This window comes from Coenobita brevimanus, chromosome 18 (genome assembly GCF_032717465.1).
Source record: "Coenobita brevimanus isolate Jiangsu-jjx chromosome 18, ASM3271746v2, whole genome shotgun sequence".
Taxonomy (NCBI): domain Eukaryota; kingdom Metazoa; phylum Arthropoda; class Malacostraca; order Decapoda; family Coenobitidae; genus Coenobita; species Coenobita brevimanus.
The window spans coordinates 38,517,078-38,805,435 of NC_136971.1; the positions used below are offsets into that span (position 1 = coordinate 38,517,078).

The 288,358-nt window shown below is 44.5% G+C and overlaps 1 protein-coding gene across 1 annotated transcript; it reads right to left on the reverse strand.

The window, feature by feature from the left end:
• Positions 1 to 68,935: 68,935 nt before the first annotated feature.
• Positions 68,936 to 217,808, reverse strand: LOC145391475 (uncharacterized). Its single transcript, XM_080266086.1, has 5 exons — positions 217,803 to 217,808; positions 213,618 to 213,770; positions 209,648 to 209,714; positions 207,192 to 207,518; positions 68,936 to 69,870 (listed from the first exon to the last, which is right to left on the reverse strand). Exons 1-5 carry the CDS (start codon positions 217,806 to 217,808, stop codon positions 68,936 to 68,938), a joined length of 1,488 nt encoding a protein of 495 aa, XP_080122212.1.
• Positions 217,809 to 288,358: the final 70,550 nt, after the last annotated feature.

Sequence of the window (288,358 nt, forward strand, 5' to 3'; positions counted from 1 at the left end):
TTTCACTGCCCTGCTCCCAGCTCACACCCCCCTCTCTCATATACCTCTCCACCCCATCCCTCCATCTCATCCTCGGCCTCCCCCTCCCTCTTCCCCCCTCCACCTCACTCACATACACTCTCTTCGTCATTCTTTCGCCCTCCATCCTCTCCACATGGCCAAACCACCTCAGTGTGTTCCTCATAACGCTTCCTATCACATCCACATCCACACCACAACGCTCCTTTATATCCTCATTCGTCAGCCTGTCTCTCCACGTGACTCCACAGGCTCCTCTTAAATAACTCATTTCCACTGCTCTCTTTCTTGACTTGTGTCCTTCCAACAATGTCCAAGCTTCACTTCCGTAAAAAAGGTGATTGGTCAAATTGCAGTTAAGTTACTAATCAGAAGTGTAATGATTTCCATCTTTCATTAAGGCTATATAGATGCACTGATCAACCCTTTAATACTTCGCTTGTTTTGTGGACCATAATTGTTTGCTAATATCTGATGTACTGTTTATCATGTTAAGGTTTAATGTTGCTTGAAATCCTGTATGTGTAACTGGATATTGTGGTCAATAAATACTTACTTACTTACTGTGTGTGTGTGTGTGTGTGTGTGTGTGTGTGTGTGTGTGTGTGTGTGTGTGTGTGTCGCATTTCGGGAGACACTGTGTATAGGGTAGTTCTTTTTCTGCTAAGCGTTTTATGCTGTTTCATTTCATATAGTAGTGGGAAACAGAGACAGATTGATGATAATGATGACGGTGATGATGACGTTGATGATGATGATGACACTACTCTTCCTTTTACCATATTGTAATTGGTATAAAAATGTACATAAACATTCCATGAGGGAGCATCATGAAGCATTCCATTTTAAGATTTTATATTTATTTGGCCAACCAATGGATCAGCGTTGTCACTGAAGGGTAGGCAGGAAATACCCAAATCGCCCGTTACTTGATAATAATACCATAAATACATTGATTATCGTCCGCCTTTAGCATGGCGAAGCGGTATAGTTTGTGTATGTGTGTGTGTTCTTACCTAATTGTTCTTACCTAATTGTATCTTTACAGGAATGAGTCAAGCTCGTACTGTCCCGTGTCTTAAACCATATTTATCGTACATATCCTTAAATTTGTGAATTGTTTTGGCGCACACTATTTCATTCGGTAGTGCATTCCATTGATCAATTGCTCTGTTTGGGAAACTGAATTTCCTTACGTCTTTATCACCTCTCTTCTTATGCAGTTTTTTGCAGTGTCCTCTTGCTGATGCTTCTCCATATGTTAAGTAATCATTTATGTCTATTTTCTCCTTTCCTGATATGCACTTATATAGCATTATCATGTCACCTCTTTTCCTTCTCTCCTGTAATGTTGGTAGATTCAGTTTATTTAGTCTTTCTTCGTAGCTTAGGTCCCTTAAGCTTGGTATCCATCTTGTAGCGGCCCTTTGAACTTTTTCAATCTTGTCTATATGCTTTTTGAGATGAGGACTCCCGACTACTGATGCATATTCCAGGGTTGGTCTAATGAATGATATTATTATCCTTCTTAGCATGTCTTCATTTATGTATGTGAATGCTATTCTCATATTTGCAAGCAGTGTATACATGTTCCGTACCTTCTCGCTGATGTGGTCAGCCGGAGATAGTCTGTTATTGATAATCACACCTAGGTCTTTCTCTCTTTCTGATGTGTATAGGTTTTTATTTCCTAACTTATAATCCCAATCAGGTCTTTTTCCACTTTTACCAAACTTGATTACATGACACTTGTCCACATTGAATTCCATTTGCCATGTACTACTCCATTCATGAAGTTCATTTAATTCTTCTTGTAGCTCCCTACAAGAGTCTGTGCTAGTAATTCTCCTCTGTATTTTTGCATCATCTGCAAACATATTCAGATAGCTCTCATTTCCAGTGTTACTGTTTATATCATTTATGTACACTAGAAACATGATTGGTGCCAGCACCGAACCCTGTGGTACTCCACTAGTCACTTCTTTCCATGATGAGTAGTTTCCTCTTAGTACTGTCCTCATTTCTCTTTTTATGAGAGTCTTGCATCCAACAAAACAGTTTGCCTCGAATTCCTCCTTGATGGTACAGCTTCCATAAAAGTCTTTGGTGTGGTACTGTGTCAAAAGCTTTCTTGAAATCTAAATAGATACTGTCCACCCATCCTTCCCTTTCCTGTATTGTGTTTGTTACTCTGTCATAATAGCTCAACAGATTAGTAACACATGATTTTCCTTTTCTGAAACCAAACTGTCTTTCTGTTATCATACTGTGTTCTTCTAGGTGATTTACCCAAGCTTTTCTTATAAGTTTTTCTAATACCTTGCTTACATCACTGGTCAGTGATACTGGTCGGTAGTTGAGAGGATTTTGTCTATTTCCTTTCTTGAATAAGGGGACTATATTTGCTGTGTGTGTGTGTGTGTGTGTGTGTGTGTGTGTGTGTGTGTGTGTGTGTGTGTGTGTGTGTGTGTGTGTGTGTGTGTGTGTGTTGCCAAGATATCTCGAAAAGTTAAGGACGAATTTTCACCAAACCTTCATGAAACAGCAAGAATGTTGATGTGAAGAGGCTTGTTACTTCTGGTGAGTTTTTGATCACAGACGATCAAATGCCATCCACCAGATTTGTAGGATTGGCGTTTTGCGAAACGTGGTGACTGAATTCCGTAGAGTTTTGCTAATATTCTTGAAATTTGGCTTTTGAGTAATTATCCAAGAACATATTATAGCGGTTGATTAGCATTTGGCCCCGCTAAAGTTTTGTTTCATTTAATATAAATTGGCTTGTTGCAAAACGCGGTGGCTAAATTCCGTAGAGTTTTGCAAATTTTCTTCATACTGCACAGCTTGAACCTTGGCCAACAACTATATTGGCAGGCGATTAGCATTCGGCCTCAGAATATTATTGTTTCATTACAATAGGAAAATAATACAAAATAAAGACTAAAGACCAGGGACTAACAGTGTGGAGCCTAATACACAGATCGTTAGGACTGAGTCAAGAGTATATGTGGAAAAATGTAGGTGTATGTAAGAATAAAATTTGGGTTGAGAGTACGATGACATATTCATTATAGGGGGAACATACTTATACTGATGTACTGCACATTTTAGTTTGTTGTCTGGTATTCATGGTACTGCGTTCATCGCGTAAACAAGTACGATAATTTTTTAATCATGTAAGAACCAACGTATTTTTACTTGATTATACGCATTGTCCGACTCTCTCTCTCTCTCTCTCTCGTGGTAACCCCTTCACTGTGGTGTGAAGTATTTAGTTTACTGTTGCTGCCTTCAGACGATGTTTATTACTCTCTCTCTCTCTCTCTCTCCTGATCTGAAGTAAGGAGTTATCCATCCATCCATCATCCAATCCTACGTTGCCCCATGAGGAGCGTAGGAACCCAGGACTAGGCAAGTTGGTCCTGACATTTAAGATGAGAGTGACCAGCCTCAATCATTCCTGAGTGGCATTATATCCCTTGGATATAAACCTACACCGGTTCAATCCGATTGAAGCGCCTTAATTACCCACTAAACCACCAGGCGCCATAATCTGGTTATATGGTTATTACCCAGCATAGTAAGTGATTTCCTGGTGTAGGCCTACAGGAAACCATCTGGCTTGTCACTCGATGTAGAGCCACCCGTAGACAGAAGGAAGAGGAAAGATGAAGGAAAGACAGAAGAGGGAGTGTAAAGTCACCAATAGGCAGGAGGAGGAGAAAAGAATAAAGGAAAGACAGAAGAGGAAGGAAGAGAGGAAAGGGCAGACACCCAAAGCAGCAGCACTGCATCGAGTGAGTGGATGATGAGTGCCCCCACCTACCACAAGTTTAACAAGAAAAATAAAATCTGTATGTATAAGACTGGGAGGCGCTGTGACGCGATCGGTAGCACACTCGTAAGATGCGTGTGCCCTCAGTCCAGGTTTCGAATCGAAGCCGTGGCAGACATAGTGGGTGCTGGTGGTATGTCCTTTCATAGGCTTGCATATGTTTACACCTTGTCATTTCTACCAATGACATTAAAAACACACAGATATAGTCATTGCATCTCTGACACATGCATCGATCACTCGCCTTACACAAACGCCCTCCCCAGTAGTGCTTCGTCCGCACTTGATGTAGTGTTGCCTACTTCTTCCTTCATCTTTATCGTGTGTGTGTGTGTGTGTGTGTGTGTGTGTGTGTGTGTGTGTGTGTGTGTGTGTGTGTGTGTGTGTGTGTGTGTGTGTGTGTGTGTGTGTGTGTGTGTGTGTGTGTGTGTGTGTGCCCTCCTCTCCTTATTTTACCCATCCTCTGTGTCACTTTATTACACTTTATTTCACTTCACATGGCTCTACACTGAGTGACTAGCCTAATGGTTTCCTTTAAGCCAGGAAACCATTTACAACGCTGGGTGGTAACCATATAACCAACACCCTACTATGGCGTCCTTGTTAAGTGGGTGGAGAGTGGCCAGTGCAGTATCCAGTCGAGATCCAACCCCGCGCCCCGCCTCTCTGTCTGCCGCAGGGAAGCATCGATTAACTGCACGGGAGCGGGCCTGCGGGGGCGGTAGCTTGTCTGCTTCTACACGCTGCTGCTGCCCAATCCCGCATTTGACCTCGATACTTGCGTACTTTAAGAAAAAAAAAAAAAAAAAACTGACTTTTTCAGTTTCCATCATTATGGGTAGTGATAAAACTGACATATTATCTGCTGTCTTTCATTTGTAGAAGCATGTGTTGTTGGACAAAAGCTTAGATGATGTGTGGTGTAGTGTGAGAGGGAGGTAATATGTGTGATGTGGTGTGGTGTGGTGAGAGGGAGGTACTATGTGTGATGTGGTGTGGTGAGACGGAGGTAATATGTGTGGTGTGGTGTGGTGAGACGGAGGTAATATGCACGTGTGGTGTGGTGTGAAAGGGGGTTAACATGTGTGGTGTGCTGTGGTTTGATGTGGTATGGTGTGGTGTGACAGGGAGGCAAGAAGTGTGGTGTAGTGTAAGAGGGAGGTAAGATGTGTGGTGTGGTGTAGTGTGGTGTGAGAGGCAGGTAAGATGTGTGGTGTGGTGTAGTGTGGTGTGAGAGGCAGGTAAGATGTGTGGTGTGGTGTGGTGTGAGAGGGAGGTAAGATGTGTGGTGTGGTGTGGTGTGAGAAGGAGGTAAGATGTGTGGTGTGGTGTGGTGTGAAAGGGAGGTAAGATGTGTGGTGTGGTGTGAAAGGGAGGTAAGATGTGTGGTGTGATGTGAGAAGGATGTATGATGTGTGGTATGGTGTGCTATGAAAGGAAGGTATGATGTGTGGTGTGGTGTGGTGTGGTTTGATGTGAGAGGGAGGTATGATGTGTGGTGTGGTGTGGTGTGGTGTGGTGTGAGATGGAGGTATGATGTGTGGTGTGGTGTGGTGTGAGAGGGAGGTATGATGTGTGGTGTGGTGTGGTGTGAGAGGGAGGTATGATGTGTGGTGTGGTGTGGTGTGAGAGGGAGGTATGATGTGTGGTGTGGTGTGGTGTGAGAGGGAGGTATGATGTGTGGTGTGGTGTGGTGTGAGAAGGAGGTAAGGTATGTGGTGTGGTGTGGTGAGGTGTGAGAGTGAGGTAAGATGTGTGGTGTGGTGTGGTGTGGTGTGAGAGGAAGGTAAGATGTGTGGTGTGGTGTGGTGTGGTGTGGTGTGAGAGGAAGGTAAGACGTGTGGTGTGGTGTAGTGTGAGAGGAAGGTAAGATGTGTGGTGTGGTGTGGTGTGGTGTGAGAGGAAGGTAAGACGTGTGGTGTGGTGTGGTGTGAGAGGAAGGTAAGATGTGTGGTGTGGTGTGGTGTGAAAGGAAGGTAAGATGTGTGGTGTGGTGTGGTGTGGTGTGAGAGGGGGGTAAGATGTGTGGTGTGGTGTGGTGTGGTGTGAGAGGGAGGTAAGATGTGTGGTGTGGTGTGGTGTGAGAGGGAGGTAAGATGTGTGGTGTGGTGTGGTGTGAGAGGGAGGTAAGATGTGTGGTGTGGTGTGGTGTGAGAGGAAGGTAAGATGTGTGGTGTGGTGTGGTGTGAGAGGAAGGTAAGACGTGTGGTGTGGTGTGGTGTGAGAGGAAGGTAAGATGTGTGGTGTGGTGTGGTGTGAGAGGAAGGTAAGATGTGTGGTGTGGTGTGGTGTGAGAGGAAGGTAAGATGTGTGGTGTGGTGTGGTGTGAGTGGGAGGTAAGATGTGTGGTGTGGTGTGGTGTGAGAGGAAGGTAAGATGTGTGGTGTGGTGTGGTGTGACAGGAAGGTAAGATGTGTGGTGTGGTGTGGTGTGAGAGGGGGGTAAGATGTGTGGTGTGGTGTGGTGTGAGAGGGGGGTAAGATGTGTGGTGTGGTGTGGTGTGGTGTGAGAGGAAGGTAAGATGTGTGGTGTGGTGTGGTGTGAGAGGAAGGTAAGATGTGTGGTGTGGTGTGGTGTGGTGTGAGAGGAAGGTAAGATGTGTGGTGTGGTGTGGTATGAGAGGAAGGTAAAATGTGTGGTATGGTGTGGTGTGAGTGGGAGGTAAAATGTGTGGTGTGGTGTACGAGACGTAGTTGGTTCGTTGCTACCGGTAGCCGCCAATGTACGTAGACGTAGCCAAGGAGTGTAATTATATAGAGTAAGGTTATCTGGTTGTATCGTCGATGGAGTGGCACCAGGAGAGAAAGTAATGGTGAGGCGTTGTAGATGTCAGGGTAGGCCTTCTCTGTTCCTTTATCCTCTTCATATTGTAAGTGGGATGATGAAATAGGCAGATTTGGGTCGATGGAGTTCACTGTGAGACAGTTATATGAATAAAAGTTAAGAACATGGCGTGACCCGTATAGCCTGGCTAGTAGCAGTTTGTGCTAGCTGCTGTCCTCCTACTTAACTCTCACTCTCCTACTTCCTGTCGCTCTCTGGGAATCTCTCCCACTCTCTCCTTGTCTAACTAACTTTCCTACATGTGATATCGGACTTATATCCCCCTCTAGCTTCTGGCTAAAGTGTGTGGACGTACGTGTGCGTACGTTTGTACGTGTGTGTCAGTCACGTTTCTGGCACATGATCAAGGGTGTTTGGCATTCTTGATTAGTCCAGGGTAAGGGGATGTTTAGTTGTCTCTTCCTGGAGAACTCAGACATAACTACCTGCTTTACATATTGGTACCTATAGCTATATAGTTATATACCGTAGTGACATATAGGCCTAGTATTGTGTTATATTATGTCTACAGTATGGTATGGTGTGGCGTGGTGTGCTGTGGTCTGGTGTGGTGTGCTGTGATATAGTGTGATATGGTGTGATATGATGTGGTGTGGTGTGGTGTCGTGTAAGATGGAGGTAAGGTGTGTGGTGTGGTGTGGTGTGAGAGGGAGGTAAGATGTGTGGTGTGGTGTGGTGTGGTGTGGTGTGAGAGGGAGGTAAGATGTGTGGTGTGGTGTGGTGTGGTGTGAGAGGGAGGTAAGATGTGTGGTGTGGTGTGAGAGGGAGGTAAGATGTGTGGTGTGGTGTGAGAGGGAGGTAAGATGTGTGGTGTGGTGTGAGAGGGAGGTAAGATGGGTGGTGTGGTGTGAGAGGGAGGTAAGATGTGTGATGTGGTGTAAGAATGAAGTAAGATGTGTAGTGTGGTGCGTGTGGTGTGGTCTGAGAGGGAGGTACGATGTGTGATGTGGTGTGGCGTATGTCACGGGGGAATGTGAATTTATGGATTAAGAATGCTTAGATGTTGCTTGAAAATAGAAACTAGGAATTGACTTGTGAAAATCAAGCAGTAAGTTTACTTTATTCCGGCTTACTTCGCCGATTCTCTAAAGACGAGAATTTATAAACTTTCTCAACAGTACACAGCAGAGACTAATTACTCACGAGTGTTGTTTGTAGTACTGTTAGCCTCTCGAGAAAGTGACTCTACCCCTGACAATTAATAACTAATGCTAATAATAATAATAAACAGGTTCTTGCTGTGGCTTAACTCCTGGCTGGCACAACGGATTTAAGTTTGATACAAAGGAACTGGCCAAAGTACCAATTAAGGATACTGTAAAGAGTTTGTGCAAACTAGGAGCGGCAACTAAAATAAGTTTAATGTGGAGAAATAAAATACGAGTTTAACTGCATTAAGCTCAAAGAAAAGAACTGTAAATTTATTGATTACAATGAAATAAATTTACATTATATGAATCTCAAAAATGAATTCAAAATAACAACGAGAATACACTCACTCGCTCATTCAAAAGCTAAACACATTTAAGCCTAGAAAAACGAATAGAAATACTGGTCAGTGGAGGGGAGCTAGGCGAAAAGACTGGGCACCTGTGCTGAACATCAAACGCTGCAATTAGCTAAGCCTGCTTTGCCAATTCACCGTCTAGGTGGAGATTCAGGAACTCGCTGTACAATGGAGGCACTGCTCTTCGCTGGGCACAAACGGACCTACACTCGACGCGACTCAAAGCCGAGTAACTTCAAACTATGAAAGGGGGCCAGAGATGGCCGTGTTCGAACTTCAACGGTCAATGGAAAGAAAGTGAGCGATATAGGCTCACAATAAATCACTCAGTGAAAGCACTAATGTCATGGAAAAGAATGGTCACTTGTGAAACAGTGAGAAATGTTCTGAAAACCATCCCGATCAAAGTGAATACAAGGACGTTGAACTGAGTGATGCGCAGTGGGAATTCCACTAGAATTCGTGGTTTTCCCACTAAAATACAATGTCACGAATTTATAAATACGCTTGGGCAAATTCGTGACATTACGCCCCATCAAAATCAAATTTTTCTTCAGAAAATTTTTCGATATACATACATATAAATCCTAACTCAGTCACACAAGATTCACGCTGTGGTGTGTGTACTATCCTGCAACAGGAGCAAATCACAGTCGCCCATGAGCGTAAAAACCTCATATTTACGTTAATAGAAGCAAGCTTGAGGAAAAAACTCCATGACGACAGTGAAAAATCCTGTACTCAGGTCAAACTGAGCAAAAAGTTTGCTACATTTTCATTAACAATTAATTGTTATGTAGCGTGATGTATGTAATACACGGTGTAGGTGTGACAGTTGTAGTGTAATTGTGCCTATGTGTAAAATTATATAATACAAATCAAGAGTAAATAGAGGTGACGAGGCAGAAGAGAAGAGGCGGCAGCATGTCGCAGAGATGATCAGCTGATCTCCATGACAAAATTGCTACACCCGCCAGCTGCACCTGCGTAAACAATCAAGGTGAAGCGTCAAAAGTGTCAGTGCGACAAACAATCTTTACTAAATTACAATTTCTCTGCCTAGTAGTCAGTACTTATGCTACAAAAAGTAAGCCCTAGCCGAAAATTTTAAGTGACAGCCAAGCTTTGTACATTCGAGGTCGCCATTATTTTCGTATTGGATACATTATTAACCAGGAAACATGGTCCCAGGACAGAATCTCAAAGGACCCTTATAGTTTACTGGTTAAACCCTAAACCTACATTATTATTAACCAGGAAACGTGGTCCCAGGACAGAATCTCAAAAGACCCTTATAGTTTACTGGTTAAACTATTAACCAGGGTGGTCCCAAGACAGAATCTCAAAGGACCCTACTGGTTAAACCCTACTCTACACCTACGATTAACTTTGGCAAGCTGAGAATCCCTACGCAATCTCGGGCAGGTCACATTTTAACACCCACTGCGGGTGTGAACACTCATGTGGATAATGTGCATTCTCCAGGAATCCTCAGAGAGGCCCACAGCTCGAGACACCACAAGGTAATTCAAACACAGCCTCAGATTGTCCTTAAAGGGTTCTCGAACTTCCCCCTTAACCTACGGAACATATGTATACTGTATACAGGCCCTGGACATAATGTGTCCTGTGGGGCCAAAGGGCGAGACATCAGGTCTGCACCCACATTACTACTGCCCTCTCTTTCAACTGACTCTGAGATTATGGGTGTGGATTCAAACGGCACAGGAAGGACATGTTCCTGATTGGTGGTACGTTGACACACACTGCAGGAATGCACAAAGCTATCTATTTCTTGTCCCATTCCTGGCAAGAAAAAGTCAGCACGGATACGGCCCTGGGTTTTCCTTTTGCCCATGTGACCTCCTGAGACTGAATAATTACCCCATTCTAACACTGCTTGGCGATACTTAGCGGGAACGACAAACTGCAGTCAAACCTCACCCTGGGGGTGTTCGTGACTCACGGTAGAGCCGTCCTTGTTTACGAAGGAACCTGGCTTGACCTCCCAATGAATACTTAATCACTCTACCCTTTTGTTTCTTCCACACAGCAGCAAGTGTCGGGTCAGAATTTTGTTCTTGGACAACATCTTGGCTACAAATAAGATCTTGCGGCGATGCAATGGTCACTGGGGTGACACAGTTTGGAGTATCGGCCATGGCTCGTGTTACTGCAGCCGAAGTCTGAGTAGCGTCATCTATGGTGCAACTATACTTGACACCTGGAATATTGCTTATTATTAGGTAAAAAAAAAAGTCCTGGCATGACAACTGCAAGTGTCGTATCAGTGTAAATTGGAGATGCCACCTGGATACGTGCCTCAGGGAACAATCTCACTGGTCCATCTATAAGCTGAGCTTGGATCTGTCAACCTGTGTACTCCTCAGGCCGAACTAGACTCTGCTTGACAGAGCAACCTGAGGAACCATTGTCTCTCAGGACCTTTACAGGAACGCTTCTCACAAACCTTGGCTGAACAAGGAAGGCACTGTCACCTGTGGGAGGGCCTGTGGAGGAAGCAGCCAGCCACTGATAAGGCTGCTGAATGAATGATGCGGCAAACATGGTGCCCTGAGAACTAGATACCTGAGTGGTCATACTCACCACCTGAGGAGTTGGAGCATTGACCACCTGTGGCGGAGTGTTCACTGTCGCTGGGGGACTAATGAACTCTGGGGAAGTACCTGTGCTTCTAGGGATGACACCACCGTACTGCTGTTGAGGAATGAAGGCTGCGTTTGCTTCCTGCCTCTGATACACTGGAGCTGGTGCTGAGAAGGATTGCCCCAATCTTTGACTGTGTAGCTGATACTGCTGCTGGTTAGGATATTGTCGTACTGCTTCCACTCAGGTTTCTGGGTGTTTTGCCCCTGGTCCTTCTTCTGCAGTTTGTTTGGACCTTGGCCATTATTCTGGGAACGGCCGTGATGCTGGGTTCAGTCTGAGATGGTTTCCAAGATTTGTCAGCTTTCCTGTTCCAGGTGTGTTGCTCACGAGTTTAATACCCGTACGCAGTAAAGAATGCATCAGCCTTCTCCACCATTTGGCTGGCATCCCTTACCTGGCAGATCTTAAGCTGAGCCATAAGCTCAGCAGGCCACGACTTTTCTAGCTGCGTGCACAGCATAAGGTCAATTATCCCCTCTCGCGTGGGAGGAGTTTCATCTTTCTCCGTCCACTCATCTAAGTAAGCAGTAAGCAGATCAAGAAACTGAACAGCAGCCTCTTTTTCTTGTAGACGCGCCCTCATAAACTGACTCCTGGCATCGTCAACTGTGAGACCGTACGCTTTGATGAGTGCGGCCTTCGTCATCTCATACGTGAGACTGTTGATACAAATTCTGTGGAGAATATCGAGAGCAGGGCCCTCAAACAGGCTAAGAAACTGAAGCCACTTAACTGCCTCATCCAGCTGGTACAGCTGAGCCATGTCTTCGAAACGAGCTATGAATGGCTCGATTCACTCGCCTTCCTTGTATGAAGGAAGCTTGATGTGTGGGGTCGCCAGAACATGTGTAGGGAGAACGCTCGTGGAGCTTGGGTTAGCTGCACCAGATGTGTCTGAAGCCAAGGAGTCTCGCTTGAGCCTCAGCATCTCAAGTTCATGTTTCTCACGTGCCTCGCGCTCGGCACGTTCGTGTTCTTGCTCTCTCTCGTTGTTCTCACTCGTATTCACGCTCTCTCTCTCGTTGTTCTCGCTCGTGTTCACGTTGCTTTTGCTCATGTTCACGTTCTCTCTTGCATTCCTCACACTGTTCTTGCTCATGTTCGCGTTGTTCTCGCTCATATTCGCGTTGTTCTCGCTCTTATTCACGTTGAATTCTATGCCCTTCACGAGCATCATTCTCACTTTGCTGCTCGTAACTAAATCGAGAGAGGATGTAGTCCTGTATTTGTTCGGGGTCGATAAGCACCATATTTTGGCTTCCTGTACATATATATTAGTAGTCATGATGCTAACTCAATTAAGGCTGAGTGGACTAAAGACTAAGCACTGACTGCTATTTTGCAGAGAAATGCCAATAATCAAGAGTAAAGAATATAGGCACAGGTTGGTGGTGACCAGTTTTATCTAGTTAAACTGGTAAAGAAAGAAAATTAAAAAAGAAGCAACTGACTGTGAAAACTATTACGTAAAATTAATAGAAATGAATTAATAACTACCAGTAAGATAGTGCCTATAGACTTTAATGATAAATACCTAAGTATGAGTGAGTGAGTATTATCTCGTTAATAACTTTAGAGCTAAGAGTTAATATCCTGGAATGAGGTCGCCAGATGTCACGGGGGGATGTGAATTTATGAAATAAGAATGCTTAGATGTTGCTTGAAAATAGAAACAAGGAATTGACTTGTGAAAATCAAGCAGTAAGTTTACTTTATTCCGGCTTACTTCGCCGATTCTCTAAAGACGAGAATTTATAAACTTTCTCAATACTACACAGCAGAGACTAATTACTCACGAGTGCTGTTTGTAGTACTGTTAGCCTCTCGAGAAAGTGGCTCCACCCCTGACAATCAATAACTAATGTTAATAATAATAATAAACAGATTCTTGCTGATGCTGAACTGGCTCGCACAACGGATTTAAGTTTGATACAAAGGAACTGGCCTAAGTACCAGTTAAGGATATTGCAACGAGTTTGTGCAAACTAGGAGCGGTGGCCGAATCGGTAGAGAGGCGGCCTGTAGTCCTAATGGACCCAGGATCGAATCCCGGCTGGGGCAGGGAACAGTTTAAGGATTTGAATTTCCTAAAAGCAGAGTTTCCTGATCTACCAGATGACCCGCCGACATGTCGTAAAAATACCCCCGCTAATACCAATACACACATCCTGTATGAGACAGCCCTAGCATGTATTCAATATGGATGGTGGGTGTTAGTGTCGAAGTGGTGACATGTGGAGGTGTAGGAGGACTACTGGGCCTTGGGATAGGTCACTGCCCCCAAGAAATAGGCCCTGAAGCCTTTGCCCAGAGTCGGACACGTAAAAAACAAAACAAAAAAAAACTAAAATATGCTTACTGTGGAGAAATAAAACACGAGTTTAATTACATTAAACTCAAAGAAAAGAACTGTAAATATATTGATTACACTGAAATAAATTTACTTTATATGAATCTCAAAAGCGAATTCAAAATAACAACGAGAATACACTCACTCGCTCAATCAAAAGCTAAACACATTTAAGCCTAGAAAAACGAATAGAAATACTGGTCAGTGGAGGGGAGCTGAGCGAAGAGACTGGGCACCTGTGCTGAACAACAAACGCTGCAAATCGCTAAGCCTGCTTTGCCAGTTCACCGTCTAGGTGGAGATTCAGGAACTCGCTGTACAACGGAGGCGCTGCTCTTCGCTGGGCACAAACGGACCTACACTCCCGGCGACTCAAAGCTGAGTAACTTCAAATTATGAAAGGGGGCGAGAAATGGCCGTGTTCGAACTTCAACGGCCAACGGAAAGAAAGTGAGCGATATAGGCTCACAATAAATCACTCAGTGAAAGCACTACTGTCGTGGGAAAGAATGGTCACTTGTGAAACAGTGAGAAATGTTCTGAAAACCATCCCGATCAAAGTGAATACAAGGACGTTGAACTGACTGATGCGCAGTGGGAATTCCATTAGAATTCGTGGTTTTCCCACTAAAATACAATGTCACGAATTTATAAATACGTTCGCGCGAATTCGTGACAGTGTGGTGTGGTGTGAGAAGGAGGTAAGATGTGTGGTGTGGTGTGAGCGGGAGGAACGATGTGTGGTGTGGTGTGGTGTGTTGTGGTGTGAGAGGGAGGTAAGATTTGTGGTGTGTTGTGGTGTGAGAGGGAGGTATGATGTGTGGTGTGGTGGTATGAAAGGGAGGTAGGATATGTTGTGTGATGTGGGGAAGTGTAGTGTGGTGTGGTGTGGTATGGTTTGGTGTGGTATGATGTGGTGTGGTATGATGTGGTGTGGTGTAGTATGGTTTGGTGTGGTATGGTGTGGTGTGGTGTGATGTAAGAGGGAGGTATGACGTTTGGTGTAGTGTGGTGTTAGAGAGAGGTAATATGTGTTGTGTGGTGTGAGAAGGAGGTAAGATGTGTGGTGTGGTGTGAGAAGGAGGTAAGATGTGTGGTGTGGTGTGGTGTGAGAGGGAGGTAAGATGTGTGGTGTGGTGTGGCGTGAGAGGGAGGTAAGATGTGTGGTGTGGTGTGAGAAGGAGGTAAGATGTGTGGTGTGGTGTGGTGTGAGAAGGAGGTAAGATGTGTGGTGTGGTGTGGCGTGAGAGGGAGGTAAGATGTGTGGTGTGGTGTGGTGTGAGAGGGAGGTAAGATGTGTGGTGTGGTGTGGTGTGAGGAGGAGGTAAGATGTGTGGTGTGGTGTGGTGTGAGAGGGAGGTAAGATGTGTGGTGTGGTGTGGCGTGAGAGGGAGGTAAGATGTGTGATGTGGTGTAAGAGGGAGGTAAGATGTGTGATGTGGTGTAAGAGGGAGGTAAGATGTGTGGTGTGGTGTGAGTGGGAGGTAAGATGTGTGATGTGGTGTAAGAGGGAGGTAAGATGTGTGATGTGGTGTAAGAGGGAGGTAAGATGTGTGATGTGGTGTAAGAGGGAGGTAAGATGTGTGGTGTGGTGTGAGAGGGAGGTAAGATGTGTGGTGTGGTGTGGTGTGAGTGGGAGGTAAGATGTGTGGTGTGGTGTGAGTGGGAGGTAAGATGTGTGGTGTGGTGTGAGTGGGAGGTAAGATGTGTGGTGTGGTGTGAGAGGGAGGTAAGATGTGGGGTGTGGTGTGGTGTGAGAAGGAGGTAAGATGTGTGGTGTGGTGTGAGAGGGAGGTAAGATGTGTGGTGTGCTGTGGTGTGAGAGGGAGGTAAGATGTGTGGTGTGGTGTGGTGTGAAAGGGAGGTAAGATGTGTGATGTGCTGTGGTGTGAGAGGGAGGTAAGATGTGTGGTGTGCTGTGGTGTGAGAGGGAGGTAAGATGTGTGGTGTAATGTGAGAGGGAGGTAAGATGTGTGGTGTGGTGTGAGAGGGAGGTAAGATGTGTGGTGTGGTGTGAGAGGGAGGTAAGATGTGTGGTGTGGTGTGATGTGAGACGGAAAAAGATGTGTGACACTGATCCCTGGCAGAGTAAACTCCTCAGTGTCAGTTGTTGCGGGGTCACTACACTGAGTGGAAAACTAGGACACATGACGTTACTTAAGATGCCGACTGTACGTTTATGTTTGGCAGTAGGATGGGAATGATGGCGAAAGGATAGAAGAAAAATGGAAAAAAAGGAAGAATGGATGAGATAATGGTTGAGGAAATGTAAGGATGAATAAATGGATGTTATGGGCACAAAGTGGACGCATCAGGCTGCCCGGTGAAGGTGTAATCTCATTCTCTCCTCGCAAAATGATATAGCTTGCACCGCTGGAACTGCAGAGAGAGAGAGAGAGAGAGAGAGAGAGAGAGAGAGAGAGTTACAATAAGTTATTGTCATTACTACTAGCCCAAACAAGTGTTCATCCATCACTACCAGGATTAACAAGCAGCTTAACGAGCACTGCGACTCTCAGCACCCTCAGGCAGGGAACTCAACCCAGTACTGAAGCTCTCAGGCAAACCCACCACCACTACAGGGATAACTACTACAGAACCTTCACAGCTACCCCTAACGAGCGCTGTAACAACTCTCCCATTCCTAGCGATCACCCCTAATGGCCCAAAATCATCATTACCAGCCCTAATGAGCACCTTAAACTGGACCCGTTTCGGTACTCTCAGGCGGGGAACTCAATCCATTATCAACAACCACCATTCCTACAGCCCTAATGACCTCCAAACCACCCCTGACGAGCAGCCTAATGAAGCTGACCCCTGTTCCAGCACTGCGGGTCCAGGTGGTGGGGTGGTTTGGGTCATTTAATCACCCTAGGTAATTACAGGTCAATTAATTTAGCAAGCACGTTGGAGAGGTCAATTGCCAGCCCTTAACGACCATCACTATTGACCTCGTTCACTCCATCACAGCCATTATCATCATCATCTGGACCTCCTTTCCCACCCTAGAGCAGGGTGAGGAATAGCAATGTCCAGACAGCCCAAATTTGCCCAGTCCAATGGACCACGCTTCCATTCACTCACCATTCAAGTCCCCGAATCCTGGCTCTATCTGATACGCCATAAACATTCATCACGTTCTGTAGCTTCACATAAACGTATCTGATAGAGTCAGTCCAGACGCTGCCACGTTAAAAAGGGGTGCCAAATTCCTGAACATGCACTTCTCCTGATAACATTCATCCAGCCAGCTCGATCTCTTGTCAGATCCCTAGCCTTACCGACTTCCATACCTCTCTTCCTCACACACTCATCCACCATATCTCTCCACCTTCTCCCTGGCCTACCTCGCCTCCTCCTTTCTTCAAATTCGCTCAGATATACCTATTTCACCACGTTATTGATATCCATTCTCTCCACATGACAGATATTATTCTCTCCATCACTGTTATTAATACTAAAAGTAAGGTGAGTGGTTGATGAATTAGTAGACTGACTGAATAATAGACAGATAGATAGGTGGTTGGGTGGGTAGATAGACAGGTTGATGGATGGATGGATTGAAGGATGGATAGACAGACTGATGGATGAATGGGTAAATAGATAGATGGATAGATAGGTGGGTGGGTAGATAGATAAACAGATGGGTGAGTGGGTAGATAGATAGACTGGTGGATGGATAGATAAATAGATTGGTGGATGGGTAGATAGATAGATAGATGGTTGTGTGGGTGGATAGATAGATAGATAAATGATTGGGCAGGTGGGTGTATTGATGGATGGATGGATGGGTGGATAGATATATGGTTGGGGAGATAGATAGATAGATAGGTAGGTGGATGGATGGATTGATAGGCAGATGGACAGATGGGTGGATAGAGAAAGAGATGGATAGATAGATAAATGGATAAGCTGACAGATAGATGGGTGAGTGGTTAGACTGATAGATAGATAGATGGGTGGATGGGTAGACAGATAGATGAACAGATGTTTGGATGGGTAAACAGATAAACTGATTGACTGATGGATAGATGGGTAATAGATAGGCAGATGGTTGGAAAGATAGATAGACAGATGGATAGGTGGCTACACAGATAGATAGCTGGGTGGATAGGTAGACAGATAAATGGATGGGTAGATAGCTAGAGCAGGCCTGGGATGCTGATTATGATTCTATGCACACAGAAAAGTGAGAAGTGTTAATATTGGCAGTAGGGTAGCAAGAGGTAGACCGAAAAAGACCTGGGATGAGGTCATTGAGTGTGACCTCAGGGTTATGGGACTAAATAGGGAAGTTGGCAGAGATCGAGCAGCATGGAGAGGCGCCATTATGTGACCAAGGCCGACGTATGCAAGCATGTTGGAGCCATAAAAAACGAAAACGAAAAAACGAAAACAGATACCATAGATAAAGTTAAATGTGTGTGTGTGTGTGTGTGTGTGTGTGTGTGTGTGTGTGTGTGTGTGTGTGTGTGTGTGTGTGTGTGTGTGTTCTTACCTAATTGTTCTTACCTAATTGTATCTTTACAGGAATGAGTCAAGCTCGTATTGTCCCGTTTCTTAGACCATATTTATCGTACATATCCTTAAATTTGTGAATTGTTTTGGCACACACTATTTCATTCGGTAGTGCATTCCATTGATCAATTGCTCTGTTTGGGAAACTGAATTTCCTTACGTCTTTATCACCTCTCTTCTTATGCAGTTTTTTGCAGTGTCCTCTTGCTGATGCTTCTCCATATGTTAAGTAATCATTTATGTCTATTTTCTCCTTCCCTGATATGCACTTATATAGCATTATCATGTCACCTCTTTTCCTTCTCTCCTGTAGTGTTGGTAGATTCAGTTTATTTAGTCTTTCTTCGTAGCTTAGGTCCCTTAAGCTTGGTATCCATCTTGTAGCGGCCCTTTGAACTTTTTCAATCTTGTCTATATGCTTTTTGAGATGAGGACTCCAGACTATTGATGCATATTCCAGTGTGTGTGTGTGTGTGTGTGTGTGTGTGTGTGTGTGTGTGTGTGTTCTTACCTAATTGTATCTTTACAGGGATAAGTCAAGCTCATACTGTCGCGTGTATAAACCAGTTTTATCATACATATCATTTAATTTATGAATACAGTAGTTTTGGCACACGCTGTTTCATTCGGCAGTGCATTCCACTGATCAACCGCCCTATTTGGGAAACTGAATTTTCTTACGTCTTTATTTCCTCTCTTTTTATGTAGTTTTTTGCAGTGTCCTCTTGCTGATGCTTCCCCATAGGTTATATATTTATTTATGTTTATTTTCTCTTTCCCCAAGATGCATTTATATGGCATAATCATGTATCCTCTCTTCCTTCTCTCCTGTAGTGTTGGCAGATTCAATTTTTCTAGTCTTTCTTCGTAGCTTGGATCGCTTAAGCTTGGTACCCATCTTGTAGCGGCCCTTTGTACTTTTTCAATCTTATCTACAGTATATGTTTTTTGAGATGAAGATGCCAGACTACTGATGCACACTCCAGGGTTGGTCTGATGAATGATGCTATTTTCTTTCTCAGCATGTCATTTTTTTTTTTTTATGCGTCCAACTCTGGTCATAGGCTTCACAGCCTGCTCCCAAGGTTCAGTAGTCCTCCTACATACCATGCACCTCTACATGTCACCACTTCGGCGCTAACACCCACTGTCCTTATTGAATACATGCTAGGGCTGTCTTATACAGGACTGGTGTATTGGTATTTGCGGGGGTATTTTAACAACATGTCGGCGGGTCTTCTGGTAGATCAGTAAAGTCTCATTTTTATGAAATTCAAATTTTTGAATTGTTCTCTGCCCCAGCAGGGATTTGATCCTGGGTCTTGTCGGACTGCAGGCCACTTCTCCCCCAAATGTGAATGTTATTCTCATATTAGTAAGCAGTGTAATGTTACGTACCTTCTTACTGCTGTGGTCAGCCAGATATAGTCTGTTATTGATAATCACTCCTAGGTATTTCTCCCTTTCTGATATGTGTAGGGTTGAACTTCCTAACGTATAATTCCAATCTGGTCTTTTCTCACTTTTGCCAAACTTAATTGCGTGACACTTGTCCATATTAAATTCCCTTTGCCATTTATTGCTCCATTCATGAAGTTTATTTAATTCTTGTTGTAGCTGTCTGCAAGAACCTGTTAGTAATTTTCCTCTGTATTTTGCATCATCAGCAAACATATCTAGATAGCTTCCATTTCCAGTGTTACTATCTATGTCATTTATATATACAGAAAACATAATTGGTGCCAGCACTGAGCCCTGTGGAACTCCATTAGTCACTTCCTTCTATGATGAGTAATTTCCCCCTTTTCTCTTTTCTGAGAAAATCCTGCATCCAACAGTACAGGTTGCCTTGGATACCTCCTTGATGGTACATTTTCCGTTAAAGGCTTTGGTACGGTACTCTGTCAAATGCTTTCTTGAAATCTAAATTGATACTGTCCACCCATCCTTCTCTTTTCTGTAACGTTTCTGTACCTATATCATAGTCGCTTAATAGATTAGTAACACATGATTTTTCCTTTCTAAAACCAAACTGCCTTTCTGTTATACTGTGTTCTAGATGGTTTACCCAAACTATTCTTGTCAGGTTTTCTAATATCTTACTTATAACACTAGTCAGTGATACTGGTCGGTAGTTGTGTGGATTCTGTCTATTTCCTTTCTTGAATAGGGGAACAATGTTTGCTTTCTCCCAAATATCAGGTAGTTTACCCTGACCTATGGATTCCTTGAATATTAAATACAATGGTCTGCTTAATTCTTCTGCACATTCATGTGGCACCCAATCTGAAATTTCGTCAGGATCATATGCTTTTCCTTTGTCTAATTTACTTAACTCTTCCTGTACGTCTTTTTCTGATATTTGTATATCCGGTAATACGTGTGAGCATCCATGTTCCATATCATCTCTTTCAAAATTATTTTCTTCTGTAAAAACTGATTGCAAACTTTTATTTAGTGATTCACCAATATCTTTCTCCTGTGTACAGATGATCCCCTTGTCCATAATGGACTGTATTTTATCTTTAACTTTGGTTTTGCTTCGGATGTAACTGTAAAATAGCTTAGGATGATCACTTTTATATATAATGTTTTCCTCAAACTATCTTTGAGCTTCTCTACTTATCCTTGTATAATCATTTCTTGCCAGTTTACAGTTGTTATATGTCTCTCACCATTGTGTCTTCTGTATGTATTCCACAGCAAATCTCTTCTTTCTTTTGATTTTTTTTTCATTCTGTATATAACCATTTATTTTCATTTCTGTTTCTTTGTGCTGGAGGATGTAATTTTGGCCTCCTACTTCATAAAAATAACAGATAGTGATAGTAGTAGAATGGATGTGGAAGATGTGCAGATTGGCCTGGGAGGAAGGTAGAGTCCCGGAGGATTGGATGTCAGGTATAATTATTCCCTTGTACAAAGGAAAAGGGGAAAAAGAAGTGTGTGGTAATCATAGGGGCATTTGTCTTCTTAGTATAATAGGAAAAGTGTATGGTAGGATACTTATTGACAGAGTTAGAGAAAGAACAGAGGAATTAGTTGGAGAAGAACAGGGAGGCTTTAGGAAGGGAAGAGGTTGTGTAGATCAGATATTCATTCTTAGATCTTTAGTGGAAAAGTTTCTAGAGGAGGGAAAGAAGTTGTATGCGGCTTTCATGGATTTGGAGAAAGCATATGACAGGGTGGATAGACAAGGATTGTGGAAAGTATTAAGAATATATGGGGTAGATGGAAAGTTGTTGAATGCTGTGAAGAGTATGTATGCTGGTGCTAAGGCTGCAGTACGTGTGGATGTGGATGGTGAAAGAAGTGAATTTTTCTCTTTGGAGGTTGGGTTGAAACAGGGATGTGTCATGTCTCCATGGTTGTTCAATCTGTTCATGGATGGGGTAATAAAAGAGGTACAAGGAAGGATAGTGGATGTTGGAGTGGCCCTAGTGAGAGAGGATAGTGTTTGGAAACTCCCTGCACTGTTGTTCGCAGATGATACTGTGTTGTTGAGTGAAGACGAAGGGGAGCTACAAGGCTTGGTGGATGAGTTTGGGAGGGTGTGTAAGAAACGGAATCTAAAGGTGAATGTAGGGAAGAGTAAAGTGATGGTCTTTGAAAGAAGTGAAGTCAGTGAATGTACAGCGAGGTTGGATGGTGAGGAATTGGAAAATATGAGTACGTTTAAGTACTTGGGGAGTGTGATGAGTAAGGATGGAAGTTTGGAGGGTGAAGTGCTTGAAAGGGTACAACAGTGAAGAAAGGTAGCCGGTTCCTTGAAAGCAGTGATAAGAAACAGGGAAGTGAGCATGGAAGTGAAAAAGTTACTACATTATTGTGATACCAACTCTAACATATGGAAGTGAAGCTTGGACATTGTTGGAAGGACACAAGTCAAGAGTGAGAGCAGTGGAAATGAGTTATTTAAGAGGAGCCTGTGGAGTCACATGGAGAGACAGGCTGACGAATGAGGATATAAAGGAGCGTTGTGGTGTGGATGTGGATGTGATAGGAAGTGTTATGAGGAACACACTGAGGTGGTTTGGCCATGTGGAGAGGATGGAGGGTGAAAGACTGACGAAGAGAGTGTATGTGAGTGAGGTGGAGGGGGGGGAGGGGGAGGCTGAGGATGAGATGGAGGGATGGGGTGGAGAGGTATATGAGAGAGGGGTGTGTGAGTTGGGAGCAGGGCAGTGAAATGGCGGGGGACAGGACGACGTGGAGGCGATTTGTTTGTGGCCACCCCAAACGGGATTGAGGCGTCTGGCAATTGATAGATAGATTTCATAGAGTCTGACCTCGGGGATAACGGACTGAGTAAAGCAGCTGCCAGAGATCGAGCGGCATGGACAGCCGCAATTAGATGACCAAGGCCAACGCATGCAAGGATTTGGGGTCTTTGTAAACGAAACAAAACGATCTATAGCCAAACGCCATGAGCCTGCAAGGGGTGGCCATTTGTCTTTTAGTTGTTTTATGGGAAGGGGCACTAACCCTCCAACAACCCACTTGTAAACACATAGGGAACACATATGGGTTGGTCATACAGTTACCACCCAGTGTTGTAAATGGTTTCCTGCATTACGAAAAACCATTAGGGCTCTCACTCAATGTAAAGCCACCTGAAAGGGAAAGAAAACTAAAAAGTGAGAGGAAAGATGGGAGAAATAGGAAGAAAGGGGGGCAGACACAGAAAAAGAATGAAAAAAGTGAAAGAAGAAGCAGGCAGCACTACATCAAATGAGTGGATGGTGGTTGCCACCACCTACCACCTAGAAGTATTATGATGAATGAAAAGAAAATCAGAACAAATATAACATAAAGCACAGCAAAAAGAAGAAAAGAAATTAAAAACAAAAGAAACATCTACAAGCACAGCAAGAAGGGCAAAGTAAATAATATATCTAGAATAAAAGAAATTAGCCCTGGGCTCCTACGCTCCTCATGGGGCAACATAGGATTGGATGATGGATGGATGGATAAAAGAAATTATCAAGAGCAAAAGAAATGATCAAGAACACCAAAATGAAGCTCAACCATAACACTTTGGAAAGCTAGAGGAAGAGCTGAGTGGACAGACAGGACCTTCACCAGCTGTGTAAGGAGATGAGGAAACTGAAGCAACAAAAGGTGGCAAACAGTAGAGAGAATATGCGACCGGCTAAGGGAGCAGAGGGAAGAAGTATCCTGTATAGTGGAAGATAAAGTCAAGCAGTGTGTAGCAGAGTCAAAGTTATTTGTTCTTCATGATGGGTGCTCTTAACAATGCAAATTTATTTGCCAGAGATACGTCCACCTTTTGGCAATCAGTCTGTGCGTCTCCGTCTCTCAAAACGTATCCCACTCCCGACACCAATTTGTTGCACTGCAGAGTTTGTTGATACATCGAAAACAACGAGTACACAAGTCAGGACATTAATCAAAAGCCACTGAACATTTCAGGGCTTTATTCCTTCCAGACATAGCTGAGGTACACTTGCAATACATGGTGGCTTTGCTCTCACTCTCACTACTTTCGCCATCACACCCTAACACATTCACTGTCCATTTATTGACTGACTACTCTATCTTCCATTGATTAACACTCTGACTGACTACACTGCCTTCCATTGATTAACACTCATTGTCTGACTAAGTACTCTCCACTCTGTGCTACTCACTGTTGGCTGCCACACACATACTAAACTAGGAGGTGCGATGGTCGCTTTATATAACTCCCCCTCACCCCCCACTGACTCCATCAAAAAAACAACACAGGATATTCTACAGCCTGGGAAAGAACTCACAATTTCCCAAATAATAATGTACTTAACACAGGATATTCTACAGCCTGGGAAAGAACTCACAATTTCCCAAATAATAATGTACTTAACACTAAATAACAATAATGACAAGAACAAATTCCTAAGGTATGACATGTGAAAAGATTGGTAAGAGAAAGAAGAGAGTGGATGAGGGAGTGGAAGGAATTTGAGTGTAAGGCAGAGGGAATGTAAGAAAACTTACAGGGGAAGAGATAGTAGTAGAATGGATGCGGAAGATGTGCAGATTGGCATGGGAGGAAGGTAAAGTCCCAGAGGATTGGAATTCAGGTATAATTATTCCTCTGTACAAAGGAAAAGGGGAAAATGAAGTGTGTGGTAATCACAGGGGTATTTGTTTTCTTAGTGTAATAGGAAAAGTATATGGTACGATACTTATTGACCGAATTAGGGAAATAACAGAGGAATTAGTCGGAGAAGAGCAGGGGTTTTTAGGAAGGGAAGAGGTTGTGTAGATCAGATATTCGTTCTTAGGTGTTTGATGGAAAAGTTTCTAGAGAAGGGAAAGAAGTTGTATGCAGCCTTCATGGATTTGGAGAAAGCATATGACAGGATGGATAGACAAGAATTGTAGAATGTATCAAGAATATATGGAGTAAATGGGAAGTTGCTGAATGATGTGAAGAGTATGTATTGAGGGTGCTAAGGTTGCAGTACGTTTGGGTAATGAAGTGAGTGAATTTTTCTACTTGAAGGTTGGATTGAAACAGGGATGTGTCATGTCTCCGTGGTTGTTCAATCTGTATATGGATGGGGTTATAAAAGAGATACAAGGTAGAGCAGTACAGTACATGTTGGAGTAGCCCTAATGAGAGAGGGCAGTGTGTTGAAACTCCATGTACTGTTGTTTGCAGATGTTACTGTATTGTTATATGAAGAAGAAAGGGCAGTGCAAGGCTTGGTGAATGAGTTTGGGAGAGTGTGTAAGAAATGGAATCTAAAGGTGAATGCAGGGAAGAGTAAAGTTATGGTCTTTGAGAGAAATGAAGTCACTGAATGTACAGTGAGGTTGGATGAGGAGGAAATGGAAAATGTGAGTGCATTTAAGTACTTGGGCAGTGTGATGAGTAAGGATGGAAGTTTAGAGGGTGAAGTGCTTGAAAGGGTACTACAAGGAAGAAAGGTTGCTGGTTCTTTGAAAGTAGTGATAAGAAACAGGGAAGTGAACATGGAAGTGAAAAGAGCATGACAGTATTGTGATACCAACTCTAACTTATGGAAGTGAAGCTTGGACCTTGTTGGAGGGACACAAGTCAAGAGTGAGAGCAGTGGAAATGAGATATATACTTGAGAAAAGCATGTGGAGTCACATGGAGAGACAGACTGGCAAATGAGGAAGAAGCATTGTGGTGTGGTTGTGGATGTGAACGGAAGTGCTGGGAGAAACACACTGAGGTGGCTTGGCCATGTGGAGAGGATGGAGAGCAAGAGATTGACGAGGAGAGTTGAGTTTGATGGAACAGGTGGAGGGGGAGACAGAGGGGAAGGCCAAGGATGATATGGAGGGATGGAGTGGAGAGGTATATGAGAGGGGATGTGTGAGCTGGGAGCAGGGCAATGCAATGGCAGGGGACAGGGTGACATGGAGGCAATTTGTTTGTGGGTACCCCTTATGGGATTAAGGCGTCTGGCAATAGACAGGCAGAAAGAAGACATAACCACATTTCAAGAATGTTCCTCACATCTCCAGATATAAAATATTAACCTAATCCAATGGCATAATACTTAATTTCTACAATGTTCCTCAGCTATCGTCATGGCACAGCATATAATTTCTAGAATGTTCCTCACATCTCATACAGTAAACCCTTCATAATTCAAACTACATGGGGCTCTAGGTTAAATCGACTTACCAGATTTTCCGACTAACCAGAAATAACTGCAAAAAAAACTGTATTATCCTCCACAATGGTCGCAAATTATATGTGATTACTTGTTTATTAACACTGAACTAAAGAAACACTTTTAAGCAATAAAAATAACTAATAAAAACAATTCGGTGCATGTCATATGCAAGGCTATAGTAGTACTTGCATAAATATGCGGCTGTGGTGTGGCCCACACCTGTGTACAATGGTGCCACGTTTCCCCAACTTGCGATGTGAAACGGAAGCTATTTATGTACAAGGCATCACAAATACGATAAATTCAGATGAATAAAACTTACACTTGTGTATTTAGATGGATGAATCAACAGTAATCTTATTATGCATAAAATATTTATACAGTAACACAGAAACATGGCATACATATTGTACAGTGTCGCTAAAAGAAATTGTAGTCACTTTTAATGGTTTTTAGCGTAGTTTTAGGGTGGGTAATAATATCACAGTTATGGATATAAGACAATGAGCCTGAAAAAAGAAGAAATATGCCAATATCCAAAGTAAAAGAAATAATTCATTTAATTCTTGTGAGTGGCAACACTGACACACCCAGTCTGGCCTAAGATAAAGTACGTACCTCCATAGACCCAAGCATAGCTTGTACAGGTGTTGCTAGGGAAAAATGCTCTCATTTACTGGCTTTTACCGTAATTTTAAGGGCGAGGAATAATCACATTTATAATCATAAGCTAATATGTAGGACAAAATAGTAGGCATATGCCAATACCGAAGTAAAAAAAAAAAAACATTATTCACTCGCGAGCGGCAACACTTCCACACCCAGTCGGTGGCCTTGACCTCAAGGGTGGTGTGGAAATGATGTCAAATTTACAATATATACAATATTATGTAAATGAAAATATCCAAAATGTCCCTTGCAATAAGAGAGAGAGAGAGAGAGAGAGAGAGAGAGGCAGGCAGGCAGGAGAGGGGCAAGGTTGAATGCATTGTTGGCATGACGGGGGGTGGTGGTGGTGGAGGCATTGTCAGGCTGAGAGAGAGATGGAGGAAGGGGAAAGAGAATGAATGAATGAAAATCAATCATGGTACTGCAGTAACGGGTCATCTGTCGCCGTATACAAAATATGATAAATATCACTATATATAACAAAACCAAATTAACAAATGAAAGCACAATTATAAATAACTTATAAATGAATCAAAAGTACTCAGGGTGGCTCACATCTCCTACCAGGAGAGAGAGAGAGAGAGAGAGATAACGGTATAGAAAACGTGGCAACACTGTACACAGGTGCGGGCCACACCACAGGCGCACATTTACACGAGTACTACTATAGGATATGAGGTTGCCAGGCTAGGCTTGGTTAAGTTAGGCTGGGGTACACTAGGCTAGACAGACAAAGCAGTGAGATGAAATACCAATCAGTGGTCATTTACCGAATCGGCACGTTTAATAGGAAAATACAGTAATCCCTCCAAGATCCAGGACTTGGGAAAAATGCCCCTGGACAGGTACTTATAGAACCCAACCCAACCTAACTTCGAAAACCACCTAAATAACTCTCTACTGGACATGTACAGCACCTACTGAAGAACCCTATTCTCACAAATAAGGGACAGAAATCATAAAATAAATAAAAAAGAACCAGAGAATGAGAAATCAGAAGTAAGCATGGAAAATATTTAGCAATGTACAGTGTACTTACGAAAATGTCCGTGGCTGTCATGAAGATTAACCCACCTCCTCTATGGCTCTGACAGTGGTGAAGGTGCACTTGATGCATGTACAGTAATCCAGTGTTATGCTGAGCTTAATCCTTTGCACTGTGAATTATAATTGTTTAACACTGCACATTCTGTTCTTACTTGTGCCATGCCAGTTGCAACACATCAGTGTTGCACTCTGAACTTAATCCTTTGCACTCTGAATTCTAACTTAACACTGCACAACACTGTAAATTCCCATGTGGTCTAGCGATGAGGTATTGCAGTTTATTCATTGTCCACCACAAAAGCGAGCACATGGGCAGGCATGGCGACGAGCATGTAGTCACGATGGTAGGTAGGCAGAAGTGTGGAGGATGCAGGGGCGCTCTTGCGGACGTCACCAGAACTACGCGCCAAAACACAGCTATTCATCACCGTGTGGCAAATTTAGAGTAGGGATGAACACATATCAACTTTTCTTTTTCATTTTGACGTTTTATGGCCATTTTTGAACCCAAGGCCAAAATGTCCGGGACTTGGCGTGTCCAGGTCTTGGGTGTCCGGGTCTTAAAGAGATTACTGTATTATAATTTTTATCACGATATACGTTCACACTCACCTATTTATCTGAAATCCAGCAAAAAAATTGTGCTTAATTTAACTGTTCATAAAAAAAAAAAAAAAACAAGATTCAGAGTGAAAACATGCTAAAGTTAGCAGGTATTTCCCCTTAACCCGCCCCATCCCGACGTTTTCTGGGTAGTGGTACGCCCCAGTCCCGACATTTTTGGACCTTTTCTTTTTTGGCTCAAACATCTGCTTTTGGTGAGAAACATCGAAAATTCATAGAGAAATCGCTCACCTGAGGTTTAAAATACTCGATTTAGGTACGAGTACTTCCTTACCTGACTGGGTTTTCTAACAGGCTGGCACCAAAGAAAACGAGTTCTATGGGAGGGTAACTATTTTCTCCACTCAAAAACAGTATTTATTTATTTACTTGGTACGAATTTATATGTAGTACAAGAGTATATTGGTTTTCAAACAGTAATATAGGCATTATAAGCATTGTTTCACTCACTAACTCATCATCATTCATGACCTTTTTTTTTCCACATTACCTGATCATCATTTCTGACTGTTTCTTCCTCTAATGCTATGTAAACTTTGTCCTCCACATTGTCATCGATTGGGGAATCACTCTGGCCCTGAACATCTTTATTGGCCAGGTCATTGGTAACAGGTGAATTGCCGAGACAATGGCGTGCAGGGGGGGGGGGAGAGGTTATGCGGTGTAAGGCATTGTCCCTGTTTGGCATCTTGTAGAGGAATAGAGGAAGGTGTCCCATGTATACGTGCCAAAAATCACTCGCGAAATCACTCGCGAAAATTGAAAATTGTGCAAATGAGGGACCTTGCAATGTTGCCGCGTTAATTCGAGTCGCCGGGACATGAGTGCACATCAGGTGCGGACGTTAATTCATGTTGCTGGGACGGCACGGGTTAAGATTGCCAACGCTTTGAAATACTTCCATTTTGCATAAATATTGATTTACAGTGCAAATAAATGTACTTGCATGTTAAATCAATATTTATAGAAGCTACAAGTCTGCAAGGCGAGCTGTTGAGCTAAGGGCAAAACACTTTTGCTACCTTTAGCATGTTTTTCCTCTGAATCCTTATTTTTTATCGTTATTTATTTTTTTTTTTAATTTGACCAGATTTCTGGTAATTAAGTGAATTATGAATCTATGTGATGATAAAAGTTTAAATATTTTCCAATGAAGAGTGCTGATTCGGTAAATAACCGCCAATGTGCTGGTGGACTGAGTGGTCCTGCCATCTGGTGGGAGTCTGTGAACTTCTCCCAGAAACACGTTTTGCAGGTTTCAAAGATAAATTTTTCCACACGCTTTCATGTTGTTTCCTCAAATCACACTATCTATCTATCTATCTATAGCCCGACGCCATAATCCTGCAAAGGGTGGCTGCAGACAAAATGCCTCCAAGTCACTCTGTCACCCACCATTTGACTACCCTCCCCCCAACTCACCCCCCCTCCCTCATATACCTCTCAACTCCATCCCTCCACCTCATCCTCGGTCTACCCCTCCCTCTCCCTCCCTCCACCTCACCTACATACACCCTCTTAGTCAGTCTTTCATTCTCCATTCTCTCCACATGTCCAAATCACCTCAGTGTATTTCTCCTAATCTTCTCAACCACATCCACATCTACCCGACAATGTTCCTTCACTTCTTCATTCGTCAACCTGTCCCTCCACGTCACTCCACATGCTCCTCTCAAGTAACTCATTTCCACTGCTCTCACTCTTGACTTGTTCCCCTCTTGCAAGGTCCACGCCTCGCTTCCATACGTCAGGGTAGGGATCACAATACCATCATGCAGTGACTTCTTAACTACCATACTCACCTCCATATTTCTCATCACTGCTTTCAGTGTACCAACAACCTTCCTTCCCTGCTGTACCCTTTCACGTACTTCATCCCCCAAAGTTCCATCCTTACTCATCACACTACCCAAGTACTTGAATGCACTCACATTCTCCATATCCTCACCATCCAACCTCACTGCACACTCTGTGACTTCATTCCTCTCAAACACCATAACTTTACTTTTGTTAACATTAACTTTTAGCTTCCTCCTCCTACACACTGTTCCAAATTCATTCATCAAACCTTGCAACTCCCATTCATCTTCACTCAACAATACTGTATCATCAGCAAACAGCAACACAGGAAGCTTCCAAATCTCACCCTCATTCATTAGGGCCAGCCCCACATCCACTGCCCTACCTTGCACCTCCTTTACAACCCCATCCATATATATATTAAACAGCCATGGAGACATTACACACCCCTGTTTCAGTCCCACACTGAGATCAAAGAACTCACTCAGCTCACCATCCACTTGCACCGTAGCCCTAGCTCCCTCGTACATACTCTTCACAGCACTCAACAATTTCCCCTCCACTCCATATATTCTTAATACCTTCCACATACCTTGCCTATCTATTCTGTCATAAGCTTTTTCCAAGTCCATGAAGGCAGCATACACTTTCCTTCCCTTCTCTAGATACTTCTCCACTAAACATCTTAGAACAAATATCTGATCTACACACCCTTTTCCCTTCCTAAATCCCCCTTGTTCTTCTCCAACTAGCTCCTCTGTCATATGCCTAACCCTATCAATGAGTATTCTACCATATATTTTACCAGTCACACTAAGAAGGCAAATACCCCTATGGTTCCCACATACTTCTCTCTCCCCTTTTCCTTTGTACAGAGGAACAATTATACCTGATTTCCAGTCCTCTGGAACCCTTCCCTCTTCCCAAGCCAATCTACACAACTTCCATATCCACTCCACAACAATCTCACCCCCATACCTAAGCATTTCACCACACACTCCATCAGTTCCTGGGGCCTTTCCCAGCTTAATCTTCTTCATCGCTTCCACTACTTCCGCCCTCCTGATCTCTCCCTCCCTCCTCTCATCTCTTCTTCTCCCAGCCATTCCCCAACCACTTATACTCACACTGCTCTCACTCTCTACATTCAACAAATCCTCAAAGTGCTCCTTCCATCTCCTCAATTTCTCTCTCTTCTCCACCAACAATCTATTATTCCTATCTTTCACTCCCCTATTACTTCCCCTTTCACACTGCCTTACTTTCTTTACCTCCTTCCAAAACAATTTCTTACTCTCCCTCCATTTCACACTCAGATTCCTCCCAAACTCTTCATCCACTTTCTTCTTACTCTCCTTCACCAGTCTCTTAACCTCCCTTCTCCTGTCACATATACCTCTCTCTTCTCTCTCTCATCTTCTCCCCTACCTCTACTCGCCAACCATTCACCATATGCCTTCTTCTTTTGTTCCACAGCTTGTTTCACCTCATCATTTAACCATGCTGTCCCTTGCACACCCTTGCATCTCCTCCTCACTCCACAAACCGCCTCACACGCTGCGCCTATCTCTTCCGTAAATATCTTACATACGTCTTCCACCTCTTCCATCTGCTCTAGCTCATACCTTCCCAATCTTTCTTCCACTATGCTCTTATACTCTGTCATTTTCTCACTATCTTGCAATTTCTCCACTCTTCTCACAGGAGCTGCTTCCTCCTGTCTTCCCCTTCGCCTCCTCAACCACTTTCTTTGCATCTTTACCTTGGCCATCACTAAGTGATGGTCCGAGACTCCGTTTCCCCACCCTCTCCACACTCTTGCATCCAACACTTGTCTTCTCATTCGCTCATCCACACACACGTAGTCTATCATTGCCTTTCGTTCAACAAGTTCACCATCCATCCTCCTCATTACTCTCCATGTATACCGGTGGATCATCTTATGACGAAAGTAGGTGTTGGCTATTGCCAACCCCTTACAAGCACAGATGTCCACCAAAGCACTACCATTCCCATCTGCGTCAGCTGGCACACCCCACTGACCAACCACTCCATCCACTCGTACATTCCCAACTTTGCCATTCATGTCTCCAATCAACAGCACTCTCTCGCTCCTCTCAAACTTGTCCATACATGCTTCTACTCTCGCCCAAAACTCATCTTTCACTCTTGCCACTCGATCCTCTGTTGGAGCATACACACATACAATCGCCCATGCTTGTATACCTACTTTCATCCTCACCCATACAATCTTTGCACCCACTGTTCCATACTCTCTTATATTCTCCTTCCACTTCTTGCTTATCATCAGACATACTCCCTCTCTTGCCCTCTCATTCTCACTGACTCCCGCACATATACCTACACCATATTCCCATTCTCTCACCCTTTCATCTTGCCATTTAGTTTCAGTCAATCCACATATATCCACTTTTGCATCCTCAAGCACCTGGACAATCTCTTTCACTTCATCATTCACTCCTCTCACATTCCACGTTCCCACCCTAAGAATGTCCTTTGTCCGTTCCTTAGTCGTCAACGTATGGTCCGTCCGGGTCCGAGGCACTTTATTCGCTTTTTTAGTTGGTTCTTTTTACGGGGTGGGGCACTAACCCACCACCAACCCTTTTAGTCGCCTCGTACGACAAGCAGGGATACTGGGGGAGTATTCTTGAAACCCCCCTACCCCCAGGTAGGGGTAGGTGGTGGCTCAATTGGTAGAGAGGTGGCCTGCAGTCCTAACGGACCCAGGTTCAAATCCCTGCTGGGGCAGGGAACAGTTCTAGGATTTGAATTTCATTAAATCAGGCTTTACTGATCTACCAGAAGACCCGCTGACATGTCGTAAAAATACCCCTGCTAATACCAATACACCAGTCCTGTATGAGACAGCCCTAGCATGTATTCAATATGAATAGTGGGTGTTAGCGTCGAAGTGGTGACATGTAGAGGTGTATGGTATGTACGAGGACTGTTGGGCCTTGAAAGCAGGTTGTAAAGCCTATGCCCAGAGTCGGACACATAAAAAAAAAAAAAAAAGTGGCATTAGAAAAAAAATCGTAAAACAGGAATCATCATCTCCATGGAATTAACTTCTACATACAATTTACAATTCAATAAACATCCCATACAATTGGTGTAAGACTATAATGTGGTAAATACATGGAGAAATACTTTCATGCACAAATTTTGCCATCTTTTAAAATTTGCTGCTGGAGCAATGTACAACATGTTTTCCACAGCCTACTACGTTTGACGTCCTTCTTTGATGGAAACCTGGCCCATCTTTTCACTTGTTTCATGAATGGGTGCTGGTCTGCATTGAAAGTTGAATTTGATTTGCAGTCAGCCAAAGCGCAAAGTTCGTCATTTCGCTAACTGTTCCTATTGTCAATGTCATGCTACAAAGTCATCCCATCACCAACACACCTCACCAGTCTCATGTTTGTTTACAATCATATGTGTGGCAGAGCTGAGTACTAAAGGGAAATGTCACATAGCAAATTAATCCATATCTTTCATCATTGTTTTTAACCCATTGAGAGCGATAGGCCTCATTTGGGACTTATCAGAGTCAAAAGCGATAGGCCTCAAATGAGCGCAATTTTCAAAGGCGTACCAAAACCAGGCCACGAGGAGTAGGTGGTTGAAATTTGTATGGGAAATAGGGGCAGGTGACAACTCTCGATACCACCCAGCACTGCCCCACATACAGTATAACCTCGATATAACGGACTTCAATATAGCAGAATTCGCTATTATCGGACTGGAGGAGCCAAGTGGATTAAATTCTTATGCGTCAGGAACACTGCAATAAAACCAGAAGCAGTCCTCTCTTGGAATAAGCGAATAAACAAACAAAAGGAGCAATTACCATAATATCGGTCCCTCCTCTCTCCTCCTCCATACCTTCTCTTCCTCCCCATCCCCTCTCCGGTGAGAGAGAGAGAGAGAGAGGTGAAAATGAAAATAACTGAAAATGAGTGTAAAAGTGACGGTGAAAGAGAGCACACAAGTGAATATGGAATGTTGAAGTCAACAGAGAGAGAGAGAGAGAGAGAGAAAGAGAATAAATACAGAAATGACGAGTGGCGTCCCCTTTGCATAAACAAATGAGGGAGGTAGGCATAACCTTGGTCCCTCCTCTCTCTCTCTCTTTCTATATATCCTCCCCTTCTCTCTGTCTCCGGGAGAGAGAGGTGAAAGTGAATGAAAAAATGAAGGTTCGTGAAGGCATTGTGAAGGTGAAAGTGAATGTAGTGTGAAAGTGAAGGTGGAAGGTGAAAGTGAAGGTGAAAGTGAAGGTGAATGTGAAAGTGAAGTCAAGAGTGAAAGTGAAGGTGGAAGGTGAAAATGAGGGTGAAGGTGAAAAAGTGAATGTGAAAGTGAAGGTGAAGTCAAAAGTGAAAGTGAAGGTGAAGATGAAAGGTGAAAGTGAGGGAGAAAGTGAAGATGAAAGTAAACATGAATGTGAAAGTGAAGGTGATGGTGAACGTGAAGTCAAAAGTGAATGTGAAGATGAAAGGTGATAGTGAGGGTGAAAGTGAAGGTAAAAGCGAGGGTGAAAGTGAAGGTGAAAATGAATGAAAATGAAGGTGAAAATGAATGAAAATGAAGGTGAAAATGAATGTAAAAGTGAAGATGAAGGTGAAAGTGAAGGTGAAAGAAAAGTTGAAAGTGAAAGTGAAGGTGAGAGAAAGTGAAGGTGAAGGTGTGAGTGAAGGTGGAAGTGAATGTGATAGTTAAAGAAGGGAGGGTAAAAGTGAAGGTGAGTGAATAATTGTAAAGGTAAAAGTGAAAATGAGAAAGTAAGGCTGCAAGTGAAGGTGAAAGGGAAATTCAAAATGAGTGATACTGAAAGTGAGTGTGAAGGTGAAGGTGAATGTGAAATGAGCATGGAAGAGAATATGAAAGTGAATGTGAATGTCAGAGTGAACTGAAAGTGAAGGTAAAAATGAATGGGAAGGTGAAGATCAAAGTGACGACGAAGACAAAAATATGTGAAGTAAAATAGAAGTGCCTAGTGCGGGGGGAGAGAGAGAGAGAGAGAGAGAATAAATGCATGAATGACAAGCAAGCCTTTGTGCATAACAAAAGGAGGAGGACGTCGAGGGGAGAGTCCTTATGTTGCTTTTATTGGACTTTCGCTTTTTTCGGACTGGCTTGGGCCCCAATTAGTCCGATATAGTGAGGTTTTACTGTATGTTCAGAATATGCGCGCACAGACACCATGGAGCATGCACGAAAATTTTCCTCATTTTCCTCCCATGACGCCACCAACCCCACACCAGGCACTAGGGGATCTGCACACATACATACATACACACACACACACACACACACACACACATGAGAGAAAGAGAGGTAAAGGAGAGCTGCACACACACACACACACACACACACACGAGAGAGAGAGAGAGAGAGAGAGAGAGAGGGGATCTGCACACACACACACACACACACACACACACACACACACACACACACACACACACACACCTAGATCAAACACATGGGAAAGAGGCGAATATGAGGACCTGGCAGAGAGTACAATTCAGAGTTTAAGAGCATTACTACATAGAATGGAAGAGAAATCAGAAAGAATTATACTAACTAGAGATTTTAATACAAATATAAATTGGAATACTCTAGATACAATAAGCCAAGAAAGCAGTTGGGACCAAAAGCTCATGGATCTCGTGCAGGAGTTTTTCCTAACGCAACATGTAAGGGAAAGGACCAGAAAAAGAGGACTCGATATACCCTCAATGCTAGATCTTATATTTACTAGGCTAGAAAACGATACTGACAATATATCACCCTCCATTCAGCAAAAATGACCATGCGGTACTAAATTGCAACTTCAGGATTGCATATGACATAGTTCACAGCAATGAAAGTTAAAAAAGAGCCTAAACTATAAAAAGGGAAACTATCATGACCTAAAGAAGTACTTCTTAGAAACTGATTGGGAAAAGGAGCTTAGAGGACAAAGTTTAAATGCTATATATAAAAAATTCTGTGAACTTTATGAAATAGGAGTCCAGAAGTACATCCCACAGCACAAAAAAAAAAAAAAAAAAGAAGAAATGGTTCAATACAAAATGTAAAAAATCAAAAGAAAAAAGAGATTTGTTGTGGAACAGATACAGAAGACACAATAGTGAAAGGGCATATAACAACTATAAACAGGCAAGAAACGATTATACAAGAATAAGGAGGGAAGCCCAAAAACAGTTTGAGGAGGAAATCATAAATAAAAGTAGTGACCAGCCAAAGCTATTTTACAGCTACATCAGAAGCAAAACCAAAGTAAAAGATAAAATACAATCCATTACGGACGAGGGAATCACCTATACACAAAAGAAGGATATTTGTGAAGCACTAAGTAAGACTTTCCAATCAGTTTATACAGAAGAAAAAAATTTTGAGAGGGATTATGAGGAACATGCATGCCCACACATACTACTAGATATGCAAATATCAGAAAAAGTAATACAGAAGTTAAGTAAATTAGACAAAGGAAAAGCAAATGGTCCTGATGAATTTTTCATGTTGGGTGCTACATGAATGTCCAAAGGAGTTAAGTAAACCATTATCTTTAATTTTCAAGAAATCCTTGAGACAAGGTAAACTACCTGATATTTAGAAGAAAGCAAACATTGTTCCCTTATTCAGGAAAGGGAATAGACAAAATCCACTCAACTACCGACCAGTATCACTAACCAGTGTTGTAAGCAAGGTATTAGAAAAGCTAATATGAAAAGCTTGGGTAAATCATCTAGAAGAACACAATATGATAACAGAAAGACAGTTTGGTTTCAGAAAAGGAAAATCATGTGTTACTAATCTGTTGAGCTACTACGACAGAGTAACAAACACAATACAGGAAAGAGAAGGATGGGTGGACAGTATCTATTTAGATTTCAAGAAAGCATTTGAGAGAGTGTGTAAGAAACGGAACCTAAAGGTGAATGTAGGGAAGAGTAAAGTGATGGTCTTTGAGAGAGGTGAAGTCAGTGAATGTATAGCGAGGTTGGATGGTGAGGAATTGGAAAATGTGAGTACGTTTAAGTATTTGGGTAGTGTGATGAGTAAGGATGGAGGTTTGGAGGGTGAAGTGCTTGAAAGGGTACAGCAGGGAAGAAAGGTTGCTGGTTCCTTGAAAGCAGTGATAAGAAACAGGGAAGTGAGCATGGAAGTAAAAAAGTTACTACATGACAGTATTGTGATACCAACTCTAACGTACGGAAGTGAAGCTTGGACGTTGTTGGAAGGACACAAGTCAAGAGTGAGAGCAGTGGAAATGAGTTATTTAAGAGGAGCTTGTGGAGTCACGTGGAGAGACAGGCTGACGAATGAGGATATAAAGGAGCGTTGTGGTGTTGATGTGGATGTGATAGGAAGCGTTGTGAGGAACACACTGAGGTGGTTTGGCCATGTGGAGAGGATGGAGGGTGAAAGACTGACGAAGAGAGTGTATGTGAGTGAGGTGGAGGGTGGAAGAGGGAGGGGGAGACCGAGGATGAGATGGAGGGATGGGGTGGAGAGGTATATGAGAGAGGGGGGTGTGAGTTGGGAGCAGGGTAGTGAAATGGCGGGGGACAGGGCGACTTGGAGGCGATTTGTTTGTGGCCACCCCAAACGGGATTGAGGCGTCTGGCAATAGATAGATAGATAGATTTGACACAGTACCACACCAAAGACTTTCATGGAAACTGTACCATCAAGGAGGAATTCGAGGCAAACTGTATTGTTGGATGCAAGGTTTTCTCATAAAAGAGAAATGAGAACAGTACTTAGGGGGAAATTACTCATCATGGAGAGAAGTGACTAGCGGAGTTCCACAGGGCTCAGTGCTGGCACCAATCATGTTTTTAGTGTATACAAATGATATAGACAGTAACACTGGAAATGAAAGATATCAAAATATGTTTGCAGATGATGCAAAAATACAAAGGAGAATTACTAACACAGACTCTTGTAAAGAGCTACAAGAAGAATTAGATAAACTTCATGAATGGAGTAATACATGGCAAATGGAATTCAGTGTGGACAAGTGTCATGTAATCAAGTTTGGTAAAAGTTGAAAAAGACCTGATTGGGATTATAAGTTAGGAAATAAAACTCTACATACATCAGAAAGAGAGAACGACCTAGGTGTGATTATCAGTAACAGACTATCTCTGGCTGACCACATCAGTGAGAAGGTACAGAACATGTATACACTGCTTGCAAATATGAGAATAGCATTAACATACATAAATGAAGACATGCTAAGAAAGATAATAACATCATTCATCAGACCAACCCTGGAGTATGCATCAGTAGTCTGGAGGCCTCATCTCAAAAAACACATAGACAAGGTTGAAAAAGTTCAAAGGGCTGCTACAAGATGGGTACCAAGCTTAAGGGATCTAAGCTACAAAGAAAGACAAAAAAAAACTGAATCTACCAACACTACAGGAGAGAAGGAAAAGAGGTGACATGATAATGCTATATCAATGCATATCAGGGAAGGAGAAAATAAGACATAAATGATAACTAAACCTATGGGGATGCATCAGCAAGAGGACACTGCAAAAAACTGCATAAAAAGAGAGGTGATAAAGACGTAAGGAAATTTAGTTTCCCAAATAGAGCAATTGATCAGTGGAATGCACTACCGAATGATATAGTGTGTGCCAAAACAATTCACAAATTTAAGGATATGTACGATAAATATGGTTTAAGACACGGGACAGTACGAGCTTGACTCATTCCTGTAAAGATAGAATTAGGTAAGAACACACACACACACACACACACGGAACATATATATACACTGCTTGCAAATATAAGAATAGTATTCACATACATAAATGAAGACATGCTAAGAAAGATAATAACATCATTCATCAGATCAACCCTGGAGCATGCATCAGTAGTCTGGAGTCCTCATCTCAAAAAACACATAGATAAGACTGAAAAAGTTCAAAAGGCCGCCACAAGATGGGTACCAAGCTTAAGGGGCCTAAGCTAAGAAAAAAGACTAGAAAATCTGAATCTACCTACACTACAGGACAGAAGGAAAAGGGAAGACATAATTACGCTATACAAATGCATATCAGGGCAGAAGAAAGTAGACATAAATGATTACATAACCTATGGGGATGCATCAGCAAGAGGACACTGCAAAAAACTGCATAAAAAGGGAGGCGATAAAGAAGTAAGGAAGTTTTGTTTCCCAAATAGGGCAATTGATCAGCGGAATGCACTACCGAATGAAATAGTGTGTGCCAAAACAATTCATAAATTTAAGGATGTGTACGATAAAAATGGTTTAAGACACGGGACAGTACGAGCTTAACTCATTCCTGTAAAGATACAATTAGGCAAGAACAATTAGGTAAGAACACACACACACACACACACACACACACACACACACACACACACACACACACACACACACACATGAGAGAGAGAGAGAGATAAAGGGATCTGCACACACACACACACACACACACATACACACACACAGGTCGCCGACAGAGACAGCTCTCCTGGATCCCGGGGAAATAATCGCTGAATCAGCGCCGACAAGAAGACCAGCCTATTTGTGATGATGATTTGTGATGCGTGGGTGGTGGTCTCGTCGGACAGTAGTTAAATAAAAAAAAACGGTTTCGGTCATAAAAAGAACAAGGTACAATGAAAATAGAAAGTCTCCATATGGTTGATTCATGGCGGAGAGGGACGGTGCATTATTTACAAACAGCGAGAGAGACTTTGAGGGCTTTTCTGAAAAGGATGTGGCAAATGGAAGTATTAAGTTGAACCAAACAAGAATAGCAGATGTGGAGAAAACAAGACAGGAATGTCCAGGAGATAAAAAAGGTATGGGCAGTAATTAAAGAGTTATAGGAACAGACTATAGAACAGGAAAACGAGATCAAAAGTCTGCAAAATAAACTGGAAAAAATTTGTATAAGTAGTGACGAACAAGAAAGAGAAGTTACTGAATTAAAAGTGAGCAATGAATCAGCCCCAAATGAAATAAAACAGTTTAACAGGGAGAATAAGAGGTTGGAAGAAGAAAGAGACAGGATGAAAAGCAAACTAGATGAGTATGAATCCAAATCAAGAATACAGGACGAGCACATTAAAGAAATCAAGGAACAACATAAGAGGTGGAAGAAAATTCAGGAAGAGGGAAATGTAAATTTGAAAGAGATTATAGAACAACAAAGCAAGGAAAAGGTGAAGAAAGAAGTGGTTAGGGTGCTGAGAAGTAGAGAATCTTTAGTTAGGGATGTAGCAGATAAGAAAAAAAGTGTAATAATTTCAGGAGTTAAAGAAAAAGGTATGACAATAAGATCAGAAAGAGAAGAAATGAGTAAAATTAAAGAAATAATATCAATAGTCATGGAGGAAAACAACAAAGCTCAAGAAGTGATTGAAGAGGTGTTTGGGTTAGGAAAGTACGAGGAAGGAGGGGCAAGGCCATTGAAGGTAAAGTTTAAGTCTCAGGCAACAGTAAATGAAATTATCAGTAGAACATGGAAATTATCAGACAAGGAAGGGTTCAAAGATGTTTCAATAAGGAGAGATGCAAATGAGGAAGAAAGAGCTAAAATAAAGGAGTTAGTAAAGGAAGCAAAGGTAAAAAACGAACAGAGAACAGAGGAAGAGAAGACAGTGTTTTATTGGAGAGTCATGGATCACAAATTAAGGAAGTGGTACCGGGGAGAGAAGGAGAGAAGAGGATATAAAAATACATCAAAAATAATTGGAAGGTGGCATATACTAATGTTGATGGTTTAATATCGGCAAAGCTAGAAATCAATGATTTTTTGAGGGTACATGAACCTGATGTTATGTGCTTTGTAGAGACCAAATTAAGAGAAGATATTGATGTTCATATGGGAGATGGTAAATACAAACTGTGGAGAAGAGACAGGAAAGAAAAAATGGGACGAGGAGTGATGATAGCAGTGAAGAACAACATGATTGTAGATACCGTGGAAATGGGAGAAGGCAGGGCCGAAGTGATAAATATGAAATTTGAAACTGGAGAGAATAGCAAGAGAGATATGGCAGTAGTGTATGTTCCTCCTAAGACAAGAGCATGGATTGATGATGAATACCAGGAAATGTTGTCAGACATGGCTAGTTATTTACAGAAAATGATTGAGAAAAGCAACAATATAATTTTAATGGGTGACTTCAATTGTAAAGAGGTGAACTGGGAGGAATGGGACTCAGGAGGCAGCAAAGATTCGTGGGGCACTATATTATTAAATATAACAACGAACAATGTGATGTCGCAATGGGTCAAAGAAGAGACACAGTTCCGAGGTAAGGACACACCAGCAAGACTAGACTTACTGTTTACCAAAGAACCCGATGTAATAGAATCCTTGAAATATCTGTGTCCTATGGAAAAAGAGATCATGTGGTCACTGAGTTCCAGATGATAACAGGGAACATGCAGCCAAGAGATGAGCTTTATAAGCAGGGAAGATACAACTTTGGGAAAGCAGCCTTTACAGGATTGAGAAAATTTTTCAAAAATGCAGATTGGAGAAAATTCAGAGAAACAAGAGAGATACAGAGGAAGTGGGATATTTTTCTAGGCCTCTATAATTCGGGAGTGAAAAAATTTGTGCCAAGAGTAAGGGGGAAAGAAAACAGGAAAAAGGAGTGGTTTAATAGAAAATGTATAATATCAAAAAAAAAAAGAAACACGGCGTGGAACACCTGGAGAAAGAGAGGTAACAACAAAACAAAGGAAGAATATAAAAGAACTAGAAATGAATACACAAGAATACGCAGAGAGGAAGAAAGAATTTCTGAAAAAGGTATAATAGATAAATGTAAGGATGAACCCAAACTGTTTTATAGATTTGTCAATGGCAAACTGAAACAAAAGGAAGGAATCACCAAACTGAAAGTAGAAGAAGAGGTCTATAAAGATGCAGCAATGCAAGCAGAAATAATGAACAAATGTTACCAATCAGTTTTCACTAATGAAAAGGAGTTTGTGGGAGGGGAGGGAGTGACTAGAAATGTAGTGATAAAAGATATAAAAGTGGAAGTACGGGAAGTGTATAAATTACTGGAAACTCAAGATGTAAGGAAAGCCCCAGGACCAGATGGAATCTCTAATTGGGTTCTGAAGGAATGCAGAAAACAACTAGCAGATAAGATTCACAGTTTAATTGTATGCTCTCTCAAAGAGGGGAAAGTGCCTCAAGAATGGAGGAGGGCAAATGTGGTACCAATTTATAAAGGAGGAAACAGGGAAGAACCCCTGAATTATAGTCCAGTGTCCCTAACCAGCATGGTCGCAAAATTGTGCAAAAGAATTCTGAAAGATGGATGGATAAAATATCTGGAAGAGATGAATATTTTGGCTGATAGCCAGTTTTAGAAGTGGAAGGTCACGTGTTTCCAACTTGTTGAGTTTTTACTCAAGAGCAATTGACGTGCTACAGGAGAGAGATGGTTGGGTGGATTGTGTGTATTTACATTTGGAGAAGGCCTTCGACAAGGTACCCCATAAGAGACTAATGTGGAAACTAGAGCATATGGGAGGACTGAAGGGGAACCTCCTGGAATGGATGAGAGACTTTTTAAGAAACAGACAAATGAGGACAGTAATAAAGGATAGGATGTCTGGATGGACGGAAGTAACAAGTGGAGTCCCACAGGGCTCGGTGTTGGTGCCAGTAATGTTCCTGATTATGTAAATGATATGGTAGACAGAGTGAATAGTTATGCAAGTCTGTTTGCTGATGATGCAAAGATCTTGATGAAGGTAGAGGTTGAGGAGGATTGTAAAATGCTGCAGGAGGATCTGGATAGGATACACGATTGGAGCCAGATGTGGAAAATGAAATTTAATGCAAAGAAATGTAAAATATTGGAAATGGGTAAAAGTACCAAGAGGCCATCACTGAATTATTTGATGGGTAATGAACCAATCACAAAGGCGAGAGAAGAGAAAGATTTGGGAGTGCTGGTCCAGGACAGAGTGTCACCTGAAAAACACATTAACAATGTAGTTAGTGAGATGTATAAACTCCTGACTAATATAAGAGTAGTTTTTCATTAAATGGATGAGGAGATGATGAAAAAATTGATAGTGGCCATGATTCGCCCCTGGTAAGAATACGCAGCAGTAGTGTAGTCCCCACACAAAAAGAAAGATATAAACAAGATTGAGAGAATACAAAGAACAGCAACCAAAATGGTCCCAAGTCTGGCAGATCTGGTGTACAGAGAGAGGCTGGAAAAGCTGGATTTGCTTTCCTTAGAAGAAAGGAGAAAGAGAGGCGACATGATTACAGTGTTCAGGACCATGGTGGGAGTCGACAAACTTGACAAAGAAGATCTGTTTTTGTGGGATAAGAGAGCAACAAGAGGACATGGAATGAAATTGAAGAAACCAAGCTGCTTCAAGGATATCAAGAAATATAGTTTTCCTTATAGATGTATAGACCTGTGGAATAGCCTGGACAAAGAGATCGTCCAGTCTAAGCACTTAAACAAGTTCAAAGCTAAATTTGACTTACTGAGAAACAGAGATGGGACCCCACGAGCATAGCTCATTTCCTGTATATCACAATTAGGTAAATACACACGAGAGAGAGAGAGAGAGTGAGAGAGAGAGATAAAGGGCATTTTTCTGAGAGGAGAGAGGAGAGAGAGAGAGAGAGAGAGAGAGAGAGAGAGAGAGTAAATATAGGAATTGCAGAAAATGCGTCCCTTGGGAATGAGAAGATACGGCGTGACAGCTGTCCCTCTTCTCTCTCTCATTGTCCATACCATCCCTCCTCTCTAGGAAACAGAGAGAAAAAAAAGATACAGGAATGGCAAATCAGCATCCCTTTGTCCCTTGGAATGAATGAATGATGTCCCTCTTGTCTTTCATTCTCCATTCCCTCCACCCTCTCTTGGAGAGAGAGAGAGAGAGAGAGAGAGAGAGAGAGAGAGAGAGAGAGAGAGAGTTATGAGTAAATTGTACAATAATGTATGCTTTGTTGGTAATGCGTAGGGTAATTTATCATAGTTTGAGAGAGAGAGAGAGAGAGAGGGCTGATGATACAGTGATCACGTGATGATTGCCCAAGGCCATGGCAAATATAGGCTGTTTTTCCTGGATAATGCCCTTCCTTACCTCAATCACTGCGGGTGGTGGGTGGGTTGCTCGCACCACCAGTTGTTCATCTTCTGGCCATTTTATCTCACCACCATGTGACTTTATGTGGTCATATATATATATATATATATATATATATATATATATATTGCAGGATGTGTGCGATCATTTCCAAGACGATGATGTGTGTTTCATTCAATTCTGTAAGACTCGAAATTTCGGCCTAGTCGTCGCTTCCCAACAGGTACCTACTGAACGATTGTCACTCTCCACGAGTTAAGAAAGGAAAATCCTATTACCCTTATTTGAATTACTTACCATTTTTATATGTGCATGAAGGCAAGATTTCCACATACACCCTCTTTAATACTTCCCTAGAAATCACCTGATAGAAAGTAGTACATATGTTTGAATACTGTACTATTTTTTTTGTCCAACCCATCTTCTTTTTAAGGCCATGAATATTGTAGAATCCTTAGTTTTGTTGGTGAAAACCTGATGTTCAACATAACAACACTCAGTTTTAGCTGGCTTTGGGAAGAATAACATCAAATATTAGCAGCTGTAACCCTCACACCCGCAAAACAAGTATCTGGGAGAAGTTCACAGACTCCCACCAGATGGCAGGACCACTCAGTGCACTGGCCCATTCGGTTCTTTGTCACACCCCAGATAGTTTGGGAAATACTGTACCATATGTGAATCTTTGAATACAACCCAACACTGAAGGCTATTAGCATGTTATAAAGCAACAGTTCAGTGCATTTAATTTACTTTAAATTGGTGGATGTCTGTGCAAAGAGCTTTTGCAGGTTAGGCAGTCTGTGTTGGAGACAGGGGTGGAGGGGTGCAACGGTCACTTAATTACGTAAAGTTCTACGCTTATTTACTTCACTTTACAATATTTTAAACTAAAATGTAACACTTGGAATTTAATAAACTAAAATGTACCCCCTTGGAATATAATCTGAAATTCTTCACTCACCGTCTGCATTGTAACTCCACCTTCAATCCAGTCGAGGATTTTCAGCTTTTCTGAGATAGGTAAAGTCTTCAGCTTCAGTCTGAGTTCGAGTTACCGGAAATTCCTCCTTCTGCAAGGTCAACTTATCAAGATTTTACTGTATAAACCACTCAGCTAATCCCATGGCACAGCAGTATTTCTAGAATGTTCCTCATCTCGAGATATAAACCAAGAACTTAATACCGCTGCATAACAATTTCTGGAATGTTCCTTACATCTCCACATATAAACCACTATGCTAATCCCACTGACACAACAGGGGGATAAATGGACCAGCCTCCTCTGCTGCAGTACGATGGCATCACAAGTTTACACACGCCAAAACCAGCAGGTTAGGATTATTTAGGTTAGATTAGTGAAAATTGTTAGGTTACGATAAATGCTGTAAGGATCAGTTAAGTTAAGGTTATAAAGGTTAAGTTAGGTAGGACTGGCAAAATTTGGTTAAATATGGTCAAGGTGGTTAAAATTGGTTAGGTCTGGATTAATTAGGATAGGTTACAGAAATTTAGATTAGGTAGGGTATGGGCAGGCTAGAATTAATGAGGTTATGTTACAATCACTGGGCATGGTTTGGATAAATCACCACTGATGAGATGAAAGAGAGAGAGATTGTCCAGGTGCTTGAGGGTGCGAAAGTGGATGTATGTGGAATAACTGAAACAAAATGGAGAGGAGAAAGTGTGAGAGAATGAGAGTATGGATGGGGTATATGTGCAGGAGTAGGTGAGAATGAGAGGGCAAAGGAAGGAGTATGTATAGTTGTAAGTAAAAGATGGAAGAGGAGCATAAGACAGTATGGATCAGTTGGGTCAAGGATTGTGTGGGTAAAGTTGAAAGTTGGAATACAAATGTGGGCGATTGTGTGTGTGTATGCGCCAACGCAAGATCTTGCTAGAAGAGTGAGAGAAGAGTTCTGGACAAATGTGGAAGTGTGCATGGAAAAGTTTGGAAGGAATGAGAGAGTGTTTTTGATTGGTGATATGAATGGTAAAGTTGGGAATGTGAAGGTGGATGGAATAGTTGGTGAGTGGGGTGTGCCTGCTGAGATAGATGAGAATGGGAGTGCGTTAGTGGACATTTGTGCTGGGAGGGGGTTGGTGATAAAAATACCCTCTTCAGGCATAAAATGATCCACAGGTATACATGGCGAGTGATGAGAAGGGTGGGTGGTGAACTGAATGAAAAGGCAATGACTGATTATGTGTGTGTGGATGAAAGGAAGTGAAGATGTGTAAAGGATGCAAGAGTGTATAGAGGTTGGGGGAGTGGACTTCCTGACCACTACTTGGTGGTGGCCAGAATTAGAATGCAAGTAAGATGGAGGAATAGAAGAAGGGAAAGACGAGAGGAAGGAGTAGTTGCAAGGAGAGTGGAAAGGTTACAAGAGGATGAGAAAAAGGCAGAGTATAAGACAGAAGTGGAGGAACGATTGGGTAAATATGAATTGGAGCAGATGGGAGACGTGGAAGGTGTGTGTAAGATATTTACAGAAGAAATATGTGCAGCATGTGATGTGGTGTGTGGAAGGAAGAGAAGACGGAGGGGGGTGCAAGGAACAGCGTGGTGGACTGAAGAGGTGGAACAGGCTGTGGCACAAAAGAAGAAAGCATACAATGAATGGATGAGAAATAGGGGCGTGGAAGAAGTTGAGAGGCGGAAGAGAGAGTTATATGTGGAAAGAAAGAGAGAGGTGAAAAGATTAGTAAGAGAGAGTAAGAAGAGAGTGGATGAGGAATTTGGAAGGAATTTGAGTGTAAAGTGGAGGGACTGTAAGAAAATGTTCTGGAGAGAAGTGAAAAGAATAAGACAGGGTGGAAGTGAAGTTAGCAGGGGAGTGAAAGATAAAAATGGTAGATTACTAGTGGAGAAGGGAGAAAAAGTGAACAGATGGAGAGAACACTTTAAGGAATTGTTGAACGTTAAGGATGGAAGTAATGCGAGTATAAGTGGCTGGGGAATGGCTGGGAGAAGGAGGGAGGTGAGAAGACAGGAAGAAATCAGTAGGATAGAAGTTGTGGAAGCAATGAAGAAAGTTAAATCAGGGAAAGCCCCAGGAATTGATGGAGTGTGTGGTGAAATGCTGAAGCATGGGGGAGAGATAGTAGTAGAATGGATGTGGAAGATGTGCAGATTGGCCTGGGAGGAAGGTAGAGTCCCAAAGGATTGGAAGTCAGGTATAATTATTCCCTTGTACAAAGGAAAAGGGGAAAAAGAAGTGTGTGGTAATCATAGGGGCATTTGTCTTCTTAGTATAATAGGAAAAGTGTATGGTAGGATACTTATAGACAGAGTTAGAGAAAGAACAGAGAAATTAGTTGGAGAAGAACAGGGAGGCTTTAGGAAGGGAAGAGGTTGTGTAGATCAGATATTCATTCTTAGATCTTTAGTGGAAAAGTTTCTAGAGAAGGGAAAGAAGTTGTATGCGGCTTTCATGGATTTGCAGAAAGCATATGACAGGGTGGATAGACAAGGATTGTGGAAGGTGTTAAGAATATATGGAGTAGATGGGAAGTTGTTGAATGCTGTGAAGAGTATGTACGATGGTGCGAAGGCTGCAGTGCGTGTGGATGGTGAACTAAGTGAATTTTTCTCTCTGAAAGTTGGTTTGAAACAGGGATGTGTCATGTCTCCATGGTTGTTCAATCTGTACATGGATGGGGTAATAAAAGAGGTACAAGGTAGGGTAGTGGATGTTGGAGTGGCCCTGGTGAGAGAGGATAGTGCTTGGAAACTCCCTGTACTGTTGTTTCCAGATGATACTGTGTTGTTGAGTGAAGACGAAGGGGAACTGCAAGGCTTGGTGGATGAGTTTGAGAGAGTAAGAAACGGAATCTAAAGGTGAATGTAGGGAAGAGTAAAGTGATGGTCTTTGAGAGAGGTGAAGTTAGTGAATGTACAGCAACGTTGGATGGTGAGGAATTGGAAAATGTGAGTACATTTAAGTACTTGGGTAGTGTGATGAGCAAGGATGGAGGTTTGGAGGGTGAAGTGCTTGAAAGGGTACAGCAGGGAAGAAAAGTTGCTGGTTCTTTGAAAGTAGTGATAAGAAACAGGGAAGTGAGCATGGAAGTGAAAAAGTTACTACATGACAATATTGTGATACCAACTCTAACGTACGGAAGTGAAGCTTGGACATTGTTGGAAGGACACAAGTCAAGAGTGAGAGCAGTGGAAATGAGTTATTTAAAAGGAGCCTGTGGAGTCACATGGAGAGACAGGCTGACGAATGAAGATATAAAGGGGCGTTGTGGTGTGGATGTGGATGTGATAGGAAGCGTTATGAGGAACACACTGAGGTGGTTTGGCCATGTGGAGAGGATGGAGGGTGAAAGACTGACGAAGAGAGTGTATGTGAGTGAGGTGGAGGGGGGAAGAGGAGGGGGAGGCCGAGGATGAGATGGAGGGATGGGGTGGAGAGGTATATGAGAGAGGGGGGTGTGAGTTGGGAGCAGGGCAGAGAAATGGCGGGGGACAGGGCGACTTGGAGGCGATTTGTTTGTGGCCACCCCAAATGGGATTGAGGCATCTGGCAATAGATAGATAGATAGACCACTGATAAGGGAAAATTTGTGCCAAAATGTATTCTGAGATGATGTCCATCCATCTCACGCACAAGATGGTGTCCACTGAAACTTAAAAATGCACTCAGAAAAAAAAAAAGTAAGGGAGGTTGGCAAAATAAGGTGATTTAAAGTCTCCTTGATGATTACCCCTTTGAGCTTCCACACAGGCAAACATAATATACATGGTATTTACCTCATACAGTAATCTCCCATTTATCCGGACATAATAGAGCCAAAGGCATGTCTAGGTAGTGGCAATATCTGGATAATGAAAACTGTTCCCCTACCACACCCAAACCCTACCTATACCCACCTCCAACCTATAACTAACTTACTTGTACAGTACCTATATTTAATTTGGCAGCGTTTTCTGGTCATTCAGGCATATTAAGACACACATAGGAATATCCAAAGCAATGCTAAACACCAAGAAAACCATGAAAAAAAAATGAAAACCAAAAACACTCTACCTATACACCACTGTATGCACAGTACTCCTAATTTTGGCACTGTTTTCAGGTCAATCTGCCACATTTAGAGATCAAAACACACATAGGAATATCCAAAGTAATGGGAAACACCAAGAAAACCATGAAAAAAAAAAACACTGAAAACCAAAAACCAACCGAATATATACCCAACTGTATGTACAGTACCCCTCCTAATTTTGGCAATGTTTTCAGGTCAATCTGCCATATTTTGACATCAAAACATACATAGAAATATCCAAAGTAATGCAAAACACCAAGAAAACCACATACAAAAAAAAACACTGAAAACCAAAAAACACCCGACCTATACACGACTGAATGTACGTTACTCCTCCTAATTTTGGCACAGTTTTCAGGTCAAGCTGCCATTTTTAAACAGAGAAACACACATATCATTATCCAGATTAATGCTAAACATCATGAAAACAATGCATAAACAACAAAATCCACAAAAAAACTGACGAAGGTTTGAAAATCTGTTGTCTGTGACGAGTGATTGCTCCTGGGGCTCAAAAAAAAAAAAAAAAAAATCCATGACCAACTAAGCCACTGTAAATTAGTTACCGTATACTGGTATAAATCGTATACCATCATCTTCACTGATGTTTGTACTATAAGACACGCTAATAAAAACACGGAAAACTGACAAGTTAGAATACGAAACTCAAGCAGGAATAAAATCTTCAAAAGTAAAACTTACCTTCATATAACTTCCTACCATCCTAATTCAAAGTTTTCCCAGCATCTTCCAAGAGTTAAGCATATGCCTAGATGCAGAATTTCATGAGCTTTCTCGTGGTTACTGCAGAATTTCAATACAATCAATAGCAGTCAAATAAATCACAAAGGACTTTTGAAAACATGAGTCAATGCTATCACCACGGAGGGGGGTAAGGACGGAGTGAGGGGGGGGGGAGTATGGAGGAGGAAAGGGATAGAGGGAGAGGCAAGTATGTGGGTAGGATTCTCCCTCTTCTGTTAATAGGCGGACGGGTGCTTTTGCCGTACATTTACTCATGGCGTACAGTCTGTTAGACGCCAAGTGGCCAAGCGGAAATGCAACGCATCATGATTAAGGTGACTTTTGACCTTTGATAGAGAGACAGACAGCCACTGTTGCCGAACATGTACTCGTGGCTTGTGGTCTGTGTTCAATGGTGGTGGCGGCTGGGAAAGACTTAGCCCCTGTGGCCACGCTATATTAGACATTTAGGGGGGAATGCGCATGGACGTTTTGACACCACTTGTGAGTTACAGTTGTATTACTCAGGTGCTGGAGGTTCATTGGGAGTGATAGGACCAGTTCGCAATATTGACCATTCAGTACAGGGTCAGACGGACATTTTAGCTCTGGTTGTGGGTTACAGACTACTTCCTGCTCATGGCTTGAGCCCAAGGGCCACGTTACCGAATGTTTGGACATGTTGGCTGGCCGGCCGAAGTTCTCAGACATTTTTACAGCCGGATAATAGCAAGTAAATTAGGAAAATGGATTAACAGAGCCATGGCCCAGTGTCCGGATACTGAACACATTCAGATAATTGAGGGATCACTGCATCTGCCATAAAACTGTACACAGGAGAAATATTAGTCATGCAATTGAATTAATCATCATTATCCATGGCTAGCAGGGCCATGCAGAGCTATAGAAAAACATCACAGGTAAAATCACCCTTACAACCAGCTATTGATCTTGTATCACAAACTGGAGGAGCAAAACCTGGATTCAAATCTGAACTAAATCAGGCTCTGCCCCATGATTTATCAATAAGTACAAACAGAAGAGGCCTTAATTAGAATCAAATGCACGTTTGCTAATTTTCTATTAATTACACAAATTTTTGAGCTGAATCATCACATAATATAACAAGATTATTATGGATGAAATACACAAATAATTGAAATGCATGTGGGGAGTATACACTGGATGTTCATTTGACCAGCTATTATTTACATCCTAGCCTGCTGCTCACTCTAGGACACAGACTTCCCAACTTTGGTATCCTACTTGTCAATAATATGAGAAATAAGACAACACATAAAGCTGTTTGGTTTTACTAAGTCATATCCACAGCCTCATGACTTCTGGCTCATCCAAATTAAGTTCTCTGACCATTTTATAACAAATGCTCTCCGTTCTCTTTCTGGCAAGCTACTTACACATCCAAAAATATTTTCTTGTCATACTCTACTTCTTTAATCACTAACATGGCCAGATTTGCAGCATCCTGGTTGGTGTTCATAACTTCTTTTTTTTTTTCTTTTTTCCACAGTCATGCCTGCATTAGTAAAACTTACGAGAAAAAATGGCCATCATTCGTCTGGCACTCACTGGGAAATTTTAGAACTACTCATGTGATCATCTTCTGGAATTTCATTCTCTTGCTATTGCTTCTGTGATTATTATTAATTGAATATATCTCCATGTGACCATAGCTTAACCACAGGCTGGATAGCACCATCATGTGGCTTAACCACAGGCTGGATAGCACCATCATGTGACTTAACCACAGGCTGGATAGCACCATCATGTGGCTTAACCACAGGCTGGATAGCACTATCATGTGACCTAACCACAGGCTGGATAGCACCATCATGTGGCTTAACCACAGGCTGGATAGCACCATCATGTGGCTTAACCACAGGCTGGATAGCACCATCATGTGGCTTAACCACAGGCTGGATAGCACCATCATGTGGCTTAACCACAGGCTGGATAGCACCATCATGTGACTTAACCACAGGCTGGATAGCACCATCATGTGGCTTAACCTAAGGCTGGATAGCATCATCATGTGGCTTAACCACAGGCTGGATAGCACCATCATGTGGCTTAACCACAGGCTGGATAGCACCATCATGTGGCTTAACCATAGGCTGGATAGCACCATCATGTGGCTTAACCACAGGCTGGATAGCACCATCATGTGGCTTAACCACAGGCTGGATAGCACCATCATGTGGCTTAACCACAGGCTGGATAGCACCATCATGTGACTTAACCACAGGCTGGATAGCACCATCATGTGGCTTAACCACAGGCTGGATAGCATCATCATGTGGCTTAACCACAGGCTGGATAGCACCATCATGTGGCTTAACCACAGGCTGGATAGCACCATCATGTGGCTTAACCACAGGCTGGATAGCACCATCATGTGGCTTAACCATAGGCTGGATAGCACCATCATGTGGCTTAACCACAAGCTAGATACCACTGGCTCATTTTTGCCATGCTTGGCCATTGCCACCCTGGGACAGTTTTCTAGGCTTCCCTCATCTCCTAGCCTGTGAACACCTCAGGGATGTCCTTGGGTGGGTATGGATGCATGAACATTGCCTCAGCCCTGTGATAGACTAACAGCTTTTGGCATCCCTCCCAGATCTTTACAACAGTGACCCTTACCACTTTTGTTGGGTCGGTCATAACCTTGGGCCACCAATTCCAGTCTTCAGATTGGCAACCCATCCTTTTACCAGGATTTCCTTTACCCTGTTGAGGGCAGCCATATTGGTACCATCCCAGCACACAGATGGTCGACCCATCCCACCCCATCCTGGGATTATCATCCCTGTCCTGAGGACTGACATCCTCTCCTTGGATTAGGCACAAGTAATCAGGGACAAATTAACTTTTGGGGGCTGTAGGCTACACCAAGTATTGAGGCTGCTACCCACGGAAAGGGCCCCCCTCACGAGATCTTGTATGATGTAAGATGCTGTAATTTTATCATACATCATTTTTTTTTTTTTTTTTTTTTTCCAATAGTGGGGGCCTTCACTGTGAGGTACTGGTATTCAGCTTAGTGATTAATCTACCCCTGCAAGTAACCTATTGAATGGACATAATTACCTGACACCAAGCCATTGTAAATGACTGTCCTGTCTTAACATGGGCATTGTCTTTTAAATCTCAATCAGAATCCTTATTTGTGATGCCATCCCATTGTGAATGACTGTGCCATCATAATATGGGCACAGCACATCTCGTATTATAGTAGATCACACTCTGAATACCTACATCATGCCATAATAAATGATCACATCCTGTCTCAAATACAACATGGTTATACTTTCCACAGATTCCCAGGTCTCCCTTTTTCGAAGCCACAAAAACTTTATCATATCTTGCCCTTCTGGCTAGTTCCATCATACCCTCTGATTATCTATCTATCTATATACGTAGGCTGCATCCCCCAAGGAAAGGGAGGTAGCCGAGACAGGACGACACACTCCCCATTTACTCATCCATTCAAACACATTCATTCGCATCTTAGCCCTCATATTATGATGCACTGAGCTGGGTGTAAGCTGTTCCTATTATACAGCACATCTAGTGTATGGTATTTTGGGTAAAAAAATACACTATGCCCAGTGAAAAATGTGCAATGCAAACATATAATGTACTAATGCTAGTGACACCTCTTACTCGATTTTTTAATATATTTTTCATGACATACTTGACATTAGTGACCTAAGCACACAGCCAGTGCTCTACCTTGCAGTTAAAGTGCCCCCCCCCCCCAGACAAATACAATGAGTCTTCAAAATATGAAAACCCGAAGTACGAATTATTGATGGTACGAAAGCGATGAATATAGGACAAATTCCACAATACGGAAATATCTGTCTCGATGATACGAAAATTGACACTCGATATGAAAGGAAATATAGAGACAGCCCGATTATCCAGACTATATGGCGTGAAGAGGTGCCTGAATAGTCTGAAATCACGATTAATCTGGTGGAAACAAAACACAAACACTATTAGATTGATTTATTTACCGGTAAATGTACAATGAAAGACACATCTATCTTCCCAGTTCAATCCGAAGAAAATTGACACCAGGCGAAATACAATGAAAACCCTGTTTCTACTAGTGCGTGTTTCAAATGGTTCAATTTTTCCATGCTGTATTCGTCACACTTTGGGAAGATACTTGTGTCTTTCATTGTACACTTGAAGCAGCAGAAAGACCTTACCAATTCAATTCATAATCCTCCAGCTTGTTTCTGTAATTTTCTGACAACTTTCTGTGTGGCAAATTATTTTTTCTTGCTGAAAAATTTCCTCCCTGTTATTATCATCACTTTCCCCTACAATCGTTTCCAGGACAGTGGCGGAAACTCAACGTGCTCAAAGATGGATATCGTTTCTCAAAATCCCAACTGGAGGTTAGGTTAGGTTAAATTATTAGGTACAGATAAGCTCGGTTAGGCCAGGTTTAGTTAAACACTTAGGGAAGAACAGTCCTTTCTGCCATTATGTTAACGAAATAAACAAGAGTTGTCACAACAGAACAGCTAAATACGATGGGGAAACAGATTTAACAAAAAACGTTTACTGTATTTATCAACTCAGAAATAATCTGAAAAATATAACTGACTATCAGGAAGAACTGATTTGGTAAGGTGCTTTTACCGCTTAAAGTAAAACGTATGTTTAGCCCCCTCAATGGCTGTGGGTTCAGATATTTGCGTGCTTGTGCGGTCGGCTTGGGACCATTTTTTCAAAGTTCTAAAATCAATTTCTTTTTCTTACACATGTGAAGACTCGTCTGGCACACCTGGCTTGTGATCCCTAACCTGATGACCTGATGTATGGAAGTGAGGTATGGACCTTGCAAGAGGGGAACAAGTCAAGAGTGAGAGCAGTGGAAATGAGTTACTTGAGAGGAGCATGTGAAGTGACATGGAGGGACAGGTTGACGAATGAAGAAGTGAAAGAACGTTGTGGGGTGGATGTGGATGTGGTTGAGATGATTAGGAGAAATACACTGAGGTGGTTTGGACATGTGGAGAGAATGGAGAATGAAAGACTGACTAAGACGGTGTATGTAGGTAAGGTGGAGGGAGGGAGAGGGAGGGGAAGACCGGGGATGAGATGGAGGGATGGAGTTGAGAGGTATATGAGGGAGGGGGGAGTTGAGGGGAGGGTAGTCAGATGGTGGGTGATAGAGCGACTTGGAGGCGTTTTGTCTGCGGCCAACTTTTGTGGGATTAGGGCGTCGGGCTATAGAATAGATAGAATAGATTTTTTTCCCCTAAACCCATCCTGTGATTTGCTATGATTCGTGTAAGAATTAATAATATTAGGATGCGTGTTACATTAACACGTAAACATCAGCAAAAACATCTGGGATGAAGTGAACTGTGAGCGCCTGACTGCTTGAGGTGATAGAGTGGGATCATGTAAACACACCAATGACCCCCCTTCCCTTCCCATAATTGCTCACAGTTTTCTATAGCTCACCCTAACTCGACGTGACTGACACTGGTACAGGTAGGCGTTCTTCAAGGCCAGCAGCTATGAAAGCGATAATGGAATACATTATTATTTGTATCAGTCCTCTCTCTTTCACACATACACATCAGAATGAACAAAAGAATAAGCAGTAAATGTACACTAACTCTAAGGAGCAGAAATAACTGTGCTCAGTCCATTCGAAATGGGAAGAGCGATAGCGAACGAAGATAGGTGAAACTGAATTCTAATCTACGAGAACATGTGGGACGAAAGATTAATTTTTTTTTCTGACTAGCAAACATTTTTGTTCCATATTGTCTCTTAAAATTGTAAAACCCATAATCTTTTGTGTAAACATACAGCCTAAAGACCTTAAGAATTCAGTTCATGTATCTCTAGTTTATCTTCTATAATTTTCTGACTATTTTGAGGGTCGTAAATTATGTTCTCTTGCTGAAAGAAACTTACTCAAAATCAGGGTGCATGTAACATGAGCATGTAAACATCAGTGAATACATCTGGAGTGAAGAGAACGCCTGACTGATGGGATGGTAGAGTAGGGTCGTGTAAACACATCAGTGACCTTCGTTCCCTTCCCGTAATTGTTCACAGTATTTTATAGAACGCCCTAACTCAACATCACTGACACTGAAACAGTGAAGTCTTGTTCAAGGATGGCAGCTATGAAGGGGTTAATGGAATACTGTATGAAATATTCAAAATGGGCGTGGTGCACAGCGCCGTGCTTGCTTGCCAAGAGAAAACGAACTAACCCCTCTCTGGTACACAAATTTTCGTGCACTTCTCAGTTGAGTCCATGTCCCTCCTCTCCTCACAGCTTCGCTGTAAGTGAGGATATTTTCGTAGCTCTTCATCTTTTCGTATTGCATCGCCATGCCTCCCAAGCGGCCTGCATCACCTCCAGCATCGAAGGAACCCACTGCAAAGAAGAAGCAATTCTGCCCCATGAGGAGGGGCAGGGAGTCTCGGAGATTGGGCGGGCTTTAGGCCTTGCAGTTTCCACTGTTGGGACTGTAACGAAGAAAAAGGAGATGTAGAAGAATATGGCCACCTCCTTCTCTACAACTGTATACAGGTATTGCTTACTTCTTAATAGGGGGGTAAAGTTTAGGTGGGGGGTCCGAGGGGGTCCTGGGACACGATGCATCCCCCCATTTATATGTATACTGTATTTCAATGGGAAAAATCAATCCGATATATGAAATTTCGAATTACGAAAGCTTTTTTTGGTCCCTATCCCTTTCGTATATCGAAGACTCACTGTATAAAGGAAAACTTGAGTCAAATGCAGTGTAAAAATTGTGTTCCATTAGACTTGAACCAGTAAATTGAAGACACTTAAAGAACACTCTCACTACAAGGTGGAGCACTTGCCATGTGCTTAGACACAATTATCCCATAACTAAATGTCATAAAGGAAGATAAGTTGTCGCCCATAAAGACCAACAATACATACATGTACAACATTTTTGTGTACAGATGCTGTGCAGGCTATAGTGCACCTTCTTGCCCAGTTTATTGTGTACTAAATGAATGCCCTGTACTACTGTACAACTATCAAGGTGAACAGCCCTCTCCCAATACAGTCCACCCTCGATATAACCAGACTCTTGACGTTAAAGCCGAAAGTTTGTTAAAGCAAACACCATGCTGTTCGGTAATTTCCAGGGTGTTGTGGCTTTTATCGAACAAAGATTGTTAAATACAGAGCATCGTACAGCCGTACACTCATACACAGCAACATACAGCTGGGCGTACATCGTTCTTTCTCTCAAGAAATTTTGTATTTACTAACTTGTGTGTTTATCCTTACCTTTCAGGAAGTAATTGTAATGCAAATAAAGACTGCATGTAGGCTTTGGATAAATCTATGTTCATTTGTTGTTCAGTATTTACAAGGAAAGTGTGGGTAAAAGAAACTCACACTGTGCATTACCTGTTACATTACAGTAAATACTGCACTACATATTAGAGAATGGCAAAGCAAACAGTACAGAACAGCTGCATGTACATTAAACATAAAAAAAACTGCATTCCACCACTGACACACATAGTCACTGATAACCATCACAATCCTGCACTATATTGTACACTGCTTATACACTACTGTACATTTGTTGTTTGGTATTTACTAGGAACGTGTGGGTAAAGTCACTATGCATTTACTATTACATTACAGTAAATACTATGCTACACAGAGCTGGGCACCGCAAGCGAAAATTCACTTTCGCAAACACAAACACAAACTCATCCAATTAGCTTCTGCAACCGCGAATCTGCAAACATCTTGAAATTTGCAGTTCCGCAAGTGCAAACACAAATGCAAATAATTTGCATCTCTTTCACTACCATAGCATCAGTTTCATTTTATCCTGGATACCATCAGAGGATTTCATTATGTTTCGTATGATATTTTTTGTAATCAAGGGGTTAAAAATCATCTCTAGTTACTCTTCCACTACAATTATATCTTTATTTACTCTATTCTTACTAACAATAGGTGAGGTTATAAATTTGGAAATTGTCTGTAGTACTGAATAGGATAAAACTATACTTGGAGTAAAACTGAAATATATACAGTAACCCCCGCCCCCCAAATTGGCGAGGGTTACATTCCAAATAAACTCCAACCCCTAGGGGTAGGGGGGTTTCAAGAATACTCCCCCAGTATCCCTGCTTGTCATACAAGGCGACTAAAAGGGTTGGTGGTGGGTTAGTGCCCCACCCCGTAAAAAGAACCAACTAAAAAAGCGAAATAAAGCGCCTCGGACCCGGACGGACCATAAGTTGATGACTAAGGAACGGACAAAGGACATTCTTAGGGTGGGAACATGGAATGTGAGAGGAGTGAATGATGAAGTGAAAGAGAGAGAGATTGTTCAGGTGCTTGAGGATGCAAAAGTGGATATATGTGGATTGACTGAAACTAAATGGCAAGGTGAAAGGGTGAGAGAACGGGAATATGGTGTAGGTATATGTGCGGGAGTCAGTGAGAATGAGAGGGCAAGAGAGGGAGTATGTCTGATGATAAGCAAGAAGTGGAAGGAGAATATAAGAGAGTATGGAACAGTGGGTGCAAGGATTGTATGGGTGAGGATGAAAGTAGGTATACAAGCATGGGCGATTGTATATGTGTATGCTCCAACAGAGGATCGAGTGGCAAGAGTGAAAGATGAGTTTTGGGCGAGAGTAGAAGCATGTATGGACAAGTTTGAGAGGAGCGAGAGAGTGCTGTTGATTGGAGACATGAATGGCAAAGTTGGGAATGTACGAGTGGATGGAGTGGTTGGTCAGTGGGGTGTGCCAGCTGAAGTAGATGGGAATGGTAGTGATTTGGTGGACATCTGTGCTTGTAAGGGGTTGGCAATAGCCAACACCTACTTTCGTCATAAGATGATCCACCGGTATACATGGAGAGTAATGAGGAGGATGGATGGTGAACTTGTTGAACGAAAGGCAATGATAGACTACGTGTGTGTGGATGAGCGAATGAGAAGACAAGTGTTGGATGCAAGAGTGTGGAGAGGGTGGGGGAATGGAGTCTCGGACCATCACTTAGTGATGGCCAAGGTAAAGATGCAAAGAAAGTGGTTGAGGAGGCGAAAGGGAAGACAGGAGGAAGCAGCTCCTGTGAGATGAGTGGAGAAATTGCAAGATAGTGAGAAAATGACAGAGTATAAGAGCATAGTGGAAGAAAGATTGGGAAGGTATGAGCTAGAGCAGATGGAAGAGGTGGAAGACGTATGTTAGATATTCACGGAAGAGATAGGCGCAGCGTGTGAGGCGGTTTGTGGAGTGAGGAGGAGATGCAAGGGTGTGCAAGGGACAGCATGGTGGAATGATGAGGTGAAACGAGCTGTGGAACAAAAGAAGAAGGCATATGGTGAATGGTTGGCGAGTAGAGGTAGGGGAGAAGATGAGAGAGAGAAGAGAGAGGTATATGTGAGTTGGAGAAGGGAGGTTAAGAGACTGGTGAAGGAGGATAAGAAGAAAGTGGATGAAGAGTTTGGGAGGAATCTGAGTGTGAAATGGAGGGAGAGTAAGAAATTGTTTTGGAAGGAGGTAAAGAAAGTAAGGCAGTGTGAAAGGAGAAGTAATAGGGGAGTGAAAGATAGGAATAATAGATTGTTGGTGGAGAAGAGAGAGAAATTGAGGAGATGGAAGGAGCACTTTGAGGATTTGTTGAATGTAGAGAGTGAGAGCAGTGTGAGTATGAGTGGTTGGGGAATGGCTGGGAGAAGAAGAGATGAGAGGAGGGAGGGAGAGATCAGTAGGGCGGAAGTAGTGGAAGCGATGAAGAAGATTAAGCTGGGAAAGGCCCCAGGAATTGATGGAGTGTGTGGTGAAATGCTTAGGTATGGGGGTGAGATTGTTGTGGAGTGGATATGGAAGTTGTGTAGATTGGCTTGGGAAGAGGGAAGGGTTCCAGAGGACTGGAAATCAGGTATAATTGTTCCTCTGTACAAAGGAAAAGGGGAGAGAGAAGTATGTGGGAACCATAGGGGTATTTGCCTTCTTAGTGTGACTGGTAAAATATATGGTAGAATACTCATTGATAGGGTTAGGCATATGACAGAGGAGCTAGTTGGAGAAGAACAAGGGGGATTTAGGAAGGGAAAAGGGTGTGTAGATCAGATATTTGTTCTAAGATGTTTAGTGGAGAAGTATCTAGAGAAGGGAAGGAAAGTGTATGCTGCCTTCATGGACTTGGAGAAAGCTTATGACAGAATAGATAGGCAAGGTATGTGGAAGGTATTAAGAATATATGGAGTGGAGGGGAAATTGTTGAGTGCTGTGAAGAGTATGTACGAGGGAGCTAGGGCTACGGTGCGAGTGGATGGTGAGCTGAGTGAGTTCTTTGATCTCAATGTGGGACTGAAACAGGGGTGTGTGATGTCTCCATGGCTGTTTAATATATATATATATGGATGGGGTTGTAAAGGAGGTGCAAGGTAGGGCAGTGGATGTAGGGCTGGCCCTAATGAATGAGGGTGAGATTTGGAAGCTTCCTGTGTTGCTGTTTGCTGATGATACAGTATTGTTGAGTGAAGATGAATGGGAGTTGCAAGGTTTGGTGAATGAATTTGGGATTGTGTGTAGGAGGAGGAAGCTGAAAGTTAATGTTAACAAAAGTAAAGTTATGGTGTTTGAGAGGAATGAAGTCACAGAGTGTGCAGTGAGGTTGGATGGTGAGGATATGGAGAATGTGAGTGCATTCAAGTACTTGGGTAGTGTGATGAGTAAGGATGGAACTTTGGGGGATGAAGTACGTGAAAGGGTACAGCAGGGAAGGAAGGTTGTTGGTACACTGAAAGCAGTGATGAGAAATAGGGAGGTGAGTATGGAAGTTAAGAAGTCACTGCATGATGGTATTGTGATCCCTACCCTGACGTATGGAAGCGAGGCGTGGACCTTGCAAGAGGGGAACAAGTCAAGAGTGAGAGCAGTGGAAATGAGTTACTTGAGAGGAGCATGTGGAGTGACATGGAGGGACAGGTTGACGAATGAAGAAGTGAAGGAACGTTGTGGGGTAGATGTGGATGTGGTTGAAAAGATTAGGAGAAATACACTGAGGTGGTTTGGACATGTGGAGAGGATGGAGAATGAAAGACTGAGTAAGAGGGTGTATGTAGGTGAGGTGGAGGGGGGGAGAGGGAGGGGTAGACCGAGGATGAGGTGGAAGGATGGAGTTGAGAGGTATATGAGGGAGGGGGGGGTGAGTTGGGGGGAGGGGAGTCAAATGGTGGGTGACAGAGTGACTTGGAGGCGTTTTGTCTGCGGCCACCCTTTGTGGGATTAGGGTGTCGGGCTATAGATAGATAGATAGATAGACCTTTAGTCAATAATTAACTTGTTTCTTCCTCGCTGTAGTCGCCTTTGAATTATATTCTAGCGTCACCCATAGCTATCTTCATTAATGAAGGCGAATTGTTTTGTGTTTGTTGTGACTGCGAATTGTCCCGAAACCTTCATACTCATCCCGAAATACTTTCTTACAAGATTGAAAGCACATACTCCATTATGAAGGAAAAACGTAAACACTGTACTGTAATACACAATTATCTACACATTTATTCACAAAACAGTACAAAATAAAAAGATGCATTAACTGGTGATAGCAAACACTCGCACGGTTGTTTCTTAGCTTGTCCAGTAACACAATTTTCTCTGCTAAGGTCATAACTTTTCTTGATCGTTTTGTCACTTTGGAGTTCTTACTAATTGTATTATTAGCCTTTGGTGAGGCTGGCTTACGTCCTGGGGCCATGTGGAAAGCAAGTGGGAGGCAAGAGGCTCATATCATAGTGTGGTTACAAGCACACCTACCACTTAAGGCAGTCAGGCGTGGACTGAGGAATGCGGGGCAGAGAGCAGTGTTGCCATATCCAAACAACGAAATTATGCTAGGGCAATGAAAAAATTATGCTAGATTGAGCAAATTTGTTCCAAGTAAAAAATGAATTATGCTAACTTGAAGCTAAATGATAAAATTCTATACATATTTGTGCAACATATTAATTATGTATTGTTTACTATGAAAATATTAAAATGAACCTACATACAGTAGAGGATAAATATCGGTATCTGCCCATACTGCATTTTCCCACGAAACTTACGTTTTTCTGATGGATTTTGATGTGATTCATTCGATTTTGAGCATCATTTCCGTCGGAAATAACCAGATTTTGAGATATGACCCCCCCCATCCCCCTGAAATAATGGGGGATCTTTGGGGAATCGGGGGTTATAGGGAGGGGGGGAAACACAGAAAATGGTCATTTCCGACTGAAATGAAGCTGAAAATCGAATGAATCATACCAAAATCCATCGGAAAAACCTAGGTTTCATGGGTAAAGTACAAAGCTCAAACTTATCCTAACCTAACCGAACCAAACCAAACCAAACCTAAAACCTAACCTAACCTAACCTAATCCAACCTAACCTAACCTAATCCAACCCAACCAAGCCCAAACTGAAAGTAACCAACTATTCAAACATCTTACCTTATTCGTCTCTCTCTCTCTCTCTCTCTCTCTCTCCCTCTCTGACTTGTAGCTTTTATAAAATTATTCCAAAAATATTCCATTCCATTCTAAATTATGCTAGAATGATTCTAAAACTTCTAATATGCTAAAAAATATTCCAGACTCGAAAATTTGATCAAAATTATGCTAAAAGAATAAAATTATGCTAGATATGGTAACACTGGCAGAGGGGCCACGGGAAAGGGACAGAGGGTGGCGTGAGTTTACCGCGCTACAATTGGAAGCTGCGGGAATTTCAAATTTTTTGTTTTCTGTATATTCAAGGATATTTTTGTTGAACTTATTAATGCTAAGAAAATCCGCGAGAGGGCAAAACCGTAGACAAAAAATCCGCAAAAAATGCGGGATTACTGTACTGTAATGCCATCAATCCATCCACCATCCAATCTTCTGTTGCCCCATGAGGAGTGTAGGAGCCCGGGACAAGGCAAGTTGGTCCTGGCATTTAAGATAAGAGTGACCAGCCTCACTCATCCCTGAGTGGCATTATGTGAGCAATAAACTCCAACCACTCTTGGATATAAACCTTCACCGGCTCAATCCAGCTGGCGTGCTGTAATTACCCGCTAATCCATCAGGCGCCAAAATTTGTTTATATGGTTGCCACCCAGCATAGTAAATGGTTTCCTGGTGTACAGGAAACCATTTGGCATGTCGCTCAGTGTAGCGTCACCCACAGGCAGAAGGAAGATGAAAGAATGAAGGAAAGAATGACAGAAGAGGGAGCGTAAAGCCACTCGTAGGCAGAAGGATGAGGAAAGAATGAAGGAAAGAAAGACAGTAGAGGATGGAAGAAAAGAAGGATGGAGGAGAGGAAAGGGCCAACACCTGAAAGCAGCACTACATCGAGTGAGCGGATGGTGAGCGCCCCCACCTACCACTGATACTGTACTGCATTACCCATAAATAAATGTTTCTTGTTAAATCTGTTTCCCCATTGTTTTTGGCTGTTCAGATCCGCAAACTCTTGTTTGATTCGTCAGCGTAATGGCAGAAGAGACTGTCCTAAATGTTTAACTAAACCTAACCTAATTTAGTTTAATTTTACCTAATAAATTAACCCAACCTAACCCAACCTACAGTTGGGAACTGGGAAATAAAATCCACCTCTGACTACACAGAATAAGTTTCTTTCGCTGTGCTTCAAACAAACTATCATAGGTATGTTTTCATGGCTTAACCCCTCAATGGCCGTGGGTTCAGAAAATCACTTTCACCCGTGGCTGACTCCAGAAAAATTTTTTAACGGGTTCTGAAATCAATTCATTTTTCTCACAGATGTGAAGAGAATCGTCTGGCACACCTGGCAATGTGTTCTATAGCTTCCTAAACCCATCCTGCGATTCGCCATGATTCGTGGAAGAATAAATAAAATTATGGTGCTTGTGCCATATGGGTGAAAACATCCGATTAAGTGACTGCCTGACTGCTTGGGATGGTAGCGTAGGGTCGTACATACCAGTGACCTTCATTCCCTTCCCATAATTGTTCACAGTTATTAATAGCTCGTGCTAACTTGATGTCACTGACAACAGTACTGTACAGCGTTGCTTAATACTGGGGGTTATTAAGGGGTTAATGGAATACATTATTGTTTGCATCAATGCTCTCTGTTTCACACATATGGTACACACAAATACAAACAAAAGAGTGAGCACTAAATGTACATATAATTTTCAGCAGAAAGACCTTATCAACTCAATTCATATTCCTCCAGTTTATTTTCTGTATTTTTCCAACTTTTTTTTAGGAGGAGCTCACTAATTAGAGAACTAATTAATTATAATTTTGGCAATTATGGGATCAATAGTCTATCTATCTATCTATTGCCAGACACCTTAATCCCATAAGGGGTGGCCACAAACAAATCGCCTCCATGTCACCCTGCACCCTGCCATTTCACTGTCCTGCCCACAGCTCACACTCCCCTCTCTCTTATACCTCTCCACTCCATCCCTCCACCTCATCCTTGGCCTCCCCCTCCTTCTGCCCCCTCCACCTCACTCACATACACTCTACTCGTCAGTCTCTTACTCTCCATCCTCTCTACATAGCCAAACCACATCAATGTGTTTCTCCTAACACTTCCTATCACATCCACATCCACACACAACGCTCCTTCACTTCCACATTTGTCAGTCTGTCTCTCCATGTGACTCCACATGCTCCTCTCATATAACCCATTTCCACCACTCTCACTCTTGACTTGTGTCCCTTCAACAAGGTCCAAGCTTCACCTCCATAAGTTAGAGTTGGTATCACAATACTGACATGCAGTAACTTTTTCACACTTCCAAACTTCTTACCACTGCTTTCAAGGAACCAGAAACCTTTCTTCCTTTCAAGCACTTCACCCTCTAAACTTCCAGGCTTACTCATCACTCTACCCAAGTACTTAAATGCACTCATATTATCCATTTCCTCCTCATCCAACCTCACTGTACATTCACTAACTTCACTTTTCTCGAAGACCATAACCCTAAATTCACCTTTAGATTCCGTTTCATACACACTCTCCCAAACTCATCCACCAAGCCTTGCGACTCCCATTCGTCTTCACTTAACAACACAGTATCATCTGCAAACAAGAAGTACAGGGACTTTCCAAATGCTGCCCTCTCTCATTAGGGCCGCTACAACATCCACTGCCCTACCTTGTATCTCTTTTATAACCCTATACATACACAGATTGAACTGCCATGCAGACATGATACATCCCTGTTTCAATCCAACCTTCAAACAGAAAAATTCTTTCAGTTCACTATCCGCACACATTACAGCCTTAGCATCCTCAAATACACTCTTCACAGCATTCAACAGCTTCTCGTTTACTCCATATATTCTTAATACTTTCCACAGTCCTAGTCTATCCACCCTGTCATATGCTTTCTCCAAATCCAAGAATGCCACATACAACTCCTTTCCCTTTTCTAGAGACTTTTCCACTAAAGATCTAAGAATGAATATCTGATCTACACAACCTCTTCCCCTCCTAAACCTCCCTGTTCTTCTCCAGCTAATTCCACTGTTATTTCCCTAACTCTGTCAATAGGAATCCTACCATATACTTTTCTTATTACATTAAGAAGACAAATGCCCCTATGATTACCACACACTTCTTTTTCCCCTTTTCCATTGTACAGGGGAATAATTATACCTGACTTCCAATCCTCCGGGACTCTACCTTCCTCCCAGGCCAATCTGCACATCTTCCACACCCATTCTACTACTATCTCTCCCCCATGCTTCAGCATTTCACCACACACTCCATCAATTCCTGGGGCTTTCCCCAATTTAACTTTCTTCATTTCTTCCACCCTACTGATTTCTTCCTCTCTTCTCACATCCCTCCTTCTCCTAGCCATTCCCCGGCCACTTATCCTGTACTCACATTATTTTCATTCTCTATGTTCAACAATTCCTTAAAGAGTTCTCTCCGTCTGCTCACTTCTTCTCCCTTCTCCACTAGTAATCTACCATTTTTACCTTTCACTCCCTGACTAACTTCTTTGACATCCTGTCTAACTCTATTTACCTCTTTCTAGAACATCTTACATTCCCTCCACTTTAAACTCAAATTCCTTCCAAACTCCTCATCCACTGTTTTCTTACTCTCTCTTATAAATCTTTTCACCTCTCTCTTCCTTTCTACATATAACTCTCTCTTCCATCTCTCAACTTCATCCACGCCCATGTTTCTCATCCACTCACTATATGCTTTCTTCTTTTGTGCCACAGCCTGTCTCACCTCTTCATTCCACCATGCTGTTCCCTGGACCCAATTTCATCTTCTCTTCACCCCACACACCACCTCACATGCTGCACAGATTTCTTCGGAGAATATCTTGCACACACCTTCCACGTCCCCCATCTGCTCCAATCCATATTTACCCAATTGCTCCTCCACTTCTCTCTTATATTCTGCCTTTTTTCCAGCCTCTTGTAACTTTTCGACCTGCTTTGTAAGAACTACTTCCTCCTGTCCTTCCCTTGTCCTATTTCTCCATTTCCTTTGAAACTCCATTCTCACCACCACCAAGTGGTGGTCAGAAAGTCCACTCCCACAACCTCTATATGCTCTTGCATCCATTACATACCTTCTCATCCTATCATCCACACACACATAATCAATCACTGCCTTCCGTTCATTCAGTTCACCACCCACCCTCCTCATCACTCCCCACGTATACCTGTGGAACATTTTGTGCTTGGAGAGGGTATTGGCTATCACCAACCTCCTCCCAGCACAAATGTCTACTAAAGCACTGTCATTCTCATCCAACTCTGCAGGCACACCCCACTCACCAACTACAGTACTCCATCCACCTTCATACTCCCTACTTTTCCATTCATGTCTCCGATCAAAAACACTCTCTCATTCCTTTCAAACTTTTCCATGCATGCTTCCACATTTGTCCAGAACTCTTCTCTCACTCTGCTTGCACGATCTTGCATTGGCGCATACACGCACACAATTGCCCACATTTGTAGTCCACCTTTCAGTCTTACCCACATAATCCTTGAGCCAACTGATCCATACTCTCTTATATTCTCCTTCCATCTGTTACTCACAACAATACACGCTCCTTCTTTTGCCCTCTCATTTTCACCTACTCCCACACATATACCCTGTCCATACTCCCATTCTCTCACACTCTCACCTCTCCATTTAGTTTCATTTAATCCACATACATCCACTTTTGCACCCTCAAGCACCTGGACAATCTCTCTCTCTTTCACCTCATCATTTGCACCCCTTACATTCCATGACGCAATCCATGCCATGTCTTATGTTTGGTCCTTCTTCATCACCTGTTGGTCAGTCCTGGTCCAAGGCTTCTTGTTCAATAGTATTTCAAATATTATTACCTGTATATTAGTAAATTAGACTGTTTTTACTAAAAAACAAGAGAAAATCATTCACTGTTGTAAATAAATGAATTAAATTATTACACCTCACAGCTCACATCTGACAAGTTGACACACCAGTCCACCTCTATTCCTCGGCTCTAACCTCCTCAGTCCTCACTCCTCAGTCACAGTCGGACTCCTCCTGCAACTGAGACAACTCTATCCTGAGCAAGTCCATGTTCCCCTTCATAAAAACAAATCACTTAAAGTTCTCAGCAGTCAGGCTGGTGTGTGGGCAGGTGTGTGTTTGCAGAAGTACGGAACATAAAATCTGTCACAAACTCATATCCACAAACATAATCACACTTCTGCAACTGCAAAATTTGTGGTTTGCAGAAGTGATTGCAGATGTGTCCAGCCCTGGTAATACATATTAGAAAATAACAATGCAAACAGTACACAACAGCAGCAAGTACATTAAACATGTGTTTATTGTACACATACAGCATGTGTGTGTGTGTGTGTGTGTGTGTGTGTGTGTGTGTGTGTGTGTGTGTGTGTGCGCCACTCTGGTCGGTGTTTCCTGTGTGTCCATTCTTTTACCAAACAAAATTCATTAAATGAACATAATGTTCGGCCAACTCAAAGTGGTCATTAACCCATGATGCAACATACCTCATATGGGGGTGTATCGGAAAGCTACAACATACCTCTTATGAGTGATATTTTCAACAACACACCAAAAAGGTTCTAAAAGGATCTGTGCGACACAAAATATATGAGGTAATAGGGTAACTGGTAGCTCTCATTCCCACTCCCTATCATGCACCAGCAACAATGACCCAAAAGTACGCACTTCATAATGCATTTCCCGCAATATTATCATTCCAGGATAGGCAGTCAGCGGTCAGAATTGTATAGAATAAACTTAAATCTAATGTAAGCTCAATAAGAGGTAATGGAATGGAAGCAGGATGGCAAATAATGGGCGTAAAAGTAGCACCCTAAGCTTGTACTGCAGCATGTGGAGTGAGCTGGCAACCTACCTTGCAAGCGATAAGCCTGGCGACAGCCTATCTCTTCTGCCCAATATGCATTACACTCTCTCTCTTTCTCTCTCCAGAAATGCAATGTCTGACAATAATTTCTCCAAACTAGGGTGATCAAAAAACAAACAAACAAAAAAAAGCACGGGTAGCTGCACAAAGCGATTTCCTAGTCACTGGTATACATTTCACGGAAATCTGTAAGTGACCAAAATTGCAGTTTTGCCACACCATGGGGTATGTCTGCATGACCCCTAGCCGCTGCCCACAGGTTAAAACTGAAAGTCATTAAAAGAGGGTCCAGTGTATCAAGGGTTTATTGTATCTGAAGTCAGACATCATTTTATCTCCCATGGTTAATGATGTCTTGCCTACATAGATAGTATCAGCAGCATGAGGGGTGGCCTGCCACAAGTACCAATAGTAGCAAAAAGGACACTACAGTCCAAAGGATTCATATGTATTTTTTTTTTTCTACAACCTAGTTTTTAAAAAATTTTCATTACACTGGTAATCCAGCATAAGAGATAAAATATGTCTTCTCCCTCCCTTGTTAGTGAATGGCACCATGCCTGGTTAAAGCCTGATCACTGCTACAAGCTTTGCCAAAATTATCATAACTAACTGTTTTCACACCTCAATGAATTGTCAGGTACCGAGTGAATAAGAATTTTTTCTAAACAGTTTTCCAGTCATTGCATTTCACATTTCCTCACTCCTGAACTGATACTGGGGAGGACTTATGATAAAACTGTTCACCCCATTCATCACACTTCAATTTCTTCACTCATTAATGAATATATCAATGTCATATGACATCAACTGAGGCAAGCGTTTAACACATTCAGAACACTAGAAACTCTTCCCTCCACAATGACTTAATAGGTCTTTGATAGGATTACTTCTCTGACCAAAAAGGTTACCATATTTACCACACTCGAAATTCTTCACCCCTCAATGACTTAACAGATGTCTGGTAAGATCATCATTCTTTGCAAATCGTTCACCACATTCATCACACTTAAAATTCTTCACTCCTAAATGTATCAAGAGGTGTTGAGTGAGACCACCCTTCTGTGCAAATAGTTTACCACATTCATCACACTTGAAATTCTTCACTCCTGAATGAATTAATAGGTGTCTAGTGAGATCAATCTTCTGTGCAAATCGTTTACCACATTCATCACACTTGAAATTCTTCACTCCTGAATGAACTAAAAGGTGTTGAGTGAGACCACTTTTCTGTGTAAATCGTTTACCACATTCATCACACTTGAAATTCTTAACTCCTGAATGAATTAATAAGTGATGTGCAAGATCACCTTTCTGTGCAAATCGATTACCACATTCATTACACCTGAAATTCTTCACTCCTGAATGAATTAACAGGTGTTGAGTAAGACCACCCTTCTGTGCAAATCGTTTACCACATTCTTCACATTTGAAATTCTTCACTCCTGAATGAATTAACAGGTGTCTGGTGAGATCAATCTTCTGTGCAAATCGTTTACCACATTCATCACACGTAAAATTCTTCACTCCCGAATGAACTATTTGGTGATGGGTGAGACCTTCCTTCTGAGCAAACTGTTTACCACATTCATCACAACTGAAGTTCTTCACTCCTGAATGAATTAATAGGTGCCTGGTGAGACCACTTTTCTTTGCAAATAGCTTACCACATTCATCACAACTGAAATTCTTCAATCCTGAATGAACTAATAGGTGTCTGGTGAGATCACCCTTCTTTGCAAACAGTTTACCACATTCATCGCACTTGAACTTCTTTACTCCTGAATGAATTAACAGGTGCTGAGTGAGATCAGCCTTCCATGCAAATCGTTTATCACATTCATCACACTTGAACTCCTTCACTCCTGAATGAACAACTGCATGTCGGACAAGACTTTTCTTAAAACGAAATGCTTTATCACAATCTAAACATCTGAACTGCTTATCTTCAGATGAGGACACTGTCTCCAGAACAATTTCATTGCCACTGAGGACCATTTTGTCGCTCACCTCACAATCTATATTTGCATCTGGTTCTTCCTTTACCACCTCCACTATTTTGTCACCAACCTCACCCTCCAACTTTACATCTGGTTCTTCCTTTACCACCTCCATTATTTTGTCACCAACCTCACACTCTATCTTTACATCTGGTTCTCTTTTATCATCCAATGATAAAATTCCTCCAACTCTCATAATTCCTGCCATACATAAACTACGCTTCACTGAACAATACTGCTGATACAGAGGTCATTATTACTGAAAAGTAACTGATTCTGCAATTGCAAATACTATGTAACCATATTTTTATATAAACAGTTCACTGCTGGGTTTTTAGCTGTTAATGCAATCTATAATACCATTCGGTTCCTTATATTACCAGTTTTCATCCAGTGTCTATGCAGCAGCTGTACAGCAGTAAGTGCAAGGGATATCACAACAGTTAAATGATCCTGGATCAACTCCTACCACTCATCAAATGATTTGTAGTTCTTACAATGAAAGACATTATGAACAAAGAGTATAAGCCACATATATTTGGAAGAGGAACCTCATGTATGATGTACTGTACCAAGACAACACAAGATGTGCCTATATATCTGCCAACACTTTACCATGCAGTACTCAGGCAGCTCCCTGATGACCACATTGCTTGTGTCGGCTTCACTTATCTGATTTCAGCTGTGGACCTGAAACAAAAGCTGCCATTAGACAAGAATCTCCATGGATTTGAAAACACTGCCAAATGAGCCCTCATTTTGCATGTATCTTAATTTTTAAAAAAATAAATTTGCATTTTAGGTAGTAGGCTTAGTATAGAAATCTGGAGAAACAGTGAGGACATTAATGTACAGGACTGATTAAGACAGTGGGAAAGTGAGGCTGGTATGGTGAAGTGTAAGTGGCAGGAGAACTGTTAGGCATGGTAAGTAATTTAGAAACGAGAATGGTCAAGGCTGAGACCAAGCTTGACGATGGTGATGACTTCCAGGTTATTATGGGATGGTGCAATGTTAAGGTAAGCAACAATGACAGGAGTGTATCTATCTATCTATCTATAGCCAGATGCCATAATCCCATTAGAGGTGGCTCTTTATCTCTGAGTTAGTTGCTTTACAGGAAGCAGCAATAACCATCTGCCAACCCACTTGTTGACCGGTAGGGAATGGGTGAGTTGGTTATAGAAGGTCTGTTCAGAAAGTACCCAACCTGAGGCTCTAAAAATATTAATAGCAAACTTGTTGAGCTTGGACACAAATCCCTCTCATATACGTCCCTTCTGACTTGACACGCATAGCCAAGCATTCTTTCCACTGCCTGAAACATTTTAAAAGCTGGTTTTGGTATCAGCTGCATTTGTATGCATTTGTCTTCTTAGTGTAAAAGGAAGAGTATACGATAGGATACTCATGGACAGAGTTAGGGAAATAACAGGGGAATTAGTTGGAGAAGAACATGGAGGTTTTTGGAAGGAAAGAGTTTGTGTAGATCAGATATTCCTCCTTAACTCTTTGATGGAAAAATTTCCAGAGAAGGAAAAGAAGTTGTATGCAGCCTTCATTAATTTGGAGAAAGCACATGACATGTGGACAGGCAAGGAATGTAGAAAATATTAAGAATACTGTATATAGAGCAAATGGGGAGTTGTTGAATGCTGTCAAGAGTATGTATGAGGGTGCTCAGGCTGCAGTGCATGTATTTACCTATTTGTATTTACCTATTTGTAGTATACAGGAATTGAGCAATGCTCGTGTTGTCCTGTCTCCATATCCACATTTATCAAGTCTACCTTTACACACATGAATGTTTTTCTCATGCACCACCTCTTTGTCTAGGTCGTTCCAAATATTTAAGTATTTATCTAATATACCCAATTGTGATATACACGGAATGTACTATGCTCGTGGGTTTCCGTCGCTGTTTCTCAATAAGTCGAATTTAGCTTTAAACTCCTTTAAGTTTTTAGACTGGACGATCTCTTTGTCCAGGCTATTCCATAAGTCTATACTTCTGTAAGGAAAGCTATATTTCTTGATATCCTTCAAGCAGCTTGACTTTTTCAATTTCATTCCGTGTCCTCTTGTTGCTCTCTTATCCCATACAAACAGATCCTCTTTGTCAATTTTATCTACTCCCACCATGGTCCTGAACACCGCAATCATGTCTCCCCTCTTTCTCCTTTCCTCTAATGAAGGCAAATCCAGTTTTTCCAGCCTCTCTCTGTATGACAGGTCTGTCAGACTGGGGACCATCTTGGTTGCTGTTCTTTGTATTCTCTCAATCTTGTTTATATCTTTCTTTTTGTGTGGGGACCACACTACCGCTGCATATTCTAACCTGGGGCAGATCATGGCCACTATCAATTTTTTCATCATTTCCTCATCCATATAATGAAATGCTACTCTTATGTTAGTCAAGAGTTTATAAGTCTCTCCAACTATCTTGTTAATGTGCTTTTCTGGTGACAAACTATCTTGGACCAGCACTCCCAAATCTTTCTCTTCTCTCCTTTTTGTGATTAATTCATTACCCAGAAAATAATTCAGTGATGGTCTCCTGGTACTTTTACCCATTTCCAATATTTTACATTTCTTTACATTAAATTTCATTTCCCACGTCCGGCTCCAATTGTGTATCCTATCCAAATCCTCCTGCAGTATTTTACAATCCTCCTCAACCTCTATCTTCCTCAAGATCTTTACATCATCAGCAAACAGACTTGCATAACTGTTCACTCCATCTACCATATCATTTACGTAAATCAGGAACATTACTGGCGCCAACACTGAGCCTTGAGGGACTCCACTTGTTACTTCCCTCCATCCAGACATCTTTTCCTTTGTTACTGTCCTCATTTGTGGATAGTGAAGTGAGTGAATTTATCTGTTTCAATGCTGAATTGAAACAGGGATCTATCATGTCTCCATGGTTGTTCAGTCTGTATATGAATCAGGTTATAAAAGAGATACAAGATACAGCAGTGGATGTAGGAGTGACCCTAATGAAAGAAGGCAGCATTGCTTGCACATGATACTATATCGTTATATGAAGGCGAAGGGGAACTGCCAGGCTTGATGAATGAGTTTGGGAGTGTGTGTAAGAAATGGAATCTAAAGGCAAATGTATGGAAGATTAAAGTTATGGTATTTGAGAGAAATATAGTCACTGAATGTACAGTCAGGTTGGATGATGAGGAAATGGACAATGTGAGTGTACTGCAGTACAGTAATCTCTTGATTATCTGTACGGTCCCTATCCAGTCATGCTGCGTATCTGTGCATTAGGCCTTGGCTATATTATAAATGTAACCGAATTTTTTGTCCGTAATCAGACATAAAAGCTCTGGCTTCGGCAGCTGGCTGGCTGACAAAATAAAAATAAATTTGTTCTGTGTCTCACCAACCTCTCTGTCCACACAGGGGTAATAGATCCTAACTCACAAGGTGAGAAAGAATGGCTGTAGGGATCCCTCATGTATGGTCGAAATCACCCGGCCACCTCGATCAAGAGAAACATATCAGCAGTGTTCGAGGAAAACAGACATAAACCACAAGGTAAGCGAAAATGGCTGTACGGGTTCCTACCGAATGATGAAATCCCCTGGCCACCTCAATCATTGGTAACATTCCAGAAGCACGTGAGGAAGACAGAGCATAATCCACAAGGTGAATGAGGATGGCTGTATGGATCCCTACCATGCGGTCAAAATCCCCCTGGCAGCTCAGATTATTCGGAAACTCCGGGCCACACACAGCCATCCACTTCCTTACCTAGTGGTCAATGTCCCACTGTCCTCCATATTACTTGGCCACTTCTTAGGCTTCCTTACTTAGTGGTCAAAGTTCCATCGTCCTCCGGGTTACTTGGCCACTCCTTAGGCCAATGATGTACGAAGACCCAGTGTTTCTGCCACGTTGCGAAATTTGCCTGGGTGAACGAAAAGGGTCCTTGCGCTCATAGGTTAGTGCACCACTTTTTGCTTGCATGCTTATAGCCAGGCATGGGTGGAGACATGGCAACGCCATACACTCCAAAGCACTACTGCACCTCAGTTCCCGCCTTTATCTCTCAGCGTGCGGATGTGCTTGGCTGTGGTTTAACAATGGCTGCCTCCATTGTTGCAGTTGTGATGGTGCCCTACCTTCTGCAGGCCTTAATTCTCCTCTGTGGTGCTCTTGTGTGTGTGGTGATGGCCCCACCACCACCCAAGAAATGCAAGAGGAGGGTTTTGATTCTGGAGAAGTGTGAGATTTTGGGCAAGGCTGATGCGGACTGGCCAACTTCACACATTCTGTGTGAATATGACTTGCCCCGCTCAACCTTGTCTGATATCAAGAGATCATGGGACAAGCTTACTCAGTACGGCCAGGATTATGGCAATACAACCAGGAATGGTGACCGAAGATGATAACCAAGCCCTGCTACACCATCATTGACCAGTTGACTTTGGTTTGGTTACGTCAGCAACGGGGTGGTGGCGTGCTTGTACGTGGGACCAAGTTGAAGACTGCAGCTGTGAAGTTTGCATGCATGCACAATGTGCACGACTTCAAGGCATCCGAGGGTTTACTCTTCTGGTTCAAACTTTGACATGGACTTATTGGCCATAAGGCACATGGCGAGGCTTTGGACACGGCAGTGGAGGATGTTGAGCTGTTTCTCCAGAAAGTGCAGTGCCTGATCGAGGAGGACCTTGCTCTTGGCCAGGTGTACAGTGCTGACGAAACTGGCCTGTACTTCCACTACTTTCCCACTAACATCCTGGCAGAAGAGACAGAGAAGACTGTGCCTGATCGAAAGTTGTCCAAACAACGTGTCTCAGTGTTGTGTTGTGCCAATGCTAATAGGATGCACTGTCTCAAAACTCGTTATTTTTGGGTGTGCAAAACAGCCATGATGTCTCTGTGGGTTGATAGATAGCCTACCTGTTGTGTGGCACCATTCTGTGAAGCCCTAGTTTACCGCATGGATATTCTGAGTTTGGCTCCACAGACACTTTGTCAAGGAGGTTATCCGTCATCAGACGGAGGAACTTGGAATCCTTCATGGCCAGGTGAAGGCTCTCCTGATCCTCGACAATGCCCCTGGCATCCACGGAGGATTTGGTTGGTAATGACTGGTGGATAAGTTGCATGTTTCTGGCACCTAATACAATTGCTCTCATTCAACCAATGGACTGAGGTGTTATTGAGGCAGCAAAGAGGCTGTACTTTCGGAGCTTCCTTGATGAGGTGATGGTGGTGTATGGGGACGAGGAAGGGGTCGACACATGTGGGGAGAGGACCTTGGAAAATGTGCAGTGTTATAACATCAAGTCTGTGATTTTCAACTGGGCCAAAGCTTGGAAGGAAGTTTACATCAAAACCTTGGAAAGTGGTTGGTCTCATCTCCTTCAGGAACGCAAGCCCATGCACAGCTTTGAAGGATTTCATGTGGATGATTTCCACCTTCAGCTATGAAATGCAGGTGAGGATATGGACGTCGACAACGTGAAGGATTGGCTGCACGACAACGGCAGCGATCCAGGTTATCAGACGTTGTCTGATGAGGATATCGCCACTGCACTTATCGTCAGACGAAGATCGACTCCTTCTTCAAGCCTGCCACCCCCATGAGTGCCAGCCCCTTCTCCCCACCACCACCACCCAATCGAGAAGGAGGAGGAGGAGGAGTTCTTTGACCTTTGCTGGGTGGCTGTTAGCCACTTGACCATATGAGATACCCGTACACCTGCTGCAACCTGGTGGGTTACGAAGCCTGTCTGCCATTCACTGGGTGGTAGGAGTACTGTTGTTTTTTTTTATTATAACTGTTATTGTCTATGCTTTGATTTCTTAGTGTTTAGGATTACACTGCTTATTCCAATGTGTGTTTTGATGTATAAAAATAGCCACAAGATCGCACAACACTGCCAAATTTAGGAAGGATACTGTACATATTGGTAGAATTTTACATAGTTTTTTTTCTTTCTTTATGCATTGTTTTCTTAGTGTTTAGGATTATATTGCATATTGCAATGTGTGTTTTGACATCTAAAAACAGCTGAAAGACTACAGAACACTGCCAAAATTAGAAGGGGTACTGTATATACAGAATGCATATGGGTATAGGTAGGGTATGTGTACAGTAGAGGATATTGCTTTGTATCCGGTTGCTCCAAGTATCAGGTCATACCTTTGCCTGTACTGTACTATTGTACTGTAATGACCGGACTGAAACTTAACAAATTAATCACTGTCCTGGCTGAGATTCAATCTGAGGCCCTCGCACTTTGTACACAAGCACGTTACCACTGAGCCAAAGAAAGGATCCCTGCTTTGCCTCTAAGCAATGCGGGCTTTTATACACCCCATTACATCGCTCTTTTCTCCCCTTGGTGATTAATTTGATCAGTTTTGAACACATACACGGTAGCGTAGCGCACTGGAGGCCACCATTCGGGGCCCTGTGGACCACACCAGACAGCTCACCCTCGGGATATAAGGCTTAAGACGCTGTCAACAACAACATCACAGCCCTCTGAGCCTTGCCTCACATCCAGCACCGCTGCCAGTCAATGTAATGACCAGACTTAAACTTGACAAATTAATCACTGTCCTGGCCAAGATTCTATCTGAGGCCCTCGCGCTTTGTATGCACGCACGTTACCACTGAGCCAGAGAGGATCCCCGCTTTGCCTCACAGCAACGCGGGCTTTTATACATCCCATTACTATGACAGATGATCGAGGGATTACTGTACTTATGTACTGTGATGAGTAAGGTTGGATTTTTTTTTTTTTTTTTTTTTCAAATAACAGATCAGTGAAAGGAAAAACAAATGAGTAAAAAATAATTCATACACCAGATTACAGGTGTCCTCCAATCATAAATAATCAGTTACAGTTGGACTTAAACAGCCATAGTTGAAGTTTGGTGGGAAAGAGAGTTCCAAAGAGATGCAATTCGGAGAATAAAAGAATTCTGAAAGGCTGAAGTTCTGCAATATGGCAGTGTGACAGTCCAGTCACAAGTGCTACCCATGTAGCATGGAAGACGACATGGAGAGGCAGCACAATGGATGGAACTTTGAGTATTTGCCATAAAAGTATCTGTATAATAATGCAAGGGAGGCAACATTCCTTCTTACTTGTAGAGGAGGTAGTTCATTTGTAACAGCAGGGTTAATAATAATTCTAACAGCTTTGTTCTGGCTTTTGTCTAGCTATTTTAGTGCAACCTCCCCACATCCACTCCACAATGGTGAGCAATATTCCAGCTGAGAGCACATATGACTCATAAATTATGCCCAGCTGCTCTTCAGTGAAGAAGTTACAGACTCTGTACAATAATCCAGGTTTCTTTGAAGCAGTTTTAGCAAGTGATCTCACATGAGAGGTCCACCTGAGGGTATTGTTAAGTGAAACACCGAGAACTTCATTACTTTTACAGAGAGGAATATTAGTATATTATTAGAATACTGCAGGTGTTAAATTATTAATCCATGGAGATGAAGCAAGGACCAGATGGAAAGAATATTTTGAAAGCCTGATGAATGGAAATAGAGAGAACAGAGCAGCTGTAAACATGATCAGTTTGGGAGGTGTGCAGAGAAGGAATGCAGTGCCAGGAAACATGACACTCGCACAGGTGAAGAGTGCTGTGAAGCGACTGAAAAATGGGAAAGCAGCTAGGGTTGATGAGGTGTATGCAGAGATGCGTATGTGTAGCAGAGAGAGTAGAATGAAGTGCTTGTTGGAGATATGTAAGAAGGCATGGAGGAGTGAAACTGTGCCTGCAGAGTGGAAAAAGGCAGTGATTGTATCCCTGTACAAAAATAAAGGTGAGCGAAGTGAGTGCAAGAATTATCGTGGCATAAGTTTATTGAGTGTGGTAGGGAAGGTACATGGAAGAATTATTATAAAGTAAGAGAGATGTCAGAAGTCCTAGTGAGTGATGAACAGGGTGGCTTTAGGAGTGGCAGAGGATGTGTAGATCAAATATCTGCAGTGAGACAGACAGCAGAGAAGGCTTGTGAGAAGGGCCATAAGGTGTTTATGGCATTCATGGATCTGGAAAAAGCATATAACAAAGTAGACAGAGAGGGATTGTGGAAAGTTCTGCACATAAACAGAGTAGATGGTAAGCTGCTAGGTGCTGTCAAGAGTTTTTATGATGGTAGTGAAGCATGTGTAAGGGTTAATGGGCATCTAAGTGAATGGTTCACGATAGGTGTGAGCATGCAACAAGGTCGTGTGATGTCCCCATGGTTGGTCAATATATATATATGGATCGGGCGATGAGAGAAGTAAAAACACGAGTAATGGAGAGAGGGATGGCATTGGTAATAAATGGTGATGGATGGAATATCTCAAATCTGTTGTATGCTGATGATGCAGTACTGCTTGCAAGTACCAGACCAGAACTTGGTGGGCTAGTGCAGAGTTTTGCTGATATCTGTGAGCGTCGTGCCTTGAAAGTAAACGTAGAAAAGAGTAAAGTGAAGGCTATTGAGAGAGAAGGTGACTCCCAGTGTGATGTTACAGTGAATGCGGAGAAACTGTAATTGGTGAGGGAGTTCAAATACCTGGATACAGTGATAGAAAAGAGAGGAAAAAGTGCAAAAGAAGCTGAAAGCATAGTGACACAAGGAAGAAAAGTAGCTGGTGCAATGAAGGCTTCGATAAGAAACAGAAGGTTGCAGTTGCACGAAGCTTACATGAGGGAGTGTTAGTGCCAACTTTAACATATAGATGTGAGACTATGGTGTGCCATGAAAATGAAAAGTCCAAGTAAGTGCAGTGGAGATGAGACTGCTGAGGAATGTATGTGGAGTACAGAGGGTGGATAGGATACGAAATAATGTGTTTCGTGAAAAGTGTGGAGTGAGGAAGTCAGTGGACACCAGAATCAAAGAGAGTGTACTGAGATGGTATGGTCATGTGGAGAGAATGGATAACAATGGAGTGGTGAAAAAGGTATATCTGAGTGTATCTGAAGGAGTGAGGAGGTGAGGTAGGCCATGGAGAAGGTGGAGAGATATGGTGGATGAGTGTGTGAGGAAAAGAGGTTTGGAAGTTGGTGAGGCTAGGGAACTGACAAAAGATCAAGCTGTCTGGATGAATGCTGTGAGAAGTGCATGATCAGGGATTTTGGCACCCCTTTTTAATGTGGCAGTGTCCAGATTGACTCAATCGGATATGTTTGTGTGAAGCTGCAGAGCGTGGTGAATGTTTTGGGCGTATCCGATGGAGCCAGGATTCCGGGGGCTTCAATGATGAGTGAATGGAAGCGTGACCCATTCGATTGGGCAAATTTGGGCTGTCTGGACAATGCTACTCCTCACCCTGCCCTTGGGTGGGAAAGGAGGTCCACATGATGATGATGATGATGAATATTAGTATCATCATGGGTGGTATAGTAATCACGTAATATGTCAATTAGTAAACTGTATATCTGGTTTTACTAATATTAATTAAGACAATGTTATTTTGTCATCATTCAGTGATCTTGGATGTCTTGATTTATGGAGACTGCTGCACTGAGCTGAGAGTTAGGGATACTAAACTCTGTGAATGGGTGTTTAAGTGTGAATGAACTGTGACGTGTTGAGCAATCTGCACATGAACGGATGGGATCATGCGTGACAGATAAGAGATCATTAATGTGAATTACGAACAGGGTCAGAGTCAGAACTGATCCTTGTGGCAAGCCAGCATTAACTTAGTGGAAATTCGAATATACATCATCTACTTTAACGCTTATCTTTCTGTTGCTAAGATATGAGGAAATAAGAGAAACAAACGACGTTAGGCCATAGCACGGGAGTTTGGACAGAAGGGAACGGTGCCACACTTTGTCAAAAGCTTTAGAAATATCAAGGGCAACTGCATGAATTTCTCCATGTTTGTGAACTGACTAATGGATGGTATGAGTCAAGAGACTTAGTATGTCAACAGTGGATCTTAGGTGGCAAAAACCATTGTGTCTATCACTATTTACCAGTAAGTTGTTGAATTCAAAATGTTTAACTATGTGTTTATTAATTACAATCTCAAATACATTACCAAGATTAGATGTGATTGCTATTGGTTTTTAATTAGAAGGGTCAGAGGAACTTCCTTTCTTCGGAACTGGATGGATACTGGCTTCATTCCAAGAATCTGGGAATGAATAAGTACGTATACACAGTCTGACTAATTTAGCCAGAATAGGAGCAAGTTCTGGGGAGCACTTTTTCAAAACAATTTGAGGAATTCCATATGGGCCTGGAGCTTTGTTGGCAGGTAAATTGTCTAAGATGGATTTTACATATCTAGTCTGTACTTTACAAGAAGCAATTATGGGAGGGTCAAGTTCTAATACAGGAACATTCTGGATGACTTCCTCCAAAGTAGAATTTTCATTCATTCATTCATTCATTGCCAGACGCCATGTATCCCAGACAGGGTGGCCAAGGGCTTAGAGTTAATTGTTTTACAGGGAGGGGCACTAATCCTCCACCAACCCCACTTGACGTAGGGATGCCAACAGCATCTGGTGTTCCCAGGCGGTCACCCATCCAAGTACTAACCAGACCCAACAAAGTAGAATTACTGGCAAATATACTGGCAAGGACGTTCGCTTTACCATGCGGGTCATTATAATGTTACCATCTGAAGATTTTAGTGGGATAATAGGTGATGGCTTGTTAATGTTATTATTGAAAGACTTTAGAGTAGACCAGAATATATCTATTGTCATTAGGACTGTTTAATAATTCTGAAGCTTGGTTACGAAGCAAGTTTGATTTAGAGACATTTATTTGTGCTTTTGCATTGTTTCTAGCAAGTTTAACCCGCACCGTCCCGGCGACGTGAATTAATGCGGCAACATTGCAAGGTCTCTAATTTGCACAATTTTTAATTTTTGCGAGTGATTTCGCGATTGATTTTTGGCACGTATACACGGGACACCTTCCTCTATTCCTCTACAAGATGCCAAGCAGGAACAATGCCTTACACCGCATAACCTCTCCACCCCACCCTGCACGCCATTGTCTCGGCAATTCACCTGTTACCAGTGACCTGGCCAATAAAGACATTCAGGGCCAGAGTGATTCCCCAATCGATGACAATGTGGAGGACAATGTGTACATAGCATTAGAGGAAGAAACAGTCAGAAATGATGATCAGGTAATGTGGGAAAAAAAAGGTCATGAATGGTGATGAGTTAGTGAGTGAAACAATTCTTATAATGCCTATATTACTGTTTGAAAACCAATATACTCTTGTACTACATATAAATTCGTACCAAGTAAATAAATAAATTCTGTTTATGAGTGGATAAAATAGTTACCCTCCCATAGAACTCGTTTTCTTTGGTGCCAGCCTGTTAGAAAACCCAGTCAGGTAAGGAAGTACTTGTACCTAAATCGGGAATTTTAAACCTCAGGTGAGCGATTTCTCTATGAATTTTCGATGTTTCTCACCAAAAGCGGATGTTTGAGCCAAAAAAAAAAAAAAAAGGTCCAAAAACATCAGGATGGGGCAGGTTAAATTGGCTAAGAGATTTAGACGTTTTCTGTTTTAAGTAAGAATGATAGGCTAATGACATTTAGGACACTGCTCTGGCACAATTACTGTCAAACCATTTGTGTGTCCAATCTTTTAGTGAACTGTTGACTTGGTATGAACAATTCCATACCAACTTGTAGTTAGTCATTAATGTGGGACTGGGTAGAATTGATGTCACTGGAAAGGAAAGACTGCCATGGAATATCAGCAAGATAATTTCTAACTACATCCCAGTCTGCCCTATCAAAGTGCCATCTGGTCACCCTGACAGGTTCAAAATGGGAAGGTTTGGGGAACCGACTAATGAGGCTTTGATGAGATTGTGGTCTGAGGATCCAAGTGGTGACAGTACTTCTTTCCTGTATTGATCTGGATTATTTGTCAGGAATAGATCCAAGAGATAGGCATTATGGTCAGGATTATCTGGTATTATGGTTGGTTGCTTTACCAATGTGGCTGCCCTTTCCTCTCTTCCTTCCTTCATTCCTTCCACCTGTATCTTTCTTTCCTCTTCCTTCAGTCTGTGACTCTAACCTGAGTCACAAGCCAAATGGTATCCTGTACACTACGAAACCATTTACTATTCTGGGTGGTGACCATATAACCAAACTATGGTGCCTGGTGGTTTAGTGGGTACGTATGGTGCTCCAACCAGATTGAGCATGTGTCAGTTTATATCCAAGGGATGGTTGGGATTTATTCCTCACATAATGCTACTCAGGGATGAGTGAGGCTGGTCACTTTCATCTTAAGTGTCAGGACCAACTTGCCTAGCCCCAGGCTCCTAAGCTCCTCATGGGGCAACACAGAATTGGGTGATGTATGTAGGCATGTTTTACCAAATGCGTGAGAACACTTTTACTCTGTGTGGCCATATCATGGCTTCCCCGGCAGACTCCTTGACGCCATGGTCGTGGCTGCCTTCAAATATCCCGCTCATGTGAGAATGGGAAGTTTGTTTTGGTTGAGGCTAGACGTCACACATCGAGGCTTATGATTGGCCCGTTGTTTCCCATTCTCTCTATAGCTATCCAATCATGTCCCAGCTTTTATAGTAGAGTCAAATAGAGTGCAGTAGGTCCTCCATCTTGCCTGTGAGTGGAAATTGGGTACATGCTATAGATTATCCTTTTTAGCAGATTTATAAGTAAAATAGCTAATATATGTATACGTCCACCGGTAAATGAGTATTTCAGGCATAAGTTGTGATATATGACATTACATGACAGTGCTGTTTTGGGCTATTATTGATGGAAATAAGTGAACGTGGACTTGCTCTGTCTGCCCCAAGTGAAACAAGGGATTTTGCCCAGAATACCACCCCAGTTACCATAAGAGGCCCAGGGAATAACCTATACATCTTCTAGGAATATCTATACACCTGTATGACTTCGAATACCAGTAAGTTTCATGTCTGTACACGTATTACACGAGTTGTAAACTCTTTACGTTTTTGGCTGGCAATATCGTCTTTTTTATTTTATTTTTTAGGTCTGCCCATGATCATTATTCCTTCTTTCCAATTTTATCATGGCAAACAGCAGCTTCTAAGCTTTCAAATGATATATTGTAACCCCATATTTTGTCTAGTATTCTGAGTACATAAAATATCAAGCAAAATAGACAGTTTGAAATTTCCCGCTCTTTTTTTATGCACAAAATCCTATGGTGCCGTGAAATTTAAGTCCAGAGCATAAGGGTCAAATGATTCTGCATTGCACTTTAGACCAGCATTGTCAGTCCTGGCAGAGTGCAATAACCATTCTACATTAAGACTATTAAAATCACCCAAAACAGTAATTTTAGTGCTAAGGGAAAGGTTAAGGCTAGCCAACTGTGTGGATATGGAGTCAAATACACTGGGTTCAGAAGAAGCATTGGGGGAGCGATAAATTACACAGATATACTGTATTTGGTATTTCAGTAATTCCTCCAAGATCCGACGTAATAGAGCCCAAGCAACGTCCGGGGCTTGGTCTTGTCCGTGACTTGGGAAAAATGTCCCTGGACAGGTGCAGTACAACCTAGATATAACGGACTTCAGTATGGCGGAATTTGTTCTTATTGGACTTGAGGAGCCAACTTCACTAATTTCTCATGCATCAGGAAAAGTCCCATAAAGCCAGAGGCAGTCAGCCTCTTGGAGTAAATGAATAAACGAACGGAGGAGATACCATAACATCGGTCCCTCCTCCCTCTCGCTCCTCCTTCATTCCTTCCCCTCCTCACTGTCTCTCTTCAGTGGGAGAGAGAGAGAGAGAGAGAGAGAGAGAGAGAGAGAGAGAGAGACAGACAGACAGACAGACAGACAGACAGAGAGCAGGGAAGTGAATATGAATGTGAACAGGACTGTCAAAGTCAACAGAGAGAGAGAGAGAGAGAGAGAGAGAGAGAATAAATACAGGAATGACAAGTGGCGTCCTCTTCTCATAAACAAATGAGGGAGATAGGCATAACCTTGCTCCCACCTCTCCCTCTCTCTCTCTCTCTCTCTCTCCCCTTCGATATTCCCTCCCTCTCTCTCTCTCTCTCTCTCTCTCTCCGGGAAAGAGAGGTGAAAGTGAATGTGAATGTAAAAGTGAAGGTAGTGTGAAGGTGAAAGTGAAGGCAGTGTGAAGGTGAAAGTGAAAATGAAGGTGAAAGTGAAGGCAGAAGGTGAAAACGAAGGTAAAGGTGAAAGTGAAAGTGAAGGTGAAAATGAAATTGAAAGTGAAAGTGAAAAAGAAAGTGAAGGTTAAGATGAAAATGAAGGTGAAAATTAATGTAAAAGTGAAGATGAAGGTGAAAGTGAAGGTGAAAGTAAAGGTCAAGGTGAAAATGAGGGTGAATGAAGGTGAAGGTGAAAATGAAGGTGAAAGTAAAAGTCAAGGGGAAAATGAAGGTGATGATGGTAAAAGTGAAGGTGAAAGTCATGGTGAAGGTGAAGATGAAAGTGAATATGAATGTGAAAGTGAGGGTGGTGAAAGTGAAGGTGAAAGTAAACATCAAGGTGAAAATGAAGGTGAAGGTGAAAGTGAAGGTGAAGGCAAAAGTGAGGGTCAAAGTGAAAGTGAAGGTGAGAGGTGAAAATGAAAGTAAAGGTGAAAGTGAAGGTGAAGGTGTGAGTGAAGGTGAAGGAGAATGTGAAGGTAAAAGAAGGGAGGGCAAAAGTGAAGTGAGTGAAAGGAATTGCAAAGGTAAACATGAAAGTGAGAAAATAAATTTGCAAGTGAAGGTGAAATGGAAATTCAAAATGAGTGATAACGAAAGTGAGTGTAAAGGTGAAGGTGAAAGTGAGCATGGAAGTGAATATAAAAGTGAATGTGAATGTCAGTGTGAACAGAAAGCAAAGGTAAAAATGAATGGGAAGGTGAAGATGAAGATGATGACAAAGACAAAAATATGAGAAGTAAAATGGAAGTGCCCAGTGCATCGAGAGAGAGAGAGAGAGAGAGAGAGAGAGAGAGAGAGAGAGAGAGCGAGTAAATGCATGAATGACAAGGGTGCCTCTTTGCATAACAAAAAGAGGAGGAAGTCCAGGGGGGGGAGTCCAAATGTCGCTTTTATCGAACTTTTGCTTTTTTCGGACTGGCTTGGGCACCAATTAGTCCAATATAGAGAGATTTTACTGTACTTATAGACCCCAACCCAACCTAACTTTGAAAGCCACCTAAATAATTCCGTACCGGACATGCACAGCAACTATTTAAGACCCTATGCACACAAATAAGGGACAGAAACCATGAAATAAATGAAAAAGAACCAGAGAATGAGAAATTAGGAGTATGGAAAATATTTAGCAGTGTACAAGGTATTTACGACGTGTCCGTGGCCGTCACAAAGATTAACCCCCTCCTCTATGGTTGTGACAGTGGTGGAGGTGCACTTGATCCATGTACAGTAATCCAGTGTTGCGCTGCACTTTCTCCTTTGCACTGTGGATTATAATTGTTTAACACTGCACATTCTGTACTTACTTGCATGCCAGTTGCAATATGCCAGTGTTGCACTTTGCACTAAATCCTTTGCACTCTGAATTCTAATATCTTAACAGTGCATAACACTGTAAATTCCCGTGTGGTCTAGTGGCGACGTATTGCAGTTTATTCACTGTCCACCACAAAAGTGAGCACGTGGGCAGCCATGGCGATGCGTGTGCAGTCACAACGGTAGGTAGGCGGGAAATGGGGAGGATGCAGTGGAGCTCTAGAGGACATCACGGGAATTTTGCACCAAAACACAGCTGTTCATCACTGCGTGGCAAATTTAGAACAGGGATGAACACAACGGCTTTTTTTTTTTTTTTTTTTTTTTGGGGGGGGGGGGGGGTCCATTTTTGGTTTCCCAGATGTCCAGATATCTTAGGGAATACTCTGAAACTTGGACTAATGGACCCAAGCACAAAATGTCTGGGACTTGGGCATCCAGATTTTACAGGGATTAATTATATAGTTTAGTTTATACAGTAAATAATCAAAATTAACTGAAATAAAGTTCAAAACAAGGTCAAATTCAGATTTGATATAACAACAGGTGCCAACCTTGTTACAGAAGTTTGTTAGATAGTAGCCAGTAAAACATGATGGGCACATTTCAGTGCAGGGTGAGATTTGGGGTTTTGTGGAGAACAAAACTAGAGGGGATACTGACCGGAGAAAAAAATGAGAGGTATTCAAATTGAGACTAAGACCATGGATGTAAGTGAAATTTAAGGTCAAACTTAAACTTCTCCACTGATGAGCATATATAAGTTTCCAGTAGCTGCTGTTTGCACTAGCCATAAGGAGGATACTGTGCTTGAAAGAGTACAATAGGAAAGAGGGGTTGCTGGTTCTTTGAAAACAGAGATAAGAAAGAGGGGAGTGAGAATGGAAGTAAAAAAAAAAGACGCTGCATGGCAGTACTGTTATACTAATTACAACATGTGGGAGAGAGGCTTGGACCTTGCTTGAAGGACACAAGTCAAGAGTGAGACCAATGGAAATGAATTATCTGAGTGGAGCATGTGGTGTTACGTGTGTGACAGACTGACAAATGAGAAGTGGAGGAGCATTGTGGTGTGGATGTAATAGAATGCATTAGGAGAAACACACTGAGGTGGTTTAGCCATGTCGAGAGGATGGAGAAAGAAAGACTAACAAAGAGAGGGTATGTAAGTGAGGTAAAGGGGGGGGAAGCGAGGGGGAGACCGAGGATGGGATGGAGGGAGTGTAACAGGTATAAGTATATGAGAGAGGGGATGTGAGTTGGGGGAAGGCCAATGAAATGGCGGAGGACAGGACAACATGGAGTGATTTGTTTGTGGCCATCCCTTACAGGATTAAGGTGTCTGGCAGTAGACAGAACAAACAGATAGTGTTTCCTAGATGACTGGCTGAAGTGTGAAATTGTACATGTGCACAACAGGAAGGGTGATACTCTTAGCAACAGGAATAAAACTTTTGGACCAGATAATGAAGGTAATGGAGAGAGTTCTAAAAGATATGATTAGAGAAAGAGTTAATACTGATGAGATGCAGTTTGGGTTTATGCCAGGCAATGGGATCACTGATGCCATGTTCACTGTTCAGCTGATTCAGGAAGAACATATAGGAAAAAAACGGAAGTGTGCTTTGCTTTTGTTGATTTGAAGAAGGCCTTTGACAGAGTCCCCAAGGAGGTGGTGATGTGGGCAATGAGAAAGCTTGGAATCAAGATGTGGCTGGTTAGGGTGGTTATAGCTATCTATGTGGGTGCTCGCACCCAAGTGAATGGAAACTTGAGTGATGAGCTTTCCATGAATGTTGGTGTGCAGCAGGAGTCAGTCTTGAGCCCCTTATTGTTTATTATGGAGCTTGAAGCCCTCTGATGTAAATTCAGAGATGGACTCCCATGGGAGATGTTGTATGCCGATGATTTGGTGTTGACTGCATAGAATGAAATGGAGGCAGAGGAAAGAATTGGGAAGTGGGAAGATGGTATGATGCACCAGGGCTTGAGAGTACATGCGTATTTAAAAAAAGGTGATAGTATCTTTGGTTAGTGGTGGTACTGTCAAAGAAGTGGGAGAGTGGCCACGTGTGGTTTGCCACAAAGAAGTGAGAAGTAGTTCCATCTTGTGCAGTGTTTGTGATAAATGGGTGCATACGAGATGTAGTGGTATTCAAGGTAGGCTGCAACATAATGCTGATTTTGTTTGTGTGGTGTGTCAGGGAAAGCAGGTGGAGATTGTCAGACGTGAAAGGACTGATCTTGCTGGTGAGTTTCACAAGTGTACAATAGAGTTTTGTTACTTGGGAGACATGTTATATGCTGGAGGTAGGGCTGGAGCTAACCCTAGCTGGAGTAAGGAGTGGGTGGAAGTTCAGGGAGCTGTTGCCTCTCCTGACACAAAGAGGGCTCTCCTTCCATGCTAAGGGATCTTTGTATGCAGCATGTTTTAGGAAAGTAAAGCTGTATGTTACCAAGACCTGGGCAGTACAGGAAGAGGATATTCACAGGCTCAAATGTCCAGAAATGGCAATGAATCAGTGGATGGACAATGTGTCCTTGAATGCGAGGCCTGGGGGGGGGGGGGACTGGGTTTATGATGGATGAGTTAAGAGGAAGGATGGGACTGGAGTGTATTGGTGTTGCAAGCAGGGGTACACTGAGATGGTTTGAGCAGTTAAGGCTGTAGGAGGCAAACCGAAAAAGACCTGGGATGTCATAGAGTGTGACCTAAGGGATAAGGGACTGAATAAGGAGGCTGCCGGAGATCGAGCAGCATGGGCAGCCACCATTAGATGACCAAGGCAGATGCATGCAAGCATGTTGGAGCCTTCATAAATGAAATTAAATGATCTATTGCCAGACACCAAGATCCTGCAAAGGGCGGCTATTTGTCTTTTGGTTGTTTTACAGGGAGGGGCGGTGGCTGAATCGGTAGAGAGACGGCCTGCTGTCAGATGGACCCAGATTTGAATCCCGGCTGGGGCAGGGAACAGTTTAAGGATTTGAATTTCATAAAAGCAGACTTTCCTGATCTACCATATGACCCGCCAACATGTCATAAAAGTACCCCCGCTAATACCAATACACCAGTCCTGTATGTGACAGCCCTAGCATGTATTCAATATGGACGGTGGGTGTCAGCGCTGAAGTGGTGACATGTGGAAGTGTAGGAGGACTACTGGGCCTTGGGATAGGCTACTGCCCCTGTGTCATAGGCCCTGAAGCCTTTGCCCAGAGTCAAAAAAAAAAAAAAAAAAAAAAAAAAAAAACTAACCCACTTACTGCCACGTAGGGAATGCAGGTGGGTTGGTCATACAATTACCATCCAGCACCGTAAACAGTTTCCTGACCTACAGGAATCCATTAGGACTGTCACTCAATGTAAAACCACCTGAAAAGGAAAGAAGAGTAATAAAAAGTGACAGAAAAGATGGGAGAAATAGAAAGAGAGGAGGGAAGACACTGAAAAAGAATGATAATGGTGAAGGAAGAGGTACACAGCATTACATCAAGCGAGTGGATGATGGCTGCCACCACCAACCACCAAGAAATATTATGAAATGAAAGAAAAAATTAGAACAAAAATATCAAGAAGCACAAGAAGAAGAACAAAGTAAACATCTAGAATAAAAGAAATTACTACGAACAAAAGCAATATCAAGAAGAACAAAATGAATCTCAACTAGAACACTATGCAAAACTAGAGGAACCGGTGAGTGGGCAGACAGGACCTTCACCAGCTGTGTGAGGAGATGAGGAAACTGAAGCAACAAGAGGTGGCAAACAGTAATGTAGAGAGAATAAGCGATCGGCTAAGAAAGGCGAGGGAAGAGGTATCCTGTATAGTGGAGGATAAAGTCAGGCAGTGTGTAGCAGGGTCAAAGTTCTTTGTTCTTCTTGCTGTGCTCCTAACAATGCAAGTATATCTGCCAGAGACAGGTCCAACGTTTTGGCAACCTGTCTGTGCATTTCCATCTATCAAAACGTATGCCACTCCCAACACCAATTTGTTGCACTGCAGAGTTTGTTGATATGTCGAGAACAATGAGTACACAAACCAGGATATTAACCCCTTCTTTACCAGAAATGTGTTTTGTGTACCCCCATACATCGCTTGTAAACACCTGTGAGACACCGGAACCGCAACCGTGGTATGGTGGTACATCCTCTAATGAATGGCAGCATATGGGTCTCAGGGTAAGCCGGTAAGGCTGTTTCTGAGGACCTCGTGATAACAACAGCTCTATGTTTTGACAACAAAGACTGTGATGAAGTTCTGATGAATTCTGACATCATAAGATACGTCATGACTGACTTGTGGTGGCACCAATGGCTTGCTCACTCATCTGTGATGTAACCTCTTTAGCCCAATCATTATTTATAATTTCTACTACAGTATAAATATCGTACTATATTTTCCACTAACAGAAAAATTTACACTCCTTGGCCTGCCTGACAGAGCCAGTCACTACGCACTTGACTATGAGAGAGGGTATACAGGATATTCTTCTCTCATGGCCCCTCTGGCGGATTCTGATAGTGACAAGTTTATTCCTCATGAGGATACTTACCATGATGTATCAGATTATGATGCAGCAGTGTCTGATATGTCAGTACATGACTAAGATCCTGAAAATGATACTGAGGTTGTGAGTGAGGAGGAGGAGGAAATTAGTAGTGAGCTTAGTGACGCCACACTCTTGTCAAAAAGTGGGTCAAGGTCGCCATCATCATCATGTGTGTCCACACACTTAATGCTCAGCTTACAAGGTAAATAAATAAGCAATCCATCTGTGCATGACATTTTTTTCAAGCCAGTTTGTACAGTAGTTACCTCGGTAACAGTACTTTAGCATAAGTTAACTTATATAATGATTTATTTTATAATCATTTTTCTTTATTACCAACATCATGCTGGGTTTATGTGATCATCAGTATACAAACAAATCACAAAGAGTGAATAGTTTGGATATGGCAAAAAACATACACTACCCCTCACACTATGGGAGGGGGAGCTCTCAGGTCAGTATGGGGAGGTAAACGTAGTGTTTACACCGGGGGAAGGGGTCGGTAAAGAAGGGGTTAATCAAAGGTCACTGAACATTTCAGGTTTTATTCCTTCCAGGCACAGCTGAGGTACACTTGCAAAACATGGTGGCTTTCCTCTCTCTTTCATATTATCTTTGTCATCACTCCCTAATATGCATTCAGTGTCCATTCACTGACTGACTACTCTGTCCTTCATTGATTAACACTTATTTTTTGACTGAGTACTCTGTCTTTCACTGGTTAATACTCATTGTCTGACTGAGTACTCTGTCTTTCACTGGTTAATACTTATTGTCTGACTGAGTACTCTCCACTCTGTGCCACTCTCTGTTGGTTGCCACACACATACTAAACTAGAGGTGCAATGGTCCCTTTATATACCCTCCTCCCACTGACTCCATCTCCAGAACATAACAGGATATTCTAGAGCCTGGGAAAGAACTCACACTGTCCCACATAATAATGCATTTAAATCAATACTACACAAAAACAATGACAAGAACAAATTCTTAAGGTATGACATGTCCACGTTTCTAAAATATTCCTCACATCTCCAGACATAAAACATTTTCCTAATCCTATGGCATAACGCTTAATTTCGACAATGTTCCTCACAACACATATAAACCACCACTCAGCTAATCACAAGGCACAACAAATACTTTCTAGAACATTCCTCATCTCCAGATATAAACCATTAGTTGAATACTACAGCATAACACATAATTTCTTTAATGTTCCTCACACCTGCACATATAAATCACTAAGCTAATCTCACCAACACAACAACGGGTTAAACGGACCAGCCTTCTGTGCTACATTACGATGGTGTCACAAGTTTATACATGCCAAAACCAGCAGGTTAGGATTATTTAGGTTAGATTAGTGAAAATTGCTGGGTTAGGATAAATGTTGTAAGGTTCAGTTAAGGTTAGGTTATACAGGTTAGGTTAGGTAGGACTGGCAAAATTAGGTTTGGTATGGTCAAAGTTAGGTTATTAGAGGTTAAGTCTGGATAAATTAGGTTAGGTTACAAAGATTTAGGTTAGGTAGGGTATGGGCAGGCTAGAATCAACAAGGTTATGTTTGATCACTGGTCATGGTTTGGATAAATTAGCAATGATGAGGGAAAATTTGTGCCAAAATAGTATTAGAAGATGGTGTCCATCCATCTCACACACATGATGGTGTCTACTGAAACTTAAAAATGCACTCGCGGAAAAAATGACATAACAATGTAATAGAAAGACAGGGGGGGGGGGGAGCAAAACAAAATGATTTAGTGTCTCCTTGATGATTACCCCTCTTCCACAGAGGCATAAATACAGTACAATCCCTGCTATCCGGTATCCAGACAAATGGAATACTCAGAAAAACGGGAAAATTCAAGGGCTGGTAAAAATGTCAGTAAGTTATAACTGTGGGCCAATTTGAATTGACTGCCAAACCGCCATTTTATCGTGTCACGCGAGGCTGGGTGAAGTCGGACTAAGTGAGGTGAAGGCATTTCTGGCTAATGTAAATCCCTTGTAAATCCTCTTAACCAGCCCTCCACTTCCCTTTTTCCCCTACTTGAATTCAGTCATCCTCCACAATTTCCACAAATCACCAGACTGCTTTTTACCACCAGACAGTAAACAAGCTCTCTTGCTGTTGTGTTGCTCTCATAGACGGTAATTTCAACACTCCAAAATGCCTAAAGAGCAAAACTAAACGTAAGCGTGTCGTGCTTACCTTGAAACAGAAGCTGGACATATGCAACAGATTTGAAAAAGGCGAACATTATAAAACACTGATGACTGAATATAATGTAGGAAATTTAACGATTTATGATATCAAGGCCTAGACATCCAAGCTCAATGAATTTTTCATGAAGAGCAAGACAAGTAAGTCCATTGAAAAAAGGCATACTCTTCATCATTTGAGTGGTTTTGCTTAGAAAGATCTAGGGGAGCACCTATTTCTGGTCCTCTTATATAAGAAAAAGCAAGAGAGTTTCACAGTAAAAGAATAGACAAGTCGAGTGTGATTTCAGTATTGGATGGTTAAAATGTTTCAAAGACAGGCATGGAATTTGTAGACCAGACATCTCGGGAGAGAGCAAATCAACAAACAGCAAACGCCGGTGTTTTTCTTCCTAACGGACCAACTCTAATTTGCACCACATAAATTCATCTTAGAACGAATGTGTGCTGGCAGAGATGAAAAAAAAATGTTAATAGGAATGAAGGTTTACTTTGTTGGAAGATAAAAAAATAATATGCTTGCACTTCGTATGTAAATCATGTACTGTATTTCATTTTGTGCAAAACAGCTGATTGGCGGGTGAAGGGTGGAATGGTGGTGGTCAGTCTGGGCCGGGACCGTAAACAAAACTCATGTGGGGACACAGGTGTCGTGATAATTCACCAATAAATATTCAGGATTTTATTTCTTTAGTTTTCCATTTTTATGAGTACAGTACACACAACAAATTATTCGGTAGTTATGAGAATGGACTTGTGCACTTTGCACAACTGCAAAGCATTGCATGCACATGCATTATGACCATGGTGTGTGTTTACGAGGCAATTTTTCAGGTGGAATCTCTTAGTGTGCCCCCTGATGTGAGTGGTGAGTAACTGAATTTTATTTACTGCTGTGATAATTATCGCCTTTGTATAGATTTGAATATCAGAACTACAGGAAGAATCTGTAACCGAGAAGGTAAATACCCCAAGCCGCCCGGTTAACTGGGATTGTACTGTACTATGTACGGCATTTACCTCATATCTGCCATAAAATTGTACATGGCTGAAATATTAGTAGTGCAATTTAATTCATCATCATCATCATTATTATCCATGGCAAGCAGGGCCACGCAAAGCTATGGAAAACCATCACAGGTAAAATCAGCCCGTCTCCTACACCACCCATGGCACCCTCCACCCCACCCTCACCCGCCCAATCAGCACATTTCCCAACCACCATCCCCGTCCAACCCTTACCCACCGACCATTCCCATTACACATTACGCAACACCCCCCCGCCCACGCCCGCCGCCACGAAAAATCACACCCCAACACCACCACCAGTCCAACCACCCTCACCACCCACACCCACCCTCACCACCACAATTACCAGATCAGGACACCTGTCCCGCCCACCACCTAGATACACCCCAACGCCCACATCTCCACCCCAACATGCTCCCCATTCCCCACACGTGCTAACCTCCCCCCAAACACCGCACCCATCACCCCACCCCTCCACCAGGCAAGATGGAAACTCTCCAAATCCCAATTCCCAAAGGTAAATGCTCCTCCCACCCAGCCATCCCCCATATAAACCCCAAGATCTCCACACTCGCCAGCAAACAGCTTCTACCCTTCCACCAAACACCACCACCCGAAATGAAGATCGAAAGGGTAACATGGTGCTCTCCCGACCACCCCAGCATCAGGATATGGACAACGCACCAGCTCCTCCGGCTCCTACGGCACACTACCAGGCCATCATCCCTACACCTTACCCTCAGCCCCCACCAGGAGCCAAACCTCATCACCCACCATTGGAACAGCCTCCTCAACCACCTCACACCAGCCCACCAGACCTCTACTACCACAACATACCACCTCCAGTCACGGGGCAGTGACTTCTCCACCACGGAAGGTGGTGAAATACCTGCCGCCACCAGACCGGCCACCCCACCACCCCCCACCCCACCGCCGCCTCACCACCACCCCAGGAGGACACCACAGAGGGCCGGGTCACTGGGAGGTCAACCCGGGGCAAGAAGGACATCAATGCCCCCGTCCTGAGTCCCTCTAACCCTCAACCGCCTCGACGGAAACTACGCCGGCGGAAGACACGACCCTGCGGTCGGGATAGCACTCACCAGGTAAGAGGTGGGACTGATCCAGAGTCAGTCCCAAGCAACACCGCGGTATTGCCTCAGTGCGTACCGGGGAGGGTTCGGCCACTGTACGCCCCTCAGTTGTACCCTTGTAGCGCCGCCACATTGGCCACTGTACGTGTGGGGGAAGGTTTGGCCACTGTACGCCCTTCAGCTACAGCCACCTCTGGAGAAGGCCTCGGAGTGTCAGCTATTGAGCGCACTCAGACTGGCAGAAAGAGCAGCGGAGTGTCAGCTATTGAGTGCACTCCGATTGGCAAAGACCAAGGAGTGACAGCTATTGAGCGCACTCCGACTGGCAAGGAGAAGAGGAGTGGAACCGCGATATCGGCCACTGTATGTGTCGGGGAGGGTTCGGCCACTGTACGCCCCTCATCCATTACCTCTTCCTACTATGGGAGTAACACTGCCACATCGGCCACTGTACGTGTGGGGGAAGGATCGGCCACTGTATGTCCTTCTGTTACTTTCCGTGGGGCGGGCAGAACCGCGGTATCGGCTACTGTACGTGCCGGGGAGGGTGTAGCCATTGTGCGCCCCTCATCTGCCTCTTCCTCCTTCAGGAGCAGCACCGCCACATCGGCCACTATACGTGTGGGGGAAGGATTGGCCACTGTACGTCCTTCAGCTGTAGGTCCAGGAGATCACGGAACCGCCACATCGGCCACTGTACATCCTTTGTCTGTGATATCTGAGGTCTTCCCGGAGAAGGAGGTCCCTTGCGCAGCCGGCCTTTCACCTCTCGGCTGCGTGGGACGCCCCTCTCTTCCTCCCTCCAGGTGTGGTTCCCCCAAGGTACTACCGGAGTGGTGGCACGGCTCTGGTCGGTCCCGGTCTCTAACGGACGCCAGAAAGAAGAGGTGCCACAGTCTGCCCCTGACGGCGCCCTTCACTAAAGACGACCACAGCACCCAGGCTCCCAGACCGGGCTGGCAAGCCCCAGAGTCCAGCCACTTGAGTTCTACTCCCCCACGACTTTCTGCCCGGAAGAAGAGGCGACAGCCCCGCCTCCTGCAGCTGTTCGGCCCCAGTCCAGAGGGCCGCCCTTCAGGTCGAGGCCCCGAGTCCAGAGGGCCTCCCTGCACCCCACCGACGAGGCTCCGCCACGAGGACCTCTCAGGTCGAGGCCCCCAAATGGGAGAGTCTCCCTGCACCCCCCTGACGAAGGAACCCTGGGCAGGGACACCCCTACAGGCAGTTCACTGTCTCCTGCAGGAGGGCTGCCCAGTAGAGCTCCCTCCCACGCCCGGGCGCCACTTGTGTTAAGCCCCAGGAAACAAGGGCCAGTAGTGGCTTAAGTGTATCTCCTGTGACAGAGAATAACTACGGAGACAGGAGTGAACAGTGACAGTGAAAGAGTGAGGCCAGAATAATATTAGTAACACAGTGAATTAAAATACCCAGGGAGAACAAGAAAGACCAGTGAACTCCGACATAGAACCTGAGCACAGTGAAAAGCCAAAAGACAGTGAACAGTGTCCCCGAGACTAAGTAACTTTCTCGAGTGTCGCGGCTCGTGCTATAATCCATTATAGTAATATTCACTCTCTCGACCCTTGGCCCACTTCACCCATAGTGCATCAGGTCGAGATTATTAAATACACATTTTGCCTATAGACACAATACGGGTATATTGAACTTACGATCCACCAGCGAGACATAATTACAGAACTCTACCCGCTGCCTGTGCTGTGTGTGCTATATGTTATTGTGAAGTTAACTCTGTAACCCTGTCCCTATCATATCTTGTAACTCTTTGTTTGTATTGTCACAGTGTATTGAAATAAGCTAATAGATGTGTTAAGGTGTGCTGCCTAGTTTTTATGCCCTGTTCCTTTGTGAGTGTTTTATTTCTGGTCCGGAAAGAGGACCCCGCTCAGTCGCGAGCGTTTTTGGCGTGAGAAGTCGAGCTAAAAACGCCTCGCATAACACAATGTATGGTTGAAAAATCTGTAAGATGCACTGCGGTAAGTATAATCATATGACGTACTGTATAAAACTCGGGTTACATTCAAAATTGGCTTACGTCATGTCTCAGGAACGGAACTCTGATGTAACCCAGGACCTTACTGTATATATATATCGCTTAGTTAAGAAAAATAAGCTCACATCCACAGGCTGGTCACTGGAGCAAATGGCAACTCACGTGAGTGCTACCAACCATACATATAATGCAAAGCAGAACACACCAAAACTTTAGCCTTTCAGCAGATGTATTCACCAAATTTCAGGACACAACTTTTGTCTGTACAGTACTGTATAGAGAACAGGTGCCCCAACAGAAACTTTTACTACTAGCAAGACACAGGACAGTAAAGCGTTTCCATATTGAACAGCATTTATCAGAACTTTGTTTATACTGCTCACCTTGACCCAACTAGAGAACTTTGTTATATATCATGCCAGGGATCAGTATAGCAAGGGGACATGGCTGCCAGAAGGACGAAACAAAAGGCAGTGAGAGAGTAACTTTTTTCTTCTATTCTGCTATCAACTACTGGTTGACATATATAATATCTATCCATATTCTATCAAGGGACTGAAAACAAATCCACAGTAAACTGAAATAAAACTAAACATGTATGATTCCATTAGATGTCCACCAAATATGATTTAGTGTATGGTGTATTAACTCTGGGTTCAATATAGCTGACATTTAGTACAGTGGGTTATATGAAACTACTGTAATGGATACACTGTCAGCCTCTTCCCTGAACTGTACCACCATGTTTGGTTGAATATAATGAGGGTTCACTGTAGCACTATGTTTGGTTGAATATAATGAGGGCTCACTGTAGCACTATGTTTGGTTCAATATTGTGTGGGTTCACTGTACCACTATGTTTGGTCTGTAAGATTCCCACTAATACATATGAGGCATTTCATGTAAGAAGGATCAACCAACCATAAACAAGGTTTTGGAGAAAAATGTGTTTAACCCCTCCCCTCCAGGTACCTGGTGGGAGGTCTGCAACCCCCATGCAGGTATACTTTGGCCATAAATGAATCTCTGAAAATTGCAAATCCACTCTTACAAAATACTTGGGCGTGCTACAAATCACAATCAAATACAGGACTTACCTTCTTACTGACGTGCGGTCAAGGAAGGAGGGCTGAATGCGCAAGAGTGTGAGGGGCCTGGTGGTGGGGCCAGCATGGGGGACGAGTGGCAGAAGGCTGCCAGGGTTGCCAATGAGGGAATTGTGAGCCACAATTTCCCATGTGGAGGAAAGACATAGGCCTAGCTGGCAACCTCAACCACCTGGGCTGCGCACCTATGCAAACAGAGGTGGAATATGACAAAACGTTTATTTACATGAACAGATGTGCCCTCCATACACATTAATAAACATGAACGAGGGGGGGAGGGATTAAAGATTTGAAATGTTAATATCTTTGTAATGGCTGGTCCAATTTTCTTTAACCCACCAGATGGGTAATTTAATAGATTTTCACATTATAACAGGTAAACATGCTTACAATAATGATATTTATAAGCTACAAAAGGGGGATTATGGTCGGTGGTGCTTAGTTTTGTAGGCCGTAAAGCCAAAACCCATCCCATTTTGAAGGTGATGAAATGACACATGACTACTGATATCTAAAACTTGTGGTCTGCATCCCCCAACAAACCATAACCTCAATAAAAAATGAGTGCTGTTTCAGAAGCATCATTATAGCTGTTACATCTGCGAATTAAGCAATACAACTGACACGTCTTAGGCATCTGATGTAACATTCACAGTTCAAGAAGTGTCTCCTTGGGTAGAAGGTATTTGCCCAGTGGCCCTTCTTTCTCCCCCACAGGAGCACTGTCCACTGGGCCGCAGGAGCACTGTCCACTGGGATCCACACTATGCACTCTTGACCATGCTTAAAGGGCCAATACAGTCAGGTCTTGCTATACAACTGTTCACTGTGAGATAAACTGATACAACAATAACTCAAAAGCTATACCCTTTTTCAGAATAATGTTAAAAAATTGGCTGCGATTTTGTTGGAACAATTTTTGCAATGGATAACTCTAGCATCTTGTGTGGATGCATTGAGACATGCAACAAATAGTGTTTGATAGTAAGTGGAGAGAGAACTATGCGGGTGTGAAATAACTGAAAGTCTGAACATGGAAATCATGTCTGGTGCTACCCCCAGTGGACAGCATGGTGTTACTGATGCTGTCGAGGGCAAGGCTTAACCCCTTAACCGTGGGGTGTCACTTACGTGACGCTTGGGAGCAAGGGATCATACTGCCAGGCGTCACTTTTGTGATTCTGTGTTATTTTGAATTCACCCGGGCTTTCAAGTGGTGGCTTGTATTATCTATCAGTACTACCAGTGTCCAGCTATACTCAGTTCTGCTAATGTCATCTGTACTCCCATCCACTGTTGACAATTTAGCCATTTTTCCCCTGTCCTTGACTCCCCTCCTTACCTCCCCTCCATTACCCTCTCCTCCCATCTGCCAAGCCGCGCTGCGCTATGCAAATTCTGGATGGATTTTTCCACTCATTTTATTCATTGAAATGTGCCCTATGCCCTATTCTTATACAAAATAATATATAAAAGAAAGAGAAAAGGTAACTGATACTGCTATACATCTGGAATGGGCTAATTATCACCTGGCAACACCCCACGTGCACTCGTTCGCTAATTTTCCCTGTTTATTTCCCCTTGAAATATGCCGTATGACCTGTTCTTGTAATAAAAATATATATAAGAAAGGAAAGGAGAAGCCTAAGTGATATTTACATTCACCTGGAATTACTTAATTTATTATGTATTGTCTCGATTTCCTGCCAATCATTTCATAGCATATAAATCAGCAGCTGTCACCACGATGACACTGTCAAACCTTCCCTGCCCATAGGCCACATCATTCAGTTGACTGTTGTCTGTTGAGGTGAAACCATGTCGGATTCACGCCTGTCGCTTCTCAGCCCCCTACAAAGGGCCCTGTGACCTCTACCCCTACTAAACCTCGTGTGGGAAGGGGTAAAGGGCTAAGTGACTCTGCTGTGGAATGTGAACTGGCTAATTTATCAATGATAATGATGGATAGTGACTATGATCTTTCTGGTGACTCTAAAACAGTGCAAGTGGAAATGTAAATAATGTGTAAATAGCAAGTGAAAGCAATGAATGTAAATGTAATTGAATAGTGGAAAATAGTTTTATAAGTTACTGCAAGTGACAGTGCATGACATAGTGTAAATAAAATGTAAATGTAAATACTGTAAATAAAATAGAGAATGTAAAACAGAAATGTAAATAATTAGTAATACAGTAATCCCCCCACTAACCGATGTAACAGACCCAAAGGCATGTCCGGAAAGTGGTCCCGTCCGGATAGTGGGCCCCAGTCTCCTGGACTTGTACTTAAGGACCCTAACCTACCCTGACTCAGAAAAACACCTATAAAACTCCCTCTGGACATGCATAGCACCTGTTTAAGACCCAAATCACACCATTAAGGGACATAAAAGACTTAAATAAATGCAAAAGAACCAGAGAATCAGGTTTTAGAGGTGAGTTGATACAATATTAAACATTCTGGGTACTTACAACAAGTCCCTGGCTCCTGGACTGGTACTTACAGACCCTAACTCAGAAAAACACCTATACAACTCCCTCTGGACATGCATAGCACCTATTTAAGACCCAAATCACACCAATAAGGTACATAAAAGACTGAAATAAATGCAAAAGAACCAGAGAATCAGGTTTTAGAGGTGAGCTGATACAATATTAAACATTCTGGGTACTTACAACAAGTCCCTGGCTCCTGGACTGGTAGTTATGGACCCTAACTTAGCCTAACTCAGAAAAACACCTCCCTACTGCACATGCATAGAACCTAAGACCCTATTCACACCAATAAGGGACATAAAAGAGTGAAATGAAGTTTTAGAGGTAAGTATGGAAAATAAAGTACAATATGAAACATTCTGGGTACTTACAACAAGTCCCTGGCCATCTCGATGAATAATCCGCCTCCTCTCAGACTCTGACAGTAAAAAGGAGTACCTGAAGCACCTGCAGTACACTGTACATGAAGTCTTGCACTGAACTGAGTCAACTGCACTCAGAATTCCATTCTCTTAACACTGCGCACTCTAGTCTTACTTGCGCTCCATTGAACATCAATAAAATCAGCGTTACACTCTGCACATTAGTCTTTGCACTCAGAATTCTAATTTCTGAACATTATGCACTGTTTTCTTCAGTGCACACCACTGTAAATTCCCGTGTGGTCTAGTTTTTTTTTTTTTTTTTTTTTTTTTTTTAATGCGAGGAAGAAGGAACCAAAGGCCATGAGCCCGCAGTAACAGTTCCCTCCAAGAGAAAAACAAAATACAATATAGAGCCAAATTCAAGATCAGATCATTTTGAGATGCCTGGACACACTGCGTTTGAAAGACTGGAGATCATAGGCAGCAGGAAATACTGACAGAGGGAGACAGTTCCAGAGCTGACCTGTTGCATAAATGAAAGACTGGGAGTAATGGTTAACTCTTGCATTAGAGAGTTGGACAGAAAAAGGATGAGAGTTTGCTGCCAGATGGGTGCTACGCGCCCATCGTAGAGGTGGAGGAATGCAAGCAGACAGTTCAGAGGAGCAGTGACCATTAAAGTAGCGATAGAAAAGAGATAAAGATGCAACAGTGCGGCGAAGAGACAGAGGTTGAAGGGAATCAGTAAGAGGAGGAGAGTTAATGAGACGAAAAGCCTTTGACTCCACCCTATTGAGAAGAGCTGTATGAGGGGAGCCTCCCCACACATGAGAGTTGTACTCCACACAGGGGCGGATAAAACCCCTGTATAGAGTCAACAATTGCGCAGGGGTAAAGAAAGAGCGGAGTCGGCTTAGCACACCCAATCTCTTGGAAGCAAATTTTACAAGAGATGTAATATGATCTTTCCAAGATAAGTCCCGAGTAAATGAAACCCCAAGCATGTTCAAGGATGATGCAGGATTAAGCTGAATATTATTAAACATTAGTGGGTATACCTGTGGAAGATTTTGTCGGGTTGAAAGGTGTAAGAACTGAGTCTTAGATGCATTAAAGACAACCATATTATTTTTACCCCAGTCAGAGATACGAGTCAAGTCAGACATTAGGTGTGCCATAGCCTCATCCCTTGTTTGTTGAAGTAACTGTTGAGATGGGCGTTGCGGGAACCGAATGGAAAGGTGAAGGGTGGAGTCATCAGCGTATGAGTGGATAGGGTTAGATGTAGCACCAGTCGAGCAGGGCAGTACTCCCGAGGTGGATGGAAAGCTGATGACAGGGAGTGCTGGAGCTCCCGTTTCATCAGCTCTCAGGACTAGTTCCTGACCATCCCCCTTTGCTGAACTTTTTCAGTGTCTCAGTTACTCAGAGAGTAGGCCACCATGCTCTCCAGTACAAATTTCTCTAACTATCTTCACCAAACTACATGCACAGTACACACTACACTTCCTATTCAAAATTTATCCAAAATGGCGTCGTTTTATCAAGCCTCGGAGTCCCCAGGGGGGGGGGACCATAAATGCCCCCACCATCTGCCCCTCTCCTGGTGACGACTCAAGATGCCTGGAACCACTGTCTGACTCTCTTCTTCTTCATTTCTGCAACATTCGCGGCCTTTCCTTTAACTTTCGCTCTGTTGAGCACCACCTCTCCTCCTCTAAACCTCACCTTCTTTTTCTAACAGAGACTCAGCTGTCTGAGGCAACTGACAGCAAACCCTTTTCTGTATCCTCCTACTTTCTCTATACTCATTTCAAAGCCAAAGGTGGCTGTTGTGTATATATACGCAACGACTTATCTTGCTCTCGTGTTCCTGAACTTGATTCTTCTGAATTCTCCACACTCTGGCTTCGGCTTTCCTGTCATTCTCTGACTAAATATATCTGTGCTGTCTACTTATCCCCTAATTCTACTGACTATCAAAAATTCTTCGACTATCTTACTTCTACGATGGAACACATTCTATCCATTTCTCCTTTCTCTGAAATCTCCATTCTTGGAGATTTCAATGTTCACCACCACCTTTGGCTCTCCTCTCCTTTCACGGATCCACCTGGTGAACAAGCCTACATCTTTTCTATCCTTAATGACCTACAGCAGCTTGTACAGCACCCTACCCGTATCCCTGACCGCCTTGGAGAGAGCTCCAACATACTTGACCTCTTCCTCACAACTAATCCTTCTGCTTACTCTGTTAATCTTTTCTCTCCGTTGGGCTCCTCCGATCACAACCTTATTACCTTAACCTGTCCTATCACTTCGGTACGGCCTGTGGACCCTCCAGGGAAACGTCGTCTGTGGCATTTTGGAGCCGCAGACTGGGAGGCCCTCAGGCAGTACTTCTTTGATTTTCCCTGGAATGATTATTGCTTCCATGGCCGTGAGCCATCTGAGTGTGCCTTGCGCATTACGGAGGTTATTCTCTCGGGCATGGAAGCATACATTCCTTTCTCATATCCTTTGACTAACGCAAGAAAGCCTTAGTTTAATCACACTTGTTCTAATGCTGTCCGCAACAAGGAGAGGGCCTACAAAAGGTACCGGAGCCAACCCACCCCTGAATCACATCATCTTTACGTTTCTGCCCGGAATCGTGCTAAGTCTGTTCTTCGCTCTACTAAAAATAATTTCATCCATACTAAATGCTCCCAACTCTCCAACTCGAATTCTTCCCGCTCCTTCTGGCATCTTGCCAAAAATCTTTCTAACAACTTTACCTCATCATCCTTCCCTCCTCTTTTCTACTCTGATGGTTCTATAGCTATTTCTTCTACTGATAAAGCAGATCTCTTCGCACAGACTTTCTCCTCCAATTCTACCTTAGACGATTCCGGTGCTGTTCCTCCATCACTTCCCCCCTCTGACTTCCTCATGGCTGACATTAAAATTTCTTCAGTTGATGTATTCTCTGCCATCACTGGCCTCAGTACTAACAAGGCATATGGGCCTGATGGGGTCCCTCCTGTTGTTCTCAAGAACTGTGCTTCTGTGCTTACACCCTGCCTAGGCAAACTCTTTCGTCTTTGTCTGTCAACTTGTACCTTTCCTTCTTGCTGGAAGTTTGCTCTCATTCAGCCAGTCCCAAAGAAGGGTGACCACTCCCAACCCTCCAACTATCGTCCAATTGCTTTAACGTCCTGTATTTCAAAAGTTTTCGAGTCAATTCTTAATGGAAAAATTTTAAGGCATCTTTCCTATCACAACCTTCTTTCCGATCGTCAGTATGGGTTCCGTCAGGGACGCTCCACTGGCGATCTTCTCACCTACCTTTCAGACTCCTGGTCATCCTCCTTTCGGGACTTTGGCGAAAGCTTTGCCATTGCACTTGACATCTCAAAGGCTTTCGATCGAGTCTGGCATAAATCTTTAATTTCCAAACTGCCCTCCTACGGTTTCTATCCTTCTATTTGTGCCTTCGTCGTAGCTTCCTTTCTGGTCGTTCTATAGCCGCTGTTGTAGACGGCCATCGTTCTTCTCCTAGATCTATCAACAGTGGTGTTCCTCAGGGCTCTGTCCTATCACCAACTCTCTTCCTTTTATTCATCATTGATCTTCTAAGTTCTTGCCGTTTAATCACTGTCAGAGTCTGAGAGTAGCTGATGCAGGTGGCTGGGTCGTGGTGATGGAATACCCACTGCAGACGACTCTGAAGACAAGCACAAACTCACGTCAAGTGGTGACTCCACTGTGCCTGATGTGCTGGGCTGTGGCTCGGAAGATGAGGGCCTGTCCTGAGGAGGCAATGGAGTGGAGCCAGGGTTGGGCACAGCGGGGTCACGGGTCTGAAAAAGCTGTCAATGGTTGATTGACGTAAGGAACAACGATTTTGGCGATTAATGATGCACTGCCCGAAAACATGCACTTCCTTCACAAGTCCCAAGGGCCCCATCTCCCTGTCGCAGTCCAGGTGTTCCAGGTAGTTGAGAATGAACTCTACGTGTTCCCAGAGTGTGCTAAGCTTGGGGATGGCTGGAGTAGTGGCACACTGAGAGGAGTCCACATCATCGTCACCATCCTCGTCGGAATCTTCAAGCTGGGTACTGACACCTGCAACTGAAGATGTGATCTCGATATCGACATGGTCTGATACCCAGGATTGCTCTCGTCATCATCCAACCACTCACGCACTTCGTCCACATCAACATCGTCCCCATGTGCACGTAGACGTGAATTGAAGTCATCCACATCAAAACCTAGGAAATTGTGCTCCACATCCGTTCCGAGAAGCAGACGAGACCAACCATTTTCTAGAGTCTTGACAGGGACTTCCTTCCATGCACTGGCCCAGTTGTAAATGGCAGACTTGATGTTGTTGCGGCGAAAGTTTTCCAAAGTCCGCTGGCCTCGCATGTCCCGTCCCTTCCTGCGCTCATCCTCGTCCTCGAGAACAACCATCACCTCGTCCAGGAACTTCCGTCGGTACAGCCTCTTCGTTGCCAAGATCACTCCTTGGTCCATTGGCTGGATGAGAGCAGTCGTATTAGGTGGCAGAAACGTGCACCTAATGTGCCCATTCTCAGCTACCAAGTCCTTGTCGCACAGGTGAGCAGGTGCATTGTCGAGGAGAAGGAGGGCCTTTACCTGGTCGCGCGGGATTTCCAGTTTCTCTGTCTGGTAATGGATGACCTCCTTGACGAAAAGGCGGTGAAACCAGTCTTTGAAGATGTAGGCAGTGAACCATGCCTTCAAAGAATGGTACCAAACGACAGGAAGGTCATCCATCACCCCATGAAGACACTGAGGCTGCTTTGCACGGCCAACAATAATGGGCTTAAGCCGGTGCATGCAATTAGCACTGGCACAACACAAAGCAGATATCCGTTGCTTGGAAAGCTCGCGGCCAGGTACACGCTTCTCCGTCTCCTTGGCTAGAGTATTCATTGGCAAAGAGCGACAAAATAAACCAGTTTCGTCAGCGTCATAGACTTGACCGAGAGTGAGGCCCTCCCTGTTGATCAAGCGCTTCACCTTGTGCCGAAACTCCTTTACTCCATCCTCGTTGGCGTCCAAAGCTTCGCCATGGGCCTTACGGTTGGTAAGGCCATGTCGTAACTTGAACGCGAAGAGCCAACCCTCAGATGCCTTGAAGTCTAGGGCGTCGTGAAGCTTTGCGAACTTCTCAGCAGCAGCCTTCAGCTCCGTGCCACGCACCAGCACACCAGCAGCACGTTGCTGTCAATACCAAATCAACGTGGAGCGGTCGACTTCTGCATACCGGGGAGTAAACATCATCTTCCTCTCCACGTTGTGTTTGCTTTTCGATGAGAAGTCAGCCGTGTACTGCATGAGTTTGTCGCGGGATCTCTTGATATTAAACAAAGTAGATCGGGCCAGGTTGAATTCACGATGGATGTGTGAGGTTGACCATCCCGCGTCCACCTTGTTCAATATCTCCCTCTTCTACTCCAGAGTCAAAACCACTCTCTTCCTCTTCTCAGGCAGCAGGGCCATCATCACACACACTAACAAGAGGCAGGAGAGCAGCAGCAGAGCCTGCGGCAGGTAGGGCACCACCACAACAGCGAGCACGTGAGCGGCCATGATCACGAGCGTGCACTCACAAGAGATGGGCGGTAAGTGGGGAGGATGCAGGGGCGCCCTAGCAGATGGCGGCAGAACTACGCACCATAACACAGCAGTCCGCACCATACGCACCAAGTTCAAATTACGGGCGGAAAAAAGTAGGACTTTTTTCTTTTTTTTTTTGCTTTTTTTGGCCCATTTTGGGAATATTGGATCCCGAGATCAAAATATCCGGTAAGTGGGGATGTCCGGAAACTGGGTGTCCGGATAGTACGGGGATTACTGTATAAGAATACAGGTATAACTACTTGGAGTAATGAAAGTGAAAGCTTCTCTCTAGCATGTATAAATACTTGGAGTAATGAAGGTGAAAGCTTCACTCTAGTATGTATAAATACTTGGAGAAATGAAAGTGAAAGTGAAAGCTTCGCTCTCTATGCTAGTTTACTGAATGAGAAAGTGAATGCCCGGAGTGAAAATAAACTATTAGCACTGAAAGAAACTTATGGATAAATACTGTATATATAAACAAGTGTAATAAAGTACTAGGAATATAAAGTGTGAGTGTGTTTATAAATAATAAATGACAGCTCCGCTTCAGAATACCAGCGGGGAGCGAGCACGTGTGGAAAGCTCGTATGCGCTTGTAATTTACATTGCTTTCAGTGTTTTTTTTTTTGGAATATGGATTCCAAACTACTTGAAATTCATAGAATAGTGTTTGCAGATATAATATCAGGCAGTGGTAACCATATTACGGGGTATTGGGAAATGTAAAGTGGAGACTTCGTTACCCAACTTCAGAAGTCTCCACAAGTCCTAAGATAGTCAACGAAGGCTCAACAAACATCCCAGGAGAAAGCTGAAGGTATGTGCCATAGGCTTACTTAATTATAATATTCTAAGACTAATAACTGATTTTTGGCAAATATTTTTAAAAAGTCAGTCAGAGCGCAATTATCCCCACGGGGCGCGCTAGGCACATTCCCGACATCCCTGTGGTTAAGGGGTTAAAGGGCAAGGTTTAGTCTTTCCTTTGACGTGAAATTAGACATTAATAAGTGCCATAAAGAGGATCAGAGCCCGAGTAAGACTAATGATGCCCTAAAACTGCCCCAGGCCACAGTCTCAACAGTAAAAAAGAAATACGATGCTATAATTGCGGCATGGCAGAACATGCCTTCCCTGACTGCAAAACATCTAACATGAGCCAGGGAGTCCATCATGGAGGACATGAGGCATCTCCTGGCTCTGTGGGTTAATGACCTGAATCGAGCAGAACCGCCTCTTCCTCACTCCGTCACCTGCAGTTAGGCTCTCAATCTGCAGAAGGAACTTAAGTAAGGTATAAAGGCCATGGGGGAGTTCAAGGCCAGCATGTGTCGGGCTAAGATTCAAGATCCGTGCTGACCTTAAACATGTGACCACACATGGCGAGGCTCCCAGTGCAGACAACATGGCAGCTGAGGCCATTCCTGCACAACTGAAGGCTATTATAGGAGGGAGGGTTTCTCTCCAAAGCAAGTCTTTGACTCTGATGAAATGTGCCTGTTTTGGAAGTGGATTATATCTCAGCCTAGGTTCATGGCAGCCAAGGACTGCCTCACCCTCCTCCTTTGTGTCAATCCAGAGGGGGACCTGAACCTCAAGCCGCTTCTAATGCACCAATGGGAGAACCCCCAAGCACTGGCAGGTTCATAAAGGATAGCCTTGAGGCTATTTGGAAAAGCAACCTCATGGCCTCGCTGCCCTCTGCACTCTGGCAGTCATAAGTGGCGCCTCACCTTCATGACAATCCCAGCAGGAGCAAGCCTGCCACCCATTTCCTCCTGCTCATGGACAACATCCCGAGCCACTCTCAGTGTATGGGGGACTGAGTGGATAATATCAAAGTGGTACACCTGCCCCCAAACACATTATCACTGCTCCAACCAACAGATCATGGAGTCATTGCAACTTTCAAGGCATACTACCTCTGCCACACCATGGAGCAGACAGTGAGGGCTGGTAACTCTGGGGCAAGTGACATGGTGAGACAATTTTTGAGGAAGTTTAACATCAAGCATGCCACTGACAATAATGGGAGCGTGGCAGGAGGTGCCATTGAGCACACTGAACGCCGTCTGTCACAAAGCATGGCCGGAGTGTGCGTACTCTTTCATGTAGTTCCTGGCAGTTGAGAAGATCTGTCGAGACATCACTGACCTCTTGCATGAGGCAAGATTTGAGGAGGTCAACAAGGAAGATGTACATGACATCCTGGAAAGCTACACCAAGCAGCTGTCCACAGAGGAGAGTAAGGAAAGAGTGGCGGAGGCACAGAAAGGTGGCATGGACGAGCACCTTCACATTCTCAATATTAAAACATTGACAGAGTTCCCTGTGATAATTGACAAGGTCACTGCATACATCTGGGACAAGGATGTGAACCCTCTGAGAAGTGATGAGTCAATGCATGGAACTGAACACCTGAAGATGTACTGGAAGTTTTTGGCAGCAAAGACTTGGGATGCATGGCAGACCACCATCACCTCCTCCTTCTCCCCTACCAGCAGCACTGAGGAAGAGCCAAGGCCATCAATGGGTGGTGTGCAAATGCAACGTCCTGCCTCCCTCAGGTCTGCCACATCTTCATTGCCGCCTGACACACCTCTACGGCACACCGCCACTCTCTCCCTCAACCATCCTCACCACTCTGCTCTCCATTGGCCTGACTTCATCAGTCTCCATCAACCTCAGTGCATCACTCTCCCTTGGCATCACTGCATTGCTCTCCCCATCTTCCTTGTGTCCTCCTGAGGACCTGGTGTGATCACCCAGGCCCTCCAGCTGTCTCACAGCCTCGAAGGGAACCTTGGTGATTTTTATTTATTTACTTTTTTTTTTTTAATGCAAGGAAGAAGGATGCAAGGGCCAGGAGCCTGCAAATTGTTCCCTCCAAGAAGATACAAAAACAAGATAACAGAGAACCAAATCAAGATCTGTTCATTTCAGGATGTCTGGATACACTGCATCTGAAAGACTGGAGATCACAGGCAGTAGGAAATACAGACAAAGGAAGACAGCTCCAGAGTTGACATGTTACATAAATGACTTGGAGTAGCCCAGAACAAACTTCGGGTTTGTGACAGAGGTTTTTGGAGCATTTTAGGCTTCACAGTTGAGGGCACCCTCCCTAACCCCACTTAACTCATGTTATATCAACCTCACTACAGTAATCCCTCTAATATCCGGACGCCCAATAACCGAACATCCCCACTAACCGAACCTTATCGTCCTGGGATCAAACATTCCCAAAATGGTCCGAAAATCCAAAAAAATTGGAAAAAAAATCGATTTTTTGCCGTCCGTAATTTGAACTTGCCGCGCGCGCCGCGTGAGAGCATTGTTTTGGTTCGTCATTCCTCCGACGTCCGATAGAGCGCCGCTGCATCCTCCCCACTTCCCGCCTGTCTCTCACCGCGACAAGACCTACGCTCTTCGTCATGGCTGCCCACGTGCTCGCTTTTGTGGTGGTGCCGTACTTGCTGCAAGGCCTCCTGCTGCTCTCTGCCCTACTCTTAGTGTGTGTGATGATGGCCCCGCCTCCTGAGAAAAGGAAGAGAGTGGTGTTGACTCTGGAGAAGAAACGGGAGATATTGGAGAAGGTTGATGCGGGTTGGTCTTCCTTTCGCATTCTCCGCGAGTTCAACCTGGCCCGGTCGACTTTGTTTGATATCAAGCGTTCCCGAGACAAGCTCATGCAGTACACGGCTGACTTCTCGTCGAGAAGCAAACGCAACGTGGAGAGGAAGGTTATGTTTACTCCCAAGTATGCAGAGATCGACCGCTCCACGTTGATTTGGTATCGACAGCAACGTGCAGCTGGTGTGATGGTACGTGGAACGGAGCTGAAGGCTGCTGCTGAGAAGTTTGCAAGGCTTCACGACGCCCTAGACTTCAAGGCATCCGAGGGTTGGCTCTTCGCGTTCAAGTTGCGACATGGCCTTACTAACCGTAAAGCACATGGCGAAGCATTGGACGCTAACGAGGATGGAGTGGACGAGTTTCGGCACAAGGTGAAAGGCTTGATCGACAGGGAGGGCCTCACTCTCGGTCAAGTCTATAACGCTGACGAAACTGGCCTATTCTATCGCTCGGTGCCAACGAACACTCTCGCCGATGAGACGGAGAAGCGTGTACCTGGCCGCAAGCTTTCTAAGGAACGGATATCTGCTTTGTGTTGTGCCAATGCTAACGGCATGCACCGGCTTAAGCCCGTTATTGTTGGCCGTGCAAAGCAGCCTCGGTGCCTTCGTGGGGTGATGGATGTCCTTCCTGTCGTATGGTACCATTCTTTGAAAGCATGGTTCACAGCTGTGATTTTCAAAGACTGGTTTCACCATCACTTCGTCAAGGAGGTCATACATTACCAGACGAAGACACTGGGAATTCCTCGCGACCAGGTAAAGGCTCTCCTTCTCCTCGACAATGCACCTGCCCACCCGTGCGACAAGGACTTGGTTGCTGAGAATGGCCGTATTAGGTGCATGTTTCTGCCACCTAATACGACTGCTCTCATTCAACCAATGGACCAAGGAGTGATCGTGGCAACAAAGCGCCTGTACCGTCGGAAGTTCCTGGACGAGGTGATGGTGGTTCTCGAGGACGAGGACGAGCGCAGGGAAGGACGTAACACTCGAGGCAAGCGGACTTTGGAAAACCTTCGCCGCTACAACATCAAGTCTGCGCTGTACAACTGGGCTAGTGCATGGAAGGAAGTCCCTGTGAAAACTCTTGAAAATGGTTGGTCTCGTCTGCTTCTCGGAACAGATGTGGAGTACGATTTCCTAGGGTTTGACGTGGATGACTTCCATGCACGGCTACGTACGCACGGCGACGATGTTGATGTGGACGATGTTCGTGAGTGGTTGGACGACGACGAGGGCGATCCTGGGTATCAGACGTTGTCTGATATCGAGATCGCGTCTTCGGTTGCTGGTGTCAGTCCCGAACTTGAAGATTCCGACGACGAAGGCGATGATGATGCAGACTCCGCCCAGCAGGACACTACTCCAGCCATCCCCAAGCTGAGCGCACTCCGGGAACATCTAGAGTTCGTCCTAGACTACCTGGAACACCCGGACTGCGACAGGGAGATGGGGCCCTTGGGACTCGTGGAGGAAGTGCGTGCTTTCCGGCAGCGCATCATCAATCGCCAGAATCGTCGGTCCTTGCGTCAGTCAACGATTGACAGTTTTTTCAGGCCGGTGACCCCCGCTGTGCCAAGCCCTGGTTCCACTCCGTTGCCTCCCCAAGACAGGCCCTCATGCTCCGAGCCACAGCCCAGCACATCAGCTACAGTGGAGTCACCGCTCGACGTGAGTTTGCGGCTGTCTTCAGAGTCTTCTGTAGTCGGTACGCCATCACCACTACCCACCGATGCACCCCTTGGATGCCTGCCAGTGATACTCTCGGGCTCTGACAGTGAATAAACAGCAAGAACTTCTCCACTAGACCACACGGGAATTTTGAGTGTTGTGCAGTGAAAACGGTGTGTTGTGTTAAGGTTTTCAAGTTGGGAGAAAAGACTAAGTAGAAAAGAAATTTAACGTAACTAACCTTCTTTGTTTTGGCTTTGGAAACTTAAAAAAACTTGGGAAAAGTTAATGTGCAACACTTAAATTTAATGGAACATTATTTGGACTAAAGTGAACACTGTGAAAAGAACGGACTTCTGTGTGTTAGTGACTAAGTTCAGTGCAAGACTTCAGGAAGAGTGTAGTGCAAGTGCTTCAGGAAATCGTTCTTACTGTCAGAGTCCGAGAGGAGGCGGTTATTCATCGAGGTGGCCAGGGACTTGCTGTAAGTAGCCAGAATGTTTCATGTTGTACTATTTTCCATACTATATTTACCAGAATGTTTCATATTGTATTTTTTCCCATACTATACTTACCAGAAAGTGTCATACTGTACTTCTTTCCATACTAAACTTACCTCATGCATGGGCAGTAGGAATGTGTTTTTCAGAGTTCGGTTAGGTTCGGTTAGGTTAGGTTCGGTTAGAGTCCATAAGTACCAGAATGTTTATTAATGTATGAACATACTTCTAAACCCACATTTTATGTGTCTATTGCATTTATTTCAGTCATTTATGTGCCTTATTGGTGTGATTTGGGTGTTAAATAGGTGCTATGCATGTCCGGAGGGAGTTGTATAGGTGTTTCTCTGTGTTAGGGTCCGTAAGTACAAGTCCATAAGCTGGGGCCCAATCGTTTTCGTTTTCGTTTTTAAAGGCTCCAACATGCTTGCATGTGTCGGCCTTGGTCACCTAATGGCGGCTCTCCACGCTGCACGATCCATTGCAGCCTCCCTGTTCAGTCCCTTAACCCTAAGGTCACACTTAATGACCTCGTCCCATGTCTTTCTCGGTCTACCCCTCATAACCCCACCCCCAATATTAACACTTCTCACCTTCCTCACCCAATTATCATCCCCCATCCTCTCCACATGTCCAAACCACCTCAATCTACCTCTCCTCATCACAACACCAATACACTCCAGTCCCATCCTACCTCTCAACTCTTCCATTGTAAACCCAGCCCCTCCAGGCCTTAGACGCAGGGACGCACTGCACATCCACCTAATCATTGTCATTTCTGTACGTCTGAGCCGGCGAATGTCTTCCTCCTTCACTGCCCAGGTCTCACTGCCATACAGCATTACACTCCTAACACACGCTGCATACAAAGACCCCTTAGCACGTAGGGAGAGCCCCCTCAATGTCAGGAGAGGCAAGAGCTCCCTGAACTTCTTCCAACCACTTCTCACCCTAGCCACAGAGCTAGCTCCAGCCCCACCTCCAGCACACAACATGTCTCCTAAATAACAAAACTCTTCCACACACTCAAGAGATTCACCAGCAAGTTCAATCCTTTCACGTCTGACGATCTCCACCTGCTCACCCCGGCACGCCGTACACATAAAATCAGCATTATCTCGCAGTCTACCTCTGATACCACTACATCTCTTATGCACCCATTTATCACACACACCGCACAAGATGGAATTACTTCCCACGCCCTTGTGGCAAACTGCACATGGCCACTCTCCCTCGTCTTTGACAGTACCGCCACCAACCCTAGATATCATCACTTTTGTTTTATCTGCATTTACCCTTAAACCCTTTTGCCCCATACCATCTCTCCACTTCCTAAACCTTTCCTCCGCCTCCCTTTCATTCTCTGCAATCAACACCAAATCATCAGCATACAACAACTCCCACGGGAGTCCGTTTCTAAAGTCACGTGAAAGGGCTTCAAGTACCATGATAAACAACATGGGACTCAAGACTGACCCCTGATGCACACCAACATTCACGGAAAACTCATCGCTCAAATCTCCATTCACTCTCACCTGGGTGTGAGCACCCACATACATGGCCATAACCACCCTAACCAGCCACTCCTCCAAGCCAAGCTTTCTCATTGCCCACTTCACCACCTCTCTAGGGACTCTGTCAAAGGCCTTTTCCAAATCCACAAAAACAAAATAAAGATCCCTTCTCCTACCAATATATTTTTCCTGAAGCTGTCGAACAATGAATATGGCATCAGTGGTCCCCCTACCTGGCATAAACCCAAACTGCATCTCATCAATATTCACTCTTTCTCTAATCATACCTTCTAAAACTCTCTCCATTACCTTCATTATCTGATCTAAAAGCTTTATACCTCTATAATTCCCTCTTTCCAGGACATCACCCTTCCCTTTATACACATTTACAATTACACTCTTCAGCCAATCATCTGGGACAACACACTCATAAATAATCCTATTTATCAGGTCAGTGACTAAACTCACCCCTATATCGCCTGAGGCCTTCAACATTTCGGCAGTCAACCCAGACACACCTGCTGCCTTCCCCACCCTCATCCTGCCTATTGCCTCACTCACAGTAGCAGTATCAATCAAAGGCCAAGGGCCAGACACTGGATCTGCTGGCTCCAAACCTTCCCTGTCCCAGTCAAACTCCTCATTCAACAACCGGTTATAATACTCTCTCCATGCATCTTTAATATCCTCACTGTTCACCACTACCCTTCCTTCATCATTCTTCACACACTGCTCACCTATGATATCCCGATTATCCCTCTTCACCAATATCCGGACAAAACCAATATCCGAACCTACCGATGGCTCTATTGATCCGGATATTGGAGTGATTACTGTATATGATAAATCATTATGCAATGAGTTTTCACAGGGCTGGCAAAAACCAATGGTTTAAAAAGACAAACAAACCAATGTTATTTTTAATTTTTTTTTTTTTGGTTTTCCATATATATATATATATATTTCAATTAATATGTTTAGTATTATCCATTTCTATTCCAGCAAGTCTACCCTTAGTATATCAGTTTGACATGCAATTACTCACAGATATAATATAAAGAAGGATTCAGCAAGGTTTTATTTTAATTTCCATACATTAAAAAGTGAAAGTAAAGTACCTGATTTAGAAAGCAAGCTTTTATCACCCAGCTACAGTTGTCTTACATGCTTTCTATTTTCAGTTCACTGTACTGTTTTTAATCTCTGTATTAGGAATACAACTGTACACAATTAAAAACCAAAGGTAACTGATAAAAAAATATATATATATATATATATACAAACAAAGAAGAAATGGAGTGGCATAAACACACACACACACACACACACACACACACACACACACACAAAAGGCAAGAAAATGATATTGACAGTTTAATATATCACCCTCCACTCGGCAAAAGCGATCATGCAGTACTAAATTATAACTTCAGGATAGCATATGACATAGTAAACAGCAATGATAGTTACAAAAAGAACCTAAACTATAAAAAGGGAAATTATCAAGACCTAAAGAAGTATTTCTTAGAAGTTGATTGGGAAAATGAGCTTAGAGGACAAGATTTAAATGCTGTATATAAAAATTTTTGTGAATTTTATGAAATAGGAGTCCAGAAGTACATCCCACAGCACAAAGAAGCAGATAAGAAAATACAGAAATGGTTCAATACAGAATGTAAAAAATCAAAAGAATGACGAGATTTGTTGTGGAATAGATACAGAAGACACAATAGTGAAAGGGCGTATAATAATTACAAACAGGCAAGAAACGACTATACAAGAATAAGGAGGGAAGCCCAAAAACAGTTTGAGGAGGATATAATAAATAAAAGTAGTGATCAACCAAAGCTGTTTTACAGCTATATCAGAAGCAAAACCAAAGTAAAAGATATAATACAATCCATCACGCACGAGGGAATCACTTATACACAAGAGAAAGATATTTGTGAAGCACTAAATAAGAATTTCCAATTAGTTTTTACAGAAGAAAAAAATTTTGAGAGGGACTATGTGGAACACGCATGTCCACACATACTACCAGATATACAAATAGCAGAAAAAGTAATACAGGAGGAGTTAAGTAGATTAGACAGAGGAAAAGCAAGTGGTCCTGATGAAATTTCATGTTGGGTATTACGAGAATGTGCAAAGGAGTTATGGAAACCATTATTTTTAATTTTCAAGAAATCCTTGAGTCAAGGTAAACTACCTGATATTTGGAAAAAAGCAAATATTGTCCCCTTATTCAAGAAAGGAAATAGACAAAATCCACTCAACTACTGACCAGTATCACTGACCAGTGTTGTAAGCAAGGTATTAGAAAAACTTATAAGAAAAGCTTGGGTAAATCATCTAGAAGAACACAGTATGATAACAGAAAGACAGTTTGGTTTCAGAAAAGGAAAATCATGTGTTACTAATCTGTTGAGCTACTATGACAGAGTAACAAACACAATACAGGAAAGGGAAGGATGGGTGGACAGTATCTATTTAGATTTCAAGAAAGCTTTTGACACAGTACCACACCAAAGACTTTTATGGAAACTGTACCATCAAGGAGGAATTCGAGGCAAGCTGTTTTGTTGGATGCAAGACTTTCTCATAAAAAGAGAAATGAGGACAGTACTAAAAGGAAACTACTCATCATGGAAAGAAGTGACTAGTGGAGACCACAGGGTTCAGTGCTGGCACCAATCATGTTTTTAGTGTATATAAATGATATAAACAGTAACACTGGAAATGAGAGCTATCTGAATATGTTTGCAGATGATGCAAAAATACAAAGGAGAATTACTAACACAGACCCTTGTAAAGAGCTACAAGAAGAATTAAATAAACTTCATGAATGGAGTAGTAAATGGCAAATGGAATTCAATGTGGACAAGTGTCATGTAATCAAGTTTGGTAAAAGTGGAAAAAGACCTGATTGGGATTATAAGTTAGGAAATAAAACCCTATACACATCAGAAAGAGAGAAAGACTTAGGTGTGATTATCAATAACAGACTATCTCCGGCTGACCACATCAGCGAGAAGGTACGGAACATGTATACACTGCTTGCAAATATGAGAATAGCATTCACATACATAAATGAAGACATGCTAAGAAGGATAATAACATCATTCATTAGACCAACCCTGGAATATGCATCAGTAGTCTGGAGTCCTCATCTCAAAAAGCACATAGACAAGATTGAAAAAGTTCAAAGGGCGCTACAAGATGGATACCAAGCTTAAGGGACCTAAGCTACGAAGAAAGACTAAATAAACTGAATCTGCCAACACTACAGGAGAGAAGGAAAAGAGGTGACATGATAATGCTATATAAATGCATATCACAAAAGGAGAAAATAGACATAAATGATTACTTAACATATGGAGAAGCATCAGCAAGAGGACACTGCAAAAAATTGCATAAGAAGAGAGGTGATAAAGACGTAAGGAAATTCAGTTTCCCAAACAGAGCAATTGATCAATGGAATGCACTACCGAATGAAATAGTGTGTGCCAAAACAATTCACAAATTTATGGATATGTACGATAAATATGGTTTAAGACACGGGACAGTACGAGCTTGACTCATTCCTGTAAAGATACAATTAGGTAAGAACAATTAGGTAAGAACACACACACACACACACACACACACACACACACACACACACACAAAACTGGATTTTTGCTCGTTTTTTTCATTCATTCATTCATCATCTAATTCAGTATTGCCCCATGAGGTGTGTAGGAGTCCAGGGCTAGGCAAGTTGATCCTGACATTTAACCCTATCAGGTTTCTGGGCCAGGCAGATTCTGTCTGAGCTAGAGTCAGCCACTCACCCTGACTCACATCTTTGTGGTCCGATATTTTGCTCTCATCGCTCTGTGTAAATACACTTTACATGATAGAATGTTGGTTTTGGTGTCATTTTAAAGCTAAATAGTTTTACTTTATCGTAATATGTTCAAAAAAGAAGACCAAAGAAAATAAAATGTCAAAATGATGAGTTGAAGTTAGGCGAAAAGCAAAAATTTTATACCTTGTCATAGAAAAATATTCAGCAAAAAATAATGATTAAAGATATGTAAGTTTGGTTTAAACCATGCAAAAATACAATAAATTACTTTTACAATGATATATAGATTATGGTAATTTTTGCATTTCATTGTGCAGTAAAGCGAAAGGAAAGAGATGCACAATTTTATTTTAGTCTCGGCAGCATATCTGCTTAGCGAGGTTTTTCTTTGATCGGTCAGTGTAAACACACTTTCTATGATAGGATGCTGGTTGTGGTGTTATTTTGAAGCTGAATAGTTGTACTTTATCGTAGTATGTTCATAAAAGGAAAACAAAGAAATTAAACAGTCAAAGTGATGAGTTGAAGTTAGGTAAAAACCAAAAATTTTATACCTTGCTGTAGAAAAATACTCACCAAAAATAAAGTTATAAAGAAACAAAGCCATGAGTCAGACCAGCTGTGCAGTACCGCCACGCAGAGAGCAACCATTCCATAACGTCATGCTTCAGCCTCATTGTTATGATGCGTAAACGCGATTGATAGTGAATATTTTACAAAAGTTTATTAAAATGACGATTAAAAGCATCGTCAGAATCTCTGAGGTTGGATTTGAAATGACGATCAGAATAGTCATCAGAATCTCAAAGGATTAAGATAAGAGTGACCAGTCTCACTCATCCCTGAGTGGCATCACGTGTGCAATAAACCCCAACCACCCCTTGGATAGAAACCTGCACCAGCTCAATCTGATTCGAGCGCCTTAATTACCCACTAAACCACTAGGCACCATAATCTGGTTATATGGTTACCACCCAGCACAGTAAATGGTTTGCTGGTGTACAGGTAATCATTTGGTTTGTCATTCAGTGTAGAGTCACTTGTAGACAGAAGAAGGAGGAGAAAATGAAGGAAAAAAAGACAGAAGAGGATGAATGGAAAGAAGGAAGGATGAGAGGAAAGGGCAGTCACGACTACCTGAGAGGAGCACTACAGTGAGTGAGTGGATGGTGAGTGCCCCCATGGTTTAAAGCATGATTTAAACCATTTGGTTTAATCCATTGGTTTAAAGCAGCCAACCCTGCATTTTCACTTCCTGCAACCTTACTGTATAGCGAGATCAAACTTTGTTTCTTTGATGGCAAAAACACAATACAATATTTAGTTGGCCGTTCTTCCATGGAATTCCACATATTACTATGATGCCATGGCTATGGTCACAGAATTGAAAAAGTTAGTAGAAAACAATGTCACTGTTGTTATGGGTCAAAGAATGTCCCTTAAGGAAATGTATTAAATGCAAAAGAACTGAAATTCAGGCTTTTATAATTGAAAATTATCAAATGATTTTGTTTGTATCTTGAACTTTAATTCTTCAAAAACCAGCCTGACATCCCTGATTCTGGAAATCTTTAATTTTTGCCATAGCTATAATGAATTTATAAGTAGCCAACTACTCACAGACTGCACAGTGGTACAGTATTCGTGAAGAATGAATAGTGGAACAGTACTCGTGAAGACTGCATTGTTGAACAGTATTCGTGAAGACTGTAGTTGAATAGCACTGTACTCATGATTTGCTTGATAAAGAAAAGAATGTCAGCATCTGCGAGTCAACATGTAAAATAAGTCCCAGGGTAAAGTTTTACTTTAAGTAGCAGAAGCACCTTACCAAATCACTTCTTCCTGATAGTCTTTTCTGTTTTCTGTTTATTTTAGGGGTGGTAAATGAATGTTTCATACTAAACTTCTTTCCCTATTGTTTTTAGCCATGTTCCTTCTGCTGTATCAACTGTTTCTCGAGAGTAATGGCGGACACTTATCGGTGCTCCAGTGTATGTCCCCACTGCCTTTTCGTACAGGTATACCCTGGCTAAATGATGCAATTGGTTAAATAAAAACCCATTGCTAGGCGGGGTATCCCATGTCGAGGTAGATTTAACATGAAAAGTATAGGGATGCATTTTTGAGTCTTGGGTTTCCCCCCCAACCAAGTCCTAAACCAATCCAAATGAGTCCAAAACCAAGTTTCTAGCTCATCTAAACCCCCAAACAGCTAAACTAAGCCTAAAAGCAGTTTATATATAACTCACCTAAACCCCAAAATAAAGTCTGAAAATCGTCAAAAATATGCCCGGAAAAATCAAACTTAGTAAACTACCGTATTTCGCGGCATATAAGACGCACTTTTTTGTCTCAAAGTTACCTTAAAATATCCCCATGCGTCCTGCACGTTAGACTAAGGCAGGTTAGTTAGGCTTCACTGAGAAGAAACTCTTATAAAGATGATCATCTCAATGCTTAGCAACCACAGGTATTTTCTACAGTATGCAGACTTGATTTTATTTTTAAAAATAATATACACTAGTGTGTATATGCAGCAGATTTAAGAAACACCCGAGATCAGAAACACATAAAACTTTCGCGGGTTTGTTTACAGCTCAACTGGCTAACATCGTGAAGATATTTAGCGGTTTAGCAATTTAACAGTTTAGCATCCGCACTATTCCAGCAAGCTAACGTACATGATCACTGGTGAACTGTCTGCTAACCTTCTGAAAGGCAATCATGACCACTTTGCTTGCCATCCATTCACTAACGAGCAAAGCAATCATACTGGAGAGATGCTGGCTAGTGAAACTGCCAAGTCATCAAAACACTTTCGTCACGTATGGAAATACAGTAACCCTAATTAGGTCAGCTACTTTTGTGACATTTTGTGAGTGTATATATGCAGCAGATATTAAAACACGCAAGTTCAAAAACACAAAGCATTCACGGTTTGTTTTCAGCTCAACTGGCCAATACCGTCAAGGGGTTTAGCGGTTTAGCAACTTAGCAGTTTAGTGTCTAGCGTACACCCTACTCTAGCAAGCTAACGTGCTCACTGGTGAACTGTCTGCTAACCTTCTGAAAGGCAATCATGACCACTTTGCTTGCCATCCATTCACTAACTAGGAAAGCAATCATGCTGGAGAGATGCTGGCTAGTGAAACTGCCAAGTCATCAAAACAGACTTTCGTCACGTATGGAAATTCAGTAACCCTAATTAGGTCAGTTACTTTTGTGACATTTTGTGAGTGTATATATGCAGCAGATATTAAAACATGCAAGTTCAAGAACACAAAGCATTCACGGGATTGTTTTCAGCTCAACTGGCCAATACCGTCAAGGGGTTTAGCGGTTTAGCAACTTAGCAGTTTAGCGTCTAGCGTACACCCTACTCTAGCAAGCTAACGAAGTTACAGCTTCACTTTTTCAGCCAAGTGAAGTACTTTAGCAATGTCTATGCAACTCAAGGCACACCCAATTACAGTATTTTGTTATGAAAATAGGATAAAATTCACTGCGTAGCATAACTGATGCAATATCTGAAATAGCAGTGCCTGACGGGCATTCATATCAGCGTCCGCCATTTCTGCTGTATTCTTAGCAGACGAAGCGATCAGAATGATTGACAACGTTCACTCTCTGCATCTCTGCTGCCTAAGCAAAGCTCTCATGATCGGCAATGGGGATCATTTAGGCCGTAACGTCCAAATTTGTTAGGTTAGGTTAGGTTGTAAAATCGTTTGCCATTTTGGACGTTACGGCCGAAACGACCAGAATCCTAAGGTGTAGGTGAGAGTTTGGTGTGGGTGTAGTTAAGGAAGTAGAAGTGGGAAGAGTCAGGCTAGGGAACTGATAATCCGCTTATTATAATCCCTTCAGCCCAGCAATGTATTTTATAGTGTAGTTTATTCATGCTCGCCATATGATTTTATTCAGTTCAGGAAACATGTACTGAGGAGGTTAATGTGGGCTGTATCAAATGCCCCAAGTCTGAATATCGCCTGTGCTCAGTTAAAACGATTGCCAAGTTAAAATCGTATGAAGTGTGGTATAAGCAATTCAATGGATGGTACTGAGGACCATTTACTGTATGAAAGTGACAGTGAAACAGTGATGACCGTGGTGGTGACTTCCAGTGATGCTTCAGGACTCGGGGGAAGTAGTGATGAATTCTCAGGATTTGAAGACAAGTGAAATTTTCACCATGTCAGTAATATGAAGTGAATATAGGTTTTAGGTGATCAGGACAGATGCAACCATGGAAAATTTAGGATCAGTGGTGCTGTACACCTTTAGTCTTGCACTGACGATGTTTGGATGAATAAATTGTTTGAGATGTTTCATGTCCTCAAGTGATGATATTTATATTGAACAACCAAATACATTTTGATGTTTTTGGCATATAATAAAACCACTGGGTACTCCAAAACGGACTGATGTAAATGTCTCAGAGGTGAGCGAATGTTGCATGTGGTGTGTACATGTGTGCGTGTGTGTGTGTGTACCATAGCGACTAGGAGGCAGCAGTGTTAAGACCAAAAATAGATGTTTTCACAGTACTCGAATGTTTTGAGATGGATGTCTGTTTTTAGCAAATTCTGGTAAGAGAAATATGCATTTTTAATTGTTGATGCTGCAAGGAAAACAGCTGACAGTAAGGGAGTGATACTGGGAGAAGAGGGTTGAGCCAGTTGTCTAGCGCTTGGGATGCAGCAGTGTTTCACCATTCTCGACATGTTTTGAGATGAATGTCTGTTTTTAGTAAATTGTGATCAGTGAAGAACGTATTTTTAACTGTTGATGCTGCAAGGGAAACATCGCTGACAGTGAGGAAGTGATACTGAGAGGAAGGGGTAGAGACTGCTGTCTAGCGACTGGGAGGCAGCAGTGTTACTAAGGTGTAACAATGGATGTTTTCACCATAGTATGTTTGGAAATGAATGTTTATAGTAAATTATGATCAGTGAAGCATACATTTTTAATTGTTGATGCTGCAAGGCAAACATAGCTGACAGTGAAGGAGTGATACTGAGAGAAGAGAGTAAAAACAGCTGTCTATCCTCTTCCCAAGCAGCCTTGCTATATTGAACTTTGGTTGTAAAACATTGTAATTTGTGTATTTACAAGTGCTACCTTTTTATATTATTTGTGAAGGTAATTACAGGTTAGTTAGAGTGCATGATTAATGATGGTAGTCGTCTGATATTGTGCTTGAGTCAAGGCAATGTGAGGAAATTCCGTAACGTGTGGAATATGACGGGGTTCTTTTAGGATAAATGGACTGATGTGAACATTCATTGTATTTTATGTTTTCGTCAGTGAATGAAAAAATAGAGTTTATTGACTTCATTTGTGGTTTTAAATTCATAAAATATTAAAAACAGTGTTTATATCAGTTTACTGATACATATTTATCAACAAAGTTGAGATGGCCTCGTGGTGTGAAGTCACGTTTTGTTAAGACGGGATTTTGTTTTCTCTTTTCCTGTATCATTCTTTGTACATAAAAGAAGAAACTAAAGGATGATGAGCAGTACTGAATAGATTCTGAAAGGTGAGTGTTGTATCTAAGTGATAGTGGCTCATATCAGTCACGTTTTGTCAAGAAGGGGCATTGTTTTCTTTTCCTGTACCATTCTTTGTATATAAAAAAAGAAACCAAAGGCTGATGATCAGTAATGAATAGATTCTGAAAGGTGAGTGTGTATGTGTGTGGTAATGGCTCTTATCAAGAAACCTTACTACAGTCTTGGTTGGGGCAAACTTTTTTTTCACAGAACTGCCCTGCCAGAATTAGGGTGCGTCTTTCACAATGCTGCGTCTTACATGCCGTGAAATACGGTATCTATCAATCTATTGCCAGACACCATACTCCCGTAAGGGGTGGCCGTTTGACTTTGAGTTACTTGTTTTACAGAGAGGGGCACTAACCCTCCACCAACCCACTTGTTGAGACGTAGGGAGCATGTATGGTTTGGTTATATGGTTACCACCCAGCGTTGTAAATGATTTCTTGGCTTACAGGAAACCATTTGGCTTGTCACTCAATGTAAAGCCACCTGTAAAGGAAAGAAAAGCAATATGAAGTGACAGGAAAGATGGGAGAAATAAGAAGAGAGGAGGGCAGGCACAGAAAAAGAATGATAAAGACTAAGGAAGAAGTAGGCAGCACTACATCAAGTACCCCAAAATGACAATGTTTCCCCCATCTATGATTAAAACACATTAATCTAAGTCTAAAAACAGTTTATAAATCAATCATCATCATCATCATCATCATCATCATCATCCGGACCTCCTTTCCCACCCTACGGCAGGGTGAGGAGTAGCAATGTCCAAACAGCCCAAATTGCCCAATCCAATGGGCAACACTTCCATTCATTCATCATTCAAGCCTCCGGAATCCTGGCTCTATCGGATACGCCAAAAGCATTCACCACGTTCTGTAGCTTCACATAAATGTATCAGATACAGTCAATCCGAACGCTGCCACATTAAACAGGGGTGCCAAATCCCTGATCATGCACTTCCCCTCACAACATTCATCCAGAAAGCTCGATCTCTTGTCAGTTCCCTAGCCTCACCAACTACCAAACCTCTTTTCCTCACACTCCTCATCCACCATATCTCTCCACCTTCTCCTTGGCCTACCTCGCCTCCTCCCTCCTTCAGATTCGCTCAGATAGGTATACCTTTTTCACCACTCTGTTGTTACCTATTCTCTCCACATGACCATACCATCTCAGTACACTCTCTTTGTTTCTGGTATCCACCAACTTCCTCACTCCACATCTTCATGAATCACATTATTTCGTATCCTATCTGCCCTCTGTATTCCACATACATTCCTCAGCAGTCCCATCTCCACTGCTCTTACTCTTGACTTTTCATTTTCATGCCACACCATAGTCTTACATCCATATGTTAAAGTTGGCACTAACACTCCTTCATGTAAGCCTCGTGCAACTGCAACACTCAAGCCTCTGTTTCTTATCATGGCCTTCATTGCACCAGCTACTTTTCTTTCTTGTGTCACTCTACTTTCAACTTCTTTTGCACATTTTCCTCTCTTTTCTATCACTGAACCTAGGTAGGCTATTTGAACTCTCTCACCAATGCCAGTCTCTCTATACTCACTGTAACATCGCACTGGGAGTCACCTTCTCTCTCAATAACCATCACTTTACTCTTTTCTACATTTACTCTCCAGGCACGACACTCGTAGACATCATCAAAACCCTGCACTAGCCTACCAAGTTCTTGTCCGGTACTTGCAAGCAGCAGTGCATCATCAGCATACAGTACAACAAATTTGTGATATTCCATCCATCACCATTCATTAACAACGCCATCCCCCTCTCCATTACTCGTGTTTTTACTTCTCTCATCACCCCATCCATATATATATACTGAACAACATGGGGACATCACACGACCTTGTTGCACGCCCACACCAATTGTGAACCATTCACTTAGATGCCCATTAACCCTTACACAGGCTTCACTACCATCATAAAAACTCTTGACGGCACCTACTAGCTTACCATCTACACCGTACATGCGTAAAACTTTCCACAATCCTTCTCTGTCCACTTTGTCACAAGCTTTTTCCAGATCCATGAATGCCATAAACACCTTATGGTCCTTCTCACAAGCCTTCTCTACTATCTGTCTCACTGCAAATATTCGATCCACACATCCCCTGCCACTCCTAAAGCCACCCTGTTCATCACTCACCAGGACTGATGATATCTCTCTTACTTTCCCTATAATAATTCTTCCATATACCTTCCTACTACATTCAATAAACTTATGCCACGATAATTCTTGCACTCACTTCGCTCACCTTTATTTTTGTACATGGGTACAATCACAGCATTTTTCCACTCTGCTGGCACAGTTTCACTCCTCCAAGCCTTTTTACATATCTCCAACAAGCACTTCATTCCACTCTCTCCAATACACTGAATACACCTCATCAACCCCAGCTGCTTTCTCATTTTTCAGCCGCTTCACAGAACTCTTCACCTGTTCAAGTGTTATGTCTCCTGGTACCGCATTCCTTCCCTGCACACCTCAAAAATAAATCATGTTTACAGCCGCTCTGCTCTCTCTATGCCCATTCATCAGGCTTTCAAATTATTCTTTCTATCTGGTCCTTACTTCATCTCCATTGGTTAATAATCTACCATGCAGCTACATCCTTCACACCATCACATTTCTTTCCGCTATCACTTCTACATTTCCGCACCTCTTTCTAGAATATCTTCCTATTTTCTGAGTAGTTTGCATTCATTTTTCTTCCTAGATCCTCATTTATCTCCTTCTTTTTCCTCTTCACTAGTCTCTTTACGTGCTTCTTGCTCGCAATATATTCAGTTCTTATTTCAACTGATCACCTATCCTGTAACCACTTTAGCCACTTCTTTCTCTTTTCCTCCACCACTCTCTTAACCTCCTCATCCCACCATGCCGTACCTTTCTTCTTTGTTGTACTGTAACTCTTGCCACACCACACACTGCTTTAGCATTCCTAACTAAGCAATCCCTATTTGCATTCCAAAGGCTGTCAAGATCCATTTCATTCCCATTCACAAATTCTAATTCCTCCTCTACTTTGGTCCTGTAATCATCTGCCATTTCTTTGATCCTCAGCTCTTCAACTTTCAGTTTTTTTCCCTGACTGCTCCTCTCTCTCCTGATCCACCTCACTGCTCTCAGCTTGATCTTGCACAGCACAATCATATGATCTGACAGACCTCCACATCGTCCTCTCACGGCCCTCGTATCAGCAACCATTCCCATCGTCGACCTCTCTACAAGAACATTATAAATCAGCTTCTTTCAACACGATCCCCGTTCCCTCTATACCATGTACAGTATATTTATGTGCATCTTTGCGTTTGAAATACGAGTTACAAATGCACAACCTCCTCTCCTGACACATATCCTTTAGCCGCTTCCCATTATCATTTTCTCCTGGGACTCCATAACAACTCATTATGTCATCCTCAGGACCTGTGCTTACTCTTCCATTCATATCCCCAATTATGATCACTTTATAGCTCCTGGGCATTTCTCCCACTGCTTCACCCAGCTCACCCCAGAACCTTTCTCACTTCTATTCTCACATGCTGCAATCACTGCCACTTTCACCTTCTCAAACTTGAACTTGACATACATATACCTTGAGCTGACACATTTGTAGTCTCTCATTCCATTCTGCCACACCTCATTCATCAACAAAGCAACTCCTTCCTTGCATCTTCCTCGCCCATTCATTCAAGATCTTACACATTTCACACCCTCCCACTCCTCCACTTCACGCCCTTTCATCTTCATTTCACACAATGCCATCACGGCATATCTCGCACTCTTGAACACGTTCACCACTTCCACCCTCTTGCTCTCCTCATTCACACCTCTCACATTCCATATGGCCACATGAATCTACCCATTTGGTTGGGACCCTGGGCAGGTATTGGGCCCTGCGAGGCTCTCCGAAACAACTGTCTAAAATATTATAAAAATCGGTAAAAAAAAATAAAAACCCATCGTTAAACCGGGGTTTGTCCATTGTTTGGTGGGGTATGGTGGTATTTCCACCCCGATCACTAAGCCTGGGTATCGCATCTAGGGGTATTGTATCTCAGTGTATACCTGTGCCTCTTCCTAACCAAGAAGTTTAGGAATTATTTTAGTTTTGGACATCTGGAGAATTTCTAGTAATAACCCTCCCCAATATTTAGACCTACTTATTGAACTGCTGAACACTCAACCGAAATAACAGCATTGTAAGTTTTACAAATTTTTTCTACATTTCAGAACTTAGTCTGTGTCAAGAGATCTCTCATGTTGTGTCGTGAGAGAGCTCCAGTACGTTTGTACGTTTTTTACTAGTCGCCAGTAAGCATGCGTTGGTGCCTGACATACGCGATGGCTGACTGCAATTTTTTTTTTTTTTTTTCAGCTGACTGGTGCATTTATTTTCCTCTCCACCATGCATCAGCATAACTGGCAGTCACTTCACACCTGGTAATATGAATTTCTGTATCAGGATATCGTCTATGTGCTCCAGCCGTGTGAGTGATTACTTCTCAGTAATTGTGAAATTTCATGGGGATTACTGGATGCAGACAAATCTTAAGCTACCGGTGCAGTATTAGGTTTTTACGACATCATGGTGTTCTGGCAGCTAAGGTGATCTGTAAAAACTGTAAAAATCCATTTTGCTTCAGAGACAATAAACTTATCTGGTTTTGTGGCCATAGTGCCTCCATTTCAAACACAAAAAAGTGAAAAAAATGCATAGCCAAGTGTCTGATTTTAACCCCTTATGGGCAGGCAACTCATCAATTATACAACCGTGTGGGGCGGCATATTTTTGGAAAAATAAAGTATCATGGAGTATGCCTAAACATGCATAAATCAATGAAAATGGATGAAAAATGAAGGCAAGAAGTGTTACACACTGGTAACACGTCTCTGCTGGCTATGGGAGCAGGAGGAGGGGAGACATGAGGGAGAAGCACGGGCAGGCAGCATATCACCAGGCGTGCCAGGGGCGAGGCTAATGAACTCTTCACTCGCTTTGTTTTTCTCCACCACTGAACACTGTATTTATCATTTATGCATTCTTTACACCGTTCATTCTCTTCAAAATCTTATGTATGTGTTTTCTATCTTATGTGAAAAATTATAACAATATAACTTATGTACGGTTATTCTATTATCCTTGACCAATTATAACACTACAATTTATACAGTAGAACCTCTTTAGTCCGGACCCCTTTAATCCGGACTTCTGTTAATCCGGACAAAATTTAAAAATAATAAGCTCCAAAAATATGTTGTAAGTACTTCTAAACGCATTTTCAGTATCGGCGCGGAAAGCGATCGTCATTCGTTTAGTCTCGGATCACGCTAGATCGCTACATGGGCGCCTGTTTAAACACACGCTAGCATTCGTTCCATCAACTAGTTCACCAACCATTTATATTTTTACGCTGTATTTCAAAAGTTAATCCTCCTTACTATGCCCCTTAATGCCAGTGTAGCTTCTGCAATGAATAAAGGTGTTAAAGGAGGAGTTTGCTTACACAAAAATGGGTCAGAATATTCTGCAGTGTTTAGTGATTACTGTAGGTTATTTTTTGTACTTAATGTGCTTTACTTGTACATCAAACATTAGCTTCTTGCCCATATGGGTGTTATCAATATGCCAAAGATGACAATGTATTTTTTGCCTACATAGGTTTTATTTTTATTCCAAATATTACAGTTAATTAATTAATTTATGTTTTTGCCTACACGGGCCTTAGTCACTTACTACAATTTAAAATGTAGGCTAGTTTCTTGTCATGGCCTTACCTGTAAATTATGCAATACAAAACTATCTTACATGATTAGTTTTGTTATTTTAGTACTGGTATCCTTTCATCTTTTGCAGTTACGTAGGGTTGACATATGCCACATATGTTAATAATTAACAAACATACCATATGTAGATAGAGTTTGTATGAACTGAAGATTACCCTGATGGTCCGGACAATCTGCTAATTCGGACAACCCTTCCCCCCATATAGTCCGGATGAGAGAGGTTCTACTGTATATGGATATTCTGCTTTACATGTTTCAAGGCTTGGGAGGGAAGAGGGCAGGACAGTAGGTAACAAGGATGCCTTATCACCCAATTTCACCAACAAATTAGGACCGAAAATGGCCGGACGTTACATAATGTCACCCGCCTCCTCACACACAGACATTATGTAACGTCACCCGCCTGTTAGGGGTTAAGGGCACTTTCCTTGACAGAGGTAGGGTAGGGTAGGTTTGGTTAAGTTCAGCTGGGGTAGGTTTGGTTAAGTTCAGCTGGGTCAGGTTAGGTTAGGGATTTAGGTTAGACATGCAAACTATGTTTTTCTGATGGTTTTTGATGTGTTTTGAAAATTTCTGACCATCATTTCTATTGAAAATTGTTAGTTTTTGTGATTTTCCCCTAGCAAAACCCCTACGTGGGGATGGAGGAACATCACAAAAACAAGTGATTTGCAACAGATATGATGGCCAGAATCGTTCAAACCACATCAAAAACCACCGGAAAGGTATTATTTGCATGTTGAAATCCAGAGATGTCTGAAACTACAAATTTGCCAAAATTTAACTTACCTTTACCAAGATTCAAGTAAGTCTGCCATTATAAATGCCACTTAGGCACATGGTACACGATAATAACAACAAGGCAGAAAAAGTCAACAGAAAACAACTGTTTACCACCAGTCAGAAAATACAGAAAACAAACTGGAGTAACTGGTAAGATCCATTTACTGCTTGATGTAAAACGTACATTTACCATGCCCAGTATTAAAGCCAATAATTTCTACGTTCGTAATGACAACTGGATGATTACTATAACACATAAAAAGTGAATACAGCTTCAAAACTCTGAAAAAGGAATGAAAAATTAAAAGGAACTAGTGAACACCGTATAAACTCCACTTTGCTAACAATAACTTACCGGTGGCGACTATTCTTGAATGCCAGAGTAATGCCCCTCCACACGATCGTCCTGACGGGGAAAGACCCACCAAGTTACAGATGCTGATGCAGGTAGATGTGGAGTTAATGCGGTAGACATACGCTCTTATTGGAGGTGTGGTGCAAGGTTCCCTCACAACTCGTCCTCACAACATAAACAACACAATTCTCCGTCTGGCCGATTCCCCGTCATTTTTTTTTTACATACCAGTTTATTTAGCAAGTATACGATGGATTTTGAGTTATACGATTTATAATAGTGATGATGACTTATTATTTCATAGCAAATGTACAATGTGGCATCAAATAGTCAATATTAATGGGAAAAATATATAAATATATTGAAATGCGAATCAGGTGATGTACGATGAGTTTCACTTCATCGTTTAACATTAGGCTACATACGAGACATTAGCATTTATGTACCGTACTTGTCTAATAACCTTTAGTGAACGATTTATATACATTAAAATCATACGAATAATCTAGACATATTACATAATTATAAAGATCTCAGTAATAACGGCAGTACGTGTTGATAATGATAAATGATGTTGAAACGATGATGATGATAATGGTAAAGGTGATATATATATATATATATATATATATATATATATATATATATATATATATATATATATAATTATAAAAATATATATATATATATATATATATATAAATATATATATATATATATAGATAGATAGATAGATAGATAGATATTGCCAGACGCCTCAATCCCGTTAGGGGTGGCCACAAACAAATCGCCTCCACGTCGCCCTGTCCCTCGCCATTTCACTGGCCCGCACCCAACTCACACCCCCCTCTCTCATATACCTCTCCACCCCATCCCTCCATCTCATCCTCGGCCTCCCCCTCCCTCTTCCCCCCTCCACCTCACTCACATACACTCTCTTCGTCAGTCTTTCACCCTCCAACCTCTCCACATGGCCAAACCACCTCAGTGTATTCCTCCTAACGCTTCCTATCACATCCACATCCACACCACAATGCTCCTTTATATCCTCATTTGTCAGCCTGTCTCTCCATGTGACTCCACAGGCTCCTCTTAAATAACTCATTTCCACTGCTCTCACTCTTGACTTGTGTCCTTCCAGCAACGTCCAAGCTTCACTTCCATACATTAGAGTTGGTATCACAATACTGTCATGTAGTAACTTTTTCACTTCCATGCTCACTTCCCTGCTTCTTATCACTGCTTTCAAGGAACCGCAACCTTTCTTCTCTGCTGTACCCTTTCAAGCACTTCACCCTCCAAACCTCCATCCTTACTCATCACACTACCCAAGTACTTAAACGTACTCGCATTTTCCAATTCCTCACCATCAAACCTCGCTGTACATTCACTGACTTCACCTCTCTCAAAGACCATCACTTTACTCTTCCCTACATTCACCTTTAGATTCCGTTTCTTACACACTTTCCCAAACTCATCCACCAAGCCTTACAGCTCTCCTTCGTCTTCACTCAACAACACAGTATCATCTGCAAACAACAGTAGGCCTACAGGGAGTTTCCAAATACTATCCTCTCTCACCAGGGCGACTCTAACATCCACTACCCTACCTTGTACCTCTTTTATTACCCCATCCATGCACAGATTGAACAACCATGGAGACATGACATCCCTGTTTCAACCCAACCTTCAAAGAGAAAAATTCACTCAGTTCCCCATCCACACGCACTGCAGCCTTAGCATCATCATACATACTGTAATGCTGTGTTTTTAAGGCGACTTCTCGTAGTAAAAACACTAGCTACTGAAGCGGGGTCCTCTTTCTAGACCGGAAGTAAAGCACTAACAAAGGAACAGGACATAAAAACCAGGCAGTATACCTTAACACATCTATTACCTAGATCCTACTCGTAACAATACACATAGAATGATATTCAAGATACAGGGACACAGAGATACAGAGTTAACACTTTGCTCTACAGAGTAATCATACTACAATAATCACACAGGGAGATTGTGAGTTTCCTTTGGTAGGGTTTATATGTCACTTGGAGGCAGTATATAAATGGAATTGTTCACTTTAGGAATGCACAAGGTTGAGGTCTGGTTTGGGAATATTACTATAAAAGAGGTAGGGTGCGGATAGCGACACTCGACTCTGTCACCTTCTCACGGAGACACGTACACTTAGCTTTTGACTCGCCCTCGCCCTTACCTCGATGTTTATAGAAAACTCTCTGGTTCTTTTATATGGAGAGGGACTAGGATAATTCACAAAGTTCACTTTCTGCCCTGTTAGCATTTAGTTCTGAGGGACCACTGTTTACTATGGTTTCTTGTGGAGTCACGGTCACTGTTTTCTCTGTTTCCTGGGTATAGTCACTGTCAGTTGCACTCGAAAGTAGAGTACAGGGAGGCTCTCCCGTCTGGGGGCCTCAACCTGAAAGGCGGCCCTCGTACTAGGGCCGCGCCGGTGGGGTGCAGGGAGGCCCTTTGGTCTGGGGGCCTCGACCTGATAGGTGGCCCTCAGGACTGGGGCCAAACAGCCGGAGTAATCGGGTCTGCTTCTTCCGGCTCCGGGGAGTGAGGGAGCCCAAATCACCTTCGTCGGGGGTTGGAGAGTCTAGCCTGGGCGTCCTGGGGCTGCGGGCACCAAGAGGGAGAGGCGCCGTCAGGACTGGACTGCGGCAGCGTCTCCTACGGGGCTCTGGCAGGAACAAGGAACTCCCGGGTGTGGGCGGTAAGCCCGATATTGGGCCTTGCCACCACTCTAGCGTCTCCTCCGGGGCTATATTCCCGGATGGTGACGAAGGGCTCCCCGAAGGGAAAGAGGCTGGAGGAGGACTCACGTTGCCCGTGGCCTCTCAGGTGTGTCTGGAGGCCGGAGCCGGGGGTCTCTTTCCCCTATCACACACTTTGGCTGTAGCCGTGAACTTGCCCGGCGTACAGGGGACACCTATAGGGTGATCGGGGTCGCCCTTTCGCCGCGGCTTGGGACCGCCGGCGTGGTGTTGCTCCCATAGTAAGAGACAAGTGGGAGGGAGGGGCGCAGAGGCCACACTCTCTCCAATACGGATTGAGTCTACCTTCAGGGAATTCTCTACCTGGTACGTGCCCCGGCCGGAGCCGAGTGTCTACCCGTACGAAAGACAACTGCCGGGCAAACGGGATCGCCCACACGCTGCGGCTTGGGACCATCCACGGGGTGTTGCTTCCGTAATAGGGAAGTGCTACACGTACGGTAGCAGGGGCTCTTTACCCTGATCTGTATTCTGGCCGTAGCCGGGAGCCGATCGGCCCCAGCAGGAACATCTGCTGGGCAAACGGGGTCACCCTCACGCTGTGGCTTGGGACAGTCCACGGGATGTTGCTCCTGAAGAGGAGAACAGCAAGAGAGGGATGCATTGGGGCAACTCTCTCTCCCTAGTGTGTTAAGGCTGGGGCCTGGGGTCGCCTTCCCCTTCACACACTCTATTAGGCCATAGCCTGGGGTCGTCTTTCCCTTCTTACTTTTTATTAGGCCGTAGCCTTGAGCCTCTTGCCCTTGGGCCTCCTGCCCTAGAGGGTGTAATGAAGCCGTCAATGCAGTGTTACCTGGGACTGAATTTGTTTCAGTCCCACCCCTATTTTGTTGATCACTGCTCCGCCCGCATAGTAGTTCACTTCCCCTGATCACCTGGGGTTGGGGCACTTGCGGGGAATAGGGACCTAGGACCGTGATGCCCTGATGACCCTCTTGACTGAGGTCACTAATCCCACCGTTGTGTCCTCCTGGGGTGGTGGTGCGGTGGGGGCCCGGTGGCGGGGTGGGGGGTGGTGAGGTGGGAGGTCCAGCGGCTGGCATGGCGGGCATTTTACATACTCTTCACAGCATTCAACAACTTCCCATCTACTCCATATATTCTTAATACTTTCCACAATCCTTGTCTATCCACCTTGTCATATGCTTTCTTCAAATCCATGAAAGCCGCATACAACTTCTTTCCCTTCTCTAGAAACTTTTCCACTAAAGATCTAAGAATGAATATCTGATCAACACAACCTCTTCCCTTCCTAAAGCCTCCCTGTTCTTCTCCAACTAATATATATATATATATATATATATATATATATATATATATATATATATATATATATATATATATATATATAATTAAAACGCAGTATAATGTCACGGAGGGCAACTTAACACCCCCAGAAGGAGCCCACAGAGGAGCATATACAGCACTCCTGGACTCCAGGTGACAGGGACATAAGTCCACCTGGACCGCGCTCCCCTATGACCGGGAGTTCGCCCGCCGCCACCATAGCAAGAAAGTGAGATTACCTTCCAGGCGAGCTGACCACTGACAACCATGGGGTGGAGCTGTTACTCCAACTCCAGTCAGCACCCCTGAGACGGCTGGTAGCCGCTCAACCCTCCTACAGGAGACGGCCTGCAGCGGCTCTGGAAGTAACAAGGAGACGGCCGATAGCCACTCCTGCCTTTGTCAGGAGACGGCCAGAAACCGCTCTGAAGGTGCCCATAACGAGACGACCAGTAGCTGCTCGACCCTTCTACAGGAAACAGCCTGCAGCCACTCCAGAGGTAACCAGGAGACGGCCAGTAGTCGCTCCCGCCTTCGTCAGGAGACGGCTGGTAGCCGCTTTGAAGGTGCCCCTCGAGAGACGGCCTGTAGCTGCTCGACCCTCCTACAGGAGACGGCCTGCAGCCATTCCAGAGGTAACCAGGAGACGGCCGGTAGCCGCTCCCGCCTTCGTCAGGAGACAGCCGGTAGCCACTCCGAAGGTGCCCCTGAGTCGGCCTGTAGCCGCTCCCTTCCCCAGGCCACAGCCAGTAGCCGGGCCCTACGGTAGGAGACAGCCGGTAGCCGCTTCTCCATCAGGTGCTGACTCCTGTCTACCAACCTCCGACCCAGAGGGAGCTCCCAGCCTGGAGAAGCACTGGAGAGGCCCCGTGACTTCTGCCGGGCTCTTCTCCCTTCAGCCAGTTCCTGAGAGGACTCGCCTAACGGACCTCGACGTAGGCCGACGTCGCAGTCCCCTCCTGACGGCATCCCCGCACAGCCCATTGGACCTCCAGACTTCCCCCAGGACTCCAGGGTGGGATCTCCCTACACCCCGACTCCAGAGACCTTCGTCCTCAGTCAGGCGCCTGAGCAAGAAGTTCAGGCAGCTATTTGGCCCCAGCCCTGAGGGCCGGACTCCCAGCCCAGGCCCCAGAAGTGCGAGACCCTTTGCCACCAGCAGCCCAGGATGAGAGAGGGTGCCCCTATGCGTGATCCCGTGGTCCCTGAATACAGAGTCCCCTGGTGGAACTCACCCTCGTCAGTAGTGAGGCTGAGTCACGGCCGCCACCCTTGTACCTGACAGCCAATACGCCCAGACCCGAAAGTGTGTGATAGCGAAAGTACAGTGTCCGTGACATAGTGAAGTAAGGGCAGAGCAGTGAGTTAACAGGATAAGGGAAGTCAGTGACACAAGCATCAGTAATAATATAAAAGAATGGTGGAATAAGCAAGGTAACAATGAAACAATGAATACGGCAACGCAGTGAAATACGGGTCTATCTCAGTGAACACGCTACCAGATGGTGACACCGCCTCACATTAAGATCATACGAAGGCCCCAGTGCAAAAGTAATAATTAACGACCCGACCAACAAACCCGTTAGCCTACCCGCAGTGAAACAATGCCACCACCTCCACCAGTACACAGAACCTAGACTTTCCTACAATAATAATGCATAACCTCTCTGCCCTAAGTGCTATTCACCTTACCCAACCTTGTCCTGAGTAGTATCCTGCGCGATACTAACACCCCATATCCAGGCCTTAGAATTATAATTGTCCAGTATACCTGTATTTGTGACATCTGCCCATTCCACTGTAGAATTTAGCAACATACATGTAAGGTTGTTGCCTTGAGTTTTTGTGTCCTGCCTCTCTCTTATTTGTCTAAGCTCCGGTCTAGAAAGAGAACCCAGCTGCACGCTAGGCGTTAGAGGGACGGGAAACCGACCCTAAAATACCTAGAATTATATCCACTATACCAGGTGACTCAGGTGGTGGATGGGTGGCAACCGTGGACCCTGGGAGGTAATACCATGTGAGTGAAATGTGGCAACAAACTTGGTAACCGTCCACACAGTCACTCTGTCAAGCAGGAAACATTCGCACGAGTACAGGTGTTTGGTGGTCTTTCTTCAGAGGGACTTTACACAGTGTCAGGTTCAAGCTGACTCACATTGTTACAAATCTTATTACACATCTCAGATTTCTCTCTTTCACAACAAAGTGAATGAAGAGTTTGGGAGGAATCTGAGTGTGAAATGGAGGAAGAGTAAGGAATTGTTTTGGAAGGAGGTAAAGAAAGTAAGGCAGTGTGAAAGGGGTAATAGTAGGGGAGTGAAAGATAAGAATAATAGATTGTTGGTGGAGAAGAGAGAGAAACTGAGGAGATGGAAGGTGCACTTTGAGGATTTGTTGAATGTAGAGAGTGACAGCAGTGCAAGTATATGTAGCTGGGGAATGGCTGGGAGAAGGAGAGATGAGAGGAGGGAGGAAGAGATCAGTAGGGTGGAAATAGTGGAAGCAATGAAGAAGATCAAGATGGGAAAGGCCCCAGGAATTGATGGAGTGTGTGGTGAAATGCTGAGGTACGGGGGTGAGATTGTAGTGGAGTGGATATGGAAGTTATGTAGATTGGCTTGGGAAGAGGGAAGGGTTCCAGAGGATTGAAAATCAGGTATAATTATTCCTTTATACAAAGGAAAAGGGGTGAGAGAAGTAAGTGGTAACCATAGAGGCATTTGCCTTATTAGTGTGACTAAAAATATATGGTAGAATACTCATTGATAGGGTTAGGCATATAATAGAGGAGCTAGTTGGAGAAGAACAAGGGGGATTTAGAAAGGGCAAATGGTGTGTAGATCAGATATTTGTTTTAAGATGTTTAGTGGAGAAGTATCTAGAGAAGGGAAGGAAAGTGTATGCTGCGTTCATGGACTTGGAGAAAGCTTATGACAGAATTGATAGACAAGGTATGTGGAAGGTATTAATAATATATGGAGTGGAGGGGAAATTGTTGAGTGCTGTGAAGAGTATGTACGAAGGAGCTAGGGCTACGGTGCGAGTGGATGGTGAGCTGAGTTCTTTGATCTCAATGTGGGACTGAAATAGGGCTGTGTGATGTCTCCATGGCTGTTTAATATATACATGGATGGGGTTGTAAAGCAGGTGCAGGTAGGGCAGTGGACGTAGGGGTGGCTATAATGAATGAGGGTGAGATTTGGAAGATTCCGGTGTTGTTGTTTGCTGATGATACAGTATTGTTGAGTGAAGATGAATGGGAGTTGCAAGATTTGGTGAATGAATTTGGGACAGTGTGTAGGAAGAGGAATCTGAAAGTTAATGTAAACAAGAGTAAAGTTAAAATTATGGTGTTTGAGAGAAATGAAGTCACAGAATGCATGGTGAAGTTGGATGGTGAGGATGTGGAGAATGTGAGTGCATTCAAGTACTTGGGTAGTGTGATGAGTAAGGATGGAACTTTGGGGGATGAAGTGCGTGAAAAGGTACAGCAGGGAAGGAAGGTTGTTGGTTCACTGAAAGCAGTGATGAGAAATAGGGAGGTGAGTATGGAAGTTAAGAAGTCACTGCATGATAGTATTGTGATCCCTACCCTGACGTATGGAAGCGAAGCGTGGACCTTGCAAGAGGGGAACAAGTCAAGAGTGAGAGCAGTGGAAATGAGTTACTTGAGAGGAGCATGTGGAGTGACATGTAGGGACAGGTAGACGAATGAAGCGAAAGAACGTTGTGGGGTGGATGTGGATGTGGTTGAGAAGATTAGGAGGAATACACTGAGGTGGTTTGGACATGTGGAGAGAATGGAGAATGAAAGACTGACTAAGAGGGTGTATGTAGGTGAGGTGGAGGGAGGGAGAGGGAGGGGAAGACCGAGGATGAGGTGGAGGGATGGAGTTAAGAGGTATATGAGGGAGGGGGAAGTGAGTTGGGGGAGGGTAGTCAAATGGTGGGTGACAGAGCGACTTGGAGGCGTTTTGTCAGCGGCCACCCTTTTGCGGGATTAGGGCGTCGGGCTATAGATAGATAGATAGACAACACCTTCCAGCAACTACTGGAAAGTAATCAACTGGTGGTGGCACTTGGTTTAGCTTCCAGTCCATAGAAAGCATCAACCATGGCCAACCCCAGTACGGGGATTCCTTATAAGGAAACATGGCATCATTATTAGATATGATACATTAGATGACTTTCTCATACAGTGATACCAGATCAAAAAGGTTGCTTAATGATATACAGTATTACTTTCTTTATTGTAATTATGGACAAATTTTCCCGTCAACTACACCTATCGTTTTCCGATAACTTAAAGAACCAAGAAGTATTAACATTTCTGAGGCGAAGAATGAAGATAAGTTTGAAATGAGCATATACTAGCGGCACTGGTGTGCGGAAATATGAGTGCAGGTTGATGGTAAGCTTTTACCTTCACTATACTTCAATTTTAATTATTCAGTAGGACTGATATTCGTCTGTGATGATATACAGTGGCAGTTATGGGATGTATTTTGGCCCTTGTTGGCTTTGTGGCTTTGGTCTTGGCTTAGGTATAGGTATTAACCAGAGGACCAACCTTGGCACCCTTGACAACTTATTGCTATGGAACTCTACTTGGGCTGGTTAGCTTTGGAATTCACTGAACGATACCATCTGGGACAGTGCAACCCTACCCTTGACAAAGACAGCCTGGTATGTACAGTACAGTTTTTTGATATATGGTGGATTACTCATGAATACTGATGCAATAGTCAACGAATTTATTAAGAGACTGTGTAAGTGTCAGTATTTTAGAGATGTGGTTAAGGGGTATACATGTGTACATGTCAGTATGTTTAGAGATATGGCAGAGGGGTATACATGTGTACATGTGTCAGTATGTTTAGAGATATGGCAAAGGGGTATACATGTGTACATGTGTCAATATATTTAGAGATATGGTAAAGAGGTGTACATGTGTCAGAGTATATAAAGAGAAATGGTTAAGTGCTGTACATGTGTACATGTCACAGTATATTCAAGTACTGTATATGCTTAAGTGCTGTACATGTGTACGTGTGCATGTGCGCATGTGTCAGAGTGTGTACAAAAATATTCTTAAGAGGTTTCCATGTGTCTTAATCTGTTTACGGATACAGTTATAGATACAATTAAGAATGGTTATAAATGTAATAAAGAAATATTCAGAGATTCAACAGATGAGTGCCTGGTTTTACCCATCCCCTACCTGCTGACTGAGCCACAGATGAGTGCCTGCTATTCACTGGGTGCCAGTGTTTAGGTGGCACCCATCCCCTTGCTGCTAATTAAACCATTGATACGCAAGGCGCAACCTTTTGTCTTTATGACGTCGCCTCCAGGATTTTTTGTGTGTTTTATTCAACCCTTCTGGAGGCAATTCGTTATCTGGAAACTGTTTGTCATATAAGTCGAGCAGATGTCCAGACGTCTGCCGGTGATATCTATTTTCGGCACGCAGGCGACGAGACCTTTTTAGGTTTTTGGTGATAATTTTGTTGTCGTCTTGTTCCATGGTGGAGACTTTAATGTTCCTGGCAGGCGTGGGAGTGGAGGCAATATCTTGGAGGGGTGAGGGGGGTCGATCAAGTGATTAAATAATTGTCTCGAAATCCACGCTTGGGGTGTGTTCAGGCGGGGATGCACCCTTCTGTGGCAGGGTGTGTTCGGGCTGGCATGCACCCTCCTGTGGCAGAGTTTATTCGGGTTGGCATGCACCCTCCTGTGGTAGGGTGTGTTCGGGCTGGCATGCACCCTCCTGTGGCAGGGTGTATTCGGGTTGGCATGCACCCTCCTCTGGCAGGGTGTATTTGGGTTGGCATGCACCCTCCTGTGGCAGGGTGTGTTCGGGCTGGCATGCACCCTCCTGTGGCGGGGCGTGTTCAGGCTGGGACGCACCTGGTATGGGATCGTCTCCCTTTCTGGTAGTGGCTACTGGGGTTTGTTGCAGAACAACCCATTCAAATGGCATTTGTTTTGGCTGCGTCAGTGGAGCTGTACACTTCTGAAGTGTTTTTTTTCCGCATTTAACTTTACATTGCATATAATCAGACTCAATACTCAGCACAGGTGGGTCTGCAAATGTATAGACTACAAAAGCCGCACCTGGTAACCTGCCGTCTGCGTACCAGGGATTATGAAGGTAGTCTAGCTTTAACGAGTATGAGAATCGAAATCCTGATCTCTTTTCCTTTACCTTAAAGTGTGTGGGCATCGCACATTTATTGCCCACATCAAAGCGGATACTCTTGATTATTATCTGCATTTTTGTTATCTGCGATTACTTATGGTTGTTACCGTTAGTGCTTTTGACACAGGTGCGGAGATAAACGTACTGAAATGAACAGCATACAGTTGTCAGCACGTTTCTTTTGAAGCCATTCTCGAACACATGTTTTCTTAACACCCACACTTGGGCATAATACCACAAACAAAACAGTGTGCTGTTTTTAACTGAACACCATTTTCAAATACTGTTTATATAAGTAGAAAATATGCTCCGGCAAATAAGCAATTAAATAGAGTGTGTGATGCGAATGTTCCATACGTTAAGATAATGCCATAAAAGTGTTCAAACTATACTGTAATTATGCAACCCGCATCTAGGCACGTTTTGTTATTTTATTATATACCCACAGAACATTATTCTTGTGTCATTTTTTTTCCTGGATAATCTTCTCTATGTATATATGTGGAGGTTAGAAAGCGGCCAAGCCTGTTGCAGAATGAAATTAAGTATGTGACAAAATAAGTCAGCAAACAAAGAAAATTTTCAACAACTGCCTTGCACCATACTTAGGAAATAAGGAGAAGGGATCCTTTCTATGATTTTTCTGAGACAGTTTAGTGCTTAGTAAATAAGGAAGGAAATCTTTACATAGAATTAATATCAAATAACTGTTTAGTACTGTATACAGCTTGTAAATAAGGAGGGAGATCTTTACTATGTATCGAATAACTGTTTAGTACTGTATCCAGCTTGTAAATTAGGAGAGAGATCTTTATTATGTATCAAATAACTGTTTAATACTGTATCCAACTTGTAAATGAGGAGGGAGATCTTTACTATGTAACAAATAAGTGTTCAGTACTGTATCCAGCTTGTAAATAAGGAGGGAGATCTTTACTATAACTTTGTATCAAATAATGGGGTGCTTCTGAAAAGCCTAGTGTTCCAGTAGATGTCACCACCATTTGGACATATACATTCCCCGCGCTGTTTAAAAAGCCTATTTTTCTTTTTTAAAATATCTACACTGCTGTGTGAAACTGTGAATCATAGTAATGTCATATACCGTCATATAATACAAATAGAACAAGTGTATAAGATGGAGAAATAGAAGAAGGGAAAGGCGAGAGGAAGGAGTAGTTGCAAGGAGAGTGGAAAGGTTACAAGAGGATGAGAAAAAGGCAGAATATGAGAAAGAAGTGGAGGAACGATTGGGCAAATATGAATTGGAGCAGATGGGGGACATGGAAGGTGTGTGCAGGATATTTACAAAAGAAATATATGCAGCATGTGATGTGGTGTGTGGGTGGAAGAGAAGACGGAGCGGGGTGCAAGGAACAGCGTGGTGGACTAAAGAGGTGAGACAGGCTGTGGCACAAAAGAAGAAAGCATACAATGAATGGATGAGAAATAGGGGCGTGGAAGAAGTTGAGAGGCGGAAGAGAGAGTTATATGTAGAAAGAAAGAGAGAGGTGAAAAGATTAGTAAGAGAGAGTAAGAAGAGAGTGGATGAGGAATTTGGAAGGAATTTGAGCGTAAAGTGGAGGAACTGTAAGAAAATGTTCTGGAAAGAGGTGAAGAGGATAAGACAGGGTGGAAGTTAGGTTAGCAGGGGAGTGAGAGATAAAAATGGTAGAATACTATTGGAGAACGGAGAAAAAGTGAGCAGATGGAGAGAACACTTTAAGTAATTGTTGAACATACAGGATGGAAGTAATGCGACTATAAGTGGCTGGGGAATGGCTGGGAGAAGGAGGGAGGTGAGAAGACAGGAAGAAATCAGTAGGATAGAAGTTGTGGAAGCAATGAAGAAAGTTAAATTGGGGAAAGCCCCAGGAATTGTTGGAGTGTGTGGTGAAATGCTGAAGCATGGGGAGAGATTGTAGTAGAATGGATGTGGAACATGTGTAAATTGGTCTGGGAGGAAGGTAGAGTCCCAGAGGATTGGAAGTCAGGTATAATTATTCCCTTGTACAAAGGAAAACGGGAAAATGAAGTGTGTGGTAATCATAGGGGCATTTGTCTTCATAGTATAATAAGAAAAGTGTATGGTAAGCTACTTATTGACAGAGTTAGAGAAAGAACAGATGAATTAGTTGGAGAAGAACAGGGAGGCTTTAGGAAGGGAAGAGGTTGTGTAGATCGGATATTCATTCTTAGATCTTTAGTGGAAAAGTTTCTAGAGAAGGGAAAGAAGTTGTATGCGGCTTTCATGGATTTGGAGAAAGCATATGACAGGGTGGATAGACAAGGATTGTGGAAAGTATTAAGAATATATGGAGTAGATGGGAAGTTGTTGAATGCTGTGAAGAGTATGTATGATGGTGCTAAGGCTGCAGTGGGTGTGGATGGTGAACTGAGTGAATTTTTCTCTTTGAAGGTTGGGTTGAAACAGGGATGTGTCATGTCTCCATGGTTGTTCAATCTGTACATGGATGGGGTAATAAAAGAGGTACAAGGTAGGGTAATGGATGTTGGAGTGGCCCTGGTGAGAGAGGATAGTGTTTGGAAACTCCCTGTACTGTTGTTTGCAGATGATACTATGTTGTTGAGTGAAGACGAAGGGAAGATGCAAGGCTTTGTGGATGAGTTTGGGAGAGTGTGTAAGAAACGGAATCTAAAGATGAATGTAGGGAAGAGTAAAGTGATGGTTTTTGAGAGAGTTGAAGTCAGTGAATGTACAGCGAGGTTGGATGGTGAGGAATTGGAAAATGTGAGTACGTTTAAGTACTTGGGTAGTGTGATGAGTAAGGATGGAGGGTTGGAGGATGAAGTGCTTGAAAGGGTACAACAGGGAAGAAAGGTTGCTGGTTCTTTGAAAGCAGTGATAAGAAACAGGGAAGTGAGCATGGAAGTGAAAAAGTTACTACATGACAGTATTGTGATACCAACTCTAACGTATGGAAGTGAAGCTTGGACGTTGCTGGAAGGACACAAGTCAAGAGTGAGAGCAGTGGAAATGAGTTATTTAAGAGGAGCCTGTGGAGTCACATGGAGAGACAGGCTGACTAATGAGGATATAAAGGAGTGTTGTAGTGTGGATGTGGATGTGATAGGAAGCGTTAGGAGGAACCCACTGAGGTGGTTTGGCCATGTGGAGATGATGGAGGGTGAGAGACTGACGAAGAGAGTGTATGTGAGTGAGGTGGAGGGGGGAAGAGGGAGGGGGAGGCCGAGGATGAGATGGAGGGATGGGGTGGAGAGGTATATGAGAGAGGGGGGTGTGAGTTGGGAGCAGGGCAGTGAAATGGCGGAGGACAGGGCGACGTGGAGGCGTTTTGTTTGTGGCCACCCCAAACGGGATTGAGGCGTCTGGCAATGGATTGATAGATAAATAGTACATAACTGTTATGCGGTGTATTCTGCACCCAATTTCTTGGGATCAGTTACGGCGCGGGCCCTGGATTCTTTATTCTTGACCAGGCTAGAGTATACAGAGAAGGAGATGGGGCTCAAACACAGGCTAACCAGATCTACACGTATATTACCAAACAGAGTACAACAGTTCACACACAGGTACATGGACAATCCTATATAAAATAGAAGTCTACTATATGACAGTACAATATAGAGCACACTTAACACTATATATCACGATACAATACACACAGGGGGCCCAAATGCAATGTGACACGACACTAGATATATCACAATGTAAGACACATAAGGACATAAACACAATATAACCTATGACACAGTACATCACAGTATAAATATACACGCATGACATGAACGCAATACCACGAAGGATACGATATATCACTATACACTAAACGCACGTGATATGGACGCGATATAACACCAGGCATGGTATCACGATATAACACACCTATGTGGTACAAACACAATACTAGACACTTGACTGGAATATAGAACCAGGTTGGATATGAATTGCACATGGAGGGAACAACATGCTTGACAACCCAGGGGTGTTTTATTACACTGAGGTATGCTACAACAGTAGGTTACGGGGACGGGTTTGGTAGTTCCCTGCACTGAATCACTGTACATCACCACCTGCAAGGCCTAGAGCACACGAGGGGGTCAGGGTGTTGCACGGGGGAGTGAGGGGGATGTCACTTATGGGGCAACAGGGGAACTTCTCACAAGGGCGTACACTAAGGGGGGAGAACCACAGTGGGGGGGTTGGCACAAGTGGAAGGCACATACAGGGGCGCAGTACTCTCGGTATGGGGGAGGGGTTTATACACACAGTCTGTAGCACTATAACTCATGGTGTAGCTGGTCGTTGGTGGGCACGAGGGGCACGCCAAGGGCCACTATGCAGGCAGCTGTAGGTGGCAGCCAGGTGTGGGAAAAGGCCGTCTGGGGTTTGCTCCTGGTGCGAGTCTCGGGCAGCGTAGTCTAGGGTCCAGGTCGAGCTGAAGGGTGGAGTGATGGGTGGCCCTTTCCTGGTGGGGGCCCTGGGAGTATGGTGGCCCTCTAGGCTAGGGCCAAACAGGGCTAAGAGGCGTTCAGTGTGGTGCCTGCCCTTAGCAGAGGTGGGAGTCCTGGGGGCGGACCTGGGCTGGTCAGGGCCTGGGGCTGGCCACGGGGCTTTCAACACCCCTCTGGAGCTGCATCTGGCCTGGAGGAGGAGGCCATCATGGGTTGGCTGCAGCCGTCTGCTCTGGGGTAGTCCGGCAGCTGCTGGAGGCATCGGGGGCAGCCCTGCAAAGTGCCCACCATTGCCTGGGGGCTGTGGTCTCACCTGGAGGAGGAGGCCGGCAGGGTTAGACTGCGGCCACTCACTCTGAGGGAGTCTGTCAGCGGCTGTGGGCATCGGGGACTGTACTGCAGTGACAGGACACTTGGCCTCGGGATGGTCTTTTCCCAGGTACTCTCTGGCTGGGATCCTGTGGGGGAGCAGTCTCCACTCTCCATGAAGGAGGGGAGGCAGGAGGGGCATCTCTCTCGGCCACAGGAAGGGCGGGCTGAACAAGAGATATCACCTTCGTAGGGAGCCTCTGGGGTAGCGGAGGGGGAACGACCAATGGCCTGTTCCCCAGCCTGGCGGGCCTGATGGTCCCTGCTGAACTCCATGCCGGGGCGTAGGCAGAAGGTCCGGAGGACACTGCCTAGGCTCCCTCCCGGGGTGGTGGTCAAGGAAGATCCAGTGGATGCTCCCTCGGGTTGGCAGATCCCGGGAACACTGCCAGGGGACCACTCGTCCTGGGGACAACCGGAGGAGAAGTCCTGTCAAGCCTTCTTGCTTCTGCAGCAGGTCTGGTGGAGTCTGCTGCCCTCCTGCCGTCGGGGGATAGTGCAGCTGGGGGACGACCGGTGGTCTCTCCTCCTGTGGCAGATCCGGTGGATACCACCACTGGGCCCACCACTCTCCTGGGGAGCACAAGCGAAGGTCATAGGTATGACAGTCCGACACGCTGGCTCCTGGAGGTGGGCGGCAGAAGGAGGAGATCCGGTGGACGCTCCTCCTACAGTAGATCTGGTGGATGCATACGTGCCACTGCTCCCCTGTGGTGAAGTAGGCTTGTGAGCGCTGGCTGCGACTCGTCCTCTTTTGAAGGCAGGTCCTGTGTACTCTGCATCCGAGGGCCTACTTGGGACTTTCCTAGGGCAAGTCCCACCCCAATTCTGGCTAGTGCTTGCTCCAATCTGAGTACTGCCTGGTGGTCCGGCTGCATGGAAGAGGGGTGTCGAGATACGGCGGATATATGTCCTTGCTGTGCGGAATGCAGGTGTACCTCCCCACTGTCTCCTATTGGGGTGGGGGCTACTTCCCTATGTCCTCTTCCTGGGGTGGTGGTGTCGGGCTCACTCTGCCAGGTGGGTATTTTAATAATATAACGTGAATTGTTTATATTTATCATAAACGGAAATTAAAATGCCATTGATGGCATGTGATGGCAACCCGCCATTTCAGTGGTCCTATATTATTTAATTTCTGCTACATTTAGCGCAAGTTAGGTTCTTAATACATAGTGTACTCAGACTGTAAATTATGCCTATAGGGGGTATCTTGACTCATTCAGCCTCTGTGTGAGCAGAAATTTTATGTTGAGTAAATACTGGGACTCAACATAATGCTTACTCCCTTCACGAATGGGCACCACAAGACAGTCTCGTGTTGCCCCTCCGACCTTCCAAAGCAATTACAGTACCTTAGCCTACTTCATCAAATCTTACCAGACCACAAGTAGTCTAAATTGTATTATTTTAAGTATTAGTCCTCGTGCGTTTGTTGTGAAAACAAATCTCTTGTGAAAAAAACTTAAACACGGGGCCGTCTTATGGTGCGCATGCGTGAATGGGGTGCTTCTGAGAAGCCTAGTATTCCGTCAGATGGCTCCACTGTAGCAGTAAACACATTCCCGCGCCGTTTTAAAAGCATAATTTTATTTGTTAAATATTTACACTGTTGTGGGAAACTGTGAATCATGGTAATGTCATATGCCGTAATATAAATAATACAAATAGAACACATATATATAACGTATCATGAATTGTTTATATTTATCATAAACTGAAATTAAAATATCACTGATGGCATGTGATGGCAATCCGCCATTTCAGTGGTCCTATATTATTTAATTTCTGCTACATTTAGTGCAAGTTAGATTCTTAATACATAGTTTGTTCAGAGTGTAAAGTACGCCTAGTGGGTATCTTGACTCATCCAGTCTCTATGTGGGCAGAAATTTAATGTTGAGTAAATACTGGCATTCACCATCATAAATCATCCGGTCTGAGGAACAGTCCCAAAACCAAGATCGTTTACGCGTCATTTTTTGCCCGGTCTCACCGAGAACAGACGACTGTGGAAGGTAAATAAGCCAAGACATCGCCTCCAAGTGATCCACAAGATTCACACGGAGTCAAGTTCAGTATTCACTATTTTATATATATTATGTATATATATATGTTATGCTGAGTGTTTTTAGGCCGACTCCTCGTACTAAGAACACTATATAGCTACTGAGCGGGGTCCTCTTTCCGAACCGGAAGTAAAGCACTAACAAAGGAACAGAACATAAAAACTAGGCAGTCCACCTTTAACACATCTATTACCTTAATTCTAACACCGTGACAATATTACATAGAATGATATTCTGGACGGGGGATACAGATATACAAAGTTATGTCAAGTCAACACGGGATATTCACACACACTATAATCATACTTTACAATGGGTTAAGGGTCCATAAGTGAAGGTGACTAACTCTCATTAAAGTCCAAAAGGTCTTAGTGCACTGGTACAATAGATATGTATGGGCTTGATGAGCCAGGGGAGGATTACTACTATAAAAGAACAGGGGGAGCAGATCACTATAATTTACTGGCTGGGCTCGGCGCGGCGACTCTCGCCCGCGCGTGCACTGATAAGGGGGAACTCCTCTATTCTGGGCTGGGGAATAACACTAGTTTCACGGGCCCAGAACTTATAGTCTTTATCAAGGGAAAATAATCACGGACACTTATAGGTGGGATTCCTCTTATTCCTTTGTCACTGTATCACTGTCTCTGTCTCACTGTAGGAGGGAAAGTCACTAATCTTGCCCGGTTTTCTGTGGCGATATCACTCTGTCACTTTAAGGGGACCTCCGGGGGCTCTACCCGTGGCGGGAATCACTGTACCCGCTGGGGGGAGACTCGACCCGGGTCCGATCCGCTGAGGCGTTGCAGGGAGACCCTCTTGCCTGGGGTCTCGACCTGTTGTAGACCCTCTCTCTGGTCCCGTCGTCACGGTGCAGGGAGACCCTCTTGCCTGGGGTCTTGACCTGTTGTAGACCTCCTTCTCAGGGTCCCGTCGTCGTGGTGCAGGGAGGCCCGTCTATGTGGGGCCTCGACCTGTTGTGTTGGCCTTCAGGACTGGGGCCAAACAGGTGAAGCAGTCGTCTCTGGCGTCGGAGGGTCTGCGGGAGGGGGAGGTCAGCGTTGGTAGGCTGCTGGGCTCGCCTGGGGGTCCGAGGTCTGTCAGGGGACGCGCCGTCAGGTGTGGGCTGCGGCCTCGTCTCCTGCTGGTACCTGGGGAAGACAAGAATTTCCCGGGCGTGGGAGGTAGGTCCTGACTGGGACCGGGTCTCTGATCGGGTGACACTTTCGGGGCAACTCTCCTGGGTGGTGTCCAGCTACTCCTGCAGGAGTTGACTGAATTCAGAGAACAAACGGTGGCCGTGATCTCTCTCTTACACAGGAGGGTAGCACAGAGGCGACTCTCTCTCTTGTCTCCGATACAGCTGTGGCACCAGGTCGATCGGTCCTGGGACCCACTTGTGGCTTTATACAAGGGGCTCTTACCCTTGGGGTGGCTAGGGGTGTTGGCCCCGTATAGTCCACTATTGGCCTTCCTGCCCTGTTTGTGATAGAGGGTATTTCTCCCTCGTTAATGGACCTCCTGTCCTGGTAGTGGCAGAGGGTATTTCTCCCTCGTGGCTCACTGTGGCAGAGGGTACTAGACCCTCGTGGCTCACCAGAGTTGCGGCAGAGGATGGTATTTCCTCGTGGCTCGCAGTGGCAGCAGGTGCAAACACCTCGTGGCTCACCAAGGGACCTCCTGCCCTGTTGGGGTGAAGCTGTGGTCGTCACCACAAAACTACTAGGGACTGATATTAGATCAGTCCCACCCCACTGCTGTCGATGGTCAACCCGCCATGTAAGTTGTTGCGGATCTAGGCTCACCTGGCGTTGGGGCAGTTGCAGGAAGAAGGGGCACAGGTCAGTGGTGGTTGGATGACCCGGCTCTTGTCCCGGGTCATTAACCTGACCGTTATCTCCTCCTCGGGTGGTGGGGTGGTGGTTGCCCTGTGGTGGTGTGGGGGGTGGCGGGGCGGAAGGTCCGGTCGCAGGCATTTTACCACCGTCACTCGTGAAAAAGTCACGACCCCGTGACTGTAGGTGGTAGGTGATGGTGGTGGATGTCCTGTTGACTGGGGTGAGGTGCTGCAGGAGGTTGATCCAGTGGTTGGTCATGGTGGTCGGTTCGTGGGCTGGGTTGACGAAAAGTCGGATGGAGGATGGGCGGTTTGTGCGGCGTAGGCGGCGAAGAAGCTGGGGAGTCTGTCGGATTCTGATGGGCGGCTGTCCGTAAGGTAGCCACTGGACGCGGGTGATTCTCATGCTGGTGGTAGGTGCTTGGTGAGGCGGCTGTAGCTGAATGCTGGCTAGGGTTGGCGGGTCGGTGCTTTTATGGGGGATGGGTCTGTGGGTAGGGGATTTGACTTCGGGGAATTGGGACTTGGGGTTTTTCCATCATGCTTAGTGGAGAGGGAGAGTGATGGGGGAGGTGTTTGGGGTAGGGGGTTTTTGTGGTTGTGTGTGGTGGGCTGGTTGGTTACTGTGGGGTGGTGTAGGTGTATATCTGGGTGGTGGGCATGAAAGGCGGCCTGATCTGGTAGTGGTGGTGGTGAGTGTGGGTGTGGGTGGTGAGGGTGGTTGAGCACGTGGTGGTGGTGAGGGTGTGCGGGTGTTGGGGGGTGAGGTGGGTGGCAAGGTGGTGTGGCGGGTATAGTGAGCATGGTCGCTGGGTAGGGCGGGCGCGTTTGCTTGGGTGGTTCTGGGCGTGGTACGGGCGCAGGTGGGCGAAGGTGGAGGAGTGTGGTTTGAGGAGGTAGTGGTTTGGGGTGGTGGAGAGGCAGGGGATGGAGGGGGTGTGGTGTGGGGGGTGGTGTGGGAATGGGTGGTGGAGTGTGGTGTGGGCGTTGTTGAGTATGTGGTGGTGCCGGGTGGGGGTGGTGGTGTGGGCGGCGGTTGAGGTGAGTCAGGATCCGGGGTGGTGGGGGGTGGTGTGGTTGTAGGTGAGTTGCTGGGTGGGGGTGGTGGGGGGTGGTGTGGTTGTAGGTGAGTTGCTGGGTGGGGGTGGTGGGGGGTGGTGTGGTTGTAGGTGAGTTGCTGGGTGGGGGTGGTGTGGTTGTAGGTGAGGTGCTGGGTGGCGGTGGTGGTGAGGGCGGCGGTTGAGGTGAGTCAAGATCCGGGGTGGTGGGGGGTGGTGTGGTTGTAGGTGAGGTGCTGGGTGGGGATGAGAAGTAGTAGGCGTATGAGCGTGGGGGGTAATTCCCGGAAACGTCGTCGTGGCCAGGTGGCTGGGCAGAGGTGCTGGGCGCGCGGGTGCGGGGGTGGTCATTGTTGGGTGGGTGAAAAGGTCGCACGTGGCAGTTGCGATACGTGCGTTGCTGGCCGTGTTGGTTGATGATGACTTGATACGGGTTGGGGACTTGGGTTATGGTGAAGGGTGCGATGAATCGTGGTGCAATTTTATTTGGGGTAGGGAGTTGGGCGACGACAACGGATTGGCCGGTTTTGTAGGGGTTGGTGTGGTTGGTATCGGGTGTAAGGTCTTGTTGTGCTTGTAGGTGGTGGAGGCAGCGTTTGAGATGGTGGAGAGGGTCGGTGGGGGAGGGTGGGGAGGGTGGCTGGAGGTGGTGGCGGAGTGGGAGGAGGAGCGGGGTTTCCCCGAATACTCGCTCGTGTGGTGTTATGCCATCTTCTCGCAGGCATGTGTTTAGGCCCCATTGAACTATTTTGACGTGAGCAGGCCAGTGTTCATTTCCTGTTTGTGTAATGTGAGTGCGGACTTGATTGAGGAGGGAGCGATGGCTTCTTTCACAGATGCTGTTGCCTTGTGGCCAGTAGGGGGATGAGTGGGAGATGTGGAATCCAAATATTTTAGCTAAGTCCTGCCAAACTTTTCCGGTGAATTCTGGTGCATTGTCGGAGTGTAATGCCTGGGGAATGCCAAAGTATGGAAATACGTGGCGAGTCAGAGCATCAGTGACAGACACTGCACTGTGATCTTTAGCAGGACAAGCTATGATGAATTTAGAATAGACGTCAACGAAGGTGATTATATATTTATATCCTGCTTTGGGGGTGAGTGCTCCGACGACGTCAAGGGATAGCAGTTGCCAGGGTTTTGTTGCCGTTAGTTTTCCGGATGGGCCTGATGTGCGGGTGATATCTTTTCCTAATGCACAGGCTCGGCAGGATTGTATGACGTTTTTGGCGATGGTGGTGGGGTTCGGTGTCCAGTATATGTCGTTGAACACTTGGGTGAGTTTCTTGGTGCCCAAGTGGATACCGTTGTCGGCATGGAGGTGGAGCATGGTGTCATGGGCGGTTGTGGGGCTCAGGACTATGTGGCCGTTAGGGTCAAACAAGTGTTCGCCGTGCAGGTGGAGCTTGCTGAAAATATTCGGCGGAATCTAGGTAGGGCGTTGGTTGTCTTGCCACATCTTAATGAGGTCGGGTTCTGGCGAGATGGCATTGATGGGTAGTCTTGATAGGGCGTCGGCGTTCGTGTGGAGCTTGCCTGGACGATACGATATTTCAAAATCGTATTCTTCTAAGGTTTCGCGCCATCTAGTGAGCTGGGCGTTCGTGGTGTTGGATTGGCGCAACCACTGTAGGGATTGGTGATCCGTGATGATGATCACATGGGTGCCTGATATGTATGAGCGAAAGTACTCAAGTGACCATATTATCCCTAGGCATTCACGTTTGGTGGCCGCGTAATTCTTTTCCGCCGAGTTCAGGGTGCGGCTGGCACAGGCGATGATGTGTTCGCGGCTGTCCTGTACTTGTGCAAGGACTGCCCCTATCGCGTGGAGTGAGACGTCTGTGTACAGGCGGAATGGTAGGTTGTAGTCCGGGAAGGTGACGACTGGGGCGGAGGTGAGTTTGGCTTTGAGGGTGGTGAATGCGATGTGCCGGGGTTCAGTCCAGGCGAAGGGTTCTCCTTTTTTTGTAAGATCGTGCAAGGGTTATGCGATGTTTGCGAAACCTTTCACGAAGCGCCGATAATAGGAGGTTAGTCCTAGGAAGGCCCTGGTTTCATGCACATCGCGGGGTGGTGGAATGTCGGCGATTGCACGTAGCTTGTCGGGGTCAGGGGAGATGCCCTCTGCGTTGATCAGGTGTCCGAGGAAGGAGACTGATCTTTCAGCTAGCACATTTTTGGTTGGTTTTAGCTTCAATCCGGCCTGTCGTATGCACTGGAATACCTGCTTGAGGCAGTGGAGGTGGTCGGCCCAGGTATGGCTGAAAACAATTACATCATCCAGGTAGGCTAAGCAGGTTTCCCAGGTGAGTCCGCTCAGCACAGATTCCATCAGGTGGGAGAATGTAGCAGGGGCGTTGCAGAGTCCGAAGGGAAGGACGTTGAATTCGTAGTGCTCCCCATTTGATGTTGAGAAGGCGGTTTTGTGTTTGTCGTCGGGGTGAACTGGAACCTGCCAATAGCCTGATTGCAGGTCTAAGGTAGAGAACCAAGTAGATCCACGTAGGGAATCTAGGGAGTCGTCGATCCTGGGTAGTGGCGTAGCGTATTTAATGGTAACGTCATTTACTTTGCTGTAATCGACGCAAAACCGCATGGTTCCGTCCTTTTTTCGCACGAGTACTACAGGTGATGACCATGGGCTGGTGGAGTTTGATATGACACCGGCATCCAGCATTTCTTGAACCTGCCGGTCTTCTGCCCGTTGTTTAGGATTTTTTCTGCGAGATGGTTGGCGAATGGGAGGTCCTGTAGTGTGAATTTCGTGGCTTAGGTAGGTGGTATGGCCAAGATCAGCCGGGCCGATGGAGGATAAGTCCTGGAAGTCCAGGAGTAGTTGGTGGAGACTGTTTGACTGGGCAGGGGAGAGATGTGGTGGTATGTTGGGGAGGGTAGGGTGATTGGGGGGTGGTGTTGAACATGGCTCTGCCTCTTCTGTGTCACCGATGATGAGACCTCGAGGCAGGGTTAAAGATGTTGTGGCGAGATTGGCAATACGTATTTGGTGGGCGTGGGGGGGGGGGAGGAAAGTGGGAGAGACTAGGCAGGATGATAGGGGTCCGGTGGGGATGGACGGTGAAAAAAGGACTGATGTACCTGAGGGTCTGGTAAGTGTAACCCATGCTTCGTGGTGGGGTGGAATGGTAACGGTAGAAGCAATAGTGGCAGGGAATGAGGGATTCTGTGATGGCAAGGGTGGAGTGGGGGGTGGGGTTGGAAGGGAATTAATTGAGGCATTTGGGGAGGTTAGACTTGGTTTACATGTACGGGTGGGCTGGAGAGGGAGAATGTGGTGGGGTGGTGTGTGTGTGGGCGGTGTGGGGGTGGTGGTGGTGATTTTTTTTTTCCTTTTTTTTTTCTTTCCTTGTTGGAGGATGCTTGGTTAGGGTGGGCTGGACCGAAGTGGAGGCGACGTTGATAGCAATCAATGATTGCGTGGAGTTTCTAAGCAGGTCTAGGCCAAGGTAACCATCATATTGGCTACTGGAGGAGTCAAAAATGATGAATGGGTGGTCGGTGGAGACTCGTTGGTGGGTGGTAGTTTGTAAGGCCCTGGTTTCCCCACGGATGGGTAGGGGGCCATTCCCGGCGTCTACGAGGTTGGCTGAAGTGGGGAGAAGTGGGCCGAATGCTGAGATGTGGCGGGAGTAAAAGTGGGAGTAGAGACAAGACCTGGCTGCTCCCGTATCCACCAGTAAACCAGTAATCTTGTCTTGACCCCGTTCAGCCATATCTTGTTGTAGACTGGGGGTTTGTAGCTATGTGAGGTGGCCCCCGCCATCGTGGGGAGGTGCGGGGGCGGGCCTAAAAATCCATCTGCTGAGGATGAGGGTAGTCGTCGTGCTCGTCGTCGTCCGGTCCTTGGTAGAGCAGTGGTGGTACGTCGTCCTCTTGGGCGTCGTCATCAAGGGAGGAAACTTTCCTACGGCCTTGTTGGGGATTCTTTCGCCGATTCGCCTTGAGTTGTTCCCTTATGTCATGAAGGGGGCAGGTGCGGCTGCAAGCCATTAACTCCCAAGGGTTTATACTGATCAAGTTCCCTTGCTCCCTGGGGTTGTGGCGCTTCCTGTGCGGGTAAGCCCTGGGTACTGTGGGAGGCGGGACTGCAGGTGATTGGTGAGGCGGCGGCTTGGGTTTTGGTGGGGGGTTGTGGTTTGTGGGGAACTTTGTCACTGCGGGAAGCGGTTGTGGTGTGGGAAGGGCGGCGAGAAGACGCTTGACGAGCTGCAGGTCTTGGTCCATATTTCCTGAAGGATCATATATGGAGAAGTGTTCCCTGACTATGCTCGGGAGGATCATCAGCAGGGCGTTGATGGTATGAGTGTCCCGAGTATTTATTTCAGCATCGGGATAAGCGGCGGTGACGAGGCGCCGAGCCTGGATGAAAGTGTCATCCAGGTTACCGTCATAGGTGAGGGCGTCGAGTAGTGAGAGTGTGACAACTCTGCCCATGCAAGGCATAAAAACCTGTTTCACTATCTGAGTGAACTGGTCCCATGACAGTTCTGGGACTATTTTGGGTACGACATTTGTGATAATTTTTCCCAGACTCGGTAGTGTGACTGCAATTTTCTCCATATCTGAGTCAAACCCTATGTCTGAAAGGGGTTTGATCATGTCCAAATAAACATCCATGTCACATTGGTCCAGGTTGAATTTTGGTAATTGAATGTGCAGTTTAGCTGCCATTGTGCAAGTTTCCTTTTACGTTCCTCCGTGCTTTTACTCGGATCCAGAACCACCGCTTGCCACCAGTGTTATGCTGAGTGTTTTTAGGCCGACTCCTCGTACTAAGAACACTAGCTACTGAGCAGGGTCCTCTTTCCGAACCGGAAGTAAAGCACTAACAAAGGAACAGGACATAAAAACTAGGCAGTCCACCTTTAACACATCTATTACCTTAATTCTAACACCGTGACAATATTACATAGAATGATATTCTGGACGGGGGATACAGATATACAAAGTTATGTTAAGTCAACACGGGATATTCACACACACTATAATCATACTTTGCGATGGATTAAGGGTCCATAAGTGAATGAGACTAACTTTCATTAAAGTCCAAAAGATCTTAGTGCACTGGTACAATAGATATGTATGGGCTTGATGAGCCAGGGGAGGATTACTACTATAAAAGAACAGGGGGAGCAGATCACTATAATTTACTGGCTGGGCTCGGCGAGGCGACTCTCGCCCGCGCGTGCACTGATAAGGGGGAACTCCTCTATTCTGGGCTGGGGAATAACACTAGTTTCACGGGCCCAGAACTTATAGTCTTTATCAAGGGAAAATAATCACGGACACTTATAGGTGGGATTCCTCTTATTCCTTTGTCACTGTATCACTGTCTCTGTCTCACTGTAGGAGGGAAAGTCACTAATCTTGCCCGGTTTTCTGGGGCGATATCACTCTGTCACTTTAAGGGGACCTCCGGGGGCTCTACCCGTGGCGGGAATCACTGTACCCGCTGGGGGGAGACTCGACCCGGGTCCGATCCGCTGAGGCGTTGCAGGGAGACCCTCTTGCCTGGGGTCTCGACCTGTTGTAGACCCTCTCTCTGGTCCCGTCGTCACGGTGCAGGGAGACCCTCTTGCCTGGGGTCTCGACCTGTTGTAGACCTCCTTCTCAGGGTCCCGTCGTCGTGGTGCAGGGAGGCCCGTCTATGTGGGGCCTCGACCTGTTGTGTTGGCCTTCAGGACTGGGGCCAAACAGGTGAAGCAGTCGTCTCTGGCGTCGGAGGGTCTGCGGGAGGGGGAGGTCAGTGTTGGTAGGCTGCTGGGCTCGCCTGGGGGTCCGAGGGCTGTGGAGGTCTGTCAGGGGACGCGCCGTCAGGTGTGGGCTGCGGCCTCGTCTCCTGCTGGTGCCTGGGGGAGACAAGAATCTCCCGGGCGTGGGAGGTAGGTCCCGACTGGGACTGGGTCTTTGCTCGGGGGACACCTTCGGGGCAACTCTCCCGTGTGGTGTCCAGCTACTCCTGCAGGAGTTGGCTAAATATAGAGGACACACGGAGGCCATGATCTCTCTCTTACACAGGGAGGGTAGCACAGAGGCGACTCTCTCTCTTGTCTCCGACACAGCCGTGGCGCCAGGTCGATTGGCCCTGGGACCCACTTTTGGCTTTATAGGCTACAAGGGGCTCTTACCCTTGGGGTGGCAAGGGGTGTTGGCCCCTTATAGTTCACTATTGGGCCTCCTGCCCTGTTTGTGATAGAGGGTATTTCTCCCTCGTGTTCACTAAAGGACCTCCTGTCCTGGTAGTGGCAGAGGGTATTTCTCCCTCGTGGCTCACTGTGGCAGAGGGTACTGGCCCCTCGTGGCTCACCAGAGTAGTGGCAGAGGGTGGTGTTCCCTCGTGGCTCACTGTGGCAGCAGGTGCAAACACCTGGTGGCTCACCAAGGGACCTCCTGCCCTGTTGGGGTGAAGCTGTGGTCGTCACCACAATACTACTAGGGACTGATTTTAGATCAGTCCCACCCCACTGCTGTCGATGTTTTTTTTTTTTTTTTTTTTCCATCCTATCAACCGTTGGGGCCGAAGCCCCTGGTTATTAAGGCCACACACACACACACACACACACACACACACACACACACACACATATATATATATATATATATATATATATATATATATATATTTATATATATATATATATAAATTTAAACATACATGCATATATATACAAACATACATATATACATACATACACACACACACACACACACACACACACACACACTTCCATGCATACATACAGAAACACTTTCATGCAAACGTACATAATGATTTTAATCTTATTTATTTATTTATTTATTTATTTTTTTAAATTTTTTCTTGGTTTTATATTTTTATACCTTATATTATAAAGAAAAACTAATCTAAAGACCCTAAAACTAATCACCTAACAGACAAATCGCTAACCTATACTAAATCCTACAGAGACAAATAGCTAGACCTACACTAATGGTAAAAATACCTCGACTAACAGAGCACCATCGACTGCAGATATGTAATGCCTTTCTACATGACATACCTGCACTCATCACCTGGTGACTGTCATTCGAGGCACAACCTAATATAGGGGACATCAATATATGAAAGGGAACCAGACGAATCAGGAACATTTCCATATACGTCAGCTGTCGTCCCTAATTAGAATAACTTAAGCAAGATAGTATAATGTATTTACATAATTTGTACAAAAAGTGAAGAACCTCGCCCAGCACACCACCATCGACTGCAAGTGCCCAATACCTTCCTATATTGCACACTTGCGCTCATCAGCTGGTGACTGTCAGGCGAGGAACTTGGCTTAATGTAGGGGACATCTATATTAGAAATAGATCGGTGGGAGGAGGAACTATTTAAAATATGTCAACTGTCAACCCTAATTAATATTACAATATATACAGATTTACTGTTCATAAAAACCTTAACCACACAGTAAAAAAGTCACATCACTCTAATCAGTCCGGTCTCTCTCAAGAAAGCCATCAATTTATCAGTCATAACAATGTCCCCATCACCCAGGATGGTGGAAAGGGTGAAGGGGACGTCTACTGCGCCGCAGTAATTTATAAGTGAAGCACGTTCACGAATAAATCGCCGACAGCGCAGGATGATATGACTGATAGATAACACCGCATTACAGATGTCACAGTGCAGTGGGAAGCGTCTTTCCATATATGGTTTTATATGGGTTAAAATGGTGGCATTAAGCCGTAACCGTGCCAACAATTTTTCTTCTAGGCGACTGGGACGGTTGGCAGTGTCCCAGTCGCCCAGGTACGGCTTACAAGTTGGAATATTTAGTCTGGTCCACTGACCTTGCCACAGAAGATTTATTGATTTCTTTCCGAGAGATAGACTCGACAGTAGATCACGAGGAACGTCCCAAGTCTCCTCGAGCTCTACAGATGACTTTGCAAGTAAGTCAGCCTGCTCATTGCCGTAGATACGACAATGACCAGGCACCCAGATCAGCGTGAATGACTTGTTGCATGAATGCAACTTATTAACGATGCGGCCCTGGATCTCATGAGAGTCCGTAGTGCAAGATGTAATTGCCTGAAGGGCTGATTTTGAATCTGAAAATATGACAAATGAGTCATACCTAGAACTGAGAGCATAGTCTATGGCTTTGTCAATAGCAAAAAGTTCTGAAGTAAACACAGATGTATGAGTCGGCAACCGATACCTGAGGGAACATTCAGTCGACCACACACTTGCACCCACACATTCACTCGACTTGGAGCCGTCGGTGTACAATTGATGGGACCCCAAGTGACGAACAATGATGTTACGAAACAAGTGGTGGACCTCCGCCTCCGGCGCCTTGGCCTTTGGTGCTGGGAGCCATGTAACATCGACTGTAAAGCCGGGTGGCTCCCAAGGCGCTATATTTTTAAGCACCAACTTGTCACAGTCACTGGGGTCCACATCAAGCTCCTGAGTCAGTAAGTGGAGGCGAGCGGCAAGTGGCCGACGCACCCCCCGCAGAAGGTGGTGGTATTGACGCAGGGGGGTACAGGCCACATTGCCGATATTACTTTTCCTTAATGTCCTTACGCCGTAGGACAAGGCCAGGTGGTCACGGCGAATACGGAGGGGAGGCACATTCCCCTCCACTTCCATACGAGCCACACGGGTACACCGGACGGCTCCAAGACACATTCGCAAGCATATATTCTGCAACACATCCAATCCTTTCAGCGTGGCATCAGATGCCGAGCCATACACCTGTGCGCCATAGTCTAGCTTCGATCGAATAAGGGACTTATACACCATTAATAAAGATTTTCTGTCGGCACCCCATGTAGTACCCGCTGGGTACTTGAGGACATTGAACGGTTTATCACAACGAGCAAGCAAAGTATTAACGTGAAGTTTAAAATTCATTCTACGATCAAAATGTATTCCTAAAAATTTTACAGAATTTTGAAAAGGTAGGCTACCGCCTGATTATCCAAAGTTAAGCACAAATTAGGTACGTTACGATTAGTGAAGACTATAGCGGCACACTTACGTACGGAAAACTTAAATCCCCACTGCAAGGCCCATTGGTGGACGGAGTCAAGGGCTGCTTGAATCCGCCCAGCCGAAAATTGTGCATTACGGGAAGAGTGCCATATTGCACAATCGTCAGCGTAGAGCGAGTATTGAAGATTCCTCGGGATGGGAGCTGATGACAGAATATCATTGATCATAATACTAAATAAAGTAGGACTAAGCACACTTCCCTGTGGCACCCCGTTTTCCTGGATAAAAATATCCGATGTTACGTTACGGGGCAATTTGACAGAGAAAGTCCTGTCCCTTAAGAAATTTGAAATAAAAACAGGCAAATTTCCTCTTAAACCATAAGCATAGAGCTTCATTAGTATACCGTGTCGCCATGTCATGTCATAGGCTTTATGGATGTCCAAGAACACCCCTATCATGAATTCTTTATTGGCAAATGCCTCTGCAATACAATGCCCAAATTCATTAAATGATCTAGTAAACTTTTGTATTTACGGAATCCACATTGTTGATCATTTAACAAATTCTTCGACTCTAAAACAAAAAGAAGCCTATTGTTAACCATACGTTCCATGACCTTACATAGACAAGAAGTCAACACAATAGGACGAAATGAAGTGGGATTCATAAGACGACCAGCCTCTTTGGGTATCGGTATGACGTGCGCAAAGTGCCATGAGTTTGGGAACGTTCGAGACGCCCAAATCTCATTGTACAATGCTAACATCTTAATCAGGTTGTCCTGATTAATAAAGATATATATGTATGTTAAAGGCAGATTGTGAAATGAGTCATTTCGTGAATTAAGATTAGTTAAGTTTAGGGTTATTTAGGTTAGGTTGATCTAGGATAAGGTTAGGTTAAGATTAGATTAGGTTTGGTTAGGTTAGGTTAATTTAGGCTTAATAGAGAAGGGAACGGTAACTTCCAGCATAAAGTCACTCCGTGCATATGACACCGGTTCAAATCCCGGGCGGGGCAGAGAACAGTTTATTTGAATTAAGCTAAAACAGACCTTTCTGATCTACCATACGACCCGCTGACATGTCTAAAAGTATATATGTATATATATATATATATATATATATATATATATATATATATATATATATATATATATATATATATAACCAATACACCAGTCCTGTGTGAGACAGCCCTAGCTTGTATACAGTATGGACGGAGGGTATTAGAGCCGAAGACCGAAGTGGTGACATGTGGAGGTGTATGGTATGTAGGAGGATTGCTGAGTCTTAGGAAACGGACTGTGAAGCTCATGCCTAGAGTCGGAAGCACGAGAGAGAGAGAGAGAGAGAGAGAGAGAGAGAGAGAGAGAGAGAGAGAGAGAGAGAGAGATCGCGCAGGTGAGGGCTTGCGTAAAATTATTGGTAATTCCATCTCACTTTGGTAAACATTGAGAGAGAGAGAGAGAGAGAGAGAACTAGACGACGGCCACTGCAAAATGATGGATAATTCCACCTTGGTTTGGTAAACATAAGAATGCATTACATCCTGTGTTTGTAAAATTTCTTAGACCGTATTCTTATCATATCAATATTATAATGGAAAAATACTAATCATTCTGGGACACAAGCTGTATTGATCATTTCCTATATCATCGCAGCATGCCTGAGCGATACATTGTGGAGCTAGTATACACTACATTTTTATTACTATTTCCTCTCTTCCATCCTTCTTTCCTTCTGTCCTCTTCTGTCTTTCTTTATTCTTTCCTCTTCCTTCTACCTATGGGTGACTGTACACTGAGTGACAAACCAAATGGTTTTCTCTACATCAGGAAATCATTTACTATGCTGGGTGGTAACCATATAACCAAATTATGGCGTCTGATGGTTTAGTGGGTAATCAAGGCGCTCCAGTCGGATTGAACCTGTGAAGGTTTATATCCAAGGGTTGGTTGGGGATTATTGCTCACGTAATGCCGCTAAGGGATGAGTAAGGCTGGTCACTTTCAACTTATATGTCAGGACCAACTTGCATAGCCCAAGGGTTCCTATGCTCCTCATGGGGCAACACAGGATTGAATGATGGGTGGATGGATAGAAAGATTATTATTATTATTATTATTATTATTATTATTATATCTATTGCCAGACGCCTTAATCCCGTAAGGGATGGCCACAAACAAATCGCCTCCATGTCACCCTGTCCCCCGCCATTTCACTGCCCTGCTCCCAGCTCACACCCCTTTGTCTCATATACCTCACCACTCCATCCCTCCATCTCATCCTTGGCCTCCCCCTCTCTCTCCCCCCCTCCACCTCACTTACATACACTCTCCTCGTCAGTCTCTCACCCTCCATCCTCTCCACATGGCCAAACCACCTTAGTGTGTTTCTCCTAACGCTTCCTATCACATCCACATCCACACCACAACGCTTCTTCACTTCCTCATTTGTCAGCCTGTCTCTCCATGTGACTCCACAGGCTCCTCTCAAATAACTCATTTCCACTGCTCTCACTCTTGACTTGTGTCCCTCCAACAAGGTCCAAGCTTCACTTCCATACGTTAGAGTTGGTATCACAATACTGTCATGTAGTAGCTTTTTCACTTCCATACTCACTTCCCTGTTTCTTACCACTGCTTTCAAGGAACCAGCAACCTTTCTTTCTTGTTGTACCCTTACAAGCATTTCACCTTCCAAACTTCCATCCTTACTCATCACACTACCCAAGTACTTGAACACACATAAATTTTCCGTTTCCTCATCATCGAACCCTCTGTACATTCACTGACTTTCACTTCTCTCGAAGACCATAACTTTACTCTTCCCTACATTCACCTTTAGATTATGTTTCTTGCACAGTCTCCCAAACTCATTCACTAAGCCTTGCAGCTCCCTTTCGTCTTCACTTAACAACACAGTATCATCTGCAAACAACAGTACAGGGAGTTTCCAAACACTGCCCTCTCTCATTATGGCCACTCCAACATCCACTGCCCGACCTTGTATCTCATTTATAACCTCATCCATGTACAGACTGAACAACCATGGAGACATCAGACATGGCACATCCTTGTTTCAATCCAACCTTCAAGTAGAAAAATTAACTCAGTACACTATCCACACGCACTGCAGCCTTAGCACCCTCATACAAACTCTTCACGGCCTTCAACAACTTCCCATCCACTCCATTTATTCTTAATACTTTCCACAATCCTTGTCTATCCATCCTGTCATATGCTTTCTCCAAATTCATGAAGGCCGCATACACCTTCTTTCCCTTCTGTAGAACCTTGTCCACTAAAGATCTAAGAATGAACATCAAATCTATACAACTTCTTCCCTTTGTAAAACCTTCCTGTTCTTCTCCAGCTAATTCCTCAGTTATTTCCCTAACTCTGTCAATACGTATCCTGCCATATACTTTTCCTATTACATTGAGAAGACAAATGTCCTTATAATTACCACACACTTCTTTTTCCCCCTTTTCCATGCATGCTTCCACATTTGTCCAGAACTCTTCTAGATTGAGTGATTGACTGAATGACTAGCTACCCTTAATTAGATCTACCCTAAATTGCATTAATTAGGGAATCTGTTTATGCTAAGAAATTGCCTGTTTTTATTTATATTGAAATAAAAAAAATACATCCACTTTAGAGTGCAGTATCTATCTGTCTAATTAGTTATCCATCTGTCTGTCTTGGTATTTAGATTGAAATAAAACCACAGACACAGGAAAGGAGGAGGTAACCAGTATCTGTTTGTCTGTCTATCTGTCAGTCATTCAATCAGTCAAAAAATTTAGCTTCCTGCTTCCCTATCTATCTATCAGTCTATCGGTTAATCAGTCAATCTATCTATCTATCTATATATCATTTCCCTCCACCTGTCTATCTGTCTACCTACCTACTCACCTATCTATCTACTTATCTGTCTGTCTATCCATTTACTTTCTTATCTTTCTATCTGCATACCCACCTACCTACAGTATATGCCTATATCTATCTATCTACTTATCTATCTATCTATTTATGTACCTACTTGTCTGCCTGTCTGTCTATCTGTCTGTTCATTAATCTATCTATTTATCTATCAATCTGGCTACCAATCTATGTTTCTATTTATTAATCTACCTTGTACATACCTACCTACCGACTTATCTGTTCATCTATTTACCTATCTACCTACTTACCTATCTGTTTATCTATATATCTAGCCATGTATCTACCTACCTATTGCACCTGCGTATAGGGCCTATATGTACAGTATATACAAGGCTCTTGCTAATTGTTGATGGCTGCCAGCCATTTGGCTCCTAAGGTTTCAGATTTACGAGCCAAATATATTATCAGCAGCCAAACTGACTACAAGCCGAAATAGTTTACGAGCAATAAATTATTTATTACACGCTGTGATGATTAGAATCATATAATGAGGTTTTAAACATTCACAATGGCGATAAGGAAAGACTTAATAATCGATCACAACGTGCTTTTTTTGTTCATTTAAGTGAGATTTACTTATTTTCTACTTTCCTGGGTTTTGAAGTGGATGTATTTTCTCCTCGCCAAAAGGCGACTTCCATGTAAAATTTGTTCGCCGAAAGGAAAAAAAAAATCGCATTTGCGAGCTGTGGCTCGCCAAACAAGAGCCCTGTGTATATATGTATACTATGTAGGTATGTATGCGTGTATGTATGTATGTATGTACTGTACGAGGATGTATGTACAGTATCTCCCATCCACACACAGCCCGTCCATCTGTCTATCTATCTATCTGTATATATTCCCCTGACACGCAGTCCCTCTACATATCTACCTGTCTATCCATCTTCCACAGGTATACCCACAAATGTTTAATAATATTCAGCTTAATCCTACATCATCCTTTAACATGCTTGGGATTTCATTCACTCGGGACTTATCTTGGAAAGGTCATATTACATCTCTTGTAAAATCTGCTTCCAAAAGATTGGGTGTGCTAAGCCGACTCCGTTCCTTCTTTACCCCTGCACAGTTGTTGACTCTATACAGGGGTTTTATTCACCCCTGTATGGAGTACAACTCTCATGTGAGGGGAGGCTCCCCACATACAGCTCTTCTCAACAGGGTGGAGTCAGAGGCTTTTCGTCTCATTAACTCTCCTCCTCTTACTGGCCCCCTTCAACCTCTGTCTCTTCGCCGCACTGTTGCATCTTTATCTCTTTTCTATTGCTACTTCGGTGGTCACTGCTCCTCTGAACTCTCTGCATGCATTCCTCCATCTTTACGACGGGTGTATAGCACCCGTCTAGCAGCAAACTCTCATCCCTTTTCTATCCATCTCTCTAATGCAAGAGATAACCGTTACCCCCAGTCCTTCATTTATGCAACAGGTCAACTCTGGAACTGTCTCCCTCTGTCTGTATTTCCTGCAAGCTATGATCTCCAGTCTTTCAAACGCAGTGTGTCTAGGCATCTCGAGATGATCGGATCTTGAATTTGGCTCTTTCTTGTATTTTGTTTTTCTCTTGGAACAGTTTGCGGGCTCGTGGCCTTTGGTTCCTTCTTCCTAGCATAAAAAAAAATCATCCCCGACTCTCTCACTCTCTCTCTCTCTCTCCCTAGGTATAGATATAGATATAGAAAGCTAGATACGTATAGATATAGAACGATTGATAAATAGACATAAATTCATCCCAACATGCAATCACCCTGTCAGTCTACCTGTGTATCTTTTTTGTCCCGACACGCAGTCTTTCAATGGCAGCTTCCCACTGCCACACCAGGTCTCCCTTTTAATGCATCCTTAACCCCCATTAGCCCAGTGACTGAGGTGTAATTAGCCTGGGTGTAGGTCAGGCTAATGACAGGTAATTCGTTTCCGTTCCGATTTGACCACTATGGCAAGGCCAGTAAAAAAAAAAAATCGATAATGCAAAAATATCCAACAGTGAGATATGGAGTGAGGTAATGAGAGTCAGACAGGGTGATAAAGCTGTCAGTAGGGCAGTGAAAGATAAAAATGATACATTGCTTGTGGATAAGGGAGAAAAGTGAGCAGATGGAAAGAACATTTTAAGGAATTGTTGAACATAGAGAATGAAAGTAATGCGAGTATAAGTGGCTGGGTAATGCCTGGGAGAAGGAAGGAAGTGAGAAGAGAGGAAGAAATCAGTAGGATGGAAGTTGTGGAAGCAATGAAGAAAGTCAAAATGGGGAAAGCCCCTGGAATTAATGGAGTGTGTGGTGAAATGCTGAAGCATGGGGGAAAGATAGTAGTAGAATGGATGTGGAAGATGTGCAGGTTGGTCTGGGAGGAAGGTAGAGTCCCGGAAGATTGGAAGTCAGGTATAATTATTCCACTGTACAAAGGAAAAAGGGAAAAAGAAGTATGTGGTAATTATAGGGGCATTTGTCTTCTTAGTGCAATAGGAAAAGTATATGGTAGGATACTTATTGACAGAATTAGGGAAATAACAGAGGAATTAGTTGGAGAAGAACAGGGAGGTTTTAGGAAGGGAAGAGGTTGTGTAGATCAGATATTCATTCTTAGATCTTTAGTGGAAAAGTTTCTACAGAAGGGAAAGAAGTTGTATGCGGCCTTCATGGATTTGGAGAAAGCATATGACGTGGTGGATAGACAAGGATTGTGGAAAGTATTAAGAATATATGGAGACGATGGAAAGTTGTTGAATGCCGTGAAGAGTATGTATGAGGGTGCTAAGGCTGCAGTGCGTGTGGATAGTGAACTGAGTTAATTTTTCTATTTGAAGGTTAGATTGAAACAGATGTGTCATGTCTCCATGGTTGTTCTACTGTATATGGATGGGGATTATAAAAGAGATACAAGGTAGGGCAGTGAATGTTGGAGTGGCCCTAATGAGAGGGGGCATGCATGGAAAATCCCAGTACTGTTGTTTGCAGATGATACTGTGTTGTTAAGTGAAGACGAAGGGAAGCTGCAAGGCTTGGTGAATGAGTTTGGGAGAGTGTGTAAGAAACCGGAATCTAAAGGTGATTGTAGGAAGTTATGGTCTTCAAGAGAAATGAAGTCACTGAATGTACAGTAAGGCTTGATGAGGAGAAAGTGGAAAATGTGAATGCATTTAAGAACTTGGGTGGTGAAATATCAGCCTTGGCAACTGGGGGCATCACAACACCCCCAGGAGGTGACTACAGAGGGGTGTATAGGGCACGCGCGACGTCTGTGCGATATAGGCATACGTCCCATATGGCCGTGTGCCCCTATTCCATGGAGTGCACCCAGTGTGAACATCTCAGTCTGGGTGCATTACCCTCCGGCCAAGCCAGCCCTCCCCAGGATCGGGGTGAGGCTGAAAGTTCAGTTCCAGGCAGCACCCCAGTGATGGTACGTGATGGCCTGTTGCCGCACAAATTACGTGACGGCCAGTATCCGCGCAAATTATGTGGCGGCCGGTAGCTGCACAAAACTGCGACAGCCTGTAGCCGCACATAAAAAGAGATGGCCTGTAGCCACTCCAGGTGCTGCCCATCCCCCCTGCAGAACCCGTGACGGCTGGCAGCCACACGTGGGGAGAGTGGTACACCCCCTCTCCTTCTGCAGTTGCCTTGAGGGGCACGACACCAGCGATGGCCTATAGCTGTGCCACTTGCCAGGAGATGGCCGGTAGCCACTCCTCGTCTACATGTCACCCCTCAAACAGGACTTCGGCGACGGCCTGTTGTCACACCCGTGGACAGATGATGGCCTGTAGCCACACTTCGTCTACAGCCCCGTCAGGAAGTCGGACCCCAGTGACGACTGGTAGCCGCACCGACAGGAAAGGGACGGCCTGTAGCCGCCCTCCTCCTGTTGCCCAAGGGACCTCAGCAATGGCCTGTAGCCGTGCCAGGGAGGGATGCCAAAAAAGTCCCTCGCCCCATGTGATCGTAACCTGAGGACAATTCTCACTCAGCCCGCCTCTCTGGTTGCAGAGTAGGTCGTGCCTCCATCCCTGCGGGATTGAGGCAGCCCCCAGAAGGAGAAGGAGAACCACTAGAGGACTGGTGGAGAGGTCCTGTACTGTCCCTGGGGTTATACACCATCCAGCCAGCACCACAGGGAGCCCAATGCCTGACGGACTCCTGCCGTAGGTGACGCTGCAGTCCCATCCTGATGGCAGAGCAGCGGGAGGGAGACCGCAGCCGACGGGCTCTTGACGGTGGCCCCAGCACCTAGGGACGTGACCTCTCTAGTCCAGAGCGGAGGTGACGCTCTTCCCAAACCAGGCGCTGACAGGAGTTCTTATAGGAACTGTTTGGCCCCAGCCCAGGGGGCCAGACTCCCGTACCCAGCTGCACTAGTGAGGGGCCCTTCACCACGCCCGACCACAGTCCCTGATGATAGACAATGCCCCTGTGGGTAGTCCTGTGGCATCTGGATGAGAGGACACCTGAAGGGACTCTGCCGACACCTGGCCAACACCTGTGAGTCCCTGGGCCCCTCTACCCAGCCCGTGCCCTCACCCTCACCCACCTAACGGTCACTGTTATATAAGGTGCCCATGTAGTGAAAAGTGAGTGATAAAAGTCAGTGTCCAAGTAAGAATTCTAGTGACAGTGTGTTCCCACCGTTTTATAAGTTGGAAATAATATTCTACCTTCACTAAGTGTAAAACGGGACACCAAAACAAAGACTGTGAGATATATGCGGCCCTAGATTAAAGTTTTGTACCATCTTTACTCAAATCAATAACAGTGCTTGTCTTATAACCTCGGGACTGAAAGTATCCTGCCTGATACACGTAACCTGTCAGTCCAAGCCTTGACTTTGTATACAGTATTGTGTGATTGTCTGTCTGTACTGTACTAAAGAATTTAGTAATGTACGTGAAAGGTAGTTGCCCAGAGTTTTTATGCCCTGTTCCTCTTGTAGTGTGTCCTAGCTCCGGTCGAGATAAAGAACCCGGCTATATCATAGGTGTTTGTAGGACGGGAAGCCAACCTAAAAACACCTAGCATAACACCGGTGGACGGTGGTGGTTCTTGACCCAGGCGGAATACAAAGTGGAGCAAAACAGGGACAACAGCAAAATGGCAACAAACGTACAATTACCCAAATTCGACCAGGAACAGTACGACATCCACACGTACCTATCCATAGTCAAATTTCTGCTAGATATTGGTTTTGAGGACGATAGACAGAAAATAGCAGTCATCCTACCACTTTTGGGCAAAGCAGCGGCCAACATTGCACCCAAAGTCGTCCCCGAACTGACATGGGCAAATTTCACCAAGATAGTAGTTCAAACCATCACACCTTCTCTGGGAAGAGTGGTGACGCCGTCACAACTTGATGTTTTAACTTAAGACGGGAACCTGGATGACACTGTTATCCAAGCCAGGCGACTCGTCACCGCCGCATACCTGGAGATAGAAGTAGCAACTTGGGAACAATATACATTCAATACGCTCCTCAATATCTCCCCATTGTGGTCGAGGGGCACTTCACCATACATGACCCTACGGGAGATCTAGATAAGAACATCCAGCTTATACGGCGACTCCTAACTTCCCACTCCACCCCTCAACAAATCAATGTAGTTAGCAAGTTCCCTTCGAATAAACCAGCACCACACAACAAGCCACGACCACCACCAACCCACACCAGCCCTACACCAGCACCCAACCTACGTAGGGCACACCCCACAAACAAGCGCCCTAGCCACAAGAACTAAAATCTAATTTCAATCAACCCCCGGGAATTCTCTGCATGCAGCCATCGATGTCCATTCCACGACATCCACGAGCAACTCAGAGTTGCCCGGTGCAGACTAACCACCCCAGGCTGATGCAAAGTATCATCCCTGGAGAACGAGGGCCCCAAGGATGACACCGCACCAGCCGGAGACACTGATACCAGAGAAACGGAGCCTGAGGAAGACGAGATCCCACAACAGCTGGATTTTTAAGCACGCCTCCGCACCTCCCCACAGTGGCGGAGGCCACCTCTCAGAAATACCGCCCCCCAGTCTGCGATAAGATGAGACTGAAGGGGGTAAATGTGAGGCTTCTGGTCGACACAGAAGTGGCCAGGTCCTGCCTTTACAGTAATTTCTACTCCCGTCATAAGTTGGCTTTTGGCCCACTTTTCCCTACATCTACCCATCTCGTAGATGCAGGGGACAGCCCCCTACCGTTCTGTTGGGAAACCCGGGCCCTACGCACCGACACCCACCAGCAAGTTTCTACACAACACAAATTCATTGTCTTCAACTCCACTTATCATACCTACGATGGACATCTGGGACTGGACCTCTTACAGAAATTACAAGCAACCATCGACTGCCACAAGCGGCAGCTCCAGTTTCAGAAGCCCCCAATTCCCCCCCCCCTGATCCCCCACAACCCCTGTGCCCCTGAAAGCCCTCTCTTATTCCCCCCAGCACCACCTCCCCGCACACCCAGTCTCCCCCGCCCCTTTCACCAGCCCCCCCCACTCACCCCACCTTCCCCTCCACCACCACCTCCCCATAACAATTCCTTCTCATCACGAAGCTTGGCTACCATTGAACAGGCCTGCAGGAGCTTCTGTCCTATTCTCCCCCAACCTACTGCCCGGAACCCTCTCAGCTTGCCTCCTATCCCCCACCTTCCTCCCCCCCTCCCACATCGCACAAGTCAGAATCGCACACATCGCCACAACCGACCTCACGCTACCCAAGGGACTTGTGGTAAGAGAAATGGAAGAAGCGGAGCCATGCACCACCACTCCCCCCTCTTCCCCCACCCCATTGCCCCCCATACCTGAGCATCTCTCACCCCATCAGGTGAACACCCTCCGCCATCTTCTCCTGGACTGTCAAGACCTCTTTGCATCAGGACCTGCAGACATTGGCCACACCACCTACCTGGTGCATAAAATACACACTACAGGACCGCACATCTGCCAACCATCTCAGTGGAAAAACCCGAAACAAAGAGCTAAGGAAGACCAGCAGGTCCAGGAAATGCTAAAGGCCGGCATTGTGTCACATTCTACCAGCCCCTGGTCCTCCCCAGTCGTCCTTGTCAAGAAAAAAGACGGTACCATGCGATTCTGCGTGGATTAACGCTGCCTTAATGATGTGACCATCAAGGATGCCACCCCCCTTCTCAGGACCAATGACTCCCTTGACTCCCTGTATGGCACCTCTTGGTTCTCTACCCTGGATCTCCGGTTGGGGTATTGGCAGGTCTCCATGCACCTGGAGGATAGAGGGAAGACTGCGTTTTCCAAAAGTAATGGAAAACATTATGAATTCAACATCCTGCCATTTGGGCTCTGCAATGCCCCTGCCACCTTCTCCGGATTGATGGAGCCTGTCCTGAGTGGCCTCATCTGGGAAATCTGTCTGGCATACCTGGACGACGTCATCATTTTCAGCAAGACATGGGCCAGTCACTTACAATGCCTCAGGAAAGTTTTTCAACACATCCACCAGGCAGGCCACAAGCTCCGGCCTTCCAAATGTGCCCTGGGGCATATCATGTGCTTTCCTGGGGCATATCATTTCAAAACACAGGATATCACCCGACCCTGACAAGCTGCATGCCATCGCAGAGCTTCCCCTGCCACAAGATGTCCACGAGTTCCGAGCCTTCCTGGGCCTTACCTCATACTACTGACGTTTTGTAAAGAGATTCGCCAATATTGCCAAACCCCTCCACGACCTAACCCGGAAGGGAGAACCTTTCTCCTGGACCGACAAACAGAGGACTGCTTTTCATGAACTTAAAAACAAACTCATCACTGCCCTGGTCATCGCTTTCCCTGACTACACCCTGCCCTTCCAGTTATACACCGACATATCCCTGATAGCGATCGGCGCCGTCCTCGCACAAGTCCAGGAAGGACAAGAACACATCATTGCCTGCACCAGCTGCACCCTTAACCAAGCCGAAAGGAACTATGCCGCCACCAAATGGGAATGCCTGGGCATCATCTGGGCCTTGGAGCACTTCTGGGCTTACCTGTCAGGAACGAATGTCACAATTATCGCTGACCACCAGTCGCTGCAATGGCTACGACAGTCCGACACCGACAATGCCCAACTCATTAGATGGAGAGAGACATTGGAGGAATTCAACTATGAGATCTCATACCGCCCCAGCAAGCTCCACACTAATGCTGACGCACTCTCACGTCTGCCCATTCACACAATCCAACACGAGCTGGAACTCCTCCAACAGTGGCGTGACAAGAACAGCCCACCCTGGATTCCACCTCACTTATTCGCCAAACTCCACCAGTAGGGCGACCATTTGTTCACCTCATTGGGACACACCCTCCTCGACCCCGACACTGCCCTGGATACCATGAGGCACCTCCACTCCAACAACGGGATCCACCTAGGTGTCAAGAAACTCCTCCAGGTGTTCAACGATGCCTATTGGACCCCCAACCCCTTCAACCTGGCTAAACAAGTCACCCAGTCCTGCCAGCCTGTGCATTAGGCAAGGATGCCAAGGAAGCATTACTGCGCACGAACCTTGGCAGTTACTTTCTGTGGATATAGTGGGGCCCCTACCATCCAAATCAGGTTATTGGTACATCATCACCTTTGTGGATACGTATTCCAAATTCCTTATCGCATGCCCAGCCAAGGAACATCACGCCATCACCATGGCTGACGCTCTGGTCCCCCATGTTTTTCCCTACTTTGGAATTCCCCCGGCCCTACACTCAGACAATGTCCCCAAGTTCACCAGCATTATATGGCAAGAGCTAGCCAACATATTCGGCTACCGCATCTCCAACTCCTCCCAATACTGGCCACAGGGGAACAGAGTCTGTGAAAGGAGCCACCGCATCCTCATGAACCAAGTACGCACCAGAATCGAGGAAACGAAAAACGAAGATTGGTCAGCCCACATTAAAATTGTTCAGTGGGAGATAAACTTCTTCCCCCGAGAAGACGGAATATCGCCCCCCGAACGAATATTCAGGAAAGCCCCCCTCCTCCTGCCACTACGCCGACACCTACAGCCTCCCACCACATCCCCCAAGTCCGACCCCTTCCACCACCTGAAGAGGCAACTCCACCACCTGCAAAACGGCCTGGACCTCCAACCCGACGCCACCCCCTCAAACCCCTACAAACCAGGTGATTCCGTGATGGTTGCAAAATTGCCGATTCTCCACAAGCTCTCCCCCCGCGTTATGGGCCCATACACCGTCACCCACGTCCCTAATGCCTACCGAGTAACAATAGACTACCATAACACCCCACGCACATACAGAAATTGCCACGTGCGCCTGTTCCACACCACCGCCTCCCCTCGCCCTACCCCGCCCACCTCCCACACCACTCTACCTCCACTTGCCACCCCAGACCCCCCCCCCTGACTCCTACAATTGTTACAACACGCCCTCCTCCTCCCTCCCATCATCCCCCACTCCCTCACCACAGGCTCCTTCGCCCTCCACACCTCACCTAACGCCCCACCACCACCATCGCAAATCCCTCCCCTTAGCCAAACCTCCACCCCCTCACCACCACCTCCTTCGACCCTCACACCTCATACCACCTCATCTCCTGCCCCACCACCGCCACCCAGCCCGAGTAAACCAAAACCACCCACAACCAGGGCACCCTCACAAGCCTGCCCACCACCCTCTGTCACCTCCACCCTCGCATCACCCCACATCCCCTCTCTGCTCCCAGATCCCTACCTCAAACACCACCACCCATCCCATCACAACACCATGTGCAGCCAGAGCACCACGAGGCTGCACTCCTACCTTGCCGCCCACACCCACCCTGAAAACCACCACCACTCGTTCCGGCTGCCTTTCGCGCCCCCCCCCCACCCAGATACATAGGCATCCCCTCCCCTACTCCTCCCACCTCACCTCCACCACTGGATTCAATTCCCCCCAGCCCCCACACCCCCAGTACAATCCCTATCACCCTCATGCTACATCAGGCCCAATTGAAATATCCACCCACCTCTATCCCTGGGGAAAACACCTGTGCTTCTCTTCGGCATAAAATCACCACCACCTCCCCAGTCGCCAGCATTCAGCTAAAGTCCCCAGAAGGGCTACCATCTCCAGCCATGAGGATACAGTATGCCACCTGGGTACCGACCTATGGCAGGAAGCACTGCATCTGCGGGCCCCATCACCTCCTCCAGCTCCTCCGCACAGCCACCCAAGCATCCACCCTCTACCTCACCTGCACCCCTCACTACGACCAAAACCTGACAACCACACAATGGAACACCCTCCTCCAGCACCTGACTCCAGCCCACAGCACCAGCACCACCAAGACCTACTACCTCCAACCACGGGGACATGACTTTTCCCACCAAGGTGGTGGTGAAATATCAGCTGTGGCAACTGAGGGCATCACAACACCCCCAGGAGACAACCACAGAGGGGTGTATAGGGCACACATGATGATCCGTGTGACATGGGCATACGTCCCATATGGCTGCCCGCCCCTATTCCACGGAGTGCACCCGACGCGAACATCTCAATCCGTGTACATTACCCTCCGGCCGAGCCAGCCCTCACCAGGATTGGGGTGGAACTGAAAGTTCAGTTCCAGGCAGCTCCACAGTGACAGCTGGTAGCCACACAAAAGTAGAGACGGCCTGTACCCACTCAGAGATAGCGACGGCCTGCAGCCATGCAAATTATGTGATGGCCGGTAACCACACAAAAACTAGACAGCCTGTAGCCACGCATAAAAAGAGACGGCCTGTGGCCGCTCCAGGTGCTGCCCATCCCCCCTGCAGAATCCGTGATGGCCCGGCAGCCACACGTGAGGAGAGTGGTACGCCCCCTCTCCTTCTGCAGTTGCCTCGAGGGGAACAACACTGGCAACGGCCTGTAGCCGCGCCAGTAGCCAGGGAACGGCCTGTAGCCACTCCTTGTCTACACATCGTCCCTCATACGGGACTTTGGTGATGGCCTGTTGCCGCACCCGTGGACAGGTGACGGCCTGTAGCAGCACTTCGTCTATGGCCCCGTCAGGAAGTTGGGCCCTGGTGGTGGCCGGTAGCCACACCGACGGGAAAGAGACGGCCTGTAGCCGCCCTCCTCCTGTTGCCCAAGGGACCTCAGCAATGGCCTGTAGCTGTGTCAGGGAGGGACGCCAAAAAAGTCCCGCGCCCCCTGTGACTTCGCAGCCTGAGGACGGCTCTCACTCAGCCCGCATCTCCAGTGGCAAAGTAGGTCACGCCTCCATCCCTCCGGACCAAGGCAGTCCCCAGAAAGAACCCCCCACTAGAGGACTGGCGGAGAGGTCCTGCACTGTCCCCGGGGTTATACGCCATCCAGCCAGCACCACAGAGAGACCAGTGCCTAACGGACTCGTGCCGTAGGCGACGCCGCAGTCCTATCCTGACGGCGGAGCAGAGGCAAGGAAACCGCAGCCGACAGGCTCTCAACGGCAGCCCCAGTACCCCGGGGCATGACCTCTCCAGCCCAGGGCAGAGGCAACACTCTTCCAAACCAGGCACAGACAGGAGTGCCTACAGGAATTGTTCAGTTCCAGCCCAGAGGGCCAGACTCCCGTACCCAGCCTCACCAATGAGGGGCCCTTCCCCACGCCCGACGGCAGTCCCCGACGAGAGACGGTGCCCCTGTGGGTGGGCCAGTGGCCTTTGGATGAGAGGACACCTGAAGGGACTCTGCCGACACCTGGCCAACACCTGTGAGTCCCTGGGCCCCTCTACCCAGCCCGTGCCCTCACCCTCACCCACCTAACGGTCACTGTTATATAAGGTGCCCATGTAGTGAAAAGTGAGTGATAAAAGTCAGTGTCCAAGTAAGAATTCTAGTGACAGTGTGTTCCCACCCTTTTATAAGTTGGAAATAATATTCTACCTTCACTAAGTGTAAAACGGGACACCAAAACAAAGACTGTGAGATATATGCGGCCCTAGATTAAAGTTTTGTACCATCTTTACTCAAATCAATAACAGTGCTTGTCTTATAACCTCGGGACTGAAAGTATCCTGCCTGATACACGTAACCTGTCAGTCCGAGCCTTGACTATGTATACAATATTGTGTGATTGTCTGTCTGTACTGTACTAAAGAATTTAGTAATGTACGTGAAAGGTAGTTGCCCAGAGTTTTTATGCCCGATTCCTCTTGTAACGTGTCCTAGCTCCGGTCGAGATAAAGAACCTGGCTATATCATAGGTGTTTGTAGGATGGGAAGCCAACCTAAAAACACCTAGCATAATAGGTAGTGTGATGAGTAAGGATGGAAGTCTAGAGGGTGAAGTGCTTGAAAGGGTACAACAGGGAAGACTGTGGGTTCTTTGAATGCAGTGATAAGCAACAGGGAAGTGAGTATGGAAGTGAAAATGTTACTGCATGACAGTATTGTGATAACAACTCTAACGTATAGAAGTGAAGCTTGGACCTTGTTGGAAGGACACAATTCAAGAGTGAGAGCAGTGGAAATGAGTTATCTGAGAGAAGCATGTGGAGTTACATAGAAAAAGGCTGACAGAATTAATAAGGAAGTGAAAGAGTGTTGTGATGTGGATATGGCTGTGATACAAGGTGTTAGGAGAAATATGCTGAGGTGGTTTGGCCATGTGAAGAAGATGGAGAGCGAGAAACTAATGAATCCCCTTATGGGATTAAGGTGTCTGGCAGTAGATAAAACACAAAGATAGATAGTGTTGTTCCAGATGACTGGCTGAAGAGTGTGACGGTAAATATGTACAAGGGGAAGGGTGATGCCCTGGAAACAGGAAATTATAGAGGCATAATACATTTGGATCAGTTGATGAAGATAATGGAGAAAGTTCTAGAAGGTATGATTAGAGAAATAGTGCATACTGATGAGATGCAATTTGGGCTTATGCCAGGCAAGGGGACCACAGCTTCAGGAAAAATATATAAGAAAGAAAAGAAAGGTGTAGGCTACATTGTTTTTAATGATTTGGCAATGCCTTTGACAGAGTCCCTAGGGAGGTGGTGAGGTGGACAATGAGAATGCATGGGATGGAGGAGTGTCTGGTTAGGGTGGTTATGGCCATGTATGTGGGTGCTCACATACAAGCGAGAGTGAATGGAGATTTGAGTGATGGGCTTTCCATGAATGTTGGTGTGCATCAGGGGTCAGTTTTGAGCCCCATGTTGTTTATCATGGTGCTTGAAGGTCTTTCACATGACTTCTGGGTGGACTCCCATGGGAGATGTTATATGCTGATGATTTGGTGTTGATTGCTGAGAATGAAAGGGAGGTCGAGGTTCTGATTTAGGAAGTGTAGAGATGGTATGGGGCATAAGGGCTTGAGAATAAATGAAGATAAAAAAAAGGTGATGGTATCTAGGGTTGATGGTGATATTGTCAAAGAAGAGGGAGAGTGGCCATGTGTGATTTGCCACAAGGGCATGGGAAGTAATTCCATCTTGGGCAGTGTTTGTGATAAGTGGGTGATAAGAGATGTACTGTTATCAGAGGTAGACTGCGAGATGATGCTGATTTCGTGTGTGCAGTGTGTCGGGGAGAGCATGTGGAGATTGTCAGGTGGGAGAGGACTGCCGGTGAGTCTCTCAAGTTTAAAGAAATTTTGTTATTTGAGAGACATGTTATGTGCTGGAGGTGGGGCTGGAGCTAGCTCTGTGGCTAGAAAGAGGATTGGTTGGAAAAAGTTCAGGGAGCTGTTGCCTCTCCTGACACTGAGAGGGCCCTCCCTCTGTGTTAAAGGATCTTTCTATGTGGCATATGTTATGAGTGTAATACTATATGGTAGTGAGACATGGGCAGTGTAGGAAGAGAATATTCACAGGTTCAAACATCCAGAAATGACAATGATTCAGTGGATGTACAATGTATCCTTGAATGCAAGGCCTGAGGAGGGCTAGGTTTACAATGGATGAGTTAAGAGGTAGGATGGGACTGGAGTGTATTGGTGCTGTGAGGAGGAGAGGTAGATTGAGATGGTTTGGGCATGTGGAGAGAATGGAATGGAGAAAGTGAGAACTGTTAGCGTTGGGGGTTGGGTTGTGAGAGGCAGACCAAAAAAGACCTGGGATATCATAAAGTGTGACCTCAGGGATAAGGGACTGAATAGGGAAGCTGCCAGAGACTGAGCACTGGCAGAATGAAGGGCCGCCATTAGACAACCAAGGCTGATGCATGCAAGCATGTTGTAGCTTTTATAAATGAAACAAAACGATCTATAGCCAGACGCCATGATCCCGTATGGGGTGGCCATTTGTCTTTAAAACTGTTTTACAGGGAGGGGCATTAACTCTCCACCAACCCACTTGTTGACATGAAGGGAACACATATGGGTTGGTCATACAGTTACCACCCAGCATTGTAAATGGTTTCCTGGCTTACAGGAAACCATTAGGGTTGTCACTCAATGTAAAGCCACCTGAAAAGGAAAGAAGAGTAATAAAAAGTGACAGGAAAGAAGGGAGAAATAGGAAGAGAGGAGGACAGACACAGAAAATGAATGATAAAGGTGATGGAAGAAGCAGGCAGCACTGCATCAAGTGAGTGGATGATGGTCACCACCACCTACCACCAAGAAATATAATGAAGAATGAAAAAAAAAAAATCTGAACAAAAATATCAAGAAGCACAGCAATAATAAGAAAATAAGAATAAAATAAATATCTAGAAGCACAGCAAGAAGAACACAGTAAATACCTACAATAAAGAAAATCATCAAGAACAAAAGAAATATCAAGAAGAACAGAAAGAAGCTCAAGCAGAACACTGCAAAACTAGAGGAACCTCTGAGTGGGCAGACAGGACCTTCACCAGCTGTGTGAGGAGATGAATGGGCAGATAGGACCTTCATCAACTGTGTGAGGAAATGAGGAAACTGAAGCAACAACAGGTGGCAAACAGTAAGGTAGAGAGAATAAAAGGCCAGGTAAGAGAGGTGAGGCAAGAGGTGTCCTGTATAATGGAGGATAAAGTCACGAAGTGTGTAACAGGGTCGAAGTTCTTTGTTCTTGCTGTGCTCCTATCACTGCAAGTATTTCATTTGTTCTTGCTGTGCTCCTAGCACTGCGAGTATATCTTTCCTTTGTTCTTGCTGTGCTACTAACACTGCAAGTATGTCTACCAAAGATACCTCCATCGTTCTGGCAACTTGTCCATACGTCTCTGTCTCTCAAAACGTATGCCACTCTTGACACCAATTTGTGGCAATGCAGAGTTTGTTGATATGTCAAGAACACTGAGTACACAAGCCAGGACATTAATCAAAGGCCACTGAACACTCCAGGGTTTTATTCCCTCCACACACAGTTGAGGTACACTTGCAAAACATGGTGGCTTTTTTCTTTCAAACTACCTTCATCATCACTCCCTAATATTCACTGTCCGTTAACTGACTAGCTACTCTGCCTTTCACTGATTAACACTCATTGTCTGACTGACTACTCACCACCTTGTACTGCCGTCTGTTGGCTGCCATGCACACACACAAAAGTAGGAGGCAAGATGGTCTCTTTATATAACTCTTTCCCTTTCCCCTCCTAGGTGACTCCATCTCCAGAAAAACACAGGATTTTCTAGAGCCTGGGAAGGAACTCACATTTTCCCAGGTAATAATGCACTCAAATAAAAAATACATAATAATAATAATAATGACAGGAACAAATTCCTAAGGTAAGACATGACCGTGTTTCTAGAATGTTCTTCATATCACCAGACATAAAACATAAGCAAAAATCCTATGGCATAACACATAATTTATAGAATGTAATCCTATGGCATAAGACTTAATTTCTAGAATGTTCCTCACAACTTCACATATAATCCACTCAGCTAATCCCAAGGCAGAGCACATAATTTCTAGAAAGTTCCTCATCTCCAGATATAAACCATTAATTTAATCTTACAGCATGACACTTAATTTCTAGAATGTGTTCTTCACATCACCAGACTTAAAACAATAGCCTAATCCTACAGCTTAACACTTAATTTCTAGAATGTTCCTCACATCAGCATATATGAACCACTAAGCTAATCCCACCAACATAACAGGGGGACAAATGGACCAGCCTCCTGTGCTGTGTTATAATGGCATCACAATTTTATCCATGCCAAAACAGCAGGTCAGGATTATTTAGGTCAGATTAGGGAAAATAAGTTTAGGATAAATGATGTTAGGATCAGATGAGGTTAAGTTATAATAGGTTAGGTTAGGTAGCACTGGGCAAAATTAGGTTAGGTATGGTCAAGGTTAGGTTATAATAGGTTAGGTTTTCAATAGGCAAAATTAGGTTAGGTATGGTCAAGGTTAGGTTTTCAATAGGCAAAATTAGGTTAGGTATGGTCAAGGTTAGGTTAAAAAAGGTTAGGTTTGGTAGCATTACGGAAAATTAGGTTAGGCATGGTCAAGGTTAGGTTATAATAGGTTTGGTCTGGTTTAATTAAGGTTAGAAAAATTTAGGTTAGATAGGTTATGGGCAGGCTACAATTAACGAGGTTGTTACAATCACTGGGCTGGGTTTGGACAAATCGCCACTGATGAAGGAAAATTTATGCCAAAACAGTATTCTAAGATGGTGTCCATATGTCTCACGCACACGATGGTGTCTGTTCAAACTTAAAAACGCACTCACGGAAAAAAAAAAAAAAAAATTAGTGTAATAGACAGAGAAGGGGAGGGGGGCAAAACGAGCTGATTTTGTGTTTCCTTGCTGATTACCCCTTTGAGCTTCCACACAGGTATAAATACTATATGTGGCATTTACCTCATATCTGCCATAAATCTGTACACAACAGAAATATTAGTTGTGCAATTTAATTCATCATCATCATCATCATCATCATTATCGATGGCAAGTAGGGCCATGTAGAACTATGGAAAACCATCACAGGTAAAATTAGCCTTACAACCAGCTATTATTCTCTTATAAACTAGAGGAGCAAAATCAGAATTTAAAACCAAACCAGATCAGGCTCTGTCCCATGATCTATCAGTGAGTACAAACAGAAGAGGTCTTAATTACAGTCAAATGCCCCATGATCTATCAATGAGTACAAACAGAAGAGGCCTTAATTACAGTCAAATGCCCCATGATCTATCAATGAGTACAAACAGAAGAGGCCTTAATTACAGTCAAATGCCCCATGATCTATCAATGAGTACAAACAGAAGAGGCCTTAATTACAGTCAAATGCCCCATGATCTATCAATGAGTACAAACAGAAGAGGCCTTAATTACAGTCAAATGCCCCATGATCTATCAATGAGTACAAACTGAAGAGGCATTAATTACAGTCAGATGCACTAATTTGTTAATGTTATATTCATGACACAAATTGTAATGCTCATTTTTATGCTGAATCATTACATAATATAACAAAATTATTATGGATGAAATATACAAATAATATGAAAAGCATGAAGGGAGTACACACTGGATGTTGGTTTGACCAGCTACCGCTTACATCCCAGCTTGCTGCCCACTCACGGACCCTGACATCCCCACTTTGGTATCCTACTTGTCAATAATCCTCTCCTTGGATGAGGCCCAAGTAATCAGGGCCAAATTAACTTCTGGGAGGACTGTAGGCTAAACCAGATACTGGGGCTCCTACTCAGGAAAGGGGCCCCCATCATGAGGTCTTGTATGATGCCAGTCACTGTAATTTTATCATTTATCAATTCATTTGATTTTTTTTCTTCCCCAATGGTAGGTGCCTTGGCTGTGAGGTAATCAGGCTAGTGATTAATCTACCCCTGCAAGTAACCTCTTGAATGGGCATAATTACTTAACACCAAGCCATTGTAAATGACTGTCCTGTCTTAACATGGGCACTGTCTTTTAAATCACACTCTGAATCCCTGTTTGTGATGCAATGCCATTGTGAATGACTGTCCCATCATAATATGGGCACAAGACATCTTGTGTCACAGTAGATCACACTCTGAAAACCTATTGCTGGCATTATCCATCCATCCATCATCCAATCCTATGCCACCCTGTGAGGACCGCAGGAGCCAGGGGCTAGGGAAGTTGATCCTGACATTTATGATGGGAGTGACTAGCCTCACTCATCCCTGAATGGCATCATGTGTGCAATAAACCCCACCCATCCCTTGGATATAAACCTACACCAGCTCAATCCAATTGGAGCTCCTTAATTACCCACTAAACCATCAGGTGCCAATAATTTGGTTATATGGTTACCACCCATTTGGCTTGTCACTCAGTGTAGAATCACCCATAGGCAGATGGAAGAGGAAAGAATGAAGGAAAGAAAGACAGAAGAGGATGCAAGGAAGAGAGGAGCAGACACCTAAAACGCACTACATCGAGTGAGTGGATGGTGAGTGCTCCCACCTGTCACCAATTGATGGCACCCAGCCATCATAAATGATCATCACATCCTACCTCAAAAACAACTTGGTTATACTTTCAATTTCACTTCCTTCTGTCGATGGGTGACTCTACACTGAGTGATAAGCCAAATGATTTCCTGTAAATACTGTATAACCAAATTACGGCACCTGGTGGTTTAGTGGGTATTTAAGGCGTTCCAAATGGACTGAGCTGGTGCAGGTTTATATCCAAGGGGTGGTTGGAGTTTATTGCTCATGTAATGCCACTCAGGGATGAGTGAGGCTGGTCACTCGCATCTTAAATGTCAGGACCAACTTGCCTAGCCCTGGGCTTTGCTCTTCTTGGGGCAACACAGGATTAGATGATGAATAAATGAATATACTTTCAACAGATTCCCAGGTCTTTTTCTTGCACAGCCACTAAAACTTTATCATATCTTGCCCTTCTGCCAAGTTCCATCATACGCTCTGATTATTTGCCTTCATATTATCAGGTATTTAGCTGCAGGTAAGGTGTTCCTATTTTACTGCATATCTCTTACTGCATGGTAAATTTGGGTGAGAAAATACACCATGCCAGTGAAAAATACATACTGCAAACATATCATGTACTAATGCTAATAAGGGTGACATCTCTTACTCGATTACTGCCCATTATTTTTCATGGGATACTTGACATTAGTGATCTAAGCACCCAGCTAGTGCTCTACCATGCAATTAAAGTACCTCCCCCATGACAAAAATAAAACTTGAGGCAAAAGTACTGTAAAAATTGTTCCATTAGACCTGCCCCAGTAAAGTGAAAACAAAGATTACTCTCACTACAAGGTGGAGCACTTGCCATGCACTTAGACATCATTATCCCACAATAAAATGTCATACAGTAAGGTAAGTTGCTGCCCATAAAGAGCAACAATACGCACATGTACAATATTTTTGTGTACAGATGTTATGCTGGATATAGTGCACCTTGCTGCCCAATTTATTGTTACTAAATGAATGCCTGGTACTGCTGTACAACTATCATGGTGAACAGCCCTCTCCTAATATAGTGCACTCTTGATATAATGAACTAATTGATACCAAACCCTTGACGTTAAAGCCGAACACCATGCTGTTCAGTAATTTCCCAGGTGTTGTGGCTTTTACTGAACAAAGATTGTTAAATATACAGCATTCTTTGGCCGTATACTCATACACAATAACATACAGGTAGGTCTAAATGGTTTTCTCAATAAATGCTCCATTTACTAGTTGACATATTTATTCATACCTTTCAGGAAGTAATTGCAAAGAGGCCTTGGATAAATCAATGTACATTTGTCATGCAGTATTTACATGGAAAGTGTGGGTAAAGAAAACTGACACTGTACATTACCTGTTACATTACAGTAAATATTAAATATTAGAGAATAGCAAAGCAAACAGTACAGAACAGCTGCATGTACAGTTGCCCACATATGAAATGAGGATACCTAGCGCAGAAACTTAGTGGTAGGGTGCTCGCTGCACTTGGTAACAATGTTGTGCAAACATGGATCTTTATTAAGGGGCTCATTCATCAGACGGATCAAAACAAATCTTGAGATTCGTCAAGATAAGAGTGCTTATATGCTTACTATGCCGTGTTACCAAACCAGGTGTGTAGGCTTGCCTGCTGAAGTAATTTAAAGTGAATATATGTCATAATATGCTATGGAAATGGTAACATGAAATTACAAATTCCAGATAAGTCTTTCAGTTGTTGATTCTATACGTATTGTAAAAAGTAGTACAGTAATCCCTGTACTTTCCGGACACCCACTTTCCGGACTCTCCACTTACCGGACATTGTGGGCCTGGACCTTCGGAACCCCAAAATGGCCAAAACAAGAAAATCCCCCCAAAATCTTAATTTTTTCCCACCCGTAATTTGAAACTGCTGCGCGGTGCCAAACAGCTGTCTACACCACGGCCCCTTCACCCCTTCCTTCCTCCCCCTTCCCCCCTCCCCAGTCACGGTTGCCATTTGGTATTTTTCAATACCAAACATGGGCCAGTTTGGTACTGAAAAGTTCGTTTGGTAGTGAATCAGCATGATCCATTACCAAACAGATTTTTCACATGTATGAAGATATAGGGAATGGAGACGGTGGACTGTCTGCTTTCTTTGATTAATCTGCTAGCATACATAGCACAAAAATAAACATGCTGCTGATTATAAGGAGAGTGATTATTTCCATTTGTACTTATTAGTGAAGAATAAATACCTCCTTTAAGAATTTGGTAATGAGAAGTTAAATTTGGTAATGAAAGTTGAGGAGTTTGGTAATGTGGCCGAGTTCAGATATGGAAACCCTGTCCCCAGTTACTGCCTAACCTTCGTTCAGGGAAGACATCCACTGCAGTGGATGCCACACGTACTCGTTTTTTTATGAATAGACAGTGAATAAACTGCAATACCTTGCCACTAGACCACATGGGAATTTAGTGCACTTGTCAAAATTATTCAGCGTTGTCCGCCGGGCGCGCAATACTTATGGCCCAAAAAGAATCACCCATTTTTGGGGGGTAAAAATTGAGCCACAAGTTTGTGCTGCGAGCATGACGTCACGGTAGTCTGAGACCTTCCAACGCGCTGGTTGGTTCCCGCCTCAGTCGCCCATGGGCTGCCTGAGAGAGAGGAACTCCGCCGCGTGTCCCTCTCAAATTGAGCCATTTTTTACTGAGTGTCCCGCAGTGTTTTGGGGTTTACCACTTTGTTATGGCACCTACCTGTGAACTATCGAGTGAAATCATATCCCAGATCATTGCTCTAAAGGAGGCAGGCCACCAGACAAAGGAAATTAGTGAATTGGTTGGTGTGGCACGATCGACACTGCATCGTTGGTGTGCGCGGTTTCGGTTGGAAAACAGTGGTGAAGTTCCCACAAAGAAACCAAGGTCTGGTAGGCCTAGGAAAACTTCCCCAAGGTCTGTTAATGTTTTAAAACGTGCAGTGGAGTTTAATCCTCATGTGACTGCAAGGAAAATTAAGGAGAGCAACCCGGAAGTGTTTGGTGAGGTGTCAGTGAGAACAGTGTCTCGTAGGGTGCATGAGCTTGGTTACACAAGTCATAGGCCTGTGAAAAAGCCTCTTCTCACCAAGAGCCAGAGAATTCGTAGGCTTGCCTTTGCTAATAAATATCTAAACTGGGGTGAGGAGCAATGGTTGTCAGTGTTCTGGTCTGATGAGGCAACGTTTAGTGTTACCTGTAACAGAGGAGCACGTGTGTATTGACGCAAAGGTAGTGACCCACTTGACCCACGGTATGTGGAAAGCACAGTAAAACATCCTGATTCACTCATGGTATGGGCTTGTTTCTCAGGGAAGGGTTTGGGGAAGCTTGTTGTACTTCCCAAGAACCTAAGAGTGAATCAGGATGTTTACCTGGAGCTTCTGTGTGATCATTTACCAGACTCCTTTGAGCTAACAGGTGCACGAGTGTTTCAGCAGGACGGTGCACCTGCTCACAAGGCCAAATCGGTCACCAATTGGGTTCATAACTGCGAGGTATCATTCATGAAAGACTGGCCAGGAAGTAGCCCAGACCTCAACCCGATTGAAAACCTCTGGTACCTCGTAAAGAAGAGTCTCCAAGGGAAGGACGTGAGCTCTCTGCCTAAGCTGGAAGCCGCCATTCATGACTCCTGGGACAAAATACCCCTCCAGCACCTCAGGAGCCTCGCCCTTTCACTTCCAAGACGTCTCAGGTCCGTGAAGAAACGTAAAGGCTACCCTACGACGCACTAAAGGTAAGTAAAATGCATTATTTATATGTTTTTTCAATGTTGAAAGGTTTGTTTCTTAGGAGGGACGCAGGGTGCTCCATACTTCTGACGAGCACTGTACAGTGTTGTGCAGCGTTAAGAAATTAGAATTCAGAGTGCAAAGGATTAAGTGTGGAGTGCAAAGTGGCAGTTGAAACTGGCTGTTGAAACCTGTGTGGTTCAATTAAGAAGAATGTGCAGTGTTAAACAATTACAACTCACAGTGCAAAGAATTAAGTGTAGCACAACACTGGATTACTATAGGTGCTTCAAGAACATTTTCACAACTACTAGAGCCTTAGAGAGTTAGAGGAGGCAGCCAAAGATGTGCTGTAAGTACAGTATCCTGTACACTGCTAGGCCTAAGTATTTTCCATACTCACTTCTAATTCCTCATTCTCTGGTTTCTTTTCATTTATTTCATGCTTTATGTCCATTATTGGTGTGAATAGGGTCTTAAATAGGTTTAAGTAAGTGCTATGCATGTCCGGTAGGGAGTTATCTAGGTGGCTTTCAAAGTTAGGCTGGGTTAGGGTCATAAGTACCAGCCCAGCAATCAGAGACTCACTTTCCAGACGGGACCACTTTCCGGACATGCCTTTGGCCCTATTACATCGGATAATGGAGGGATTACTGTACTATTCGGGAGTGCATTGTTGACGTGCTGCACATGATGGTAAGACATTATTTGAAGTGGTGGGCTGTGCAAACGAAGAAGGACCTTGTGCAAGAGCAATGCGCAATCCACAGTTCACTACCTTGCACAAACGCAAGTGCGCAATCTGACAAATATTTAGGTTGTGCAATGTCGCAAAGTGCAACGCAAACCATTTGCATATATTTGTGGGAATTACTGTAAAATATTGAGATATTTAGATAAAGTAGCATACTTACTTACTTTCATTATTATTATTTTCTCTTATTTGTAATTTGCGCTAGTGCGCAATCTAATATTTAGCTTGCACAATGTTGCTAGGCGCTAGTGCAAACCATTTGTATATATTTGTGGGAATTACTGTAAAATATTGAGATATTTAAATAATTAGCATACTTACTTTTATTTATTATTATTCTATCAATCTATCTGTTTATTGTCAGACGCCTTAATCCCGTAAGGGGTGGCCACTGGCCACAAACAAGCAACAAATCGCCTCCATGTCACCCTGTCCCCCGCCATTTCACTGCCCTGCTCCCAGCTCACACACCCCTCTCCCATATACTTCTCCACTCCATCCCTCCATCTCATCCTTGGCCTCCCCCTCCCTCTCCTCTCCTCCACCTCACTCACATATACTCCTTGTTAGTCTCTCATTCTCCATCCTCTTCATATGACCAAACCAACTCAATGTGTTTCTCCTAATGCTTCCTATCACATCCACATCCACACCACAATGATCCTTCACTTCCTCATTTGTCAGTCTGTCTCTTCATGTAACTCCACAGGCTCCTCTTAAATAACCCATTTATTTCCACAGCTCTCACTCTTGACTTGGGTCCCTCCAACAAGGTCCAAGCTTCACTTCCATACATTAGAGTTGGTATCACAATATTGTCATGTAGTAACTTTTCACTCGTGGATGTTCAAACAGAGCAGTGAGCAGGCTGCAATGCAGAGGGACAGGGAAACAGAGGCTGTGATGTTGCCAGTTTTACTTTTATCTGCATTTTTGCAAGATGTTTTATTTAATAATTCAGTATAGATATACAATAGCATGTGTAATTCCTTACAAAAGTCATTAAAACATATTATTTAAATCAAATATCCACAGCCTAATAAATTACTAGGCTGTGGATAATAAATTATTAGGCTGTGGATATTTGATTTAAAAATATGTTTTAATGATTTCTGTAAGGAACTGCTTATGCTACACTTAATAATAATGTTTTTTTAATTTATTATTATCTACAAATAATAATAATTTAAAAAATATTAGAAAACATTATCTCTGTTGAAGCATTTTAAGAAACGCTACTACCCTCCGTCCCTCCCGCCTCCCCCGAGCAGAACCCTCGCGACCCGCTTGAGCCTCCCCCATCCCTTGTCCAGACATACGGGAAGCTCACAAGACAACGACTGTCAATCCAAGGGACAGGTGCACAAGGCAGGTGCGCAAGCACAAATTTAGTTGTGCAAGCGCAACTAAATTTGCACTTGCACACCTGCCTTTTCATGAGCGAAAGCGCAATATTGCGCATGGTCACGTGCAGTGCGCAATGCGCAAACGATATTCACCAGAGCGCAAAGGTGTGCAATTGCGCTTTGCTTAAGTGTTTGCGCACCTGCCCAGCACTGATTATTTGTCTATCTATCTATCTATCTATTGCCAGACGCCTCAATCCCGTTTGGGGTGGCCACAAACAAATCACCTCCATGTCGTCCTGTCCCCCCGCCATTTCACTGCCCTGCTCCCAACTCACACCCCCCTCTCTCATATACCTCTCCACCACATCCCTCCATCTCATCCTCGGCCTCCCCCTCCCTCTTCCCCCCTCCACCTCACTCACATACACTCTCTTCGTCAGTCTTTCACCCTCTATCCTCTCCACATGGCCAAACCACCTCAGTGTATTCCTCCTAACGCTTCCTATCACATCCACATCCACACCACAATGCTCCTTTATATCCTCATTCATCAGCCTGTCTCTCCATGCGACTCCACAGGCTCCTCTTAAATAACTCATTTCCACTGCTCTCATTCTTGACTTGTGTCCTTCCAACAATGTCCAAGCTTCACTTCCATATGTTAGAGGTGGTATCACAATCCTGTCATGTAGTAACTTTTTCACTTCCATGCTCACTTCCCTGTTTCTTATCACTGCTTTCAAAGAATCAGGAACCTTTCTTCCCTGCTGTACCCTTTCAAGCACTTCACCCTCCAAACCTTCATCCTTACTCATCTCACTACCCAAGTACTTAAACGTACTCAAATTTTCCTATTCCTCACCATCCAACCTCGCTGTACATTCACTGACTTTGTCACAGGACTTTATTAATGGCTTTCTAGCACCTGTTTTTATTGTTGACAAATGTTATGCCATTGATAGTCGATTTATTACAGAGAGAGAGAGAGAGAGGGAGAGAGCTGGGGGAGGTGAAAAGACGAGCACTACAACCCAGAATCGTGTTGGGCACAACAGTGGATTACAGTCATGGTGGATGTTATCTACAATTTGAGAATTCAGTTCGATATGGTATTTGTTTATTGTTAAATACAGTCCAAACCTTGGCCATTGAAAGTGTGTGCAATGACAGTTTAGAAATGTTTATAAGACATGAGAACATTTGTGGTTATTCACTAACTGGCATCTGGAGGGGGTGGGGGATCTGAGGGCTAAAGGTGGGGTAGACTTGATCCTGATCCCCCCTTCCCTCTGTCCAGGGTAGAGGGGGGAAGGCAGGAGTAACCCCTGAGCACAGATTAGTATGTGTGTGTTCATATTTGCTTTTAAATGGACTTATATGCTAATGTGCATTTCAATTTTGTTCTGTTATACATTATCTGTATTACACTGCAGGGATAAGCATACTTCATGTGACAAGAAGTTCTCATTAAACAACCCCTTTACTTATTTACAATGTTCCAAATGATGCATTTTCAGCAAGGGACTCCAAAAAATCTCTTTCTTCAAATACATCCACACAATACTAAGTGTAATTTATTAACAAGGAATGTATGTAAAAAATCTTTACATTTAATGGATAACATAATACAGAAACAAAACATGGTTAGTCTTTACAGTGTATACAGAAATTTTCCATTAATTAGAGGCCACAGGCCTAAAGCAAATTTGCGTATCAGTAACCACTCTAACCCCCTGCATTGTTGGTAACAGCCTGCAGTCGTTCAGACATATTCGCTACATGCCCGTAGACTAAGCGAGGATTGCCCTGAAACAAGCACCAGTCTTCCATGGTGTGTTTCACCAGTTATTCGGGCGTCCTTTCCCTTTCTAGCTCTCATGACACCATATTAGCCCATAGGTTTTCAATTGGATTTACATCAGCCCATACTGGACCATTGGAGGAACTCCAGGTTGGGCTGGTTCGAAAAGCTCTGCTGAACGACACTGGCTGTATGTATTGGACATCTATCTTGGACAAAGAGAATGGAACCAGTGAAAGAGTAGTTCTTTTCTTGGAGGGATGGCAGAAAGTGTTCCTCTAATATTTCAGTGTATTTTGCTACAGTGAACTCGTCTGACGGATGGAAAGAAATCTTGAGATTTGTCAAGATGAGAGTGCTCATATTTTTTCTGTGCTGTATTACCAAACTTTCCAAGCTGATGCCACGTCCGAGGTGCGCTCTCAGTTGTAAGCATAGTCATCCCCACGAGTCGCCATGAACAGGCAACAAGAACGTATATGTCTCCGAGGAAGAATTGTAGGGTTACGAGAAGGTGGATCATCCATATGAGATATAGCTCACCAACTAGGGATATCTAAATCAACAATGGAAAGATGGCTATGAAGGTGGGAAGAAAGTGGTGATTTCCAAAACCGTGCACGTGGAAGACCAGGTCGCAAACTACACCTGAAGAAGACCATAGAATACAACAAGCTGTCCCTTCATAATCCTTTCACCAAAGCAGTCACTGTACAGGAAAAGCTACAGTTAGACGCGTCAGCCTGCACTGTTCAATGACGCCTTCATGACCAAGGGATTCACCACCATACACCTGCCAGAAAGCAACTCCTGACCGAGCAGCACCTTGCCAACAGACTGCTATTCGCCCAACAGCATGTGGAGAATGACCTTGTTTTCTGGGGACGGGTGGTCTTCACAGATGGGAAGACCTTCCGATCAGCTTCTCATGGCAAGATTCATTGTTGGAAGAGAAACAACACCAGGTAAGAAAAATACTGTCTTACAGAACTGTGGTGATAAGAATTAATGGAATGCGAATAACAAATTGGGGCGGTGTCGCAATGACTATTTCCATATGATATAGAACAATAGCAGTCAAATATTATAACTCCACCTATACTGTAGTTGCTAGTGAAAATGTTATTATTAAAAACAATGAACACTGTTCAGTATAAAACAATCCACTGTAATTACAGAAAAGCAAAGTTCTTAACTCCATACAATAAGGTGGCTTATATTAATTGCCTCGTAATCATGGTTTCAGTATATTTTCATTTTTGGAGTGTTACCTGTAATTCACTTGCTTGAACATTACATCATCAGTATCAGGTCTTCATCACAGTTTCTCATTTGTTGTCCATCTCAGCCAATTAAGAACAATATACACACATACACACATACACATGTAATAAACCTGCTTCCATGCACACAACGTACTGCAGAATTGCATGCTCATTGGTTCAAAACCTCCACATCCCATCCTCTGCAATATATGGCTGTTTGCCTTATAAAGGTTTTATAAAACTAGGTTCCGTATGTATCAATGATACTAATAGTGGTGCTAGACCCATAACTGCTTGGTTATCATGTTATTAGATAGAGTTTGTCATGTCATCAGGAAAACAAATTAGAATGGTCAAATCTTATAGTGCAGAACAGTCCATAACTATATTATTTATTTCCAGGTATTCTCAGCAAAATATGTATATGAAGAGGAACGCAGCGGTCATGTAACTTGCAATGTGTGGGCCTAGATCTACCTCCATGGCGCTTGTGACCTCATCCACATCCAAGGACAGTTTGCCGCAGCAAAATATCTTGTAGAATGGATGTTGGAGTGGCCCTGGTGAGAGAGGGTAGTGTTTGGAAACTCCTTGTACTGTTGTTTGCAGATGATACTGTGTTGTTGAGTGAAGATGAAGGGGAGCTGCAAGGCTTGGTGGATGAGTTAGGGAGTGTGTGTAAGAAATGGAATCTAAAGGTGAATGTAGGGAAGAGTAAAGTAATGGTCTTTGAGAGAGGTGAAGTCAGTGCATGTACAGTGAGGTTGGATGGTAAGGAAATGGAAAATGTGAGTACGTTTAAGTACTTGGGTAGTGTGATGAGTAAGGATGGAGGTTTGGAGGGTGAAGTGCTTGCAAGGGTACAACAAGGAAGAAAGGTTGCTGGTTCTTTGAAAGCAGTGATAAGAAACAGGGAAGTGAGCATGGAAGTGAAAAAGTTACTGCATGACAGTATTTTTATACCAACTCTAATGTATGGAAGTGAAGCTTGGACATTGTTTGATTGCACAAGTCAAGAGTGAGAGCAGTGGAAATGAGTTATTTAAGAGGAGCCTGTGGAGTCACATGGAGAGACAGGCTGACAAATGAGGAAGTGAAGAAGTGTTGTGGTGTGGATGTGGATGTGATAGGAAGCATTAGGAGGAACACACTGAGGTGGTTTGGCCATGTGGAGAGGATGGAGAGTGAGAGACTGACAAGGAGAATGTATGTGAGTGAAGTGGAGGGGGGGAGAGGGAGGGGGAGGCTGAGGATGAGATGGAGGGATGGGGTGGAGAGGTATATGAAAGAGGGGGGTGTGAGTTGGGAGCAGGGCAGTGTAATGGCGGGGGGCAGGGTGATGTGGAGGTGATTTGTTTGTGGCCACCCCATACGGGATTGAGGCGTCTGGCAGTAGAAAGATAGATAGATAGATAGAAAATACATTGAAATATTAGAGGAACACTTTCTGCCACCCCTCCAGGAAAAGAACTACCCTTTCACTGGTCTCATTCTCTTTGTTCATAATAGATGTCTAATACATAGACTTACAGCCCATGTCGTCCAGCAGTGGTTTACGAACCAGCCCAACCTGAGCCATGATTTTGAGAGAAATAAGTCAAATATTATGGTTGACTGACCAATTCGGTGGGTTGATCTTCGGCACATGATCACCTGTACAACAAACTACCAGCTGATCATGCTTCCTCCCCCCACTTGCGCACCAACAGCAACAAATATGGTGACATAAATAATAAACAATATTTACCTATACATGCAAAGCATAGAAGCAATTGCATTACCCAATATTTACTACTCAAAATATGCAATGACAGCAAGCATTTTTGTCATCATAACACCAGCCACTCTGAACATAAACTTGATGCGTCAGTTCAGCATATCAAGTCAGGGTTTTCACTACATTCACAAGCTGACAATATCATAGAAATTTTTGGGCTCGTAAATCTTCGAACTTGTCTGCCTTCACCACATTTACAGTATTTAGAGCTCTGTAATTTTGTGAAGATATTTGCACGTTTAACTAAATAATAACCACCATATAATGCTCATTTACTTAGCCATGGCTAAATATCAGGAAACATAGGAAGAATGGGGAGAAGTACTGGGAATCAGCTGAGCGGTGTTTATGTTTGCGATCCAACAGCAGCAGGTTGGAAGGGGGCAACACTGCTCCTAACCATTGTTGAGGCAAAGTCAACCTGAAGGGTCCCGGTTGGGATTTGATGACGTCACAATGGTGGATTTTGTCCTCGCCTGGACAAGAAAATGGCGCCCAAGTCAACATTATGACGTCAAATGGCAGCAGAAGTCAACCTTGGTTGACTTTTAAATCTTGCAAAATCACAGCTCTGGAGTTGCTGCAATGGCCCAGTATGGGCTGTAACGTAAATCCAATTGAAAACCTATGGGCTAATATGGTAAACTCTTGGGAACCAGGAAAGGAAAGGATGCCCGAACAACTGGTGAACACACCGTGGAACACTGGCGCTCGTTTCAGGGCAATCCTCGCTTAGTCTACGGGCATGTAGCGAATATGTCTGAACGACTGCAGGCTGTTACCAACAATGCAGGGGGTTAGAGTGGTTGCTGATACGCAAATTTGCTTTAGGCCTGTGGCCTCTAATTAATGGAAAATTTCTGTATACAATGTAAAGACTAACCATGTTTTGTTTCTGTATTATGTTATCCATTAAATGTAAAGATTTTTTACATACATTCCTTGTTAATAAATTACACTTAGTATTGTGTGGGTGTATTTGAAGAAAGAGATTTTTTGGAGTCCCTTGCTGAAAATGCATCATTTGGAACATTGTAAATAAGTAAAGGGGTTGTTTAATGAGAACTTCTTGTCACATGAAGTATGCTTATCCCTGCAGTGTAATACAGATAATGTATAACAGAACAAAATTGAAATGCACATTAGCATATAAGTCCATTTAAAAGCAAATATGAACACACACATACTAATCTGTGCTCAGGGGTTACTCCTGCCTTCCCCCCTCTACCCTGGACAGAGGGAAGGGGGGATCAGGATCAAGTCTACCCCACCTTTAGCCCTCAGATCCCCCACCCCCTCCAGATGCCAGTTAGTGAATAACCACAAATGTTCTCATGTCCTATAAACATTTCTAAACTGTCATTGCACACACTTTCAATGGCCAAGGTTTGGACTGTATTTAACAATAAACAAATACCATATTGAAGTGAATTCTCAAATTGTAGAGAACATTCACCATGGTGGTAATCCATTGTCGTGCCCAACACGATTCTGGGTTGCAGTGCTTGTCTTTTCACCTCCCCCAGCTCTCTCTCTCTCTGTAATAAATCAACCATCAATGGCATAACATTTGTCAACTATAAAAACATGTGCTAGAAAGCCATTAATAAAGTCCTGTGACAAATAATGTCTTACCATCATGTGCAGCATGTCAACAATGCACTCCTGAATAGTACTACTTTTTACAATACGAATAGAATCAACTACTGGAAGACATATCTGATATCTGTAATTTCATGTTACCATTTCCACAGCATATTATGACATATATTCACTTTAAATCACTTCAGCAGGCAAGCCTACACACCTGGTTTGGTAACACGGCATAGTAAGCATATAAGCACTCCTATATTGACGAATCTCGAGATTTGTTTTGATCTGTCTGACGAGTGAGCCCCTTAATAAAGATCCATGTTTGCACAACATTGTTACCAAGTGCAGCGAGCACCCTACCACTAAGTTTCTGAGCTAGGTATCCTCATTTCATATGTCGGCAACTGTACATTAAACATAAACTGCATTCCACCACTGGCACAGATCGTCACTGATACCCTGCACTATTCTGTACACTGCCTATACACTACTGTACATAGTAGGGAAAGCGTGGGTCAACTCACTGTATGTTACCTGTTACATTGCAGTAAATACTGTATTACATAACAGTGTACAGCAATGACAACAGTACAGAACAGCTGCATGTACATTACACTAGTGTTTAATGCACACAAACAGTGTGTGTGTTTGTGGGGGGGGGGGGACCCATTTCTTTTTTTTTTTTTTTATGTCCAACACTGGGCATAGGCTTCACAGCCTGCTTCCAAGGCCCAGTAGTCCTCCTTCATACTATACACCTCTACATGTCACCACTTCGGCAGTGACCTATCCCAAGGCCCAGTAGTCCTCCTACACCTCCACATGTCACCACTTCGACACTAACACCCACCGTCCATGTTGAATACATGCTAGGGCTGTCTCATACAGGACTGGTGTATTGGTATTAGCGGGGGTATTTTTACATGTCGGCGGGTCTTCTGGTAGATCAGTAAAGTCAGTTTTTATTAAATTCAAATCCTTAAACTGTTCCCTGCCCCAGCGAGGATTTAAACCTGGGTCTGGTAGGACCGCAGGCCACCTCTCTACCACTGTGCATCCATTCTATTACCAAACAAAGGTCGTTCAAAGAACATAATATTTGGCCAACTCAAGGTGGTCGTTAAAACTGAAGTTCATTCAAAGGGTTCGGTATATCGTCGGTTTACTGTATCTAAAGTCTCACATTGTATTATCATGGTTAATGGTGTCTTGGCTCAGTAGATCGTATGACATGTTGCATGAGGGATGACCTGCCACAAGTACCAATAATAGCTAAAGGGGCACTTCAGACTAAAGCACAAACAATTTTTTTTTTTTCTACAACCCACTTTTTAAAATTTTGCATTACCTTGGCACACCAGCCTAAGAGATAAAACATGTTTTCTGCCTCACTTGTTAGTGAATGGCACCATGCCTGGTTAACCCGCCAGGTCCCGTTGACGTATATATACGTCCACACGTTTTGTCACTGTCAGTCCTGTTGACGTATATAAACGCGCATCAATTGCAAGGTCCCTAATTTGCACAATTTTCAATTTTCGTGCATGATTTTTGGTACGTATACACGGGACACCATCCTCTACAAGATGCCAGGCAGGGACAATGCCTTACCCCACATGACCTCCCCCCCCCCGCACGCCACTGTCTCAGCAATTCACCTGTTACCAGTGACCTGGCCAGTAAAGACATGTCGTGCCACGGTACGAAATTCAGGGCCAGAGTGATTCCCCAATCGATGGCAATGTGGAGGACAAATTTTACATAGCATTAGAAGAAGAAACAGTCAGAAATGATAATCAGGTAATGTCGCCAAAAAAGGTCAGGTATATTGATGTGTTTGGTGAGTGAAACAATGCTTATATTGCCTATATTACTGTGTGAAAACCAATATACTCTCATACTACATATAAATTCGTACCAAATAAATAAATAAATACCGTTTATGAGTGGTGTGGAATGGTTACCCTCCGGTAGAACTCGTTTTCTTTGGAGCACCCTGATAGAAAACCCAGTAAGGGAAGAGGTACTGCTACCTGTATCGAGTATTTTAAACCTCAGGTGAGTGATTTCTCTATCAATTTTCGCTGTTTCTCACCAAAAGCGGAGGTGTGAGCCCCCAAAAAATTTTTTTCCAAAAATGGTTGGGATTGGGGGAAGTCAGTGGTGGAAAATCGGTTGGGACGGGGCGGGTTAAAGGCTGATTTCTTCTACAAGCTTTGCCACATTTATCATAACTATATCAGTGTTTTCACACTTGAATGAACTGTCAGGTGCCACATGAAAAAGAATTTTTTCCACACAGTTTTCCAGTCATCACATTTTCAAATTTTTTTCACTCCTGAACTGATACTGGAGAGGACATATTTATAACCATTTACCCTATTCATCACATTTGAATTTCTTCACTCCTTAACCCGAGGCGTCCCGTCGACGTATGGATATGTTGCAACATTTTGCATTTGCCAGTCCAGACGACATACTGGTACGTCAAGGAATTGCAAGGTGCATAATTTGCACAATTTTCAAATTTCGTGCTTAATTTTCAGTATGTATGGTCGCTCGACCTTCCCCTACCTGCCACCAGGCGGGGACACTCGGCGACCCGCGCTCACCTGCAGCTCGGTCACTCACCTGTTAGCAACGATCCTGCTCTGACATGGCGCATAGAGGTCTCTCCAAGGAGGAAATCCAAGCCACCCTGGACACCTTTACAGGCGACAGCGATTCCCCAATGGACGACGAGGTTGTTAACAAGGATTATGTGCAGCCAGAGGAGGTGGAAAGCAGTAGCAGTGACAAGGAAGTTCCGTCCCCCAGGAAACAGCGCTAAGTGACTTATCGTGCTGCTAGAGAGGGCCAGCCTGCACAAAAACAACGTGCAACCTCCTCTAGCCAGCCCCAACGTGATGTAGAGCCCGATTTTGATGATGAGGATGAGGACGGAGCCGTGAGACGTGCTGCCATGTGGTACGGCCGAGAAGTTATCACTCATCGTGGTCCCGAGCGCACACCACGTCGTACAAGCAGGTATGGGCCTAGTCTTTTGTTTGGGGAGGTAGGAAGTGCCATGGAAGGAGTGGGGAGTGAAAGGGAAAGTGCAAGGAGGAGTACTGAAAGTGAGAGTGGCGGGAGTGAGTCATCGCTCTCCCGTGGTGGTGTGAGGCGGTGGGGTGTATCACGTGGGCGAGTGAGGGTGCGTCCTGAATCACGTGGGGTTGTGATGAAGGGGGAAGGTGGGGAGGAACCACTCCCCAGCACGTCTTATGCTCCCGAATATACCCAGACACGTGGGCGAGTGAGGGTGGGTGCAGAGTCACGTGGTGATGTCATGGAGGGTGAAGGTGGGGAGGAACAACTCTCCAGCACGTCATATGCTCCCCAATATTCCCAGACTTCATCCCCACAGCCCCCTAATGTTCCACAAGGCCGTAAGGGTAAGGGAAAGGGGAAGGGTAAAGACTGAGGGAAGAGGAGTGCAAGTGGGGAGGCCCTTCGCACTCCTCTTCCCCAACCTCCCCCACCAGCATCTCCTCCCCACCCAGACGAAGGCGACGATGGGGAAGAGAGATTTGTTTCATGGAATTGGGAAGATGGGAGTAATTTTTCTCCCATCATTCACCCCTTCACTGAACAGGGGCGCGCTGGCTGCATTGCTCCCGGAATTCCCCCTAATTCCACCAAGCTGGATTTTTTCCACCTTTTCTTCAGTGACGGTTTTGTGGAGCAGATAGTTGACCCAAACAAACCGTTTTGCAAGCAGTCAGTGCCGTGAGAGTGAAAGATTGGGGACAAGGAGCAGGCTTTCTATCATAAATGATTACCCTGTCTCCATTTCAGAAATGTTTATATTTTTTGCCCTGGTCCTTTTGATGGGTATTATACAAAAGAACAGAATTCTGGCATACTGGACAAGGGACCCTGTTATGCTGACATCAATATTTGGCAAAGTCATGAGCTGTAATTGCTTCCAACAAATTCTAAGTCGCTTCCACTTTTATGATGCTGATGATCCTGCAAATGCGAATGGCACTGATAAGATGAGGCGAATTAGGTTGGTCTTTGATCACCTGAGGCAAACATTTCATTCGTCATTTTATCCCTACAGAGACCTCGTCATGGACGAGAGTCTCGTGTTGTGGAGAGGCAATATTTCATTTCGGCAGTACATACCCAGCAAAAGGCACCGTTTTAGGTTCAAGATCTTTGTTATGTGTGACCGTAGGACTGGTTATGTGCAAGACATAGTCTTGTACACCGGTGCACAAACAGACATAATAGAAGATCGGAGTATTGGACTGTTGGGAGCAGTGGTAAAGACAATGATAGAAGACTACCTTCATCGTGGTCACGTCCTTTACCTGGACAATTGGTACACTAGCCCTCTTCACGCTTGTTATCTATACTGTGCAGGCATGACACGGGAATCTGTGGTACCGTAAAGGTGAACTGGCATCACATGGTCAAGGTGGGGTGGAAACTTGACAGAAATGAGGTTATCTTCTTCCAGGCAAACAACATACTTGCAACTGTGTGGAACCATAATAGAGAAGTCAGCCTCTTGTCCACGGTTCACCGCCCCTTGATGCACTGTACTGATTCCGTTGATTACCGAAGCGAGAACAGGCGCCACATATGGAAACCTGAGCGTGACCTAGATTATAACATCAATATGCGCCTGATGGACCAGTCAGACTCCATGATATCAATGGTCGAGTGTGCCAGGACCACGATGAAGTGGTATAAGAAGCTTTTCTTTCACTTGCTAGATATTACTGCTCTGAATTGCCACTGTAATGCCACAAATTTAGTATTCATGTAAATGTTTAGAGGTACTGTAATTTCTAAGTTAGATAGAATGTAATCTGAATACTAGTCTATAAGGCTCCTGTTCTAAGTAGTAGATCATGTGTTAATGACTGATGTAGGGATAACTTTATTTTTATATGTATATATCTCTGTATCTATGCATAGGTAGTGTAACTGGGAGTGTTGAGCTATGGGAGTTCACCCATCTGGTAGGTAACGAATAACAGATGTAGGCAACATCCCCTTGCTTGTGGTGTGGCGTTGCCGGGTGCCAAGTTTAAACCTTAAACAGAATAATAATGGGTATGCAATTCTTTCCGTATCATTGTTGTGAAATGCTTACTAATGAAGCTGCTAGAATCCAAATATTTGAAATTAATAGTCAGAAAAGGCAAAGATAATGTAATTTATGAGGATCAAGTAGTTCCGCTTGCCTTAGCCGTCACTAGATGGCATAAGCTACCTCAAACTCAGGGTGGGATGGCGGTAAATTCAGTATTTAACTGTAGTAAGGAATGAATCCAAAAATTTCCCCAATTCAATCAAAAGTCCTAACGTCATGTGTACTCTATTATATAAATAGTGAAGAGAATTAAAACCCACTATATCGCAAAAACACAGTCTCATTTGAACAGCAGTAGCGTCCCTACGTGCCCAGTTAAGCCGCATTGGCTAACCAGACGTTGTGGGTAACAGACGTTGTTTCAGGTGAGCTGTACACATTCCTCCTTTCTCCCCCCTTGCTTGTTTTAATTCTTGCTTGTCGTGAACAATATGAAGTAATAGCTTAACGTAGACATTGGCTAACCAGACGTTTCGGGTAACAGACGTTGCTTCAGTCCACAGACACCGTGACTTTGAGGTTGACGAGGCCATCATGTGATATTGCCCATAGACTTTTTGTACACACACACTTACACTACCCACAAATAGATTTATAACTGAATGTAGTAGCAATTGAATAATGAATCAATCAGGTGAAATTTTTTTTTTTTATAGTAGATAATGTACAGAATTTTGAAAGTTAATGTGATCAGTAACGGAAAAGCGAATTTAACTCATCAACCGTTTTTTTTCTCTTCTTTTATTAATAGGTTAGAAATATTAGGAGTGTTAAAGTGAATTTAGTGGATGTAAGGATGAGGTGGAGGGATGGAGTTGAGAGGTATATGAGGGAGGGGGGGGTGAGTTGGGGGGAGGGGAGTCAAATGGTGGGTGACAGAGTGACTTGGAGGCGTTTTGTCTGCGGCCACCCTTTGCGGGATTAGGGCGTCGGGCTATAGATAGATAGATAGAAGGATATGTAATTTCGAACTGTTCCTCGAGGCTAAGCAAGCCCAAGTGATTATGAAATATTAGTGAATTGTGTGATGATTTTAGACTGGCCCGACGTAAAAGTACATGAGTGAATATTTTTGGTTCGAGGCTATGCCAGCCCGAAAAGACAGTCCATGTCATTGAATGTCCCAGTCTTGAGGCCATTGACGAGCCCAAGAATAACTGATAATCGAGAATGAAATGTGATGAACTCAGGAGTCACTGTTCTATCTATCTATCTATTGCTAGACGCCTCAATCCCGTTTGGGGTGGCCACAAACAAATCGCCTCCAAGTCGCCCTGTCCCCCGTCATTTCACTGCCCTGCTCCCAACTCACACCCCCCTCTCTCATATACCTCTCCACCCCAACCCTCCATCTCATCCTCGGCCTCCCCCTCCCTCTTCCCCCCTCCACCTCACTCACATACACTCTCTTCATCAGTCTTTCACCCTCCATCCTCTCCACATGGCCAAACCACCTCAGTGTGTTCCTCATAACGCTTCCTATCACATCCACATCCACACCACAATGCTCCTTTATATCCTCATTCGTCAGCCTGTCTCTCCACGTGACTCCACAGGCTCCTATTAAATAACTCATTTCCACTGCTCTCACTCTTGACTTGTGTCCTTCCAACAATGTCCAAGCTTCACTTCCGTACGTTAGAGTTGGTATCACAATGCTGTCATGAAGTAACATTTTCACTTCCATGCTCACTTCCCTGTTTCTTATCACTGCTTTCAAAGACCCAGCAACCTTTCTTCCCTGCTGTACCCTTTCAAGCACTTCACCCTCCAAACCTCCATCCTTATTCATCACACTACCCAAGTACTTAAACGTATTCACATTTTCCAATTCCTCACCATCCAACCTCGCTGTACATTCACTAACTTCACCCCTCTCAAAGACCATCACTTTACTCTTCCCTAAACTCACCTTTAGATTCCGTTTCTTACACACTCTCTCAAACTCATCCACCAAGCCTTGCAGCTCCCCTTCGTCTTCACTCAACAACACAGTATCATCTGCAAACAACAGTACAGGGAGTTTCCAAACACTATCCTCTCTCACCAGGGCCACTCCAACATCCACTACCCTACCTTGTACCTCTTTTATTACCCCATCCATGTACAGACTGAACAACCATGGAGACATGACACATCCCTGTTTCAAACCAACTTTCAAAGAGAAAAATTCACTTAGTTCACCATCCACACGCACTGCAGCCTTCGCACCACTGTACATACTCTTCACAGCATTCAACAACTTCCCATCTAGTCCATAAATTCTTAACACTTTCCACAATCCTTGTCTATCCACCCTGTCATATGCTTTCTCCAAATCCGTGAAAGCCGCATACAACTTCTTTCCCTTCTCTAGAAACTTTTCCACTAAAGATCTAAGAATGAATATCTGATCTACACAACCTCTTCCCTTCCTAAAGCCTCCCTGTTCTTCTCCAACTAATTTCTCTGTTCTTTCTCTAACTCTGTCATTGTTAAATATTCAAATTGTTTCGCTTGGTAACAGTACTGTATTACTATCGCCCAAACTAGTACTTAATTTACAACTCTTTTCATATTATTAACCCCTACACCGCGGGCATGTTTACCGATGTTTTGCGTGTGTGCGGGGTTATTCGGGCTCCGACAGACTCTCAAAAAATATTTGCCAAAAATCAGTTATTAGTCCTAGAATATTAAAATTATATATGCTTATGGCACATACCTTCAGCTTTCTCCTGGAATGTTTGTTGAGCCTTCGTCAGGTTACCGTAGGACTTGTGGAGACCTCTGAAGTTGGGTAACGAAGTCTCCACTTTACACTTCCCGACAACCCATAATATGATTACCACAGCCAGATATTAACACTATAAACACTACTCTATGATTTTCAAGTAGTTTGGGATCCATACTCCAAAAAAAAAAAAACACTGTGAAAGCAATGAAAATTATGAGCGCGTCTGACTGCCGCACTTGCGTTAGTTCGCTCTTGGTACTCTGTCATTTATTATTCATAAAACCCCTCACACTTTATATTTCTATTACTATATAACACTTATATATATATCTACAGTCTTTATCCATACGTTTCCTTCAGTAGTATTAGTTTATTGTCACTGTAGGGATTCAATTTCTTTCAGTAAAATATGTAGCATTCACTTTTTCGTCCTGTATACTGACATTGAGAGTGAATGTCACTTTCATCTTCACTCTCATAACTCATAGCATTCAGACATGCTAGAGTGAAACTTTCACTTTCATTACTCCTGGGGTATATACTGTACTCGTATTCTTATAATACTACTCATTTACATTTCTATTTACGTTCTCTATTTTATTTACGTTATTTACATTTCTATTTTATTTACACTGTGTTATGTACTGTCACTTGAAGTAACTTATAAAACTATTTTCCATTGTTCACGTATATTTACATTCATTACTTTCACTTGCTGTTTACACATTATTTACAATTCCACTTGCACTGTTTTACTCAATAGAAAGATCGTAGTCACTCTTTTATCAATTGTCAGCCCTTTACCTCTTTCCACACGAGGTTTAGTAGGGGGTAAAGGTCACAGGGCCCTTTGCATGGGGGTGAAAAAAGGCCCTGAAGTCAGCAAGAGGATGAGCCGTACCTCCTCTTCGGAAGATGAGAGAGAACTGATAAAGGAGGGCCGGCCCGGGTTGAGGCCTACTTAGGGGTTATTCAGTACTACCAATGTAGCTCTTGAAACAGCTATGTATTTCACTGAAATGATTGGCAGGAAATCTAGACAATACATTATAAATTAGGTAGTTCCAGGTGAATGTAAATATCACTTAGGCTTCTCCCTTCCCTCCTTATATGTATATTTATTACGAAAATAGATTATATGGCATATTTCAAGGGGAAAAAAACAGCGAAAATTAGCGAACGAGTGAACGTGAGGTGTTGTCAGGTGATAATTAGCCAATTCCAGGTGTATGGCACTCTCACTTACCTTATTTCTTTCTTGTATATATTATTTGGTATAAGAATAGGGCATAGGGCTTATTTCAATGGATGAAATCAGTGAAAAATTCCAGGGAAGATTTACTTAGCGTAGCACGGCCGGGCAGGCGAGAGGATAGTGTAATGGAGGGGGGGTAGGGAGGGGAGGCAAGAACGGGGAGAAATGGCTAAATTGTCAACAATGGATGGGAGTACAGATGAGATTAGGAGTGCTGACTAGTGTTGGACATTGGCAGTACTGATAGATGATACAAGCCCCCACTTGGAAGCACGGGTGAATTCAAAATAACACAGAATCACCAAAGCGACGCCCCGCGGTATGATCCCTTGCTCCCAAGCGTCACAAAAGTGACGCCCCGCGGTTAAGGGGTTAAAGGTCATGTAATTCAAAAAAAAAAAAAAAAAAATGTCTTGTTTAACAAGTATAGATTTATTAAAGTAAAGTAAAGTATATGCAATTTTGATATCCAACCAAGGGAATTTTGTCCCCTCACGCATGACTCACTCCCCTTCCAGTTCAAGATTCCTCCGCTTTGGGAACGACTAACTTATTCTCGACTCGGTTAAAAATACAAACGCTACCGAAAATATCCTTTATGCAATTAACCTTTATCATTCAAAGTCAAAGTTAATCCCCCCCCCCTTCGTTTTTTCTTTAGTGAATACTTTATCAGTCATTGAGGGGAGACTAAGTTGAGTACCCTTTGTATTATCAACAAGTAAGTTAAACAGAACAAACCTGATAAATAATGATGGGATAAAATTACCATCATTACACTGGGGAACAACAACGGTGAGAAATCCAATTTCTCATCGTTACAGCCACCACCTTCACGCCATGACAACAGGAGTTCAGGAAACCTTTGATGGGTTTGTGAGGGAGCTAACAAGAGAGATGTTTTCCCGGTATGTGGCTGAAAAGCCCCAACACCGAACCCGCACTGCCCCTGTCGCTCAAACTCCCCTGAGAATATCCGCCCGCCATTTCCCCACTCCTATCCCTCCCCAGCCAAATAGACCTAGGCCCCAACGCAGGTGTCATGTGTGTAGCAATTCCCTGGTGAGACCCACCACTCAGAGGAAAGACACCCGCTATGAGTGCGTGGAGTGTAAAATGGGTCTCTGTATTCACCCATGTTTCAGCGAGTATCGCACCTTGATGCACTTTTGATATGGTTTGAATGCGATAGGAGGCTGATACTCAGAAATAAATGAAACAAACAGATGCTCAGTGTAATTATAAGGCCCATAGATCTGTAAATAGTTGTATAAAGTGGAAACGGGTGTAATATAAGTGGAAAATTAGTATGTAAGAGTATAAATATGATCTAAGTGGAAACATACCTAGCGAGGGTAAATTGATGCGATATTCTGACGCTCAGTGGAATGAATAAGGCCCGTAAGTATGTAAATATTTGCATGAAAAATGCAAACGGGTGTAATATAAATTGAAAGTTTTGTAAGTGCTGCAATTTATTCTAAGTCAAAATATTCCTAGCAAGTGTATATAATATAGATGCGATATCCTGACGCTCAGTGGAATGATTAAGGCCCATAAATATGTGGGAAATATTTTCCCCCAGAGCAGTTGTGCTCTCTAAATTTATCATAGTTTATCCCTGGTTAAAGGCAGAGGACGTAGAGACTGTTGTTAATTATTCAAGCGGTTTTAATAACCCAGAAACGACGTTCTCTTTAATAATTCTTGTTACTGATAAATTAAATGCTACTGCATTTAACCCCCGTGGACAACTATGCATTGTAAATACATGTAATTATGTGGTATTTTCCACTGACCTAAGCTGCGTCTGCGCGATAGGTGACGTGGCAAGCAGGGAAAGATTCCCCTGTTAAGTCAGATGTGGAATTAAGATATTTACATAGTTAAAGGGAATAATTGGTCTAACTTTAATTTAAGTGGAACTAAGATTAATTTGTTAGATTTGCCCTGTACATATCATGATGTAATTTGACTGTATTTAGTACTGTAATTAAGTAAAAGTTGGCAACCTACCATTCTATGAGGGAGATAGAATTGCCGCGTTCACTCACTCTGTTCCTAGTCGCTCTCAAGCTAGGTTGTACATACGCACCATAAGGACGCTTGCTTCCCCAAGCAACGATACCAGGCAGCCTCATCGTCATCGGTTAACGATCACTCCCTCTTCATATACCTAAGTAACCTTTACGAATTGGCCAATTCAAGGGGGGATTAGCGAAGAGATAAGATAGAAGATAGTATTGTAGGTGAGTTAAATTTAATTTACGTATCACCTAACTCTGAGACTTGTTTGATTTACTTAGACAACTTTAGGGAAGAGTAACGACCTACGAGTTGTGTAGCGAGAAAATTCTTGCATAGCGGTGTCCCGGCAGGGATACCGACTTGGATACATTAAACATTTCTCACATTTTGGTGCCCAGAAAGAGGGCCCCGATTTGTTTAACAGAACTATTCAACATTTTTCACAAAATATGTAAATAGGAGTCTACAAGTGGAAAAGGGTGTAATATAAGTGAAAAATTAGTATGTATGTGTGTGAGTATTATCTTAGTCAAAACATTCATCACGAGGGTATTTTGGTGCAATATTCTGACACTCAGTTGAATAAATAATGCCAATAAATATTTACAGTACAGTATTGGGTGTAAACGGGTGTAATGTCAGTGGGAAAGTATACTGGGAGTGAAAAAATAAGTAGAAGTTGAAACACGAGTCGTAGAGATTGTGCTTGCTACGTGAATATGCGCTAGCATTTCACTACATGCCCTCGTAATGAATATAGATAATTGAAAAGATTTACAGTGGTGGAGGAAAGGTTTTAGGTAAAGAAAAAAATATTATGAAAGTGATAAAACTACATGGTATGTTGAGATACGAGTCATAGCGAGTGCGCTGAGTAAGCAGATGTGCGCTATAGTTATGCTACATGTCATCGTCATGAATGAAAACAGCTGAAAACATTTACATACAGTACAAAATGGTAAGATGGCATTGAAACAGTTGTATACAAGTAGAAAAAATGATATGTTGACTGAAACAAGAAACTTAGCACATAGCGTGTTACCACTCTGACCAAACTCGCTATGCTCGCGCTAAGCTACAATGTTTACTTTTCATACATAACTCATTGAAAACCATTATATTGTTATTGTTTATTAGATCAAATTCAATAAATGTAAGGTGTTCTTTGTGGTTTCTCCCAAAATTACCTACCATAGAAAGCGTGAGCACCTCACACATCAGTGACAGAATACGATGCAGTACCCTCGCGTCCAACACGCGTTTGTCCAGCACGATTCGCGTCCGGCATGGAAAGCAAAAAATTAGTACGATTTAATACAATTTAATTACTGTAATATGGGTGCATTAGCATAACGCACACGGAGCTCCGAGAAGTGGGTGAAATCCGCAGAGTACGCCTCTAGCACGATCACCCCCTCTCCAACAAGGTCATACTGGACGTTCCTGTGATGCTGACAGCCAATCAAAACTTCTGATCAAGTTGCCTCCCCCACTCTCTATCGTGACCTGATCGTGATGTCGCCCAATCAAAAATGCTTCTGCTCTCACGTGATGTTTTGTTTAAATTTCTCCCCCCACAGTGCCACTCAGTCACATAATTCGCATTGGAAAGTGCTTTTTTCTTGCTGCATTTTCTGCCCTTGTTACTGCATTTTTTCCTGCTCACGATGCCTAGGAAGCCTTCTGAGAACCCCAAGAAGTGGCAGCACCTCCCTCAGGCCACCAAGCTAGAAATCAAGAGGAAGAAGAAAAGGGAGAGGAAAGTGGACATCGCCAAGGACTACGACGTGAATGAAGCCAGCGTGAGGACCATAATAAAACACCAAGACAAGATCCTGGCAGCAGTGAAGGCTTACAGAGTGCTAGGACAGGCAGAAGCAGGACCTTCCATGGATGTGGATGAGGATAGTGATTCTGAGTGTGATTTCGCAGGATTTATGAGGGAGGATGAGAAGAAGCAGCAGCCATTACCCGCTAGTGACGCCAGCAGCCATCCTCCGTGAACCCAGTAGGACTACCTACAGCCTTGGATACCACCTTCCATTCCCAGCAAGCCCACGAACACTATCCTAAATGGTTAGTTTCATTCATAGTACAGCACCATTTATTATAATTACAGTAGTACCAATATATGTAAAAGTATATGGTAGGTATTTAGGGTGACTTTTCCTAGGGTTGCTGACATAATTCATTTTTCCCCATAAGCTCTGTTGTTTGTCCAACACGGGACCTGTGCATGACAATATTACCGAGTTGGACGCGAGGGTACTGTACCTGGCGTGGGGGACCTCACCTGTTCCGACCACTTATGGACCACGGTAAGCCCTTTCTTGGTGATTTTCCTTTGTTTCTCAACAAAAGCGGAAGTTTCAGCCAAAAAAAAATAAATAAAAATTCCAAAATAGCTCGGGATTGGGGGGTGTCGGAGGTGGAAAATAGCTTGGGACATGACGGGTTAATGAATTAAACAGAGTTGAGTGACATCAACTGAGTCAACTGTTTACCACATTCAGTACACTAGAAACTCTTCCCTCCACAATTATTTAATAAATGTCTGGTGAGATCACTTTTCCTACCAAAATGCTTCCCACATTCATCACACTTGAAATTCTTCACCCTTGAATGAATTACCAAGTGTTGAGTAAGACCACTCTTCAGTGCAAATCGTTTACCACATTCATCACACTTGAAACTCTTCACTCTTGAATGACTTAATAGGTGTCTGGTGAGATCACCCTTCAGTGCAAATCGTTTACCACATGCATCACACTTGAAATTCTTCACCCCTGAATGAATTACCAGGTGTTGAGTGAGACCACGCTTCTGTGCAAATCGTTTACCACATGTATCACACTTGAAATTCTTCACTCCTGAATGATTTAACAGGTGCTTGGTGAGATTCCCCTTCTCTTTAAATTGTTTACCACATTCATCACACTTGAAATGTTTCACTCCTGAATGACTTAACAGGTGTCTGTTGCGATCACACTTCTGTGCAAATCGTTTGCCACATTCACCACACTTGAAATTTTTCACTCCTGAATGAAATAATAGGTGTTGGGTGAGACTAAACTTGTGTACAAATTGTTTACCACATTCATCACATTTGAAATTCTTCGCTCCTGAATGAACAACTGCATGATGGTTAAGACTGTTCTTAAAACGAAATACTTTACAACACTGAAAACATCTGAACTGGTTAACTTCAGCTGGGGACACTGTATCCAGGACAGTCTCACTGTCACTGAGGGATATTTTGTCACCCACCTCACACTCCGACTGTACATCTACTTCTTCCTTTACCACCTCCATTATTTTGTCACCCACCTCACACTCTGACTGTACATCTAGTTCTTCCTTTACCACCTCCATTATTTTGTCACCCACCTCACACTCCGACTGTACATATGGTTCTTCCTTTACCACCTCCATTATTTTGTCACCCACCTCACACTCTGACTGTACATCTAGTTCTTCCTTTACCACCTCCATTATTTTGTCACCCACCTCACACTCCGACTGTACATATGGTTCTTCCTTTACCACCTCCATTAATTTGTCACTCACCTCACACTCTAAATTTACATTTGGTTCTTTCTTTACCACCTCCATTATATCATTCCTTCCACTTCTCTCAACTTCCACCTTCCACTATACAGGCAGACCCAGTTTAATGATATAATTGGTTAGGTAAAACCCCATCGTTAGGCAGGGTACTGCATATCGGGGTACTTTTAACATGTAAAGCAATGTGGAGCGTTTACCAGCCTTAGATTTCCTCCCAAACCAAGCCCAAAACCCACCCAAATGAGCCCCAAAGCAAGTTTAAATACAATCTAAATGACCTAACAGTTGTCTAAGAAGCTAACCTAAGCCAAACACCTGTAAATAACTCACTAAAACCAACAAATAAAATCTGAAAATCATCAAATATGAGTCTGGAAAAAATCAAGCTTAGTAAACTGTACCCCAAAATGACAATGCTCACCCGCACCTATGGCTAAAACACATTAATCTAAGTCTGAAAACCGTTTATAAATCAACCTAAACACACAATTTTAGACTAAAATATCATCAGAATCAGTTTTTAAACAAAATCAAAACCCATTGTTAAACCAGGGTCTGGCCATCGTTAGGCGGGGTAAGGTAATATTTCTACCCCCATTATTAAGCAGGGGTATCGCATCTAGGGGTATTGTATATTGAGGTATTGCTGTACTTTGGTTACTCTACCTTGGTATTAATCTTACTGTGTACTACCAGTAGGATGACTTACCTTTGTTGTACCAATGTTCAGTCATAAGATGCTCCCATTACAACTGAACAGTAACTGTCAAAAATTCATCACTATTACTGGATAATAATTGTAATTACATAAAAAGGATAAAATTTCAACACAGACTATTATTCCTTCACACCTTTGACCGTGACCTATCATTACAGGGTCTAAATTCCTAAAAAAAAATGTGCTAATTATAACTTTGTTGTTCCTTTTCAAATGGGAAATGACCAAGAAGTTTCCATTTTTTTTGTGTGTGATAATGGTAAAAAATGCAGCTTTCTCTACAAGAAAATTGTGATTCCCTGAGAAAAAAATGCAATAATAATTAATTTTTGCTATTGTGTAGTTTTGCAATAATGATGAGATTATTTAAGTCAATCAAGATTTTTCACTTGTATATCTACACTAGACACATGTACACTGTTTGTTGGCACATAAGAGAGATCAAAATTTACTGTATTTGTACAAGAAAATTGTAATTTTCTGAGAAAAAATGCAAAACTAATTATTGATATTCTCTAATTTTGCCATAATTATGAGATTATTTACTTCCGTCAAGGTTTTTCACTAGTACGGTATATATACACCAGACACATGTACACTGTTGTCACATAAACAAAATCAAAACTTACTGTATTTATACAAAACAACAGATGTGTGGATGGAAATTTGTTTTTTTGCAGCTGTGGACTGTAGTCGCCTGACATGTCATGAAGAATAATTAGTAGGGTGGCCACAGTCACCTAACACGGCCAAAGGATTAAATATTGCTAACATATGAATAATTCAGAACTGTAACTTTAAACATATAGGCCATCACTACTAAGTCAAGCTGTCAATTCAGACTGATATTACCACCATCTTCCTCATTTCAACAGATGTTACCTATTGTCTCTGCAGCAACAGATACTGCAAAGAATACCACACCAGGTATATCATCCAAGATCAGCTCCTATGTGGGAAAAACAAATCTTCCACATGACACTACATGGATAATAACCCATAAGTTGTTGGCTGAGGTACCTCTTGTTGAATGTGCTAACACAACATAAGATGTGCCCTCAGTCCTGTTTCATCCTTATTATCCATTACTCAGGCAGCACCCTGATGATGACAGTGTTTACGACTGCTTTACAGCTCTGACACCAGCTGTGAACCTGGAACAACAGCTGCCATTAGACCAGCATGTCTATCAACTTAATACAGTAACACTGTCCAGTGAACCCTAATTTTGCATGGAGTTCATTTATGCTGTGAAGGGAGAGAAAAAAAATCAGATTCATTTATATGGTTATTCAATTTGCACAGCAATAAAGGACATATGGAAATGTATTAAAAAAAAAAAAAAAAAAAAAAAAAAAAAAAAATGCTGTCTTTGTCTTATGAAGAGCTGGTTTGCAAATCTCTGTGTACAACATGAACTGTTATAAAAAAAAAAAAAAAAGCAATTTATTTAACATTTAATATCACTTTACTGTGACATTCATGATCAATACATCTTTAACCCTTAAAATGCGACGTTCCTTCCATGAGTAATCATCAAGTAACTCTTATATTACATTTGGAATGTATTCTGAAATTCCTGCCAACTCATTACTGTGCATCAGAGACATGGATACCATCAATGGTGGAACAGTTTGACAGTAAGCCACACTATACTGGAAGCATTCCTGTACTAAAAAAAAAAAAAAACTTTTTAGAGAGCCAAAAGAGGGACCCTTGGGAAAATTTATTATTCACTTTTCCCCAATATAAAAATAAAAGAGGGATTCTTAAGGTTCTTTCTGTGCAGATTCCATTTGCACAATGCACAGTATAACTTGGTAATACATTAGTCATGCAAAACAGTGGTTTACAGTACAACACTTCATACAGACAGAGCCAGAAAAATCAACATGAAGATTTGAGTTTTGGCACAATCATTACCTTTTAGTTGGGGTCTGCAGAGTCCACATCAGCTCCTTTGATGAACTGACTGCAAGCAGCCTTGTGCATGTCCAGTTGCTCTCTCACCACACACCTGAATAACAGATCACTTCATTACATACACAACAGTACAGACTGTCTAGCGGACAAGTACTTAATGTTACATCAATGCAACGATGTAATACTTTTAGAAGTCATTGGCCTGGAATCAACAGATTAATGTGCACTTTCTGAGGAAATACAGAAACCAGTAAAGCTTATATGTAAGTACAGGGTATTCCTAAAACAAAGATACATACAGCATTTGTAATTACATAATTTAAACAATGACTGAAGGTAGTAGGTGGTGGCAACCATCATCCACTCACTTGATGTATGGTAGTACTGAACTTCTCCCTTCCCCCTTCTCATTTTATTCCTGTGTCTGCCTTCCTCTCATCTTGCCTCTCCCTTCCTTTTCTGTTACTTGTTATTACTTTCCTTTCCATATCAGGTGGCTCTATGATCAGTGACAAGCCTAATAGTTTCCTATAACCCATGAAACCATTACAACTCTGGTTGGTAACAACCAGATTACAGGGTAAAGTGGAGCCTGCTTTGGTGCCCCTATTAACTGGGTGGAGAGATGCAAATGTGGCATTCATTCAGGAACCAAACCATACTATTCCCCACACCTTGCTTGGGTTAGGCACTGTCAGCCACAAAGGAACATCAGGTCATTGCATGGGACAACCCTCTAGTGTTGCTTGCATGTAGCTGATGGGTCTGCTTTGCCTGACAGTCTGGGGTTGATCAGCAACAAAAAACAACCACTGACTGTATCACACATCTGGCAAAGTCCTATGTGGTGAATATGGGTGCCAAGCTACTCCACCTAGAGCCACCTCTGCATCACTAAACAATAGGTAGCTACTGATTGGTCTCATATTTGTTTCCTAATGCAGACTGGATGCTTCCAATACCAGCCTAGTGCTGTTATACTGACTTATTGTACATTCTGTCGCCGCTAAAACCCTGTAGAATCATAGGACTGACATTCTACGTTCTGTCACCGCCAAACTGCTTTAGAATTATAGGATGTTAAAAATGGCAACTGCACTGGATTCAGTCATACGAGGTGCTATCCAAAATTTTCAGGACAGGGATCACAACACCTAAACGGATTGTAGTAGCGCGATGCACCTCTAGGTGGCAGTACTAACATGCATTGTGAGTCAGTGAACCACACGGTGAGGAGCTAGGTGGACGTAGGGATTTGTGACATTCATTCAACAACTTCAGGAAAAATATATTGGAAAGCAAAGGGATCTGTACTTTTTGTTGATTTGGAAAGGGCCTTTGACAGAGTCCCTAGAGAGGTGGTGACGTGGGCAATGAGAAAGCCTGGGTTGGAGGAGTGGCTGGTTAGGGTGGTTACGGCCATGGATGTGGGTGCTCACACCCAAGTAAGAGTGAATGGAGAATTGAGTGACGAGTTTTCCGTGAATGCTGGTGTGCTTCAGGGGTCAGGTTTGTGTCTCATATTGTTTATCACAGGACTTCAAAAATGGACTCCCATGGGAGATGTTGTATGCTGAGGATTTGGTGTTGATTGCAGAGAATGAAAGGGAGGCGGAGGAAAGAGTTAGGAAGTAGAGAGATGGTACGGGGCATAAGGCCTTAAGGGTAAATGCAGATAAAACAAAAGTGATGATATCTAGGGTTGGTGGCAGTACAGTCAAAGAAGAGGGAGAGTGGCCATGTGCAATTTGTCACAAAAGCGTGGGAAGTAATTCCATCTTGTGCAGTGTTTGTGATAAATTGGTGCACTAGAGATGTAGTGGTATTAGAGGTAGACTGCAAGATAATGCTGATTTTATGTGTGTGGCGTGTCGTGGAGAGCAGGTAGAGATTGTCAGGCATGAAAGGATTGAACTTGCTAGTGAGTCTCTTGAGTGTGTGGAAGGGTTTTGTTATTTGGGAGAAATGTTATGTGCTGGAAGTGGGGCTCTGTGGCTAGGGTGTGAAGTTGCTGGAAGAAGTTCATAGTGCTGTTGCCTCTCCTGACAGTGAGAGGACTCTCCCTACGTGCTAAGGGGTCTTTGTATGCAGCATGCATTAGGAGTGTGATACTGTATGGTAGTGAGACCTGGGCAGTAAAGGAAGAGGATATTCGCATGCTCAAACGTACAGAAATGACAATGATTAGGTGGATGTGCAGTACGTCCCTGCATGCAAGGTCTGGGGGGGCTGGGTTTATGATGGAAAAGTTGAGAGGTTGGATGGGACTGGAGTGTATTGGTGATATGATGAGGAGAGGTAGATTAAGATGGTTTGGGCATGTGGAGAGGATGAGGGATGATAATTTTGTGCAGAAGGTGAGAAGTGTTAATATTGGGGGTGGGGTTATGAGGGGTAGACCGAGAAAGATGTGGGACAAGGTATTTAAGTATGACCTCAGGGTTAAGGGCCTAAACAAGGAGGCTGCCACAGATCAAGCAGCATGGAAAGCCACCATTAGGTGACCAAGGCTGACGCATGCAAGCATGGTGGAGCCTTCAAAAACGAAACAAAATGAAACAAAACGAATTCGTTTGCTCTTGTGCATGTGTCGTAAGGTGATTTTCAATATAGATATGAAAAAGGAACAGGGAATTTGCATCAAATTTTCTGTAAAATTCAGGAAAAATGCAAAATAGACCCTGACAATGATTCAGCAAGTGTCTGGTGAGCAATCTCCTGGTCAGACACAGGTGTTTCAGTGGCAGACACGGTTCAAGGCCGGTCAAACATCGGTTGATTATGACAACCACACAGGGAGGCCCTCAATCGGCACAACTCAGAATGTTGTAAAAATTTAGCAGCTCATCCGTGAGGATCGACCTCGGAGCACTGACAATATTGGTGAGGAGGTGGGAATTGGTTTTATGACATGTCACAGGATTCTCACTGAAGAATTGGGCACACATCGCATCACAGCCAAATTTGTCCCCAGGCTCCTGACAGCTGACCACATGCAGCAACGCGTTGATGTCTGCACTGAGCTTCTTGGACTCGCCTCAGAAGATGAAGCCTTATTGTCCAGGCACTCTGTGACTTTTTTCTGTTCCCAAAAATGAAGATTAAGCTGAGAGGGCATTGTTTTGATAGCCCTGAGGACATCCAGAAGGAATAGCAGGCAGTGCTTGACACTTGTCGAAAAGGACTTCCAGGGAGCGTTCCAGCAATGGAGGAAACGCTGGGATCGGTGTATCAATGCGCTAGGGAACTACTTCAAGGATGATGGTGCCCAACAGGAGCTATGGTGAATTTTCAAATTAATATAGCATTAGTCCCAAAAATTATGGATAGCACCTCATATATAATCCCTCCAGTTCAGTATATTTTTTTATAAGCTGAATAAATTTCTCCTTACCTATCCATAATAATTAAAGACAGGACAACATGAGTCTAGTTCAATACTTATTATTACAAGCCAAACCTTACTGTACCTATTCAAACATACGTGTTACCTACTTAAACTGTCTAACCAAACAACCTAACCCAACCAAAACTTACCTAACCCAACTTAACCCAGCCAACCCTAACCTAATCTAACACAGTCTAAACTAACTTTCTTTAATTATAACCTAGCCTAATCTAACCTAAACTAACCTATGATAACTTATGCAAACACACTGAAATATCATAAATTATGTTAGGATAATAATTTGCCAATTAAATTATGTATTAAAAGTGGAAATACAAGAACTACAAGTCTTTCACCACTGCCTTACATTCAACAGAATCAGCTGTTTTTTGTTTACGAATTATCACTGGGCCTGGCATGGTGCACTACCTTGATCCATGATGTGTGTGCTTATCTAACTCACAAAATGCTTACCTTACTGTGTAATTATGATAATACAAGCTCATTTAAGTCTCCATTATTGAGACTGTTATTAATAATTAGTAAGGCCATTGAGTGATTTGCTTCTGACTGTTGGTGGCCTTCATGCCAGCCACCTCAACCTGTAGGCCTGTCCCAAACCAGGACTTTGTGTGTGTGTGTGTGTGTGTGTGTGTGTGTGTGTGTGTGTGTGTGTGTGTGTGTGTGTGTGTGTGTGTGTGTGTGTGTGTTGCATTTTCTTTTTTTTTGGGGGGAGTGTGCTTTGTATATGGCAGGAAATACAGTGAGTTGGGTTGTTACGAAATTATAGGGTAGCTCTGGGTAAATATAGCAATGGTAAAGGTAATTTAGAGCCAAAAACAGTATGACAAGATGGTGTCAATCTATCTCTGGCACACCACAAGATAGTGTTAACCACCAATGTGACAATCATTTAACCTCTGAAGCTCGGATGATGGCCACAGCCCTCATGAAATAGGTAGTTAGGGCAGTTTAGATGATGGCAATAGTCACGTTGTGTACCCACCAGTTTGATTTCCTACCCATTTTCTATGGTGTCCACTGTGTGGCACAGGCATATAGGATGTGGGTGAGTTAATCTACCAGTCAATCAAGGGGATCAGGTGGGATTAGAGCAATGTTCTCTGAATCCACATGGTCTGATCTGCTTGCCGCTGCAAGCAGCTGCCTGGCCCTTGCCACCTCCATCCCAGCCTTGCCTCCCACCAATACCACCACAGTGAGGAGTAACACACTTTAATGACTGAATTACCCAGTAATTCCTTCTCACATAAATAATGCACCTCATAGTGTCTCCCCCTCCTCAAACACCCGCTAGTTTTTCAAACTCTCTACCTCCTTTACCCTGCATAAAACCCCCAACCATCCACTGCATGCCGTGCCTAACTCTAACACACATTTTAGGAAAAGCGAGAGTAGGTTGATTACATACGAGTCTTGGGTTAATAGCAGCCAGACAGATTATATCCTGGTCAGGAGGGCTGATAGGAGGTTAGTGAGGGATGGTAAAGTCATACGGAATGAGGAGTGCGTGCAGCAACACAAGTTATTGATATGTGGCATGGTGTTTAACCCCTTAACTGCGGGCTTGTTTTGCTTTGACTTGCGGCTCCCACGGGCATATTCGCGCTCCGACAGACTCTCTAAAAATACTTGTATTTGCCAAAAATCAGTTATTAGTCCAAGAATATTAAAATCACATATGCTTATGGCACATACCTTCAGCTTTCTCCTGGGGTGTTTGTCGAGCCTTCGTCGAGTACCGTAGGACTTGTGGAGACCTCTGAAGTTGGGTAACGAAGTCTCCACTTTACACTTCCCGACAACCCGTAATATGATTACCACAGCCTGATATTATCACTAGAAACACTATTCTATGATTCCCAAATAGTTTGGAATCCATACTCAAAAAAAAAAAAAAAAAAAAAAAAAAACTGTGAAAGCAATGAAAAGTACAAGCGCGTATGACCTTCCCACTTGCGCTTGTTCGCCGCTGGTGTTCTGTCATTTATTATTCATAAAAACACTCACACTTTATATTTCTATTATTATATAACACTTATATATATCTACAGTCTTTATCCATAAGTTTCCTTCAGAAATAGTAGTTTATTGTCACTACAGGCATTCAATTTCTCTTTCGGTAAAATACGTAGCATTCACTTTCTCGTCCTGTATACTAGCGTTGAGAGTGAATGTCACTTTCACCTTCACTCTCATAGCTCATAGTATTCATACATGCTAGAGTGAAACTAACTTTCATTACTCCTAGTATATATATAATACACACTCATTTATATTTCTATTTATGTTCTCTATTTTATTTACATTATTTACATTTCTATTTTATTTACACTGTGTTAGGCACTGTCACTTGCAGTAACTTATAAAACTATTTTCCACTGTTCACATATATTTACATTCATTGCTTTCACTTCCTGTTTACACATTATTTACATTTCCATTTGCACTGTTTTACTCACCAGAAAGATCGTAGTCACTCTCTATCATTTGTCAGCCCTTTACCTCTTTCCACACGAGGTTTAGTAGGGAGTAGAGGTCACAGGGCCCTTTGCATGGGGCTAAAAAGCGGCAGAATTTAGCAGGCGCGAATCCGACGTACTTTCACCTTGAAAGATGACAGTAAACTGATACTGGTGGGCCGGGGTGGCCTGCCTATGGAGAGTGCATTACTGCCAACGTCAGCCTTGTGAGAGCTGCTACTATATAGCTATGAAATGATTGGCAGGAAATCTAGACAATACATAATAAATTAGGTAGTTCCAGATGAATGTAAATATCACTTAGGCTTCTCCCTTCCCTCCTTATATATATTTTTATTACGAGAATAGATTATATGGCATATTTCAAGGGGAAATAAACAGCGAAAATTAGCGAACGAGTGCACGTGAGGTGTTGTCAAGTGATAATTGGCCATTTCCAGGTGTATGGCACTATCACTTACCTTATTTCCTTTTTGTATATATTATTTGGTATAAGAATAGGGCATAGGGCTTATTTCAATGGATGAAATCAGTGGAAAATTCCAGGGAAGATTTACTTAGCGCAGAATACAGTGTGGTGGCCTTCAATAATTAGGTAGTTCCAGGTGAATGTAAATATCACTTAGGCTTCTCCCTTCCTTTCTTATACAGTAATCCCTCCATTATCCAACGTAATAGAGCCAAAGGCATGACCAGATAGTGATCCTGTCCTCCTGTCCGGATATTGGGCCCCAGCCTCCTGGACTTATACTTATGGACCCTAACTCAGAAAAACACCTATACAACTCCCTCTGGACATGCATTGCACCTATTTAAGACCCAAATCACACCAATAAGGGACATAAAAGACTGAAATAAATGCAAAAGAACCATAAAATGAGGTTTTAGAGGTGAGTTGATACAATATTAAACATTCTGTGTACAGTCCCTGGCTCCTAGACTGGTTTGAACCGCCAGTTTGCAGTCTACATTTAATCCTCTGCACTCTAAATTCTAATTTCTTAACACTGCACAACGCTGTAAATTCCCGTGTGTTCTAGCCCCTAAAACGCGCGTCGTCGCGTTTGCGACACTCGCCGAAAAAGACATAACAGCGGATCGTAACGTTTGCGATTCGAGTTAATTTTGAATAAACGCGGGGAAGCAGGTTCAAGTTGGTATTGTCTATCAGTACCGCCACCCTTTAGCTACTATTAGCATACTTGACCTTTGTACTACTGACCTCCATTGTTGCCAAGTATCTTTTATTTTACCCACCCCCCACCGCGTCCCGGCCACCCTGGCTGTGATATATGGCAGCGCGCTGACTGCTAAGAAATGTCAATCTGCGCTCTCCTCTCGCAAGCAGCTTATGCTAATTGGAAACACTTGTTTCCCCAGTCGTCACACTAGCTTTTTTTCGCGCGGTTTGCCCCTGTTTAGCGTCAGTTTACCGCAGGCTTTCAAGGTGACATTATGGCGAATTCTAGCTCTTCCAAGTCAGTGCCTTCAAGCCCTCCGAAAAAGGGCTTTGTGACCTCTACCCCTTCTAAACCCTTACTAGGGAGTGCAAAGGGCCTGAGTGAGTCTGCTATAGGCCTAGAATTACTGAAAGCCTCTATGGACTACGGTAGTGATGTTGGTGTGTTATCGAGCCTTGCAGAATCAGACACTTTATCGAGTGCTGAGTCTGAGGTGCAGGAAGAGGCAATTGCTGTGCTTAGTACTTCGTCAGGCAAGGCTCCAGTGCAGAAGGGAGTGGCGTATGGCAAGGGGACCAAGAGGAAGCGAAGTGGTGACCCCGGTTCCCAGTCACTGTTCTCCACAGGCCGGCCATTGTCCCCAACCACAGGTCAGGCCGCCGCCATACCGCCTCGCACCTCCAGCCCCATTCTCTCGTCATCATCGTCTGCTGTGATTTCTCCAGAGTCTTCGGAGTCTCCTTCACCACCTCGGAAGGGAAGTAGGCAGTCTGGTAGTCGTAGAGGTTTCCATAGGCCCCGTGTTCGTGCTGGCATGAGTAGAAAAGTGTCTCCTAGTGCTAAAATTAGTGGTAAGGTTTATCGCACTAGGCAACTCACCACCCAGCCTACTGTGAGTGACCTTGAACCTTCTCCCACTCTCCCCACCACCACCACAACCGCACATTCCCGACCTAGCTCACCCACTGCCACACGGCCTGCCTCACCCACTGCCTCACTGCCTGCCTCACCCACTGCCTCACTGCCTGCCTCGCCCACTGCCACACGGCCTGCCTCACCCTCCAATGCACCCACCCACTCCTAGCCTAGGCAGGGCACTCTGGACGCCTTCGTGTGGTTTGAAGGCTCTGATTTTGTGCCAGAGGATCTGCCCTTTGATTCAACTGGGTGTGGGATCCAGGCTGACTTCCCTGTCCCCGAGGGTGGTGAATGCTTGGACTACCTGTTGGCCTTCCCGGATGACGAAGTCATGCAGCATATTTGTACTGAGACCAACAGGTACGAAGGACAATGTGCTGCAGTTCGTGAAGGTGAAGGTGCAACGCCATCCACGTCGCGGATGGCAGCATGGGTTCCTGTGACAATCCGGGAACTATTTGTATTCATCGGCTTGATGCTTCTCATGCCACATAACTGGAAGCACAAGCTCGAGGAGTACTGGAGTGCTGACGACCTTTGCCCCACACCCATTTTCAACAAGTACATGACTCGGGATCATTTCAGGCAACTCATGACGTACCTGCACTTCGCAAACAACGATGAGCCTTCCCAGACTGACCCCTTATGGAAAGTGAGGGGAAATCCTGAACATGATCAAGGACAAGTTTATGATGTTCCTTTGGCCCTTCAAGAAAGTAGTGATTGACGAGTCCTTGGTTTTGTTCAGGGGCCGTCTTTGGTTCGTGCAGCATATTCCAAGCAAACACCACCGGTTTGGAATAAAGTTTTTCGTGCTGTGTGACTGCAAGACGGGGTTCATCCTAGACTTCGTCATCTACACCGCCAGCAATGTGGACTTGGACAAGGCCGACCCCCTTGGATTCTCTGGCTCTGTGGTGAAAGTGCTTCTGGAAAAGTACTTCGGCGGGAATCATGTCCTGTATACTGACAATTATTATACAGCACCGAAACTCGCCAAGTACCTTTCAGAGCACGGCGTCAGCTCCTGTGGCACTGTCAGGAGCAATAGGGCACACTACCCTGCCTTCCCCGAGGCTGCAAGATCAAAGCGGGGAGACATGCACCCGAAGAAATCAGAGAAGATGCTGGCGATACGGTGGCACGACAAGAGGATCGTCAATATGCTCACCACAGTACACAAGGGGGAAATGCAAGCCACAGGGAAGGTCGACAGAAGGACTGGCGAGCCTGTGATGAAGCCTGATGCTGTAATTGACTACAACGTCAATATGCGGCTGGTGGACAAGTCCGATATGATGATCGGAGAGATTGACTGCCTGAGGAGGAACCGGCCCTGGTACAGGAAGGTGTTCTTGCACTTGCTTGATATGTGTATGCTGAATGCCTTCATCCTGTATAAGATCAAGAACAGGAAGCCAGCTAACTACTCTCTTAGGCGGTTTTCAAAGACTTGTGTCTACCAGCTGCTTCAGCGTTTTGGGCAGGTACTGCCATCAGGTCCCAGGCGTCACTCACAGACACGTCCAGACCGCCTACAGTGCCAGGACTACCTTCAGCGACACCACCTGGAGCCACTGCCTAGCACTGCCAAGAGGGGGAAAGCACTGAGGAGGTGCTATGTTTGCAGCCACACAAACCATCAAGATCAAACTTTTAGACTCACCTCCTTGCAGTGCAAAGAGTGTCAGATTCCCCTGTGCGCTTACCCGTGTTTCTTTGACTACCACAGCCTGAGTAGATATTGAAAATAAGGGTGGAAATATGTAAATAATACTGAGAGTGACAGTGATACTAGTGCTTAGTTTTCTTGTACATACTGACAGTGACAGTCAGTTGAGTGTAAATTAGTGTATGTAGTTGTAAAAGCACTGACAGTGACAGTGATTTCAGTGTAAATTATTGTACATAGTAATAATATAAGTATTGAGAGTGACAGTCACTCCAGTGTGAGAAGCTGAAAGCAAATTTTTCTATTCTATGTTATGACAGTGACAGTTTGGTGTGTAGGAAATATTATTTTTATAAGTAATGACAGTGACAGTGATGAATTAGGCACTAAACTGACAGCGAGAGTGAAAGTGAGCGATAGAAATGAAGCGTGAGCGGCTGACAGGAACGAGAATAAAGTGACTGGCGTAAGGCAGAATAAAAGCGCGCCGCAGTGGTCTTTCTCATTCCCGCTTCACAATACTGGCAGTGACAGTGATTTTTATGGCCGTAATAGTGACATGCGAGCCTTTGGGAAGTACTGTACTATGATGGAAAATAATGTAGTATACGTGTTTTTAGCTGTGAAAAGGGAAATGTTTGTTCAGTGACAGGAAGACCGCCGCCGCGCTGCATGTCGGCCGTACGCTCCGTTGAGTTTAGCCTTATTTTCAGTGCTTATTGTACAAATACGGATTCCAAACTACCTGTACGTTGTAGTATAAAGTGTACTGTGACAGACTGAGGCTGTAGTAGAGGGGAAACCGGGTTGCTGGACGTGTGAAAGTGAAGATTTTGTTATCCAACTTTGCAAGTCTCCACAAGTCCTTGGGTAGTCCACGAAGGCTCAACACCTGTCTCTGGAGAAAGCTGAATGTAAGTACTATCTGCCATAAAAATTATAATGTTCTAGGGTTAATCTCTGATTCTTGGCAAATATTTTCCTACAGGTACTCAGACCGCGATACAACCCCGTCACACGGGGGGGGGGTCGGCTGTCGACGGCCGCACTTTAGGGGCTAGTGGTGAGGTATTCCAGTTTATTCACAAAAAACAAGCACCTGTGGCTTGCACTGCTATAAGCATCTGCTCTCGATCAGAGTTTGGCTGTGACTGTTGATGATGGCGGGGTAGCAGAGTTGCCAGATCGCAACGGCCACATTACCAATCTCCTCAACTTTCATTACCAAATTTAACTTTTCATTACCAAATTCGTAAAGCTAGCATTTATTCTTCACTAATTATATATACAAGTGGAAATACATGTAATCACACTCCTTACAATTAACACCATGTTGATTATTTTCACGCTATGTAGGGTAGCAGATTAATCAGAGAGAGCAAGCAATCCACCATCTCCATCCTGTGTATCCTCATACATGTGAAAAATCCATTTGGTAATGCATTATTCTGATTCATTACCAAACGATTTTTCATTACCAAATTGGCCCATACTTGGTAATGAAAACTACCAAATGGCAACCCTGACAGGGGAGGGGGGAGGGGGAGGAAGGAAGGGGTGAAGGGACCATGGTGAAACAGCCGTTCGGCGCCACATTACGTGAGGGAAAAAAGTCAGATTTTTTTCGAATTTTTTGCGGTTTTTGGCCCATTTTTGGAATATTGGATTCCGGGACAATTATGTCCAGTTAGTGGGGATGTTCGGATATTGGGCGTTCGGATATTAGAGGGATCACTATATATTTTTATTACGAGAATAGATTATACGGCATATTTCAAGGGGAAATAAACAGCGAAAATTAGCGAACAAGTGCACGTGAGGTGTTGTCAGGTGATAATTAGCCAATTCCAGGTGTATGGCACTCTCACTTACATTATTTCTTTTTTGTATATATTATTTGGTATAAGAATAGGGCATAGGGCTTATTTCAATGGATGAAATCAGTGGAAAATTCCATGGAAGATTTACTTAGCGTAGCACGGCCGGGCAGGCGAGAGGAGAGGGTAATGGAAGGGAGGTAGGGAGGGGAGTCAAGAACAGGGAGAAATGGCTAAATTGTCAACAATGGATGGGAGTACAGATGAGATTAGGAGTGCTGACTAATGTTGGACATTGGCAGTACTGATAGATGATACAAGCCACCACTTGAAAGCCCGGGCGAATTCAAAACAACACAGAATCACAAAAGTGACGCCCCGCGGTATGATCCCTTGCTCCCAAGCGTCATGAAAGTGAAGCCCCGCGGTTAAGGGGTTAAGGAGCAGGTGATGAAAAAGAGGACCTATGCACCTAGAATATGGAAGCTGAGAAACCAAGTAGTAGAGGATGCCTTCTATATCGAGATGAGGAGAGTAGAAGTGCTAATGAACAGTACAGAGCCCTCAAGACCAACATCTTGAGAGTTACTGATTCAGTATGTGGATGGGCAGTTACTGATTCAATATGTGGATGGACAAGAGGCCCACCAAGACATAAAGTGACTTGGTGGTGGGATAAGGGTGTAGAAATGCAGTTAAGGAGAAAAGAAGGCTTTTCTGGGAATGGAACAAGGGTGGTAACAAAGAGGAATACTTGGCTGCCAAGCACAGGGCTAGAGATGAGGTTTATAGGGTGAAGTCTGAGTCAAGGAGACTTTTACTTGATAACCTAAATCGTCAGGAAGGGAAGAGTATGAGTTTTTAAGGTGGTAAATCAGATGAAGAGTGAAAATAGGGATATCATAAGTGAGCTGTGTGTGAAGAATGAAGGAAGGGTAGTGGTGAACAGGGGGGATATTAAAGATGCATGGAGAGAGCATTACAGCCAGCTGTTGATCGAGGAGTCTGACTCGGACAGGGAAGGTTTGGAGCCAGCAGATCCAGTGTTTGGCATTTATGAGTGTGTCGTCCCAGATGACTGGCTGAAGAGCGTAATTGTGAATGCGTACAAGGGGAAGGGCGATGCCCTGGAAATAGGAAATTAGAGAGGCATAAAGCTTTTAGATCAGATAATGAAGGTATAATTAGAGAAAGAGTGAATCCTGATTGGAAGCAGTTTGGGTTTATGCCAGGCAAAGGGACCACTGATGACATATCCACCGTTCAACAGCTTCGGGAAATTTATATAGGAAAGAAAAGGGAACTGTACTTTGTTTTGTTGATTTGGAGAAGACCTTTGACAGAGTCCCATGAAAGGTGGTGAAGTGGGCAATGAGAAAGCTCGGGATCAAGGAGTGGCTGATTAAGGTCGTTTTGGCCATGTATGTGGGTGCTCGCATCCAGGTATGGGTTAGTGGAGACTTGAGTGATGAGTTTCCCGTGAATGGTGTGCACAAGGGGTCAGTCGTAAGCCCCTTGTTGCTTATCATGGTACACTCGTGATCCAAAGAAAGTATCCAGGCCTTTAGGAGGCCGTGGTCAGGAAACCATAAATGATCATGTGTTCAGACACAAGTTTAAACCGCATCCCCTCCGCCTCCCTCCATCCACTCCAAACTACGACCACCTTCCTTGATTTCTTGATCGAGAGGTAACTCACTGCGAACACACACACACACACACACACACACACACACACACACACACACACAGAAAAATGTGTGATAAAATAGGGAAAGAAGGCAGGTCATTACGAGCCTGACTGAATCCTGTTAAAAAATAACACTCACTCTATGTTCGAGAGCGTGGGTGTAATTAATGTTATGCAGTAAGTACTAAAAGCTGTGTAACGGGTGAGGCATGTTCTATCCTAAGCATAATAAAACTACCATCCAGTACCAATAATAAAATAGCAGTTTACTTGATGAATGATATATTAGGAGAGTGTTTGTCTGTTAGTCAGTATGCCTTCATAGGCTTTACATCTTCCTGTCCAGGAGTCATATTTACACTTCAACTGAATAAAAATCATCTGGCAGTACCAACAGTGCAATACCAATTAATGTGACCTGATAATTCCAAGTAATGTGAACTGATAATTCAGAAACTACACCCACCGCAAATTGACTTAGGACCTACACACAGAATTGCTATGGGAGAGTTGTCTGTCTCTGCTTTGTGTTTCCACCTCTTACAAGTAAATTTCTGGGGCAAGAAGCAACTAGCAACTCCTCTGGTGTTGGCGGGAGGAGGTGAAACACTCAGCTTGCTCAGATTCGAGAGTGGGAGTGTATGTTCCCGTTGCTCTGAGCTTGCACCTCCCTTTTTTTTCACGTGCATTACTGTTTGCCCTGTTATTTTCCTACAGTCGAGTTGTCATGTCTGGAAAGTACTGCTCAAGGGATGAGAGGGTCCGTATCATAGAATGGAGGCAGGATAATGTCCCTATCAATATGATTTGTGACCGTAGTGGAAGTGCAAAGTCAACCGTCATGAAGATTCTTGCTGCAGCGCATGGCCTGCAACCTGATGTCGTACCAGAGCACAAGCATGGTGGTGGAAAGAAGATGACGACTTCTAGAGGTACAGATACGCTTCTGAAGGGGGAAGTAATCAAGAATCCTCAACTGACAGCAGCAGAATTGAAAAGAATGCGTCCCCAGCTGTTACAAGACATCTCAATTTGAACTATCCAACACCACTTGCAGAAGAAGCTGGGTTTGCCAAGCCGCACCACAGCCAAGAAACCGCTTCTCACTGACTGCATGAAGAAGCAGTGTATTCAGTTTGCCAAGAAGTATGCACACTGGGCATTGGATGAGTGGAGAAAAGGTATGTTTTCTGATGAAAGTACATTTCAAGTGTTCCAAGTGCATTCTGCCAAGGTTCGTCACTCTGCTTACATGGTGCCAACCGTTAAGCACCCACAGTCCAAAATGGTATGGGGGTGTTTCTCAAGTGAAATGGGAAGGACAGGCCTCTACTTTCTTACTAGGAACTTGATGGTGAATTATGGCTGGTACATTCAAGTTCTGAAAGATCATTTGTTAAACTTTTTTGCTATTCGTGGGTGCGACTTTTTCACGCACGATTCAGCTCCATGTCACAAGTCAAGGTGACAAAATGGCTTCAGGATAATCAGATTGAGGTCCTCGACTGGCCTGGCAACAGTCCGGACCTAAATCCGATAGAAAACTGCTGGGCAAAGATGAAGAAAATCATGGAAGAGAAGAAGACACCCGGTCTGTGAAGCCTCAAGACTGAACTGACAAATGTTTGGTGCAAAGAAATGTCCTTAGATTACTTTAGAGATCTAAGTGATTCCACATCAAAATGTATCCAACTGGTCCTGAAAAACAGGGGAAACATGATTTCATATTAATGAATGACAATTCATGAACAAACATTGTCATATACTATGATCTGTGTGTTTTTTAATACCTCGTGGGGGGAAGCTGTAGTTGCCTCACTTTTGTCCTGATTATTTTACCTCTTTCTCTGTCTTTCACGTCTTTATCTACAAAAAGACTTTGTTCTCACTTATGCTGAATAAAATCGCCGGCTTCTAGCAGGAGTGAAGTAGCCATCAATGTGAAATAATGATTTAGAGACTGTTCGTCTGCTCAATGGGGAACTTTCAGCGCGTCGTCTGCTACCTAATTCGGTCCTACGCCAGCTCTTTCCCAGTTACCATGCATGTAATATTTGTGGATTATTTTTAATCCCTTGTCGAACTGTGAGATATAGTAATGGCATACATCACTGAGAATAATAAAATACTACTTAGAAAACTCAAAACCAATATGAATGATCTTTTTAATTTGTGCTATTTCATGGGTTACAATGGTAGACTCGCTTCTTAAATGTTAGTACTGTACTTCACAAATTCTCTTTGCATAAATGTTGTTTTGGTTGTTGGATATTGTCGTTGATCCCATACATATATGAAGTCCCGATCATTATTCATTCTTAACACCGATTTTCGACATGACAGCCATTGTCTTACCTGTAATTTATTAGTTTGTAAAATATACCTCTTAACATTTCTCCAATACACTTGTGCATGCGCACCAGAGGGACAGTCCCGGATTTGAGAAAAGGCCACCAAGAGTGTTTACAGAAACAGACGAAGGCTAAACGTGGTTGGAGAAGAAGAATGTGGTTGGCGAAGGATCAGGTTCTTAATGTGCTGCTACCTAAGGTGTACAGGAAACCATTTGGCTTTTCACTCAGTGTAAAGTCACCCATAGACAGAAGGAAGAGGAAAGATAGATAGAAGAGGGATTGTAGTCACCTGTGGACAAAAGGACGAGGAAGAAATGAAGTAAAGAACGACAGATGAGGATGGAAAGAAAGAAGGAAGGTGGAAAGTAAAGGACAGACACCCGAGAGCAGCACTACATGTTGTTACCTAATAAATGTTCACCATAATGGTCTAGTAAATGAACCGCACACACATCCACCTTCACAGAGAGCTAGCGAAAAGTGAGCTATGTTTTATCCTGCCATGGGGACGGTCACCTATGGCGTAATGGAAACTGATGTCAAGTGGTGATATTTGGCAAATATTAAATTTCAGAAAACTGAGGCAATGACAAGCTTCAAGAAAGCACTAGTCTTACTCAAAAAGACGATACGAATGTAGATATGAAAGCCAATTGCACTGAACTCATCAGCAACACAACGAAATGACTGTGTGTAAGGGATTGCCGGATGGAAGCCCAATGTACGCATATGCATAATAGCCAGTCAAAAGTATTCATTCATGGGCATGATATTTTTTATCAACGAGTATTTTAGTGACTTTAATGGTCTATAATGTTGCTAACTCTTGTAAGTTTATCCAGGCATATAGAAGAGTCACAACAGCTATGTTACTTTTCTAGGTCTGGACCGAAATAGGGCTCACCAGCTAGGCAGCAGACGACACCAGAAAGTCCCTCATTGCCTATCACGTTGTCCTCTATAAGAAGGGTTTGTTATCACTTATTCTGAATAGTGTCATCTGAAGAAGTCAAGAATGTAATAAGTCAGCATGAATCAATAATCCATCTTCTGTGTCTGTTTGTGTCTTATTTAGGAGATGATTTCTTTCTGAAGATGCATGTCATTATTTGTCTTTAGCAACAATAAAGTAACAGTTATTTTTATTCTCAAATAGCAAGTGTCTGTCTTTCCTTTTCCTTGCGGGAAGAGTTTATACTCAACCTGGCTTACTAAATGTGTTTGCTGATATTATCCCTCTCGCGCACAGTATGTTTCAGTAAAGCCCGTCGCACACAAAAGACAAGGGCCGACCGCGGCGTGACTCAAGGTCATAAAGCATTTTTTCATCAATTGTCCCTTGATTTACCGAAAAGCCTGGACTCTTTAGGGTGCTAGTGAGCCGCTGGGATGACTCGTCGGGCCTCACGACTTGCCAAAAACAACGTCACAGTTGTGTTGCAGTTGGGAGTGTCGTACGTCAGTTGTGAATCAGTCTTAGCTCAATTGGATGCGTCGTGATGCGGTCATTGAGCATCGAGCTATCGTCGACAAAAAAACTGTTATGACTGTGTGTCCCTCATCAACTGACTAGACACACGAGAGGTCCATGGTGATGCTCTGGGTGTCATTGGTGGTCTAGGTGTGATGCCCCGTCCCACACTGGGTGTCATTGGTGGACTAGGTGTGATGCCCCGCCCCATGCTGGGTGTCACTGGTGGTCTAGGTGTGATGCCCCACCCCACACTTGGTGTCATTGGTGGTTCAGGTGTGGTGCCTCGCCCCATGGGTCGATCGTGGGGAGTCGTGGGGGTGTCCTGGGGGGTCGGAGTGCATTCCCCAAACACGTCATGAAGTCGTCTTGCGTTCGTGGGCAGTCTTGTCACGGTCATGGCTGACAAAAATTCGTTAAATTTCAAATTTGAAGACTCAGCTCTGTCACCTCGTAGCCGCCTTGTGATCTTGTTGCATTCTTGAGGACGTCACGACAAGTCGTGAGGCAGTCCTGATGCGGTCGTTAGGCAGTCATGAGCAGAGCAGATTCAGGGCCAGTCAGGAGGCATTGGAGCCAACTAGGACACGACCTTGAGTTGCACCGCGGTCGGCCCTTGAGTCACGTATGTGTGACAGGGGCTTAAGTTTTCCGGCGCATGATTTTTTTCTGTGAGGCCGCCCGGCCTGGCTGCCCGCACGCAGCAAATAACACATATTCTCTCCTTATTTTCGCCACCCAAACATCAATATACTGCCATGAAACCTATCTCATCTTATTCGTCAATGTTTGTTGTAGCTGATAAGCACCACAAAAAAACAGGAAAACACGAATAAAACAACATTAGGCGGCCGTGAATAAACATTTCGCTACGTCACGTTCACTTCCCAACATCACCATTCGAATGTTTTCCATCATACAGGAAAATGTTATTAGAAGTTTTGATAGAGAATTTCATCAGCTTGCTAAAGAGACAAATCCAGTTGTGATACGATTTGTAGTTTTCAAGAAAATAGCCAAAAATGAAAGCCATTTTTTAAAAAAATTCAAGGAGCTCTAATTCTGAACTTTTCTCATACATGTTATGTTTTTATTACATAATATTATGCAGAATTTCACCAGCTTTCTAATGACCTAAAAATGGTTTTGATACATAGTTTTCGAGTAAATCGACAAAAACAACTGGGAACTCACGTCCGTACGTCACTTTCGTGATGTACGCATAGCATACTCAATATTCCCGCCTACGTAACAACGAATTCTTAACATAGATATCACATTGTTATGTCTTGTACATACGTAGAATTTACTGCTCTTTATCATGGTTCTTACAGGAAATCAATATGTCTAATAGTTTTCGAGTAATTGGCCGTCCAATTGAGATTATTCCTCGGAGCACTTTCGACTTTTACCTCAAGCGAGGAAAAAAACATAGTCTGTTCCCCGCCTTTTTCTATTAAAAAATGCTTCCAAAGGCTTATATTCTGATACTGAACATATGTAGAATTTACTGCTTTTTATCGTGGTTTTGACAGGAAATCGTTGTCCAATAGTTTTGGAGTAATTGGACGACAAACGTAGACTACTCCTCCTCACCCGCACGCGAGATAAAAAAACATTCATTCCCTGCCTCATCCACGGGTACATATTTTCACTCGTTACGTTTCATTATTTTCTTTTCTTACTCTAAGTATAAACGTAAAATATCATAAGGTTTTTGATATTGCTCTCAGAAACTCGACATGACCACTAGTCTTTTTGTTAGGTACTGGTACTGAAGCTCAACTTTCTTCCATCTCATGTGTGTATGTAAAAAACATTAATTATCTGTGTTAAAAATATTGAACTACAGAAATACAGTGCTCGTCAGAAGTATTCAGCGTTGTCCGCCGGGCGCGCAATACTTATGGCCCAAAAAGAATCACCCATTTTTAGGGGTAAGAATTGAGCCACAAGTTTGAGCTCCGAGCATGACGTCACGGTAGCCTGGGGCCTTCTGACGCGCTGGTTGGTTCCCGCCTCAGTCGCCCACGGGCTGCCTGAGAGAGAGGAACTCCGCCGAGTGTCCCTCTCAAATTGCGCCATTTTTTACCGAGTGTCCCGCAGTGTTTTGGCCTTCAAAACTTTGTTATGGCACCTACCCGTGAACTATCGAGTGAAATCATATCCCAGATCATTGCTCTAAAGGAGGCAGGCCACCAGACAAAGGAAATTAGTGAATTGGTTGGTGTGGCACGATCGACAGTGCGTCGTTGGTGTGCGCGGTTTCGGGAGGAAAACAGTGGTGAAGTTCCCACAAAGAAACCGAGGTCTGGTAGGCCTAGGAAAACTTCCCCAAGGTCTGTTAATGTTTTAAAACGTGCAGTGGAGTTTAATCCTCGTGTGAGTGCAAGGAAAATTAAGGAGAGCAACCCAGAAGTGTTTGGTGAGGTGTCAGTGAGAACAGTGTCTCGTAGGGTGCATGAGCTTGGTTACACAAGTCACAGGCCTGTGAAAAAGCCTCTTCTCTCTAGCAGCCAGAGAATTCGTAGGCTTGCCTTTGCTAATAAATATCTAAATTGGGGTGAGGAGCAATGGTTGTCAGTGTTGTGGTCTGATGAGGCAACGTTTAGTGTTACCTGTAACAGAGGAGCATGCAAAGGTAGTGACCCACTTGACCCACGGTATGTAGAAAGCACAGTTAAACATCCTGATTCACTCATAGTATGGGGTTGTTTTTCAGGGAAGGGTTTGGGGAAGCTTGTTGTACTTCCCAAGAACCTCAGAGTGAATCAGGATGTTTACCTGGAGCTTCTGTGTGATCATTTACCAGACTCCTTCGAGCTAACAGGTGCACGAGTGTTTCAGCAGGACGGTGCACCTGCTCACAAGGCCAAATCGGTCACCAATTGGCTTCGTGACTGCGAGGTATCATTCATGACAGACTGGCCAGGAAATAGCCCAGACCTCAACCCGATTGAAAACCTCTGGTACCTCGTAAAGAAGAGTCTCCAAGGGAAGGACGTGAGCTCTCTGCCTAAGCTGGAAGCCGCCATTCGTGACTCCTGGGACAAAATACCGCTCCAGCACCTCAGGAGCCTCGCCCTTTCACTTCCAAGACGTCTCAGGTCCGTGAAGAAACGTAAAGGCTACCCTACGAAGCACTAAAGGTAAATAAAATGCATTATTTATATGTTTTTTCAATGTTGAAAGGTTTGTTTCTCAGGAGGGACGCAGGGCGCTCCATACTTCTGACGAGCACTGTAGGTCAATATACAAATCAACAAAATACGGATAACTCACTTCCTCCAGAGATGTTGAGATACTGGCAGGAAACTGAACGAGTTGCTGAAAGATGAGGAGTTATGTAGTGTGTGCGTGTGTGTGTGGGCAAGTGTGCGTGTGTGTGGGTGAGTGTGTGTGTGTGTGTGTGTGTGTGTGTGTGTGTGTGTGTGTGTGTGTGTGTGTGTGTGTGTGTGTGTGTGTGTGTCTGTGGCGTATTTTCTCCTCTCCTTGTGATACATTTGCCTAAAACACATGCGATGCACACAATAGATTTCTCCACGAACATTCACTGCACAACATACGTATATATATATATATATATATATGTGGCTGTGGCATATTTCTTGTCTCTGATACTTGCGCTATGTTTTTGCTAAGTCAGTCACTGCATGCAATATTTCTCGGTGAACACTCGCTGCACTATTTTATACGTATGTTTCACACTAAACCATACGCAATATAAATCACTATTGCATGATTCCATCCCAACCTCTTCTCTTATTCCCTTCCCGACTGCATGGCGTACGTGACCGCCTGTTTCCTTAGCGACTGTTGCATATCTCTATGGCGTACATAATGCTTGCTATGGTAGGTCAGTTGTTTCACCAATCCAGGTACAATGTTTCACAAATATAAGTATTGCCTTTACTGCAAAAAGGTAAGCTACTCACCATTTATGGGCAGGGTGAAGGAAAGTGGAAACCCCAGTATAACAAACCAAACTCCTGCCTGTAGGACTAACGGCTCATAACGGACCCCAATGCTTTACAAACAATATATCTATGTTCCACAGACATAATCACTTCACATGATAGTAAAAACCACTGTACAATAACAATAATTCAATAATGGCAGGTTTAAAGGGACAACTTACAGCCGCACAACCCTCCAGCCTGGCTGCTCGTGAGATACTGAGGTTTTTCTGCTACGCAGTGTCTCATCAGAGCAGTGACAGTGTTGCCAATGCCTTACCAATGGAAAGCGTGGCACTCGCCAGAACGCATCAAAATTTGACACAAATTGCCCAGAAACTTGTTTTTTGGCTAATTTTTTTGTTTAGGAATGCGATTCGCATGATTGTGCTTCTTTAGAACAATCCACATGGAACGCGAATTGCGTGACTGTGCCTGAGAGGGTTAAGAGTAAAACAACAACACTGATGAATCTCTCTAAGGCTCATGTCTGTCATTCCGTCATTTTTTTTTGTTTTTGTCAATTTTTCTGCAGGCTTTTATTCAACAACATGATTCTGTCAGACAGAATTCAAAGCAAGCTTGAATGTTGAGAAAAATATTACAATACAGTATTTTACATCTGAAACCAATACGAGTATAACACTCATTCCGTTTTGCATCACTCTCTTTTATTATGTTACTGTGCAGTTTCATAAGTATTTACATTATATAGATGCTGCAACACATTCTGAGCACCCTAAGCTGCTTTAAACAGCGAAGTATAGGAGTCAGCTACCCTTCGATCAAGCGGGGTGGTGATATTTTGTCATGGAAGCACTGAGCTCTATACAGCATATGGAGAGGCTATTTCCGCCAGGGGCATGTGATTTTGGCCACCATATTGAAACACCAGTACTCAGATTCAAGTACTTTATTTCCACAAAGCAGTGGTTATTAATAATGATACACTCTTTGCTCATAATACAAAAACATATATGGATTATGATTTTTTCCTACCTAGTTCAACAAATTATATCGGGTACATTTAGTCAATGAGTATAAGACAATGCCACAGGTTGCTGCAGTGCAGAACTTATTCTTTATGGCACTATCCATGTCATGAAACCGAATGTCCAGATTGATAAAGGCCGGAAGAAACATGGAAATACTGTATCTACAAGAGGGTGTGAACAGAGGAGAAGAGGACATGGAAAGAAAGACTGGAGATAAATGGGCCCACTTTAGTGGCCTCATTCATGCAGGGATACTGGGGAAGAATCTTCCCACCCCACCCCAGGGGGGAATAATCTTACAGAATTAGCAACAAGATATATTTCTTGTGAAATGTTATGTCATCTCTCTTTGATGAATTCCTGTGCCCATTTTTGCATCCAGAAGCTGTACAGCTGACCATGGCACTACATATTACTGAATCATCAGCTGCTTTAAAAAACCCAATGAACACCTCAGCTCAAAAACTGTGGGCATCAGGCGAGGTGTAACATGGCTGCCGCTACACCAGCGCCACCCTGGTTGCAGCTACATACATTACGCTGGCTGTGTTACCCATGAGAAAGCCTCCCATATTATAGAGCTCAGTGGATGGTGCATGGTTGGAGGGAGGAAGGGAGCATCGACATTGGATTTTCAAATTTTGATGGGCATATGTACCAAAAAATCTCCGTGAAATTCAAATAATCAAAATTTAAACTGAACTTCTTCTGGGAAAAATTAGTTTGGGTCCAGGGCCTCCCAACCTAACTGCATAAAATCATGATTTTTTGCCCACACCCCCTGTAAACTTTATGAACTATAACTGTGGTTAAGTAACTGTAGTTCTGCATTGTATTTGTAATGCCAGGATATTTTAGGGATACTGACACCAGTGTAATGATCAGAAACTTTTGATACCACCAGTGTGAGGCTGGGAAATTTTAGAGATTATGGAAAATGGGGTAACATGATCTTATTAGAGTTTATGGGAAATGTGGTGGCGTGATCTTATTTTGAGTGTTTTTGGGAGATGTGGTAGCTTGAACTTTTGGAGAGTGCATGAGCCGTTAGATATAAAGCACACTTTGCAGGCCACTCAATCTTGTCTGTACCATACCTTGGAGGATAACAAAACTCGAACTTGGATTAATTTAACCTAAAATTTACTAAACATTAAGAAGTAAGACAGATTACTCTTCACTGTGAATGAACCCAAACGAAATAATAATGAGGATTTAAATCACTAGAACTATGAAACTTTACAAGCTAAATTAATATTGAAAGAATATTGATACACATAGATATATTAATCCCGTGGTCACAGTTGGACTCGCGGGAAGACTCGAAGAATAATGATACACATGAATATTTTAATCCCGTGGTCACAGCTGGACTCGCGGGAAGACTCAAAGACTAATGATACACGAGAATATATTAATCCCATGGTCACAGTTAGATTCACGGGAAGACTCAAAGACTAATGATACATGTGAATATATTAATCCCGCGGTCACAGTTGGACTCGCAGGAAGATTCAAAATTTACCACCAAGATATTTTCTCATGATTAAACTCGTCTAACTCAAGAATCATAGGCAGTAATTATATGAACTGTTATCTAGTGGATTGTAATCAAAATGGACCAGCCGATATATTCTTTACTTAAGCTACGTGAACTAGGAAAAATTGGGGGGGGTGGTCATTGTGTGAGGCATTGGCAGTGGCTTGAAACAGACGGTCTGCAATGATGAAGTGAAGTGGCGGTCTCGTTAACCAGAACATGAGGGACCAGGGTAAAATATGACCAAGTTAATTCACGAACGTATATGATGACTTATTACACGAGGGAGAAAAAAGGGGGGGGGGTAATGATGAGAGTTCAACGCTAACCTGCAATGATGAAGAGAAGTGGTGATCTGGCGGTTGTTGCCACCTCGTGCCTTTTTGTACTAAACCAAGACAGTGTCCAGGAATCGGCTAAAACTTTAACTGATTACTCTATACTATTATTGACTCTCTAGGATCTTCAAAGAATACAAAAGATACGTTCGCACTTAACATACGTAGATAAATGACTTACAATGTTGAAATTTTTGTGATAAATGTACAGGAACTTCAAGCGTAGCGAAGCCAAATCAATTAGGAATTCAAACAGTTTTATTACCCGCGTCGAGTTACATACAGTACCTATGTAACTGTAAACACGTTTCAATAACATGAATTTCGTGCTTCACAAACGACTATCTTCAATATTGTTACTTCAGACATTTTCAATTCACCACTGCATAGTACAAAACGGGAAATCTATTAACTTCGGCAGGTAATTCTCTAGATCAGATTATAAAAGAAGACATTCGCTATTTTTAATCTCTACTAAAATTTCGCAGTTACACGTCTTTCTTGGCAAGCACTGGTCCATTATGCATAAACATTAATCATATTCACATCAAAACTTGACTGAATTCTATCAATATCAGAATCATGCCCACATTATGAATATCAACTAAGACTAGACTTAAATATAAGATTTAACAGATAAATGAACTGTACAGACTATATTTATAATATTATCTAAGATTACGCTTACAATACTAGCTTATACTAATACTTAAATTATGGCACTACATGAATGTCAGTTCTTGGAAGTGAGTCGGACCCCTCGTGTCAGTGCAGTGCTTGCCCAGAATAATGTCAAGGAAAGGAAATTTGAGAATCAGCCATTGCCGTCCATCTTGGTAAACCAGACAGATCACTTGAGTCCAGTTGGGCCGAAAGACAAAGTGAAAGAATTAAAACGTCAGGTCTGCGAGCTCAAATCTAGCCTAGAGCGAGTAAATAAAGGGCAACCTAGCAACTCCAGAAATAGTGGTAAATATTGTGCCCACTGTTTAGCTTCATCACACAGTCTCCAAGAGTGTTGGCAGAAACCTCGTCCCGAACAATGTTTTGACTGCCGCAGACCTGGATGTCGTCGCGGAGAGCGTGGGTGTCCTGGACGTAACTCTAAACTACCAGAACAAAATGACTCTAAATCAAAAGATTCACAAAATCCACACCAGAAGTTATGACTAACCAGTGGTCATACATCCCCCACCATCAGTGTAGTGATTAATGGAAAGATAGTAGAAGCTACAGTTGATACCAGGAGTAGCTACACTCTAATTATGGAATCAGCTGTCATGCGAATTGGGGGAAAAGTAAATACATGGCAAAACCCGCCTCGTTTGCATGGAGTCACAGGCGCCCCTTTGAGAATTTTGGGTACGTTGCGGGCAGAAATCGGAGTTGGAGATGAGAAGATCCATAAACAATGGTTCCCAGTAGTGCCAAATTCTTATAAAAAATACTGATCTGCTCCTAGGTTGAGATGTACTGGGTCAAAGCTCCTCTCATGTGGGATGGAGTAAGGAGAGTCATGGTATGGGGAGGCGCCCCTTATGTCGTGAATCACATTCACCAACAAAGGAACAAAGAGTGAAGGCTGACCCAGTCGAACCCTTCAACCCATCACAACACTTCTCGTAAATCAGTCTTCTTACCACCATGAAACTAGATTCATATCAGTCTAATTTTATGCCCATTCCTGTAAGAGAAGTCCCAGGCACTATCCTTATCATTTATCCTCAACCTAGGGTCAGTCATAAGTCACCCCTATTTGGTCAAAGTCAGTTTTGAAAATTAAATCTACTTCCCTCTCACTAATGCGACTAAGAAGGAGAAGGTATTTCGTAAGGGCACAATCACTGGATTGTACGAGAGAATTGATAATCCACCTCCTGGTAGGGTTAATGTCACTACAATTCACAATGACCTACTCCCAGAAAATGATCAAGTCAGACAACGTGGGACACTGGTTCAGAGGCTGAAAGAATTGATTGGAGAACTAAACTTGCAACATATCACTAGAGCCCTGCAACAAGACTTATCTCAGTTAATCCTTAAGCATGACCCTCTCTTTATTCTCGACAAAAGTGAGTTAGGACTCATCAGTGGCTCTCCTGCTCATATGAAAGTAGCTGATTCTCAGCCCAGTCGTGGACCCATGTACTGCTGTACCAAACAAGCAACAGATCATTGCAGATATGCTAAAAGATATGGAGGACAAGGAAATCATAGAATGATCTACTGCAGCCTGGCTGTCACCCATTGTACTCGTAAATAAGCCAGATAGTAGCAAACATATGTGCCTCGATTTTTGTCATGCGAATCAGCACCTCACAACTGATATCTAACCCCTCCCACGATTGGATGAGCTAGTTGAACAAGCAGCCGGACATCAGTATTATGTCACTCTTTGACATGCGAGAGGCGTATTTCCAATTTCTGTTAGATGAAAAAAGTCGTGACCTCACTACCTTCAGTGACGGGGTCACACTATAAAGAATCAGATGACTCCCATTTGGATTTAATTGCTCCCCTGCGATCTTTTCCAGGCTAATGGCTTCAGTACTAGCACCCCTCCTACAAAAAGGGTGGGTTAGAAATTACTTAGACAATTTGATCCTTTGAGCTCCTGACTTCCTTACTTTACTAGACCGCCCGAAACAACTCTTCCTGTTACTTACTGAAAATGGAGTGAAATTAAATCTCAGCAAATGCAAATTCGGCCTTAAAGATGTCACCTTCCTAGGTCGTCAGATTTCTGCCAAAGGAAGCAAACCTGATCCGAAGAATGTTGAATCGGTGGCAAAGATGAAACCTCCCACCACAGTAAAGGAAGGAAAGCGATTTCTAGGAATGTACAGGTTTTACAGAAAACATGTTCCATCCTTTGCAAAAGTTGCTACGCCCCTCACCAACTTAACTAAATCTCGAGTAACATTTACCTGGACGGACGAATGCCAGAAATCCTTTGAACATCTCAAGTCTTGCCTCATGAATGCCCCTGTTTTAGCAAGAACTCAGGTACAACAACCATTCATTCTCACGATAGATGCTAGTAACACTCATGTTGGCGGAGTCCTGAGCCAGATTCAATCAGATGGTACCAACAAACCGATCGGGTATTTCTCCAAAAAGTTGAACCCCTGTGAAACTCGATATTCAACGACAGATGAAGAGGTCCTAGCTGTAGTCCTTGCGTGCCGTAACTTCCATCATTATCTGTGCAGTACCTGTTTTACCATAGTTACTGATCAACAACCTCTCACTATACCTCATACCAATTATTCTGGCCAGGCATGTATGGCAACACTGTTCCTGCCGAGATTCTGATTGGCTGGAGGTGTTTGTTCGATTTCGTTATTGCTTAAACCGATACTCTGTTTATTATCAGATGTGATACTGAGTTTGTCGACAATACAATCGTCAAAAGCAATAAGAAATCCGTTATATACTTAACAACAATGAAATTTTCGTTGGAAGATAGAGATATGAGTCAACAAAGTATTATAACAGTCCAAGTCAAGGTCAGCATTCGAATAATTCCTTTATATCTCCGACATTTCGTAATATAACAGAAAATTAAGGTTGCGATATACTAGGTCAAGCTTCTCTCATGTGGGATGGAGTAAGGAGAGTCATGGAATGGAGAGGCGCGCCTTATGTTGTGAGTGGGATGAGCTTCTCCGCCACCTCTCACTGTCGTGAGTATAGTGGTAAATATTGTGCCCACTGTTTAGCTTCATCACATAGTCTCCAAGAGTGTTGGTGGAAACCTCCTCCTAGACACTGTGTTGACTGCCGCAGACCCGGATGTCGTTGCGGAGAGCGTGGGTGTCCTGGACGTTACTCTAAACCTCCAGAACAAAATGACTCTAAATCAAAAGATTCACAAAATCCACACCAGAAGTTATGACTAACCGGTGGTCGTACATCCCCCACCATCAGAGTAGTGATTAATGGAAAGATAGTAGAAGCTACAGTTGATACCAGGAGTAGCTACACTCTAATTATGGAATCAGCTGTCAAGTGAATTGGGGGAGAAGTAAATACATGGCGAAACCCACCTGGTTAGCATGGAGTCACAGGCGCCCCTTTGAGAATTTTGGGAATGCTGCGAGCAGAAATCAGAGTTGGAGACGAGAAGATCCATAAACAATGGTTCCCGATAGTGCCAAATTCTTATATTAATAAGGATCTGCTCCTAGGTTGCGATATACTAGGTCAAGCTTCTCTCATGTGGGATGGAGTAAGGAGAGTCATGGAATGTGGAGGTGCACCTTATGTTGTGAATCAAATTCACCGACAAAGGAACAAAGTTGAAAGAGTGAAGGCTGACCCAGTCGAACCCTCAAATCCATCACAACACTTCTCACAATTCAGTCTTCTTACCACCATGAAGGCAGATCCATATCAGTCTATGTCCATTCTTGTAAGAGAAGACCCAGACACTAACCTTATCATTTATCTCGAACCTAAGGTCAGCCATAACAGTCACCCATATTTGGTCAAAGGCAGTTCTGAGAAATCAGTCTACTTTCCTCTCACTAATGCGACTAAGAAGGAGAAGGTATTTCGTAAGGGCACAATTATTGGATCGTACGAGAGAATTAATAATCCTCCTCCTGGTAGGGTTGATGTCACTAAAACTCACAATGACCTACTCCCAGAAAATGATCAAGTCAGACAAAGCAGAACATGGCATCAGAGGCTGAAAGAATTGATTGGAGAACATCTCACTAGAGCCCAGCAACAAGACTTATTTCCTGACCATCCCCCTTTGCTGAACTTTTTCAGTGTCTCAGTAACACAGAGTGTAGGCCAGCATGCTCTCCAATACAAGTTTCTCTAACTATCAATACCAAACTACATGCATAGTACACACTACACTTTCTTTTCCAAAATTCAAACAACAAATCATGGCATCTCAAAACATAGCCTCGAAGTCCCCGGGGGAGGGGGAGACCAAAAATGCCCCCATCATCCACCCCTCTCCCAGTGATGACTCGAGCTGCCTGGAACCACTGTCTGACTCACTTCTTCTTCATTTCTGCAACATTCACGACCTTTCCTCTAACTTTCGCTCTGTTGAGCACCACCTCTCCTCCTCTAAACCTCACCTTCTTTTCCTAACTGAGACTCACTCCTGTCATTCTTTGACTAAATATATCTGCGCTGTTTACTTATCCCCTAATTCTACTGACTATGAAAAATTCTTCGACTATCTTACCTCTACGATGGAACACATTCTATCTATTTCTCCTTTCTCAGAAATCTCCATTCTAGGAGATTTCATTGTTCACCACCACCTTTGGCACTCCTCTCCTTTCACTGATCCACCTAGTGAACAAGCCTACATCTTTTCTATCCTTAATGACCTAGGGCACCTTGTACAGCACCCTACCCGTATCCCTGACTGGTTTGGAGAGAGCTCCAACATACTTGACCTCTTCCTTACAACTAATCCTTCTGCTTGCACTGTTAATCTTTCTTCTCCGTTGGGCTCCTCCGATCACAACCTTATTACGTTAACCTGTCCTATCGCTTCGGTACGGACTGTGGACTCTCCAAAGAAACGTCGTCTGTGGCACTTTGGAGCTGCAGTTTGGGAGGCTCTCAGGCAGTACTTCTTTGATTTTCCATAGAATGATTATTGCTTCCATGGCCAGGAGCCATCTGAGTGTGCCTTGCGCATTACGGAGGTTATTCTCTCAGGCATGGAAGCATACATTCCTTTCTCATATCCTTTGACTAATGTGAGAAATCTATCTCTATCCATCTACAGCCTGAAGCCCTAATCTCACAAAGGGTGGCTGCAGACAAAACACCTCCAAGTCACTCTGCCACCCACCATTTGACTACCCTCCCCCCAACTCACTCCCCCCTCCCTCATATACCTCTCAACTCTATCCCTCCACCTCATCCTTGGTCTTCCCCTCTCTCTCCCTCCCTCCACCTCACCTACATACACCCTCTTAGTCAGTCTTTCATTCTCCATTCTCTCCACATGTCCAAACCACCTCAGTGTATTTCTCCTAATCTTCTCAACCACATCCACATCCACCCCACAACATTCCTTCACTTCTTCATTCGTCAACCTGTCCCTCCACGTCAATCCATGTGCTCCTCTCAAGTAACTCATTTCCACCGCACTCACTCTCGACTTGTTCCCCTCTTGCAAGGTCCATGGCTCACTTCCATACGTCAGGGCTGGGATTACAATACTATCATGCAATGACTTTTTAACTTCCATACTCACCTCCCTATTTCTCATCACTGCTTTCAGTGAACCAACAACCTTCCTTCCCTGCTGTACCCTTTCAAACACTTCATCCCCAAAACTTCCATCCTTACTCATCACACTACCCAAGTACAATACTTGAATGCACTCACATTCTCCATATCCTCACCATCCAACCTCACTGTGCATTCTGTGACATCATTCCTTTCAAACACAGTAACCTTACTCTTGTTTACATTAACTTTCAGATTCCTCTTCCTACACACTGTCCCAAAGTCATTCACCAAACCTTGCAACTCCCATTCATCTTCTCTCAACAATACTGTATCATCAGCAAACAGCAACACTGGAATCTTCCAAATCTCACCCTCCTTCATTGGAGCCACCCTCACATCCACTGCCCTACCTTGCACCTCCTTTACAACCCCATCCATGTATATATTAAACAGCCATGGAGACATCACACAACCCTGTTTCAGTCCCACATTGAGATAAAAAAACTCACTCAGTTCAACCATCCACTCACACCGTAGCCCTAGCTCCTTCATACATACTCTTCACAGCACTCAACAATTTCCCCTCCACTCCATATATTCTTAATACCTTCCACATACCTTGCCTATTTATTCTGTCATAAGCTTTTTCCAAGTTCATGAAGGCAGCATACACTTTCTTTCCCTTCTCTAGATACTTCTCCACTAAACATCTTAGAACAAATATCTGATCTACACACTTTTTTCCCTCTGTTATACACCTAACCCTATCGATGAGTATTCTACCAGATATTTTTCCAGTCACACTAAGAAGGCATATACCCCTATGGTTACCCCATACTTCTCTCGCCCCTTTTCCTTTGTATACAGGAACAATTATACCTATTTCCAGTCCTCTGGAACCCTTCCCTCTTCCCAAGCCAATCTACATAACTTCCATATCCACTCCACTACGATCTCACCCCCATACCTCAGCATTTCACCACACACTCCATCAATTCCTGGGGCCATTCCCATCTTGATCTTCTTCATTGCTTCCATTACTTCTGCCCTACTGATCTCTTCCTCCCTCCTCTCATCTCTTCTTCTCCCAGCCATTCCCCAACCACTTATACTCGCACTGCTCTCACTCTCTACATTCAACAAATCCTCAAAGTGCTCAATCCACCTCCTCAATTTCTCTCTCTTCTCCACCAACAATCTATTATTCCTATCTTTCATTCCCCTACTATTTTCCCTTTCACACAGCCTTTCTTTCTTTACCTCCTTCCAAAACAATTTCTTACCCTTCCTCCATATCACACTCATATTCCTCCCAAACTCTTCATCCACTTTCTTCTTACTCTCTTTCACTAATCTCTTCACCTCCCTTCTCCTGCTCACATATACCTCTCTCTTCTCTCTCGCATCTTCTCCCCTACCTCTACTCGCTAGCCATTCACTATATGCCTTCTTCTTTTGTTCCACAGCTTGTTTCACCTCATCATTCCACCATGCTGTCCCTTGCACACCCCTGCATCTCCTCCTCACTCCACAAACCACCTCACATGCTTCAACTATCTCTTCCGTGAATATTTTACATATGCCTTCCACCCCTTCCATCTGCTCTAACTCATACATCCCCAATTTTTCTTTCATTATGCTCTTATACTCTGCATTTTCTCACTATCTTGCAACTTCTTCTCCTGTCTTCCCCTTTGTCTCTTCAACCACTTTCCTTGCAGCCTTACCTTTGCCATCACTATGTGATGGTCCGAGATTCCATTCCCCCACCCTCTCCACACTCTTGCATCCAATGCTTGTCTTCTCATTCACTCATCCACACACACACATAGTCTATCATTGCCTTTCATTCAACAAGTTCACCATCTATCCTCCTCATGTCTCTCCATGTATACCTGTGGATCGTCTCATGCCGAAAGTACATGTTAGCTATTTTTCCACACCTGCTAGCCAGCAACCCTGCCTCATCTGCCAACCAGCCACTAACCCTACCTCGTCTGGCTACCATCAACTCTGCCTCACCCTGTTTCAACATGCCATGGAAGCATACATTCCTTTCTCATATCCTCTGACTAATGCAAGAAAGCCTTAGTTTAATCACGCTTGTTCATTATTTAGATGTTGCCTCTACCCAGACATGACTTTGGCTCTATTATGTCCACATAAATGAGGGATTACTGTACTTTCATGTGAAGGTGATGGATGTTATGAAACACTGTTGACCGCAAGGTTGGAAAGTCATGAAAACAAACATCATTTTCAACCAAAGTGTGCTCATCCTGCATTTGGAAAAAATATTGGAAGAGTATGACACTCAAACGCCAATGCGCACTTGGCTGAAACATGTGCAAGGTTTGGTTACCAAGTGTCCGGGACATGGCCAGTGTGTGTGTGATTGAACTGCATTGAGTTCATTTTTTTTTTGTTTCTAGTTACTCTTACATGCCGTGTGACAGGTTGTGTGCGGTAACTGAGAAGTGTACAGTATATGGTTGCATGATGTAAATCTGACCCCAGATGACTATGCTGATATCTGTTCTGCTAGCAAAAAATTCAGGGTCTTGCACTTGCAGTAAGAAGACTTTTTAGAACTCCAAGCCCTCACTATGGCTGTAACAATCCAGAGGGCCTCAGAAGGTATATTTTCTAAGGCATCCCAAATATGATAACAGACGCGTGCAAGGAAGGATATCTCCTCAAGGACCGCTACGGTGCTAGTGATGCAGTGGCCACCAAAGTACGTGTGCAGCCTCACCAGCAAACCTTTGTGAACGGGAACTTCCACCTGGACACTGTGACAGTGAATCCAAAATACGAGGAAGAACATTTGCTGAAGAAGACAAAAACAAAGGACCTGAACTTACTTCTGCCATTCTATGTCCCTCTGCTATAAAGGGCACGGCTGGAAGGGTTTTTGGCACGGCAACAACAGCTTTGTGGTTGTGTATGTGCACATGGCAAGGACCAGGAGGTGGATGACCCGGACTATAACACCATGGACTATGTCTATGATGAAACAGACACTGAGTAAGTGCCATATCCCTCGCCTGATTGACTCTTTTGTTGACGACTTCATACTAGACCCAGACCACAGTACTGATAATGGAATGGATAATGGACCAATCCCTCACACAACACCACTGCAGGAGACAGTGTGAGTGTTGACCCTGTTTTGAAAATAAAAAGAATAACCACTACAATACAAACCATTATTATTTATTTTTTTTCCTATGTCACTGTCTATGGTTTTTCATTCTTTATTATTTATTAACTGTCAGTAAGGTTATTACTTCTATGTGATATTGTTTTTTACTGCAACAATGTTTTTGAGTTGTATTTTCATTATTCTCCTTGTTATTATTATTATGTTCTTTTGTTGTTATTGCATTAATATTGCACTGTCTACATCTTGGGAAATCCCTTAGTACAGGAATCGTTCTTGTTATTATTACCAGGTTTGCTTGCACCTACAACTTGTAAAACACTGTAACACACCACCAAAGTATGTAAAACCATGGTGTTGTGGCTGTGTCAACTACAGTCAAGTCACCTATGGCACAGTTAATTGGTTCTAGACCCTGCCCTTTCTATAGAAAACTGCATCATACAAATAACTAAACTATCTATCTATCTATCTATTGCCAGATGCCTTAATCCCATAAGGGCTGGCCACAAACAAATCGCCTCCATGTCACTCTGTCCCCTGCCATTTCACTGCTCTGCTCCCAGCTCATATCCCCCTATCTCATTTACCTCTCCACTCCATCCCTCCATCTCATCCTTGGCCTCCCCCTCCATCTTTCCCCCTCCACCTCACTCACATTCTCCTTGTCAGTCTCTCACTCTCCATCCTCTCCACATGGACAAACCACCTCAGTGTGTTTCTCCTAATGCTTCCTGTCACATCCACATCCACACCACAACGCTCCTTTATATCCTCATTTGTCAGTCTGTCTCTCCCTGTGACTCCACATGCCCCTCTCAAATAACTCATTTCCACTGCTCTCACTTTTGACTTCTGTCCTTCCAACAACGTCCAAGCTTCACTTCCATGCATTAGAGTTGGTACTGGGTATCACAATACTGTCATGTAGTAGCTTTTTCACTTCCATGCTCATTTCCCTGTTTCTTATCACTGCTTTCAAGGAACCAGCAACCTTTCTTCCCTGCTGCACCCTTTCAAGCACTTCACCCTCTAAACTTCCATCCTTACTCATCACACTACCTAAGTACTTAAACGCACTCACATTCTCCATTTCTTCATCATCCAACCTCACTGTACATTCACTGACTTCACTTCTCTCAAAGACCATCACTTTAATCTTCCCTACATTCACCTTTAGATTCCGTTTCTTACACACTCTCCCAAACTCATCCACCAATCCTTGCAGCTCCCCTTCGTCTTCACTGAACAACACAGTATCATCTGCAAATAACAGTATAGGGAGTTTCCAAACACTGCCCTCTCTCACTAAGGCCACTCCAACATCCACTGCCCTACCTTGCATCTCTTTCATAACCCCATCCATATAAAGACTGAACAACCATGGAGACATGACACATCCATGTTTCAATCCAACCTTCAAATAGAAAATTTCACTCAGTTTACTATCCACACACACTGCAGCCTTAGCACCCTCATACATACTCTTCACGGCCTTCAACAACTTCCCATCTACTCCATATATTCTTAATACTTTCCACAATCTTTGTCTATCCACGATGTCATATGCTTTCTCCAAATCCATGAAGGCTGCATACTACTTCTTTCCCTTCTCTAGAAACTTTTCCACTAAAGATCTAAGAATGAATATCTGATCAATACAACCTCTTGCCTTCCTAAAGCCTCCCTGTTCTTCTCCAACTAATCTTCTGTTATTTCCCTAACTCTGTCAAAAAGTATCCTACAATATACTTTCCCTATTACACTAAGAAGACAATTGCTCCTATGATTAACACACACTTTTTCCCCTTTTCCTTTGTACAGGGGAATAATTATACCTGACTTCTGACCCTTGGGGACTCTACCTTCCAGGCCAATCTGCACATCTTTCACATCCATTCTATTACTATCTCTTCCCCACGCTTCAGCACTTCACCACACTCTCCATCAATTCCTAAGGCTTTCCCCAATTTAACTACTCTTCAATGCTTCTACCAATTTCTTCCTGTCTTCTTACATCCCTCCTTCTCCCAGCCATTACCCAGCCACTTATACTTGCATTACTTTCATTTATTTAAGAGGAGCCTGTGGAGTCACATGGAGAGACAGGCTGACGAATGAGGATATAAAGGAGAGTTGTGGTGTGGATGTGGATGTGATAGGAAGCGTTATGAGGAACACACTGAGGTGGTTTGGCCATGTGGAGAGGATGGAGGGTAAGAGACTGATGAAGAGAGTGTATGTGAGTGAGGTGGAGGGGGGAAGAGGGAGGGGGACGCCGAGGATGAGATGGAGGGATGGGGTGGAGAGGTATATGAGAGAGGGGGGTGTGAGTTGGGAGTAGGGCAGTGAAATGGTGGGGGACAGGGCGACGAGGAGGGGATTTGTTTGTGGCCACCCCAAACGGGATTGAGGCGTCTGGCAATAGATAGATAGATACACTTTCATTCTCTATGTTCAACAAATCATTAAAATGTTCTCTCCATCTGCTCACATTTTCTCCCTTCTTCACTAGTAATCTACCGGTACCATTTTTATCTTTCATACCCAACTAACTTCTTTGGCACCCTGTCTAACTCTCTTTACCTCTTTCCAGAACATTTTCTTACATTCACTCCACTTTACACTCAAACTCCTTCCAAATTCCTCATCCGCTCTCTTCTTACTCTCTCTTACTAATCTTTTCACCTCTTCCTTGCTCTCTACATATAATTCTCTCTTCCCTCTCTCAACTTCTTCAATGGTCCTGTTTCTCATCCTCTCACTATATGCTTTCTTCTTTTGTGCCACAGCCCAACTAAACCAATGGGGAAAATGCAATTTGGTTCTGGACGTTCGCCCAAAGTCCCCTTTTTCACTCCACTTTACACATGCACACAATCAAGCAATCAGTCAATGCATGTAAACACTAAACAATAAATAATAAAGGGCACAACACGTAACAATAGGCAAAAAAAAAAAAAAAAAAAAAAAAAAAACGGGAGGGTGATCAGTTAGGGGGGAAGCGGTGGCTCAATCGGTAGAGAGGTGGCCTGCAGTCCTAATGGACCTGGGTTCAAATCCCGCTGGGGCAGGGAACAGTTTCAGGATTTGAATTTCATAAAAAGCAGACTTTACTGATCTACCAGATGACCCGCCAACATGTCGTAAAAAATACCCCTGCTAATACCAATAAACCAGTCCTGTATGAGACAGCCCTAGCATGTATTCAATATGGACAGTGGGTGTTAGCGCCAAAGTGGTGACCTGTAGAGGTGTGCGGTATGTAGGAGGACTACAGGGCCTTGAAAGCAGGCTGTGAAGCCTACAGTATGCCCAGAGTTGGACAAAAAAAAAAAAAAAAAGATAAGCGGTCTGGATACACACTGACCGGGGCTTGAATGGCGGGCGAGGGCTGAAGTTCGCTCTACACCCGCTAGGGGAATTTACCCACGTGTTTCAAACCTTGCCGTGCCCAAGCGATAGGTATAGTTTATGTACGTGGTTCGTTTTTGGGGGGTCTAGCACCTTGCCGTTTCATAGAAAACCGTTCCATAGAAGCATGCGCCATACGCGACTTGACTGTATTTTCATACACATAAGAATGTCTACTGTTCACAAATCACACAGAACAAGTACTTAGTATGCAAATAAAACAACAATTATGAATAATCTTTCCAAAATTTTATGAGTTATTTTCATTGATGATAACTTTGCATAAAATTTTGTAAATAGTCTAGTGAAATTCAATTTCATTTTAATACATAAAGAAATCCTCTAGCTATAGGCCTATGGTACTAGCTTATGCTTTACTGCTGTGCAAAGATCGCACAACTGCATGCAATGTAAAACTGTGATGTCTAATATTTTTTCAAATTAACGGGAAAAATATAAAAAATGATAGTTTCTTTACCAAAAAGTTCTTGGATAATGTAGAGACATTCAGCTTTATAATGCTGCAAAGAGCATCATCCTCGCTATAACAGTTTAGGAGTTATCACTCATCAATCATTACAAACTCTTACCGCATTTTTTTTTCTTGCACTTTTAAAGAATGGTGTTTATGTATCATACACTGTGCAGCACCTCAAATAACCTTCACAATTATAAAGTATACAATTTTCTTTCATTTTCTATCTATTGCCAGATGCCATAATCCTGTAAGGGGTGGCTATTCGACTTTGAGTTACAGTGGAACCTCGGACCTCGAACGTCTCACATGTCGAACAAATCGGACCTTGGCCAAAAAATTCAAGAAATTTTTGCTCCAGAGGTCGACCAAAATATCGGACCTCGACCAACCCGAACGTAGCCGAATGAAGGGAAGCTGGCCGACGGAGGACCCGAGTGACAAGCCGAGCGACAGTCACGTGTCCACCTTTGTTGTTCGTCAACGTGGTCGTCCTGCTGTGCTTCACATTTTTCTTGATTCAGTGCAGTATGAGCCCCTAATAATGGCTCCAAAGATAGCAAGTTCATCCAGTACCGCTACTGGCAGTGAAAAGAGGAGAGTAGTGCGGAAAACAATTTAGTTCAGTTTAGTCTTCTTGTGCAATATTTTATGTTTTGTTTTACTTTCTATGTCTTATTTACTGTTTAACCATGCAATTTTATGTATGAAATAACAAAAAAAATTAAATAGGTAAGCATCTGGGGTCTTGGAACGGATTAAAATGATTTACATTATTTCTTATGGAGAAAAATTGTTCGGTCCTCGACCAATTCGGTCCTGGAACAGCCTTCCAGAACGGATTGTGTTCGAGGTCCGAGGTTCCACAGTACTGTACAGTAGAACCTCTCTCATTCGGACTATATGGGGGGAAGGGTTGTCCGAATTAGCAGATTGTCCGGACCATCAGGGTAATCTCCAGTTCATACCAAACTCTATCTACATATGGTATGTTTGTTAATTATTAACATATGTGGCATATGTCAACCCTACGTAACTGCAAAAGATGAAAGGATACCGGTACTAAAATAACAAAACTAATCATGTACGATAGTTTTGTATTGCATAATTTACAGGTAAGGCCATTACAAGAAACTAGCCTACATTTTAAATTGTAGTAAGTGACTAAGGCCCGTTTAGGCAAAAAAAAAAATTAATTAACTGTAATATTTGGAATAAAAATAAAACTTATGTAGGCAAAAAATAAATTGTCATCTTTGGCATATTGATAACACCCATATGGGCAAGAAGCTAATGTTTGATGTACAAGTAAAGCACATTTAAGTACAAAAAATAACCTACAGTAATCACTAAACACTGCAGAATATTCTGACCCATTTTTGTGTAAGCAAACTCCTCCTTTTAACACCTTTATTCATTGCAGAAGCTACACTTAAATTAAGGGGCATGGTAAGGAGGATTAACTTTTGAAATACAGCCTAAAAATATAAATGGTTGGTGAATTAGTTGATGGAACGAATCCTAGCGTGTGTTTAAACAGGCGCCCATGTTGCGACCTAGCGTGATCCGAGACTAAATGAATGACGATCGTTTTCCATGTCGATACTAAAAATGCCTTTAGAATTTCTTTCAACATATTTTTCGAGCTTATTATTTTTAAATTTTGTCCGGATTAACAGAAATCCGGATTAAAGGGGTCTGGATTAAAGAGGTTCTACTGTATTTGTTTTACAGGGAGGGGCACTAACCCTCCACCAACCCACTTGTTGACAAGTAGGGAGCACGTATGGTTATATGGTCACCACCCAGCACTGTAAATGGTTTCTTGGCTTACAGGAAACCATTTGGCTTGTCACTCAATGTAAAGCCACCTGTAAAGGAAAGAAAGCAATAAATTTAATTCCTGAAAAGCCAGCCCGACTTGCCAGATTTTGAAAATCTGTGGCTTCCTTTACTACTTATAATGAATTTGCAAATATTATTAATGTACTGATTCCCTTGTACAAAGGAAAAGGGGAAAAAGAAGTGTGTGGTAATCATAGGGGCATTTGTCTTCTTAGTATAATAGGAAAAGTGTATGGTAGGATACTTATTGACAGAGTTAGAGAAAGAACAGAGGAATTAGTTGGAGAAGAACAGGGACGCTTTAGGAAGGGAAGAGGTTGTGTAGATCAGATATTCATTCTTAGATTTTTAGTGGAAATGTTTCTAGAGAAGGGAAAAAAGTTGTATGCAGCTTTCATGGATTTGGAGACAGCATATGACAGGGTGGATAGACAAGGATTGTGGAAAGTGTTAAGAATATATGGAGTAGATAGGAGGTTGTTGAATGCCGTGAAGAGTATGTATGATGGTGCTAAGGCCGCAGTGCGTGTGGATGGTGAACTAAGTGAATTTTTCTCTTTGAAGGTTGGGTTGAAACAGGGATGTGTCATGTCTCCATGGTTGTTCAATCTGTACATGGATGGGGTAATAAAAGAGGTACAAGGTAGGGTAGTGGATGTTGGAGTGGCCCTGGTGAGAGAGGATAGTGTTTGGAAACTCCCTGTACTGTTGTTTGCAGATGATACTGTGTTGTTGAGTGAAGACAAAGGGGAGCTGCAAGGCTTGGTGGATGAGTTTGGGAGAGTGTGTAAGAAATGGAATCCAAAGGTGAATGTAGAGAAGAGTAAAGTGATGGTCTTTGAGAGAGGTGAAGTCAGTGAATGTACAGCGAGGTTGGATGGTGAGGAACTGGAAAATGTGAGTATGTGTACTTGGGTAGTGTGATGAGTAAGGATGGAGGTTTGGAGGGTGAAGTGCTTGAAAGGGTACAGCAGGGAAGAAAGGTTGCTGGTTCTTTGAAAACAGTGATAAGAAACAGGGAAGTGAGCATGCGGGTGAAAAAGTTACTACATGACAGTATTGTGATACCAACTCTAATGTATGGAAGTGAAGCTTGGACGTTGTTGGAAGGACAGAAGTCAAAAGTGAGAGCAGTGGAAATGAGTTATTTAAAAGGAGCCTGTGGAGTCACATGGAGAGACAGGCTGACGAATGATGATATAAAGAAGCGTTGTGGTGTGGATGTGGATGTGATAGGAAGTGTTATGAGGAACACACTGAGGTGGTTTGGCCATGTGGAGAGGATGGAGGGTGAGAGGCTGATGAAGAGAGTGTATGTGAGTGACGTGGAGGGGGGAAGAGGGAGGGGGAGGCCGAGGATGAGATAGAGAGGTATATGAGAGAGGGGGGTGCGAGTTGGGAGCAGGGCAGTGAAATGGCGGGGGACAGGGCGACGTGGAGACGATTTGTTTGTGGCCACCCCAAACGGGATTGAGGCGTCTGGCAATAGATAGATAGATACTGATGAAATTTGCATAGTGATGAACAGGAACTGATGAATCCTGTGTAATGGGATAGTACTGATGAAGCCTGTGTAATGGGATAAGTACTGATGAACTCTGTATGGTGGGATACGGTAAGTATTGATGAAGCCTGTGTAGTGGGATAGCACTGATGAAGCCTGTGTAGTATGATAGCACTGATGAAGCCTGTGTAGTGGGAAAAAGTCAACAATCAAGAGCTTTTCAGAAACCACAGTGAAATACATTTCCCAAAACGCAAACACAGCTGCACACATCATTCAACCTTACCTCAACACACTACACGAATGGTTCACCACAAACAGGCTCAAAATAGCCCCAGCCAAATCTACAGTGACTCTTCTCACAAACTGGACAGCAGAACACAGTCACATCCCATACCTCACCATAAACAACACCCCCCTACCACACGCACACACACAAAATCCTTGGTGTAACATACAATACATCAACGTCATTTTAACAACACATCACAAACATTAAAAATAAAATAACACCAAGACTCAATGCTTTGAGGTCACTTGCCCATACAACATTCGGACACAACAAAGAAACCACCACCACAGTATACAAACAATACATACCGGTACATTCAGTGATGAATTATGCAAGCCCTGCCTGGGCTTCTAACCTCACCAAAACACACTACAACACTCTACAGACCATACAGAACAAGGCCCTAAAAATAATCACAGGCTGCACAGCTACTACACCCACAGACCACCTACATCAAGAAACCAAAGTCCTCAAAGTCAAGGATCACCTAGACATGAGGGGCACCCAGTTTCTTGCTGCAGCCTCCACAAACCCACAACAACCATTACAGTACATGGCAGCACATCCACCCACACCAAGGAACATCAAAACAACAACCAGCACACGATACCATACACAAATACTGTCATCTCTCCCCCCCTCGCCCACCTCAGACCAGCTTCCAGGAGCATATCCACACTCAGATCACTTGCCTCTCCATTCAGTCACTTAAAGACATCACACAGCTGCATGCACGGCCTCCTGACATCCACCCTTCTGAATCCCATCTCCCTCGTGAGGACAGGGTCCTCCTGGCCAGGCTGAGATGTGGGCACCATCCAGCCCTCTTAAGCTACCAGAAGAGGCTGGATGACTCCATCGCTGATGCCTGTCCAAGATGCAACACAGCACCCCATACTGTTAAGCACATTATGGAAGACTGCATTGCACGCAATCACCTACGCCAACAACACAACATACACTCTTTGAGAGCTCTGTGGGAAAGCCCAGTTTCGGCCATGGCCTTCCTAAGGGGCTCGGGGCTGTTCGGCCAGACTGCCTAGGGAACAACTACTACTACAATTCCCAAAATTATTGCCAAGTTTCTCCTTTGTTCATGAAAATGAAAGTCAGTTTTAAATAATGGTAAACATACACTTTATTTGAAGCGGTAAAGGCACCTTCCACAGTCAGTTCTTCTTCCTGATAGTCTGTTATATATATTTTTCTGGGGTAGTACATAAATAATTCATGCAAAATATGTTTCGCCTTTGTTTTTAGCTGTGTTCTGCTGTGTCAACTTGTTCAATCTGTCTGCTATAATGGCGAAAGGACTGTCTTAACGCAAGTGTTAACAAAAACTAACCTAACCTAGCTTAACTGTACCTAATAATTTAATTTAATCAACCTAGCTTAACTGTACCTAATCATTCATTGCCAGACGCCATGTATCCCAGACGGGGTGGCCAATGGCTTAGAGTTAATTGTTTTACGGGGAGGGGCACTAATCCTCCACCAACCCCACTTGACACGTAGGGATGCCAACAGCATCTGGTGTTCCCAGGCGGTCACCCATCCAAGTACTAACCAGACCCAACGTTGCTTATTTAATTTAATCAACCTAGCTTAACTGTACCTAATAATTTAATTTAATCAACCTAGCTTAACTGTATATAATAATTTAATTCAATCTAACCTAACCTAGCTTAACTGTACATAATAATTTAATTCATCTAACCTAACCTAGCTTAACTGTACCTAATAATTTAACTTAATTTAACCTAACCTAACTGTACCTAATAATTTCATCAAATCTAATTTAACCTAACCAGCCTCCAGTTGGAAAGTTGGGAAACAAAAACCACCTTTCAGTACGGAACGTAAGACAATCACAGGTACGGCTTTAGGAACGTCATGACAAAAACAGTGGGAACTTTTTCAGCGGGAAAGGTAATTTACCACCCTGAAAACAGTCATAATAATACAGAAAGCAAACTGAAGGAACATGAACTGAATCAGTAAGCTCCTTCTCCTGGTTCAAGTAATGCGTGTGTTTAACTGGATTATTACACCACACAAAACTGACAACAGCTTAAAAATCATTTAAAAGGGAATGAAACAATAAAACAAACCTGATCCAAACAAGCATACAGGGTAATTCTTTACCAAACGGGCACGGCAGTTCCACCTATATAATAACAAACTCACAATCTCAAGGTAAATAATTTTGGTATATAAGCAACACAGTTAGCTAACTAATGAATTGTGACTGCATGAAGTGACAGGAAAAAGACAAAACAAACCTATGTTGGGGTAGTTAAGGAAGCGGCCTGGTCACCCGTTGCAATGTTAACCGACGGTCTCGATGACTTCCAGCGCTGTTTACCAACCATCCTACTGACTGGATGCATCAGTGTATCCCATGTCACAGCGATGGCAAACTTAATGATTTAACCACACCTAACCCAGCCAAACCAACCTCACTTGCGTGTGAGAGCCAGCTTTCAAATTTAAAAATGCGCATCATAAATGTTAAATATGGTTGGCTACTAGCAGACGGCAAAATATTTACGCTTTCTAAGTCCTCATTTATAGTTTCCAGAAGTGAGTTTATAAAAAATCCTCAGTAGCTGTGGTAATCTAGGAATAATGAGTAACATGTAAAACATTCAATAGTAAATATGGAAAGGCCGCGCCCGTTTGGTAAAGAATTAGTCAGTTCTGTATACATTTGTAATTTAGCATGTCAGACATGAATTACACAGCAACATGCTGGTGGTGTCCATACTTGACTGACGCAGTGAACACCCTCCACACGATCGTCCTGACGGGGAAATGATCCAGTACACCCCCTCGGGCCTCGGCTCACCAGCGTTTACATGCAGTTGACGCCACAAGATTGACAACAATCACTTCACTGATGCTGACTCCGCCATCTTTCCACTCCATTTATCACTAGTGGTCTATAGATTTAGTATCAGAACCTGAAGAAGTTCCATACATTTCGGAGTGCCATGTTTATATTTTTGAACGTATACTTTAATATACTTAGATTTCAAGTGCTCGTGAGTAAGTGATCTCTTAGACAAATTCTCGGTTCAGAAAGACGGCGGCCACATTGCTTCACAGTTTGAATGTTGCCCTTTAGTTAGGACGTATCAATGATTTGTCTGTGTACTCATCATCCACCTCTATAACATGGAGGGCTATCTCCCAAGCGAGCGTGTGACTTACGGCCGTCATATTGAAACACCCGGATTCGTCGTCGCCATTATGGTAATCTCACTGAGCTTTATAGTATGAAGAGACTTTCTCATGGGTTGCATAGCGCCTCTGCCAGGGCGTCGCTGGTGTAGCCAAAGTCTATATACTTTGGGCGTAGCGGCAGCCATGTTACACCACGCCTGATGACCGCGTTTTTGTAGAGTTGCTCAGTGGATTTTTGAAAGCAGCTGATGATTCAGCAAAATATAGTGCCATGGTCCACTGTGCAGCTTACGGATACAAAAATGGGCACAGGAATTCATCGAAGAGAGATGGCGTTTGAAATGCGTGGGTTTGAGCGCATCGGTTCTCCGGAGCATTCCAGAGAATACCGCAGTCTCCCCGATATCAGGGTGGACCAGGAGCAGTGGAGTCTACCCTCAGAAACGCCGACACCCCCACTCGGACTCCCCCCACTCGGACTCCCCAGGGTAGCCGCCGCCAGCCACCATCACTCCGGGCAACAGCGGCATACGTCAGCCCGGGCCGTGCGCCCTTGTGAAACGCAACCACCGCGCCGCCGCCACCGTAGGAAAAAGACACTACCTTCGCGTGGCGGAATTACCGAGTTAGCTAGGGGTGGAGTCAGAAACTGTACTCCAGACAGCACCCCTAAGGTAGAGACGATCTATGGTCGCTCTAGCAGAGGTAAGGTAGAGACGATCGGCGGTCGCTCCCCCCACAGCAAGGTAGAGACGATCAGTGGTCGCTCCCATATAAAAAAGGTAGAGACGATCAATGGTCGCTCCCATATAAAAAAGGTAGAGACGATCAATGGTCGCTCCCATATAAAAGAGACAGAGACGATCTATGGTCGCTCACAACAAAATCAGGTAGAGACGATCGGCGGTCGCTCCCTGACAGCTAAGGTACAGTAGAGACGATCAGCGGTCGCTCCCTCAGCACACGGGTAGAGACGATCAACAGTCGCTCCCCTATAAAAAAGACAGAGACGATCTATGGTCGCTCACAACAAAAGCAGGTAGAGACGATCAGTGGTCGCTCCCTGCAAGCTAAGGTAGAGACGATCAACGGTCGCTCCCTCAGCACCCCGGTAGAGACGATCAACGGTCGCTCCCAGGGTATAGTGAGGAGGAAAGACCTCCCTGTCTCCCCCGGCCTCTGTTCCCTGCGCGAGGCCTTTGAGGAGATCCACCTGTCGGGCCCCCGTGACAGCCGCTGCCGCAGTCCTTCCCTGCCGGCGCCCCTGTCCATAGGAGACCGCAGTCCGTCGCCTCTTCCGGCCCGCCCTAGGACACCCGGGCGAGACCTCACCACGCCCCCGCGACGCCGGGACCTGACCCAGAGGTTCCTAGCCCTCTTCGGCCCCAGTCCGGAGCCCAGTCCAGAAGCCCCCGGACGTGAGAGAACGCCCTAGCGAGCCGCCCCGTGCCCTCCCGGCTCGCTCTACCCTGGCGACACCCTCAGCCGACCGGATCATCGCCGAGGTAACTGTGTCTCTCTCTACCAGAGATACGAGGATCCACAATTGTGAAGTAGGTTAAGTGTGACTTCTTTTCTTAGAATAAGACTAGTGCAGTGATTTCCATTGGGGTAACCCAGGACGTAATACTACATATAACGGGTGAGAATAGGGGTAGAGACCCCAAGTGAAGATACGTGCGAGTATCGTCCCGAGTTTACTATGGACTTCTCTCTAGAGCCCGAGGAAAAGATAATACATCATCTGAGTGTTATTGGTTAAACTCTGAGTAATACAGTGAAATAGAATTTACGAGTGTTCCGACTTTGTTACGCGTTGGGAAGTGCGAACCTACATAACCTACCAGAGAGATGTATAGTATATAAGTTGTGCTGACGGAAATCTAGTGTTATCAAACTACGAGGACCACGAGTGATAACTGTACTCTCTTGTTCCGCACGCTATCTCTGAAAACCCTCCCCACTCCTCACCCACGCTCTTGAAGTCCAAATAAGAAACGGAGTTAATTATCAAAGAATTCTTGCCAATAGAAACACCTAAAACTCCTTTGTTAATATCGGGCCTCATTAAGTATTACCATAACTTCTCCCTCGCCGTTCTAAGTCACTCTCGCGTCTCACTACCCCCCCCCCTTCCTGGTAGATCACAAACCCCCCCCCCCTCTCTCTCCTCCCGCGCTCCGCGCACACGGGTATTTACTGTACTAAGATTTGTTGTATTGTCATTAATATCTAGGAAGCTAGTATCCTGCGAGATACACAATATTTTACATAAGGTTTTGTATTGCTCTATATTGTGATGTAATGTCTGTTGAAATGTCTTGTGTCTAACTGAAATAATATACGTGTATGGTGTTGCCGAAAGTTTTTATGTCCTGCCTCTCTTCATTGCACTAGCTCCGGTCTCGAAAGAGGACCCCGCTCAGTGTTGAGTTGATTTGGAACGAGAGGTCGAGCCAAATTCTACTCAGCATTACACTGGTGGCCAGCGGTGGTTCTAGATCCGAGCGTAGAAGAGAGGTAAATAGGAAATATTTGGAAAAATGGCAACTAAACCGCACGTCCAGTTATCCAAGTTCGACCCTGACCAATATGACATACAAACATATCTTGCAATAGTTAAACCCTTATTGGATATTGGCTTCGATAATGACCAACAAAAAATTGCAGTCACACACCGCTCGCTGGTGCAGTGGTAACGTTCTCGCTTGCCAACTGGTGGACGGGAGTTCGCGCCTCGCTCAGGTTGCGAAAAGTTTCACTGACGAAGTGAGTGGTTACTGTCCCCCTTGAGCAAGGGGACGGGTGTGTATGTGTGAAGGTCACAGCCTTGCCCTTAGATCGGTCTATATGAGCTCTCAGCTCCCTTCCGGGAGGGTAAAAGCTGACGATCACGACCATCAAGTGATCCTGACCGACCCGGTGAATTACACTTCCACTACTGGGTAAAGCCGCAGCTAACATTGCGCCAAAAATTGTCCCAGAACTCACCTGGCAGAACTTTACCAAGTTCGCAGTCCAAGCCATCACCCCATCATTAGGGAAAGTGGTGGCTCTATCCAAGTTGGATAGCTTTACTTATAACGGGGATTTAGATAATATCCTGTTGCAGGCAAGAAGCCTGATTACTGCTGCCTACCCGGAATCGGACGAAGAAACCCGGGACCAGCACACCTTCAATACTCTGCTCCGAGTACTCCCAAGTGTTGTGAAGCAACACTTTACTATCCACGATCCGACAGGAGACATGGATAGGGATATACAGCTGATACGACGCCTCCTGACCTCCTGCCCTCCTTCACAACAAATCAATGCTGTCAAGAAATTCCCCACTCGGCCCCCGGCTCCCCCAGCCGCACCACGGCCGCCCCTGCCCCACACCAGCCCGACCCCGACGCCTAGCCCACCCAGGGCGTACCCCTCTCGTCGGCGCCCCGCCCCACGAGAAAACTCAAACTTAATTCTCATCAACCCGTGGGAATTCACAGCCTGCAACTCCCGTTGCCCCCTTCATGACGTACGGGACCAGCTGAAAGCTGCTCGCCGCAAAAGCACAGCCCCGGGTCTGCGTAAGGTCTCCGCCCTAGAAGGCGAGGCCCCAGGGGACGAGCTGGCGCCAGCGGACGATCCCCCACCAGGAGACTTAGAGCAGGAACAGGAACACGAGAGCCCTAACCAGCTGGATTTTTAGGCCCGCCCCCGCACCAACCCACGGTGGCGGGGGCCATCACCCCTCAGTATCGCCCCCCAGTGTACCACAAAATGAAAATCAACGGCGTGAAGGCCAGACTACTAGTCGATACGGGAGCAGCCAGATCCTGTCTTTACAGCCATTATTTCTCCCGCTACAAATCGCGGTTTGGCCCGCTCCGCCCCACTACCACCCACCTTATAGATGCGGGGGATGGCCCCCTGCCCATCCGTGGGGAAACTCGGGCCCTACGGGTCGACACCCACCAACCAGTATCTACCCAACACCCCTTCATCATTTTTGATTCCTCCTGCCAGAGCTATGACGGCTATTTAGGGCTGGACTTACTTCAAAAACTCGGAGCCACTATCGACTGTCGCCACCGACAACTCCAGTTCCACCCCCTACCCCACTCCACCCCAGCCGTTTGTACCTGCACGCCGCAACCCCGGCCGGAGGACACACAAAAAAAAAAGAAGAAAAGAAAAAAACCCTCGCACTCCTTCTTGTCCCCTTCTTCGCCTCCCCCTTCCCCCGCGCAACCCCACTCCACTCTTGCCCCCTCCTTCCCTGCCACCGTTTCCGCCGCTGTTACCATCCCCTCACACCACGAGGCCTGGGTGCCCCTGAACAGGCCCTCAGGCCCATCCGTTTTGTTCTCCCCCCTCCTCCCTGCCGGACCCCTCTCCGCCTGCCTCGTCTCCCCTACCTTTCTTCCTCCCCACCGCGCTGCCATTCGCATCGCCAATCTCGCACCATCCCCTCTCACCCTTCCCAAAGGGCTTATCGTCGGAGAGATGGAAGAAGCCGAGCCCTGCGTCCCTTCCCCCCCCCAATGCCCCGCCCCCCTCCCCCCCATCCCTGACCATCTCTCCGACCAACATTCAGACGCCTTACGCCGCCTCCTCCTGGAGTTCCAGGATTTGTTTGCGGCAGGGCCCGCAGATATAGGACACACTACATACCTGTCTCACGAGATCCATACGACAGGCCCCCCGATACGACAGCCTTCCCGACGGAAGAACCCCCGACAGAGAGAAGAGGAAGACCGCCAAGTGCGCGAAATGGAGGAGGCAGGCGTTATTTCCCCCTCCACCAGCCCGTGGTCCTCCCCTGTCGTTCTAGTAAAAAAGAAAGACGGCACGATGCGGTTTTGCATCGATTACCGCCGCGTGAACGACGTCACCATTAAGGATGCCACTCCCCTTCCCTGCATCGACGATTCCCTAGACTCCCTATACGGGGCGTCTTGGTTTTCTACCCTTGACCTCCAGTCTGGATATTGGCAGGTCCCAGTCCACCCGGATCATCGAGGCAAAACGGCCTTCTCTACCAGTAATGGCCGCCACTATGAGTTTAATGTCCTGCCATTCGGCCTCTGCAATGCCCCAGCCACGTTTTCCAGACTGATGGAATCTGTTTTGAGCGGCCTCACTTGGGAGATCTGTTTGGCCTATCTTGATGATGTCATCGTTTTTAGCCAAACTTGGGCCGATCATTTGCAGCGCCTCCGCCGAGTTTTCACCCGAATTCGCCAGGCAGGCCTCAAGTTACATCCAGCCAAATGTGTCTTGGCCGCAAAAACCGTCGCGTTTCTAGGCCATACCATTTCCCAAGCAGGAATCTCCCCTGACCCCGATAAGCTGCGCGCCATAGCGGCCATACCACCTCCGCAAGATGTTCACGGCATTCGTGCCTTTTTGGGGCTCGCATCCTACTACCGCCGCTTCGTGAAGGGGTTTGCACAAATTGCTAAACCTCTTCACGATCTGACGAGGAAAGGAGAACCTTTCCTCTGGACAGAGGACCGACGAACCGCTTTCCAACAGCTGAAAGACAAACTTATTTCGGCCCCCATCGTGGCCTTTCCCGACTATGCCCTCCCTTTTCGCCTCTACACGGACGTCTCCTTGGACGCCATTGGCGCTGTTCTAGCCCAGGTACAGGCCGGTCGGGAACACATTATTGCTTGTGCCAGCCGCACACTGAACCCGGCAGAGAAAAATTATGCCGCCACCAAGCGAGAATGCCTCGGCATAATCTGGTCCCTCCAATATTTTAGAGCTTATCTTTCTGGGACCCAAGTCACTATAATAACCGACCACCAATCACTCCAGTGGCTGCGACAATCAGATTCCCAGAACGCCCAAACCGTCCGATGGTGTGACACCCTAGAGGAATTTTCATATGAAATCTCGTACAGACCCGGGAAGCTCCACACTAACGCAGATGCCCTCTCCCGCCTTCCCATCCGCGCCGTCCAACCAGATCAGGACCTGCTAGAACTCTGGCACCACAAAGAACGCCCCCCCTGGATCCCAGCCTACCTGTTTCCCAAATTGTGCCGACAGGGCGACCACCTCTTGACCCCGTCCGGACACATCCTGTTGGCCCCCGATGCGGCACGTGACACCCTGCGCCAGTTACACGCCCACAACGGCATCCATCTGGGCACCAAAAAATTGCTGCAGGTATTTAATGACATCTACTGGGCCCCGAACCCCTCCACCCTCGCCAAGGAAATTATTCAAGCTTGCCGTGCCTGTGCGCTCGGGAAAGACATTACCCGGACCGCCGGGCCTTCTGGCCATATCACTGCCCACAAACCCTGGCAGCTCCTAGCAGTCGACGTGGTAGGACCTCTCCCTCCTAAATCAGGATATAAGTACGTGATCACGTTTGTTGACACGTACTCCAAGTTCATAATAGCCTGCCCCGCTAAGGAACATCACGCCGTCGCGGTCGCCGACGCCTTACTCCGACACGTTTTCCCCTACTTTGGCATTCCCCAGGCCATCCATTCTGACAATGCCCCCGAATTCTCCGGGAAAGTCTGGGAAGAGCTGGCCCGGATTTTTGGATACAAAATCTCCCACTCCTCACCATATTGGCCTCAAGGGAACGCGGTGTGTGAGCGCAGCCATCGTACCTTGGCAAATCAGCTGCGGACCAGAATCGAGGCTACCAAAGACAACGATTGGCCAGCGCACGTCAAAATCATCCAGTGGGGCATGAATTCCTGCCCCAGAGAGGACGGGGTTTCCCCCCACGAGAGGGTCTTTGGCGAAACCCCCCTCCTACTACCCTTACGCCATCACTTGCAACAGCCCACCTCTGCCCCGGCGACAGACCCGCTACACTCGCTAAAAAGGCGGGTATACCACCTACAGCGAAACTTAGATCTTGGACCCGACACGGCCGCCAACCCCCACAAGCAGGGTGACACAGTAGTCATTGCCCAACTCCCCACCCCCCACAAACTTGCCCCCCGTTTCATGGGCCCCCACACCATCACCAAAATCCCCAACCCTTACCAGGTAGTCGTGGACTACCACGGCACTCCCCGTACCCTCCGAAACCGACACGTACGCCCTTTCCGAACACCCATTCCCCCCGCCACGACCCCGCCCCCCCAACCCCCCACGGCTCCCGCTCCCCCCCCTACCACCACATTTCAGTGTTACTTTTCCCCCTCCCCTTCCCCCTCTCCCCCCCCTACCACCTCCGCCTCTCCCGCCCCAGGCACCTCACCTGACGTCTCCCCCGCCACCCCCCCGTCTCCGGCTCCTGCCATCACCCCTGTCCCCCAGCCCATCACCACCCCCTCCACCCCCACTGCCACCCCTTCGCCACAAACCCCTTCCACTCCCCTCCCCCCGCCCCCCACCCGGACGCCCACTCCACCAAAACCACGTCCTACCACACCCACGGCACAAGAGACCACACGCCCACACCTAACACCCCCCTCCCCCTCCACCCCGGCCCGCGCCACCACCACCACCACCCCTTCATGAACACCCCCTTCTCTCCCCTCCCTCCCTACCCTGCCCACCCCCCGTACGCCCACTCCACCAATACCACGTGCTACCACACCCGCGGCACGAAAGACAACCCGCCCACCCCCAACGCCCCCGTCCCCCCCCACCCCTACCCTCACCACCACCACTACCCGCTCGGGCCGCCTCTCACGCCCACCCGCCCGATATTCCCACACCCCTACACCCCCCACTTCCCCGCGACTTCACACTGTCCAGCTACATCGGGCCCAAATCCCTCCTATCTGTACTCCCCAGAGACTTAACGCCGCATTACTACCACACAAAACCCGGCCTTCGCCCACCCTGTCTGGCATTCCACCTCCAACCACGCCGACAACCACACCAAACATGAAGATTAAGCGAGCTGTATGGGCCCCTTCCTTTGCCAGGAACTGCCAGCTTCGCGGACCCCACCACCTGTTAAGTATCCTCAAACACACCACCACCCCCTCTGCCCTTTTCCTCACCTATGACCAAACGCAAGAGGAGGATTATTATACTATCGCCTGGCAGCACACGCTCCGCCACCTCCAGCCCATCTCCACCACCCCCAACACTCTAGCGTTCCACCTCCAGCCACAGGGACGTGACTTTCTTCAAGAACACGGTGGTGAAATGCGTGGGTTTGAGCGCATCGGTTCTCCGGAGCATTCCAGAGAATACCGCAGTCTCCCCGACATCAGGGCGGACCAGGAGCAGTGGAGTCTACCCTCAGAAACGCCGACACCCCCACTCGGACTCCCCCCACTCGGACTCCCCAGGGTAGCCGCCGCCAGCCACCATCACTCCGGGCAACAGCGGCATACATCAGCCCGGGCCGTGCGCCCTTGTGAAACGCAACCACCGCGCCGCCGCCACCGTAGGAAAAAGACACTACCTTCGCGTGGCGGAATTACCGAGTTAGCTAGGGGTGGAGTCAGAAACTGTACTCCAGACAGCACCCCTAAGGTAGAGACGATCTATGGTCGCTCTAGCAGAGGTAAGGTAGAGACGATCGGCGGTCGCTCCCCCCACAGCAAGGTAGAGACGATCAGTGGTCGCTCCCATATAAAAAAGGTAGAGACGATCAATGGTCGCTCCCATATAAAAAAGGTAGAGACGATCAATGGTCGCTCCCATATAAAAGAGACAGAGACGATCTATGGTCGCTCACAACAAAATCAGGTAGAGACGATCGGCGGTCGCTCCCTGACAGCTAAGGTAGAGACGATCAGCGGTCGCTCCCTCAGCACACGGGTAGAGACGATCAACAGTCGCTTCCCTATAAAAAAGACAGAGACGATCTATGGTCGCTCACAACAAAAGCAGGTAGAGACGATCAGTGGTCGCTCCCTGCAAGCTAAGGTAGAGACGATCAACGGTCGCTCCCTCAGCACCCCGGTAGAGACGATCAACGGTCGCTCCCAGGGTATAGTGAGGAGGAAAGACCTCCCTGTCTCCCCCGGCCTCTGTTCCCTGCGCGAGGCCTTTGAGGAGATCCACCTGTCGGGCCCCCGTGACAGCCGCTGCCGCAGTCCTTCCCTGCCGGCGCCCCTGTCCATAGGAGACCGCAGTCCGTCGCCTCTTCCGGCCCGCCCTAGGACACCCGGGCGAGACCTCACCACGCCCCCGCGACGCCGGGACCTGACCCAGAGGTTCCTAGCCCTCTTCGGCCCCAGTCCAGAAGCCCCCGGACGTGAGAGAACGCCCTAGCGAGCCGCCCCGTGCCCTCCCGGCTCGCTCTACCCTGGCGACACCCTCAGCCGACCGGATCATCGCCGAGGTAACTGTGTCTCTCTCTACCAGAGATACGAGGATCCACAATTGTGAAGTAGGTTAAGTGTGACTTCTTTTCTTAGAATAAGACTAGTGCAGTGATTTCCACTGGGTAACCCAGGACGTAATACTACATATAACGGGTGAGAATAGGGGTAGAGACCCCAAGTGAAGATACGTGCGAGTATCGTCCCGAGTTTACTATGGACTTCTCTCTAGAGCCCGAGGAAAAGATAATACATCATCTGAGTGTTATTGGTTAAACTCTGAGTAATACAGTGAAATAGAATTTACGAGTGTTCCGACTTTGTTACGCGTTGGGAAGTGCGAACCTACGTAACCTACCAGAGAGATGTGTAGTATATAAGTTGTGCTGACGGAAATCTAGTGTTATCAAACTACGAGGACCACGAGTGATAACTGTACTCTCTTGTTCGCACGCTATCCCTGAAAACCCTCCCCACTCCTCACCCACGCTCTTGAAGTCCAAATAAGAAACGGAGTTAATTATCAAAGAATTCTTGCCAATAGAAACACCTAAAACTCCCTTGTTAATATCGGGCCTCATTAAGTATTACCATAACTTCTCCCTCGCCGTTCTAAGTCACTCTCTGCGTCTCACTACCCCCCCCCTTCCTGGTAGATCACAAACCCCCCCCCTCTCTCTCCTCCCGCGCTCCGCGCACACGGGTATTTACTGTACTAAGATTTGTTGTATTGTCATTAATATCTAGGAAGCTAGTATCCTGCGAGATACACAATATTTTACATAAGGTTTTGTATTGCTCTATATTGTGATGTAATGTCTGTTGAAATGTCTTGTGTCTAACTGAAATAATATACGTGTATGGTGTTGCCGAAAGTTTTTATGTCCTGCCTCTCTTCATTGCACTAGCTCCGGTCTCGAAAGAGGACCCCGCTCAGTGTTGAGTTGATTTGGAACGAGAGGTCGAGCCAAATTCTACTCAGCATTACAGCGTTACATTTCATAAGTAAGAAGTTTATCTTGTTGCTAATTCTCTATCATTACTGCCCCCTGGGGTGGGGCGGGAAGATTCTTTCCCAGTATCCCTGCATGAATGAGGCCACTAAAAGGGGCCCATTTATCCAGTGTTTCACTCCATGTCCTCTTCTCTTATGTTCACACTCTCTTGTAGATATTTCCATGTTTCTTCCAGCCTTTATCAATCTGGACATTAGGTTTCATGACATGGATAGTCAAAGGACTTCCCACATCATTTCAACACTGTTATGCTGGTGGTCTTTGGATCGACTTCTCGCGCCAAAGACACCAGCGACTGAGCGGGGTCCTCTTTCTAGACCGGTCCGGTAGTAGAACACTGACAAAGGAACAGGTCATAAAAACTCGGCAGGACACTTTAACACATCTATTACCTTGGATCAATTTCCTTTCAATATACATACAGAGGTACAATGGATATAATTGGGATAAGATGACAAGGGACTTAATATTACCATAACATATCGTGAGCACAGTCTTTACACCTCAATTAGCCTGGGGGTGAATAGCACAGAGTTGTGGTGACGTTCACTTATACAGTTTACTTCACTGGACTATTGTTAGTTTATCCCCGAGTCGCACACTTAAGATATCGCTCTGTTTCTAGGGAACTTAGTACTCTAATAACACAGTACATAGCATGATCTTTACATCTGAGTCAATATAGGGAGAATAACACAGAGCTGTGGCGACACTGGTTTACATACTTTATATCACTGGACTGTTGGTAGTAAGTTAGTCTCGGAGTCACACACCCTAGGTATCACTCTGTTTCTAGGGAACTTAGTTATAGGCACAATAGCCTACTCAGGGTTGACTGGAGTAGTGACCCTTGTGGGTTTTATTTCTCTCCCACTGCCCTGTATCACTGGAGGTCACTGTCACTACTAAGTCATTTCACACGACACTGGGAGTTAGGGCGTCGTCACTGTATCATTTGGCCTGGGTTTACCTGAGGTGGCACCCGGGAGTAGGAGGGAGGCCTTCCGGAGAGACCTCCTGCAGGAGACACTGGATCACTCTCGGGGACATGACCCGGGCGCGGGTCTGGTCTGGGGTGCTTGGAGGCCCTTCTTTGTTTGGGCCTCGACCTGGTAAGTGGCCCTCGGGACTAGGGCCGAACAGGGCCAGGAGTCGGGCCTGCCGCCTCTCACTTCAGGTGAAGGGCAGACGGCGAGTGGGGCCGGAGTGGTCCCTCCTTTGGGTCCGTGGGTCCTGGGAGACTTGGAACTGCAGCCACCCTTAGGTTGGGGCACCGTCAGGGGTCGGCTGCAGCAACTTGCCTGTGGGGCGTCTGTCAGGAACCAGCGGCGTCCAGGGGCCAGGTGCAGGGTGCAGACCTCACCTTCAGTGACAGGACCTCGCCACCACTCCTGGAATGGCAGCGCCTCTGGGGAACCACACCTGAAGGGAGAGAGAGAGAGAGACGGGCATCCCACGCAGCCCAGAAGTGGAGGGCGGGCTGCGCAAGGGACCTTCTCCTCCGGGGAAACCCCGAGAGCTGTAGACAAAGGGTGTACGATGGCCGTCCCTTCCGCAACACGGACGATGGCTATCGTCATGGCTCCACAGCCCTCTGGGGTAGCAGCAGAAGGACGTACAGTGGCTGTTCCTTCCCCGGTACGGACGATGGCCATTACCGCGGTGCTGTTCCCAAAGGAGGAAGAGGCAGATGAGGGATGTACAATGGCCGTTCCCTCCCCGGTATGGACAATGGCCATTACCACGGCTCTGCCTGCCCTACAGGAAGTAGCTGAGGGATGTACAGTGGCCGTTCCCTCCCCAGTACAGACGATGGCCGTTACCACAGTGCTACTCCCGAAGGAGGAGGAGGAGGAGGTGGACAAGGGACGTATGATGGCCGTTCCCTCCCCAGTACAGACGATGGCTGTTACCGTGGCTCCACCTCTCCTGCCTTCTTCTGTCAGTGAGAGCTCAATAGCTAACTCACCGACTCCAGGGCTACTCCCGTAGGAGGAGGAAGTGGGTGAGGGATGTACAATGGCCATTTCCTCCCCGACGCGGACGATGGCCGTCATCGCAGTCCCACTCCCTGTGCCAGTCGGCGAGCATTCATTAGCTAACTTGCCGAGGCAGTCACCAGATGTGGCTACAGCAGAAGGACGTACAATGGCCGTTCCATCCCCAGTACGGACGATGGCCGTTACTGCGGCACTGCAGGGGAAACAGCTGAGGGACGTACAATGGCTGTTCCCTGCCCAGTACGGATGATGGCCATTACCGCAGCGCTACCTGGGACAGTATCTGGTGCAGTCCCACCCCAATCCTGCTGAGGGCTGGTCTGGCTGAGAAGTAGTGCCGCATTCCTGCGACGTAGTGGTTGGGTAGGTTGAGGGGAAGAGGGACACAAGATCGGGGCATCCCGGCGCCCGTCTTGTTCTGGGCCGGTCCCGCACTCATCTGGCCTGGTGTCCTCCTGGGGTGGGGGGTAGGGCTGCCACTCCGTAGCAGTGTGGTGGGTCCGGCGGCAGGGGCAGGCATATTAAACACCATTACTTCGATGTAAAACAGCTTCAACATCACTATCATTTCAGCGTTAATACCACACTATCTTTTCCCTTTCTGCCATCACCTTTCTCTGCCTTAGTGCCAAAAGGTTTAGTTCTGCACTGCAACAACCTATGGCTTTGTTTTATACTCATTGGCTAAATGTACCCGACATAATTCGTTGAACTAGGCAGAAAAAAAAAAAATCATAATCCATAAAATGCAGTATTGTGCCAAAGAGGGTGACCTAATATCCTCAGAAGGAGCCCACAGAGGAGCACTGACAGTGCGCCGAGACTCAGGGCGACAATGACATAGGTCCGCCCGGGCCGTGCACCCGTATGACCCGGAGCTCACCCGCAGCCACCATAGCAGGAATACAAGGCTACCTTCTGGGTGAACCATCCCCAACCAACATCGGAGTGGAGCTGTTACTCCAGCTCCAGTCAGCACCCCTGAGACAGCCAGTAGCCGCTCAAACCTCCTACAGGAGACGGCCTGCAGCTGCTCTGGAGGAAAACAGGAGACGGCCTGTAGCTGCTCCCGCCTTCGTCAGGAGACTGCCTGTAGTCACTCTGAAGGTGCCCCTAACAAGACAGCCCATAGCCACTTAACCCTCCTGCAGGAGACAGCCTGTAGCCACTCCAAAAGGAATCAGGAGACGGCCTGTAGCCGCTCTGAAGGTGCCCCCAATGAGACGGCCTGTAGCCGCTCGACCCTCCTACAGGAGACGGCCTGTAGCCACTCCAGAGGCAAACAGGAGACGGCACTCCAGAGGCAAACAGGAGATGGCCTGTAGTCACTCCCGCCTTCATCAGGAGACGGCCTATAGCAGCTCCCGCCTTCATCAGAAGATGGCCTGTAGCCGCTCTGAAGATGCCCCTCAAGAGACGGCCTGTAGCCGCTCTGAAGATGCCCCTCAAGAGACAGCCTGTAGCCACTCTGAAGATGCCCCTCAAGAGACGGCCTGTAGCCGCTCTGAAGATGCCCCTCAAGAGACGGCCTGTAGCCGCTCAGCCCTCCTACAGATTGCCTGTAGTGGCTCCAGAGGGAATCAGGAGACAGCATGTAGCTGCTCCCGCCTTCGTCAGGAGATGGCCAGTAGCCGCTCTGAAGGTGCCCCTTAGTCGGCCTGTAGCCGCTTCTCTCCCCAGGCCATGGCCAGTTGCTGGGCCCTACGGCAGGAGACGGCCGGTAGCCGCTTCTCTCCCCAGGCCATGGCCAGTTGCTGGGCCCTACGGCAGGAGACGGCCAGTAGCCGCTCCTCTGTCAGGTGCTGACTCCTGCTCATCAACCTACAACCCAGAGGGAGCTACCAGCCTGGAGGAGTACTGGAGAGGCCCCGTGACTGCCATCAGGCTCTTCTCCTTGCAGCCGGTTCCTGAGAGGACCCACCTTAAGGACCCCTACATAGGCTGACGCCACAGTCCCCTCCTGATGGCGTCTCCGAACACCGGGGACCTCCAGACCGTCCCCAGGACCCCTGGGCGGGACCTCCCTACACCCAGACGCCGGAGATCTTCATCCTCCATCAGGCGCCTGAATGAGAAGTTCAGGCAGTTATTTGGCCCCAGCCCCGAGGGCCATACTCCCACTCCAAGCCCCGAAAGCGCGGGGTCCTTCACCACCCTCAGCCCCGGATGCGAGAGGACACCCCTACACATGATCCCGTGGTGTCTGAACACAGAGGCCCCTGGCGGTACCCAGCCCCATCAGTAGGGAGACTGGGCCACTTCTGCCACCCTTGTACCTGACCGCCATGACGCTCAGACCCGAAAGGAGTGACAGTGAAAGCACAGTGTCCGTGACTTAGTGATATGAAGGCAGAGCAGTGAATTAGCCATATAAAGGTAGTCAGTGCGAGAAAACACCAGTGACAATGAAATGCGTGGCTTGCAAGTCGGTGCCCCTGGAGATGATGTGAGAGAAGAACAACATAGTGCCCCCAGAAATACGGTGAGAGAGAAACACTGTAGTGCCCCCAGAGCCGCAGCGAGAGAGGAACAGCGCAGTGCCCCGAGAAACACACCGACACCTCTACCCGGACCCCACGGAGTAGCCACACCCACACTAAGGGACCCAGTACGACAACGGCATAAGCCAGCCCGGGCCGTGCGCCCGTATAACACTCAACCATCGCACCGCCACCATAGCAGAAGGAGGACACTACCTTCAGGGAGCGGGACTGCCAAATCAGACTGGGGTGGAACTGATATTTCAGTTTCTGACAGCGCCCCTCTGGAGATGGCCAATTGCCGCTCCCGCCTTCGTCAGTCGGCCAAGCGTCGCACTGAAGGTGTTTCTGCCAAGACGGCCGATTGCCGCTCATCTCTTCTGCCTCAGGAGACGGCCGATTGCCGCTCCTCCCTCCTGCCAAAGGAGACGGCTGATTGCCACTCTGGAAGCGCTGCCCCTGAGACGGCCGATTGCCGCTCCACCCTTCTGACGAAGGAGATGGCCGATTGCCGCTCTAGAGGCGCTGCCCCCGAGACAGCCGATTGCCGCTCCACCCTCCTGCCAAAGGAGACGGCCGATTGCCGCTCTGGAAGTGTTGCCCCCCAGACGGTCAATTGCCGCTCACTCCTCCTGCCGAAGGAGATGGCCGATTGCCTCTCTAGAGGTGCTGCCCCCGAGACGGCCGAATTGCCGCTCACCCCTCCTACAGAAGAGACGGGCCAACGGCCTTTGGAGAGGCAACCAGAGGTGCGCTGACTCCCCCACACAGCCACGGCCTATTGCCGGGCCCTACGGCCAGAAAGAGGTGCCGACATCTCCCCTGCGTGAGACAGACACCAGGCTCCCCAGCACCAGAGAGACCCCGCGAGGCCTGACGGCCTCCCTTGGCCTTCGGTCCCTATGCCTGGCCATGGAGAAGACTCACTTGTCGGGCCCTAGCACAGGACGGTGCCGCAGCCCCCGCCTAACGGTGCCCCTTGATTCTGGGGACTGCAGCCCTCAGCCTCTCCAGGCCCTCCCCAGGACCCCCGGGCGCAACCTCTCCACGCCCAAGAGCCGGCGAAGGACCTCCATCTCTGGCCGAGACAGGAGCCAGAGACTCCTGGACCTGTTTGGCCCCAGCCCTGAGGGCCACACCCCTAATCCCAGCCCGGAGACTACGGGCCCTTGTGCCACGTGCAGCCCTGGACGTGAGAAGACGCCCCTGCGAGCCGTCCCGTGCCCTCTCGGCACGCCTTTCCCTGGCGGTGCCCCTAGCCCGGCCAAATAGGCGCCGGCGTGTCTCCCCGCCGCCTCCACGACACGAGTGAAGATATGTCAAGTGTGGTATTGCCCCAGGACTAGTGAAGGAAATTATGTTAAATGTGACGTTGCCCTAGAAAACAGGTTACAGTGATATAGTGACTTAATGTATGTCCAATGTCGGGGTGAGTGAAATCACGGGCGAGTGAGTAAGAACGAGAACAGTGAGTGAGTTCCAAGGAATCCGACTCATAAGTTACGCCCTCATAAGAAACCAGTAAGAACGCTTCCCCTAAGGAAGTCTCTGTAGTGAAAATACACCTATGTCCCTTGTTACTAGAAAATAATAGTAAAGTGAGAGTAATATCCATCCCCTTTGTATTACCGTAAACATTGAATATCCAGTGTCCTATTCCCTCCCTCCCTACAACATTCCCTCCCCATAGCTAACGTAATATAAACGACAGATAGAATCAAATGTCAAAACCTCTTTTCTATCAGGTGATGCTAAGAGTGAATTAGTAGTACGTATCCTTTTCCAATATTACCATAACTCGTTCCGGCTCGTCACGAGTCCTTCCCCCGCCCCCCGTTTGAACTCCCTCTCCCGCGCTTCCACGTGCGCCGGTGTTCCCTGTACACCTGTTCACTAGACTTTCTGTATTGGCAGCCGTATTGGTTAAGTCAGTATCCTGCGAGATACTAATATCCTAAGTAAGGTTTTATTTCTATGTCAATTATCGTGTAGTAATATCTGCATTTTGTCCTGTGTCTGACTATGGGAATATACGTGCCTGGAGTTTTTGTGTCCTGCCTCTCTTTCATTGCACTAAGCTCCGGTCTCGATAGAGGACCCCGCTACACGTTAGGTGTTTGAGGACCGAGGAGTCGGACCTTTTGCACCTAGCATTACAGACAATATAAAAGTGGTGGAGTACATAAAAACAACAGTGAAGCCATGAACAAGGCCAAACAGTGAAATACGGGTCGATTACGGTGAATACGCCACCATTTAGTAACGCCGCATCACGCCAAGACCATACCCAGACCCCAGTGTTAAAGTAATAGTTACCAACAGTGAAACAGTGCCACCCACTCCACAGATATCTAACCTGGACTTCCTGCAATAATAATATTTAAACCTCTGCCCTAAGTGCTATTCACCCTACCCGACCTTGACCTAAGTAGTATCCTGCGAGATACTAATAACCCATATCTAGGCCTAAGAGTTATAATTGTCTAGTGTATCTGTATTCGTGACATCTACTCGTTCCACTGTAGAATTTAGTAATACACGTGTAAGGTTGTTGCCTTGAGTTTTTGTGTCCTGCCTCTCTCCTAGGCTATTTGTCTAAGCTCCGGTCTAGAAAGAGAACCCAGTTACACACTAGGCGTTACAGGGACGGGAAGCCGACCCTAAAACACCTAGCATTACAATCCATATATGTTTTTGTTTTATAAGCGACGTGTATCTTTATTAATAACCACTGCTTAGTGGAAATAAAGTATTTGAATTTGAGTGCTGGTGTTTCAATATGGCGGCCAAAATCACACGCCCGCGGCAGAGATAGCCTCTCCATACTATAGAGCTCAGTGGGTAATCTTAGCTTGCTGTCTGTTTCCCTGTTGCTTCTATGTATACATTATGATCATCATCCGGACCTCCTTTCCCACCCTAGGGCATGGTGAGGGGTAGCAGCGTCCAGACAGCCTAAGGGCCACGCTTCCATTCATTCATCATTCAAGCTCGTGGATCCTGGCTTCATAGGATAGGCCAAAAAACTTTCGGCACTTCCTGTAGCTTCACATATACCTATCTATACCATAATACAAAATATATATAGAAAATATATAAGCCTATAGATTATTGTTATGAAAGGGGATTTGCCAGTTAGGTGCTCGAGAAGTTTCTCGGCTTTTCGTGTACTGTAGCTATGATTTAGAGTTTTATGGCTTGTGAGACAACACTGGCATGTTTTGGTCTGTTTCCTAGTTGGCGACCGTTGCCCATCGAGAGTAATCACGAAGTTTCGAGAGTAATGCAAGTTTATAATAAGATGGGGTAGAGATTATTACGAGCAGTGATGCCACAGCTTGAATTTTTTTTTATTTTTTTTTAAGATCTTGAAATATTGACTCTTATCTTGAAAGCTTGAAATAATTATTTTAAAAAGTATAAAATCTTTAAAAATTCTCATTTTTCTTGTATTTTTCCTAATTTTGACAATTTTTTATAAATAAACTTAATTTGCTATGGAATTTGTTAAGTGGCAACATTAGAACTCACCTAGTTGTCACACTGCCACACGTATTGCGTACAGGAAGTTAGCAACTCATCCTGTCGTGTCCTGTCCTCTAGTCCCGACTCAGCGTGCAGGTCAGAAAGTCGCCTCAGCGTGCAGGTCAGAAAGTCGCACTGCGGAAGATGAGTTCTCCTCTCCTAAACAAGTAGACACGTCACATAACTACAGGTAATTATTTTGTTCTGGGTTTATTCAGGGATGAAGTATAGCTATACTGAATCCAATAAATTGTCATACAGCTAGTGTACCCCCAAATGATCAATTTCTTTCGTATATGGGTAGGATTTATTGTAGCCGGAGCGCAGCTTGAGATAGTCATTAATCATTATCCCTTTTCTCCATTAGATTACTTACTCATTATCCTTTTTCTCCATTAGATTATTCAGTAGCTGTGGGTTTATGTAGCCTACGTTTATCACAGTTATTTGGAAGATACATTTTTATGTTCTCATGCCATAAGACAATTCTAATGAGATCAGAGAGAATATACAGGAAGTTCGAAGACATGAGATTTTACGATCTATCCTTGATAATACCTAAATTTATACCTACCTTGAAATATTTTTAGCAATCCTGAAAGATTTGGGAGCAAATCTTGAATTTTATTTTTGTTGGTGATATCACTGTAAGAGACCAGACGAACCCCGTAGAATTAATAAATTTTGCGAGACCGTATTCATCCGGTATGAAAGAAGAATTACGGCTGTATATCATAAACTGTAGTGCAAGCATTTTTTTTTTTTTTTTAAGCAGTAATACCACACCATCTTGCTGTTGCGTTAGTTTAGAGTGTATATACTGTACCGTTTGTATGTGGCTGTGGTATTTGGGTACGTGTGTGGGTGCGTCTGGTTGTGAAGTTGTGGGTATATGGGCAAATGGGTATGGGTGTGTGTAATGATTGGAGGTGGATGCACGTGACGATGCTGCCGTGGGTAGGTGGGTGAGGGGGAGGATATGGGCGTGAGGGTAGGTGTTGATGTGAAGTTGTGGGTGTGTGGGTAGGTGGGTGTGGGATTGAGGTACGGTTAGTTGGATGTATGTGAGGTTGTCGCCGTGGGTAGCTGAGTGAAAGTGTGGGTGTGGGTGTAGTTGTGTGTGTGTGTGTGTGTGTGTGTGTGTGTGTGTGTGTGTGTGTGTGTGTGTGTGTGTGTGTGTGCGTGCAAACTTGCAAGTCACCCTGCTGATGGGCTCGTCTGTTTATTATTCACCCGAACAGTCATATATGAAGTGAGGTGGACTCCCATCTTTCTGCGTTATTTCTACTGCTGATTGTGCCCCTTGGAAGAGGCAGTTTCTCGGACATTATTACCCTAATTTCTTAAATACCTTCCAGCCCGTTTCATCTCCTTCCTCATCCAGTACACGCCACTTTGCAGTATTCTAATCAGTTCCTGTGTGGTATCATGTGTCAGTGGTGTGGTAAGAGCGCCATTGAAAGATGTTACTATAGTCGCGGCGCTCGACTCTGAGGTTGTCATTATCGTACCCTGGCAACCTACTATTCTAAAGTGCGTCTGATTTCGTAGCATATTGTACAAATTATATTATGCACAAATATATTTTACACGAATATTATACACGAACATGTTATACACGAATCACATGCATCTCATATCATACGCGAAATCAGACGCACTTTTGAATCGTAGGTTGCCAGAGCACGATAATAACAACCTCAGAGTCGCGCGCCGCGACTAAAGTGATACGGTATGTATTTTGCCTGTGTATTGTCATTAAGTGTTGTTGATGTAGTGGAAGTTTTCTTCGCTACCAGAGGTCTCTCCAAAATTGTGTAGCCGCAGCAAGAACGAAATAAAAGACTTCGTAGTACGGAAGGTGTTAAAAAGAAGGCCGATCTACCCTCCGGCTGAACATCACATCGGTCTTGTTATCAGCTGATCCTTCTATGCCTCGCCCTGCCTTACCCAGCCTCACCCGCCTTCACCCTGCCCAACCCTGCCTCACTGTTAGCAATCCTGGCATTTTCTTCCTGGGTCTGTCTTTCTAAGTCATGCCTGTCTCATCCTTGGTTACTGTAGTCCACTCACTAGTGCCTCACTCCTCCTTGCCTTGCTTCACCTTGCTTCACCTTATCTCGCTCTTCCATCAATACCTAACCCTTCCTCACCCTGCCACCCTTGTCTGACTCTGCCTCACATTCCTTTACCCTTTCAGATCCTGCCTCGCTCTCACCTCCTTACCTTACTCGCATACAGTATATTCTCATCCTGTCTGTTCTGCCACACCCTGATCTGTCCTGCTTGGCGCTGACTTGTCCTGTTTCATTGTACCCTCTCCTGCTTTACCCTATCTTGTCACACCCCACCCTGCCTTGCCCTGTCTCTTCCTATCTTGTCCTGCCTCACCCTACCCTGCCCTGCCACACCCTAACGCAATGTGTCCAGTCATCGCAAAATGAACAGATCCCGAATTTCTCTCTCTCTCTCTCTCTCTCTCTCCAAGAGAACAATCTTGCAGGCTTCTGAACTTTGATTTCTTCTTCCTTTCATAAAAAAAATAAATAAAAATCGTAATGATGGGGCCCAGTTCATATGAGGCACCGATGAAGTACCCGAACTGTACAGTAAGTCTCCACGTAAACCTGTTCTGTTATACTCACACACCGCATATTTTATCTATCTTCTCGTGGCCCATGGGCCACCCTTCCACCTAATTTCATCGAACTTTGACAACTTCCGGAGATATCGTCTAGACAAACAGACAAACACTGGTGAATACATAACCTCCTCCAACGTTGTTGGCGGAGGTAATAAACTATCACAGTACTGCAGTATGAGCACTTACTCTGCCACACCTATTTTTTTTCTCAGTTCAATAAAATATCTTAAAGTAGATTGTAATATAAATAAATTCTAGTGCTCAGTCACCAAAAATGTTCAACACAAACGGTTGTAATCCCAGGGTACGCTGGAAGGTTTATAAATGTCATGCTTTGAGTTGATGTGCTGGGCGTGATGGATGGCTTTACCCTGGGTTAATGCACTGCACAGGCCAGCATGTAGTAGTAGATTGGGGTGGTAGTGGTGAAAGTTTATTATTATTATTATTATTATTTGTGGTTGTTGGCGGCGGTCACCATCCACTCGATGTAGTGCTGCTCTCAAGTGTCTGCCCTTTTCTTCTCCTCCTTCCTTCTTTCCTTTCATCCTCTTCTGTTTTTCTTTCATTCTTTCCTCGTCCTTCTGCCTCCGGGTGACTTTACACTCCCTTTTCTGTCTTTTTTCCTTCATTCTTTCCTCTTCCCTCTGCCTGTGGATGACTGTACTGTGAGTGACAAGCCAAATGGTTTCCTGTACACAAGGAAACCATTTACTACGCTGGGCGGTAACCATATAACCAAATTTTGGCGCCTGGTGGTTTAGTGGGTAATTACAGCGCTCCAATCGGATTGACCCGGTGAAGGTTTATATCCAAGGGATGGTTGGGGTGTATTGCTCTCGTAATGCCATTCAAGGATGAGTGAGCCTGGTCAATCTTATCTTAAATGTTAGGACTAACTTGCCTAGCCCCGGGCGTGTACCCTGCTCATGGGGCAACATAGGATTGGATGATGGATGGATGGATGGATGGATTATTATTATTATTATTATTATTATTATTATTGTTATTATTATTATTATTATTATTTTACCGGTATTATTGTAGGTGTTCTCATCATCTCTGACGTTGGGAAGAAAGGATGCTCCCCCCTTCCTTTAGTGTCACAAAAAGCAAAAACGGGCGAAGTTAGTTTCTCTCTCTCTCTCTCTCTCTCTCTCTCTCTCTCTCTCTCCTTGCTTTGGTATAAGAGTGTGATAACCCTGTCATCTGTCACTTGTAAACACTAAACAGCCTTGTGGTTCCGACTGGACAAGATGTGGCGAGGTGGAATTGGAAATTTTTCTCCAAAAGATCCTGTCGGGAACAAGAATATTAAGATTTTTTTCTGGGTCTATCCAGCCAATATGACAACAGGAAGTAGGATTATGACGACGACGGTGGAGATGATCAACTTTGCTAGGCGATCTTGTTGCGAAGTGGGAGAGCTCATGGCAAAGAACTGAAGTCATTCTGACGTCGTTGTTAATGTTGTTGCAACCCCAGTCTCATCTTGACGTGGACCCCGTGAACTACAGGATAATGACCAGTTCGGTCGGTCGCTGTCTGCGGTCTGGTGTTGAGACCGTGTTTTGATAGTGTAATGTATGAGCCAAGTAAGTGCTCTCTGTGAGGAGGCTATATTGCAGTGTGGGCACAGTGGATTGATGAGTTGTATTTTGCATTGGTAATAATATAATAGCAGTTACTGGTGATGTTATTGTAGGCTGGCTAGGTGTACTTATTTCTCTCTGGGCAGGGTAGTTTCTGATGGGTGGATGTTCTGTGGTCGTTCGTGAAAGTTACTGTTTCGTTGAAGGTGTTGGATAGCTGTGGTGGCTATGTGTTTATGTATTTGTTTGTTTAAGAGAATTGTTGGTTGGAGGAGAAGGGATGTTACTTCGATAAATATGTGCGGTGTTGGGAGGTTGTACATTTTCTTTATCTTTGTGAAGGGGAGTGATGCAGCTCAAAGCATCTAGGGTTGGATGAGTCCTGAGCTGAGGCAGTGAACACTGTACCTCTTATTTTCTTATGATCTTTTACTGGAACTGTTTTTGTTTCTTGATGTAGGCAATTGACTGTATATTTATGATCTCAGTGCCTGCTATTAATATTCCAAAAGCCTTAACCGAAAGGTTGTTTTGGTTAAGTTTGGTCCCAGCTTGGACCGACATAATTCACTGTTGCTCTAATGGATTATCTGAAGACTTTTTGCAAAGATTCATTTTCTTGACCAAAGGTAGTGGCTGTGAGTGTCAGGACTGACTTAAGAGATGAATATCCGCAGGAATATGAATCGGGACATGTTGAAAGGCCGTAGTTGTGTCAGCATAAATTGTGGGAGTGTGATTGTGGAAGACTGAGTGGGGTGACTTGGATAATTGTAGTGTGTCTAGAGGTAATGTGAAGGAACTGCAAAAGAAGTAGGAATTGGAGTAGGAGCTTGGGTAAAGAAAGAGGAATTATGGGAATGAATTGGAGAGAAGTAAAAAGGAGGGGGAAGATAGAGCTAATGAGTAGTGCTAGACAAGATGGAAGGAGAGAAAGACTGGGAGGGCAAATGCGAAAAAGGAGAAAACAGAACGTAAGACAAAGGGACTAAGAGATAAGTTAGAAAGGAAAGGAAAAAGGTAGAGTAAAAGGAAGAGTGATAGGGAAGATTATAGTGAGGAGAGGAGACGACAAGGCAAATGGGAGAGAGAGGACAGAGAGGATGGGAAGAAGAATGATGAGGGGTGGAACATGTAGTGAAGAGTGACGCAAGGTGAACAATGGAGTTAAAGTGATGTGGCGGGGAGGGGCGAGGAAGAGGAAATGGTAGGAAAGAGACAGAAGAGGGAAATGGAAGGTGGGATAGAAAAGAGGGAAGAGAAATAGAAGGAGAAAGATTAAAGATGAGACAAAGATAGAAGCCCTGGAGGTTATAAAAGGTTGTGTTGGTCTGGTTAAGGGGATTCGACATCTTGGCGTCCTTCACAACATTTGTTTATGTAGTTGTTGAAAAGGCTATACCTCACCGTACCATCTCATCCAGTCTGATTCTGGCTCACCTGCTGTCCGTCATAACTTTGAAATCTGCCTCTCCACATATACATATGTATCCTTCTGCTTTATCGGCCCCTCCGACAAGGCATAAATATTCCTGTGGCAGGGGGGACACAATCTGGCCGCACTATGGGGTGGTACTACTACTCTGCGGCCAGGTTGTGTTAGGAAGAATACTGCCACCGTATTCCCTGCGTGTCGTAAAAGTCGACTAAAAGGAGCTGGGTGAGGGGACTAGGGACCCCCTCCTCTGTTTTTTTAGTTCCTAAAAAGAGACAGGACAGAGAAAGGGATGGGGGATGGAGTTATCCCCGTACCCTGAAGATTGGGTCTCTGTGCGTGGATGTAGTACGATTGAAGGGAGGAGACTGGGAGAACGTTTGTGAGAAGAAAGTTGGATGTGTTAGCTTTGAGTGAAACGAAGATGAAAGGGAAGGGTGAGTCTATGTTTGGAAGTGTGAATGGAAGATTGTCAGGTGTTGATAGAGGAAGGCCAAGAGAAGGTGTGGCCTTGTTAGTGAGTCCGGAAGTACAGCAATGTGTGATTGAATGGAAGGAGGTGTCATCGAGACTGATGTGGGTGAAAGCGAATTTTGAACGTGAGTTGTGGGTGTTTGTGAGTGCATATGGGCCTGGTAGTGAAAGGGATGAAGAAGAGAGGGAGTCTTTCTGGAATGATGTTGATGAGTGTCTGCAGAGTTTTGGAGCGAATGTGAATGTGGTAATGATGGGAGATCTGAATGCTAGAGTGGGAAATGTAGCAGTTGAAGGTGTAGTTGGTATGCATGGTGTACCTGGAAGAAATGAAAATGGGGAACGAATAATACCGATGTGTGTTGAGCGAGAGATGGTGATTTTAAATACGCTGTTTGAGAAGAAAGATATTTATAAGTATACATGGGTGAGACAGGAGGGTGGAACGGTTGTTGATAGAGCTTTGATGGACTATGTGGTTGTGTCTAGGAATGTAATAGGAAGATTGTTGGATGTGAGAGTTCTGAGAGGGGAGGGTGGAGGTATGTCTGACCACTACCTGGTGGAGGGAAAGTTAAGAGTAGGTAAGAGATGGGTGAGAGCTAGGAGGGTTAGGTGTCGCAGGGAGGTTTTGAAAGTGAGTGAGTTGGATAAAAGAGAGAAAAAGTTAGAGTATCAGGAGAAATTGAAAGATGAGTGGAACGCAGTGAAAGATCAGGAAAATGGCAGTGTGGAGGAGGAATGGCAGTTGTTTAAGAGTGCTGTGGTGGGGCATGCAAAAGAGGTGTGTGGTGTGAGACGTGTGGGTGGTGGTGTAAGAAAAGGATGTGAATGGTGGTGCGAGGAAGTAAGTATGGCTGTGGCTGAGAAGAGACGTGCATATGAAGTGTGACTGCAGAGGAAGGATGAGATGTCATATGAAAGGTATAAGGAAAAGAGGAATAGAGCGAGAAGGGCTGTGCGTGATGCTAAAGTGGCAGCAGATGAGAGGTGGGGTAGGCGGCTGACAGAAAATTATCAACAGAATAAGAAAATGTTCTGGAAGGAGGTGAAAAGGGTGCGAAAGGGAGAGTCTGGGAAGGAAGAACGAGTAAAGGCAGAGGATGGAAGGATGTTGATTGAGATGGATGCAGTAAGAAAGAGATGGGCAGAGTATTTTGAAAGATTGTTAAATGTAGAGGAGGAAAGGGTGGCTGAGATTGTGGCGGATGGAAGGGTGCAAGGAATAAATGTGCTGGGAGAGTTGAATGATTCTTTGATCACGAAGGAGGAAGTGGAGAAGGCAGTAAAGGAGATGAAAACAGGGAAAGCTGCAGGTATGGATGTGTGTGCTGTGGAATGCCTGGAGGGTGGTGGAGTGACTATTGTTGACTGGTTAGTAAGACTGTTGAATGTGTGCTTTGTGAAAGGTATGGTGCCAGTTGACTGGGCAAGTGCTTGTGTGGTCCCGTTGTTTAAAGGCAAGGGTGATAAGTATGAATGTACTAGCTTTAGGGGTATAAGTCTGCTGAGTGTTGTAGGTAAGGTGTATGGTAGAGTGTTAATTATGAGAGTTAGAGAGGGTACAGAGGGAGTGATTGGTGATGAGCAGTGTGGCTTTAGGAGAGGGAGGGGATGCGTGGATCAGGTGTTTGCAGTGAGACAAGTGTGTGAAAGTATTTAGCGAAAGGCAAGGATGTGTTTTGGGCATTTATGGATTTAGAGAAAGCGTATGATAGAATTGATAGGGAGGCTTTGTGGACTGTTTTAAGATTGTATGGACTTGATGGTAGGTTACTAAAAGGGGTGAAAAGTTTTTATGCAAATAGTAGAGCGTGTGTAAGAGTGGGAAATGCTGTGAGTGATTGGTTTCCTGTGAGAGTGGGGCTGCGACAGGGATGTGTGATGTCGCCTTGGTTGTTTAATATTTACATGGATGGTGTTGTAAGGGAGGTGCATGCAAGAGTTTTAGTTGGAGGTCTGAGTCTGGTGAATGTTGATGGTGGAGAGTGGTATCTGAAGCAGCTGCTGTTTGCAGATGATACTGCATTGGTGGCTGATTCAGAGGAGAGATTGAGACAGTTGGTAGAGGAGTTTGGAAGGGTGTGTGAAAGAAGGAAATTGAAAGTAAATGAGAATAAGAGTAAAGTGATGAAGTGTACGAGGTTGGTAGATGGTAGGGGGATGAATAAAGTTTTGAATGGCGAGTTGCTTGAGGAGGTAGAGTGTTTTAAATATCTAGGGTCACATGTTGCCGTGGATGGAAGAATAGATGCAGAAGTGAAGTTTAGAATAAATGAAGTTGGAAAGGTGTTGGGAGGATTGAAAAAAGTGTTTAGATGTCGTTCGCTTAGAATGGATGTAAAGAGAAGGCTGTATGAGGGTGTTGTGGTACCGACTGCATTATATGGGGCTGAAACATGGAATATGGGTGTAGCAGAGAGGAAAACTTTGAATGTAATGGAGATGAGGTGTCTGAGGAGTATGTGTGGAGTGACACGTATGGATCGAGTGCGAAATGATGAAGTGCGAAGGAGAACTGGAGTTGGTCGAGAGATGGCTGGTAGAGTTGAGCAGAGGGTGTTGCGGTGGTTTGAGCATATGGAGAAAATGGATAATGAGCGATTGGTGAAAAAGATAACTAGATCTGATGTGAGAGGTGTAAGGCTGAGAGGAAGACCACGAATAGGATGGATGGACAGTGTGAAGAGAGCACTGGATGTGAGAGGAATGTCTGTTGAGCAAGGAAGAGTGGCTGTGCGTGACAGAAATAAATGGAGAGAAATTGTGAATGAATAAGTGATGACGCAGCCCTGAGGGGATATTCTCCCGCATTTGGTCTGATCAGCTAGTCAGGTCAGGTGCGGGTAAGGGGATGAGTCTGTTATGATGTGGCAGGGGTAAACCAGCTCTGCTGTCGGGCCCTGCTGCTGATGTCACTGATTGCACTGCGCAGTTGACCCTTGTGCGGTGTGGTGCGGTGAGGATCTGTCCGTTCTCCCCTTTGGGGCTAAGATGCGAATGAATGTGTTTGAATGGATGAGTTAATGGGGAGTGTGTCGTCCTGTCTCGGCTACCTCCCTTTCCTTGGGGGAAGCAGCCTGGGTATCTATCTATCTATCTATCTATCTATATATAGGGCTATCTATCTATCTATCTATCTATCTATCTATCTATCTATCTATATATATATATATATATATATATATATATATATATATATATATATATATATATATATATATATATATATATATATATATATATATATATATATATATATATATTTATATATATGGCAGAATAAGACGATAGGCTCTACATCATTCCCTTTGCACTTCTTCGTGATCAGCATCGTAAGTGTTAATCTACTGTTACAACTCAGCGTTCAAGATGGAGAGAGGGCAATTTTAGACCAAGTGAGGGTGAAAAGAGTATAATTCCTTGGCATCTGATAGGGCCTGGGTTGGGTTAAATGTCCATCTATCCATCTATCTATTGCCAAACGCCTTAATCCCGTACAGGGTGGCCACAGACAAATCGCCTCCATGTTGCCCTGTCCCACGCCATTTCATTGCCCTACCCCCAGCTCACACACCCCCTCTCTCATATACCTCTCCACTCCATCCCTCCATCTCATCCTTGGCCTCCCCCTCCGTCTCCCCCCTCCACCTCACTCACATACACTCTCCTCGTCAGTCTCTCGCTCTCCATGTAATGTATCTTAGTTTAATTTGTTAGATAAGGTTAGGTTGTCCGTTTTATTGTGTTGTGGTGCTTGGTTGAGTTAGGTTGGCAAGGTTTGATGAGGTTGGACTAGGTTAGGTGGAGTTGGGTTCTGATATTTGCTGTGTGTTGTGCTCTTCGTTTAGACTATGTTGGTAATGTCAGGAGTGGTAGGTGGGGGCGCTTATCATCCACTCACTCGATGTAGTGCTGCTGTCAGGTGACTGCCCTTTCCTCTCTTCCTTCCTTTTTTCCTTCCTTCTTCTTCCTCTTTCTTTCCTTCTTTTTCCCTCTTCCTTCTGCCTATGGGTGGTTGAACAGTACACTGAGTGACAAGCCAGGTGGTTTCCTGTACACCAGGAAACCATTTACTACGCTGGGTGGTAACCATATAACCAAATTATAGCGCCTGGTGGTTTAGTGGGTAATTAAGGCACTCCAATCGGACTGAGCTGGTGCAGGTTTATATCCAAGGGGTGGTTGGGGTTTATTGCTCATGTAATGCCACTCAGGGATGAGTGAGGCTGGTCACGCTCATCATAAATGTCAGGACCAACTTGCCTAGCCCCGGGCGCCTACTCTCCTCATGGGGCAATGTAGGATTGGATGATGGATGGATGGATGAACAGCTATTCCTTGGAGATTCCTTGTCAAAATGGAGATGTTGGGATCCTGGCATTGGTTCGTAGGTTATAACAGCGTAGAGTATTGAGTGTGAGAGACTGACGAGGAGAGTGTATGTGAGGTGGAGGAGGGGGAGAGAGAGGGGGAGGCCAAGGATGAGACGGGGGATGGAGTGGAGAGGTATATGAGAGAGGAGGGTGTGAACTGGGAGCAGGGCAGTGAAATGGCGGGGAACAGTGCGACATGAAGGCGGTATGTTTGCGGCCACCCCGTACGGGATTAAGGCGTCTGGCGATAGATAGATAGATAGACAGTAATGAAGTGTGGGGCTGCGGCGGTGGTAAGGTGTGTTACTGTGAATGTAGACTACAGATGGTGAAGGGAATGGCGTATGGTTTCAGATGGTGCTGGCGTGAGGTGGTGTGGATGTAGGTGGTTGTGTGGATGTGGTTGTGTGGATGTAGGTGGTTGTGTGGATGTGGTTGTGTGGATGTAGGTGGTTGTGTGGATGTAGGTGGTTGTGTGGATGTAGGTGGTTGTGTGGATGTAGGTGGTTGTGTGGAGGTAGGTGGTTGTGTGGATGTAGGTGGTTGTGTGGATGTAGGTGGTTGTGTGGAGGTAGGTGGTTGTGTGGAGGTAGGTGGTTGTGTGGATGTAGGTGGTTGTGTGGAGGTAGGTGGTTGTGTGGATGTAGGTGGTTGTTTGGATGTAGGTGGTTGTGTGGATGTAGGTGGTTGTGTGGATGTAGGTGGTTGTGTGGATGTAGGTGGTGGTGTGGAGGTAGGTGGTTCGTTTTGGTATACTCCTGTTACTCTAACTTGGCCTAAAATTGCCATCCGTCCATCCAGAATGCTGAGTTATGACAGATTAACAGCCGAATTTGATGCTTGTCTATCAGTCTATTGCCAGAAGCCTTAATCCCGTAAGGGGTGGCCACAAACATATCGCCTCCATGTCGCCCTGTCCCCCCTCACAATTTCACTGCGCTGCTCCCAGCTCACACCCTCTGTCTCATATACCTCTCCACTCCATCCCTACATCTCATCCTCGGCCTCCCCCACAAAGAACTGCTATGAAAAGGATGTATAGCCGTAGCACTGTCTTTTACTGCCACTGAACTTTGAGATGTAAGTTGCAAAAGGACGAAAATCTGGTCCAAGTTAAGGTGAAAGGTGTGGGTGTAGGTGGTGGCAGGCTAGGGTGTGTGTAAGGGTGCATTTGTAGGTAACACACACACACACACACACACACACACACACACACACACACACACACACACACACACACACACACACACACACACACACACACACACACACACACACACACACACACACACACAGGTTGAAGAGATAGAGAGGGGGCGTGGCCGGCAACCAGTCTAAGATATATATTGACAGGTTGTGGTAGGGAAGGTTGACAGAAGGAGCCACCACACCCACCACCAGTCCCTCTCTCTGTCTCCCAGTTAGGTCTCCACCCCTCCTTTGGTCTCCTTTACTGGTCTTCTCACTACCCTCCAGTTCCCCTTCCATCATTGCATCACGTAGCCTCAGTTCTTTCCTTTTCCTCTTCGTTTTCATACCTTTCATCAGCAGTAATTTTCCCTTCACCCTTTTCTTCATCCCTTGTTACCCTTCTCAAATATAAAGCTGTTTTCGCCAATATTCACATTTATATTTACCCAATTTCTGTTTCTTCTCCGTCACGTTATATTCAGTCTATATGTGGAGAGGATGGAGAGTGAGGCTGGCGAGGAGAGTGTACAGTATGTGAGTGAGGTGGAGGGGGAGGGAGGGGGAGGCCAAGGATGAGATGGAGGGATGGAGTGGAGAGGAATATGAGAGAGAGGTGTGAGCTGGGAACAGGGCAATGAAATCGTGGGGGACAGGGCCACACGGAGGCGATTTGTTTCTGGCCATCCCTTACGGGATTAAGGTATCTGACAATAGATAGACAGTGTCAAGTTACAATATTTTTTACCATAATCCTTCACACTTAATCTTACCACTAGATGCTGTCACATCTTAGGACCTTGTGAGAGAGAATGAGGTGTGTGTGTGAGTGGATAGGAGGGTGACACACACACACACACACACACACACACACACACACACACACACACACACACACCGCTCGCTGGTGCAGTGGTAACGTTCTCGCTTGCCAACTGGTGGACGGGAGTTCGCGCCTCGCTCAGGTTGCGAAAAGTTTCACTGACGAAGTGGGTGGTTACTGTCCCCCTTGAGCAAGGGGACGGGTGTGTGCGTGTGTGATGGTCACAGCCTTGCCCTTAGATCGGACTATATGAGCTCTCAGCTCCCTTCCGGGAGAGTAAAAGCTGACAATCACGACCATCAAGTGATCCTGACCGACTCGGTGAATTACACACACACTGCCTTACAACTCTGCTGATATGCGCCAGTCCTTACAAGGGGTGCCATGATGTATATTGTACAACCGTTTTCTTTTATTTTTGCGTCAAAGAGCACGAAAGCGCAAGGGATAACGAAAGAAATTAACGGAAGCAAACGAACCATTGAATCTTTCTTTGATCATGTAAAGCTGGACGTGCGCTTTTCGCCACGCAGGTGATAAAGAAAGGCCGGGTAACCTGCTAATTCTTGATTCGACTGAAGTATATATATATATATATATATATATATATATATATATATATATATATATATATATATATATATATATATATATATATATATATATATATATATATATATATATTAGGGTGGTCCTTATACAGTAGGGCCAAAATTCGATTTCGAAAATTCAAATGCCATACCCATTCAAAACACTCTAAATAGGTTAAAAACACTATGTGAAATATTTTTGACAACAAATAATTTACAGAGGTTGCTCATTGCCCTTGAATATCACTGTATAAGAGTCAAACCGTGTATATTCAGAGAATTTTGTATCTGAAATTTTCTGACATTTATGAATTTTTTAGATACATCAGCTCATAGGTCACAAACGGTTAATTTTGGAAAAAGGTAGATATATTTATTAACTAATCTGAATTGCTTCAAAGCAAGTTATAGATTTTTGATGAACACTTAATTGTAATACCATTAAACGACTATCAATACAGTCACTTCTGCATTATTAAATGGCCAATATGTCGCCAACCAAATCATTGACCATTCATTGCTGCAGGCGTCGCTTAACTCCATGAGGAACTCTGCGTCTGTGGTCGGCCACAACCTGTAGGATGAATTGCAGCTGGTCTTCATCCTTCATTAGACGACCGGAGAAGGCCTCGATAAGTGCAACTGCTCTTTCAAGCGTGATCATTGGTTACTGCGAGTTTTTGCAAACATGCCAGCGCCTCTCCGTGTGTACGATCTTCATACCATTGGTCAACAGGTAACTTCAAAAAATCATCATCGATATTCAGTCTTTTGAAGAGGTTCTTTGTCTGCTTTGTGGCGAAATGAGTGACAGTCTTTCCTCGAACATCACCAATCGCAATGGTCACTGGCTTGGGAGGATCCTCCATACCATCATTGAAATTCATAGCTTGCACCGTCTGTTTCTTGACTTCTTGATTGACGTTATCATCAAACAGCGCAAGACCCAACAGCTCTTCATTCAGTTACCACAGATGAGAGGCATTTTTCTGAGCTGTTACTCTGGAAATCTCATTGTTGATGGTGGCATAGTCGACTAGAGCCTGCAGCAGATGCAGGTCGTTCTGTGGGGAGCTCACTGCGAGTGGTGCTGTTATCACGTAGAAGCGTGTGTAAAACACACACAGGTCACAGAGACCACGCTCTTCACTGATGGTCAAGGTAAACTGTGAACGAAACATCCACACTTTGAATGTGTAGATTACCTTTGACATCCATCATGCTTGATGCATCGTGCTGGGCTTATGAAAACGAGTACCCCATGGAGGTGATGAACCGAGGAAGATGGCAGTCAGCTCGAGCAGCTCACAGTAATCATCTCGAGGCTGCTTGTGCAGAAGTGTAGTGAAAACAAAGGTCAGGACCTCCTCCTTGATATCTTCAAGTTGAGCTGCGACCACTTCATCAGATGATGCGTCTTGGAAGTGCTCCTGGTCAATTGAACTCCAAAAAGTTTGAAATCACTTGAAGAGCAGTACTTCTGGTGCGGCAACATTCACGGCTGCCTTGAAAGCAGTTCCTGCAAGTAGTTCTAAGATGTGATGCCGGCAGGCGAGGTACAGGAGTTCCCTGTCCAGTAGCTGTTCCACCATAATGCATGCTCCTTTGTGGCAACCCGTGTGTGCGCTTGTCGTGTCGAAGCAGATGCCTTGGACCCTTTCTGTAACTCCCCACCGCTTCAGTGCTCTGACCACGGCTTGTGCTTGCTGCAAACCAGTCCCTGATTCTAATTTTGGAACTTCTAATAGCTGAGAATTACCACTTGACGAGATGATGATCAGAAGTCGGTCCACTTTTTCATTGTTGGTGAGGTCTGGAAGAAGCTTTCCATCCCAGTGTACGACGATTACTTCGTCCGGAGCGAACTCATTCATTATGCTCATCGCCGTCTCTTTGCGTCATTTCTGTCGCTGTCGCCTGATGCTGCTGCGGTTCAGAATTAATGAACTGAGACCATGACCCAAAGCTTTTCCTGTTTCTCCGGGAATCATCAGAGCAACGCGATCAGACAGTTGATATAGTCATGCAGTTACCACTGGACTCATCCCCAGATGAAAAAGTACTGCTGCTACTGCTCTCCGATTCAGCAATTTCTTAAGCCTGCACAAATCCAGTGGCAGCCTTTTCTCTTCGTTTGAGCTCCATATACTCACGGTGGCGTTTATTTACTTCTTTGATACTTAGGGTCTAGTCGATTCCTGCCATTGCCCCCGGCTGACCCTTCATGCGCTGACTGATGAGAAACTGCTTGTCCTCTTCTACTGCGATCAGTTTCAGGGCGTCAGCATGTGCATTATCGAGGTCTTCCAAAGTATCTTTAAATGATTGCTCACCCTGGGCTTGTGCTGGTGTTG

What these genes read in the sequence shown, in the direction of transcription:
- LOC145391475 (XM_080266086.1), bottom strand. An exon ending in GATGTGTGCCCAATTCTTCA is followed by an intron (nt 209,715 to 213,617) that starts GTGAGAATCCTG and finishes TTTCCCACATAG; the next exon opens with GAGCTGATCTTGGATGATAT. An exon ending in TGTTGCTGCAGAGACAATAG is followed by an intron (nt 207,519 to 209,647) that starts GTAACATCTGTT and finishes TATTTCATTCAG; the next exon opens with GAGTGAAAAATTTCAAGTGT.